Consider the following 226,075-nt stretch of genomic DNA (forward strand, 5'->3'; position numbering starts at 1 on the left):
CAACAGGCCTCACTACCTCTGAGGATGCTTGCCATCGATGTAGGCGAAACGTCAGGAGAGAATGCCTCTAGAACATGACCATATAACCCAAAAAAACCTACAACAACCCAATACAGTTTTAACTGCCATGGCTCAGTGCTAAGGAATTCTGAGAGTTGTTTGTTGTTCATTGTTCAGTCGCTTCCAACTCTTCGTGACCTCATGGACCAGCCCACGCCAGAGCTTCCTATCGGCTGTGGCCACCCCCAGCTCCTTCAAGGTCAAGCCAGTCACTTCAAGGATGCCATCCATCCATCTTGCCCTTGGTTGGCCCCTCTTCCTTTTTCCTTCCTTTTTCCCAAGCATCATTATCTTCTCCAAGCTTTCCTGTCTTCTCATGATGTGGCCAAAGTACTTCATCTTTGCCTCTCATATCCTTCCCTCCAATGAGCAGCCGGGCTTTATTTCCTGAAGTATGGACTGGTTGGATCTTCTCACAGTCCAAGGCACTCTCAGAACTTTCCTCCAGCACCACAGTTCAAAAGCATCTATCTTCCTTCACTCAGCCTTCCTTATGGTCCAGCTCTCACATCTGTAGGTTACTATGGGGAATACCATTGCTTTAACTCTGCAGATCTCCATTGCCAATGTGGTGTCTCTACTCTTCACTATCTTATAGAGATACCTGGACCATCCTACCTGCGTGACCGCATCTCCATTTATGAACCCACGCACACTCTTCATAGAATCATAGAATCAAAGAGTTGGAAGAGACCTCATGGGCCATCCAGTCCAACCCCCTGCCAAGAAGCAGGAATATTGCATTCAAATCACCCCTGACAGATGGCCATCCAGCCTCTGTTTAAAAGCTTCGTTCATCCGGAGAGGCCCTGCTTGTGATTTCACCTGCGTCGCAGGCACATTTGGTGGGGACGCGAGACAAGACCTTTTCTGTGGTGCCCCCCCCCCCCGACTCTGGAACACCCTCCCCAAAGATCTTAGATAGGCCCCTACGTTGGCAGTCTTCAGAAAGAACTTGAAGACCTGGCTGTTCCGATGTGCCTTTCTAGAATAGGAAAACTCCAATAACAAGTCCCAGAAGCACTTTATTAGAATTAAGATTGCTGTACACTGCACACTGCACTTACCCTATAATCCTTACATATCACCTGTCACATCAGCACTTTTAATCCTGTACCCATTACTCTGGCCCGGCCCAGTTCTATTGTGTCTTGGTGTACTGTTTATTGCTTGTGGTTTAATATTGCTTTAATTGTTTTTAATTTGCTTTAGGTTTTGTATTGTTATGTTGTGGTCATTGTACAGATTCCTCAGGAGAGAGACAATGTGATTTGGTATCCCCATACCACCAAGAACTTGAAAGTTGCAGTTTTCACTCTTTGGAAGAGAAAGCTAAAGACCTTGGTGAAGGAGCCTGAAAAGGGAAGGCAGGACAAGACAGAGGTACTCCTGATCAGTTTGAAGGTAGATCAAGGTGTGGGCTTCAAGCCTGTGTTGGATGGAGTCATACTGCCCCTGAAGACACAGGTTCACAGTCTAGGAGTGGTCCTGGATTCACCACTGACCCTTGGAACCCCAGGTGTCCGTGGTGGCCAGGAGCGCCTTTGCACAATTAAAACTTGTGCGACAGCTGTGCCCATTACCTCAAGACGTCAGATCTGGCCATGGTACTCCACCCTTAATCACATCCAGCTTGGACTACTGCAGCACTCTCTACGTGGGGCTGCCTTTGAAAATAGTTCGAAAGCTTCAACTGGTTCAGAGATCGCCGGCCAGATTGCTAACAGGAGCACCATACTGGGAGAGATCCACTCCCAAGTTGTGGCAGTTCCACTGACTGCCTGTCCACTTCCGGGCTAAATACAAAGTGCTGGCCATTACCTTTAAAGCCCTAAGCTGCTTGGGTCCCGGCTATTTGACCGATAGCATCTCCTCTTACAAACGAGCCCAGGCATTGGAAGCCCTGCTCTCATTCCAACCCCCATCCCAAGCATGGCTGGGCCTTCTCTGTTGTCGCCCCCCCACCTCTGGCACTTCCTCCCTAAAGAAATAACGCTGGCTCCCTCCCTCCTCTCCTTTAAAAAACAACTGACGACCTACTTTTGCTCACTAGCATATGGAGAAGAGGAGGAATAGATGGTTGAGAGATCACTGCTGAGCCTGTGGTTGAGAACTTTTTGTGTTGGGCTTTCCTGGTCCACCCCAGCCCAATAACTTCATTTGACCACATAACCAACCAATTCAATTTTGTAAACCCTTGCTGGCCGTTGTACACTAATGTGGATGTTTGGTTTAGATTTATGTTGTTATAGAATTTTGTCTGACTACGTATAGTATAACTTATTGATGTCAGGTTTAATTTACTGATGTTAGTTCTTAATTTGATGTTAGGCTTTAATGTTACTTTTATCTGTGGGGGTTTTCTGGGATTTTATGTTAGTATCATGTGTTTTATGTAGGCATTGAATTTTTGCCATTGTTATGCTGGAATCCACCCAGAGTCCCCTCGGGGAGATACGGCAGAATACAAATAAAGTTTTAATATTATGTTGTTATTATTATTGTAGAACTACAGCTCCTGGGATCTAATAGCCTTGACCCACGGTAGTTTAAGTGGTGTCAAACTGTGTTAATGCTACAGTGTAGATGTGATGTACCTTTAATAAAACACACATTGGAACACATTGATTTTTAGTTTGAACGAATACCCATAGAGGGCAGTGTAACTCCAAATACAGGGAAAGTTAGGCTTTTCTGAATTTAAAGAGTGTGACCAAAATGGATGCCACCACAGTATGACAGTAAAAAGCGGTATTTGCAGAGTCCATTGAATATAAAGCATCTTTCAGATACATCTGTGAAGATCTAGAACATTGACACTGTCCAAATAGTAACCTTTATTTTAAGAAATCCAACAAATTTTGCAGGCCTGAAACAAATCTACCAGTGATATATAGTAAACCTGGAATATAGTATTTCTTTAGTAAACTTTGCTGTAAATATACATCTATATATATAAATTTGTTAGGGGCATCCAACGAGGAAACAAAACTCAAAAACCCCCCAACGAAACTTAACCAAAATCCCCGTGCCCATAACACAACCCACAAGGTACAAACATATCTACTCAAAATGAAAAACAACACAACAACACACTCACAAAACGGCAAAACAACAAAACTCAAAAATCCCCCAACGAAACTTAACTAAAATCCCCGTGCCCATAACACAACCCACAAGGTACAAACATATCTACTCAAAATGAAAAACAACACAGCAACACACTCACAAAACGGCAAAAGAACAAAACTCAAAAAAACCCCAACGAAACTTAACCAAAATTCCCATGCCCATAACACAACCCACAAGGTACAAACATATCTACTCAAAATGAAAAACAACACAACAACACACTCACAAAACAGCAAAACAACTGAGCATGTGCATTGGCGCCCAGCCGCAAGTTCCCTGGCGCGCGCACATGGCCTTCCGGCCAACGTTCCCTCTGCGGAAACCATGCCCACTCCAAGCCCCGCCGCGCCGCTTCCCGCACACACACACACCCTGCCGCACACACACACGCAACCCCACGCTCCATCACTCCGCCCGCCGCCGCATACACACACGCAACCCCACTCCCCCTGCCGCCACACACACACACGCAACCCCACGCTCCATCACTCCCCCCGCTGCCGCACACACACACGCAACCCCACGTTTCATCACTCCCCTGCCCCAATCTTACCTCCTTTTACTTCACGCCACCTCCAAACCCCACCCCGCCCCTTCCCGCCCTGTCAAAATCTAGGAAAGACAGGAAGGAAGGAAAGAAGGAAGAAAGAGAAAGGGAGGTAAAGAAAAAGGGGGAAGGAAGGAAAGTTAGAGGAAGAAGAAAAGGAAAGAAAAGGAAAGATGGAAGGAAAGAAAAGAGAGACAGCAGAAGAGAAAGAAAAAGGGGGAAGGAAGTAAAGAGGTAGAGAAAGAAGAGGAGTAGGAAAGATGGGAAGGAAGGAAGGAAGGAAGGAAGGAAGGAAGGAAGGAAGGAAGGAAGGAAGGAGGGAGGGAGGGAGGGAGGGAGGGAGGGAAAGAAGGAGAGAAAGAGGGAAGATTGGCCACAGCAACACGTGGCGGGTAAAGGTTGTTATTTCTATGATTATTATGATGCTATTATTCCTATGAGACCCTTTTAGGGGGAATGGGAGAGGTGTCAGGTCCCGGAGGCAATGCATTGCATTATTGTTATTGTTATGATGGTGGTGAAATAAAAGGAAATAAAAAGTGAAAGAAGGAAGCAAACAGGGAGGGAAGAAAGGAAAGGAAGAAAGGGGGAGGGAATGAAGGAAAGAGAGAAGGTTGAAACCAAGTAGTGAAAGAAGGAAAGAAAGAAAGAGGTAGAGAAGGAAGAAAGGAGAGAAAGGGGGAGGAAAAGGGGGAAGGAATAGGTAGGGACCTCTCTTTCATAATAGTCCAGATATCTACCTCAACTTTGATAAGTTTTACTATAGGCCACAGCAACGCGTGGCAGGGCACAGCTAGTCCTTTATAAATGGGCTGGGCTGTCTTTATCCATGGTTTCCTTAGTTTTTTTTAATACAAGGATCCCAAATGTTCTATACCTTTTAATTTACAAAAGAGCGCACTTGTTATTGTTGTGTCGTCTTTTCTGAATCATAAGGTGACTATCATGAAGTGTCCTGGGGCTGAGAGTATGTGACTCACCTAAGGTGTCAAGGTGTCCGTACCAGCTTGGAACTAGCTGCTCCGTCCCCCATTCCCCTCGTGACTTGATGTGAAGAGGGGGAGGTTTAGAGGATGGATGGGGGCACATTACAGATAAGGCCATCTGGTCTTAGGAGAAAATGAAACAGTAAGATAGAGACTGTGGGAATGGAATGTAGCCAGTAGAAGGGGATGAAATGGGGGGAATGATAGACACGGGGTTGGTGGGAAACCTTTAGAACTGTCTTTCTTATGACTGTGGTAAGATGGAACGAAACTGTATCCAGAGATTGTCCCTTGTGAGCATGCGTTTGTTCCAAGAGCTTCCAGGTTCTATCATTAAGACAGTTCTCCTTTCTAAGCTTGTCCCATACTGTCTGTATCTGTATGGTGAGAGCACCATGTTTGTGGAGGGGTCTGAGGACCTGCTAGAAACCAAAGGCGCAATGGGCCTGGAGATGAGCCCCTGAGAGACTTTGGCTGTAGCACTTGAACTGGATCTATCTGGCATGGATAGTGAGGCTCACGACAATCTTCTGATGATGGGGATGCCCCTGACCTCCACCCAAATGCCAGAGGGAAGAGGGGTGACAGTGTGACAAAAGCCCCCCCCCCCCCCCCCGTGGCGGGAGGAGGAGAGCTGGGAGATATCTCTTTGGAGACAAAATGGTTGAACAGGAAGGTCAACTCCATGGAGAGAATGCTGCAAGTCTTCTCTTCCCAGCTCAATGAGATGAGGAAGGAGGTGACAGCATCGTGGATGGCCATTGCAGAACAAAGGAATCAAAGGTGAGGCTGATCCCAGGGAGAAGTGGATGGCTGAGTGATATTTACAGACACCGTGGAGGAGGCAGAACGAGGTGAAGCCAACTGTAAGTTATGCCTGGCAGAGTGGAGCTACTGGTGAAGTTCAATGGAGACCCAATACAGCCCTTTTCAGAACAAACGTAAGACATTTTATGGAAGGTTATGGGGTATTTTTCCCTTCAGAAAGAGAAAGGGTTCATGCTGTAGGGGGCACCTTAAAAGGGCCAGCAGCGGTGAGAGCGCCAAATCCTAATCACTAGACCACCAGGGATCATGCTTTTGTTACAAGAGCTTCCAGATTCTGATATTAGGTCACCCAAAGGGTTTCCATGACAGAGTGGGGAATTAAACCCTGGACTCTAGAGTCATCAACGGGATCTACACTGCCATATAATCCAGTTTTAGAATGCAGATTAAATGCATTGAGTTGGATTATATGTGCCCATATTGCCATATAATCCAGTTCAATAAGTTGAACTGCATTCTAGATGGTAGTGTAGGTCTAGTCCAACGTTCAAACCACTACACCAAGTACAAAGAGAGAGAAAAATATTCAGAAGTAGCTATGTTAGTCATGCAGCAAAATCCAATACGTTTTAAGCACCAACTGCAAGCCATGAAATATTTTTGAAAGCATTTGAAGCTTCACTGGACTTTAACATCACCAGGCAAAGATGCTTAAAAATCATACAAAAGAAAATTGGTGACAATGTTGGAATCACAGGCCACAAACAATTGATGCTGAGGGATTTCAATGCAGGCAGAGACTCCATGGAATCAGAGATGGGAGTGAACCCAAGGGTCATCCAGTCCCACTCCATTCTACCATGCTGGACACTCAATCAAAGCACTCCCAACATATAGCCATCCAGTCTCTGCTGACAACTCCCATCATGCTCCAAGGCAGATCAGTGGAAGCATGTATCTCCTTAATTAAAACACGACAGGTATATATACGTGTCTCTTTATGGTCAATTATTCTTGCCTAAATACGAAAACCGTTTTGGTGGAACAGATCGCATTCCATCTAGTCTAGCATTCTGATCCCAAAGTGGTCAGCCAGCCAGAGAAGCGCATAAGCTGTAATGGGGGTGCCACTGAAAATAGGCTGCCTCAAACAAGGATGTTCCATTCTGCACTAATATGAATCCTAGGGCCCTTCCACACAGCCCTATATCCCAGAACATCAAGGCAGAAATTCCCACAATATCTGCTTTGAACTGGGTAATCTAAATCCACAGTGTCATGTATTCCAGTTCAAAGAAGATAACGTGGGATTTTATTCAGCTGTGTTGAAGGGCCCTTAGCCATTGATAAACACTTAATTTGATTTGATTTTCATGGGGGCGGCATGGAGCCTATTTGCCACAAAGTCTCTTTTGATCCCTAAAGAAATGGGTTTGAGGAGAGAAGCCACTCACCCAAAGCTGTGTTGAGCCAAGCAAGTGCCCGGTTTCCTAGCTGCAGGGACGCAACATAATTTGTGGTCTGATAGCTGCCTATTGCAACGTGTGGCTGAGGCTGGAATAGCAGCTGTCAGAAGGAAGAAAGCATAGTATTTGTGGTTTACAGTAATGACTTGCCCAAAGTGTTTAACTACAAATTGATCTTATTATTGACTATCTCTGTATCTAATAAATTGTATTATACAGTAATGGCTCTATACTCAAGTAGTATTCCAATAGAAAGAGAGAGGTTTCTATCTTTGCGCATTGCCCTAAGTAGAAACCACTGGTTGGGGTTGCTGAGCTGCATCTTAAACTCAATGCCAAAATCACAAAAGCACTTTATCACCTTTGGGTTAATAAGGATTAGAGGAAGATTATGACATGAAGGAAGCATAAATCTCAGCTGTGAGAGAAAGGATGGGTCACAGGCTAATAGTACACCTCGGAAAGTATAAATCTGTCCACAAATGCCATAGACATAATAGGGAATATAAAATATTATTTGACCTTCCTAGCCGGCCATCAGTTGATTTAAGAACTGAAAGCAATCATATTTAATAATGGGTTTCGGTCTGTTTAATGTGATGTTCTGTTGATTGCCGTGGCTGACCACTTTATTACAAAATAAAGACCGCAGTGAAGGAAAAGTTACAGCCATTTCCAGCTTATTTGATGGGTTTGAGACCAAGTGTTAAAAAGAGGAAATGGTTGCAAAGGCGAACCCAGTGCTTTTTGATAGCATGCAAATGAAAGCCCGAACTCTAGAGGGCACTGAGTTGACTGAGAAGATTAAAAGCAGCCAGCTGAGTAGACAGTGGCCAACCCATGTATGGTCAGTGTAGAACTGGCATGGGCAGACTTTGGCCCTCCAGGTATTTTGGACTTCAACTCCCACAATTCCTAACAGCCTAACAGCCTGAAGTCCAAAACACCTGGAGGACCGAAGTTTGCCCATGCCTGGTGTAGATGCTTTGAACTGCATTATATGGGTCTCCACTGACTATATAATCCAATTCCAAACTGAACTACATGGCAGATAGATCCAGCCATAGAAAACAATCTGAGTGCTTAGTAGAAAGAGGGAAAACAAACTATGGTTGAAAGAGTGGACTAGAGGTCAAAAGTGTGGTATAGGGCTATACTTTAGATCAGTTGAAACAGTGGAATATCAAAAGACGTGATCATAAAGCAAAGGATGCATGTAGTTCTTATGTTTCAAATATAGTAAGAGAGAAGCTTGAAGTCAGTGTCCATGCTGTGCATATACAGTATGTTACATTACTAAATGTCTTGGTTATACGAACAGTTTGGATACATTGATATACAGGGTGTATGTATATAAATATATATTGAAAAGGCAAAATGATAGGGTTAAGTTTTATTTTATCCATTCAGCACACTGAATGCAAAGGTATTGTATGCTAATTCTTTTACCTGGATGGAGTAATTTCACAATATCTAATTTCCCCTCCTTTCTCTATTACAGTGGTTCCCAACCTTTTTTTGATCAGGGACCACTTTGACCAGGGACCACTCTCCAACATTAGTACCCAAAAGGGTTACAAATCAGTTATTGATTAACTTTAGATTCAGTTTGGTTTATTTGGGGTGCTGATTCAGAAAATTGCATTGGCTAGACCACATCAGCTCTAGTATCTGATACAGAACATAGGCCATCCAGGAGTCACCATCTCTTTGCTCACAGAAAACCATGTTTAATAAGCCTCGGTACTATAAGAAGGTTTCGCAAGACCAGTCCCTCTTGCTGTAATGGTGTAGTAACGGTAAAGCTGTGAACCATATCTTAGTTCTTGCAGACCACTGGTGGTCCACAGACCACAGGTTGGGAACCATTGCTCTAATATGAAAATATAAAGCAAGGGGAAAATACTCTCTGCTCATCCATTATTGTGAATCAGTCTGTTCAGGAGGGACTTTTAAAAACTCAACATAATACCAATTTGTAAAATTTATTTTAAAAAAATCTGTGGCTGCTTGGGACAGTCATGAATGTATGAAATGTACAGAGTACAGTAAAATATGCTCATACATTTATATTTTCAAAAACACAAAATGAAAGTGGTTTGATTACAATTTATGTTACATACAGAGAGACAAGTTTTCCATTCAGTGCAAATGGACTGTTCAGTAGACTTTTAAACAGATTTTCCCACAGTGCCTGAGAGCCATTGCTTTCTAAAAAAAAAAAGGGGGGGGGGAGGAAGAGGGAAGGAAGGACAGCCAGAGTACAACTTAATTCACCAAATATATGCAATAAATTAACATTTTGCAAGACAGTTGAATCAGTCATCATGCTAACAGTATGTACAGTGTCTTCAAAAGTCATATGCTACAATTAAATCAAGATCTGCATTTGTACAGTGATTTGAATATCATAAAATCTGGATTTGTACAGTAATTGCTATGTCATGAAAGGTTTCAAGAGGATTTCAGAAATTCTGCCACATTATTCCTGAAATAAATAATCTTGTTTTAATGCAGAATTAAGATATATGTAAACATGCTATCTGCTTGCTTCTACTTTGCACATCCCCATCTACAGTCAAATTTCAATTAAAATGCGGTAGACATAATGGTTCAATATGCTTTCTGTGAAGATTCTTTTTTTAAGAAGGAATTAAACACCACAGTCATAAAATGAAGTGACTTGTACGTAAAATTTAAATTGTGGCTGTCTGATGTGTCAAACTTGTGTATAAACATGTTTAGTACTGAAGTGCAATAACAACTGTAATTGAGACTCTGATAAAGAACAAGCACCACTCAGTTCCATGACTAAGACACCATATAAGGCCAAAACCAACAATGAAGTAATGAAACTAAGAAGCCAATCAACCAGCTATTGTTCATCGAGCAATTCTGTTGGGGAATAATTGTGTAGCAATGTCAAGTCTTGAGCTATTTCTCCTCAAACCTTATGAGTGAAAGCAACTTCACACGTACTTCTGTACACATACACATACAAAGAGTATATGGCTGCAAACACATGCAACATTTGTGAAAACAAGCATTCTAAATATAACAGGACATCACAAAGTGAACGCAAAAGCCATCTAAAAGTGGGGGGAAAAGTGCTAATATTTTAAAGGAGCGCAGTCTGAATTTGGGGAGAGAATGGAGATCTTTTACTTTGGTTCCTCAGAATTGGCTGCAGTACATGGAGAAACTTGCTTTTGCTTTTAAGCAACTATGAATTGTATAACTGGTGATACTAAATCAGAGCATATTTTTTATTTCTTGTCATGCTAATGGTGGTTAAGGGTGCTATTGTACTCAAAGTAACTTCTCCATGCTTTGGTTAAAATGAACTAGAACCCGTAGTAGTCAGTAATATGGCATTATTTGATAGTGTTACGATCTTTTCTACTTGACTAATTACGAGATGTTTCTTTTTCGTTTTTTGAAAACTAAATTCACAAACCAGCATAAGCCACAGTGGCGAAAAAACCACATGCTAGCCACATCATTAGAATTTCCTTAAAAACTACCGTACTGAGGATTTGGTATAAATCAAAGTGCTTCATTTTCAGGCTGTTCTTTTCTACTTAAGTCAATTGAAATAAAACTGGTTTATATCCTATTGCTTTGGTTTAAGGAGAATCATCAGTTTCACAGTACAGTTTTGAAACTGAGCATCACATTTTTCCAGCAATATTAGTCGTTAATATTTAATATGTTGCCAAAGGTATTAGTTCATTCAAAGGTACCAGGGCCTAAGGTTTCCTGCTCTTTCTCTTCAGGCTGACATGGTTCTTAATTCTGAAGGCCTGTATTGACTCCAACGGCCCAAAGCTTCTACTCATGACCTGCACTTGAGTGTGAATATTCCAAGAGTCAGGGAATGATAGCTGATTGACACCACTTTAACCATTCTGGCTCTGTCCTATGCAATCCTGGGATCTGTAGATTGCTATCTGATAGAGAAAAGTAAATACTTCACAAAATTACAAATCCCAGAACCCCATTGCATTAAACCATGGCAGTTAATGTATTGTGAAACTGCTTTAATTCTGAAGGCCTGTATTAGCTTCAACTGCCCAAAGCTCCTACTCATGACTGCACTTGAGTGTGAATATTCTAAGAAATTTCATTTCACATTTTCTGTTACAAAGCTGAAAACCTAGCTATGGCTGTATTTCTCCCACTATGAAACCATTGCTTTATGAATCTTTCCTTGTTGCTGCCAAGATTCCTTGCCCTACCTTGGGAAAGTATTGGCTTCCAATTGTCACCCTCAAAGTTCACTCATGACTATTGCAATAAATGGATGCTTGACATGCAGCTATTAATTGTTTTGCAGCCAATGCCAAGGTTTCTGTGAACAGTGCTGACACATCCTGAACTAACGTTTTTGGAACAAGCCTAAGCAATCCCATTAAGTGCTGTGATATTGAGCATACACATGTTAGTAAAACCCTTATTGTTTGTTCACTGTTGTGCGTCTTTCAATGGTTTCTGACTTATGGCCACCCTAAGGGAAACCTTTCACTGGATCTTCATGCCACAATTTGTTTAGAAATGATTTGCCTTTGCCTTTCTCTGAAGCTGAGAGGTTATTCATTGAATTCCCATGGCCTATTCGTGGGAATTCAAATTCTGTGTAGTTCAATGCTCAAACCATGCTGGATCCCAACATCTTTTGTCATGCATACTGCTTATTTATGATGACATGATCTGTGTTGTTTGTGGACTAGAATGCTTTTAGCATGCTGTCTCTGTTCAACATTGCTGACTTTTGCTGCTTGATTATCTAATAGTGCTAATCATTCACTTGCATAAAATGGCAGCACATCCCAGCTGATACAGAAATATTGGCAGTACACCAAATTACACTGGAGAGATATGGACAGTTAATTTCTCCCGAGTCCAAGACTGAAAACAAAAACAAAAAAATAATACATTTCTTGGGAAATGATTTCTGCTCTCTCATTTGGCAGATGCTGACATGGTTGGCAGATTTTAGTCAGCTATTTGATACAGAACCAAGATAGGATTGAAAAGCAAAATTGAAGATATGTGTTAATCTAAAGCAAGAGCAGAAATCTTTCAGCCTTCATGATGTTGTTTGACTGCAGTTCCTCACACTCACTCCTCACCATTGGCTGTACTGTCCAGGGCTGCTGGGATATGTAATCTAAAAACCTCTGGAGTGCCACATGACTCCTCCCCAGTTATAAAATAACTAATTTGATATTCTGTAGGCATATTAATGCTACAGCTGGCAGAAATAATCAGACAGGTGGTATGCATTTATACTCCCACAAGAGGGGGAATGGGAGCATATACTTTCTGGGAATCCCTCCAGCACATCTGGAGTACACTAGGCTGAAGCAGGCTAATCTAAAGTTTGAGGAAAACATACAGTTCTGACATAACATTTTTCATCTCCAGGGATAGCATTTGCAATTATTTCTATGTCCATGTGTCTAGGAAAATCCCCACTGGAGAGCATGTGTTGTGCAACTTCAAGCACTGTCACACAATCTATTGATTTTTCAAATTCCTGTGCAAGATCACAGCCTAAGCCAATGATTCTCAACCTGTGGGTCAGGTGTTTTGGCCTATAGGTAAAGGTAAAGGTTTTTCCATGACATTAAGTCCAGTCGTGTCTGACCCTGGGGGTTGGTGCTCATCTCCATTTCTAAGCCAAAGAGCCGGCGTTGTCCATAGACACTTCCAAGGTCAGGTGGTCAGCATGACTGCAAGGAGCACTGTTACCTTCTCGCCAGAGCGGTACCTATTGATCTACTCCCAATTGCATGTTTTCGAACTGCTAGGTTGGCAGAAGCTGGGCCTAACAGTTATGGCCTATAACCCCCAGAACTCCCAGCCAGTTTATCAGCTTTTAGGATTTCTGGGAGTTGGAAGGCCAAAACATCTGGGGATCCACAGGTTGGGAACCACTGCTAAGCCCCACTAAAATAAATGGTGGTATAATAAGAGCATGCAAAGGACTGAATCACAGCATTAGTCAGAAATAGACAACAATATAAATGTGTGTGTGGGGGGGGGGGGGTATCCCTTCCAAAACCACAAAAAGTAGATTCCACATTTTCTGCAACTTTCCTTCTGCCTCCCCCAAAATACTTTGTTTTGAGAAGGCCAACCTGAATTCATGTGAAATAGAAGAGATTTAAAAAGCAACTACCTTTAATACTTGCATGATACATTAAGAAAATATATTAGTACTGTATGTGATAGAATTTCTTCCCTTTAAAAAAGTTAGGTTAGAATCCAAATTACATATTTTATGACAGAATCTTCAGTGACAGAAAAGTAGTTTGTAAAAGAGCAAAGTGGCTTATGCAAACAGAGGGAAAGACTTCTGAATCTGGAGCATAGTTGCTGGCTGAGTGTCTGGAACATCCCTATCGTGAGTGTTAAGAGCATTCGCGTAAATAAAAATGGGGAAACACTGCTTAATCAAAGGAAAAGCAAGATGTCCCAAGACTGCGTCACAAGGCCTTGGAACCAAAACAAGGGAAATCCTCTGAAAGGAAAGGATGTCTGAGTTCAGAACTGAGCACAAACTGGAGACAGGAGTTTCTCAAACACAACAGTTCTCAAACAACTATTCACATTCCCTTGCAGTGATGCATTAATGCTCAAGCAGTGGCACTCTGAAAACAATTCATCGCTTTGAGAACAATTTATTGTTGAAATAATGTATTTAAATTCTTAAGAGGACTTATACAAAGGAAACAAGAAATAAACTTGATAACTTTAGAAGACTTAAATGTAGAATCAGAAACACACTGGTGCAAATATTCAATCAATTAAGACAATTAAGGGAATGATAGATTGGTGCAACCTATCTGGAAAAGTTCGGCCAAGTTAAATGAACAGCTAACTTTAGAAGGTTGTAAAACATATGCCAGTTGGCTCCACTTTCTTCACTGGATTACTGAAATAGCTGAGAATGCTTAATATAGTCCAGTTTTATTTATTTTTCAACAAACAAGACTAACTCTGCTCTTTCAAAATTGCACATACTGTTTCAATCCATTTTAAAGTGCAACACTTTACCACTATTTACATCACCAACAATGTTCCTATTATATATAAATGGCAACTCCTGAAATTAGGTCAGGCCTCAAGGGGCTTTCCAATTCCAAGCTTTCCTCAGGAGGATTGCACAGCCTTGTGCTAAGCTTGCATCAGAACATCAGCCTTACAAGACTCTGATACTTTCCTACTAGTCAAAATGATTCTAGCCATGGCTTTATCCTACAGCCACCCTGCTTCAAGTACAGACTTCTAGAAGTGGTTGTTGTATACTGCCATTATCTATTGTATAACCCTGCCATGTTGTGCCAAAGTCACTCTTAAGACCTCACCACACTAGAGAATGAATCCACTTTAAATCCGGTTTCTCCCTCCTGCAGAATTCTGGGGTTTGTAGTTTAGGGAGGAGCCTTTAACAATCTCACTAAACTACAAAACCCAGAATTCTGCTGGAAGCAGAAACTGGGTTTAAAGTGTATTAATTCTCTAGTGTGATGAAGTGGTTATTGTTTTTCTTACCTGGAAAAAAACGTAAGGAAGAACCAGAGCCTGGAAAAAATTACTTTTTTGGTTATTGTGAGAATTGTCATCAAAATAAGGTATTTCTCTTCCACCCAAATCCTGGGAATAGATTTACCATGTCTTTTGACTGGTGTTACCAGACACCTTCCACCTGAAGTATCCTCAGACAACTAACCAAATTTTACTCTATTCCTTGCAAGGTATATAGGTTTTTCCTATAGTGAGTCAGTAATAGTATACTCAAGTGGTTCTCAACTTGTGGGTCCCCAGGTGTTTTGGCCTACAACTTCCAGAAATCCCCGCCAGTTTACCAGCTGTTAAGATTTCTGGGAGTTGAAGGCCAAAACATCTGGGGACCCACAGGTTGAGAAACACTCATAGTCTTCTGCATGTTGCATTCATAGACAACAAGGAGGAGCCTGAACTGAAAGTGCCCTACAAGTGCAACTCACCAGAATTTCTCCAATATACATCCCACTGTAATAAACAGCAAATGTGCAACAATACATTGATTCATTAATTTAAGCCAGTTAATATATAAGGAAAGGTGCTATGATATATTTATGCAACGAGTATTGAAAAATAAATAAGTAGATTCCTTTCACCTTTTATAAACAAACCCTTAAACACCTACTGTGTTTCCCAGTTTTTAAATTCCTTACTGAATTTATTCAACTACTTCATACAAGGATTTTCTTTCCTTACATGAAGTTTTATTTCTGTGTAAACTTCACAGTGATCGCGGTGTTACTGTGTGCTGAAACACACTAATTTTAGAATACTGTCCTGCTACAGCTAGACCTTGGCAAGAGAGCAGCACTAGACAGTCTCACAGAGGTGGACAGATGGGAAAGATCAAGAGAAGATGAAGTGAATATACCGAATAAAAGGAATTCAAGCAAAGGACAAAAATGTTGAACTCTCAAAGTTGAGAGTTCAGAATGAACATGAAAAAATAAGAACAGAAGACAAAAAAATGTATTCTGTTCAATTCAGTTTGTTCTTCCTAGTGTGCTATTGGCTCATAGTGCTTTTAGGTCAGGCATTGACAAACTTGGGCCCTCCAGGTGTTTTGGACTTCAACTCCCACCATTCCTAACAGCCTACCAGCTGTTAGAAATGGTGGGAGCTGAAGTCCAAAACACCTGGAGGGCCCAAGTTTGCCAGTGCCTGTTTTAGAACATTATCCTGCCAATTAATATATCTATAGTTCTTCAAGGAACATGAAGAGCTTTTCCTATGTGTTTTTGCCTCTGGGGAAAAAAGGGGGAATTCCTATGTGTGTATCTTTAGGGAAAACTATATGCTAGACAGATACTAATTTATTCAACAGGTGTGCCAGTTATATGTGTGTGTGTGTGTTTATTAAAGTAATAATGTAACAAATCTGATTTTGACAAAATCAGATTTGAATCCATTCACTAATTCGGAAGGGGGGAAAATCTAGAAAGGGTTAAGTATACTATTGGCTCTTGGGCCAATTCTTGGGCCGATTCCAGTAGAGTTATTCACAGTTTCTAACTTAAGAATGTTGGTCATTAGGAAACACAGGAAATGCAGTTTGCATTGCCTAAAATGGGCACATCGCAGCTTATTGTTTGCATATGGTTCATAAGGAAAGACTAGTTATTTTTTAAAGGTCGGATGATATAATCCTTTATTGAAACTTAGTGTCTCAGCTAGGATCATTGTTAGTCATTGATTTCTGTGATACCTCTCCTAAACCCAAGTCTAGTTAGTATTATGTATTCAATACTTGACCAATTGGAGATCCTTAGTGTAGGAAAGTTCACTGGATTAAGGCAAAAAAGATTGACAGCTCGAGTTCATGACAGTTTCACTTCATTCCATATAATAGGAATTGACAGGAATGATCATATCTATACCAAAAAATAATCTTAATTTAGTTCTGTGAAGTGAAAATGCAAAATTGAAGATTTGGTAGTGTGTTCAGAAGTATTTCTTCGTCTTTCAAAACGAATGTTCTGGAGTTGCAGATTCATCTTGGTATGATCATCTTTTCAATGGCACAGACAATATGATCCCAGTTCTTGCATAAAATCGCAAGAAGAGTTACAGCAAAAAAAGTGCCCATGATGTGAAAACGGCTCCTCATCATAGGAGAGATAAATTTTGCTATGGTGGAGACGCACACCAGGATGACGGTCATGAAAGCCAAGACGACATTGATGCATTTCCCCAGCAGGACTTTGGCATTCACAGTCTCTGACTGCAGGGCTTGCTGTTCCTGCTGATGGAGCTCCAGCTTAGAAACCCGCGTCTGGCAAGATTCAAGTGCTTCCTATGGACAGAAAACATGAAAAAGGGAGAGACAAAGGATGAAAACAGATCTTCCATTTCATTCATCCCTGTTCTAATTTATGAGGGTCACTCTCATAAAAGGCATAAATCAACTTCAAAAACCAATTTACAGTTGGTTAACAATGATAGCCAGTGTTGCAAATACAGTAGATGTACATCATGCCCCAATTCCTTTAAAATATGAAAAATGTACTCTTTCTGACAGACAGATGATTAAAAGCTAAGTGAAGAATGATTTATACAGCACTTGGGTGTGCTTTGAAATCTTTATCTTGTTCATTCCCACAAAAACCCCATAATATAATATTTCCTACAGAGAACTTGGAGCTAATGTGTTGTTGAAGGCTTTCATGACCAGAATCACTGAGTTGCTGTGAGTTTTCCGGGCTGTATGGCCATGTTCCAGAGGCATTCTCTCCTGATGTTTCCCCCACATCTATGACAGACATCCTCAGAGGTTGTGAGGTCTGTTGGAAACTAGACAAGTGAGGTTTATATATCTGTGGAATACTGTCCAGGGTTGGAGAAAAAATCTCTTGTCTGCTTAAGGCAAGTGCAAATGTTGCAATTGGCCACCTTGATTAGCATTGAATAGCCCTGCAGCTTCAAAGCCTGGCTCGTTGCTGCCTGGGGGATCCTCTGTTGGGAGGTGTTAGCAGAATAACTTGGAAGTTATTGTGATGTTGCAGGGGCAGTGCATTTGCAACTCTATAGGCCCATCATAGGTAATTTGTGGAGGTGAGATGTACAAAACAGGCGTGTGGACACAATGTCTTTGAAATAATAAAGAAGTTTCAGGGATTTTAACATATGTATTACAACATAGTTGTGTTTTTTTTTGTAGACTAGGGTCCACTTCCTCAATTATATGAAGAGTTATCTTAATGGTGAGGTCAGAGGGAAATAAAGTACAGGTACAAAGATTAATTCAATGATACCCAATAAAAAGCAGTAATTGCTTAAATCAAATTGCTGATCCTTACTTAGAACAGAGTAATTGCACCAATTGTTCAGTGTTAGGTTTACACTGGGAGGAATGATCAATTGAGTTTAATTATTAGATGATAACACTTATATTCTTGCACAGAACAGCTGATATTACACGTAAAACTAAGTTGTATTTTTTAAGTGCTCCAGTTATAGGGGCTATGAAAAAAATATATATTGTAAGATATAGGGCCACTAAAATAAATATATTTCTCCTTTGTGGACCATTGCCTATGGCCCAAATCTTGTTGTCAATTCCAATAAGAATATATCTATTGAACCAATGGAATTCACATGTAAATCACTTTTTATTTACTGACATATAATTCAATATATGGACTCTAGCTGGGACTAGCAATTGAACTAAGGGCAATGCCTGTCATTTAGGACAACACATCCATCAGATGATATGGATTCATGGAAATTATAACTTCTCAATCCTAAATCCTCCTCAACATAGTGTAAATATCTGTATGTGGGACTAATACATCTTATTAATGTATTAATAAGATGCTAAAAGTTCCCCACATGGCCATTCCATACTGAGCATTCATGCTCAGAGAAGCTTCTGGCTACTTCCCATTAGCCAGTGCAATCTTGTCATAGCTGTACTGAGATTCCTAAAGGACCCAGTGGATTTCAGCACTAATATCAAATCCACTATGAAGCATAGAAAGGCCTTGTGGGGCAGCTTCAGAGGCTTTTCAATAGGTCAATGGGGGCTTTAAGTTCTGTGGAAGAATGAAGGGAACATCAGGAAAAAAATGAAGATCCACATACATAAGGGAAACTGGAGCCCCTGGTCACTCAATGGGTTAAACCCTTGTGCCGGCAGGACTGAAGACTGACAGGTCAGAGGTCTGAATCCAGGGAGAGCATGGATGAGCTCCCTCTGTCAGCCCCAGTTCCCCATGCAGGGACACGAGAGAAGTGTCCCACAGGGATGGTAAAGCATCAAAACATCCAGGTGTCCCCTGGGCAATTTCCTTGCAGGTAGCCAATTCTTTCACACCAGAAGCGACTTGCAGTCGCTCCTGATACGAAAAAGAAGGAAACTTATGTCTCTAACAAAAATCTGGCGAAAATGTGTTACTCTTTAATGTGTCACAAGATTCCTGTAAAAGATGAATATGCCAGTTATTTCTAAAGAGGAAAAGTTCTGTTTAAAATATACTGAAGAAATTACAAGAGGAAGCATGAGGCCCATGCATCTTGAAAGACACAAAATCTTTCTTAAATTATAATTCAATTAATTGAGCCACTTGATATGTATCCTCAGGAAATAATATATGTTGAAAACACAAACAATCAACTATTTGATTGTTAAAGTTAATACCTGAACATCTCGTGAGCGTTCATAGGCTTGATACGCAACTTTTTCTTCGATACTCGCTAATTCTTGTTTCAAGTTGGCTGTCTCGTGCTGATGAAGGTCTGTTAAATCATTCAGCTGGTCTTCTAATCGCTCATACCTTTGATAACAACAGAAAGGTATCTTAATCTTTCATAGGAAATCTCATTAAAAGTGTAGACATTTTCATTCATAGCTTGTCGTCACCTTTCTTTATTATAATGATTAGACTTTCCCTAGATTGAAATTCTGAACTGGAAACTTGCATGCACGCTGTATGTTGTAGAATTTGTGGAACTAATTCTGTTTTACATTAATATTTTTCTAGTTCTATTCTTGTGTACAGCTGTGCAAACATATTGAGATACTGATAACACTCGCCCCTCTTATATATTAAGCTAATAACATGTGTGTTGTCTCATGGTAAAAAAAAAACCATGACCAATCTCCCTTGCACAAAAGTCTGAACAGTAAAAATAGGGAATGGAAAAGCAGTTTACAATGGTACTTGTACATGTCACAATTTGATGGAGACACTGAAAAAAGAAAAGGGAGGAGGGGTAGAGAACTCCTTATAATTTGGCTATTAGACATCTCTCTGTCCAGAGTCAATGCAACAGACATTACCATACAAACAATGAGCTCCTATGTCTGAAAGCCAAAATCATACTATTTGTTCCTCTGTTGTCAAATTACTCCAGACAAGCAAGAGATGGGAGATGAGTCACAGCACCATTCTGTTTGATTGTTTGATATTGCTTTACTAAAAGCAGGGTACATCAGCGATGTTCTTTTGTATCCAACATCAATACAATCGGATGTTTTTTCACCTTTCCTGCCCCCTGCAATATTCCATTATGGTACAATTTCGCTCCAGAAAATATCTCAGTCCTGTGGAGTGTGCCTTTATGCAACAGGGAATGGACTACTGGCAAAAATCAAACATGAATGCTAGAGGAAAGGATACTGTTCTTTGGAATCTGCTTTATGATAAAACTGGAAACTTTTTTTGGTTTATGTGAGTGCAACTTATAGAAAAATGTATACCCGCTAAGTGTAGATATTTCACACACACAGCCTTTATTGGCCTATAACAACAAAATCACAACACAGATATTACAACAAGAGACAGATAAAAAGAAACATACTTAAACGTTACTAATCTCAAGGATAAAATTTGCAACAGTCTCACAAAACAATGCATCAAGGTTGTTCAGGAGATATGGAATTTTATAGCACCCTTGTCATTGAGAACACTGTGAAAAAAATGGAATTCCTGTATTTCACCTGTATATTATTATATTCGGGGCAAACAAATAGAGCATGATGAAGTGTTTCAATGGAGACCAAGTCACAAGAACAAAACCCTTTTGGAACATCCAAGCAGTCTCCTCTTCTTTCCTTCCCTCAGAGGTTCTTACTTCCCCATAATCAAAGTGACTAAGAACAAATTCAAACCTCATTGAAAAGGTATTGGAAGTAGCTTCTGTTTGAAACAGCAAATGTATACAATGTCCCTGGACCAAGATAAGTCATTTTAAGCCAGTGGTTCTCAACCTGTGGGTCTCCAGATGTTCTGGCCTTCAACTCCCAGAAATCCTAACAATGGTAAACTGGCTGGGATTTCTGGGATTTGTAGGTCACAAAACACATGGAGACCCACAGGTTGAGAACCATTGATGTAGGAGAAGCAAAGGGTTGTTTCTATAGTGTTGTCCTTATAGCATCATCTGAGGTATGGGGTCCATGTGAAGTTCCTTTTACTCTCTCCACAGGTTGAGAACCACTGCTTTAAGTCAAGCAGGAAAGGAGTTTTCAGCTATGTATGAAAGGGAAGGGTCCAACAAAGAGGTTTTTTCCCATTTCCTCATACACATACTCCTCTCTGATTTCCCATGGTCTGGAAAGACAGTGCTCAGGAATCCTCTTAGTAGATGCACCCACCATGTTCCTGGCAGCTAGGAAAGTGAGATGGAGGCAGATGGAGAGTGCTATGAATCCCACCCATGGGAAAAAGTGGGATAAACATAAATTAATAACAATAATAGTAATAATTGGGGCAATGGGCAGAAGGAAAATGGAGTTTCTGGAGCAGCCTGGACTCTGGCTTGACTTTCCTCATATTGTCTGGGGGCACTTTCAGGCACAAGGGCCAAGTGATATGTTCCAGCTCCTGCCCCTTATCCTACCCTGCTCCAAGTCACTATCAGCTTAGAGCAAAATGCTATGAGCATAAACATCACTTTGGTCATGTTCTCAGGTTCCTCGTAATTCTTTCTTGAACACCCTTCCCTTTATGATGCCACACAGGTTTTATTGTCTAAGCCCAGGAAAAACCAAAGGTGAAAAATGCTGTATGTTTGTATGTTCATTGCTGTGAAGCATGGGGATCAAACATATCAGTAACATGTTTTCCTTATTAAATTGTTTAACCTATATTCTAACCAATCTGTGCAAAAAGTAATCAAAAATGGCATACCTGTATCGTTCCTCTTGTAACGTTTGAGAAATGAAGCCATAGTCTCTTTTGAACTGTACTTTTAAACTTTCAATGTCTTCTGCTAATTGGGATTGTGTTTCCTTTATCTCCCGCAGTTCTTCTAAGAGCATAGAAAGCTTTCCATGGCTGTCCAGAGTATTTGTTGCACTGTGGCCAAAGGATTGGTTTCCATTACTGTCTGCAGAGGCAGATGTTCCACTTGAGCACTCATCATCGCTGGTGTACTTTGGCTTGTTCACTATGGTGGCACTGCCACCATAAGCCCTTGAAGTAGTTTCAGGCCTGAAGTAATCTAGGCTGCTTTTCAGGTGAGCAATGTTGTCAGCACTACCAAATTTATTCCGGATCAGGTTTGCGAACTCCCTGGATTTGCTGAAGACAAACACTGGTGGTGTCAAGGAGACGCCTGGAACACCCGTTTTGCTGCTCTCGTTGCCATGGCCGGCAGTACGAGGCTTTCCGTGGGCATCTTTTAAAGTGTGTTGAATGTCCTTCAGACTGTCCTTGGAAGTATCCTTGGTAGTTTTAGAAGAACCATTTTGTTCTATTTCCTTTAGCTTTCTGTGATACTGTTCTAGTTTCTTCTGCAACTGGGCTATAGAATGGGCAGACTTTTGGTTCTTCTTTTCAAAGACTTGCTTGATTCGCCCTGCTTGCTGTTTATCTGCACTGTTCACTAACTTCAAGTATTCAGCCACATTCCCATCTCGGGCCGATTGCTCTATTTTGATCTGTTCTGTCACTTTCAGGATTTTTTGCTTCAAACTGTCTGCACTCAGTTTTACTTTGTGAAATTCAAACACGCCATCAGGAACGTCAAAGTTGAGATTGGTGTCCGAACCACCCCGACGAATAGTAAGAGGCAAGCTGAGAGTGTTCATGTCATGTCTTTCCACCTACAAAAATATATATGAAAGATTGAAAATGAATGAGCTATAATTTTCTTTGCAAAATCTCCCATGCAGAAATAGAAAGCCTTCATAGTTTTCTATGACTTCTAAGCAGAAATAATTTTGTGACTGAATAACATGACAAATATTGAGTATATGTATTTGTTGCAGAAATCAGATCAGGAACATAGTGTTCTGCCTATCCACCTGTGTGAAATGCTGTTATAAATGCATAGGTAACAAAAACAAAATGCTGCATGACTTTACTTCAGAACAGTAAATAATGAGGCATTCAAGTAGCTTAGCAATATCCCTCACACAGCTGCTATTCACTTACACAAAGTACTCAGCATAAAAATGTCATCCACATAAAAAGCCCAGTCTTTATTTAGTTACATTTGCTACACACATTGATTATATCATCATTTTTCCAAATAAACTATTTGTAACCATTTTACTGACCAACTGGCACTAGTTTTCAAGTCAACATAAAATTCTGCTTGTCAATTCAGCAGTGCATGCAATGTTTATTTAATTGACATCTCTTTCCATAATTCAACTGGCACTTTTAACAAATCTCATCTGTTACTATCAACCTCACCCACATCAGAAATACTAGCCAACTGTCACTTAACACACACCCACAGCTGAAGTAATTTTCTATATCTAAGAATAAATAAATGTATCACAACAAAGCATGACAAAGATTTCTCAAAGCTCCATTAAACTGGGTATATTTGACAAGAATACAGTACATGTAATTCTGTAATCCAACTGGTGACTTGTACACTCTTGGTTACGCTTGATCTATAATGCTATCTGGTTGCCAAGTGGAAACATTGTTAAGAAAATAAGAGATCCAATAGTCCAATCTGCCCATGAAAAGGGAGTACTATGAAATGCTGAAAGTATTTTAAAAATATCCTAGTTATAAGGGCAACCAGATGAAATGCCTTTAAAATGCAGAATGGTCTTCAAGCAAAAGAGAAGGTTCAAAACACAGTGTTCAATTTTCAATGTGTTTGATATTTTGCACACTGGACTCTGTAAGTAGGATAACATAAAGCAAAAGTGGAGATAAACAATATTAAATTGATGTTTAATCACAATACCAAGGAATCAATTATCAAAGAGTTAATCTAAGCAAAATGCAATTCCCTTAGATTCATTACATTTGCTTGTGTATTATACAATATGTAATACACTTGTTTGTGCGTATACCAGTTTGTGCTATGTAAACATTATTGTATCAGGATCAAAAGTTGGAAGCAAAGCATAGCTACCTGTTTTTTTTGTAATAAGCTGCTGTGGCAATAGCACATTTCATGATTTACACCAGTGGTTCTCAACTTTTCTAATACCGCAACCCCTTAACACTGTTCCTCATGTTGTGGTGACCCCAAACCATAACACTGTTTTCATTGCCAATTCATAACTGTAATTTTGCTACTGTTATTAATCATAATAAAAGTATCTGATATACAGGGTGCATTTTCATTCACTGGACCAAATTTGGCACAAATACCCGATAGGCCCAAAATTGAATACTGGTGAGGTTGGGGGGAGGGGCTGATTTTGTCATTTGGGAGTTGTAGTTGCTGATTTATAGTTAAACTACAATCAAAGAGAATCCTGAACTCCACCAATGATGGAATTAAACCAAACTTGGCACACAGAACTCCCATGACCAACAGAAAATACTGGAAGGGATTAGTGGGAATTGACCTTGAGTTTTGATGTTGTAGTTCACCTACACCCAAAGAGCACTGTGGACTCAAACAATGATAGATCTGGACCAAATTTGGCATGAATACTTAATATGCCCAAATTTGAAAATTGGGGAAAACAGGCCTTGACATTTGGGAGTGGTAGTTGCTGGGATTTATAGACCTTGACATTTGGGAGTGGTAGTTGCACCTACAGTCAAACAGCATTCTGAACTCCACCGACTATAGAATTGGGCCAGACTTCCCACACAGAATCCCCATGACCAACAGAAAATACTGCGTTTTCTGGGTCTTTGGCAACCCTTTTGACATCCCCTCATAACCCCCCAGGAGTCCCGACCCCAGGTTGAGAATTGCTAATTTACACGATGAATTAAGCTATGATCACCATATCTGCAGGAAATATCTCTTGGATACCGGAAACCATGGAGAATAACGAACCCTATATTTTGACTATATTTGCATCAGAAGTATCATAGAATCACACTGGAGGACCTGGAGAGGCCAACAAATACTTCTGGGTTGGGAATATTCTTTGGACTATGAGTGAGCGAAACTGTGAATAATGAATCTATGAATAGGAGAGGTTATACTGTACATTTTTTAAAAGCACATGCTCAGATGAGCATGTATTTCAAACATCTTCAAATATGAAAGATGACTGGGTATGAATCTTTCATGATGAGCATGATTTGTGCCATGTGCATGGTAATTGTTACAAAGATTGTAAATATATGGCTGGCATTCTTCTAGTGACATGTGCAGCCAGGATTGAAGCTGAGGTGTGCATAATGACCTCTCTTTTTCATCACTGTGAAATAAGGAATTAACCACCTCCCTACCTCAAGCCACAACATCCAAAACTCTTGCAGGACTCTGCTTTGTCTAGCAAAAGCCTGGCCCTTAATGGTTATTTAGTGGCCAATGGAGACTAGAAAGGTATCTCGCTGTAGCCCTATAACCAGCCACAGAATAACAAAGACCTCACCACAGAACTAGTAGTTCTCCAGACATTCTGAAGGAAGGCATCACGGCTGTAGTTTTTCTTAGAAGCTAAGCAAGATTATTATTGGTTAGTACCTGGATAGGAGACCCTCAACAAATATCAGGAGCTGTAGACTATATTCCAGTCCTCATCTACACTGTCTATATAATGCAGTTCAATCAGGGGAAGGAACTAGCAAAACCACCTCTGAGTATTTCTGCTCTAAGAAAACCCTATGAAGTCCATGGGCAATTTGTCAACAGGCAACATGAAAGCACATATACATACACGGCATTTTCTATTGTTGTGTATTTTGTTGGAGCATGTAAGGAATCAGTGTGTGTGTATGTGTAAACTGTAAAATAAGATGCATTAAGCTGATTGGTCGGACTATGCCCAGGGAGCAGGCTGAGCCTGAGACTTTTGGATACTGTTACATTTTTGTTCAGGCTTCAACTATGCAGGTGCTTGGAGCAGCAGAGAGAGAGAAGCAGGCAGATAGAGACAGAGCTTGGAGTGTGGCCTCACTTCTTGTGCTGCTGAAGGAGTTTATCTACATGGAAAGACATTTTTAATATCTCATAAAAGTATATTATGTGAGTTGATACAGCTGATCACATTGTACATACAAAATGTATGTACGAAGTGTAAACTACTTGTTATTCATTGTTCATCTACGTGGCATATTCTCTTTCTCTGGCAAGGCAGTGTGTGGACTGATCAAACGTAAACTTCTCGTGGTTTATTTTACATTAAGCCACATATTTCATGTGTTGTAATCTAGTAGATAACATGTGAGATGTTTTGAATAAATTGCTTTCTTTACATGTTTCCTAGACTCTTGACTAATCAGAGATTGATAATATTCTCACTAGAAAGAATTAAATATCAGAATAATTAGAATTTATTTACTTCATTATTATCATTCCACCTAATTGTACTGTGGGAAACAAACTTTCAATTGCCTTTTTTGTGTTTGGCCAATAAGTGAAGTTTGATTCATTTTGCTCCACTTCTTTGGAGCTTATGAGCCCCTTGGTCCAGTGATTGTGGGGGTCCCACTTTAATCCAAAAAAATCCCAGTTTGAGTTTTGTGAGTGATGTGAGTTTTGATAAAACTCTGAAATTAGTGCGTTTGAGTGGGACAGAATACGGTATACTTACTTACTTACTTAGGCGATCCCTCGTTGGACGAGTAAGATGGTCTTCCATCATGGGTTTCCTTGTGGGTCCGCATGTGGCTGTGGAGCCCTATTCTTGCTCTGCATCTTCTTCCGCAGTGAGGGCATTGGTTTCCAGGTGGAAGGCGGTCCCGGTCGGGGTTGGCTTGACGCGCCTTCCTCCTGGCACGTTTCTCTCTTTCACCCTCCACTCGTGCCTCCTCGAATTCTGCAGCACTGCTGGTCACAGCTGACCTCCAGCTGGAGCGCTCAAGGGCCAGGGCCTCCCAGTTCTCAGTGTCTATGCCAGAGTTTTTAAGGTTGGCTTTGAGCCCATCTTTAAATCTCTTTTCCTGTCCACCAACATTCCGTTTTCCATTCTTGAGTTCGGAGTAGAGCAACTGCTTTGGGAGACGGTGGTCAGGCATCCGGACAACGTGGCCTGTCCAGCGGAGTTGATGTTGGAGGACCATTGCTTCAATGCTGGTGGTCTTTGCTTCCTCCAGCACGCTGACGTTTGTCCGCTTGTCTTCCCAGGAGATTGCAGGATTTTCCGGAGGCAGCGCTGATGGAGTCGTTCCAGGAGCTGCATGTGACGTCTGTAGACAGTCCACGTCTCACAGGCATATAGCAGGGTTGGGAGGACAATAGCTTTATAGACAAGCACCTTGGTCTCCCTACGGATGTCCCGGTCCTCAAACACTCTCTGCTTCATTCGGGAAAATGCTGCACTTGCAGAGCTCAGGCAGTGTTGTATTTCGGCGTCGATGTTGACTTTGGTGGAGAGGTGGCTGCCAAGGTAGCGGAAATGGTCGACATTTTCTAATGTTACACCATTAAACTGTATCTCTGGCATTGGAGAGGGGGCGGCTGGTGACTGCTGGAACAGCACTTTGGTTTTCTCGATGTTCAGTGACAGGCCAAGCTTTGTGTATGCTTCTGCAAAGGTGTTGAGAGTGGCTTGTAGATCTTCTTCTGTATGCGCACAGACGACATTGTCATCAGCATACTGGAGTTCTATAACAGATGTTGTTGTGACCTTGGTTTTGGCTTTCAGTCTGCTGAGGTTAAATAGCTTGCTGTCTGTCCGATAGATGATTTCCACTCCGGTGGGAAGCTTCCCATCAACAAGGTGTAGTATCATGGCGATGAAGATGGAGAATAAAGTTGGGGCAATAACACATCCCTGTTTGACACCCGATTCCACCTTAAATGGGTCACTTTGGGAGCCATTGCTGTCCAAGACTGTTGCCATCATGTCATCGTGGAGGAGCCGCAGGATGTTCACAAATTTGCTTGGGCACCCGATTTTTTGGAGGATGGTCCAGAGAGCGCTGCGATTCACTGTGTCGAATGCCTTTGCAAGGTCGATGAATGCCATGTACAGAGGTTGGTTTTGTTCCCTGCATTTTTCTTGGAGCTGTCTTGCAGTGAAGATCATGTCCACAGTTCCTCTGGAGGGGCGGAAGCCGTTCTGGGATTCTGGGAGGGTGTCTTCTGAGAGGGGCAGAAGGCGGTTTGCAAGGATTCTTGCGAGGATTTTTCCAGCAGAGGTTAGAAGGGAGATACCTCGATAGTTTCTGCAGTCTGTTCTTTCCCCTTTTTTGAAGAGGGTGATGATGGTGGCATCCTTGAAGTCTGCTGGGATTTTCTCGGTCACCCACACTTTTTCTATGAGCTGGTGGAGTTGGTGTGTCAGCGCAGGTCCTCCCTCTTTAAAGATTTCTGCAGGGATCCCATCCGGTCCGCTGGCTTTGTTGTTCTTTTGTTGGCTGATGGCATTGCTGACTTCTTCCAAACTAGGCAGTGCTGCAAGCTCATCCCTGGTTTGTTGTTGCGGGATTTGTGAGAGGACCTCTTCGGCCACACTGGAGCTGTGGTTTAGGAGGCTTTGGTAGTGTTCTTTCCAACGTAGTGCAATTGACTTTTGGTCCTTCAGGAGTTTGGTTCCGTCTGATGAGCGTAGAGGCTGTATGCCATGGTTTCTTGGCCCATAGATGACCTTTGTGGCTTTGAAAAATCCTTGAGCATTATGGGTATCTGCCAGGTGTTGGATTTCTTCAGCCTTCTTTGTCCACCAGATGTTCTTGAGTTCTCTTGTCCTTCTTTGGACCTCAGCTTTTGCACTGGCGTAGATCTTTTTCTTAGCAGCACAGTTGATGTCTCTCTGCCATGTTTGGAAGGCTTTCCTTTTCTTGTCGATTAGCTGTTGGATCTCGATGTCATTTTCGTCAAACCAGTCTTGATGTTTCTTGGCTTGGTATCCAATAGTTTCTTCGCAGGCTTGGATGATGGAGGTCTTCAGTTTGTTCCAATGTTACGGTATAATTCACATCATAAACATACGATAATTGTCATATACAAATGTGGTTGGCTAGACTTGAGAGACTTGAATATGGCAACCTTAGACAAGCGTAACAATCTACGAAATGCAAAGTCAAAATATCTATCCCGGCTCTTCATTATTAGAACTTTCTCATATGTATCATCTCTGAGATTTTTACTCTAACATTTTCAACCAACAGAATGGAGCAAAGCCTTGCGTGGCCACTCATTTCCTAAAGCAATTAAAACTCCTGACTCAGTGCAAATGTGAAACAAATATTGTGTACTAACGAAGTTATGACTACATGAAATCTAATCAGTAAATGTTACAAAGCAAAATATACATATGTCTAAGGATTGTGGGTCTGTTTGCCTACAGTATTAAATAATATTTATTCATTTCAATATAAATATTTTCTGAAATATATATATATATCTCAAAACGTAAGTCTGAACAAATGTTATTATGATTTTTCTGTTCCCTTCCAAGCTGAAATGATGGCACATCTCCTTCCGACAGAGGCAAATCACTCCCTAAGCTCAGTGATTTCCTTGACGTGCTGTAAAACGGTATAAAAAGGCAACTGGGAAAATGGGTGAGAGTTCAGTTTCTCTCTGGGGGAAATGATAATAAAGGAAGTCACTTAATAAAAGAGAACAAAACTTCAAGCTTAAGGTACAAAATATGCATCATGTGAAACTAGAGACCCCATTTATGTATCTAGTACTATAGTTTTAGACTACAGTCAAGATTTTTTTTAAAAGAAATGTTAGAAGAGTACGTAGAACCAAAACCAAATAAATACTCTGTCAATAAAAATAAGAAAATGAAAGTAAATTCACCTCTAGTAGTCCACCTCTAAAATAGTTATGTATCTAGGAAATTATAAGTCTTAATTTTGTGCTGGAAAATCCATTATATAGACATCATTTCACAGAAAGGCACAACCACCAAAAATGCTGTTGAATTTGTGGACAACCACCAACTTTATTCAAAGGTGTCAGATAATGGTTATAATGGATAGGTAAACATCAGAGTAAACAGTCCTTCAAATAATTGCCCCAGGGTTGATAAAAGGACTGTGGATAGTTACCAACTGTCTGCTGAAGCTAGCTAAAGGCTGAGAGGAGGCTGTATTTGCCATTAATATAAAAGGCTTTAACAAAGGTGGGTAAAAGTGCTGCTGAAAACAGGGCACAGATGAGAAAGGGTGGCATGGAGCAGCTGAAGTGCTGTAATACTGGCTGAAGGATTCTGGAAGTTGTAGTCAAAAATAAATCTAACTCTTCCAGATTTTGTTTGATGCCAAGGAGTTTAAAGGATAGTCTTTCTTATATTTAAAAATCTGCCTATGTGATTCCTTGCAGTGTCACAGTGTACACTTCTGGTGGGAAGAGTTCCTTTTTAAGTAGCAGATGAGCTCCCTCTGTCAGCTCCAGCTCCCTGTGGGCGGACATGACAGAAGCCTCCCACAAGGATGGTAAAACATGAAAACAGGACAACGTCCTTGCAGACAGCCAATTCTCTCAAACCAGAAGCAACTTGGCAGTTTCTCCAGTCTCCCCTGACATGAAAAAAATGTAGCCTTTGGAATACTTTCCTTAGATGGTTGTATAAAAGTCACCTACATACTTATTTAAGCATAAGATTACAGTTTAATTTCTTTTACTGCATTACAATTTCACATAACTATTGTTTTTCATTCACTCTTTGAACAGTTTGCTTGGCCTTGCCTCAAAAGTTGTTTTGTTCTTCAGGCAAAAGTGAGTAGAGAAAGGGACTGAGGATTTCACCATCAACCCACAGGGAATTTCCATATTAGTATTCCTTTAACAGCAGGATCACAAACACACTGTTACTGCAAGTACTTCAAAGATGCATTTAGCCCAGAAATGGCATATGATAGTGACTGAATGATACTGCAATAGATACTGTTCAGACACAGAAACACACTGGGTGTCCTTGGGCAAGCCACACTTTCACCTCAAAAGAAGGCAATGGGAAACTCTCTCTGAACACTTAATACCTGACTTGAAGCTACACAACCACAAAACACCTATGATGTTTCTGCAAATGATTTTAACACGTACTGAATATTTTGCTAAATATGATCACATTTTACAACGCCAGCAATGTAAACACTGACAACAGATGTGTGCTGATGAAGCTGTTACGGCACATCTGGAGCTGCCTCTTATCCCTCAATCTAATTTGCTAATAGTTGACTCAGGACACACATTGCATCCCTGTGCTGTCCCCAGAAACCATATCAATATTACAGCCGAGATCAGCATAGAATAACATTGTGGAGCTGAGGCATCTGGTGTGTGAGGGAGAGAGGGCAAGCTAGATTCTCTGTCAATGAGGCATGATGCATAGATCACATCAAGTGCAACATACATGATTTGTGTGCATTCTATTTTGCACATTTGGAAGAAATGAAGTTATTCTTGCAGAAATACAAGGATATTTATTTATGCATGTAATGAACATGATCTGGATATTATTTGTTGTCCAGCTGAAATGGAATCAACAAACTCATGTCAATTGGGTAACCACCATGTTCTTCAACGTCATGTTTGTTTTCATGATCTGTTATAGTTGCCTGACACCATCCTTCCTAGTAAGCAAAATATAGTGGATTAATATTTTATAGCAAATCTTCCTTTGCAAGCAAAAAATGTAAACAAAGGTTCTGTTTTCACTTTTGGTGTGATGAGAAATATTTAAGTTTGTGGTGCTCTAAGAATATTTCTCTTCTTGCTGAAACTGATTAACCCGTTTTTCATATTGCAAATATCAATACATATATGGATTGCTATTTTCCCCTTTCAACAATTAGCATATCCTCATAGTTTCTTCTGAAGTTAAAATCTACATATGAAGAATTATTTTCTATTAAATTATAGGGAAATGGGAAGAGCCGGATACCTTTCTAATAATAAACAAATGACTCATTTGTGCACTGTCCGTATGTGATAGAATCATTTATGGTTTCATGAAATGCTGCAGACAATATTTCAAACTGCAGTGATGTTGTATTTGGGAATTAAGGAATTAAGGTCAACAGTTTCACGTGGCTGTGCTGAGTTTACTTTCCCTTGCAGACAGAGAATCATGGATGGAAAGCACAGGCAATGCTTATTTCCTTTTTTTGCTGGATGCACGTTACCAAAGATAGATGTTATGTCTTTCTTTTTATAGACACACACTTCCAAATCATGGGATGGACCATACAGAGTAAAGCAGGACCTAAAATGCAGACACCTTCTCTTGAATGGCATCCGATTCATTGAGACAATGAAATTAAAAACATGTTTGCTAACCTTCCTAAGGAAAAAACAGAAAATAATACTGGCCAGATCCATAACTGCAAAACAGGATGCTAGAAGAAGAAAAAAAGAATTATCTGTTTCACTGTCTGAATTTCGTATAGCTCCAAGATTGAAAGCTAGGTTCCTGAAACCCAGCACATATACTGAATAGACCTTAGTGCATGTAACTTTGTTTTTAAAAGGGAATTAATCAATTTTAGTTAAGGAAAATCTATCTCTGGTCCAATGTACCAACTTTTACACAAAGGGGCAGATTCCCTTAACTTCCTTTAGGGACAATGCTGCAGTCAGGATGGGACATTAATTCCTTTGGGACATTCCACTTTGTATTTCCCTGTGGAATTGTCAAACTCTTCAAACAGTGAAAACATGGTGAGGAAAGGTTCTTCTGCCTAGTAAGCTGAGAAGAGAGTGAGCAGAAGCGGTCTGAATGAACAGTGGGAAAGAAACACAACTGAGACAGAATTTGGTGAGGAAGAGCAAAGGGAAAAGGAAGATGCAGTGTGGCTGTTCAGGACTTTGAGTCTCTGCCAAAGCTCCAAGATGATGACATGTTGATACTTGAAATTGTGTGTACATATAATGGGGACGGTTAGGGGATGCACATTGTGGTTATATGGATTTTTCAATGATTAATTAATGTTGATTAACTGAAAACAGTTATCGGCAGTACATTTTGTCACAAGATGGCAAACTTCCCTAAGCAAAAGAGAAGAAAAGTGCAATGAGCCCAGACACATTTATCTCTCCGGAGGGCTTTAGGGCGCTCCATGTGGTCCAGGAACATGGTGGGGAAAACAACATGCTGGGAGTAACAGCTGCTTCCTCTCCTTGCCTCCTGCACTCTTTCATAACTTAAGAGAAAGCAGAAGGTTATGTTTCCTGGTAATGGAGAGGGAGGATGGTGAACAGGAGAAAGGCTGTATAGCATCAGGATGAAGAAGGAAAAACAAGGAAGGAATGAAGAAAACAGGAAAGAGAAGACGAGAAAAAGCAGAAATAATCAAAGCTCTAGGTTGGACAGAGCTAATGATAGCCTTGGTGGATGAAGGGGGAGAAATATTTCCAGAGTTGTAGAAGGCAAATAAAACTGTAGGCAAGAGAAGGAAAACAAAGACTCATTGAATGGGCATATGAAGGAACAGAAATGGCAGCTAGCTGGATCGAAATAAAAATACCAATTGATTGAAGTGATGCAAGTAAGGTATTTGTAATCTGTGAATCTGGGTATCTCTGCTATGGTGAAATAATACCACTAAAAAAGATTTGAGACAAATATTCATTAGCTCCCACTTAAAATCAATGGGATGTAAGTTCAAGTGATTCAATGAACATGCACATGGCATACTTTGAATTTAGTTACGTACACATGGGCATTATGTATATTGTACATAATTGTATATGGGCATTATGGATATTGGTATGACTATTGACAAATTCACTGAACAAGTTTTCAATAGAAAAAAACAATGTATACTATCTCCATTATCTGACAACCAAAGCAGAAACTGCCTGAATAAACAATCTATTGCAGACTTTTAATAGCTTTTTTTTCTCCATAGTGTATCCACACTGCACTGATATAGTAGTTACATACCATTTGGCCTGTTATGGTTCCATCCTATAGAATCCTGGGATTTATGAGGGACTTTTTTTTTTTGCTAGAGAAAGGGCATGAGAGCCATGGCAGGTAAACTGAGATTAAACAGCTATTATTATGCAGCATGCATTCGCCATGAGTTTGCTGTGTCTCCTCATTCCTTCTTAAAAGTTAGACAGGAGTATGTGTGTTGGTGGAGAACTCAAAGTGAATCTGACTGAATACAGGCTAGAGCATACTTCAAAGCCTACTCTGAAGCAATGGAAACAGCAGAGAAATCGTTCCTTGCTGCCACCATTGCATCTTCAAGGAACCGACCAGCTAAGCTGTTTCACATGGCCAGATGACTATTACATACTGGTCCTCAAGAAGAAATCCCTGATCATTGAGCAGCCTGCTATGAAGAATTTGCAAGGCACTTTGCAGATAAAGTCACACAAATCCGTTCCAGCTTGAATGCTGTTATGGATACAGTTCCAATGGATATAACTTTGGCTCCTGCTTGTTCAGTGTTGATGGATACCTTTCAATTTGTACAGCCTGAGGACACGGAGAGGATCATTGGAGAGGTGAGAGCTACCACATGTATTCTATATCCTCAACCTTCTTAGTTGATTGGCAGAATGGGTGAAGGTGATGGTCAGTGCCTCTTTGGAACAAGGCAAAATTCCAACTTGTTTAAAGTAGGCAGTTGTGAGACTTATATTTAAAAGCCATCCCTGAGCCCTTCTACAATGAACAACTATCAGCCAGTGTCCAACCTCCCTTTTCTGAGCAAGGTCTTGGAGCATGTGGTCACTCCCAACTCCAGGGATTTCTGGATGAAACAGATTATCTAGATCCATTCCAATCTGATTTCAGGCCTGGCTATGGAACAGAGACAGCTTTGGTTGCTCTGGTGGATGAACTATGAAGAAAGCTAGACAGGTGGAGTGTGTTCCTGTGGGTTGTCCTGGATCTCTCAGTGGCTTTTGATATCATTGACCATAGTATCCTTCTGGGTCATTTTGCTGGGATGGGACTGGGAGGCACTGTCTCATGGGCTTTCTTAAAGCAATCTGCACTGATGAAGTAGAAGGCAGAGTTGCCCTGGTGAACTGGCTTGACCTTACTGAAGCAAGGGAGCTTGAGGTTGAGGAGGGACAAGTCGGCCGGGGTTAAGTTACCATGGTGATGGTGCAGAGTGGTTTGGGTGAACGAGACATCTTCGAACCTTTGGAAATAGCTGAAGCCATGGATTTTGGAGGCTAAACCGCCAGTGAGGTCGAAGGGACCGGGGCCAAGGGCTCCAAAGAGTAAGGCTTTGAGGCACGCCATTCTGTTTTTGCATGCTTGAGCTGTGAAAGCCTGACAGTGGCAGCAAGAGCCAACAATGTGCCTTTCTTCTAGGCAGAGAAGACACTTCACGTGGCCTTCTGAATCAGGAATCTTCGCAGCACACTGGGTGCACCACTTGAGTTGTAGACATTGTACTGAAGTTTCCAAAATGAGCTTTGCAGCGGAAAAAAAGGAACTGCAGAGTGTGCGGCCAGGGCTCCTTTTATGCCCTGGGGAGGAGTGGGCGGGTTTCAACTTTAGAAGTTTTCTGTTGGAGCCTGGGCAGGTGCAGATACTCCATATGTATGCATTCACAGAGACCCCAAAGAAAAAACTATAATTATCAATGTTGTTCCAGTGTTGTGGGTAAATGATAGAAAAACAAGCACAATGGGATGCAACTCTACTCTGATGAACTTGCAAATGACCTGCACAACTGGAATCCAAGTATGGCATCTGATACCAGCAGAAGCGGGGGAATTAGGGCTTGAAGAATTACGTATCAGAAACTACCTATAGATATTTTCAAAAGTTATATACATAAATGTTAGAGACAATAGGTTGGATACAGATATGACCAGGGTCAAACCACTACACCAAGGCAACTCTCAGGCTTACCCTGACAAAACCGATTGTGTTGAACTGACTCATGCAGATAAATGAATGTTACAGAGAGATTACACTTGGTGGGAAATGCTTTTTCGAAGAAATGCATTTCCATAAAAATCTAATTAGAATGCAGTTGTATCATTCTCTCTGAGACTGTAATAATTTATAAAAGTAGTAAAGTAGGAGATAGTACAATCTCAGGAACCACTGAGGAGTCACATTGCAAACTAAGCAGCTTCTTAATTTCAGACAGATGTTTTATAATCTGAAGTTCAATTAAAGGAGGGCACATCAGGTCCTAAACAATTTCTTAAGCTATAAATTATATACTTATGAACATTATGTTTTAAAATTTAATTTCCATTAAATTAATTAAAAGTTTAATATTCTATTGCCAAGATTTTAAAAATCCATATGATACTCCAGGACTTGATTTATTACATAGCATTAAATTTAGTAATGAATAATGTCTGGAAAATGCATTAAAATTCAATATAAACCCAAAAAATCCAATGATTATCTAAAAATAGCCGTCAGTTTGACTATTCGTTCAACACAGTTGTTGACAGGGTTCTCAAACATTGTCCAAAATAGTTGAAACCAAGAAAACCTCCTTGATGCATATAACGTTTTTTTTTTTAAAAAAAAGTAATGAACAGCTTAACTGATAGATGCTTTCTTACATCTCCTGTCTGGGAAATAGAAGAGAATCCTATGAAATCTTAAGAGCATTTCTAATCCAGGTTCTGAGATATTTGATGTTCCATCAGTCAGAAGAGGCCTTCTCCACAAAGGGGTTTTGCTTTTTAAAGGGCATTTCTGACAATTGCTCAAATATTATCAATTTAATCAAAAGGATTTTACAAAACAGTTCTCACTTGACAGCTAGTCAATCAAAATGATATAGTTTCTTATGTGCTTATAATACTTTACTTGTTACAAGCGGAAAATGAGCAAATACATCTTGATACATCAGCTTTTTCATAAGATTTCTTGCCGAAATAGAAATTAATGGGAAAAAGGGAGCAAAACAAAAGGTATATTTTTGCAAGAATTAGAATTTAAGCATTCCTTGTCACTGATTAATAGTTAGTCAGGAGAAGATATGGAGCATAAAGTGAGCCCTCCACATTTGCTCAGGCTTCAAACTGGACTGGGCCTTGGTATAGCTAGCAAACTAATTCAGAATTCTTATTTTGGAAAAGTATGACCTTTCTGATATCATAACTTTTTGGCAAACCAGAATCTCCATAGCCTTTTAGGGATAAATGGCATTCACGACCACTTGAAAATGATAAACTTTCATAAAAGTATGATCTTCCAAAGAAGAGCCAAAACCTTGTTTGAGTAAAATCTTGTCTTCAGTAGTATATAAGTACATGTACTTATGCAAGGCAATTTGGTTTTCAGTGGTTAGACTGATAACCTAGTTGTCAGGAACAGAAATTATGCCAATGCACAAAATATAGCAGTTCTTCAGAAGTGTTCCTTTCAGTGCCCAAAAACATCTACTCCCCCATTAAACATCTTGTTTCTATATCATGATCTCAAGAGACAAAAATAAAGAAGACTTTGTTAAAAATAACATATCTGGTTTACTCACAACCATCATGTATTCAGTATACAGGAACAGAACTTGTCAATCCATTTACAGATAGGTTTAAAGGACTTTCTCTGTGCAGATAATACAGGGCACCTTTCTTACAATCAACAGCAACATGAGTTTGCTCTTAACAGTCCAAAGTCTAATAGCGTCTCTAAAAATGAAGTCTGTGCTCTGAGCAGTCCCAAATCTGATCATGTGGTCTGCAGCCCCTCCCACAACCTCAAGAAACATAGAGTAAAGGGAAAGTTGCATACCAAAACATACATATCCAATACAGTAAGCAAACAGAATCATATGCAAACAAATTACTAGTGGAGGCTTGATGAAGGTTGCTATTTCCAAAATCTTCTATTCTATATATCTGTAAGCATTTTTTTTGGCGTTAGCTTTATTTCAACTGTGACTTCAGAAAATTTTTCTAAAACTGTTACATACATGCTTATTGCATCGATGCACGATAATTCCACTTCAACTTCCATGGCAACACTCTATGGAATATGAGAGTTTCTAATCTGGAGAAGCACGAAAGGTCCCCGGCTGAGAATTGTGAATGTCTTCCCCTACACCAAAAATCACAAGATACCCTAGGATGCTTTTATGGCAGTTTAAGTCTAATAATAGCACTATCATTGTGTAGTGTGAAAGAACTCATAATAATTATTAGTATCAAGTTGCTATTTCTAGCACCAAATAAAATAAAAATCATATTCAAGATGCTGGATGGTCTAAAAGCCTCATAAGAAAAGCTATTCAATATATTAGAAAATAGATACTGTAACACATTACAGTTTTTGAAATAATCTAACAAGAAGACTAGGAGCTATCAATCACATATACTTCTCTCTTTTATGTTCCCCATTAAAATTGTGTTTAAAAATATGGCTTCCATGTAGTGATTGGAATGACAGATTTCCCCTCTTACAATTTCTACCCAGTAAGAAAGGTTTCTATGAGCATGTTTAAGCAAGGCTTAAGAATGAATTATAGAGATGTTAAAAGAATAAACCCAAGGAGCTATGAGAAAACAAGAATGATTTTGAAAGAAACAAATGTCTCATCAATCCCGTATTCCATTTACCATACATACTCATGTATAAGTTGATCTTACATACAAGTCAAGGGCAGGTTTGGGGCTCAAAATTGTGGGTTTTGATATGAGCCATGGCCAAGTCAAGGGTTATTCCAGGAGAGGAGAAAGCACTAACGTTGTCTCAGGTGGTCAGCCTCCCCTGACCACCGCTATTTCCCCCAGGCATCCAAAAAGGCCAGAAACAGCACCGTGTCATGTTTTGCCAAGTCCTGGTTATCCAAACAAAGGTTTCATGAGCAACAGAAGAACAAAACAAAGTCCTAGTTTTTTAACAGACCCAAATGCTATAGGTCTTGTAGACGAGCCTTTTTTGGGTAGCTATACACACACAAGCTGTTGTGGGTGAGATAAAGCCAAAATCCTGAATGCAGTTTGCCATAATCATGCCAGAGGATTTTCAGAGTTCAGTCAGGAACAAACACAAGCCACAATTTAAGTCCAAGGTCAACACATCAGGTAGTCAGAAAACAGCAGAGACAGATATTCAAGCCAGGACCCAAAATACAGCAGTCCAGGACCAACAAAGCCAATAATCCAAAGAGCAGCAAAGTTAAGGTTCATACCATGCAGCAATTATGGCTTCATTGTGAGAGCCTTATCCTATGCTCAAGCAACAAGGTGTTGCTTGTGTACAACTCATTTATCTGCTAATCGTGCAGATCTGCGGGCCTGTCATCGGTGTTCTAAAAGAATGATGCACTTAATCCTTCATTGGCCTGCCCTTTTGCTGAGAAGTGGTGGCTACCTTTGAAGGCTCCTCTTCTACAATAACTAATCTAGGCTGGGAGGGCTGCTGGGAGCTGCTAATCTTCAATTCCACCACTGGTAATTCCAGCTGACCAGGACACAACACAGCAGAGAGAAGCAGAAAATCCCACAATATCTGTTTTGAACTGGGTTATCTGAATCCACATTCAGATAATGTGGGATTTCCTGCCTTGATATTCTGGGATATAGGGCTGTGTGGAAGGCCTCTTTGTTTCCAAAAGCTTCCAGGCTCTGACACCTATTGTGGAAATTGAAGAATGAAACAATGGAAAGTAGATAACTGGACTAACCAGGTAACCTAGGTATTGATGCACGGGAAAGAACTGAGTAATTTCTTAGGTATTGATGCAAGGGAAAGAACTGAGTAACTTCTTGTTTCTTAAAGTGATTAATTTTGCAGAACATATGCTCAAGGGAGTCTCGCTCATCCTACTGTCCCTACCCTTGTGATTCTTTCTCCACCTAAGTAGTACAGAAAAAACAATCCAAAACTCAAACATGCCACATTTAAAGTGTAATAAAGACTTATAAACCCAAGTTTTATTAGCAAGACCCACTTTTTATTACTTACAATTCAAGCAGCAGCAGATTTCTTCTGGGAAAGCACCATTTTATACCTTTCATGCAGTTAATAACTGAATATGTGCATTATCCGTCCAACACAGTGCTATGTAACACAATTATCTATTTTATTATTTCTTACAGATCCTATTTTCTGTTTTATTGCTTTTATATTATGTTTTATAGCACACTACTGTTTTAAATTTTAAGTACAAAAAATGAAACCTGAGGCTGATAAAGGGTTAGCTTGTAATTTTACACAAATCTGGGAAAGGCCTAAAGCAGCATTTCTCAACCTGGGGGTTGCAAGGGGGTGTCAGAGGGGTCGCCAAAGACCATCAGAAAACTCCGTATTTTCTGTTGGCTATGGGGGTTCTGTGTGGGAAGTTTGGCCCAATTCTATCATTGGGGGGGGGGGGGGGGGCGGTTCAGAATGTTCTTTGATTGTAGGTGAACTATAAATCCCAGTTACTACAACTCCCAAATGTCAAGGTCTATTTTCCCCAAACTTCACCAGTGTTCACATTTGGGTATATTGAGTATTCATGCAAATGTGGTCTAATGAATGAAAATACATCCTGCATGTCAGATATTTACATTACGATTCATAATAGTAGTAACATTACAGTTATGAAGTGGCAACGAAAATAATTTGATGGTTAGGGGTCACCACAACATGAGGAATTGTATTAAGGGGTCACAGCATTAGGAAGGTTGAGAACCACTGATCTAAAGAAACAGATGATCGTGGAGATCATCTAACAATTGATTAACAAAAGGAAGTCAATTTCCTCACTTTGTTACTGCGAAGAATAATCAGTCTGCTACACGTTTAATATACAATCATAAATCAGTTAGCAAATTGAGATTTATTTATGAATAAGCTCAGAAAATAAGCTCACTTTGTTATGCTTTTGTTAATACTTTGTTTGGCACCGCTCCCTAATTTATTAAGAAATAAAATAATAAAGAACAAGAAGAACTAGGTCTAATTCTGAATTGCCCTTAAAACCATGATGAATGAAGCAGAGCATAACAACAGAATACACAATGCTGTACATGGCAACATAGTCACTACAAATAGCCCTTCTGTAACTGCTTGTTTAGAATCTAAATAAACTATGGAGACATTTGTTTAAGCTTATCATACTTTCACTTTAAAAATGCTAAAGCTAGTCCAGCTTTTGACTTAGGTTAAAGGTAAATACGGTGACCTTCAACATATATGACTGAGTACAAGCAAGCCTTGAGGCGTCTGTCATGGCAAAGATTATCCAATCTGTCTGTTTGGTGTTAAACACATACTTGCTCACGCCACAAATATGAGCTCAGTTTTAATATAACAAATCAGTTTATCTCAATTAGTTCAGCAACATTCAAAAGCCGGAAATAAAACTTTCATATGATCTTAAACAAAACTCTTACAATAATTATACAAATTCATTTGTAATGTATCCAGAAGTACATCATCAATAAATGAAAAATAAAAATGCTTTATATAAGTTCCATAGTTAGACCAAGATTCTGCTGTTTAAAAATTCAAAATGAGTCAAATGAGGCCCCACATTACAATAATAATAATTATTAATTATTTACAGTATTTATATTGCACCCTTTCACACTAAAGGGGACTCAGGCCGGATCACAGAACACACATATGGCAAACATTCAATGTCAATTATATAATGACAAGACAGAAAATTGATAGAGGTATATATATGTAGGTTTCCACATCTTTCGGTATCTTTGGAGGCTGTGCTCAGTTCCAACCAAAGGTGGTTGCTGTTGCTCCATCTCCTTGCCGAAGAGCTTTTTTCTTTTGTTTGTAAACTTCCTCCTTTTTCGGATCTAAATACCGTGCCTAAGACACGCCTCCTCTTTAATGCAGTTCCTATTTATCTGTTCACATTTTTTTGTTTTCAAATGGGTAGGTTGGCAGAAGCTGGGTTGAAAGGTCAGGCACTCACCCTGACCCAGGCTTCGAACTATCAACCTTCCAATTGGCAAGACTGATTACAGATTGGTGATTAACCTGCTGTGCTAAAGCCAAGCCCCAATAATCCAAACTGCATGCAAATAAATGATGAATGACAGCAACTCAAATCAGGAGTGATATTGCTATTCCATGAAAAGCAGGTGTTGCCATCTTCTCAAGCTTCTTACATGATTCTATATTCTATTTAGAGCATCCAATGTTTGGGGCTGGGCTAGAACTGCTCATTCTCAAAGGCTTGTTGAAACCACCAGGTCTTCAAGAAGCTCTTACGAAAGGAGGGAAGGGATGGATGCAGTTTTAATTTTTCAATATCCAATTTCAAACTTCTGTTCTATCCTTCAGCCTCCATTACCAATTCTTTTCCCATATTCCCAGTTTACAAGACTATAAAAACCCTATTTCACCAAAGTCTGGAACCTCATATCCCAACAACCTCATTCCTGATGCCTCTATATTTTCCCATTTAGGAGTCATCAACTGGCACTTCTCAATCAATGTATTCTTCAAAGCCTAAATTTCTCCTATTTTAACTCACACACAGGTTTCTATTAGATGCCTGTATCAAACATACTCTTTTGATTGTATTATACATTCTGGGTTGTATCCACCATATATTTATCTTGTAATATTGTATTATATAAAATATACGAGGATTATCCAGAAAGTAAGGTTACAAGATTTTTTTAAAAAAATACAAAGAATGAATATATTTTAATAAAACTTACACGGATTGCAGCATAAGTATTACATTATTTTCCCACATAATCACCATTCAGTTCAATACATTTTGTTATCTGTGGGATGGGTTTTTGATGCCTGTGTCATAGAAGTTTTCCTCCACCTTTTTCAGCCAGTTCGTCAGTTCGATTTTCACCTCGTCATCATCAGAAAAGTGTTTTCCACCCAGGTGTTCCTTCTGCAAAGTTTCTTCATGGTCTCACAATATATTCCATACCTATTTTGTCACATGCTTTCATTTTACTTAAGTGATATTTGTCTTGACTGTTCTATTGTGGTACAAGTCCTATGTAAAATCATACTACGTATTTTTGACATTAATATTGAAATCTGAAATATATACAGAAAGTCTTTACTTACGTCCTCTCCATAAACTGAAACAATTTCATGATGAATTGCAGTGGTGTTCATGCCCTTAGCTTTTAGATAGAGTATTACAGCACAAACTTCGCACTTGGAGGGAAACGGAATGAGGACACTTATTTCTAGCCTTCACCACAACGCCAGTAGATGACCTACTGATGACTGGCACTGCTCCACTGGCTTCCCACTACACGGCAGTGATACCAACTTCCCTGTGAAAATTCCCCACGAGAGCTATGTGCCTTGTAACCTTACTTTCCAGACAACCCTTGTACATAACTATACTTTACCTCAATTTCTTTTGTAAACACAGCAACCTCTCCATTCCCAAAAGTTCAGAACATTACATAGACTTCTAGAGGGCCAGATAGTTGGCATCTCAACAACCCTGGGTTATTATGACCATTGCAAAATTATACAGGCATCAAGCATGTTGTGTTGGGTCCAATGCCAATTCTCAGCAGGCTGACTTTCAAGGGCATTAGAGAAATAAAACAGTGGTACAATAGACTTACACTGCTGCTTTAACACAGTTTAAAAAAACACTCTTGCCATTGTCTGGGAAAATCATAATATGCCTAATTCTAACACCTTGGTAAAATGTACCTTATTATTCAATGTATTTAGTTTCTTTTAAAATAAAGCACATTGTTCAGGGAGAGAGATTAATGTAACCCTTGCTGTTAATCTACTACCGCTTCTCCTCAGGTGACAAAATTTTAAACCAACAACTCTCCTAAATTATAAATGAAGGCGATTAAGGACTTGTATGCAGAGGAAACAGAACAACTGCACATAAGATTAATGGCCAGCAATCTCCTGTGGAACCACAGCAAAGAAAGAGTTTCAGAAAAGAAATACAACGGTAGGCAGAGGAAAGTCTATTGTGAAAAAAGGAAGTCTTTTTGTATAAAAATTGATACGTTATTTACTTAAAAATAATAATTTTACATTCTCTCCGTGTGTGTATATTATTACAGATTAGCAATTATAACAGTTTTATCCTTTCCGAACAATATGCTCACAAAATTGAAAACTGAACTCCCACGCTATAATGGCAGAGTGTTCCACTGTATCTCGCCCCCATTCTCCTTTCTTTCTCAGCTTAAACCAGCTTAGATTTAAATTTGCCATTAACTGTTACGGATATATCTTGTTAATATCAAGCTTCCTCCTGTAGAACAATATGTGCTTCCTCATTCTCTTAAAACAATAAGGTTCGCTGGTTCAACATCCATTTGCAAAACAAAAGACCTTTGGGTCAGACCCTTTGAGGACAAGTTTTGCTGACCAAATGCTAATGACTTTCAGAAAGCCTCCTGGCACTGCGGAGAGCAACTTGAACTTCTGGTTCTTTAGGAATTACACTGATACGTGTATGCATGATTTAAGGGTACCTTGTCAGAAATGAACTTGTTATGTGTCCTGCTAACCTAAGATCTCTTAGACATGACTACCTGCAGAGACCCTACAACAGTCTTTCTCAACCTGGGGGTCAGAACCGCTGGGGGGATCGTGAGGGGAGTGTCAGAGGGGTCACCAAAGACCATCAAAAACCACAGTATTTTCTGTTGGTCATGGGGGTTCCATGTGGGAAGTTTGACCCAATGTATTGTTGCTATGTCAGAGACTAATTTCTCCATGCCATGAAGTGAACAAATGGTTGTGCTTTCTTCATGCCATTTGTGTATATTTTGGGAAACTTTGTTGCAACAAGTTATGGGGAAAGAGACACAAGAGGACAATCCATTCACATGCACCCAGCTAGTCTGAGCAGCTGGTTCTTGGATCAGTGAGAAGATGAGTATGCACAGAAACCAGCTGATACCCTTTTCTTCCTTCACAAACAAATGTTCAGCAGGGATGGAGGGAGAGTTGAATTGTATTGTATTGCAAGTATAGGCTCTCTTTCACATCACTGGATTTGTTAAAGTGATTCATTTTCATCCAGATTATTTTATTTCTCATAGCTATTCCAATGAATATTATCATCACATGCTGTTCCAGCAGCTTTCATTCTAACAGGGACAATATAGTCTGAAGTATACACTGGAGTTTTGATCATGGGTTCTGACAGCATGTTTGTCACATAATTACTAATAAGCCTGCAGATTTCCAGATTCTGAAAGATGCCTTTCAAGTTCTTTGTCAGCTTTTATAGGAAAACACAAAGTAGTCTCAATATTAACCAGAGTGTGAGGTTGTTTTTATTTTTGAAAAGGAAATAGCAGACCACAGAATTCAGGTATCATTTGCCGAACAAAGGGAATATTAAACGTGAAATGAAATTATGGTTTCTAATACTCAAGACTATAATGATTTTCTGTAGTGCACATATACTTTGAATTAAGTCCCACTAAAGTTAGCAACATGTCTTTTTAAAGAAAGTACACCTAACATTGCAAGACAAATAAATGAGTTCTTGAACTGCCTGTAGAAGCCAAGAAGACTAAACAGAGACTAATGTGTTTTGGACATATCAGGAGATGGAGTTGCGATGGCGCAATGGGTTAAACCCTTGTGCCGGCTGAACTGCTGACCTGAAGATCAGTGGTTTGAATCTGCGAGATGGGGTGAGCTCCCATCTGTCAGCTCCAGCTTCCCATGAAAGGACATGAGAGAAGCCTCCCACAGGATGGTAACACATCCGGGCATCCACTGGGCAATGTCTCTACAGACAGCCAATTTTCTCACACAAGAAGCGAATTGCAGTTTCTCAAATCGCTTCCGACACAATAAAAAAAGAGAGAAGAGATGCTAGAAAAGACAATAGTGATTGCCAATGTATAAGGCCAAAGGAAAAGAGGAAGACTGCACCCCAGATGATGGATTCAGTAATAGAAGCCATCGCCTTAAGTAGGCAAGACCTGAGCAGGACTATTGATGGCAGGATGACATGGAAGTCTCTCATTAATAGAGTTACCTTAAGTCAAAGTCAGTTTGAACACAGTTAACAGCAATAACAACAACAGTATCATTCAAATCACACTATGTAACAAAATTTGAAAGTATTATTTCCTGTTTAATTGTGCAGTACTGACTTTGAAAGGAGTTGTTATACTCCAGAAATGTTGTTTTTGTGGCTGCCACAAACTATGTTAAATTGGTTGAGACTCTATGACAGTGTTTCTCAACCTTTCTAATACCACAATCCTTTAATACAGTTCCTCATGTCGTGGTGACCCCCAACCATGTTGCTACTTCATAACTGTAATTTTGCTACTGTTATGAAGTGTAATGCAAATACCTGATATGTAGGATGTATTTTCATTCATAAATACCCGATACACCCAATTTTGAATACTGGCGGGGTTGTGGGGGGGGGGGGGATTGATTTTGTCATTTGGGAGTTGTAGTTGTTGAGATTTATAGTTCACCTACAATCAAAGAGCATTCTGAACTCCACCACTAATGGAATTGAACCAAACTTGCCACACGGAACTCCCATGACCAACAGAAAATACTGAAAGGATTTGATGGGCATTGACCTTGAGTTTTTGGAGTTGTAGTTCACCTACATCCAGAGAGCATTGTGGACTCAAATGATTTGGATCTGGACCAAACTTGGCATGGGTACTCAATATTCCTAAATGTGAACTCTAGTGGAGTTTAGGGAAAATAGACCTTGACATTTGGGAGTTGCAATTGTGGGATTTATAGTTCACCTACAATCAAGGAGCATTCTGAACTCTACCAATGATGGAATTGAACCAAACTTGACACACAGAACTCCCATGACCAACAGAAAATCCAGTGTTTTCTGATGGTCCTTGGTAACCCCTCGGACACCCCTTTGCAACCACCTAGGGGTCCCAACCCCCAGGTTGAGAAACACTGCTCTATGAAATATTCATTGAAAAACTATAACAAAATGTGCTGCAGGATGTTCTGCAAAAACAAAGTTTTTGCACTTTAGGAAACATTTCCCATGTTTCATGATAGATCCAATTAGGAAATAACATTTATAACCCAGAAACAGAAATCGTGTTACATAGTATTATTGGAAGAGTGTTTTCAACATTAGATTACTATAGATTGTGATTAATTTTAAAAAATTAAAAATATATTCAAGATACATAAATGTTTTATGTGAAATTTTGTTTTAATAAAGGAAAAGCAAAGAGCTGATTTTTTCAACATAGAAAAGGAACAGAGCCATTTTTCAATGGAGATAATAGCTGTGAACCAACACATGAAAGCAACACCAGTTATTTGAATAAGGTTTTAGAAGGCAATCTAGTCTTTCAAAAAATTCGGTTCTGTGGATTAATGTGTTTTCCTCCCCAAAAGACTTTTCTTCCCTGCTTTTTCAAACAAAAGTTTTCTAGACATTGAAGTTTTTTTTGTCTTTTTTATTGTGGCTACTTCCCAAAACAGCTAGCAAAATCAAAATCACCAGAGTGCCACTTTCTCACTATTTATGGGGATGGGAAAGAAAAAGGGTAATGAAACAGACAAGAAAACCATGCTGTGAACTGCAAAAAAAAAAAAAAAATCAAAATAGCTTGACAGTCAAGAAAGGTAGAACAGGGTTAGAAAACAGTTACATGGAAGTGATACAAGTTCTTCCTATAGCCTTCTAAAATAATATATATAGTATGTCAGGGAAGTTTATTTGTAAGTTTATCCATGCAGGATAACAATAACTTAAAAAGAACACTAAGTTACCAGCTATTTCATAATCTCCTGTGTAAAAGAGTACTGATGAGAATTCCCTTCTTTAAAAACTAAATTCAAATTATATTTTAAACTGTTTATCTTGTATCACTTATCTAAGTGGCAGCCTAATTTAGTTGGTCTGCCGACAAAAGTGCTTTAATAGAAGGGGAATGAAACCTCTCCAAGTATAAGTGGTACCACAATTACAGTTAGTTAATGTCCTAAAGCTATTCATTTCCAACTCAGTCACTTATTCCTTAAACTATTTTGGAAAATGGACCAACTAATGGGAGAAATTATGCTTAAGCACAGGTCTTGATCTTGCCGTAACTTAGGAACAAATTTCATTAAAGATTCTATTGGAAAAGCTGTGGAAACATAGCTAAACTCATGTACAAAGAATATAAAAAGTTGAAGTGGAAGACACTCTCTCTCCTTTGTCTCCAGACACAATTTAACATGCTTGAGATTAACAAGTTGTGAAGTCTAGGGGCCCTTCCACACAGCCTTATAGCCCAGAATATCAAGGCAGAAAATCCCACATTATCTCAGTGTGGACTCAGATAACCTAGCTCAAAGCAGATATTGTGGGATTTTCTGCCTTGATATTCTGGGATATGGGGCTGTGTGGAAGGGCCCTATGTAAGCGCCATTTGAGTTTTTTCATGTCCATGTCTGTTTCCAGAGATACAACTGTTTTGAAGAAGAATAGTACATGGAGAAGAAAACAGATATGTCAATATAATTTTCAAGACCGAAGATGTACTGGTCCACTAGAAAAGTAAAGGCCTGATCTGTGGGACTAGAATGCAAAACTAGAAATGATCTATTGGGGCAGAAAGCAGAAACTGAAGCAAGTGGGATTAACACAAGTGTTGTTTGATGAGGAGGACCAAATAAGGGCACTTCCACACAGTCCTTTATCCCAGGGGATTTTCCTACACACTGGGATAGCTCCGGCAACCACTATCTAATTAATTTGCCACAAACCAGGCTTTTCCTGGTTTGTGACAAATTAATTTTTGGTTGGCCAGAATGTCATCTGGACAGCCCCCTTTTTATTGCAGAAGTTTCCACAATAAAGGGGCTGTCTGGGCACACCCTAAAACTTGGGGCTCTGTGTTGGTGACAGTTGTACACCTGAAGACTTCCACATAACTGTATTAAATCCACACTGAACTGGATTATATGACAGTGTAGACTCAGATAATCCAGTTCAAAGCAGATACTGTGGATTATCTGCCTTGATATTCTGGGTTATATGATTGAGTGGGAGGACCCTACGCAGATGAAAAAGAAAATTTTGAAAACTGGATACCTATAGACTAGAATTAACAGCTTTCTTGTTCTATTCTCACTCAGCTTCATGTTGTATATTACTTGCGTCAACATCTATGGAATAACTATTTTGAGGAGACAAATTAGCACTATCTCATTTTCATTTCTATTTTCCATCCCTGGAATAAGGCAACCATGCTTCCTCTGTTAACATTATGTTGCATTTATACCAAAATGGTTGCTCAAAAGTTTAGTGCATTTAGAACTTCAAGTTACATTTTTTGTCAGAATGAGACCAAGGATCCTTCCACACTACCCTACATGTCAGAATATCAAAGTAGGACATCTCACATTATCTGAGTGTGGTAATTTTTATCTTAACTAGATCTTCTAATTGCTGTTTTTTTCATGTCAGGAGCAGCTTGAGAAACTGCAAGTCACTTCTGGTGCAAAATAATTGGCCATCTGCAAGGACGTTGCCTAGGGGATGCCCAGATATTCCACCATCCTGTGGGAGGCTTCTCTCATGTCCCCACATGAAAAACTGGACCTGACAGATGGGAGCTCACCCTGCTCTCCAGATTTGAACCATCATTCTTTTGGTCAGCAGTCCTGCCGGCACAAGGATTTAGCCCACTGTGCTACTGGGGGCTCCGTATTGCTGCTGAATGCAATGAGGAAAAAAAGAGCATACACATAAAATTCAACAGTTTATTTGGAAAGAGCAACTCATAAAGCTATGTCCTGGGAAATAATTGCAACAGAATGGCACTTCCAAATGGAATTATATTTCTTCTCCTTACAATGTTCTTTGTTTTACTAGCTCAACAATGTTCTGTTTCTATATCAGTTTTTATATGATTTTTAAATTGAGAAAGAAAACCTTTTATTTTAAACCAAAATAAACTACTTCTGTATCATAGAAGCACTGGCCTTCAGAGCTCTCATGTTGCATATTTTTCAAAAGGAAGAAGATAAAGAAAGGTCATGAAGATTACTTAGGTATGTAGAAAGAAGCTACAATATGTGGATGCTAACATTGGACAGCAAACTCACTGTTCCATTGAGATATGGAACTGAATCTGGATGTTTGACCTTTCTGGTTTATGTCCAAATGAATCTATTGTTTTGGTTGATTGGATTGTCTGTTTATTTCAGTTGAAAACAGAGTTACAAAAACACTACCTAAAATAATTAGCCTTTAGGCGATGAAGATAAACAACAGCAGATACTTTTACTGAGAATGTAAAGGGCAAATTTAACTTTCCTTTCCACACTTATTCCACATATGCCATACCACAAAAAGGAAAGTCATATTACAGCATCCCATTTGTCAGCAGAGTGATAAAACTAGCCAAGATGTAATGTAGTATGGCTGAGTAGTTTTCAGAAAAATAAACAACCTCAAACTTAAACTGGTAGTTCTAATTATGTGCCATGGAACTAAAACTGATCTAATGATTCATTTTGTCAGCTGTGGCAAGAGGCTTAAAGTCTACCTTACCCCATGTGGCTTAAAAACTACCTTTGAACACTTGTCTATCGTAAACAAATTTAGTTACAGAGTGTATGTTTATCTGTCTAGCCAGCCTATTAGTCAGCAGTCATGCAGAAGACATTTGTCACCGCATAACATGGCTCTTAAAACATTAGCATAGTGGCTTGAGCATCAGGTTTGCCTGGCTTCGTGTTTTGCAAAACCTACACCTGCCTTAATTTGGGACATGAGTGACATTACACTCCCCATATCCGTAAGAGGCATATTCCTGCATTTACTGTGGAAACAGGAAACTCTGGATTCACTTTTTAAAATTACAGTAAAGAAAAAACATTATCATGCAGCACACGAATGGTGAAAATCCCTGGACTATGCATAGTTTCAGATTTGTCAGACATGCTGACAACTTGTATATAAATAGTCATATATAAATAGTTGCAGAGAATGACTGGGCACATAGTCCATTGAAACATTGTTGGCTTTTTATCTATTAACAGAAAGCCAGTAAGGCAGAAGAAAGCATTCCCTCCAATAATAGTAATAATAATAATCATCATCATCATCATTAATATTCCACTCTATCTCCCTGAGGGGTCTCAGAGTAGGTTGCAGAATACATACATTCAATGCCATTATACAATTAACAAAGACAGACAATACACAACAGAGGCAAAGGCTTCCCCCTTTCCATCTCCAGCATCTGGAGGCTGTGCTCGACTCCAGCCATGGGGAGATGCTCTTGTTCTATTTTCCATGTCAAGAAGCCTCTTGTCCGTGAATGCCTTCCTGATCGAACTGCCAGGATGTCAAAGTGGTGTCAAAGTGGTACCTATTGATTTACCCACATTACTGTTTTTGAACTGCTAGGTAGGCAGGAGCTAGAGCTAACGGCAGGCGCTCATGGAGGGCAAAAGGGAGAAACATGCTTTACAGTCACCTATGTATCCACTGTAAGGACCCTACACTTGGAAGGCCATCATACTCGGACAACGAGGGATCGCCTAAGTACGCTAGGGAATCATGGCAATTGTCGTTTAGTGAGGCACTAGCACTATTTGACAGAAAAGGCTAAAGACCTTATAAAACTACAACTCACAGGATCCCATAGCAGTAAGCCACGGCAGCTGAAGTTGTACCAAACAGCATTAAGTCTTCATTGTAGGTATAGCCTAAAACACAGTCTTCTATCCATACAGAAGGCTATCCCCATATACCCAATTACAGAACCTTAAATTTGGTCTCAAGTAGCTCCAATGATGATTACCAACAAGTACTAATAATGAGTAAATAGAATTCACAGCTTATTGCAAATTATAAACTAAAATTGTTCAACATGAGTATGCCATAAGACTTTTAACCAGTTCTAAAGCCCATATTGTCCCATACCAGATTTGTATATAACAATCTTAGTGACACTTGTAATCAAATAAACCATAGCTTATTAGGCTTATGAGCACTGCGAATGAACTCTACCTCCTCCTGCTTTTCACACTACAAAATTTCTCCTGGGCTTTCTCAATTATATTTGAGCCAGGAAATTGTGGTTTAATCCCTGACTACTATGCATTACATGAACCTAGGATCCAGCTTCTTATTTCTATGTGATAATAGCATTATTCATATAATTAAATTATGTAGTACCAGGCACTCTTATACAGATTCAAGGAGAGGTCACATCTTCTGGGAAGAAACTATGAAGAGAGACTGACAGACTTGCTGGAAAATTATACTGTATAACCAGCCAAAGTCAAATCTTTTCCAATCTGAAAATAACAGTTCTGTTCAATAATGAATACCATCTCTCTGGGGGATTCTGGGAGTCTCGGTCTTGTTTAAGATTAGTATTTGGAATTACATTGCAGAACCTTGCATGTCTGCCCAGAGGAAAATTTCATGAAATTCAGTGAGATAAATAGTGGATCTCTAACAACTACCATGTCAGGCTACATAGAGAAGACATTGAAACCCACAAGCATGTGGACAATATCAACAGAAAGAAAGAAACAATTAAAATGAACAAAATCTGGCTACAAGTATTTAAAAAAAACTCTAAAATTATAACAGTAATAAAAAGCAACACTCAAACACAGGGGAACTCCAGACAAGAAACAATCAGGAACAGCTAACCACTTCTCAACAAAGGATTCCCTCGGGCGGTAACAAGTCAAACCAAAAAATGGTCAGGCCTTCAAATGCTAATCAAGGTGGCCAATTGAAACATTAACACATAGCTCCAACAGACAAGAGTTCTTTCTCCCACCCTGGACTTTCCGCAGATATATAGATCCAATTTTCCTAGTTTCCAACAGGCCTCACTACCTCTGAGGATGCCTGCCATAGATTGAGACAAAACGTCAGGAGAGAATACTTCTAGAACATGGCCATACATACAGCCAAAAAAACCTACAACAATCCATTGATTTCGGACGTGAAAGCCTTTGACAACTCAATGAGATATATTTTCTAGTACTAATTATTGACACCTACTGAAATACAATTGGCCTCAAGAAATAAATATTTGTTTTTCACTAACTGTTTGATAGTTAAGACCAGGCGTGGGCAAACTTGGGCTCTCCATGTGTTTTGGACTTCAACTCCCACAATTTCTAACAGCCTCATGTCCCTTCCTTTTCCCCCTCAGCTGAATAAGTGGGAAAGGGCCAGAGGCTGTTAGGAATTGTGGGAGTTGGAGTCCAAAACACCTGGAGGGCCAAAGTTTGCCCATGCCTGGTTTAGATTAACAATAGGAATTTATAATAAGAGAAAATGCATCATCCTAAATTAAAGAGCAAGTGACCTGGCCTGTGGGGCTTACTTCCTTCAAAGATGGACACTGTTCTTCAGCCAAAGGACCCAACCAACTCTGTGCAAAAACCACCTTTTCTATGTCTCTAACACCTGAAAGATCTTGGATTTGTTGCCCTGTCTATGAGATGAAGTATACAAAAACCCTAGTAATTGCGCAATTATTGTTGAGTTCTCTAATTAGAAACAAACGGATGGATGGATAGATAGATTGATAGATAGATATACAAGTCACTGCTTGTTTAATTTTCATATTAATAAGTGGAAAACCAATCAAGGATCTTGAATGCTCTTCCTCAGCTCATGCAACACCACTCAGATTTCTCACCTGTGGCATCACCTCAGCGTTAAAAGGGGAACTTTTGAGACTATGCATACACACATTTTGTTGCAGAGATCCATTTATAACAAAAGGAAATGTTGGTTACACATGTTGAAACAAAGAAGCAAGAATGTCAGTTTTCCATCCTTGGTGAAATCTGAATGCATTTGTTTTGTTCTGAAGGCTTAACCAAAACAAGGAAAAGTCTTTGAGCAGCTGCGCTGTATTCATGTGCAAGACATAATTTTTCATTTTGAGATTATGCTTTGTTTTAGTTCTTTGTTTGGTTTGTGAACGTTTAAGCATTGTCAGTGTTTACTGCAGCTGAAGCTATCTTCTTGTGTTTCATATGCTGTTTGAAACTGAACTAGAAACCGAACTAGATTGTTATTAGCAACTAGCCGTCCCCTGCCACATGTTGCTGTGGCCCAGTCTGTGTATATGTGTTTTGTGTGTGTATGTATGTGTATATGTGTATACATGTGGTTTTGCACATGCATTGTAATGTATTTTTAAATTTTATTTGCTTGTTAAGTCCCTTCTGCTGTGTTTTTCAGTGTTTTTATGAGTGATGGTCACTTGTTGGCCTGATAGGTGTATTGTGTCCAAATTTGGTGTCAGTTTGTCCAGTGGTTTTTGAGTTACGTTAATCCCACAAACAAACATTACATTGTATATAGATAGGCGTTAAGGATTCTACCCTTATTCAACATGACAGATAGTGCACAAGTTATCATGGAGTCATGGAAACAGAATCATAGAGTTGGAAGAGACCTCATGGGCCATCCATTCCAACCCCCTGCCAAGAAACAGAAAAATTGCATTCAAAGTGCCCCTGGCAGATGGCCATCCAGCCTCTGCTTAAAAGCCTCCAAAGGAGACTCCACCACACTCTGGGGCAGAGAGTTCCACTGCTGAACAGCTCTCACAGGTGTTATAGTTATTGGATATATTGTTTTTCTTCTGCATTTTTCAATAGGATCATACTGTGAGTAATGTTTTTTGAGTATAGACTTTGCATAAGTGAAAGTAAAATCTTGCTTATTTTCTATATGACAGCTTGTGACGCTAAACCACATAATTTTACTAACAGGAAGGAATACGGTCAACTCAACGGAAGAATAAGAACTAGAGATATTAACATGTGGTTTGTTTAATTTTGTTAGCCTGAAAGATCATTTGTGTTTAACAACATAACAAACAGCATGTGCTGTACAATGATAAGTTCAGCTTATCGTGTGACTTCTGATTTATGTATCCTAATAAATGCAGTGGCACTTATTCATGTAAATGGTTATGAAGACCAGTTGTTAGGGTTTTAGAAAGGTTCATCCATCATTTAAGGCCACTTCCATATTACAAGCTTAGTTACTTTTTAGAGGTACAGCCACAATGTAGAATAAACGCAAGTTTATACCATTTTGACTGCCACAACTCAATGCTACAGGATTCTTGGAGATGCGGTTCAGTGAGGCACCAGCACTTTTTGGCAGAAAAAACTAAAGGCCCTGTAAAGTCATAGCACCCAAAGTGGCGACAAACTGCACTCATTCTATGGTGGCGATGCACCCTAAAAGAACCGTATATACTCTAGTATAAGCCAACCTAAATATAAGCAGAGGCACTTAATTTTACCACAAAAAACTGGGAAAATGCATTGACTTGAGTGTAAGTCGAGGGTGAGAAATGCAGCAACTACTAGTAAAGTTCAAAATAAAAATAGATACCAATAAAATTACATTAATTGAGGCATAAGTAGCTTAATTTTTTAATGAATATTTACATAAAACTGTAATGTAAGTTAAGACTGACCAACTCTGATTAAACCATTATTCTAACTTTCTTCAATGTAAACATGCTTACATATTCTTCCAATAATAATGAGAGTACTATAATAAATGTAATAATAATCATAGAATAAAATAATGGAAATGTAATAATAACAGTAATAATAGTTAAATAATGTAATAATAACAACAATAATAAAGTAAAATATTAAATGTAATAATAATAATAATAATAATAATAATAATAATAGAATAAAATGATAAATGTAATCAAAACAATAATAATAACAGAGTAAAATAATAATCTTGACTTGAGCTTAAGCCACAGGGGAATTTCAGCCTAAAAAAGGTCTGGGAAACTAGGCTTATACTCGAGTATATACAGTACTTTAATTGTCAAAGGCAAAAGCAGAACGTAATTAAAAGCAGTGAGACCTAGTGTCCATCAGAATTGGTAGGGAAGGTTGACCAATGGAAAGTGGAGTCAACAGCAGGCAAAACCAACTAATTTATGATTTCACATCCTCTGTCCTTCCTTACAAGGATATGATAGTATACCTCTTCAGTATTTAACAAAGGGATGCATAATCTTTGGCCTTCCAGATATTATTGCTCTACAGCTTCAATAATGCTGTCTTCAGCTGAACATTTGACAATCACTAACAAATAGCTTGCAGAATCTCCCTGTGTTGTTTAATATGAAAAAAATAAAAAATTCAAAAACAGATGTGAACTTTGGAAACTTTATATCCACCACGAAACAGTCTGGGGGAAAATAAATGAGCTTCCAGAACTACCACAGTTGTCCATTCCTAAATTAAGGTTATTTTCTATAATGGAAAAATTGATGTCCTGTTCTCTCTCACCTTTCTGCCATGTGAGTTGATCTGTACAAGAGTTCAAATTGGAAATATAATGGATGGTTGGTCCTGGCTGATAGCTATGCTTTTTTTCCATCCAGCTGTGGCTGAAGGCGGCTCAAAGCACAAGATTACTGAGAAACAATCCTTTCCCATACAATACATCTGAGGGCAGGTGTGGGTTCCAGGCCTTCAACAAATATATTAATTACCTTGAGGGAAAATTAAAGCTACAATTTAAAATAAAATGCTTACGGATACTGACGCAAACCTAATATCTATGGCAGGGGTCCTTAAACTTTTTAAATAGAGGGTCACAGTCCTTCAAACTGTTGGAGGGCTGGATTATAATTTGAAAAAAATGAATGAATTCCTATGCACACTGCACATATCTTATTTGTAGTGCAAAAAACACTTAAAAACAATACAATAATTAAAATGAAAAACAATTTTAACAAATATAAACTTATTAGTATTTCAATGGGAAGTGTGGACCTGCTTTTGGCTGATGAGATAGGATTGTTGTTGTTGTGCTTTCAAACCATTTCTGAGCAAGGGCTGAATAAATGACCTTAGAGGGCTGTATCCGGCCCCTGGGCCTTAGTTTGGGGACCCCTGATCTATGGGGTGCTTGTGAAGTTTCTTAGAGCCAAACAAAGCACAGCACTGATCAAGCAATGTTCAAGCGCAGCTGCTGCTATATTTCTTCTGTCATGTGTTATATGTTATGTGAAAAACACTTGGAAACATCAATAGACCTAAATTCTTGTTGCATATGCCATCACACTTACTCTGCAGTACTGTCCTAATATGGGCAAGGAATCTGTTCTCTATTGTTGCGATGTAAAGAAAAGGGCATTTCCTAGTTGAGCCAATAAGATGAAAATGGATACCTAACAATGCCAGGATGATTTCTGATCTAAACTTTAGTCCTGAATAACAAATCAAAGTCTGCTAGAAAAAGTGAACCCGACAGTCTCTAGAGTGCAGCGACATCATGCCAGCTGGCATCACATCTGAACATTCTGCACAGAGACAGCAGCAACGATAAAGGAAACAAACTTGTACTCCTGCATCCCACTTGGGAAATGCCAAGCTGGCAGAAGGACAATTACGTGTCCTTCAGAGTTTTCCAGAAGCAACAATGTATAAGTTCATAACAGAATATATATATATATATATATATATATATATATATATATATGAGTGAATGAACGAACAGCAATCTGGATTTTCCAGGGGATGATCTTCCTGTAGCTAAGATGTCAACATTCAAATAAAAGGAGGAGGTCCCAATAGATGAAAACAACCCTTAATGGTTACAGAAGTACCAAAGCAATGAATGCAGTGAACTCTACAAACAACCCAACAGGGTTGTTGAAGGCTTCCATTGCCAGAACACCAATGTTTTTAACAGAAATTAGAACTTCAGGCTATATGAAAGCCAAGAACTCTATAAATGAGTATATCCCAAGACTCTTTTTTGTTTTGGATGTTCCATTTTGATTTGTTTAGGTTTTTTGCTGCAACAGACAAACCTGGCTATCCCACCTCCCTCAAACAGATGAATTAAATGTGTTGTGGAAGGCTTTCATAGCCGGAAACACTGGGTTGCTGTGAGTTTTCCAGGCTGTATGCCCATGTTCCAGAAGCATTCTCTCCTGATGTTTCACCCACATCTATGACAGGCCTCAGAGATGTTAGCTGGGCTTGATTGTTTCATGTCTGGAATTCCCCAGTTTTCTAAATGTTGCTCTTTATTTACTGTCCTAATTTTAGAGTTTTTAAAATACTGGTAGCCAGATTTTGTTCATTTTCCTGGTTTCTTCCTTTCTATTGAAATTGCCCACATGGTTGTGGATTTCAATGGCTTCTCTGTTTAGCCTAACATGTGGTCATGTGGCCGGCATGACTGCATGGAGCGCCTCCTGAATGCTAAATGGTAAAATATGATAGACAAGAAAAAAGCAGGGGCAAAAGTACCAACCTTTCTTTTCAGAAAATGCATGCTAGGGGATGGGGCAACAATGATGCCTTCCATACATTTTCTTCTGTTAATGAGACCTGAAATGTTAGAGCTTCATTTGTAGAAGAAAACATCTAGATACCTAAACAAGGGGTTCTCAAACGAAGGCCCAGGGGCCAAATATGGCCCTCCAAGGTCATTTATCCAGCCCTCTCTCAGGTTCAACCTAAGTCTGAAACGACTCGAAAGCACACAACAACAACAACAACAATCCTATCTCATCAATGGGAAAATTGTTCTCCATTTTAATATTTGTAGTGTTTTTTGCACTACAAATAAGGTATTCATTTTTTTTTCAAATTATAATCCAGCCCTCCAACAGTTTGAGGACTGTGACCTGGCCCTCTGTTTAAAAAGTTTGAGGACCCTTGACCCAAAGATTTCCCATCCTGATGTAAACCAATGGATTTCATTTACTTGAAGTGAGTGAGTGAGTAACTTAAATCTATTATAAGGTCATCTATGTTCACTGTGGTTAATTTCCAGTTATTTATGCATAAGACTATAGGTGCTTAGTATATTTGTGTAGGATTGCTCCTTTAAGGCATTTGCTTAGTAAGAAGGTAGTATTATTAATATTTCAATTTTTACCAGATTTTCAGACTCAAGAGGAATGGGAATATTTTTCTCCTCAACATCTCCACAATTTCTAGAAAACTGCAATTCCAGCTTTGTTTTGTTCAACATAAATCCAATGTAAACTATCTTTGAGAATGTGAGAGACAGATAAGTGAACTGACCCAACAAGATAGATGAACACTGTCAGTATCTGTGATTGCTTATAACCTGATTACTGAGCATCTTGCTTCTTCAAAGAATGCAGTTTTCTACCCCATATAGAAAAAAGGTTCAATACATGAACCAACTGACTTAAATAATTCAGAGATACAATAGTCTTCTGGTCTCAGTTCAGGGTCTGTTTCACCTTCACCAATTATATAGTGAAGGTGAAACAGACTACTGCAATGGCAACATCCTATGGAGGTCATCTGTGATTTGCAGTTTAGTGAAGGGGCATTTAGTGTTCTCAGTCAAAAGGTGTTAGTGCCCCCAATAGACTACAAACCCCTGGATTCCACAGGAAGTAGCCATAGCAGTTATTATTTTATTATTACTTCAAATATTTGTACCCCGGCCTTCTCAACCCCCGTAAGGGGACTCAGGGCGGCTTACAGCCGGCAACAATTCGATGCCCCCACATACAAGATAATAAATACAGTAATTACATATAACTGATACATTAAATTACTTTAAAATTAGTTTAAAATTAAAAAACATTTACAATAAAACTGGCTGTCTAGCCTTATCTAGAATCGAATTCTGCAAACACAACACAATCAGAAGCCTGTCCATAGTACATTTTCCATAGCATTATTATCATTGTCATTGTCATTATCTGCATGCTACCCAAAAGCCCAGTCCCACAACCACATTTTCAATTTCCTCCTGAAGGAGATGAGTGATGTAGTTGACCTGATTTCTCTGGGGAGCGAGTTCCACAGGCGGGGGGCCACCACCTAGAAGGCCCTGTCCCTCCTTCCCACCAAGTGTGTTTGTGCCAGAGGCGGGGTCGAGAGCAGGGCCTCCCCAGAAGATCTTAAGCTCCGAAGTGGGATGTAGAGGGAGATACATTTGGACAGGTAAGCTGGGCCGGAACCGTATAGTTGAAGTAGAATATAACACTATCACTATGGCCCCACATCTACACTGACCATTTAATGCAGTTTCAAATCAGTATTGAAGACAATAGTTTCACTGTGCAGATGATTACATTGGAAATCCTGAATCCTCCAGTTTGAGTCCCAGATGGTGGTGATTACACAAACCACAAAGCACTGGTGCGTATTAAGAGTTCTCTTTTGCACATTTTCGTGGAAGTTTGTTGTCTGGATTTTGAAGCTAACTTCAAACTGCATTCAATAACCAGTGTAGATGGGGTCTGTGTGATGTGAATGGGCTGCAGATCTGGTACATTACAGGCAATCCTTCTCTGCATGGAAGAGAAATGTAGAAGTACTCTGAGGGTTTGCGGCCGAGGGTTATATTAATGCATTAATTATAAACTAATTGCTGTATAATTAAAGAAGGGACCAAGTTTGCTAAGGCATTAAATGGCTCAGTAAATGGAGTTGTCAGAAACATCTAAACTTCCGGGTGCTTTAAAGATGAAACTTTTCCAAGTCATTCTGTGTCATGTACTGACTTCAGTTATTCATGAATTACACAGAGAAGAGATATATAACACAGACCTTTGGCAAAGCAATTTCCTAGAACACAGAGTTTACTCTTAGCAGGAGACAGTTATCTGTTCCAGCAGAAAGAGACACTCAAATCACTATATCACTCTAAATACACTGATGCTGTCTGATTCTGGAAGCTAGAAGCATTGCCTATGGATCATTCTGTGCCTCAATTTGGTGAATAAGTCATTTAAGACATCAGTGTGGAACTCTCTGCTTCTTCTTCTAAGAGAGGGATGTTACGTCTCTAACAGGCAAGCAAAACCTACAATATCCAGCTTATCATTATCTTACACTACTAAATCAACCAAAAGGTGAAAAATACATCATGCTAGATTTTGACAGGTTTCTCTATTGAACAAAGATTAAAAACAATATGGATAAAGAAAGTCACAGCTTCTACAGTTTTAATTTGGGATTTTTTTCCTATCAGGAGCGACTTGAGAAACTCCAAGTTACTTCTGGTGTGAGAGTATTGGCTGTCTGCAAGGACGTTGCCCAGGGGACATCCAAGTGTTTTACCATCTCTCATGTCCCTGCATGAGAAGCTGGAGCTGACAGATGGGAGCACACCCAGCTCCCCAGATTTGAACCAACAATCTTTTGGTCACCAGTCCTGCTGGCACAAGGGTTTAACCCATTGCAACACTGGGGTCTCTTTTAATTTGGGATGCAGCATAGGCAATACAGTTTGGTTTCTACATTTGAAGCTACAAAACACTCTCTTCTGAGAACTATTTAAGTAGTGAGGTTATTACTGCGTGCAGAAAGAAGCAAAGACCACCAGCATTGAATCGATGGTCCACTGCCATAAACTCTGCTGGACTGGTCACGTTGTCCGGATGCCCGATCACCATCTCCCAAAGCAGTTGATCTACTCCAAGCTCAAGAGCAGAAAATGGAATGTTGGAGGACAGGAAAAGAAATTTAAAGATGGGCTCAAAGCCAACCTTAAAAACTGTGGCATAGACACCGAGAACTGGGAAGCCCTGGCCCTTGAGCGATCTAGCTGGAGGTCAGCTGTGACCAGCAATGCTGTGGAATTTGAAGAGGCACGAATGGAGGGCAAAAGGGAGAAACATGTCAAGAGGAAGGTGTGTCAAGCCAATCCCAACTGGGACTGCTTTCCACCTAGAAACTGATGCCCTCACTGCAGGAGAACATGCAGGTCAAGAACAGGGCTCCACAGCCACCTATGTGTACCCACCACCTCCGTACTTGGAGGACAATCTTACTCGGACAATGAGAGATCACCTAAGTAAGTCATGAGGTAATTTTACCTCATGAGTAAGTAAGTCATGCGGTAAAAGCCTGGGTTGTTAAGGTTATCCTCTGAACTCTTCTTGGCCGAAGTTGTCTTCACTTCACTGTTCACATCCCACCCTCAAAATGTATATATGCATATGTGCTTTCAACTGTGAATGTATGATGAGTCCATGAGTTTCTTTGGGTTTTCTTAGGCCAGGAATACTCATTGGTGCTTTTACCTGTTTTTCCCCTCTGAAATGTGGCCTACAGATGCCTGCATTCATTGGCAATCTCTCAAAACAGTATTTAGAACTTCAGAATTCAAGTCCATGGACATGATCAAGTGGTTCGTGTATCCATGAAAGCTCACATAATTTTGTTAGTCCTGAAAGTATCAGAGGATTTGTGTTTTGTATCCTATTTGTGAAGCTCTGGAAGAAGCAGCAGAGAATCAAGCCATTAAAACAGAAAAAAAATATTCCCTAGTAATCATTTTAAATTAAATGTCACAAGGTTAGGGAGAAAAATTATACCATGCGGAAGTCACTGTTCCAGTTGCTATTTGTAGAGAAGAGCACTCGAACTAGATTCATCTGTATCTTCCAACGGGGCAGCTATTAAAGCTGCAGCAAATGGATTTATTTATTTTAAAACGTTTAATTATGCAGAAACAATCTGAATCATGCCCTCTGTTTAACAAAGTCACATAATTGAAGAGACCATTTTCTTTTGAAGAGCAAAGAAACGTATGCTCTTCACAGGAAGATTACTTCCTTTCCCTACCCAAATAAATAATCCAACCACATTGTGCTGTGCAGGTCATTTATTCCGAAGAACTAGGTATCTCTCTGAGAAGGAGGAAAGCAGAATTTGTTTTGCCTGCAGCCAAAACCAGTGAGGACAAATCAGAATGTCAATAATCCAGAGCCTTCCAGTTGAGCAACAAGTGAGCTAAGAATACGTAAAAGTACTCTTTTACTTACTCTTGTTCTTCAACTGCAAGGCTCTGGATTATTGACATTTTGATTTGTCCCCACTTGGCCACCTTGATTAGCATTTAATGGCCTGGTAGTTTCAAGGTCTGGCCAATCAGGGTCAGCTAATCACCTCCCAACAAAGGATTCCCCCAGGCAGCAAGAAGCCAAACCTTGAAACTGCTAGGCCATTAAACCCATCAATTGTTGTCCTATCTTTTCCATTGGGGATGATTATAAGAAGGCCTAAAGGCACCAGATCCTGTCTTGGATGGCACAAGCCTCATCAATACCTGTAGGCTCTATTTCACAAAAGAGAACAGGCAAAACCACCTCTGAGTAGTTCTTGATCAAGAAACCTTTGAGTATCTTTGTCTGGTGTGACTGAGGCATGGCCAAGGAGGTGGGGCCTCTACCTGAACCAACTCTTTCTCAAGACTATTTTAAACACCATCTTAGACAAACATCTCAAATATGACGCAGCGCTGTGAATCAAACACCTTTGTTTTTCTTATTGTACCATTTTTAACGCCTTTGCCTGATGAGGAAATCTGTGAAATGTCACATAATGTATTCTGTATCCTTTGGTGCGCCTACCAAAGGTATCACTGTGATGCATATTCTAGATTGCATTGTATTTAACGGGGGGGGGGGGGGGGGTCTGTTCTACAGAACTGCTTACTGTGAACTCTCATTACCTTTCCTAACTGCAAATGGCAAGTCACCCAGTACTGTGATACTCTGAGAATGAAACACTTCGCATGCCTTTTTATTTGAGCAGATTTTCATTTAACCTCTGCTTTTTTGCTGCTTTACTTTATCCAAGTTGTATCTTTGCCCTTTGTGCTTTTGACATCAATGTTTAAACAGTTAAATTGCAGTGGATTCGAATGAACTGTAAGGGAATTATTTTAAAGCGCAACTTCAGCACTTTTGGATCATAAGTATTGCAGGTCTCTTGAGAAACAGAAAGTTCCTGTAATGAGATCATGCACAGTATCTCTGGAACAGCTGGAACCTCCCAATTTCACTTCAACTTCACTTCTGACACGGTAAATAAATTTTGGGTTTTTATCAACAGCACTGAGGCAGCTTGGATGGGAATCATGTAGCCCTCCAGATGTGTGACTGCAACTTTTAGGCTAACACAATCAATAGGGAAGAATGTTGGGAGTTGCAGTCCAGCAACATCTGGAGAACTACATGATTGTCACCCCAATGTGGTCTGGGAAACCAGGATTTGATTCCCTGTTCAGCCATGAAAATGCACTGTTCGACTCTGGAGGAGTCACACACTCTCAGCCCCAGAATATTCTGTGATGGGGTCACCTTAAGGTCACCATAAATTGATCTTATGGTGACTATAACAACAACATGTCGTTTTCCACTGAATATGCTACACAAGCTCACATAGGGGTACCAAGGTTTGGAAGCTTTCCTCCCAGTTGCTATTCAAACCAAATCTCAACCCAGGCCTTACCAACATTAAGGTCAAAACTGGATCATACCTGTTCTAGACAGGTTTTCTGTCTCAACATGCCAACTGCCCCACTTTGTAAACTTAAAGTGTCCTACAAAATACACAGAGAGACCAAGGTGATGCCCACCCAGTTTCAGGTATTTGCCAAGCTATATTCTTGGGAAAGACATTTTGGGTTGAAAACCAGGCGAAAGAGGGGCACTACCAGGATATTTGTGCCTAGGGACCATTCGAAGTTTCCTGCACTCGATCCCACCTGAAGAGCAAAGACAAAAGTTCTTCATAAGTGAGCCCCACCAGGCTGCCTCCTTCGAAGTCTAAAGCGTGAGCAGCAAGGGTGGCCAAAAAGGAGCAAATCCCACCAAGAGCTGAGGGTGCATCTACACCAGTGGTTCTCAACCTGTGGGCCACAAGACCTAAAATAAGTTCCGCAAGAGGGAGAGAAGAATGGAAGGAAGGAAGGAAGGAAGGAAGGAAGGAAGGAAGGAAGGAAGGAAGGAAGGAGACACCAGCACATTGCCCTTGCCAGCACTTTCTTAGCTAGTGGAGAAGAGTGACCTGGAGGCATGAAGGGGGGGGGGGGGGAGAGAAGGAAGGATGGAAGGCCGATGCACTCGCCAGTGCTTTCTCAGCCTTGGGAGGCTTCCCAGCCCAGGGCGGAGAAGATTCCCCCAGTGACATGAGCAAGGGAGGGAGTGAGAGAGAGGATGATCCCCCAAGTTGTTGTTGTTATTATTGTTGTTGCTGCTGCTGCTGCTGCTAGCTCCCATTGCCACTCATCAGTTTGAACTGCCATGACCCAAAGCCATGGAACCCTGGGAGATTATTTATTATTTATTTATTTGAAACATTTATATTCTGCCCTTCTCACCCCACAGGAGACTCAGGGCAGAGCACAACCTATACACGGCAAGCATTCTATGCCAGGACATAAGTAACTATAAATAAACACAAATATTAAAATCAGTTATATCTACTTTAAAACCAGCTGTTTAAAACCATCTCAGGACACCATGCTGCCTCGGGTTATGGTTTTGTGAGGCAGAGAAGGCTAAAGACCAAATAAAAGTACAACTCCTGTGATTCCATAGGACTGAGCCATAACAGTCAAAGGAGTGTGAAACTGCATTCATTCAAGGGCAGGCATGTAGCCGGGGGGGGGGGGGGGGGGGCTCAGGGGGTTCGGGGGGCTTCAGCCCCCCCCCCCCGAAATTCTCATGGTGGTTCACGAAAAGGTCTTACTGGTGCATTATTTAAACGGTTATGTTTATTCATATCATGATCTGATAACCATACTCAATATATCCCATATGCATGAGGGTATTGGGATAATGATACAAAAGGTTTGCTAGGCTAGACCCTCTTTCACTCAGACTCAGCCCCCCCGAACCCCCCTGAAAAAAATTCAGCCCCCCCCCCCCCCCGAAACGAAATCCTGGCTACAGGCCTGTTCAAGGGTGTAGAAAATGTGCCCAGAGAGAGGATCTTCGGCCAAGCACGGCATGCTGAAACCTGAGACTTGACACCTCCAATGAATGTGTGACAGAGAGTGGCTTCCTCTCTACCTGGATCTACCGCCAGGCATGGGCAAATTTGGGCCCTCCCTCCAGGTGTTTTGGACTTCAACTCCCACAATTCCTAACAGCTGGTAGTCCAAAACACCTGGAGGGAGGGCCCACGTTTGCCCATGCCTGTTTTAGAACATTCACACGACAAAGATACAGAATGAGGGACGCGTGGCTCGAGAGCAGTACATGTTAAAAAGATCTTGGGGTCCTCATGGACAAGTTAAACATGAGCCAACAATGTGATGCAACGGCAAAAAGAGCCAATGGGATTTTGGCCAGCATAGGTAGGAGTATAGTGTCTAGATCCAGGGAAGTCATGCTCCTCCTCTATTCTGCCTTGGTCAGACCACACCTGGAATACTGTGTCCAATTATGGGCACCACAATTGAAGAGAGGTATTGACAAGGTATTGACAAGCTGGAGGTATTGACAAGCTGGAATGTGTCCAGAAGAGGGTGATTAAAATGATCAAGGGTCTGGAGAACAAGCCCTATGAAGAGCAGCTGAAAGAGCTGGGCATGTTTAGCCTGCAGAAGAGAAGGCTGAGAGGAGACATAAATGCCATATATAAATTTGTGAGAGGAAGTCATAGGGAGGAGGGAGCAAGCTTGTGTCCTGCTGCCCTGGAATCTAGGATGCCAAACAATGGAGATTCCATCTGAACATAAGGAAGAATTTCCTGACTGTGAAAGCTGTTCAGCAGTGGAACTCTCTGCCCCAGAGTGTGGTGGAGGCTCCATCTTTGGAAGCTTTTAAACAGAGGCTGGATGGCCATCTGTCGAGAGTGCTTTGAATGCAATTGCACTGGATGGCCCACGAGGTCTCCTCCAACTCTATGATTCTATATCTATAGCTTCTCAAGAAACAGCAGGTAAGCTGGCTGTGATTTCTGGGAGTTGAAGTCCAAGACACCTGGAGGAAGGAAGGGCTGAAGTTTGCCCATGCCTGAGTACACAGTAGAAACAATGCAGTTTGACAGTCGTGTCTCAACGCTTTGGAACTCCCTAGCATTGAGCCTTGGCAGGGAAAGACAGGTCAACTGGGGATTCATTCTCCAGTGGAGACGCATAAGAAGTCATGACGGAAGGCGGGTGGGGAGGAGGAGATGGGAAGGGGCGCGTTACTGACCCGGGTTTTGAAGCGCCGGCGCCCCTCGGGGTCCGAGTAGGTCCTGTCCACGGCCAGGGCGGTGTCGCTGCCGGGCATGGTCCTCCTCGGCCTGGGCAGCGGGGCTTTCGCCGCCTGCCTGCCTGCCTGCCTGCCTGCCTTCCTTCCCAGGGACGGAGGGGTCGGGGGAGCACTCAGCCACGAGGAACCCACGCCCTGGACGCCTCCTCGGCTGCCTTCCTCGCGGGGAACCAAACAGGGAGGAAGCGGAGGGCGGGGAGACCCGGGTGGCGCGAGGACGGCCTCCCTCCCTCCCTCCTGGGTTGCCTTTGGCAAGACCGAGAACCGAGCCCAACCCCCCGGAGCATGCAACCCAAACACTCCCCACAACACATGGCCTCCAGAGAAGGAGACGCCACTCCACAGAACTCCAAAGACTTTCTAGCCTGGGAATGAGAAGGAAAGGTTTGGGAGTCGCACACTTGTTGCTTTGTGCCTTGAAGCCATTTCTAAACCTATGGCAGTGGCTCTCAACTTTCCTAATGCCCCTGAATACAGTTCCTCATGTTGTGGTGACTCCCCCCCCCCCCCCCATAAGATTATTTTCGTTGCTACTTCATCACTGTAATTTTGCTACTGTTATGAATCGTTGTGTAAATATCTGACATGCAGGATGTTTTTTATTCACTGGCACAAACACCCGATCTGTCCAAGTTTGAATACTGGTGGAGTTAGGAGGGGATTGATTTTGTCATTTGGGAGTTGCCTGAAAGTGCCTCGTGGAAATAATAATAATAATAATAATAATAATAATAATAATATTTGTGACCCTTCTCTTCTCAAGACTCGAGGTGGGATATTCTCCCCTAACATATTCTCCCCTATGAACCATCAAGAGCGTTAATATCTTCCGGAAAGGCCCTGCTCTCGATCCGCCACTTTCACAGTCAGGAGAGACAAGGCCTTTTCTGTGGTGGCCCCCCAGCTATGGAACTCTCTCCTGAATAAAGTTAGATCTGCTCCCTCCCTCCTGACCTTTAGGAAGCATGTGAAATTCTGGCTATGGAACGAGGCATTTGCAGAGTGATGGCTGAGACCAGTAATTGACTAAAGTTATTGACCACAATGTGCAGACTGAGTTGGACGTTGTTTTTATTTTGGCAAATGGTTTATATGTATTTTATTTATAAGTATTTTTAACATATTGTTTATGTATGACATTTGAAAAGGTTATTATTGTTAGCATTGAATTCTAGCTGTTAGCCAGTCTGAGTCACTCTATGGAGGTTGAGAAGATCGGGATACAAAAGTTTTAAATAAATAAATTCAAAATGATGGAACTCATCAGCAAGGTGCTGGGGATTCCAGTTCAGAGGATGAGATTTTCACTGAGTCTGTGCCTCAGATTGTTTGGGGTTTTGTGTGTGTGTGTGTGTCAGGAGCGACTTGAGAAACTGCAGGTTGCTTCTGGTGTGAGAGAATTGGCCATCTGCAAGGACGTTGCCCAGGGCACGTCTGGATGTTTTCATGTTTTACCATCCTTGTGGGAGGCTTCTCTCATGTCCCTGCATGAGGAGCTGGAACTAACAGAGGGAGCTCATCCGCGCTTTTCCCAGATTCAAACCTGCGACCTGTCAGTCTTCAGTCCTGCCGGCACAAGGGTTTAAACCCACTGTGCCACCGGAACACCTATTGTAGTTGCTGATTTATAGTTAAACTACAATCAAAGAGCACTCGGAACTCCACCAGCAATGGGATTGAACCAAACTTGGCACACAGAACTCCCATGACCAACAGAAAATACTGGAAGGGTTTGGTGGGCACTGACCTTGAGTTTTGGAGTTGTAGTTCACCTATATCCAGAGAGCACTGTGGATACAAACAATGATGGATCTGGACCAAACTTGGCAGATACTGAATATGCCCAAATGTGAACACTGGCTGAGTTTGGGGGGGAAATAGACCTTGACATTTGGGAGTTGCAGTTGCTGGGATTTATAGTTCACCTACAATCAAAGAGCCCCCTGAACCCCACCAATGACAGAATTGGGCCAAACTTCCCACAGAGAATCCCCATGACCAATAGAAAATACTATGTTTTCTGGTGGTCTTTGGTAACCCTTCTGACATCCTTTCACGACCCCACCATGGATCCAAACCCCCAGGTTGAGAAACACTGCCCTATGGTATTGGCAAGGTATTTTCAGATGTGCCTGCCTCTGAGGCTGGGATAGTGTGACCCCTTTGTTGTCTGACCCTACAGACCCTGGTTCTCCAGGGTCAGGGTCCAGCGATCAACCCCTCCTTCTCTCCCACACACACACACACATGTACACACACACAGAAGAGACCCCACACAATATTAAATCTGTCACTCACTGTCACTCTTTAGATCAAACTTGACCCTCCAGGAGTTTTGGACTTTAACTTCCATCATTCCTAACAGACTCAGGCCCCTTCCTTTCCCCTCTCAGCCACTTAAGTGAATTGTGGGAATTGGAGTCCAAAATACCTGGAGGGCTGTAGTTTGCTCATGCCTGTTCTAGACTGGATTGTATTTAACAGGGACTTAAGCAGCTGAGGGAAGAAAAAGCCTGAGGCTGTTAGGAATTGTGGGAGTTGAAGTCCAAAACACCTGAAGGACCCAAGTTGGCCCATGCATGAGCTAGCTCGACCTACTAATTTGCATATGGTTTCTGATTGGCCAGCCTCAACATTCTAATATTCTTAAGTGGCTGAGGGGGAAAAGGAAAGGGTCTACGGCTGTTAGGAATGCTGGGAGTTGGAGTCCAAAACATCTGGAAGGAGGGCCCAAGTTTGCCCATGTCTGCTGTAGATGGAAGGAATAAGTTACTTTCCCCCCAAACAGCAGAACAGGAAACCTTTAATAATAAGGAGAGGCATAGGTGCCACGATGGAAACTTGGCAACTTCACCATCCAAATCGGATGACACCTTTCCTGCTTGGTATCTACCAGGTCCACCCGGTGTTTGTCATCCTGTACCTCTGATTCATCCCTCTGGGAAAGGCAGGGAAGATGAGCTCCCGAGGAATTGCCCCATTAAACACCGATAAGGCAGGCCAAGTGCCCTGGGCTATGTTTCCCAGGAAAGAAATGGCCCAACCACAATGTGCATATTTCCCTATAGAGTGCTTTTTGTTCAGATTTCCAGTCCTTTGCAATCTTTTTCCTCATGTATGTATTTAGGTTATATTTATTTCCTTGCTTTTTTCCTATTAGCTCAAGCAAGGCACACACATCCCTCCTTCTACCTAGCACAGTGGTTCTCAACCTGTGGGTCTCCAGGTGTTTTGGCCTACAACTCCCAGAAATCCCAGCCAGTCTACCAGCTGTTAGGATTTCTGGGAGTTGAAGGCCAAAACACCTGGGGACCCACGGGTTGAGAACCACTGATCTAGCCTATATCCCAGGCATGGGCAAACTTCAGCCTTCCAGGTGTTTTGGACTTCAACTCCCACAATTCCTGGACTCAGGCCCTTTCCTTTCCCCCCTCAGCCGCTTAAGTTTGCCCATGCCTGTTAAATCCTCACCCTATGAGGTAGAGCAGAGTAAGCATTACCTAATGATAGCTACACTTCCTGTCATCACCAAAGCCTGCTATTACTCCCTCTTTGGAAATGGATAGGGCCAAGGGAGTTACTTGAAGAACAATTTTGCTGTTGCACAATTCACTGGATATGAGATCTTAAATCTACCAGGTCCCAGACCAACACAGAAGTATTGCTACTTCACAAAGAGAAGGGGAAAATCATGTTCAGTACCCACCAAGGTCTCCCCGGTGCTTTTCTTTTAGTGCTCTCCCCCACAATACATGTCATTTGTTACTTTGCAAAGGCTGAGCTTTCTGTTGATATCTCCCTTCATTCTGGCTACAGGGAACTTTTCATAGGATCCTTCCAGGCAGGCATTATATCCCAGGATCTGATCCCAGGTTTTCTGCTTTAAACTGGATTATATGAGTCCACACTGCCAGATAATCTGGGATATACAGAAAACCTGGGATTAGGTCCTGAGATATATGGCCTGTCTGGAAGGGCCCTCACTCTCAGTACATACCAAATGTTGAATCTTAGGACTCTTGCTTGAGAGTGCCATTCACTAGCCATGTGCTTTTGTTCTATTCAACTCCTGTTCCTGCCATGCATTTACAGTAATTTATGTTCCTTCATTGTCACATGGCACTGTGAGAGAGACAGACAGACACATGGATATGCCACTGTCATTCTTTTTCCTAGTATTTCTTAAAAGCTTGAAATCATCAAAGCGTGTTGGTGGTGATGACTGATTATTTCCATGTTAATGAGGCAGTCAAGGTGCTTTGGGGCTTATTCTGAATTTATCCAAGGTCCTGAACCATATTCCATATAGATTAGTCCCCACTCTGTTCACCTTGAAACCAGGATGTTCCAATATGCCTCTGAATGACAGGTTTAGTCCCTGAACAGGTCTACCCAGCCCCAATTTATTGATTTGTTTGGGGGTTTTTTTTAGCACTTTATCCCCTGCCCTACAGTCTGCGTTTTGCATAATTCCTTGTCCTGCCCTTTCAAATCTGATCATGCCCACTATTTCCTGGTTACTGTTGATGATGTTGCTTGATGCATTTTTACAATGTTTTTCCCCTGCTGGTTTTAATTGTTGTAATTATATGTTATTATGTTTTAATTGCATTTTAGCTTGTACTCTGTATTTATACTGAGATTGGTCCCCATGTAAGCCAGCCCGAGTACCTTCGGGGAGATGGTGGTGGGATATCAAAATAAAGTTGTTGTTGTAGTTCTTGTTATTATTTGAAACACAATCCAGTTGGTACAGCGGGTGGCGGCCAGACTGTTAACTGGTGCTCCTTACAGAGAGAAGTCAACCCTCCTGTTTAAGGAGCTCCATTGGCTGCCATTCATTTTCCGAGCCCAATTCAAGGTGCAGGTGCTTACCTACAAAGGCCTAAATGGTTTGGGACTCATCTACCTTTGCAACCGCATTTCTGTATATGAACCCACACGATCTCTTCGTTCATCCGGTGAGGCCCTGCTCATGATCCTACCTGCTTCACAGGCGCGATTGTTGGGAACGAGGGACAGGGCCTTCTCGGTGGTGGCCCCGCAACTCTGGAACTCCCTCCCCAAAGACATCAGGCAGGCCCCAACATTGGCAGTCTTTAGAAGCAGCTTGAAAACCTGGCTGTTCCGGTGTGCCTTCCCAGAATAAGGAATCCTAAGCAATATGTCCTCAATGCACTTTATGAGAGATTTAGAACTGTCTGCATGTCCACCTTTCCCAGAACATTCCTCCTATCCCCTCTAAGCTTCCCAGCTTTTAACTTTTAAAACTTTTACATTTGGCCCGCCTCATGTTTTTAAAATGTGTTGTGTTATTATTGTATTGTTTTTGCTTTTACGAGTTATTTACTGTTTTGTTGTTGTTGTTTTCATGATGTTGTTGGGCTTGGCCTCTTGTAAGCCGCACCGAGTCTTGCGGGAGATGGTAGCGGGGTATAAGAACAATAAATAAAATAATAATAAATAAAATAATACACAGCAAACAAGATCACTATGCTGGCTGTTGTATTGCATCACATGTCGAACACTTCCCAAGTGTCTAGGACTGTGTTATGTATTGGTGAATAATGCGTGCAGATCCAAGTAGGGTGTCCTTTGGCAGTTGACAGATGGTAAATTATTATTATTATTATTATTATTATTATTATTATTATTATTATATTCCCAAGCTAATTGTAAAATTCTAACTAAAACTAGGAGGGGACTCAACACCCCACTGACATGGAAGCCGCCATTCACCACTGCCGGCTGAGGACTCCATCTTACGAATGGACAGTGCCGTTTGGGCTATTCAGAGAATGCCTCTATATTGTTTGCAGAGGGAATATGGACTCTTCCACACTATACCAGGCATGGGCAAACTTCAGCCTTCCAGGTGTTTTGGACTTCAGCTTGGGCAGGCATGGGCAAACTTGGGCCCCTCCTCCTGGTGTTTTGGACTTCAACTCCAATTCCTAACAGCCTCAAGCCCTTTCCTTTCCCCCCTCAACAGCTTGGCTGAGGGGAAAAAGGAAGGGGCCTGAAGCTGTTAGGAATGGTGGGAGGTGAAGTCCAAAACACCTGGAGGGCCCAAGTTTGCACATGGCTGAACTATACAGCTCTGACTTTCTAATATATTGTAGAATAAGAGACATGATGGGAGCCTGCAGAATAGCTTAGTGAGATACTAAAATTCTCTGGCAGAAGAGTCTAAGTACTTCATGAAATTACAAACCCCAGGATTCTATATAGTATGGAGTCATGGCAATTAAAAGAGGATCAAAGTGCTATCATTGTGTAATGACAAAGACAACACTTAAAGACAAACAATTAGACAGAGGCAGCAAATTATTAGAGACACAAAAAGGCAGCTAATTGACATTTTTAAAAAACTTGCTGAGAATATTTTATTTTCAAGGAATGAGATACGTTTCTGCCTTGATCAGGGAATATTTGCTTCTTTTCCTTAGGCAGTCAAAGGTGTCTTGGACTGAACTCATTTCCTTAATATTCAATTTAATCCATCTTAGTGTAACATTTCCCAATAGGAATAGGTTTGGCTGTATAAGAGCACAATAAAATGACTTATTTTTCTTTTTTGCCTTCAATTCTAATGCACCACACAGACCAAAATTAAAACCTAACTTCAATATATGGGAAAACTTTTCCCAACAGTAAAAACTAGGTGAAACAAGGAGGAGAAACAAAATCATTATGAGGCCTTTAGGACAACTAAGAGGGAAACATGGTATTTATAAAATAATTCTCATGGTGCAGGGAAAAAATGTGGAGACAAGGATTTCCTTCCCTTCCTTAATACTAGAACTCCAAGTCACCCAACTAAATTAACTGTCAGAATCAAAGTGAAAAAATGGTATTTATTTATCGTTTCAGAAGCAAGTTGAGGGTACATTTATAATGTATTTAAAAACACAAACAAGATTAACAGCTTGGCACTATACTAAATGTCCTTTGACCAGAAGTTGGCCATGTGGAGTGCAGCTGGTGTGGCTGTGAGAAGGTCCTTCATTATGCATATGGCAGGGCTCAGGCTGCATTGTAGTAAGTGGTCTGCTCTTCTCCACACTTGCATGTCATGGACTCCACTTTGTGGCTCCATTTCTTAAGATTGGCTCTGCATCTTGTGGTGGCAGAGCACAGTCTGGTCAGTCTTCCAAGTAGTCCAGTTTTCTGTGTGCTCAGAGGGGAGACTCTCATCTAGTATCAGCCACTGATTGAGATTCTGGGTTTTAACCTACCACTTTTGGACTCAAACTTGCTGACCTGTTCTTGCAAGTATCTCTGTAGACCTTAGAAATTTCTTTATTTAAGGGATTGGCTGATATCTGAACAAGTGGTACAATACCGACTAAATGGTATAATTTTTCCAGTGGTGTAGGACATAGACATCCTGTGATAATGTGGCATGTCTCATTAAGAGCCACATCCACTGTATTAAAGGGTACAAGCCAATAAGAAATTATTAGGAATCCTATTAAAGTATGTGGAATTCATTTTCATGTAATAATGTAGATGATCATGCAGAATATACCTCTCAATATGGTGATTTTTTTAATGCAACATGACGACTACCGAGCTGTCATATTGCATAGATATAAACTTTTGCATCTAAAAAGTGAGAAGACAATTTGCAGAGAACATATCTGTCACCAACTTTTCAACCCTGAACTACTCCAGGTGTCTGCATTACAATTTTCTTCATCTCTGACCCATGTCCACACTGGCCAGAGCTCATGGGGTTTGTAGTCCCAGACATCGAAAGGGCCCATGGTCAGGGTCTATCAATTGCTATTATTTTGGGACAGAAACTAGAAATGCTATTTTGGGGACTAAAACTCCCAGGCTCCCCCAGCAGCGTGGGTGCTGTAGTCTAAGAAAGCAGCATTTCCTGTTTCTGGCTGTGGCAGCTGAATAGAACTGTAATTATCAGAACGAGAAGTGCATACATGAACTGCGGGTGGAATAAAAATAAATTTAGTTCAGCTGTTTCCTTCACACCCTGCCTGTGAGCTTCCTATCTGTGGGTCATTGCGGTAAACAGGATGTTGGGAGAAGACAGGCCTTTGGTCTGATTCTGCAGGGCTCTTCTTCTAATTTCTATTTAATCATAAGTTAAAGGTAAAGGTTTTCCCCTGACATTAAGTCCAGTCGTGTCTGACGCTGGGGGATGGTGCTCATCTTCATTTCTAATCTGAAGAGCTGGCGTTGTCCATAGACACCTCCAAAGTCATGTGGCCAGCATGACTTAATGGAGCGCCATTACCTTCTCACTGGAGCGGTACCTAGTGATCTACTCACATTTGCATGTTTTTGAACAGCTAGGTTGACAGAAGCTGGGGTTAACAGTGGGAGCTCACGCCACTCCCTGGATTCAAACCTGCAACCTTTCGGTTAGGAAGTTCAGCAGCTCAGTGGTTTGATCCAGTGCGCCGCTGGGGGCTCCTTAATAACAGAAAATGGTTATTGATAGGCATATCATTTGTTAATTTACCCATTCTTTTATATAATCTGAGGTACTAATCATTGACTCCAAGTGGACCATCTAATCCACAGGCTTCCAATCAGTTGTTTCATCACATCTCTAAAATGATTCCCCAGTGGCGCAATGGGTTAAACCCTATGCTGGGAAGACTGACAGGTCAGAGGTTCGAATCTGGGGAGAGTGCTGATGAGCTCCCTCTGTCAGCTCCAGCTCCCCATGCAGGGACATGAGAGAAGCCTCCCACAAGGATGATAAAACATGAAAACATCCAGGCGTGCCCTGGGCAACATCCTTGCAGACGGCCAATTCTCTCACACTAAAAGTGATTTGCAATTTCTCAAGTCACTCCTGAAACACACAAAAATCTCTAAAATTTCAACAATGCATACACTGAGGTGTTGGCATGCATGTATTGCATACCATTTCCATTGAATAATATGGTTGTACCCATCTATTTTTTGCTATGCAGGGGGTGGGGTGGCAATGTCCCCAAAACTGAATCCCTACAGAGTCAAAGGGCCCACTATAATTAATTTAGGAATGTTGTCACCTACCCATCAATACTCAAAAGGTAAACAACCAAACAAACACGTTTGCAGGATTAAGATTTCTACTGCAGTGAACACTTCATGTTCCACTCAATAATTTGATTGATGAGCAGAAGAAAAATCACTCAGGAGATCCTGCTGGGCAATCTGTTTTTTGTTATTCTCCACCCACAATTCCTTCCACCTTATACAGAAGAAGGCAATTTTTCTATTTCTCTCAGAAATTACAAGTCTGTGCACCTCAATTACTGCTCTTGACAGTAAAAGGTGTTTTTTTTCCAGGCACAGAAGTGATGCAGGGAACACCGCCCTCCTGCCTTCAGTTCTCCCCTTCCTTTTTCTGTACCAAATCTGTCTATGTTCCCGCAGATGACTAAAGGAAAAACTAACATTCTCAAAAGAATCATGCAGTGATTTTTCTGATGTCGTAATGGCAGCCTAACACAAACAGAAAAGCAATTTCAGAACACCTTGGTGAATCTTTATTGCACTTTGAAACCTGTGGAGCTTTTGGAGGCAATGCGCTTTTGTACATTGCAACTTGGTAGATTCTAAGAAATCTAAATAATCACTATGCATACAATGTTATTTTTGGCAACATGAAACAATAGTTAATACTTAATTTAGTAAGGTTCCCTTTTAAAAATGTGTATTGGTGATGTAATATGGGATGTCAATTTTGTTATTCCAATCCAATCCTTTATCATTCCACCTCCTTACCCAAGGAGTTTAATAGACCAAGATAGCATGTCTTCTTTGATTTCTAAAAGATCTCAATAGAGGACAGAACTAAATGTCCTTCAGAGAGAACATTACCATTTGTGAGTCCAAAACGTGTGCACTACAACTGATGAGTGAATAGAATTCAGCAGCTATTTCTGATCCATAATTCCAAATGCTCAGAAGGGAGTTTCTCATGTGGTATCAGCCTTTGATTGAGGTTCTCGGTTCTAGCCTGCCACTTTTGGACTCTCGATTGCTGAGGTGTTCCTGCGAGTATCTCTGTAGATCTTAGGTTCTTGATTTAAGGCATTGGCGTGCAGGTTGACAGAGGATGGACCAGAGATGTCACTGCCTTGGTCCTTTAATTATTGCTATTCCTGGCAGATGTCAGGTGATGCAATACTGGCTAAACAATATAATTTCTCCAGCAGTGTTGGGCGTAGACATCCTGTGATAATATGGCATGTCTCATTGAGAGCCACATCCACTGTTTTAATGTGGTGAGATGTAGTCCACACATACGTATTCAGAAACAGAGTAGCAAAGCGCAAGATGTCTTCACTGTATCTCGTTGAAATGGCTTGAAGGCACCCAACAACAACAACAACAACACAACAAACACCCTTTAAACCAATTTCTGGATGCTTAAACCAACATTTGTGCAAATTTTCCAAATGTGAGTGTGCTCTCATTAGGATTCAATTTTGATTGTGATGAGAAAAACAGACAAAGTCTCAGAGTGTTCAAAATAAAAGATTTCATTAGTGAAAACAGGACTAACTTCACTAATAAAACCATCTTTATTTTAAGCACCCCGAGATTGTCTCTTTTCCATCTCACATATATTGGATAAAAATAGTCCTTTTTGCTTACATTTAGATTTTGGCCCAGGGCTGGAGGCACACCTAACCAGGAGTCTACAAAATTAATACTAGATTTCTTCAATTCTAAGACACTCCTATATAAACATCTCTAAAAATGGGATGCGCTTTAGAATTGCAGATGTATAATGTATTTCTGTTGGCAGTGGTACTGAAATTAGGATGTGTGTTACAATCGATGGTGTCTGAAGAAATACTGTAATATAAGTAGTACATACACATCATTGAGGCTTGGAGGCTTCAGCAATGACATGATTAAGCTATAATATCTAACTCAGGCATTAGCAAACTTTGGCCTATCAGGTGCTTTGGACTTCAACTCTCACTCCCTGTTAGGAATTGTGGGAGTTGAAGTCCAAAACACCTGGAGGGCCAAAGTTTGTCCATGCCTGATCTAACCTTTCTGTGTGCTTGCCACACAAACTAGTGTTCCTTCCAAACACATCTGAATGCCTCCTTCCCCTGATTTGAACAGTGAAGGGGCACTGTTCAAATCAGAAAGGATCCCAAGACTATGAGAGATCCTAAGATGATATACCAGAGATTATTAACATAACTATCAACTGGAGGGGCACAGCAAGTTAAACCGCTGAGCTGTTGAACTTGCTGACCAAATGGTTGGTGGTTCGAATCCGGGGAGTGGGGCGAGCTCCCGCAGTTAGCCCCAGCTTCTGCCAACCTAGCAGTTTGAAAACATGTAAATGTGAGATCAATAGGTACCGCTTCTTCAGGAAGGTAACGGCGCTCCATGTAGTCATGCTGACCACATCATCTTGGAGGTGTCTATGGACAATGCCGGCTCTTTGGCCTAGAAATGGAAATGAGCACCACCCCCCAGAGTTGGACACAACTAGATTTAAAGTCAGGGGATACCTTTACCTTGTATCAATGGGATGAAGAAATAACGGGCAGGCAAGTATGCTCTGGATTAATTTTAACAAATATGGACATGTTTTACATTTTAGTTCTAGTATCAACAAACCAAGGGTAAGAGCAAACCGTTGATTTAACAAATGAAAACCTCTTAGCCACATGCAGTTACTTTGAGGATCCAGAGATGTGAGAACCTGGAGCTCAGCAATTGCTGCTGAATGTCATTCACTCTTATCATCTGTGGAACACATGTGCCTCATATATCTACAAAAATGTTGTTCTGGAAAGAATCTGAAGATTTTGTCCAATCCCTGGAAGAATGTCCAGATGGTCAGATGTTAAGCCGTATCATTTAACTGTGTCCTAATAAAGTGCTCTTTATAAACTGTTTTGTATCATCAATGTGCATTTCACTCAAGAAGCAGAAACAAAAAAGGTGTATTATGTTTTCAAGCTTATAATAACAGCACCCATGAGAGATGTATATATAGAAAGCTCACTGTAATCGCAAGTACTCCAGGGTTTTAATTCTAGTTATCATATATTCCCATAATCATTTATATTGTTTACTAACCATTCTGCTCCTATGAAATATCTCAGGCAAGGTTTAACTGTACAGCATTAAACTACTAAGTAAGCTGTTTGGATGTGCTACTAGCAAAACTTTCGGTGTAATTATTTCAGTGCCTCTTGCTTAGAAAATCAGTTATTTAATTTATGATTAGTCAATATCTACCACAGGAATTTTAGGCCCAGGTCTCACAAACAGCAGCTTGAGGTGGTAAAAACCTGCCTATGAAAGTATTACACTCAAAGCCACAACTATGAACTTCCATAGGAGAAAATTATGCAGTATTATTTCAGCTCCACTGGCTGCCAGTCTGCTACCGGGCACAATTCAAAGTGCTGGCTTTAGCCTATAAAGCCCTAAACGGTTCCGGCCCAGCTTACCTGTCTGAACCTATCTCCCCCTATCAACCATCTCAAAAATTAAGATTGTCCAGAGAGGCCCTGCTGTCGGTCCCACCTCCTTTGCAGATGCAATTTGTGGGGAGACAGGGCCTTTTCAGTGGTGGTCTCTTGGCTGTGGAACTCCCTCCCCAGTGATATTAGATCAGCCCCTTCTCTCCTAACCTTCAGGAAGAGGGTGAAAACGTGGCATTGGGATCAAGCCTTTGGCAAATAGCACAGTACAATAGATGGACTTGGATTTATGTGTAATGAATGGCTTGACTATGATTGCAGATAATGTGATTTTACATTTGTAATTGCAATGTTTTATATGTTTTAATGTTCTTAATCGTGTTTAAATTTTTAATTGAAATGTTTATTTAATTTTATATTAGATGTATATTGTTTTTAAGGCATTGAATTATTGCCTATGCTGTAAGCCGCCTTGAGTCCCCCTTGGGGTCGAGAAAGGTGAGATATAAACATAGTAAATAAATAAATAAATAAATAAATAAGAACAAATTAGCATTAGATGCAAAGGTGAAAGATAAACATTCTTCTTACTTTATTTGATAACATGCTCATTGTTCTCTACCTATTGAGAACTTTTTGTGTGGAGTTCACTCATTCAGTTCACAGCTGCAATTTGCAATCTGGGGTAATACCATTCAGACACAGGTTTGCTGTCCTACCTGTATCTTGTAAGAAAAATGCTTTGGAATAGAATACATGTTAGCATATGTGAGAGTTTTGCCTATATATATATGTCTATATGTGTTTGTGTATATATGCATATACGTGTATATATATGGTTTTGCACATGCATTGTAATGTGTAGGGTTTTTTTTTTTTTTTTTGCTTTTTAAGTCTTTTCTACTGCGTTTTCCAGTGTTTTTATGAGTGATGGTCACTCATTGGCCTGGTAGGTGTTTTGTGTCCAAATTTGATGTCAATTCGTCCAGTGGTTTTTGAGTTATGTTAATCCCACAAACGAACATTACATTTTTATTTATATAGATTCTCACCAGACATAAACAAATAACATATTTGATCACTATAATCATGCCATTTGTTAAAATATTATTTGGGTTCTGAAATTATTTTGGTCACTGTACACTGGGGCTTTCTCAGTCATTTTCAATATTAATAACCAACCAGAGGAAGTATGCTTACACCAGGGGTCCTCACGCTTTTTAAACAGAGGGCCAGGTCGCAGTCCCTCAAACTGTTGGAGGGCCAGATCATAATTGGGGGGGGGGGAAAAGAATGAATTCCTATGCACACTGCACATATCTTATTTGTAGTGCAAAAAACACTCTAAAAACACTTTAAAACAATACAATTAACAATTTTAAAACATTAAAATGAAGAACAATTTTAACAAATATAAACTTATTAGTGTTTCAAAGGGAAGTGCGGGTCTGCTTTTGGCTGATGATATAGGATTGTTGTTGTGTGCTTTCAAGTCATTTCAGACTTAGGTTGACACTGAGCGAGGGCTGGGTAAATGATCTTGGAGGGCCTTAGTTTGAGGACCCCTGGCTTACACTATATTATTTGTGACTTTTTAATCAAGAAAAGTGCACAGGTTTTGCACTAGTACTTGGATGAAGTCATGGCTCAAAAACACAAAGGCAGGGACCAAAAAAAAACAGACTTTGAAACTCTCATATCTACCCCCATACTCAAATATGTGTGAAACTTATCATGATAACCAAAGTATCATACACATACAGAAATGTGTACATGAGTATGTGAATGCACATATACACAATATTTTGTCTTGTCCATGCATTTCCATTGTCTGTCCTTATCTATAAAATGTACAATGATTCTTTTCTCTTTGTTGCAATCATCAAGTAATGTGAAGCCTATGATTAGAATGTGTTACATGATACAGTATTATCATACGAGTTTTGCTGTTAATAGAAAAAAAAAACATTTTAGACCTGGTCTGTTCAAAATGTACTGCAGATAATAGTCGCTGTGCATGAAATCCCAAAGGAGAGCCTATCCACACTTTTCTCATTTCTCGGTACACTATAAACTGCAGGCCACATGGTATCTTTCTTCCAAATGCTATGTGGCCTATCATGTAAACAGCAGTACAGTGACCATTGCCAAGAATTGAAAGACATGGCTCTATTATACAGGACACAATGTTTTCCACAAGAACACTCTCAATGAATGCTCTAAGTTTATGCCAGCATTTTATAATCATCCAAAATGGGCTTATTCCAACTACTCAGACAACACTTCTTTCCACTGTTACGGCTGGTATAAAACCTCACTGACAAATGTAACACAAACTTGCACAAGTTATTAACATTACTTAGAAAATTGCATGAAATTCTGCTTTAGATTTCCTCAGTTTCCTTTATATGGAGAATAAAGGTTGTAAGGAAAAATTTAGAAGTCTCTCTATTATGTCAACTGACCACCAATCGACATGCTTTACGTATTATTAATCATTCAAATTGCTGCAAAATGTAAGCCGTCCTGAGTCCCCCTTCGGTGGTTGAGAAGGAACAAAATAGAAATACTGGAAATAAATAAATAAATTCATCATTGATGGAAATCAATGGGCATAGCATTTTACAGAGTGCAAGATCTTCCAACTAATAAAAATCACAAAATGAGATACAATGGAAACCCAAGAAAAAATGGAGATATAGAAGTAGCTTTAGAGAAGGAATCAATAAGCCACTATACCTGTTACACATGCTTAGGCTTAGGGCAAAGAAACACAGGCAAAACAAATGCAGACACACCTCAAAATCACTTTTAGCTGCTTCCATGGCATTCACCAGTTACTGGGCAAATTCTGGGAACGTTCCAGAGTGTGCTGGAAACTCTGGAGTATCTTGTAGATTCTAGACCATCTGGACAATGGGATTGGATCTGATTTGGACATGTCTGCTGTCCAGATCGGGTGCTGGTGCCCCCACCATCTCTAAGTTCACCGGTGTAGGGAATCGGGTTGGATTGTTTCCATGTCACTATCGCCACTATATCCAGCTAGCTGTGGAGCTCCATGTGAGCTGCTGTCCATCACAATGCCCCCTTCTGATATGAGCAGAGATGCCTGTGCAATAATAATAATAATAATAATTATTATTATTATTATTATTATTATTATTATTTATAACCCACCCTATCTCCCTGAAGGGACTCAGGGTGGCTTGTTGTTGTTGTTCATTCGTTCAGTCGTCTCCGACTCTTCGTGACCTCATAAAACACAGTGGCAAACATTCAAGCAAGGGAAGATTTCTCACTTCCTCTTCCTGGTTCTGCTGGTGCGTCTAGTGATGTCAGATAGGGACCTCCAATGGTCAGGAGCTCATACAAAGCTTTGTGTCCAGCTGGGTGCAGTGGAGATGACACAGAGAATGAGGTGAAAGTTCAGTGGGGCCAACGTGGTCTCAGCTCAGCTGGACTGTGTGGATACCAATAAAGGGCCACAGTGGATTCAGTCTGGTATGTCTGGATATGGATGTAGTAGACAGACAGTGTAGGCCCGTCCCGCATTATAGAATGGGTTATAGTAGCGCAAGGGGTTACTTCAGACTTATAATAAGATGTCTTCTGAGGAAATACGAAGGAAAAGATATGATACACATGTTCAAGGAAGCATTGTTTCAGGAACACACATCCTACATATTTTAAGACAACCAATCAGATTCGCACCTGCGACCTGCTGCTCTTCAGTCATGCCAGCGCAAGGGTTTAACCCACTGCGCCACCACGGGATTCAAATCCAGGGAGAGCGTGGATGAGCTCCCTCTGTCAACTCCAGCTCCCCCTGTAGAGACATGAGAGAAGCCTCCCACAAGGATGGTAAAACATCAAAAACATCCGGGTGTCCCCTGGGCAACGTCCTTGCAGACGGCCAATTCTCTCACGCCAGAAGGGACTTGCAGTTTCTCAAGTCGCTCCTGATACACACACAAAAAAAGACAACCAATTCAATTGTTCACTTTTATTTTTGTTTCTTAGACATATCTCAGGTTTAAATGACACATATATCAAAAATATAAACTAATATAAAATACAGGATGTTAAAAACAGACAGTTAATGCGTTTATCTTTCAGCTCAAGCATACATTCAGCAAAAAAGGGAAGGTTGATATATTGTGATGATCCTAATAAACACATAAATGATTTGTCTGCCATGAATTGTTCTGAAATACTACAAGGTGTCTTGTGCACATATGCCTGATAATAGATTATCATTCCAAGATGAGGGGATATTAGATAATGACTTACTCAATGTGAGCACGTAGGACTCTGCATTTGTACACACCATCTAGATGACACAACAAACACTTTGAGAACAGACCAGAGCAGGCAAGTGTGATCTTTTTCTAACACTACACATTCACTTTTCCTAGTCTGTCAATCATATATTTAATACTAAAGTTTGCTGCTACTTTTCTCTACAGTCTGTTATTCAAATTTGCTGGATAAAACTACGCCTTTTTAGTAAAAGTGTGCATGGTCCATATCTATGAAGTGTTTTCCAGCAGCTTTCTCAACAGTATGGCCAATTGTGGGGTGTAAACATTACTGAAACACTGTTACTGTGACTATCTAATCTAAGCAGGTTAATAGGTGTAATTATGTGTTTAGTACCTTTTGTAATAGCCTGTTTATGAAAGAATAATCAGAGAGGAAAGGTCAGCATGCTGATCAAATAGATAAAACCCCAAAGGTACATTATAAACATCTTTCTGAATCTCCTAGAAACTATGAGTGTGGGTTCAATGTGTTTAATAAGTGCCAAGCTTCCAATCGCAGTCAATTTCATGGTCCAAACATTCAATTAACCATTAAATTGAAAACAGTAGATAGTCCACTTCAGGCTATACACATTTAGTACTTAAATGAGCCAAGGGCATTTCCCATAATGAGTCTCAGAACTGCAGAGTCCATATCCTATTTTACATATATGTATCATTAGTGCACCAAACACTGAGATTATGGGTGTTCTGCATTTTTGCCCGAATACGTATAGAGGGAAACTGTTGTATTTCTCTATCCTAGTCAATAATGCTGTTTTCACATTCCAGTCAAGTCTATTGATTTCCCTTGAGAAAGTTTCCCTTTACTGAACTGATGGATTGCAGAACTGTGGAAAAACACAACAGTGCCGATTTTCTTTTGCAGTCTAATAATTCAGAAGCAACTTACCTATACACATCAAGTGCAGAATTAATGTAAAATACAATTTGCTCAGAAACTGCATGTTTGAAAGTATTTCTTGTGATGTGTAACACTGCCTCTGTCCTATCCATAATACAGTATTTATTTTAAAACACTGTTTGCAAAGACATTTCAACATGAAATGAAATTTGTTTTGGAACAATTTTGGACTTCTGTTAATAATAACATTTGTTCTTACAGATTTGGCGTGAGTTATGCCTGTTGAAAGTAGCAATTAAGAGGTTAATTGACTGGAATATTATGTTTTGATTCTTTGGTTTTCATCAATACATTCTTTTCTTGCTTTTATATCACAGCACATAAACAACCTACTGGAAGAGATCTGACATCTAAAGACCTGTCTCTTCCGACAGGCCTACCTGGCCAGTTTTAATCACGAATTTTAAACTCACATCTTATGTTCATTTGTTTATTTATTTACCATTTTTATACCCTGCCTTTTCTCAACCCAGCAGGGGGACATGAGAGAAGCCTCTCCGCAGGATTATAACATATCTGGGCATCCCCTGGGCAACATTTTCGTAGACAGCTGATACTCTCACACCAGTAGCGACTTGCAGCATGCACACAAGATGCAGAGCTAACCTTAAGAAATGGGGTTACAAAGTGGAGTCCAGGACATGCAAATGTGAAGAAGAGCAAACCACAGACCATATACTACAATGCAAGCCAAGCCCTGCCACATGGACAATGGAGGATCTTCTCACAGCGACACCAGAGGCTCTCCAAGTGGCCAACTTCTGGTCAAGGGACATTTAGCATAGTGCCAAATTCTTTTTAAAACTTTCTTCGTGTTTTTAAATGCATTTTAACTGTACCCTCAACTTGTTTTAACTGTACATTTTTAACTGTACGTTTGTTTGTGTTTTTAAATGCGTTTTAACTGTACCCTCAACTTGACATGATAAATAAATAAATAGGGGACTCAAGGCAGCTTACATACATAGAAAACTATCCAATGCCATGTAAACACACATACACAGTAATATAAGCATATACATTAAAATAGTCATTAAACGTTAAAACACTTATTAAAATCACATTATCTAAAATCATAATCCATGGCTGTTCCAAATTGTCATTACCCCCATATTCTCTAGTAGGTTACTGACTGGATGCTTGATCCCATATCCAGGTCTTTAACCTTTTCCTGAAGGTCAGGAGGGAGGGGGCTGATCTGATTTCATTCTGTTAGAAATGTAATATAATGGACTGGTTGCTCTGACACGACAAATAAATTAGGGAGGGAGTTCCATAGTCAAGGGGCCACCACTGAGAAGGCTCTGTCTCTCATCCCCACCAAGCACACCCGCAAAGGAGGCGGGACCGACAGCAGGGCCTCCCCAGACAATCTTAACCTCCTAGCTGGCTCACAGAAAGAGATACATTCGGATTATGTTTAATCTTTTTTCTGCATATTTTAATATGCATTTTGTAGAAATATGTTTAATAATTGTATTTTGTATAATGTTTGTAGATGGCTGTGTGTTTTTAGCAATGTTGTAACCCGCCTTGAGCTATGACAAGAAGTGAAGAAATACAATTATTATTATTCTACCAAGACAAATTAGATGCTTACTTTAAAAATATCAAAACTAGCCTAGCCAACATTTGAAATACATTGAAAGTTATCTTAACACCACCATGAGTTCTCAGAAAACAAAAACTGGGAACCAAAAAAATAATATTTTAGATCTAAAACTGCAACAAGCCACATATCACAATAATGCCCAAAAAAATGAACAGCAGTATTTCCAGCTAACACCTCCCTTTTTAAGCTTTTGGTTTTTCCAACACGTATTTAGAATAATTATATTGCATCCATATTTCCCATGGATTTAGGATTCACGTCATAGTGGAACTTTATCAATTCTCTAGGCTTTCAAAAATTAAATACCATAAATTTGTGTGCTAATTTCAGAATGTTTGTCGATATGTTTGCAACGTAGAACCTAAGTATCTAACTCCACTTGCAGCCACAGAAAAATCACAATCTAGAGGTTTTCTAACAGTTTGCACAAGCATCATCTACCCTGGGACATAGATGTATGCTGCTACATCATGAAAAGCTGAATCATAGTTCCAAGAAGAACACTTCAAAATAAATAGTGCAGCGATACTGAATGCCCAAAAGGTTCATATATAATATTTTTATGTACAAGCATTTGCTGAAGAGTGAAGTCATCTCACTGAAGATTTGTAGACAGAAAAGGAGGTTACAGTAGGAGCACAAAGAAATACATCCATTGATAAAGATGAGAAAATGCCAGCAAGATGACATTTCACAACAGGGTTGATGTTATAATCTTGCACTTGCTATTTCAGAATGTTGACTTTAGGGAATAACTATGTGGAAATGGGTATGAGATGGTACGCATTTAATATTTTACAGAAGATGTTCTTATAAGAAACAGACATCAGCAGCTGTTGCTTTCATTATTGTGTTATAAAGAAATATTAAATAATCAACTTATTTGAGTCATTTTTATTATTCAATGTGTCAAACAGAATCACAGCATAATTTGTTTGCATTTAGAGACCAACTAAGAAAATCCAACAAATGCTACGTTCAGAAAATGACAAGAGGGATCATCTCACCTCTGCAGGAGTCTACCGTGTACCATGCAGCTGTGGACAAGTCTACATAGGGACCACCAAACACAGCACCAAACACAAATCAAGGAACATGAAAGACACTGCAGACTAACTCAACCAGAGAAGTCAGCCATAGCAGAGCACTTGATGAACCAATAAACCACAGCATATTATTTGAGAACACAGAAATGCTGGACCACTCTGACAACCACCATGCCAGACTACACAGAGAAACCATTGAAATCCACAAGCATGTAGACAATTTCCACAGAAAGGAGGAAACCATGAAAATGAACAACTTCTTGCTTCCAGTATTTAACATTTCCATAATTGCTTGCTCATTCCACTTTTATATTGTTGCACTTTTATATCAAATTTATTTATTTTGTATCTAGATGACTAGATGGTGTAAACATTAATAAACTATTGTTGACATTCCACTGTTTGTAAATCCTGATATAAAACAAACGTGGGGTGCTTTCATGGAGGAAAAAAGCTCTTAAAACTGTCATTCTCTTACTTCATTTATTAATTTTTTCAGGGCTCTCCCAATGTCACCTTCTATTCACAAAAATTGCTTGTTTACCACCACTTTTTACTACACACACGCAAATCTATAGCAACACGCTTGAACTTGTAGTGGCTGCAGCATTAGGAAGCACTAATGGAGATGATCAATAATGAAGCAAAATCGTGTTCATTAGCACAATGGTGAAAATGTGGAATCAACAGATCAAAGAAAGTGTGGAAAGTTCTCTGGCTGGTCTGATTATAGCGAATTATGACACCACAGTGATTGCATATTTCCCTTTACACTGAACTGATCATTTCACAACTCTGTAGCTATCAGTGGTAGGTTCTTAGTTATGTTGTTCTCCAAATACTTTGGTTTCAACTTTCATCGATTCCTGCCATCAATGCTGCTTAATGTTGGGAATTGTAGTCTAAAATGTCTATAGCAGCATTTCTCAAACTGGAGGCTGGGACCCTAGCGGAGTGTCAGAGGAGTCCCAAAGACCATCAGAAAACACAGTATTTTCTGTTGGTCATGGGGGTTCTGTGTGGGAAGTCTGGCCTAATTCAATCTTTGGGGGAGTTCAGAATGCTCTTTGATTGTAGGTGAACTATAAATCTCAGCAACTACAACTCCCAAATGTCAGGGTCTTTTTCTCCCAAATTCCAACAGCGTTCACATTTGGGTAGATTGAATATTTGTGCCAAGTTTGGTCCAGATCCATCATTGTTTGGGTCCACTGTGCTTTCTAGATGTAGGTGGACTACAACCCCAAACTCAAGTTCAATGCCCACCAAATCTTTCCAGTATTTTATGTTGGATATGGGAGTTTTGTTTGCCAAATTTGGTTCAATTCCATCATTGGTGGAGTTCAGAATGCTCTTTGTTTGTACGTTGACTATAACTTCCAGCAACTACAACTCCCAAATGACAAAATCAATCCCCTTCTACACTACCAATATTCATATTTGGGAGTATCAGGGTATCAGAGTATATGTTGGGAATTGTAGTCTAAAATGTCTATAGCAGCCAAATTTGGTCCAGTGAATGAAAATACACTCTGCATATCAGATATTTACAATACAATTCATAACAGTAGCAAAATTACAGATATGAAGTAGCAACGAAAATAATTTTATGTTTAGGAGTTAACATAACATGAGGAACTGTATTAAGGGGTCACGGCAGTAGGAAGGTTGAGAACCACTGGTCTACAGGGTACTATGTTGAGGACATATTCACAAAATATCACCACAAAGATGAGGGGCTTACATACTGTAATGCAGATCTCACTGTTCCCCCTTGCCTGCTCTAGGTATGCATGCATTGTGCAAAATAACTATAGTTGCAATGTGACTACGTGTCCAATTACACCATATCCTGTGGTCTGACAGAAGACAGGAAGCTGGAAAGATCTGTGGACCACAAAGGCTGCCTTAGGCCTATTTGCAGCCTAGGAAATGCGAAGTAATCTTAGTCACTGACACTATCTGTCTTTAGGAATATTTTTCATTCACTCAAATAATATCCCTAAGGCTCATATCTTCCTTTTAACAGGAGGGCTGCCCTTTCTAGAATAGGAACGTGAGAACCAAATTCCATCTTGTCAGGATGCAACTTCAGTTAATTGCTCTTCCTCTTGCCTTTTGGGGACTTTGTACACATACATTGCAGCAGAATTGCTGTTTTCGAAGGGGCAATTTGTAAGCAACTTGGAATACTATAAAATGCAAAAAGAAAGGAGGAGGAGGAGAATTACCCCAAAGGAAATAGTTGGAACAGAAAATATGGTGGTATATACACACAAAGTAAGTGTTCCAGGTGTGCTGCTGCTGATTGCCTCAAATCTTTGAAAAGTGTTTGACTGCACACAGCATGCGTCAAGAGCTTCTGATCTTGTCAAGGCTTGCTGATTCTTTATCAGTTCACTTCAATTCTGATTCATTTCTTCATTCCTTGAACATGTATACGGTGGAACAGTGAAACAAAGACCTACGTATTTCCAGGAAAGGAAAGGCAATCTTGTAAATAAACCACAAAAGTATAAAAAGGAAAGGTCAGAACCTGCATATTAAAGGTTGTAATGACACTGGATTGAAGGAAGATTCTATTAGTATCAGATGCTATTCCTTCTGCATGACTTGATTTGGAATCCATGGTGTCCTTTCAAAATGCACTGTGTCCAGGTTTTTCAAATAACCATTCTAACATATCAGTACTTCTATTTACTAATTAACGTTGTCCATTTGTCCATAAACACAACCAACTTCTTTGGTTATAAATGCTCACCACCAGAAACTCTCAAGCAATCAATCACTCTATGGTGATGGTGTGGCTTATTGAACAAAATAGAAGTGAGTTTTTTCACTGTATTTCCAACTGCTTTCCTCAAACTAAAGCTAGATTGCTTTGAAGCAGAAAATGATAGGGAGAGATAGAATAAATAGGTGTATTCATATCTAGCTATGTATTAACATATACAGTGGAGACCTGAGGAAACCCGAATTCCCTCATGTAAGATGAAGTGTGAGTATAGCAGAGGGAGGGTTTTCTTGCTGGTGGAGGCCCTTCCACCTGTCTAGGGGCCCTTCCACACAGCCATTATCATTCAGAATTTCAAGGCAGATAATCCACAATATCTGCTTTGAACTGGGTTACCTGAGTCCATACTGCCATATAACCCAGTTCAAAACAGATAATCTGGGACTTTATACAGCTGTGTGGAAGGGGTCTGGGTCTTCCAATGGAATGCTATGGTATTCTTCTAAGTATATGCAAAATATCTACTATTTTAGATATCTTGGAATGTATCCCCTATGGATACAGAGGTCATACTGTACTTATATTATTATAGGACATTTATATACCCATATTTTCTGGCATATAAGACAACAGGGCGTATAAGACAGCCCCCAACTTTTTCAGTTAAAATATAGAGTTTGGGGTATGCTTGCTGTATAAGACTACTCCTCTTCCAACGAACACCAAATAAAAAATTAAAAAACATCAGATTTGATTTCTATATGCTAATTTTCTTATTACCGTACCTCCTTCTCTGCCTCTTAGATCTCGCACATGCGTGTCTGCGCTGTTTCACTGTAGTCCTGAAGGACCAAGATGTGAGAAGCAGAGAAGGAGGTATGGTAATAGGATAAAAGGGTGGGCCAGATGGGTGAAAGAGGCATGTTTTTCTGGGCACAGTGCAGCTCTATCTCTTTTTTTCCATACCCTGGGCATCCTAGATGCCTGCAGCTTGCTCCGCCCTTCACTTACACCTTCCCAGTGAGGCAGCCCCTCACCTTGTCATTGGAACCACGTTAAGTCACTTCTTTCCATGAATCCTGGTAAGTGGATTTTCTTCTACCATACTAGTACAGTGCCGCCCTTGCTGCTTTCATACGGTCACCGCATAGGATGCGGATGCTGCCACGGGCGTTTTTGAGCTCCCTCCACCATATGTGGTGACCACAGATCCTCCAGTTTGGCTCAGAAGTTTCAGCACCCGCCCTATAAGACAACACCCAGACTTTTGAGAAGACTCAAAAGACTCCCAACTTTTGAGAAGATTTTCCTAGGTTAAAAAGTAGTCTGGTACACCAGAAAATACAGTACATGTTTTGCATTTGTGGTGTGAAGTTTTCGTTCTTTTTGGTTATCCACTACTGGAATATAACATTAAATATGTGTGAGAATATGAATAGAGCACATTAAATAAACTGAACAAGAATTATAGGCATTTGACCCCACCTCCCCATATGGTATGCATTCTTATGTAATAGTATAATGAACTTTTTTCTTTTCTTTTTCAGGCAGAACAGACAACATGTTTGAACACAACATTGAGAGGTAGCTGCACAGTCCTATGTCTCTAAGGCCCCTTCCACATAGCTGTACAAAATCCACATTGAGCTGGATTATATGCCAATGTGGACTCAGCTAATCCAGTTCAAAGCAGATATTATGGATTGTCTGCCTTGTTACTTTGGATTATATGGCTGTGTGGAAGGGCCCTAATTAAGAATTCTTCCTAAATGTAACTTCAGTTATTGTGCCAGTAATGTGAAAGGATTAGGTGAATACATTTCATGTATGTACTTGGCTGAGGAACCAGAAGGGTGAAGGTAGTCATCAATTTAACCACTTGATTGTTGCTGGTTTTTCGGGCTGTATTGCCATGTTCTAGAAATATTCTCTCCTAACATTTCGAACATGGCCATACAGTCCAAAAAACCTACAACAATCCAGTAATTCTGGCCATTAAAGCCTTTGACAACACATTAACCACTTGAGGCAGCAGAATATGAAGTACAGCTTCCCCTCATGATTGGAGCAGGCCAAGGTGGTCATGTTAAAACCTTGGATTCAAATCACAGAGGTTTTTGAAGACTATCATGAACAAATAATTCATAACTTAAAAATATATTAATAATCAAAGGACACTGAACTATATCAGCATACATAGCAGGGTCTTAATCTCCATTTAATAAGAGTGATCAATAATAATTGTAAATATATATGTTCTGACTTACATACACACACGCACACACATATAGTAGCTTTGGATAGCACAGGGAAGGGTTAACACCCCTGTGGTGTTTGTTTTGCTGTCTGTGTCTCTGTTCAAAATATTTCACCACACTTTCTGTCCCTGTGATTATTGGAGTTTGAAAAAAATTGGCTTGTTGTGCAAACAAGGATTGGTGATAAAGCTTCAATGGAAGCACCTTTTCCCCAGAATCACTCTTCCAGGAGTGAATTTCCCTTCCAACTAACAGAAAGAAAATTACACTCAAAAAGGCATGCAAGAAAGCATTCATATATTGAGGAGAAAATGCCATAAATTGTCCGTGAAGAGCAAGGCAAGATCTGTGCATCAGATATTCTTTCTGTGTATCAGATATTCCTTTTCTTCCTTCCTCTTTAATATGGTTTTCATGTTTTAACTTGCTGCAAGAGCTAAGTAACAGCTTTGGAGGTGGAGAAGGTTGCTTTGTTTCTCTTAGAAAAATTCACATAGAAAGGTCTCCTTAAGCATTTTCCTGAAAAGAAAGCTACACACGATATTTGAAAATTATCAGCATAACTTAAAATTAAAATGCAAATGAAGTCTATTGGCAGATTTCAAACGTTTAACTTAAATCAAAGCAGCACACCTGAAGGTAGCTACCCAAACATTTTTTTAATCAAAAAGAAATCTTAACTGAATGTTGGAAACATTAAAAAAAAGAAAGATCAAAGTACACCATATCTGAGGTGCATGGATTCCAGCCATTCTTGTCGTGGTTTGCTGTGAGTTTTCTGGGCTGTAAGGCCATGTTCAAGAAGCATTCTCTCCTGATGTTTCACCTACATTTATGGCAGGCATCCTCAGAGGTTGTGATGTCTGTTGGAAACTAGGGTTTCTGCTTATGTCTCTCCCCCCCCCCACATCTCAGTATATGTAGCACAATATTTTATTGAGTCTATATTTTTCTGAGATATGTATTCTACTGAATTTTTTAAATATCTTTATTGAGATTTTCTTAATACATATTAAAAAAGAGATATTCTACTGAATTTTTGATTAGCAAAAAAGGAAAATAAAAATAAAAATGATGTATTTGCAATCAAATAAATCTAAGCAAAATAAATGGCTTTTAAATTTGAAGATGTATATTGAATCGATTTTAACAGGATCTTGCATTTATACAGTGGTACTGAAATGCTCTGCACTGTGTAAAAATGATGTTACAGAGACTGAGTTTCACTGGTGAAAACATACTGGCCTGTATCCAACCGCAGCCTTTTGCCAATGGAACAGAAAACAGAGATGAGATGCATTTCCACTTCCTTGCAGCTTCTCTCCCCACCACCACCCTGCATTTTGCTTTGCCCTGCTCTGGAGCACTGAGGAAACCTCTGGAACAAATCTAGGACAGCCAAAAAGCAAATCTGTTTGAACTCTGTTGCACTCTCAGTCTAAAATGACACAATACTGTATCAACAACAACACCAAAACCATTAAACATAGCTGTGTAGCAAGAAATACTACTATCCCCCTTTTCGTACCAAAGCCCAAATGTAGATTATAGTTTAATTAGCTTTAAATTCATGGGTCCTCCCAAATTAACAGGCTAATTTATGGTATATACAAAAACATACTGCAATAACTCATACTGGATTAAAATCAAACAATTGCTGAAATTTTATATACATCTCTGTGTGTTTTTGTGTATAATATTTCACTGTTTCTAAGATGCACTTTTCTCTGATATATACATCTTGAAAAATGGGGTGCATCTTAGAATTGAGGGTGATATATATCTCAGCATAACTGGGGATACACACACACACATACATATAACACACTCTAACTGGAGGTCAGTTGTAACCAGCAGTGCTGTGAAATTCGAAGAGGCACAAATGGAGAGCAAAAGAGAGAACTGTGCCAAGAGGAGGGCATGTCAAGCCAACCCTGACCGGAACCATCTTCCACCTGAAAACTGATGTCCTCACTGTGGAAGAACATGTGGATCAAGAATAGGGCTCCACAGTCACCTACATATCCACTGCCAAGACACTATACTTGGAAGACCATCATAATAAAACAATGAGGGATCACCTAAGCGTGTGTGTGTTTGCCTAAGTGTGTGTGCGCACACACACACACAATCTTTTTTTCCTGTTGGTGGTACTGAAATTAGTGTGTGTCTTAGAATTGGTGTCATCCTAGAATGAAATATATATATGATTGCCGGTACATTGTAAATCTGCTATGCTTTAGTTGTAGCTAAATTCCATTGATTTAATAGGACTAAAGCATGACTAGCAGATTAGATAGATATGCAAAGAGTCTCAGATTTATTCGATGGAACCTAAATTTAGTGACTGGATAATCATAAACTAGATGTGAAAAGTGCAACTTATTGCTTGGGTTTGTTCATCTTGAATACTGTAATTGAAACACACTGAAAGTGAAACACTGCCCAATTCAACGTCTTACCTATGATAAGAACTTGAAACTCATAATCAAGACTTCAATAAATCTAATGAAACGCTGTTGGATTTAGATCCCGACTTGTCTGAAAACACACCTTATCTGATGCAATAAGGTGACTCACTTTGGACTTATGATAACAATAAGTAGAATGGGTTGAACACTTTCTTTTTCAGAAACAAAACGATACAACAGTTTCTGACAACTTTTTTCTATTTATTATATTGCACACTGAAAGTGGTTAAAAGTTTAATTGTTCCAGGTAGGCAAAAGTCAGTACTCTGAAGTGATAATCTTATGGCTACAAGATGGTTCTTAAGAGAATGTTGGATTTCTTCACGTATCATAGGACATTTATAAACAGCAATCACTTTCTTCTTCGTATGCACATTTAACATTTTCGATCCTTTTTCCATTTTTTGTCTTTGTCTCATTGTTCACCCTCCCACAATGAGACTAGAATTATACAATTGGTTGTTGATTTTGATGCTTGTTTTATTGTTGTTATAATGTTGTTTTATATTGATGTTATATATTTTCCTATATGTTATGTTTTAACTCTATTGATTGGGCTTGTCCCCATGTAAGCCACCGTGAGTCCCTTTGGGGAGATGGAGGCAGGGTATAAAAATAAAGTAGTAGTAGTTGTTGTTGTTTTGTTTTATTTTCTGATTCCCCACAGAATCTGTTTGCTGATTGATAATCCTAGGAGTGGTAGTCCAAACAAATAGCATTTCCTAGCTTCAACTATATGTAGACCGCCCTGAGTCGCCTGCGGGCTGATATGGGCGGGATATAAATAAAATAAACAAATATATGCAGAACTTAGCTGTCCACATTCACCTTTTGCATATAGTCAATCTCACATGGTCGATTCTGGAACTTATAGTCATGGTCAGCCTCAGAGAGCAGGACTCCCAAGTTAAACAGTCAGTGGGAAAGCTTTGTTACTAAACTATATTGTGGCTGTGCCCCATCCCTCTGGTTAGATCTGCACTGTAGGAGTGAGAATTGTGCCCACTAGGCATTGTTGAACTCAAACTCCCAGTATTCTTCACTCTCAGATATACCAGCTAAGGCTGCTAGGAGTTTCAGTTCAGCAACATCTGGATAGCACACAATTCTCATCACTTTTCTATAGGGAGGTCACAGGAACCATCTCCTTTGTGCCCAATGGAAGTAATGTTGTTGTTCTCAGATTCTGAGGACTCTAGCTACGTATAAACTCACCACAGGTTCTTCTGTATGTGATGGCAATTGATGGCTTTCATTCATGTGTGGTGGGGAATAAGCTCCAAATTTTAGCCTGGAACTTCACAAGAGCTTTCCAAAGTGTTGAACTTATTTTGAGGTTAAGGTTCACTTTGGAGAACTCTTCTAATGTTTAAACTAAACTCCACTCCAGATTAACTGAAAGCAACTAGCACCACTAACCATGTGGATACAGCTCAAAGTGCTGAAAGAGTTCCACTTTAAAGAAAAAAGACTTCTGCCATAAGGAAGGCAGTACTAACAAGCCTAAAGGAAGTGAAAACTCTACATCAGATTCCAGTCACAATTTGTTACTGGCTAAAACAAGCTTCCAGCCATGACTCAAGGGTTGGCCATAATGTAGGTCTCTTCCTTGTCTCTTTGGTACCCTGTTTTTGTTTGGTCAGAATCCACAGATCTTGACTTTCCCCAATCCTTAGAATGGGCCAGCAGTGTCCAATGGTGACAAGTCTTCACAGCTGCTGCAAGGTGTACTAGTCAAGGCCCAACACCTCAGTGCAAAGCTGCAATCCAGAAAGGACTGACCCAGAAATGAAAAGACAACATCAAAGATCTCATGTTAAAAACACATGATCAATCTTATTCACAAGTGCAAGTCTGATCAGGTTTCATGAGTCATATGTAAATATGCACTTGCTTCCCATGTATGATGAACCTGAACAGCACTGTCAGATGGTTGTTAATTCCTTTCAGGCATCACGCAGAGCCATTGGGAAATTGGGGATTTTGATGTTGATATAGTGAGATGACAAATGCAGAGTAATGCAATCTGAAAGTAGGTCATAAAACTACCACACCTCGTATCTAGTGAGGCTGACTGATTTGTGGTTCATGCATCATACCATTTATTCAGATGCCATAGCTAAGTTTTAGACATGTTAGCTGCAGGATGCCAGGAATTGTAGACCAAAAAGGATATACAGAATTCATCTCCTCTTTTCATTTTTCATTTATTCATGATAGGCAGCACAACCAATATCACAGCAATATTTGAAGGAACAAATTCCCCACCCACCCCTTTCCCAGTAGCTAAACATCTAATATTCCATTATTGACACTGACTTCTCTTAACTTGTAGAATAAGAAATATCTAAACAGCTTTAACTTCACTGTATTACCTCTAGCAAACGGTTCCAGCCCTGTTTACCTGTCTAAACATATCTCCCTCTATGAACCACCTTGGAGGCTAAGACTGTCTGGGGAGGCCCTGTTCTCTGTCCCACCTCCTTGGCAGGTGTGGTTGGTGGGGACGAGGGACAAGGCCTTCCCAGTGGGGGCCCCTCAGCTATGGAATGCCGTTCCCAGTGAAATTAGATCAGCTCCCTCCCGCCTGACCTTTAGAAAGAAACTAAAAATCTGGCTGTGAAACCAAGCTTTCAGAGTAGTACAGTGCAATAGGCAGCTATGAAGTGATTGCAACACGACTGGGACAGCTTCTAGATTATGACTTGGATCTTATGTGGTTTTAACAGTTTATTTTAATGTATTGATATGCTATGATTTTTAATATTTTACTGATTTTAATGTATGGTGTATTTTATATTTGCATGTTTACAATTGCTGTGGCATTGAATTATTGCCAATCTAGAAGCTAAGTCCTCTTCAGGGTGAGACAGACCGGGGAAAAAATACAGTAAATAAATAAATAAATAAATAAATAAATTCAATCCCTAGCATCTGAAGATCTTTTTCAGTGTATTATCCAGTCAGAAAATCCAAACCTTCTTACAACCTGGTGTTCAGCACTGAAACTAGAATACAGAGCACACTCACTGAAATGGATGCCACTGTTTTGGCACATACATTTTTGGTCTACAACTTTCATTAAACCAATATGAGCAATTTTGAGAGTTGTAGTCTAAAACCTCTGGAGGATCAAAAGTTTCCCGCACCTGTTGTAATGTTGCAATTCAGTAAATGTGCATCATATTTATTGTCAATTAATAAACTGGATACAGTAGTCGACCTTCATATACACAGACTATATGCATTGATTTGACCACCCACGGCTTGATTTTTTTTTTCAAAAATCAAAAAAGCTAACCTTGATTTTTGCTATTTTACTGTACCATTCTATATAATGGGATCAGCTTCCACAGATTCTGGCACTCATTGGAGATTCTGGACCCAAAATCCAGAAGCACATAAGGTACATTTGCACTTGGACTCAATCAGCACAGATTAGTTCTTCCTGAGATGTGATCAATTCTGTCTTTCCAGAGTAACCAACAGTTGCTGTGGTAGAAATGAAATATGTTTACTCTTCCTGAGCATTTGTCTGTGCTTTGCATATAATTGGAATATGCCTACAACTACCTTTGGTGCCATTTATAGATTCCTTCTATAAATCAGCGAATTCAATTTTTAGGGATTTGTGACATCACTTACAGCATATTTTCTTGGTGTCATTATGTAGGAAGACATAAACCAGGCAAATCCTCCCTTTTATATTTTGGACTGGAGATCGTTCAGCAACATACAGCGCAATAATAAAACCAGCTGGATAAGGGCTTACTCCTACATAATTGTGATCAAGTCAGAAGAGGGATATGGATTCCATGGGTAAAGTTTCACAGATCAGACACACATGGATAGGTCATGTAAATGTTTTTCCAGCAAGGCCGGCTCCTGCTTGGCTGGGAAAGCAGCAAAACAATATCTGATTTGAAGTATAAAGTCTGTTTCATTTAATACATACAGGACAAGCAAGCATTGATCTCTAGGCTATTCTATGTACTATGACTTCCCCATTTCTACTGTTGATGCTCCTAATTTACAACACAATCAGATCAAAAGCTCATTGACTAAAAGAAAGACAAAGGAAATTTTACTTAGCAGGGGGATAAATTAGATTTATTTTCCTTTGCTACAGCTGTTGGATCATTTGTTATGCAGAAAGAATAGACACAGATCTAATGTCTGCTTCCAATTTTAAACCTAGTATGCTTTCTGATCTCTTTCTATCGGAACATTTGCATGATGTAATAAAAATGCAGATGAAGTGCTGATGACCAGCTAAATATGAAACTTGGCATATTCATCCCATTCTAGTGTTTCTAGGCTGCAACTCTCACACTCTCCTTACCACAGACTATTCATGTTGGAGAGGACTGGTCAGAACTATATGCCAAAAACATCTGAAGGATCATTTTTTCTAGCTGAAAAATGATTAACAATTAAACAATTCAATTCACTGTTAGGACCTCAGTTGAAAACCATTTTTCATTGCAAAACATTTCTTATATGCCTGCTATAACAGACAATATTAAAGGATGAAACTCAAATTCAGTTAAAAGTACAATTTAGATGATGATGACAACAACAACTTTATTATTATATCCCGCCACCATCTCCCTGAAGAGACTCAGAACGGCTTATTTGGGGATCAAGCCCAGCATAAATAATATTTACAAGTTAAGACACAATTAAAAACATAATAATATATAAACAATCTAATTATAACAATTAAAACCAGCAAGATATAAAAACATCAAGAAAATGTATCAACAACAATCTCAACCACCAGTAACCAGAGTATGGTGGACATAATCAAATTAGAGAGGGCAGGGCAAGGACTTGTACACAACACAGACTATAGGGCCAGAGCTGGGGATAAAGTGCTGGATAAGCCTTATCAGTAAATAAGGGCTGAACATTCATGATCAGGGATTAAGCCATCATGATCAGGGGCTAAGCCGTCATAGATACCAGTTGGTGGTGTGCATTCAAAGTATCTTATTGTCCTTTGTTAAAGTAAGCATTATCCAGTCCAAGTTTTACTTTAGCTCTTGATCAATTCTCATTTGCATGGGCATGTGTAACTTGAACCTCCTGCCAGCAAACCAAAGTATGAGACACACACTAGGTTGAGATAACAAATGGCCACAAAATGTTTATTGCTTACAGAAGAGACTCGGGGTTGGCAGCCATGCATGTGTCCTGGATTTGTGGATCGGGCAACTTGCTGCTGTCCAATACCACTTAAGCACTCCAAGGAGTACTGCTGTTACCAATGCCCCACCGCCGCAACATCTCTGCCGAGTAAGTTGGACAGAGCATATCTCTTCAACTACGTCATTCAAATGATTCCCATCTAGTTAAAATAAAGACAGTGATTAGGTGTCCCTGCAGTCTATTTTCCATCAATTTGAGAATTTTGTTTATCTACTGTTCTTAAAACTTTGTTTATTGATGGCTTGCTGCTGACATTAAATTGCTTCAATCCTATAAAACCTGCCTTACTTTTCTGCATTAATTCCCAGTACTGTCACTGGTTATATCATTCAGCGTATTCAGGTCTTCTCCGAAGAAATAAAGTCCCTTAAAACAGAACTTTGTGACGGAGGATTTTATTTATTTACTGTATTTGTATACCGCTTTTCTCAGCCAATTGGCGACTCAAGGATGCTCTACAACCATCAAACCTGGACACCTAACATGTGTTTAGCAAGACTGCACAGTTAATACAGTCAATTATTTTGATTCTCATTAATTTTCAAAATGTAATTGAATGTTTCATAACTGAGAACAAACAAACCAAGATCCTTGCTTGTGCATTTTTCACTATTCAGATTTCTTGCAATATTAATGCAATATTTTAGCAGGCATTAATAGAACCATAGTTTCAAAGTCAAGGGAAGTGATAGCTTCACTATATTTGCTGCAATTCAGGAGCACATTCAGCCTGGTGAAGAGAAAACGGAGAGGACTGAGACGTGACATGATTATACTCTTTAAATCTAAAGGGCTGCCACAGAAGGGAAGATGCAGGTTCATTCTCTGTCATCCCAGAGGTTACAAAAGGCAATGGAACCAATTATCTTGAATGATGGTGGAGTTTCTCTCTCTCTGGGTATCTCCAAAAAAGAGTATGAACAGGTACCTACTGGGATTGCTCTTAATGGGGAGTGTAGTTGGCCAATTGGGTTCCTTCCAACTCTATGGTTCTATGGGTAATTTACTTTGAAATGTACTTAGTTTGGGAACATGCCGGTTCAACTTATGTCACTTTAGCCAGTCATTGCATTCATATACAACTAAATGAAGGCAGAACACAATATCCCGAGTTCAATTTATTTTAATCTAACAGCAAAAAATGCTTTGTATCATACGAAAGAAAATGAATAATAGTAGTGTATGAAAAACTGTTCAAAAGGCCATTTACATGTTACATTGACAAAAGACCAAAATCTTTGTAAAATTACAATTCCATGGAGCAACTCCAACAAAGAATCAACTTTCTATCTTTTTTTCCGTATTTTTTCTCACTGCATTTTTCTGTTGCTTTTGCTCTGCAGATATGAGGATGAGATCCAAATTAGGATTGGTTTCACAGAAAATAGGTCACAACACACACATTATGAGAACACAAATTATTTCTGAGTTCCTGAAGTATTAACTATATACTTTGCAGTATATTATGAGCTAAGTTTGGAATATTATGCATGGGAATGAATTCCATTGAATGAATTCATTGGGACATGTCATAGAATTAGGGTGCACTAAATAGAAGCGATGACAACTAACCTATGGTTAAAATAAGGTGATCGTCAACATAAGAAGGTTCATGGAAGAAAAAGATGCAAAAGAGGGCTGAAACATCTCTGCACCAGTGTTTCCTCCCTTGAACATCTCCCCACACACAGCTAATTTTCTCCAACCTTCCTTTTAATAGTTATAGAGAAAGGATTTATATAATACATATTCTGCAAAATGTACAGTTACCTATAATTTCAGAATTATATGAACATGCTATTTTGTAAAGTGGGAATTATTATGAGGGTAATCTGGAAAGTGAGGTTACAAGGCATGTAGATCTCATGGGGAATTTTTGCAGGGGAAGTTGGTATCACTGACATGTAGCGGGAAGCCAGCAGAAGTAAATGAGCAGTGCCAGTCGTCAGTAGCTCATTGACTGGCCTTGTGGTGAAGGTTAGAGATTAGTGTCGTCATTCCGTTTCCCTTCTGTCTGTCTCCTTCATGACAATGTGCATCCACACATTGCTCATGTAACACAAAAGGAGAGGCATACCAAATAGCCAGTATGAGATGTCATCTGGTTGCTTTCTTCCATATATGAGGTGGTACTAGAAAAAGTTTTGCTGCCTCCCAACATGTACTTCAACACTTGCAAAATTAAATGAGATAATCAAAGTATTCCTTAGAGGGAATCAGCACTTAATTTTTCACATGCACACATCTAAACTTGCAAGATTTATTGTACTCTACTGGGAGGTATCAATTTTAAAAAGCTGCTGCTAGGGAGTAATCTTTATTTAAGCTCACTGAGGAGGCAGTTGTTGTCATCCAAAAAGGCTTCAGTATCAAAATTATTAGATCACAGGCCAACAATTGTACATCTTTACAGAAGTCTGAAGAAATTAACTTTAAAGCAAAATGCAATTATATGTATGAGTTGCATTTTCATTTAAGGAAGTTTTCTGATTTTTAATTTCTCATGACATATTTAAACAAGAAATTGGCGCAAGCATAAACTCATGAAAGTGATCACAACAGAAGGACTAACAAGAATGTACTACTGCAGAGGAACTTTGGATAGTCTCGGACTCTTTGATGTGTGAACTGTATGGTATGTATTTATTTGGCATTGCCCTGACATAAAAAAATCAATTTTGTTCTGACAAGTACAACCTGAAATGCTTCCAAGAATAAGATTAAAGTGGTTCTAGAATGCCACAGAGGTAAAAGAACCACAGAGTGTACAAGTTTCCACTTTGATTGAAGGGAGTTGTCTCCTATGACTGTGGAAAACATGCGAATACCTGTCTAGTTCACCACTCAAACTTTGAACTGGCCATGCAAAAGCCCTTACAGGAAAAACCGTCCAACCCTGAAGTGCTTCCACCTACCAATTGCATCAGTAAGGTTAAGCCCATCTCATTAAGCTTGATGACACCTTTTCTTCCAACTTTAAACTATGATTCACTATATAATTAATTAAAGGTAATAATAATCTGGGGAAAAACAAGTCCTTGGGCTTTCTGTTATGCTGTCAAAATCAAACCTGTTTGCTGCATTCTAGACTTAGAGTCATCAAGCTCTTTCCAACCTTTGTTTTGAATATTGTACAAAACTGGAATGTTTTTGTGCAGGAATAGGATTGCTCATGTTGACATAGCTTGCTGCTTTTACTTTTATTCATGCTAACTCTTTCACTGAAAGTGTGTCCGTTCTACTCTGTCACATACTCAGAAGTTGGGAAAGTTACTTTTTTGACCACAACTTCAAGTATTAGCCACCTAGCATTGCAGTGGTTAATATGACTTATTTCCAAGCTTCTAGTGAGTCCCAAAGGACTGCAGCTTGCAGGACTGCAGTTTGAGCTATGAAGCTACACAGGTACACTCTTTGTGAGTTGTATACTTTTGATCCAAGTGGTTAACAAATGAACTTCATGTCCCAGGAATCTTGATCAGAATATACAGTTCTGAAATCTTGTTGAAAATTCTCTGGAGAAGGCAAAGCGACCATCAATCTGAACCAACATGAACGGAAGCTTTGGAATTCCAAATAACAGCTTGAGCTCCTATTTGTTCTCCTTGACTGTTCAGAAGTCATTATGTTCATTCCTCCTAGAATCTATGATAGAGTGTTAAGCAACTGTATGCTTTCATCCTATTTTTAAAATTTGGAACTAGCTGCAAAATCTGAAGGAATTTCTCCCTGCAGCATTTTCCCGATGTTTTGCAATTAACGTGGAACTGAAATCCTTTGGGCTCCCCTCCTTTTGAATTTTGGCAACTGTGCCAGATGCTGCCCTGCTTCTCCTTATTATTATTCTTCCTTCATCAAAAATCTATCCATCTCTTGTCAGCAACACCTGTCTCTAAATTCCATGATGACACAGCCCCCCTGTTTCCTTTGCAAAGCACTGCTTCAGTTTACTTATTTGATTAATATTAATTCCCCCAAGACTTTGCTTTCCTCTGTCACTTCTAGTTACTCTTCTGAAAAGTTAGTACAGTAGATCACATACTGAGCATGGCATTTCCCTGTTACACAGTGAATGTGAAACCAAACACATAAAATATGATTTTGGATTTTTTTTTAAATGTTTGAACTAGTTTATTTATTTTTGAAGTAGCTAATCACCCTGTTAGAAATGTCATGGTGGATAAATCTACTATGTGCTCACCAGACTTCTATTCCCAAACCAAACCCACATTGCTCAATGCAATGCCTGATTAGAAACCAGTGTGATGTGATGGATTTAGTATTGGGCTAGCCCAGGGATGAAAATCTCCATCGGCCAATGGGCTATTTTGAGTATGTCACACCTTTAAAGAAGGCAGTGATAAACTACCACAGAATAAACATTGCCAAGAACAATAAAATCGTCATAGTCAATTTGAAGGCACATAACAAAAACAACATATAAAAACATATATGTTTGTGAGAACAGAGATATACAATAATGAAAATGGACTACGTGATGAACATATTCACAATGGAAACTGAGACACTGATAGCATCTGCAAAACATGATAGACATAAGTACTGTCTGTTGTATTTGGCTTATTGCCACTTCTGCTAACTTGTGATTTGTTTACTAAACCACAAACTACAATCTGAAAACATGTGTAATTGTTGGCTTATGAACTCTGGCTTATTCAAGCCATGACATGTTGCACCATCTGAAATCGCCAACTACCCATCAAGAAACTGGAGTTGTAAAGAACCAAATCAATTGGAAATTGGGTATAAATCCTCAGTTCTGCTTATTTGTGATTGTTAACTGTGGTAAGTTACATAAATTTGTGATTTATGTAACTTACCACAGTTAATATGGCTTAGGTCTGGTTGGTTTTGATATGATAACTTACGTAATGGTTTTTTGTTCTTATTTAATGTTTTGCCTTATGTTTTCAGCTTTTTTGGCTGTAATGTATAATAGCCCATTTTGTATCCTACACTAGAAATATGAAGAGAGAGGTTAATCAGGTTTAACTCTGGACTCATCACCTATTTTATCCTCCTTTCTACAGCTTGTCTTGTGTTTCACCACTGAGACCTTTCATAAGTCCTATTCAGGGGACAATATATGTATTTCCTTTATGCTGCATGACTCAGACTCGGTTTGAATGAAACATAATAATAATGAGAAGAACAATAAAATGTGGTTCATTTATCAAAAGTTTTCTTTATAGAAATAGTCACAATGGTCCCTCACGGGGAAAAAAAGAGTATTATATGGCACTGCTTTTTGTTGTTGTTCCATATATCTCTAATTAATCAGTTTCCTAAGTTTCTGTAGCATCAAAAAACCTTCAGAAACTTTTCTAACCAGTGATAACTATGAAATGAGCATGCCTGTTGCAGGCAACAAAGCCTCTGTAAAAAAAACAACAACTGTTCTCAGCCTTTTTGTCTGTTGCTTTAATGTTGCCTATAATGAATGTCTGAAAGCTTAAAGCTGCTGCACTCTCACTAGTGGAAATGAAAAAAAGCAGCTGCAGCATGTGATAATATCTAGTCTAAAGATAAAGGATAGAGGGAATTTAAAAGAAATATCTAGGGCAGTAAAACAGTATGTTTATAAAAGCTTCCAAAATGAAATATATATTCAACTATTTTTATCTATTCCTTGCAAACTTCTTCCACCTCCTCTATCAACCTGTCATCTTAGGTCTATAAAAACTGAGAACAAAAATAAAATACACCAGGGAATAAGGTTACAAGTAATAACCATAAAAGTGAAAGATATATCATTACCAAGGTATTCTCACAACATCTCTTCCAAGACTTCTAGGGGCGGGTAGACGGGTGGCTGTTTTTAGTCCATGGAACCATTCCAGCCTGTCTGGTCAAGGACACAGAAAGGCGAGCTAAGAGGCCAAATAACTAAGCCAAATGCGCCACTGGAAGGAAATGAGGAACATGCCTTCATTAACTACCACCACCAGGAATATGATGGGTACTAATTAAATGAATGCATATGAGTGACTACTCCCAGACAAAGAGGTTTGCCTTCATCAGGGCATCCTACATCTAGGCCATAGCTATACTGCCACTGTGATCACACGGGAGATAGTCAGGTCAAGTACTTTGTGATGTTTCTCTGAGACCTGGTAAGGACTATCAGGAAAGGCAGGTGAGCATCCTTCTGTTAGTTCCCCACTGTAAAACCACATAAAAGACCTCTGACTTCAAAGGTAATTCTGGGGAAGGGATCTATCTGCTTGTTGCATTGCTATCAGAAACGTCCTACCTCCTATATCTGGATAGTTCGACCCTTCTAGATCTTTTAAACTGAATGTAATTTTCCTGCTTATTGGCAGGGGATTGGACTGGATGGCCCATGAGGTCTCTTCTAACTCTATGATATCACTGAAGTCCAGTAATCTAGGTATAGATGAGCTAATACTCTTTTTCAGACTCCAAAGAATCTGAGATTATATCCAGAAATAATGTTGGGTTATTCTCTTTATTAAACCTCTTGGTTTTTGGCCCATGGTTTGTCTTTTGCACTATTCAATCTAAAAGTGACAATTCATCCCAGTTCTTCTGCATGACAGTCTGATGAGACTAAGAGATAATATCTTTCACTCCAGAACTATATATTCTGATAATCCAATCCTATCTATAGTAGGAGGAAAAACTATTTGCACTCTCTCCTGCATGTTCCTCCTTTTCCTCGAGGACCCACCCAATCACAGATTTCATAGCCCCAAACTTTAGATAATAATAGTAATAACTTTATTAGGTTCTTGTAGGTTTTTTCGGGCTATAGGGCCATGTTCTAGAGGCATTTCTCCTGACGTTTCGCCTGCATCTATGGCAAGCATCCTCAGAGGTAGTGAGGTCTGTTGGAGTTAGGAAAATGGGTTTATATATCTGTGGAATGACTGGGGTGGGACAAAGAGCTCTCTGCTGAAGCTAGGTGTGAATGTTTCAGCTGACCACCTTCATTAGCATTTGAAGGCTTGCCTGAGCCTGGGAAAATGTTCTGTTGAGAGGTGTTAAGATTTGTAAAATAACTTTATTCTTGTATCCAGGCATCATCTGCCCAAAGGGACCCGGGGCGGCTTATACAGTACAAGGTGCCTAAAGACAGAGCATAAAATAAAATACAATATAAGGCACAATAGAGTAAAACACACTGGCATATAAAACAACAATTTAAGACTCAATAAAACTGCGCTCATCAACCAATGGTGGTAAGCTTCTGTAAATGTGGCCAGGCTGTAAACAATAGGACAAGGAAATGCGTAAGTGTCAAACTGTAACCATGGAAAGTGGGCAATCTCAGAACAACTAGGGACTAAGAGTTCCCAAAAGCTTGTTTGAACAACTAGGTCTTCAAGTCCCTACAGAAGAAGGACAGCACGGAGACCTGCTTAATCTCCCTGGGAAGGGTGTTCCAGAGTGGGGGGGGGCACCACCAAGAAGGCCCTCTCTCTCTCCTCTCTACCAACCACACTTGTGACAGTGGCAGGACCGAGAGAAAGACCTCTCCAGCAGATCTTAGAACCTCTGTTGGTTTGTTGGGGGGGGGGGGGATGCAGTCACTAAGATAGGCAGGACCCGAACTGTTTAGGGCTTTATAGATAATAACCTGCACTTTGAATTGGGATCAGAAACTTATTGGCAGCCAATGAAGCTGCTTTAATAGGGTATGCGTGCTCCCTATAGCTAGCTCCAGTTAGTGGCCTCTGCCTCATCTTTGCAGTAACATCCTATATGACCCCTAAAGATAGCTTAGATCTTCAGATTCTGCTAATCTTGTGAATTCACTTATCTCAAATATCACCGCATTCTGAAGCAACTGTGCCATGTAAGTACATTATTTGAGACATGTATTCATTGTTTGACATTTTTGAACTCCTGCCACAATATTAGCTATGTCCTAGTGCAATCAATGTATACATTTTGATTCTTGAGGGTTAAAATAAAGTCATTCTTTAAATAGCCCTAGCATCAGTTTGTCCAAAATGTACAATTCCCAAGGTTAAAACCTCCTCTAGGGATATGTGTAACACTATGTAACACAATTTTTGTTCCTGGGTTATAAATGCCATTTCCTAATTGGTTCTATTATGAAAGCATGAAAAAGGTTTATTCAACTGCAAAAACTTTGTTATTGTAGGACATCCTGCAGCACATTTTACTATAGTTTTTCAATGAATATCTCATAGAGTCTCAGCCAATTCAACAGAGTTTGTGGCAGCAAGAAAAACCAAGTTTCTGGTGTATAAAAACTACTTTCAAAGTAAGCACTGAAAAGTTAAATAGAAAACAATACTTTCAAACCAGGAACAGAAAATTTTTCAACTTTTGTTACGAAGTGTAATCAGAACATGCATTAATTTATGTGTGAATTTTGAAAGAAGATTCAGTAACAATAAACATTATTTCAGTGCTATCAGAAAATAATTATTATTGGAGAAGAAATTGTGGATATAAAGAACAGAATTTTACTGTATTTTGGCTAATTTTATCATGTTTACTTGAACTGATTGGATATTCTTCTCCACACATACTTTTCATATTTTGAAACAGACTTGCATACTATGAAGTTTTGTGATGGGTTTATTTTACAAGATATTTTCAAATCATCTTCTATATTTCTGAACCTTGATTTTAAAAAAGTAGCAGAAGCTATTTAAGCATGTCTGTAATTCTACATACTACAATACAAACCACCAGTTACTCCAAGGTGTTTTGGTCACAGTTGTAATGTAGTAGGGACGCTTTCTGAAGCTCTTTCAGATGAAAGTGAATTCTTCCTTTGTAAAGTGGGACAGACCTGAACAAGGAGAAAGCCATTCAAGGCTTAAGATCGGTGGGAAAGAATTATTTTCTTTGTGTTGATTAGGATGAAAGAAGTTTCTGTCCTGATTCGGACAATAGTACTTTTACCGCAGTCAAAAGAGAATGGGAGAACATATCAGGATAGCTCATAAATAGCACACCACAGTTTCCAAAGTGTTCTACTGTAATAACTATCCTCCACTGTGTTCCTCTGAGGCAGATAAGGGTATACCAACAGAGTTGGTTGGAAAATGTAGAAGCTGTCCAAGGTCTAGTTTTTAAGCAGTACTCTCCAATTTTTACTGCCCAGGATTAGCTGCCATATAATAAAGCATGTTAAAGATCTGGAAAGTCCCTCGTCTGTTTCCTTCTGCAAAGGCTCTTGCAAAGGACACAAAGGAATTGGAATCTTCCATAAACATATAAAAAGCAAATAATTTTTCATGAGATTAAAAAGAGAGGGAGCGAGGGCATTTCAAAAACTTCCTGAATAACAGTACCGTTTATTTAGATGTATGGATTTTTTTGTGTGTCAGGAGCAACTTGCGAAACTGCAAGTTGCTTCTGGAGTGAGAGAATTGTTCATCTGCAAGGATGTTGCCCAGGGGATGCCCGGATGTTCTGATGTTTTACCATCCTTGTGGGAGGCTTTTCTCATGTCCCCTCACAACTGGAGCTGACAGAGGGAGCTCATCTGCGTTCTCCCTGGATTCGAACCTCCAACCTCTTGGTCTTCAATAGTTCAACCCATTGTACCACCAGGGACTCCTAATACTAGTGGATGATGTATACACTCAATAGAGCAGGGGTCCTCAAACTTTTAAAGCAGAGGGCCAGTTCATGGTCCTTCAGACTGTTTGAGGGGCTGGATTGTAGTTCAAAATAACATCAATGAATTCCTATGCACATGGTACATATCTTATTTGTAGTGCAAAAATATATGAAAGAACAACATTCTTAACCAACATAAAGGTATTAGCATTTCAATAGGAAGTGTGGGCCTGCTTTTGGCTAATGAGATAGTCAAGTTGATTAGGATTGTTGTTGTTGTGTGCCTTCAAGTCGTTTCAGCCTTAGGGTGACCCTAAGTCTAAAGTTTAGGGCAGGGACTGCGGAAATGACTTTGGAGGGTCACATCCGGCCCTTGGGCCTTAGTTTGGGGACACTTGCAATAGAGTGACAGTAAAGAGTAATGAAAGGTCCTCACGGTGATCAATATCTTAATATTGGTTATTTTCAAGGAGTAGTGGGGCATGTACTATGATATACTATCACCCAACTTGAGCGACAAATGCAGAAAGGATGGGAAAGGGAAATCAGTATTTCTTCTTGTTGTTGTTATTCTTCTTCTAGTTTATTCTAAGAAGAATGGGCCAGGAATGAGTGACAGAATGGATGTCACCACTGCTGGCAAACACTCAGAACGATCTTGGGAAGAAGCAGCTGTAGACTTAATCATATGTGGTCCTGCCCTAGGTGTAGTGGAAGACATGAGAATGTTTGGACTAACTGCAAACAATGTCTACAATAGTGCCAACATTTAGAAATGTGCCAGGAAACTTCAATGCAGTTCTACGTCACTTCAAATGAAATAACATCTCTAAAATGAGGGAAATGGCACAGAGGAAGCTGGAAGGAGAAATCAAAAGAGTTGAATCTTTACATGACACTTGGAGCTATTTAAAACTGCATTATTGCAGACTCAGTTAGAATGTATACCACAAGTCAGCAAAGTAATTTCTCTTAATTTCTCTTCATTATGGGAGTTAAAGAAGAATTTTTTATACCTGCTATGAACTGAGCTGACAAAGACTGCCCAGAAAAGCCATCTTAGTGTTGTGGGAGAATATCTGCCTCTAAAAAATGGTGAATTCTACTTTGAGAATAATGAGAAAACAAAACTGAAAATAAAACTGATATTTTTTTAATCATATGCAACATGGAATTTGCCTTTTTTATTACAGCCACTTTATCACAACCCTAAAATCATTTTCTTGGTGAGTTATCTGACAACTCAGATCCTATCAATGTATATGCAAAGTGAGAAGTTTTACTTTAAATATCATGCTGCCCTAGTCCATGGCAAGACCACATCTGGGATACTGTGTACAGTTCCTGTCACTATGCCTAATAATAAATACTCTAGAGTTGGAAAATGTGCAGAAAAGAACAAGAAACTGGTTGAGGGACCGAGGAAACAGCTATAAAAGGAAAGATTGCAATGCCAGAAGCATTTTAGATAGATAGAAAGAAAGAAAGGAAAGAGATGTAATCAAGTTACGTATCATTATTTATGCTGTAGAGAAATTAAGGAGAAACCTTTAATCCTTTGTTATGATGTTATAACCTAGGGCAGTGGTTCCACCAGTGGTCTGCAAGAACGAAAATATGGTCTGTGGCCTCACCATTACTACACCATTGCCTTCAACCATGCAGCAATGAGAGTGGCTGGTCTCATTAAACTCTCTTATAGTGACGATGCAACTGGGATGTCGGGAGGGGAAAGGCGGACTACCCACAAAAGATTAGTACTACCACATCAGCTCTAGATTATTAAATATGGTTTTCTTTGAACAAGCAGATGGCCACTACTGGATGGCATATGTTCTATATCAGAAAATAGAGCTTATGTGGTCTATCTGATGCAATTTTCTGAATCAGCACCCCAAATAACCAAACTGAATCTAAAAACTGATTTGTAATCCTTTTAGTACTAATGTTGGAGAGTAGTCCCGGGTCAAAATGGTCCCTGGTTGTTTTTTTTATAAAACAAAGGTTGGGAACCACTGACCTAGGGTCATCTACTGAACTGAATAACTGGAAATTTAGGGCAGACAAAATAAAACATGTGTTCACACAAATAGACTACATAGGCTTCAAGCATGATTTATGGCACTTCTTGTTCCCACATGTTTTAATAACACATATTTATAGCATTTTCCTCTATTAATGTGGATATCGCTTTCTATATTGTGTTTTATTTCTTCCCCTTTGAATGGTGTCCTTTTCAAATAGTATGGTCTCTTGGCATCGGCATAATGACTAGAACTTACATGTTCTCACATGCCTTTCAACAGGATTTTTGAAAATGCTAAGAATGTTATCTCAGGTTTTTCTGGAGGAAATATTTGTCAATACAGGTTTTCAGAACAAACACTAGCATGTAGGAGCTGTAAACTGTTAAAACTAGCTCTGTCTGACTTCTCTTTTTCCTGATCCATCACAACCACTTTGCTGGAATGTACACAAACTCGTTCAATCCATTTAATATTACAAGGAGTAATCCCTATTACTGGCTTTAAAAATCACTGGTGATACACAGAAAAGGAGGAAGAACTGGTGAAACTGACATCCCCCTTCAGATTGACTGGTGGAAAATGTTACTGAATTCATATTAGGGCAATGCCTATACTAGATGAACACATCTCATTAAATTATAATTTATGGGACCTCCAGATTACTGGGGTGGAGTAGGGAGGGGCAGAAAAAGTAGATCGGAAGTTATAAAACTGATTTTAAAATTATACACAATCTTAAAATGAAACATAGGACAATAGAAAACACTGCCAAAAAAAGTTTGAAAAACACTCCTTCCATACACATACACTTCTATGAGGAGAAAATTGAGGATGTATCCAACACAGATAGGTAGAAATGTGAAGTTAAATGTTTGCATAACCAACAATACATTTTAAAACTAACAGAAGCACATTTAATATTGAATTTCTCTTTTGCAGACATGGCACATGTGAAATGTATCTGCATCATTCTTCATCTTATCTTAGTCTTGATCTAATGAGATCTTTCAAGCAGCAACAACACTATATGCTTTCAATCTCACATTTTTAAGTTTTCCATATTGAAAGCAAATATTAAAAGTTAGCTACAAATGCATAGATATGTATAATGACAAAATGTTATTTCAACATGCCGCATTATCCAGGATGTCCATGCTCAATACCACTGGAGAAATTATACTGTTTATCCGATATTGCACCACCTGATGTCTGCAGGGAAGTAGCAGCCAGCAATGAAAGCACCAAGGCATTGACATCTCCAGACCATCCTCTGTTAGGTTATCAATCAGGAAGTCAATGCCTTAAATCAAGAAACAGCTTCCTAAGAACTACAGAGATACTAGCAGGGACACTTCAGCAAGCAAGAGTCCAAAAGTGGCAGGTAAAAACCCGGAATCTCAATCAGTGGCTGATACCAGATGAGAAACGCCCTCCTGGGCACACAGAAGACTAGCAACTTAGAAGGTGCTGAACAGACTGTGCTCTGGCGCCACGAGATGCAGACCCAACCTTAAGAAAGGGTGCTTCAAAGTGGAGTCCATGACATGTGAATGTGGAGAAGAGCAAACCACAGACCACTTACAGCCTGAGCCCTGGCACATGCACAATGGAGGACCTCCTTACAGCAACACCAGAGGAACTTCAAGTGGCCAGTTTCTGGTCAAAGAAAATTTAGCATAATGCCAAGTTTTTAACTTTGTTTGTGATTTTTTAAATACATTATAACTGTATTCTCAATTTGCTTCTGACACAATAAATAAATAAATAAATAAATAAATAAATTCAAGTGAAATATATTTTTCAAAGAGATTGTAGTAGATGGTATCTAGCTTGAGAAACTAAGATATTCAAACAAAGTTGTCCTATGATAGTTAAAAGAACCCAATTATTCCAGAAAATAACAGTGAATATTTACTTCGAGTTTTAACAGCAGGAACTAATAAACCACACAAAGGAATCTGTTCTAGACTTGGAGCTCCTCCTTGTGTTTGGAACACACTCTGGTTCAAAATGCTTTTATCAAAATCGATTACTGGCCTTAATTACTGCAATAATGCTCTGCTGGTCCAGAGATGGAGGTCTCCTACAGACACCACATTAAAACAATTTATCTGGATGAATATTTTTAATCTTAACAAATAAATTAGAGCAAACACATGGGAACATTAATAAAAACAAATTATGTTAAAAAGTAAAAGAATGGCAACAGCTGGCACAATTAACATTTTTATATTTCTGCCCCAGCAAGAGAAAATGATTATTTGTAGATTCTAGACTGGCGTCTTGAGGAAACTGATGGAAATGCTACTGTATATTATAAGGTCATCTCACAGAGATGCCAATGGGCAGATTATATTGGTCACATTTAAGGTAAGTTCATTCGCTGTCAACTGTATCAGCAATGTAACAGCCTTGTCAACTAATTTGTTTTATCTTTACATGTCTTTACCCCACTTGCCTAGTTTCCAACAGACCTCACAACCTCTGAGGATGCCTGCCATAGATGTGGGTGAAACGTCAGGAGAAAATATTTCTGGAACATGGCCCTACATCCTGGAAAATTCACAGCAATCCAGGGATTTGCATTATTTCTATCACAGAGGAAAGAGAAAGTTCCGTGGCTTCCAAAAGTGTATGAAACTGCATGTGCTTCTCCTTTTGAAGAGACAAAGGTTCCATTTTCAAATGTCAGCAGTGACAAGAATAATGTACCTGCCCTTAACTGGGTGAAGTTGTTTTGGTTTTTTTTTCCCTCCTCTGAAAGGTTATAACTACCAACAAAATAATATAGCTTATGGCAGAGGAGATTAATTCACTATACAAAATCCTGCCCAAGACTTATCACTTGAAGCCAAAAGAGCAAATCTGTCAAAATAAATCTAGAATGTTCTGCATTTAGCAATCTGAATTAATTCATCATTCCACTCTCATTTATTAGAATAGAGAACAGAATGGAGTGCTGTTTGCAACATAGACAGAATGACAACATTTTTATGCAGTTTGTTTGTAAAATATATGGTGATGCATTTTTAAAAATTCCTGTTTTCCATACTTTCAAAGGACTTCATCAGATGCACCCCCCCCCCCCCCGGCCCTACACAATTTTAAAAGAGTTTACAGTCAGAGTCCAATGGGGCTCATCATAGGATACAAAACTACTTCCATCAGCTGTCCAGTGGGACTCTGTCTATAAACTGTTTCAAAAGTTTTTGGAAATGGAGGATTCTGGAGTTGGGAAGCAATTGTCTTCAGAGCTTCCGATGTCAGGATCACCATATCAGACTGGGACTAGCTGCTTCAGTCCTCTTCCATTAAGAAGGTGGTGGGAAGGGAGGCTGGGGACAGTTGGAGAAGACAGAGTAGATAAGACATCTGTTCTGTGAGGGAAATTGAAACTGCATTTAACAGACTAGCCACAGTGTTTGGCCAGTAGGGAGTGGATGGGAGTTGGGGATAATATACACAGGAGGCATGAGCAGGAAAACTTTAGAACTGTCTTTTTAGGATTGTGTAAAGGAAGAATAAACAACTTGTCTCCAGCGTTTTATTGTTGAGAGCTTGATTTTCACTCCAAGATCCTCCAGAGTCTGGCAGCCAATGCTCACAGAAACAGCTAAAGGAGCTTATCTACACATGGGATGGGAACTGTCAGATTTGCCCATGTTAGTTCTAGTGACATTTAGAGTAGGTGTTCCTGTGGACAGTCTCAAAATGAGCCTCCTTTTCTCACCAGTACACCTTTTTCATGAAACTTTTATGGCTATTTTTTAAAAATATATTTTGTCAGGAATTGCATTATTTTGATATATCACTACTTTGTTGTGGCTATAATTTTCCCTTTTTTAAGACTTAGATTTTGGATTTCCAAAATTGCAAAGCTTAACTTTAAAAAAAAATAAAAAGAAGAAGCAGAATGGGAAATGGTAAAGGGCTACACTCGCCCATATGATAGCTTAGGATGCAGAGGATTACAGAAGAAACAGTCAAAACACCTGTTTTTATATATTGTTATAACGTTGTTTATTTTGTATTGACTATTGTCATGTATTTTACTGTGTTATGTTTTTACTGTGTTGATTGGACTTGGCCCCATGTAAGCCGCCCTGAGTCCCTTCGGGGAGAAGGATGTGAGGTACAAAAATAAAGTTGTTGTTGTTGTTGTTGTTGTTAAAATACATTGCATGTGATAGGATGAAAATATTGTCCGTTTTCCTTAAAAACAAAAAGGAACCAAATGCTACAGTAAGAAGACGACCCCTCCTCCCATTCCGCTTATGGAATGAGGTTCAAATTGCTTTTATGCTGCTTTTAATTAAGGGAGATATCAATACTCAAAACTTCATGAACTGGAGTGAGGATTAGTATACACACATATCTCTAGAGACTTCAGAAATTATCCTACTGTTTTAGTCTTGGTATATATAATTGTAATCAAGACAAATACATTGCCATATATTAATGTTTATGTGTCTATGGCAATTATGTAAACATATTCATGTCTTTAATCTTCATGCAGAAAAAATAAACTATTACAATTTGTAAATGAGCAATTCAATAAGGACAAGGACAAAAACAAAAGAAGACCTATAAAATCTGTTGGCAAAAAGAAAAAAGAAAAGAAAAGAAGCAAGAAAAAATTTCTTCCATGTGGGGAAGCAAGTTTACTCCTGACCGACAAACCTAGTAAGGTCAAGTATCATTTGTACAAAATGCTTGGAACAAGAAGTGTTTTGGATTTTGGGCTTTTGTTTTTATATTTTTAATACTTGCATATACATAATGAAATATCTTGGAAGTAGGACCCAAGTCTAAATATGAATATCAGTTATGTTTCATATACGCTCTATACACATAATCAGAAGGTAATTCTATACATGATACGTTTATTAAATTTCATGCATGAAACAAAGTTGGTGTGCACTGCACCCTCAGAAAAGTGTCACTATCTCAGCCATTCGTGTGAATGATTTTGGAGCATTTCATATACTTGGATAAGGGATACTCAACTTGTACTTCAGGGGGAATGTAGCCCCTATCCAAAATAGGTTGAACTTCAGTTTATGACCTTCATTCTGTCCTTTATTGTGTCCAGTCACTTATCTAGCACAGATATCGCTTCATTTACCTTTGAAGATAAGAACTAATATAGTTGCATGCCATCAGCATACCAATGACTATGCACTCTAATCCCTCCAAGAGTCTATACCGCTTGTACATTTGAGATATATATGTGTGTGTGTGTGTATATATATATATATATTAGGCCTGTTTGATCAAGAAAAAAATTGTTTCTAAAATCTATTCTTAATTGGGGTGTTTTTTTGTTTCGATATTTAAAATATTTACAAAACTTTCCAAAAAAATGTTTTGATATTTACGAAATTTCGTAAATATTTACAAAACATTTTTTAAACAAATTTTTTCTTGATCAAACAGGCCTAAAAGATAGAGATGTAGGGCAAATAGACATATGTTTGTGTGCTGGGGAGGGACTGGGCTGGCATGGCTGCAAATCCTGTTTCTAGCCATGGGAAAGGCAAATTGCTACTGCTGCAGTGGCCCATCCAAGGCCCAGAGAAGAGGCCTGCCTTCCTGGCTCTCTCCCTGCGAGGCCCGGCCAGCCTTGCTTCCCCTCCCATTTGCGCCAAGCCCTTCCCTCCTCACCTTCTCCTTCTTCAGCTTGTAGGGCCTGTGGCCCCGCGCTCGGCCTTTCTCTCGTCTCTCGCCCGCTTCTCCTCCTCCTCCTCCTCGCCGATCGGATGGCGCGCGCGCTCCTGCGCCCTCTTCCTCCTCCTCCTCCTCCCGGCACTTCCTGCAACACAGCTGGGAGAAGGAGGAGGAGGAAGAGGGCGCAGGAGCGCGCGCGCCATCCGATCGGCTCTGGCTGCTGCGCCCTCTTCCTCCTCCTCCTCCTCCCGAGTCCCGGCACTTCCTGCAACACAGCTGGGAGGAGGAGGAGGAGGAGGGCGCAGCAGCCGGGCACCAGCAGCACAGCAGCCTCCATCCCATTAACGAGCGGAGCTTCAGCTCGTAAAAAAAATGGGGCTGCTGTTTCGATATTTTTAAACCCTTCCGGGTTTGAAAATATGTTTTGAAATCGCGTCGGATATGCAAAAATAACGATTTTATAACGAATTAACGAATTAACGAACTAAAACTGACAGGCCTAATATATATATATATATATATATATATATATATATATATATGGAAAAAAGTGGAATAGGATGGAACCCTGTGAGATCCCAAAGCAAAAATTTCCAAAGACTGAGCAGAAACCTCTCCAACAGCATATATTTGGAAACAGCCATTCAAGTATGAGTGGAAAAGGTGCAGGAGAATCAACAGATTGGAACAACACCTTCCAACCTTCACCAAATAATGTATCTGTTTTCTTCATTAGGGTCCTTCTATGTTGCACAACTAGAGTGCTATGTTTCTACTCGAACTGCCAAAGTTCCAACTAATGGAATTCTGGGATTTGCAGTTTAGGGAGGAATATTTAGCATTCTCGGATATTATGGCCAAGTGCATAACCAATCTACAATTCCTATGGATGTAGCCATAGCAATTTAAGTAGATTCACGGTGCTATAATTGTGTAACAGGACTGGGTCCTGGGAATGGGAACTGTGCATCCTTCAGATGGCTGTTGGGTTACAAATAACAGCATTCTTTCTTAATCATTATACTGAGTAGATTTGCTGGGAGTTGTCATCCAACGGCACATGGAGACCACAGGATTCTCAAGCTTGCTCTACATGAACTGAAATCATTTTCTAAAGCTAAATCTATCATTTACCTTTAATTTAGCACCTGTTCTTTTCACATTGTCTAACACAATGAAGTCAAAACCATAGGACAATATGCAACGACAGCATTTGGAAGTCTGCAAAATCAAGAACCATAATAAGGAATAATGTGCAAATGTTCATAATATTTTTGTATCTTTTTCTCTTTACTTTTATGACTCTTTCAAATGCTTCCTCTTTGCCTCAGGAAGGAATGCTAAAAAATAATTAGCAACAGTAATTGAGGAGTTTTGCACAATTTCATGTTTAATTTTGACTGAAGTATTAAACATCCATTTTGTTCCAGAATACTAATTAAATAATATGCATGCACTTCAGAAACAGCTTGGCTAATACTTATTGCCATATCTTCCACAGTTTTTACTTACTATGCAGACTGTATCCTTTCCGAAAATGCGTGAAAGGTCTTTTCTCTTTTTCTATAGCACCAAAGACAGATGAGCATACAGACATTATGCTCAATACAGAGATAGTCAGACTCGCTACTGTGATCTTTTAAAAACAGTAACTTCCTTTCACTATCTTCCATTTATCATTCAAAGGTCCAGGTATAATTTCACAAACCCTGGAATTTCGGGGAAGCGAAGAATTCAATTGGTATGATGCTAGTCAACTAATAATACATTTTAATGGAACAGACTTTCTGTTTAGAATTCGATTTTTCCAGTTTCCGGATACATTCAGACAGTTTGGATGGAATTTGTTGTAGTTCAGTAATAATTGTAGTTCAGTAATAATTGCATTTCAAACTCTATGAATTTGTTAAAATCCCCTCTAATATCAATTATTATTATTATTATTATTAACTTTATTTGTACCCCGCGAGCATCTCCCGAAGGACTCGATGCGGCTTATATTTATCAACAAATGTATAAATATATAAATAACTGCAAAAGTCACACCACAGTGTTTTGCTTTCTATTTTGTAAACCACCTTGGGTCCTGCATCAGAAAAAGGTGGACTACTAATAAACATAACATAACATCTTCTATTTTGCCCACAATGAATTGCTCTAAAGAATGATCCCACAAACCAAAGTATCTGGGCCTCTGTAGGACAGGAAAGCCTCCTTGGTCAATTCCTAGGTACATCAAGTGACACAACCAAAAAGCAATGAAATTCTTGGGGCTGTTAGAGCTTCCCTTGGCAGTCCAGCTACCTCTCCTGGGATGCCTGTGATAAATTCCTAATCTTATAGTGCCTTGAATGTTGCACTAGGAGTCACAGGTGGCTCAATGGGTTAAACCCTTGTGCTGTTAAACTGCCGACTTGAAGTTAGGCAGTTTGAATCTGCGGGACGAAATGAGCTCCTGCTGTTAGCCCTAGCTCCTGCCAACCTAGAAGTTCGAAAACATGCACATATGAGTAGATCAATAGGCACCGCCTTGGCGGGAAAAGGCAAAAAGATGCTCCATGCAGTCATGTCGGCCACATGACCAGAAGGTGTCTATGGATAACACAGGCTCCTCAGCTTGGAAATAGAAAAGAGCACCTCCCTCAGAGCCAGAGATAAGCACCGCCTCAAGAAGCCAGAAATGAAAGGAGAAGCTTTTGCCTTTGTCTGTGTATTTCTGTTTCATTGTATGTCATTGTAACAAGACATTGAATGTTTCCCTTTTTCTGTTTATATGCCGTAATGGGCTCTGAGTCCCCTCGGATAGAAGGGAGAAATATTATTATTATTATTATTATTATTATTATTATTATTATTGGAGAATAAGATTTGAATCATTGTTCATAGAAAGGTGCTGGATGACCACAGCAAGTCACATTCTTTGAACCTTACAGAAAGGCAGTGTCAAAGCTCCACAGAACAAGTCTTGTCAAGAAAAACCTATGATAGGGTTGTCCTAAATCAGACTCTGCTTGGTCACATAACAATAAAAACAATAATTTCAGAGCAGCATGCAAGTACATACAGATCTAGAAACTGCATAGTGCACAGATAGCATTACAGTTTGTAATACAATACAGAATAGTTGTTATGGAAGGGCATGCCTATTTGCAAAATGACAGTAACAATGTCCTTGGCCAGTTACAAAGCACCCATTTCTCTAAGGCCTAGAGATAAGGGACTTATCCAAGAAAATGTAGAGGTATGTGGGCACCAAATGTAAAATCACATATATGATCCAAAAAGGCAGAACAAAACAATCCTTTAGCATGAGGCTTACTGAAATACAAACACACACGCTAGCATATTTCCACTGACAAACATACACTCTGTACTAGATCAAAATAAGAGATAAGTTACTTTCCCTGAAAACAGGCAAAACACCTGCTCCACTCAACTTCTCCAAAATACTCCCTACAATCACCACTACCAGCAAGTCACAATTATTTTTTCTGAGTAGCTGTTTATGAAGCAATAGAAAGGAGTGTACTGCAACTACACATCATTCTCATTTTCTAAGAATCCTCCCAGGACTCTCATTCCTAAGTTGGAGTGGACTTGTATACAGTTAATAATAACGACAATGCTGGGGACTGTTCCTTCACTTTGAAATAAGATATTCTACAAATTAAACTAAATTGAATTGAATTAAATTAAATTACCTAAAGAGAAACAAAACCCTAAGGGACAGAAAACCTGGAGGGTGCCGAGGGCCATGGAGGAGAATCTATGTTGAAGACCTTGGCATCATATTAAAGAAGATTAACATATGTAATGATGAATGAAAAATGTTAAAAGTCAAAGTTCATACAGCAATCTACAGCCCAAGGGTCTGATGACCACATTGCTGGCAAGCTGTTATTACACTTGCAAGAGAAAAACCAAAGAAGATCAATCTAGTTTAAAACGTTTTTACAAAAAAGCTAAGTATATTAAACATACTTTAAATATAGGTAGACAGACACGTAATATCCATGAAGACCACCAAAATAGTATGCTTTTTTCTTTGTTTTGGATTTTTTAAAAACAGTTCTCTGATCCTCTGACCATTTTGCATTTAGCATTTTTCCTCTTTCCATTTTGCTTATACATGCTATAAACAGACTGAAAATGCTGAAATGTCAGTCTTGCTTAACAAAGCTCCCAGTTTATTCAGCAGAGACCAGCAAATCAGAGCCATGACTTGTATTCTTAAAGAAGTTAAGCTGCCAGTATTTCTGAAATACTTACCTGCAGGTGCGTGTTGGCATGCTGGTCACATTTCAAGCTCTCCTCCGCGTCCAAGACTGAATCTGCCATTTGTTAGGTCTAAAACTACTTCAAGATGTCGTGCTTGACTTCACAGAGGCAGCCTGTACGACAGAGTGTGCCATGACTTATGCTGGCACTGCCTCTTTAGCAATCACAATTACCTCAATGCCCAATAAAACAAAACATGAACTCTGCTTTCCTAAGGTAACAAAGTTCACAGATAACATTAGTGGTTGATGTTCAAACAGACTGAGTTGCTGCAGGTTGCTGAGAGATCCTTATGAAATTCCTATCAGCCAACTGACTCACAGGCAGTAATGCAAAGGTGTGGCAAACATTAGCCCACTCTGAATCTTGCTAAGTATGGAGTCCAGCCAAACTGAAAAGACCTGACCTAATAAAGGCTAGTCACATATATAAACAGGCAATATAGCTGGAAGAACTTGTTTGGTAGAATGAAGTTTCTGAGGAAATTGTTTGTCCACTGTAGTAACACAATCTGAGGAATGTTCTCAAGTTTTCCAGGGAAAGATACAATCTAGATAATGGAAACTGATTAACGACGCAGCTCAGGTAACAATCTTGGGCTAAATTCAGTTCAGCAATTTGAAAAACTCAGATGGGAGCTTCTTTTTGTACCCATACCTCTTGTTCAAGCAACTGCAAACTTCTGGGGCACTAGCTGCCCGTTTGAACAGGTGTACTCTTTGTTACTCACACAGACACATGCCCAATCTCTTCATCTCAACTATTCTGCATTTAATAATGAAAAGGAGCTTTGTATTCCTGATGCATTGTCTCCAAGCGGGGTGGGTGGGTGGCAAGCGAGTGGAGTGGGTGGGTGGCAACCGAGTGGGGTGGGTGGGTGGTTAAGCGAGTGGGGTGGGTGGGTGGTTAAGCGAGTGGGGTGGGTGGGTGGGTGGGCAAGCGAGTGGGGTGGGGGGTGGGTGGGTGGGTGGGCAAGCGAGTGGGGTGGGGGGGTGGGCAAGCGAGTGGGGTGGGTAGGTGGGCAAGCGAGTGGGGTGGGTGGGTGGGCAAGCGAGTGGGGTGGGTGGGTGGGCAAGCGAGTGGGGTGGGTGGGTGGGCAAGCGAGTGGGGTGGGTGGGTGGGCAAGCGAGTGGGGTGGGTGGGTGGGCAAGCGGCAGGCAGGCAAGAAAGCAAGCAAGCAGGTGGGGTGGGCATAAGCGAGAGCAAGGGGCAAGCAGCAGGTGAACAAGCAAGGAGAGCTGGAAAAAGGGTGAGCAAGTGGGGGGTCGAACAAAATGGCTAGTGGGAGGCCTGGAGAGAGGGCGCTGCATGCCCCTTCTGGCACATGTGTCATAGGTTTGCTACCACTGATCTAGGTCCTTCAGTGGAAGTTAATTATAGACTCAAACTGGAAGGCCTGGACATTCCTAGAAAGAACACTTCTCTAGGCATTTGTAGATCCTCCAGTTGTAAAAGTTGGTCAGAGAGTGGTGAAGGAGTATCTTAAGATTTCTAAAGTTTTTAAAAAGTGATTTTTTATTCACTTTTGTAGGGGTCTTGTGCTTCTAACCCAGGCATGGGCAAACTTTGGCCCTCCAGGTGTTTTGAAATTCAACACCCACAATTCCTAACATTTGGTAAGATAGCTGGGATTTTTGGGAGTTGAAGTCCAAAACACCTGGAGGGCCAAAGTTTTCCCAAGACTGTTCTAACCCCTATGAATGTACATGCATTTGACTCCACTCATAAAATCAGTGATATGCCCTAGGAGTTATAGTTTCTTTAAGCTAATGGGCAGCATATCAGTATCATAAATATGCCCATATATACATTCAATAGTTGGGAAATAGCTGCAACCCAACACGTAAGGTTCAAGCATCTCAGTCTTAACATTGCCAAATTCTCTAGCAACCAATGGGAACAGTACCTCTACACTGGGAAAAAGTATGCCATCTGCAAGTTATTATTGGAAATATTAAAAGGCGAAAGATTTATACACTCGGAAGAGGAACCAGAGTATTATAGCGAACATTAGACTAGTCTGATTCCTTGCCAAATAAAGGACCTCATGCATTGGTGTAACCAAAGAAAACAATGGAACAATTGTGGCATGTCCACGGTAGTCCACGCTTTGGTTACATCCCGTATAGACTACTGAAATGCTCTCTACGTGGTGTTGCCTTTGAAGACAGTCCAGAAGCTTCAACTAGTCCAACGAACAGCAGCCAGGTTGCTAACAGGAGCGGCACTCAGGGAGCATACAACCCCCTTGTTGTGCCAGCTCCACTGGGACCGGTTTGCTACAGGGTCCAATTCAAAGTGCTGGTTTTGGCCTATAAAGCCCTAAACGGTTCTGGCCCAACTTACCTGTCCGAACGTGTCTCCCCTTACGAACCACCAAGGACTCTAAGATCATCTGGGGAGGCCCTGCTCTTGGTCCCGCCTTCGTCTCAAGTAAGTTTGGCGGGGATGAGAGACAGGGCCTTCTCAGTGGTGACCCCTCAGCTATGGAACACCCTCCCTAGGGAGATTAGATCTGCTCCCTCCCTCTTAATGTTTCAGAGGCAAATTAAAGCATGGCTGTTCGAGCAAGCATTTACCAATGCAGAGTAGCTAATATAGGAAATCGAACGATTTGACAATGGAACTGGACAATGCTTGATAATAATGAGGCGCTAATGATGTTTTTATTGCTTGTGGTGTTGTTGTGTTTTATATTGTTTAATGTTTTGATCTGTATTAAGTTTTTATATGTACTGATTTGTTGTAAACCGCCTTGAGCGTCCGATTGGCTGAGAAAGGCGGTATACAAATACAATAAAATAAATAAATAAGTGTCCATGAAAATCAGACAGTGTGCTCCAAGGACAATGTGTTGAATATTTACAAAATATATTTACAATATATAACTATGACACAAGCAACAGATGTACACTATATAACTAGCCACAGCCACACACTCTCTCACACACAGATATTGGTTTCTGCTCAGTAGGAAAACAGTTTATCTGCATACAAATAAGTGTGTAGGAAATTGACTGCATAACACAGTTATAGTAGGTACACAAAGTAATTACAGTAGGTACATGGGAATAAACTGGCAATTATGAAATTATGCAGAAACAGAGAAATATGATAATGTTCAGCATATTGCTCCCTCTCAAATGGTTTAATGTCTATTACATTTGGTGGCAAAATGGAGTTATTCAAAAAGTAAAGTCATGATTTCTATATACAGAAATAGGGTGTGTGTAGTTAACTACCTGATACAAACTTAAGAATGAACAGAATGCTCTTGGCAGCTGACCTATAGAGAGAGGGAAGAAAAGAGCAGAAAAGAAACAAAAGCCAAGCAAGCTCTGAGAAGCTATCAGTTAAGTTTATGTTTGATAATACCAAATGTTTTGCTGTCTGTTAGAACAATACCCAAAAAGAAAATGTAGAGAACAGCCAGGAGAGAGAGAGTTGGTTCACTCAGGAAGAATTTGCAAGAAAAGTGGTTAGGATTTCTGATATTGTTTTTGTTGTGATTTATGGGGATCATAAACATTTTGTTGGCAAACTTTGGTGGGGGTGGGGGCTTGCAGTGATTTGAGGACGGGAGAGTATAACTTTCCCAAAGTCACTCAGTGGGTTTCCAGGGCCAAGCAGGTATTAAAACCCTGATAGTCCAGTGTCCTAGCTCAACACTGGCTCTCGGGAAATGCATATTTTCCTACTATTATAATACATTTTCTAAGCTCCATCCCCAAGCAATCAATCTTTCCACTGAAGCCTCCATTTACTTACTAACGACAAAACACAAAATAAAAGCAAGCTCATTTGCAATATGAAGAAGGAGGCAAGCTTGTACTAGGATAAACATACATCTTTTAACACTTTAAAAAGCCCTGCTTCTAATGGTATGCTAAATGTATTATCTGGTTTGAGCTTCGTTTTCATCTCTTTAAGCAGCCCTCAATTTTATGCATGGATCATCCAACAGACCAGCATGCTTTTAACATCCACCTGAAAATGATACTTTTATAAGCATTCCCAAAAGCATCAGCTCTCTGCTCATTTCCTGAAGTGGTCATCAATAATTATTTTTCTTCCTTCGCTACAGAAAAAGAACTGCAGGGGAAATAGGAAAATCCATCTGATAAATATTTTTGTTCTGAATTTTTGGCATTCTCTCTATTTAGCGAAGCCAGCTTTTCATTCCAGGAGATAATTGTATCATATTCCATTCCCCATAAGATTGAATTTTTATTACTTTCCCATACTTAGCTCTATAAAGATATTGATAATTCAGACTCATTCACAGAGAAAGCATGCATTAATTGCCAAAGCTAGAGGCAAAACAGAGAGCCTTCTGACCCCCTTCTCACTGACTGAATCTCTTTTCTTCTGTTTTGGTTTTTTGTGTCTTAACTGTGAAAAGTTGAAAGAACACCTCTGAGCAAGAAAATAATAATAATAATAATAATAATAATAATAATCTTTATTTATACACCGCCACCATCTCCCCCAATGGGGACTCGAGGTGGCTCACATAAGGCCAAGCCCAAACAACAAATTACAATAAAATAAAATACAAATTACAAAAAATAAACAACATCACAGTAAAATACAAAACATATGAATACAATAAGCAATATACACAAAGCCTAAGAAAAGCAATAAACAGACATAATGATAGTGAGCGGGCCGTATGTACAATAAAATGGTTTAAAAACTCAGGATGAGATAAAAGGAGCAGATTATTTGCATGGGAGAACTCATAGAGAAACAGTGTAATAGACATACCTTCGTACAAGGGTGGGTGGGGGGTACTCCTAGGACAAAAACGTTGAGGGGAGCAATAGTTAAAGCTTGTGTGGCTACTCTCCAAAAGCACAGCGGCAGAACCAGGTCTCGAGATTCTTTTTAAAGGTTTCTAGGGTAGGGGCTTTCCTAATCTCACCGGGCAATGAATTCCAGAGTCAGGGAGCTACGGAGGAAAAGGCTCTCTCCCTTGTACTCACAAGATGAGCCTGAGAAACTGGCAGGGGCAAAAAGGCAATAGAAGGATGGTCAGTCATAGCTTATCAGACATTTGCCATACATGTCCTGTCTTTGTAGCTACGTACAATGGTTAAGACACATATGAACAAAATATTATTATATCCAATCAAACTAGCTAACAGAAGAGAAAGGAGAAAGCAGAGAAGGAATTAACTTACTAATGATGTACAAGGTCAGATATGTCCCTTATATGCCTCCTATCTGAGGGTTGGGAAACCTTTCCTTTTACATAAGATGCCAAAAAGCCCGTATTTTGGGATGTGAGCCCTTCATAAAAACAGAAATGAATGCGTGTATTATGAATATGGACAATATGTTATTTTTTTGAAGAAATACATGGCTAGGTCAACAGAAATCAGTATTTTCATTTGGAATTTAGTTAGAACACAAACTTGTTACTTCCTGATTGTCAATTATGCAAGTCATGACTTTTGACTGTCCCTTGTTGCTTTTTTTGGATACTTGGCATCACTATGAAGGGCTCAGCTGGGTCTTGGAAATGCTGGCTGTATGCACTTTGCTGCTCCCCCATCTCCCTTGAGCCACGTGCCATGAGCAATATTTAATCCCAGAATAGAGAGGGGAAATAAGAGGCACTCAATGGTAATATTGTACTACTTGTTCTGACAGGCAATAGGGAGTATTGAGTGGGTTAGAACTCAGAACTAAAAGGAGGTTTGTAATTGTACAGAAACAAGATGTACTTGTCAAGATCAAAAACGCAGCAGAATTATGTCATGCTATTTAAACCATCTTGATCTAGATAACAGCATCTTGATGCAAACACATGTTGATTTGAATAGGACACAAGTCCTGTTGATTTCTAAAAATAGTTTCCAAAATGTGCTTAGAATCACATGCGTCTTTAAAATAGCTAAATAAAATTGAGTTTAATTAATTACACTATGTAATAAAATTTGAAAAAACTTCTGTTCCTGGTTTGAAAGTGTTATTTCCAGTTTAATTGTGCCGTACTTACCTTGAAAGTTGTTGTTATACTCCAGAAACTTTGTTTTTGTGGCTGCCACAAACTATGTTGAATTGGTTGAGACTCTGTAAGATATTCATTGAAAAACTATAGCAAAATGTGCTGCAGGATGTCCCACAAAAACAAAGTTTTGCAGTTTAAAAAACTTTTCCGTGTTTTTATGACAGAACCAATTAGGAAATGACATTTATAACCCAGGGGAAAATTGTGTTACATAGTTATTAGCAACCATCAAACAGCATTCAGATAGAAGTAACTCTTTTACCTACTTCAATTCTAGTTCACTCCTATTTAACTGAATATTAGGCTTTAGCCTAATACAAAAACTGAAGTCATAATTTAGTTGCGGACAATAAAAGAACTGCTTCTAGAATTTACCACTGAACTGGATAATTCTGTATGATCACCATAGTTTTGCTTATACTGGATCTCATAATTTACTTTTTAAAATGTATGTTTCCCCACTCACCTCACATTTAGGGAAATTCTTCTGGAAATCTTCATAACTTTTTTTTTGTTCTCACCACCCTAAACAGGTTTATGTCAGCAGTAAACTGCCTCATTCATCTTAATTCCAGGTCATTTATCAACCAGCTAAAATCAATAGTCCCAACAAAAATCCCTCAAGGACTCTACTGTTCACATAATTTGGTTGTGAGAACTGACCCTTTATTTTCCTCTTAGCTTCTTGTTCTTTAAAAAAGTGATTTTGTGCGCTTTGTGAAAGAGCCCCTTGTTGTGTATCAGTCTGTATATGTCCGAAGTTCTTCAGCTGAATGTCTTCTTTATTTCAGTCAGTAGCAATGACTCGTATCTAAGTATGATTGCCTTCCAAGTGTAAGTCTTGGTAGTGTGTCCATAGGTGACTGTGGAGACCTATTCTTGATCTGCATGTTCTTCCACAGTGAGGACATTGGTTTCCAGATGGAAGGCGGTACTGGTCAGGGTTGGTTTGGCACGCCTTTCTTTTGGCATATTTCTCCCTTTCACCCTCCATTCAAATCAAATCAACTCAAATCAAATCATTTAATTCGGACATAAACCAGCACAGGAAATAAAAGTCACAGTTTCATACAAACTATGTACGTTTAGTACATTAAAAATATAAATACTGAAGCACAATAGGCATGAGGGAGCGGAAGGGGAAATAGGGTAAAAACACATAATGCACAGGTCTATCAGCAAATTATAGATTCAAGAAAGATGACTACTGGATACACAGCTAACTTTTGGGTACACAGTTAACTTTTGGATGCCCTCCATTTGTGCCTCTTCAAATTCTGCAGCACTGTTAGTAACAGCTGACCTCCAGTGAGAACCCTCAAGGACCACGGCTTCCCAGTTCTCGGTGTCTATGCCACAGTTTTTAAGGTTGGCTTTAAGTCCATCTTTAAATCTCTTTTCCTGTCCACCAACATTCCATTTTCCATTTCTCTATTTAGCTTTATAAGGATATGTACAATATACAGCAACAAAGGAAACAGATTTCTCTCTGGTTACATCTGGACTATTTCATTCCATAGAGGCATGATGCTGATTTTGCAGTTCTTTCAGTGCCAGTTTTGTTAACATATTTGTGTTTGATTTTCATTAGTTTTCTTTTGTTATTCTTAATTATTGCTTCAGTTGACTTTATTTTTAAAAAAATACAGATTGGTTTTATTGCATGCCTCTATTTGTGACTTGTTTTAGTCCTGCCCGTTATATACTTCCCCAGCATCTGTAAAGATGACTGGCAAGGAAGTATTCACTAACTGAGGTTGCCAAAACAAATCTCCTGCTTCATAGGTACCATCCAGTACAGTCTACCACATAAAGCCTTTCTAGACATCACAGTTTTGGCATGGAAGAATCACAATGGAGCAATTATTTCTGAGTGTCCAAAATCAGCTATTTCATAGACAATTGAACAGGTAAATGTCTTGATTTAGTCTGTGGGAATCCACGGTTCATTCTATGCAAGCAAAATATCCACAGGTATAGGCTCCATTTGTCTGAAACTCCAACAGGAATTTAATATAAATAGCTCAGCGGATGGTCCAGGACTCAATGCACAGCAAACTGTTTGGCTGACAATAGGTATCTTCTTCAACCATAATAGCACCATCTAGAGCTATCAGAATTGGCAGCGCTTAACAGACCTTGAAAGCTTTTGTGTATTGTTAGTACTATAGTGAATAGCCCTTGAATTCTTTAAATTAAAAGCCGTTCTGATTTTAGCTCTTTTCATGAATCATGCATTTTGAACCATAACTTTTACACATCTTGCCATTATATTGCTGTTATAATATATTAAAGTTTTACAAAACTCTATTTTAAATTGTCAATTCCAACAAGAGGACACCACAGAATAAATGAATCTTACATAACTGTTGGCATAGCAAGTTACAACATAGCAAGTCCAATCGGTAGGTCTACTATTTAGGCCATATACTAAAAAGATGCCAAAAGCAGCAACTCCTGTGAAGTCATGTCTAGCAGTGTGCAACTATATCCATAAGACTTTATATGCTGTGCAACCATCCATGTGCTGTTCTGCCCTGCAACTACCATATTTTGTTGTAACAGCATAATAACTGCTGTTAGTCTCTATCTGTCAAATCCTGCTGTTTTCAGTACTGAGAGAAGAACAACCACTGCTAAAAAAATTGCCACTGCAAAATTGCCTTGTTTGAAGTAGCTTCTACAGAACTATAATAACTTTGAAATATTTGCTTCAACTACCAAAAAAATCCTGAAGATAAATATTTTAAGCAAATTAAAATTGATACAATGATGCCATTTCTTGAAGCAGTACAAAGTCCAAACCGCAACAGGCTTCTTGGACCATGTGGCATGTGCCCTTTATTCCTGAATACATTAACCTGCTGCTCTTTATATATTTAAAGCCTAGACAAGACACAACACTACAAAAAGTAGTAGTGATTCAGAGCAGCTATTTTATCACCTGGTATAAATCTACATCAAAAGCTAAAGAGTGGAGTCAAGTATATGATTTATATGGGCAAAAACAAAAAACCCACAAGGGAGAATCATAGAATCAAAGAATCATAGAATCAAAGAATCATAGAATCAAAGGGTTGGAAGAGACCTCATGGGCCATCCAGTCCAACCCCCTGCCAAGAAGCAGGAATACTGCATTCAAATCACCCCCGACAGATGGCCATCCAGCCTCTGTTTAAAAGCTTCCAAAAAAGGAGCCTCCACCACACTCCGAGGCAGAGAGTTCCACTGCTGAACGGCTCTCAGAGAACTAATTTCCTTTACCAAATAATCAGCATAATTATGTGTAAGGCGAGAGATATTGAAAAGCACATAAAAAGCCTTAGAGGAAGCTCCTTTTAATAAGTAATATAAATTAGTTAATACAAAAATAAAATTGTTGCTTTCTTTCGGTTAAATGATGCATTCCTAATTCACTTTTCTTGTAACATATAGCTGCTGCAGAATACACAGTGATCATCTATGGATAATCCCAAATTCTTAGCTTGAAGCTATAAATAGCTTTCCAGCAAAATATTTTTTTAATGTATGGCACAGGGATGTGAATCAGTATGTGACCAGGAAGATGATAAGGCTTAGGAAAGAACAACAATAGGCACTGGCAAAATTAGGCAAGAGAGAACAACCAAAATCTATTGGAAAGAAGAGTTTTGCAGATGGAGTCATATTATGACATAAGATGTATGTTTTTGGAATACCATAGAACATTAAGCCAAGATGATTACAAGACTGCTTCACAACTGGCAATAAAAACAACTGCAGGCAAGCTCTGCATATTTTATGTCACGATGTTATGGGCCATAAATAAACGATAACACTTCTTCCATTCTTTTGAAGAGAAATCTGTATATTAAATATTATTATGGCATATTGTCACTACAAATACTTATTTTGTCTCTGAGAATAGGAGAAATAGTAAATCTTTGGCTCCCACACTAAAACTGTTATAACATTATAACTAGAATGCATCAGAAGCAGAAGAATAAATACATTTCAAAAATGTTGTTCACAAATTTTTATTCTAACTACTATTCAGACATTTCTGAATAAATATCATACTTTTAAGATGTTCAGTTTTTCATAGGAATTCTGAAATTTGATGTGTAGACATTGGTGATTGAAACTCAGTCTGATTCTACTGTAATTCTCCGGAGTGCCTTTAACATAATGAGTTACATTAAAATTAAGCGTGATAACTAATGGAAAACCTGCCTCCTCTTAATTATCTGCACTGACACAATGCACTGAGAGACATAGAAGACATGTGCTGAAGCTAAAAATGAAGTGTCAGTAGAGATATGGAGCTCTGCACAGAGATTTCAAAACTTTTATTTCATAAATCCAGCATTCAACTTGATGTTAAGCTTCACCAGGTGGAATCATAAAATGCTGTGATGTTAAATCAAGTACAAACTTACTAAGTAATTACACCTCATGCTGTTACATTTCTTCCTTTTGATAATTTTTATCCATCTGGTCCCTCCTTGAATCAATCACTATGGAAAGAGAAATGTTTTATTGCTGCATTTAATAATCACTTAAGCTTTATGAGGTGTAATGAAGTTTGTTTAGACTGCACATCATAATGGCTTCAGGCACATTTGCTGAAATATAAGATATATCATAATCTAACACAGTGGTTCTCAACCTGTGGGTCCCCAGATGTTTTGGCCTTCAACTCCCAGAAATACTAACAGCTGGTAAACTGGCTGGGATTTCTGGGAGTTGTAGGCCAAAACACCTGGGGACTCACAGGTTGGGAACCACTGATCTAAAGAAAGGCTTTGGACTGTTCAGGCAAATCCTTTTTGCATCTCACTGTTATTTTTTTAAGCAGTATGGACACACACATACTTAACTAGCTCGGAGGTGATAGGAAACTAGATCTTAACCAAAGTTATGTGGTTGGAGGCAGGAGGCCTAACTACTGCCACTCTGAGTAATCAAGATATAGCCCTATTCAAGTTTTGAGAATGAAGGGGAAACACAGAGTCTCACTTCACTTATCATTGACTTCATGTGAAGAGCAATCTGAAGAGGAGTGTGTTCATTGCCCATAGCGGCCCACTACATAATCTAGAATGGTCATTTTCCAGGGCTCTGGATCACGTGGCTATCCCCATGTTTTCCAGAAAGTCACTCCTTATGATAAGTTGGGCAACAATGAAGTGATACTAGTTGTCATAGTCTGCACCTATCAAGTGCTCTGGAGTTTCATGCTTCCCATCTGCTCAGGGGAGCTAAATTGCTTCAGGATGGACAAATGTTGCCAGTGTCTAAGGACTTCATCACACGGGCATGGGTAAAGCAGAGGGAACCATCTTACCCTGTTCCCTTCCATCTTTCCCTGTCTTCTGGGATGAGCAGTCATCCCACATACTTTCTGCACATTTCCTTGTCTTCTCCCTGCTTTCTCCAGTTTGGAGTCAGGTTAACACCCAATTCCTGAGATGGTCTCCAGGCTCTGTTTACATGTGCTTAGGAAATGGGGCACAACTGAATCCTGGTGGAAGTGCCCTTATGTCATGAGGCTCAGTTTCCTAAGCTCGTGTAAACAGAGCCTGAAGACCATCTGATGAAGTCCTAAGAAGACAATTCCCATTACAGTTCATGGTTCACATCAGAAACAACAAAACAGTCTAACTGAGCACACATCAAAGGGAGTCTCCTTAAACATTGACAAAGCCTAATTCCAGAAGCACAAGTTAAGCAAGGACATCTGATGTGTTGTCATGAGCAGAGAAGCTATATTGGCGAAGGTCTTACACAGTTGGGCATAAATCAGCTCAACTGACCTCATTATTGTGGAATGGGCTATCAAAGAACCAAAGTTTACTAAGGATTTTCTCCTGGCTGGGCCAGAATGAACTTTCCTGTTTGACCCATTCCCCACAAGATCTTTCCCCAGGTAAGGTATGACACCAATGCTATCTTCCCTCCTCACATATTGTCCTTAATTCATGCCTTAAAGAGACTGTGGAAGCACTCACAAAGTCCTATTTGTTCACTTTAGAACAGTTAATCATGATGAGAATATTTGTTCAGATACATCTTCTCATCACAAGTCTTCTGTCATGGAGAACAATGGCCCTTTTTCCCTTCGTAATATATTCCATAGTGGTACAGACATAAGAAATATGTGCCACCTCCGCTACAGCACTTATCAGCCAGCTTAAAGTGAAATGAATTCATGTCATTTTTCTTCTGATCTTTTTTCAGATTTTAGGTTGGGTAGTGGTGGAGCTGTCCTTTATCTTCCTATCCTGTTTATATAAGATTCATTGAAGTAAGAATGGGGAAATTATCCATCGAAGTTTTGTTCGTCTATACCAGTGGTTCTCAACCTGTGGGTCCCAAGGTGTTTTGGCCTATAACTCCCAGAAATCCCAGCCAGTTTACCAGCTGTTAGGATTTCTGGGAGTTGAAGGCCAAAACATCTGGGGACCCAGAAGTTGAGAACCACTGGTCTATACCTTTCATTACCCTCACTCATAGAATCATATAGAGTTGGAAGAGAGCTTGTAGGTCATCCGATCCAACCCCCTGCCAAGAAGCCAGAAAATCACATTCAAAGGAGTGTAATCCCAAACATATATAAGGCCAAACGTCAATGCTAAAACGTATTTTGCTTCTTTAAGAACATCATAGTACAGGCAGTCCTTGAGTTACAAACATCCAGTTTACAAACAGCTCATAGTTATAAACCTGGGTGAGACAACAGGAAGTGAGAGAAACTTACCCCTAGGAAGGGAAATTCCTCTAAGAGTTATCATGGAGAAAAGGTGTCTATATTGAAGCTTTATCACCAATCCTTGATTCCACAACAAGCCAAATTTTTCAAAATCAAATAATCACAGGGAGAGAAAGTTAAGTGAAATCTTCTGAACAGGTACACAGACAGCAAAACAAACACTACAGGGGTATTAACCCTTCCCTATGCTATTCAAAGTTAGATAGATAGATAGATAGATAGATAGATAGATAGATAGATAGATAGATACAGATATAGAGATATAGATATGGCTACAGTTCAACTTCAAAATGTACCTGTTCTGATTTACATACAAATTCAACTTAAGAACAAACCTACAGAACCTATCTTGTTTGTTACTTGGGGGCTTACTGTATGGGTATTTAAAAATAACATTTGAGAGCTTGATAATGTCTTTAACAAAGCATTTCTTTGTAAATAAATAAATAAATAAATAAATTTCTATTCCTAAACAAGCCGTTTTTAATTAGGTATCTTGTTTCTGCACTAACAGAAGTTTTAGCAGATGTGCTGTTATTCTACAGTAACCTAAACCATTTATGATCAGCCTGTATCCATTGATTACTTAGCAAGAAGAAATTGCAATGAACAATATACAATGAATATGGTCTTTTGGGGGCATTGCTTTCATTCATAACAGGCTCATAACTATGAAGTGCAAGTTTCTCCTCCTCCTCCTCCTCCTCCTCCTCCTCCTCCACCACCACCACCACCACCACCACCACCTCCTCCTCCTCTTCTTCTTCTTATTTTGCCATAGTCCATTTTATTTAAGTGATCAGGTTTTTTTAATCCCCATTTATTTTTTAACACAAAGTTTGTTTTTTTTACTTTAAAATTCATGGGAAGGTTTTCTTCTTTTAGGCCACAAGTTTCTGTTTGCCAAGATATGCACCACAATTTCATCTACCACATCCTCAGGAGTAAGTAAATAAACCAAAGCATATGCTAAAACGGGATCCCCAAATCAGTCTTGAGATGCCAATTTTTACCCTGTTAAAGAGTGGTTAGAACATTGGGAGTATCTATTATGTAAGCGTTTGCTTCTTACCAAAATATACTACCTGCATTAGCTCCCACTTACTCTTTGTCATTTCTGCATTTGCCCTTTCTCTTCTCTCGCCACTACTAGTCTCTAGACTGCAAAGGAAACTGTACCACACTGTTTCTATAGTCCAAAACAAACTAGTTCAGTCCTACTCTAGTGACTGAAATACCCCGTTTGGGCCATAGGATACCAGTAACTTTATAAAAAATTAGGGGTAGCCACTGGAACCTTGAATATTTGCTTTAAATCTTAGTACAGGAAGTCTCTGAATTACAAATATCAGACTTAAAAATGACTCAAAGTGAGATAAATCTACCTCTAGAAAGGAAAATGCACTCCTGAAAGAGTTATGATGGGGGAAAGGTGTCTCCACTGAAGCTTTCTCACCAATCCTTGTTTCCACAGCAAGTCACATTTTCCAAAATCATATGCCAACTTACATACAAAGTCAACTTAAGAACAAACCTTCAGAACCGATCTTGTTCGTAACTTGAGGACTATTTGTATAAGTTTTAAAGGAACTATGCAATGTACTAAACCCTATTCCCCCTAATAGGTTCAGCACCCTGGACAGCTCCTCTAAGGCTAATAACATTTGGATTATGATGTCAGAAGACCAAAATATTCATGACAAATTCAAGAAACAGCGCTGGGACAAGGATTAGGAAATTTTTTCTAATATAGCCAAGATCAAATGAGTAAACATATTATTAAATGTTATTCCCATTATAAAGTTGTTTAAGGGCTTTTTGAATAAAAAGGAGACATAAGTGCCTTGTGTTCACTTAAGTAAATTTAATACATCAAAGTGCTTTCTCTTTGAGACTTAGTCAATAAAGCCCAAAACAAATCCAAATGTGATAGCATTTCCCATTTATATTTATGTAGTTCAGGCCTTAAGCTATTTGGCAGTTCATTCTGTTCTTCTAACCTTATTAGTAATTTGGCAAACTGCAAGGTTTCTGTGGCCAAAGTTTAACAGATTCAAATTAAAGTTATTTTAAAGTTTCTAGTTTTGTATGGAGTTTCACATTACTGATCCCTTTACATCAGATAGTAAGAGCAAACAATCCCCGCTGTCAATCAAAACACATAATTTGATTGAATCAATTGGATTAAACTCAATTGTTTGCAAGCCGGTGTCCTCAAAATGAGGCAGACTAAAACTTACATCATTCCCAAGTGGATACATTCTCTAGTGTGACGAGGTCTCAAAACTCCAAAATTGGGGTAGATTTTATAAACAATTTAGGCAATTAATGAATTAACATGCTAAAATAGTGTAAACATAAAGTAAGAGCTATACTGTTATGGTTAGGAGAAAGAAACCATATGTGTTTGTCTCCTGTTGCTTAGTATATATACAACAGAATGGGCAAGGTGTAGTTTTCCAGACATCATTGAACTACAACACCCATCAACTCTGCTAATATAACCAATAATGAAACACACTAGGAGTTGCAATCCAACAACATAGGACTGGTTACTCTTTGCCCATCTCAAATATATATACACCAACATAATGGAAATATCATTTGTATTATATAAAATATTCCTGACTCTTACACATTGAAATAAAATGAAAATATCAATAGAGTAAGATCTTAAAAGAATAAGGACATTTCAAAAAATATTGAGTATTATACAATTCATTTCTTTCAAGGGAGCAGGGTAAACTTTATCTATCTGTGGAACAGATTTCCTCTTCCAGATTACAGTGCCGCCACCATCACCATATCTAAATCTGATCCAGAAGTTGGTTATACATAATTTTCTTTGTGTGAACAAAAGAATGTGAAAATATTTACAGTGTACTGAATAATCCATATCTATGGTCTTGGGAATATTCCCTAACCACGAAGAATTAATTATAACCAGCATTATTGATTGATTGATTTATAGTTATTTATGACATTTCTATTTATTTATGACATTTATTAAATGGTAAATTTTAATAGCATGGGTTTGACCTGTTATATGCTTACATTTACACTGATTTTTGCAGTTTTCCTGTCATTTTTGTTGCTGTCTGTTCTGTCTACGGCACCTTTTTTTGTTATTTTCCAAAGCAAGCAGTCACACACTTGTGTTCCCAAAAGAGTTATTACCGACACTGCAGCAAACCCAAACACATTGGCCAGAGAGAGAGAAACCTATAATTCCTTCTGAGCAGCAGGGTCTCTGTGCCCGTTGAGACAACAGACTAGCACTGTCTAATACAAAATGTCACATTTCAGCCTGAGCTCACTAAATGCATTTGTGGAGTGATGCAATAAATTCTGTCTGATAACTGTGAAAAATAGAGCCTCTGCAGTCCTGTGAAATGCTGTAAGCTACTATGCCTTTTCAGTAATTTGCTGTACCCAAAAACATAAAGAATGGCACATAGGAGGAAACATGGTAAACCACTGCATAATACATATAACTTACCTAGGCATGCCACTGAGTTTTGAATGAAGGAAAATTACAGCAAAATACTTATCAGATTTTATTTGAATGGGCTACAATTTGTTTTTTAAAATTCCAATGCAGTATGCAACAATGGAATTCAAAAGCAATGCAAAAAGAGGTAAAGAAGTGACAGATACCATCTCCAGAAACCACAGTATCATAGGAAAAAATAAAGAGATGGGGGGCTAATCTTGCAGCTATATATAAGATAGGCTACAAAAGTAGTCTAGACAGGTCAATATAAACCTGTGTGTATATATATAGTTGCAGTCAAAAATCTTGTAAAACATCCATACAATACCATTATCAGCTACACTTTAACTTACTCCACTTTTCACAATGGGAAATAAAATCTTTATAATCCAATATCAAACTGGAAGTCCTATTTTTGCCGTGAAGAGCACTATAGCTCCATCAGATAACTGTACAGTTTGTCCACTCACACTACAGAAAATTAAAGGAAAGGGAATCATCTTTGTGTACAATCCGAGTACTTCTTTTACACAAGGCTCACAGAAATGAAAGCCGAAGGTTATTATTTACATGCCAAATCTAACACTCAAGGAAAATTTGCTGGATTTGGACTTCAAGTTTCTTAGAAAATGTTTTAACTTTCTTGATAATTTTAAACAGAAGAGTGATGAATTTATTTAAAAAAACAACCTATAGATACAACCCTTTCCCCCTGAAAATACATTCTAAAAACCACAGAATTTTTCAGCATCTCTCTCTCGGAGCACAAAGAACAAATATCAATGAGTCTTTGACATCAGAACTCTGATTACAAAGAGCACACATGGAGGCATTTCCAAGGTGCACTGAGAGAGTCTGTGAAGTTGCAGGATCAAACCAGTTTCACACTGACAGAATTGAGAATGATACACTACACCATACAGTTTGTTTCCCTAACACAGAAATAAAAATCAAGAAGGAGAAATACAGTATAGTGGGTCCTTGGTATCTGCTCAGTTTTGGTTCCAAGGCTCTGTGGATACTAAAGTTCATTTTCTATACAACGGCATAGCAAAATGCTATCATTTATATAAAATGGCAAAATCAAGGTTTGTTTTTGGAAATTCTTTTGAATATTTTCAAGCCATGAATGGTTGAATCCATGGATATAAAGGACTAACTGTGCTCTTATTTCCTTTCCAACCTACTAACCTAAGCCCAGCATGTCCTCGAGCAAAGCCATGGGTGCTTATGGTGGGATAAACCCCCAAGAAACCGAATGTGTCTATTTATTTTAATGTACTGTACACAGACAGATGCTTGATGAAACAACTCCTGTTGAGAGTCCAGCTGCCAGACTTGGCTTCTTTGCATAAATTCAGAGGAAGTCCGTTCTGCACTGGCAGGCAGATCAGATAAAAGCTGCTCAATCTAATGTTGCTGCTTTTGAGATTTTTTCCCCAAGATCTGAACACTGAAAATACAAGGATATGGAATGTGTTTTGTTATTGTTTGTATTGTCCCTTTTGACATATGATGACCCTAAAGTGAAACCATCATGGGATTTTTCTTGGCAAGATTCAGAAGGTATTTTCCCTTGACTTCCTCTGAGGCTGAGAGTGTGTGATTTGTGAATGGTCACCCAGCAGATTTCCATGGCTGAATAGATTTCAACTCTGGTCTCTAGGGTTAATATCCAACATTCAAACCACTATCCCACAAATAGCTTTGCTTGTACAAATAAGATATTCTCCTTGGTATAGATTTTAGAGCAATGGATTTACTTGTAATAGCCTCCAGGTTTTTCTGACTTATAGTACATTACCCTTTTTACAATCTGGAAGCAGCAAGTGACAGCTTGTACAAGTACATTTATTGAGCATGTGATCATAGCAGCTATGTGAGACTGAAAGAAAGAATAAAAGTGAGCAGTGATCCCCCTAAACGAATCTTTTATTTAAAAAGGAAAGCCAATTCTGTAGCCCTTGTAGAAACAGTTTGACAAAATGTGGGTCAACTGTCAAACTGTTTTGTAAATTACAGGTGCTCTTTGCATCTCCACTTTTCAATGGAGAACAGGCAAAGTGGAAGTCAAAGAACTACAACTCCCAAAATTCCTCCCCATTGACTTTGCTGGCTAACAACCTCGGGGAGGCCCCAACCTGGCCACCCATCCACACTAGTGAGATCACTCTACCTTTGTATATGGACGCATAACATAAAATAGTTTAGAACTATCAAATTACATTGGTTGTCCCTGCATTTCTCAAAATGATAGTGGCCTTTATTGCTGCAACATTATCAAGGATTCATAGCTAGTAAAAAGTGATCCAATCTATTACATCAGGATAATTTTGGGGCACAAGATGCATAATTTAGGAAGGATTATACACTGAATTTTAATTTGCATTTTTATTGTCAATGCTTCAGGTTTGGAGAGAAGCATGCAACATGAATTTCTGCATTTAGCGAGAACAAGTTGGAATCCATTACTTATATATCACCTTTCTTTCTTTCTTTCTTTCTTTCTTTCTTTCTTTCTTTCTCAGTTTGACTTCAGATAATCTATGACTGTTAAATACTTCCTGCCCAAATCTACCATTTGTTTTCTTCCATTTAAAAACTCATTTATTTCTACATGCCAATACTTCAAATTACAGGAAAGAAGACTCCACCTGAACATTAGGAAGAACTTCCTGACTGTATGAGCTGTTCAGCAGTGGAACTTTCTGCCTCGGCATGTGATGGAAGATTCTTCCTTGGAGGCTTTTAAACAGAGGCTGGATGGCCATCTGTTGGGGCTGCTTTGATTGTGCTTTTCCTGCATGGCAGGGGTTGGACTAGATGGCCCATGTGGTCTCTTCCAACTCTATTATTATTTATTTTTTATTATTTACCCTACTTATATACCGCTGTTCTCAGCCCGAAGGCGACTCACAGCGGTTCACAATTATTCACAATTATTCTATGATTCTATGAAAAGTAAAGATATGGCATCATCAAAGATCCTTCTCTGGGAGTAAACATTTTTCTTGATTCCATGTGTGATTTTATCATGTAGTTAAATCATGTTGCGCCCCAGCCGTGGGACACTTTTTCACTCAGGCACCACGCAGGGATGAGGGAATCCACTAAGTCAAGTTTATTAGGTAAAACATAAAAGATAAGAAAAAACACAATAAAAAGTACAATCCAAAAGACAATTTCAGAAACTCCAGTGTCTGGGTACAGGTGACTTTCAGATTCATGAATCAAATCCAGGAATGCGAAAACTTGGAACTGCATGTTGAGGCAATACAGAGAAACAAGGCAAAATTTGTATACTTGATCAAAGTTACATACAGAACTTGAGAACAAAACAGAGCATAATCCGGACCAAAAACTATGAAGACCTGAACAGGAATTACAATCCAGGAACTTGAAACGTATTCACGAAAACATGAACAGGACACACAATCCAGAAACTTGAACACTTGAAGCAAGGCCATAGAACTTAGGAGATGTATCTATCCACTTGAAATGAAACATTGCCACAACAAGCTATACACTTAAAGCCCACTTTAAAGCCTCTATTCCCTCCCTGGTGCACTTGCTTTTTGGCTGCGTATCTCAAAGCCACTGGGAAAAACTAGTCTGTCTTTCTTTCACAGCTGTAGCCACTCCGACCTAGTAACAGACTCACACTCCCCCACATTATTCTCAGGAGCAAACTCCGGCTTGTTCTCTTGGGAACAGATTTCACTTTCTCCAACATCCTGAAAACTCACTAATACATTTCTTCATGACACCTCCATCGCCCCAAACCCCCTCCTAAGATCCCACAAAATCCACTTCCTCATCCTCTGAAGCATCAGATTGTTCACAAACCACAACAAATCACACACCCTTACTGAAAATATGGCATTGCCTAGGTGTCTTTTGATTGGCTAGGAGTAACTTAGTAAATAAACAGGAGAGTGGATTCATATTTCAGATGCACTGAAATCAGTGGGAATAGAAGTGATTTCCAAGGAGACTAATGTCTGACTTAGTTGTTTTTTTAAAGGCATGAAGCTAAAAGATCAGCAAAAGAAGCTGCTGCAAAAGCATGTGAAAAAGACCTCACAACCTCTGAGGATGCCTGCCATAGATGTGGCCAAAATGTCAGGAGAGAATGCTTCTGGACATGACCATACAATCCAGAAAACTCACAGCAACCCAGTCATTCCGGCCATGAAAACCTTTGATAACATACGTGGAAAAGAATCAGTGGCATCACTAGGTTTGCCATAGTGTCCTGTATCAAATCACACCACAATTCTGTAGCTAAAGTATTTTTTTTAAATGACATCAGTGTCTTTAGAAAAAACACCAGCAAAAGTACCTAATGTGCACTGGTGCCCATCATGCATGGATCCTGTTGTGCACTGGCCCCACTGTATATTGAACGTCAATGTACATTAGATATTTTACCAGCTGTGCTACATAGTAACCTAACAGCAGCTTCCTACTGTATATGGATGTTACACAATGCACAACTCTAATTCCTGTATATGTATAGATAATTAAATATATAAATCCCCAGCATTATTCCAAACATTGCTTCTTGACATATATATTTTTCTTCACCCCAGAAATGTTTCTGAGCAAATATTTAACACATCCCTAGAGAATTCTGTAAAGTGTGGCTTTCACTTTGGCTAAGGAAGTGTGAAGTGGAAAGCTGTAAAGTCAAAAGGAAAGCTCTAAATTTGCAAGTTTAAAAACACACACATAGCACAGTAACTCAGTACCATCCAGAACATCATTACTTAGGGATATTTGTATTTTGTTGTTGTTGGCGGCCTTGGCCTTTGTGAGCCGCATCGGGTCCTTTGGGAGATTTTGCGGGGTATAAATAAAGATAATAATAATAATAATAATAATAATAATAATAATAATAATAATAATAATAATAATTGGAAGGTAACTCTTTTAAAAAGAGCATTTGTGTCATCTCCTTTCTCCATTTTATTTATATCCTACCTTTTTCTCCCATGGAAGGACTTTGCACTTATCCCATTCCCAGTCAGATTGTTTACTACCTGGTCACATTTATAGTAGCTTACTGCCATTGGTTGATAAGTGCTGAGAGTTAGTTGTTGTTTTATATGTCAATTTGTTTTATTTAATTGTATTTTTATATTGTTTTCATTTTATGTTTTGTTTTAGGCACCTTGTGCCATGTGTAAGCCGCCCCTGAGTTTCTTTGGAGAGATGGTGACGGGATACAAGAATAATGTTATTATTATTATATTATAAAAGCTGTAGAATTAAGGATAGTAGAGTATCTTATTAAAACCTATTTCTTTAGAAAATATTCTCATGAGCTTTCTGGAATAAACGAGTCTTCACCTAATGGTGGAAGAACATCAGCATGAGGACCTATTCTAGTTTTCCCAGGAAAGAAGTTTAATGGCCTAGAAAAAGCCACCAACAAGGACTGCTCCCTCATTTCCATTAGATGTAGCTATGAGGGTGGTGGGACCAAGTCATGAATCTTTTCTGAAGTTCTCAGGGATGGGTCACCTCTTATAGAAAGATACAATCGATGGGATAGCTTGGAGCCAGATTGTTCATTGAAGCTGTACAGAAACAGACCAGAAGCATATGAAGCTCTTGTACCGAAGGAGACCTATCTGGCTGCAACATTCTGGACCAGCTGCAGCTTTTGAACAACCTTGCACAGAACACAATATGCTTGTTTAATTCTCAAAATCTTTTAAAATCAAATCAATGAGGAATGTAACTAAGGCATGTGCCGCCATAGCCATATGTGATATCTCCAGGGATGGACGCAATTGATGCGTTTGAATGAATGATGCAAAACAGCTCCTAGCCACTAAAGAAATGAGAAGCCTCAGGCTCAAGGGTGAATCGGGAATGTCCCCAAACTGTCAACCTTTGTCCTAAGGGTCAGAGCAATGTTATCAGCACAAACTGAATCCTGATCTCTTCATCTAACTTTCAATTGTCCAGGAGCACCTTTTTTGTTTGTATCAAGTTTCCGTTTGTTCAGTCCCAATCTATCTAGTACTAATCCCAAACACCAGTTTAGAAAAAAAACAGATTGTGTTTGTTTGAATTCAGCAACCAAAAGTACATTAAAAACAGCTATAATGTTGAAAAAGTGTTGTTGTTGTTTTCATTACAGGTTTGTGCTGTATTAGACCAGAGAGGAACAGACTAATATCTACTGAAACCATATCAAGTGCACATCAGAACAGATCTGAACCATTTTATCTGCAAAAAATGTGCAAATTCTTCACAGCAAGTTGCTTCTTCTCCTTCACATTTCCACAATGTATCCATATTGTGGATTAAATGTAGAAATGACCATGCTCACTCAGATTTAAGCCTTCATAAGAACCATCACCTACATCTCATCCCCCAACCTAAAAATACACACTTGTGTCATTTCCAACAAAATATTCTCTTGCATGAAGCTTGTTAAAACCATTTATCAGTTGACAATTGTGTTGGGATAGAGCACAAATGCTATATTAGGAATGGGCAAACTTTGGCCCTCCAGGTGTTTTGGACTTTGACTTCCACAATTCTTAACAGCCCATAGGCTGTTAGAAATTGTGGGATTTGAAGTCCAAAACACCTGGAGGGCCAAAGTTTGCCCATGTCTGTGGTAGATGATATGTAAAACAGATTCAATGCAAATAAGGCTGAGGAAGTATAACGTTGTAATTATTTTAGTGTTGGACTACAACTCTGAGAGCCTAAGGTTCAAATGTCCACATAACCATGGAAACCAATGGGGTATCCTTGGGCAAAAAAAAATGGGCACCAAGGAAAAAGGTGAGAAAACTCAAAAGGAGGCAAGAGCCTTTTATTTTTGATGTGTTTAAATTATGATAATGTCATAGAAGACTTCTTTTACATTGTACAATTATAAAACTTTGATTCTACTTTTAATTGCTCTTCTTAAAGTAATGTCTCTTAATAGCTTCATTAGTGTGTCCATAAAGCAGAGTGTCCCCTGTGGGAGGCTTACATTTCAGCTGGAAAACTCAACCACCAAAGCAGAGGGAGAATGGGAAAGTACTGTCTGCTGTATCTCTTTGGATTCAGAATTTCACATGAGCTAGTCAAAACAATTAGGGCTCAGACAAATATACTGTCTGATGCTTAAAATAAGTAAGTGAGACAAGGTAACCCCTAAACCAAGCAATTAAATAGCCCATCCTTAACCCTGTGTTTAAACCAGCATGGTTCACTGGTTTCAGCATTGGAATAGGACTTTGGGAAACTTTGAAGAAATGTGGGCAAGAAAACGACATCATAAAGTTACCATACACTGAAGTTGAAGGCAGTCAATAACTACAACCCACATGTTATCCTGTTTGTACAAGGATTATTCACATATGAAAAGAAATGAAATATATGAATGATCCATTTCCAAACCCAATGTGGGGAGATCACTGAATTTCATATACAGTACCTTGAATGAGGACTCCACTAAAATATTTTCTTTTCATGCTTCATCATATATCAGATGTCATATTGAAGAAGATACCGTAGGTGTGATCCTATTAATTCACTATGCATCCTAACAGGTCTTTCTTCACCTTTCTGATAACAGTTGCAATTAAAAATGTCAGCCTAAATTAGATACAGGCAACCTACAACATACAGGTGTGGCATGAACTACATTGCCCATCAACTTCAGGCAGCACAGCCAATCATGTGGAATGACGGGAGGTGCAGTTCAGTTGTATCTGGAGGGCCACACCTCACCTACCTTGGGATAAATCCAATTGCTAGCCCCAACTAAATCAGACAGACAGAATCATAAGTTTACAAACATGTTCCAGTTCATTCAGTGAGCCTCTTCTAGCTGAAACTCAAAATTATATTTAGATCAATATAAAAACTGTCAGTTTAAAACACTCTGTTATCGTGACAACCACCTGCTTTGAGTCATCTGATAAGCTCTCTTCCTGTCTGAGGTCATGGCTACCAAACCAAAAAGAGAGGCTGGGGAGCTCGGCCACAGACCAAAAACCCTTCAATGATAACCCAAGGCTTTCTCAGACCTCACCCTGTGGCTCATCAAAGGGTAAAGGGGGGTTTCCTTCACCAAAAACAGCTTTGTTTATCAGAGAGCTAGTGTCACTGATCATCCTGTTTCAGTATAAGGCATTTCTTGTTAGCCAATTCGAAGCCCTAGAGGTATTACCCTTTCATTTATTTAAACTTTGCAAGAGCCATGAACACAATAACTTGTACAAGCAGGTTGACTCAGAGACTGCAACTGACATTACTTCAAGTGCAGGAATCCATGGCAACTGAATTCTGAAAGCAAACAGTGGGGAGAAGCTTCGGCTGTATATAGGAAAGTTTCGTGGCCTTAAGCTTCTAACCTCACACACACGTTTGCTGGGAAACAAGCTGATATGGTAACTATGAGGCTTACCTCCAGGCAAATGCAAGGGTGGGCGAAGGCATAAGGCTTTGATGGATCCAATGCAAAACAACCTCAGGCAATGTTAAACCAGAATGTTGCAGACCAGAATAGTAATTCTGATTGCGAAGTGCCTAAAAGCCCTTCCACATAGCCACATGACCCAGAATAAAAATATTAAAGGTAAGGGTTTCCCCTGACATTAAGTCTAGTCATGTCTGACTCTTGGGGGTGGTGCTCCTCTCCATTTCTAAGCTGAAGAGCCGGCGTTATTGATCCATAGACACCTCCAAGGTCATGTGGCTGGCATGACTACATGGAGTGCCGTTACCTTCCAGCAGAAGCAGTACCTGTTGATCTACTCATAGTTGCATATTTTCAAACTGCTATGTTAGCAGAATTTGGGCCTAAATGTGGAAGCACACCCCACTCGAACCGCCAACCTTTTGGTCAGCAAATTCAGCAGCTCAGTGGTTTAACATGCTGCACCACCAGAGGGCCCTCATATCAAGGCAGAAAATCCCACAATATCTGTTTTGAACTGAGTTATCTGAGTCCACACTGCCATATATTCCAGTTCAAAGAGGAAAATGTGGGATTTTATTCAGCTGAATAGTCTTGGGTCAAATCTCTGCAGTTTTCCACTAAGTAATGTCAATGTGCTAATGTACAGCCCGTTTGATGAAACTGTTTTCAGTTTTGGACAATGAAATTGGGGTCTTGAATCCCCACTTAGCCATGAAAACCCACTGGGTGACTTTGGAAAAGACAAACTCCTCAACCTAAGGGGAAAACAGTGGCAAACCTATTCTGAATAAATATTGCCAAGAAGATTGAGGTCACCTTAAGCTGAAGTCAATTTAAGGCATGCAACAACAACAAAGCACCAGTGTGACCTCAAAGCTGCAAGGGCAATACAGATGTTTACTGTAGTTGTGTGCATGAGATGGAAAACCTCAAACCTTCCAAATATTCTTGGGATACAATCCACAACAGAGCATGGGGTAGTCAGAGTTCTGGTCCAACAATATCTGGATGTCAACAAGTTCCCACCTGGTCAAAAATATTACTAAACTCAATAATACCCACATCTGAACCAACAGGCACTTTTAATGACAGGTTGCAGAATTTCCCTTCTCTGTAATTTAAACTTTGGGTTTTTCAAACAGAGAGTTCATGATGGAGAAAACAATCATACAGATAATTACACACAGCTGTTGTAAATAAAGAGTTTAGGTTGGCATTTTTTCTTCTGTTTTCTTGGTTACACACCATGGAAGTGTGATATTAACCATTCACTAATATAGCAAAGATTGTAAATATGCAATAAACTAACACAAATGCTTTACAGATATTGTTAGTTCCCTCACCAATAGGCAGTCCAACTTGATATGTCACATTACAGTTCAGTTTGTGGCATTCTATTCCATATGGCTGGCATAGGCGAACTTGGGCCCTCCAGGTTCTTTAGACTCCAACTCCCACCACTCCTAACAACCTCAGGGCCTTCCTTTTCCCCCAGCAGCCACAGAGAGCTTAAGTGGCTGAGGGGGGGGGGGGCTGAGGCTGTTAGGAATGGTAGGAGTTGGAGTCTAAAACACCTGGAGGGCCCAAGTTTGTCCATGCCTGCCATACATTTATCTTCCCAGCTTTCTGTGATTTTTTGTATCGAAAGCTGACTTCTGGCATACTGGTGGTATGCTCGCATCACCCTTGAGTTTCAATGGGTCCCTATCTCAGTCTTTCAGATGTAGTTCTTTGGAAACATTGGCTGTGCGCCACTCCAAAGATTTGAAGTCTCTTGTCTTATAAGAAACAGGCTAGAAGCAGTCAGGGTTGTGGAAGAATGACTCCTCAAGACCATGCTGATGTTCCCAGTGCTTTGCAAGAAGCTCCCACCTCCCCTCCTTTTTTTGTGCAAAAAGATACATTTTAAAATTCAGAATTAAATGGAAATCAATGTAAAATGTAAAATAGGAGCTCCTGGTAGCACAATGGGTTAAACCCTTGTGGCAGCAGGACTGAAGACTAACAGGTCGGAGGTCCGACTCTGGGGAGAGCACAGATGAGCTCGCTCTATCAGCTCCAACTCCCCATGTCCTCATGCTGGGAAATGAGCAAAGCCTCCCACAGGAATAGTAAAACATCAAAACATCAGGGTGCACCCTGGTCAACATCCTTGCAGATGGCCAATTCTCTCACACCAGAAGTGACTTGCAGTTTCTCAAGTCACTCCTGACACACACAAAAAATCAATGTAAAATGGGAAACATCCAAAAGTTTGAAAGAATTGTTGAGCATGACTAAAAAGAGATCTCACAGATTCCCAGCCAGAGCAATGCAGTCCCCACAAAACCTGGTAATTGCTCACCCCTGAACTAAAAGAACTGCAAGTCCCAAGTATAGGCTACTATTCTACAAGCTGCAAGGCTGTTCAGTGCTAATCAAGGTGGCCAATTGCAACATTCACACCGGCCTCAAACAGGCAAGAGTTCTTTCTCACACCCTGGACATTTCACAGATATGTAAACCCCATTTGCCTGGCTTCCAACAGACCTCACAACCTCTAAGGAAGCCTGCCATAGATGTGGGCAAAACGTAAGGAGAGAATGCTTCTGGAACATGGCCATACAGCCTGGAAAACTCACAGCAACCCAGTGATTCTGGCATGAAAGCCTTTGACAACCACAATTGGTACCTTGTCTACAATTGAACACTAACTTAACCCAGCTGAGAACAACCTTATACAACTGAAAGAATGAGGAAGTGGCAGATAAAAGGCTGCATGGAAACTACAGTCAAATTAAAGACATAGCAGGTACAACAAGTAAGTATGTTGTCCTCAACAGACTCCTCAGCTCTCATGTCCATAGGAAAAAGAAAAATGCAACCGATTCATATGAATTCCCTGCTGGAAGCCACAAATTATTTTCAGAACTTTTGCCAACTATTTGAATAGCCAAGTGTCCATGTTTTTGTGGCATTTTATTTCAAAAGACACCCAAATGGACAGATAAAATGAACAGCACAGCCCTTACATTAAAAAACGAAGTGCTGAGCATCACAGAACATGAGCTGCTGCTGCTGCTGCCTACATTTGTTGGGCTCTTCAGCTCCACGGAGCATATGGGGCATCCCTTGGCTTCAGGGCACATCTCAAAGCACCACAGCAAACCAGCATTTGGGTTTTTTCAAAATGGAAACGACTTGCCTGAACAATTTCAATGTAATTCTCTTGTCAAAAAATTAACGACTTGCAAAGAAAAAGCTAAATGTCTTAGGCATTTTTATTTTTTTGACTAGGAGATGATTTATTTCTCTCTCTAACAGCAATCACAGGCGAAACAGGGTTCAGCAAAACACAGAAGAGTGACAAATGAATAAGCTATCAGCACACTGTGAGGAATCCCAAGGTTTTTGTAAGTGTGGGTGTCGATGTAGATGTGGCTATAAATATATTAGAGGAAAAACCTAAGCAGGGAGGGGGCACCCCAACCCTAAAACAGTCAATAAAAACAAACCAGGCTCAGGAGCCATGTAATCCAGACTTCGGAATGATCAAAGAGAGCTGGAAATTGGGGCTTCTATGGGCTATCCAAGGCTACACCTATGACTGGGTAACGGCCTACTGGCTGTTAGGAATTGTGGGAGTTGTAGTCCAAAACACCTGGAGGGGTGAAGTTTGCCCATGCCTGGTATAGATGCACCCTTAAGAAAAGAACCTGGCTGGATTCCCAAATAAGTCACTGAGAAATCACTGCAGCATTTTATCGTAGGTTCCATTGTATACTACAAATTAAAAAGCAAGTGTGTCTTAACAAATCACAGCACAGCCATGATAATACACACACACACACACACACTCCCTCACTCTCTTTTCCTATACACACATTCTTTGGTGTAGCATTACATGGTGAAAGTTTCTCAGTGCAGCAAATATCAAAAATACAAGGAAGTTCTCTCTTGGCCACAAACAACACAAGACCTCCACTGCCAAGGATGGTCTTTCCATCACTCCACCAAGTATGAAGAATGACCATGTTCCAGAAGCATTCTCTCCTGGCTTTTCACCCACATCTATGGCAGGCATCTTCAGAGGTTGTGAGGTCTGTTGGAAACAAGGCAATTGGGGCTTATATATCTGTGGAGTGTTCAGCAAAGGACAAAAGGGATCCTCTCACGTCAGCAGGAGTCTACTGCATTCCATGCAGCATTGACCAAACACGAATCATGGAACATGAAAGGCACTGCAGAATACTTCAACCAGAGAAGTCAGCCATAGTAGAGCACCTGATGAACCAACCTGGACACAACATATTATTTGAGAACACAGAAATGCTGGACAACTCTAACAAACACCTTGTCAGACTACACAGAGAAGACACTGAAATCCACAAGCTGGTGGACAATTTCAACAGAAAGGAGGAAACCATGAAAATGAACAAAATCTGGCTACCAGTATTTTAAAAAAACTCTAAAATCAGGACAGTAAATAAAGAACAACACTAATAACACAGGGAAATTCCAGACAAGAATCAATCAGAGCCAGCTAACACTTCCCAACAAAGTATCCCCCACGCAGCAACAAGCCAGGCTTTGAAGCTACAAGGCCATTAAATGTTAACCAAGCTGGCCAACTGCAACATTCATACTTGCCTCAAGCAGGCAAGAGCTCTTTCTTCCACCCTGGACATTCCACAGATATAGAAACCTCACTTGCCAACCCCTCAACCTCTGAAGATGCTGCCATAGATGTGGTTGAAATGTCAGGAGAGAATGCTTCTGGAACATGGCCATACAGCCTGCAAAACTCACAGCAACCCTATGAAGAATTGCTTAGAAGAATTGCTTTCCATAGAATTGAGAAGATCATGGGCCATCCAGTCTAATCTCATGCTGCCATGGAGGAATGCACAATCAAAGTACTCCTAACAGATGGCCATGCTGCCTTTGTTTTAAAAACTCCAGAGATTGAGACCTCGACACTTTCTGAGGCAGTATATTTCACAAACTGGAATGCACAATCAAAGCACTCCCAACAGATACCCAGCAGCATATTTCACAAACTGGAATGCACAATCAAAGCACTCCCAACAGATACCCATGCAGCCTCTATGTAAAAAAAACTCCAGAGATTGAGACCTTGACACTTTCCGATGCATCATATTTCACAAACTGAAAGTTTGTGAAATACTGGCACAGAAAGTTGTTTCTGAATGCTTAGGTGGAATCTGTTTCCCTGCCGCTTGAATACATTGCTCTGTGTCCTAGTCCCAAGAGCAGCAGAAACTCTGTGTCCTAGTCCCACAGAAAACAAGTGGATTCTGCAAACTGGATGCAATTACGGTCTCTGTAATAGTGACGTGTGCCACAGTCCACAGGATGGATAATTATGGAAGTAGTGCTTGTTCATGCCAATGAGAATCTGGCCATTCATTTCAGTGATTCAGCCTAGGCTAACCTGTAGCCATAACAGCTCCAAGTAACAGCTCCAAAACACCTGTCAGGGGTGCTTTGAGTGCAGTTTTCCTACTTCTTGGCAGGGGGTTGGACTAGATGGCCCACAAGGTCTCTTCCAACTCTATGATTCTATTGGTGGTAAGTAGTCATGGGCAAGATGGTGAGGAAACCCACTTCTGATAGATTTTCGAAGGCTTTCATGGCTGGAATCACTGGGTTGTGATAAGTTTTTCATAGAATCATAGACCTCATGGGCCATCCAGTCCAACCTCCCTGCAAAGAAGCAGGAAAATTGCATTCAAAGCACCCCGACAGATGGCCATTCAGCCTCTGTTTAAAAGCCTCCAAAGAAGGAACCTCTACCACACTCTGGGGCAGAGAGTTCCACTGCTGAACAGCTTTCTCAGTCAGGAAGTTCTTCCTAATGTTGTAATGGAATCTCCTTTCTTGTAGTTTGAAGCCATTGTTCCGCGTTCTAGTCTCCTAGAAAACAAGCTGGCTCTCTCCTCCCTATGACTTCAGCTCACGTATTTATACATGGCTATCATGTCTCCTCTCAGCCTTCTCTTTTTCAGACTAAACATACCCAGCTCTTTAAGCCGCTCCTCATAGGGCTTGTTCTCCAGACCCTTGATCATTTTAGTCACCCATTCCAGCTTGTCAACATCTCTCTTAAATTGCAGTGCCCAGAATTGGACATAATATTCCAGGTGTGGTGTAACCAAAGCGGAATAACTTCCCTGGATCTAGACCAGTGGTTCTCAACCTGGGGTCCCCAGATGTTTTTGGCCTACAACTCCCAGAAATCCCAGCCAGTTTACCAGCTGTTAGGATTTCTGGGAGTTGAAAGCTAAAAACATCTGGGGACCCACAGGTTGAGAATCACTGATCTAGACACTATATTCCTATTGATGCAGGCTATACAGCCCGAAAAATGTTCAGCAACCCTTTTGATAGATTGCCTTCTCAGACAAAAAACCAGTAGGCATGATTATAGTCCCAAAATCCAAAGCAAGAAATGCAAATTAGAAGAGAAATCTGTTCCTAGGAAGAAGCCAAAGGTGTGAATCCCCAAACCTTGGGGCCAAGAGGAGTGTCATAAGCTAGAAAACAGCGCCCTCTTTTGGCCGGACTCGGGAAAGGCGTCAGAAATGCCAACCAAAAACACGCTCTTCAGATACCTTAACCCAGGCTTTGGGCAAACTTCGGCCCTCCAGGTGTTTTGGACTCCAACTCCCACAATTCCTAGCAGCCGGCAGGCTGCTAGGAATTGTGGGAGTTGGAGTCCAAAACACCTGGAGGGCCGAAGTTTGCCCCTTAAAGGGCCATGCCTTACCTTCCGCAACATGCCGGGCAAGCCGCGTGCGGGGCTGCGGGAGGAGGCCGAGGCGAAGGCAGCCTGCCCGGCTCCGGCTGCCCGTTCTTCCTCGGCGCCCTCCTCGTCGTCGCCCTCCTCCTCACTCCGGGGCCATTCCCCGGCTGTGGCTGTGGCTGTGACGGCGCCTCCTCTCTTGCTGGGAGACTTGGCCAGCCCCAGGAGCGCACATTTCATGCCCGCCGAGGCCACGGCTTCCAGCCCGGAGCCCAGGCACAGAGGGGCGCCCCCGAGAGCCAGGGCTGCCTCGATTGGGAAAAGGGGGGGGGGAGAGGAAGGGAGACGCCTCGAGCGGGAAGAGCAGCAGCGGCGGCAGTAGCAGCAAGAGCCGCGCGCGGGCTTGTAGAGCTGGGCAAGAGAGAGAGAGAGAGATGCAGAGGGGAGGAAAGGAGGGGCTCCCGCAGCCCCCTCCTCTCTCTTGCTCTCCCTCCTCCCCCCCTTTTTTTTCCCGAGCGCGAGCGCCTCACGCGCACATCCAGAGCCCAGGCAGGCAGGCAGGCAGGCGCGCGCGGCCCCGGGAGCGAATTGCTCGCGCGAAAGAGGCAGCTTGTCTGCCTGGGCGCCTCGACGGAACCGATCGCCAAAGAGTTCCATTCCCATCCAACATATACACACACATAGGTAAAGATAGAACTGCAAAGACTCTGGCACATACCAGTAAAAGCTGGTCCCAGTAGTGATGGGCACATTGGTTGCAGTGGCTAAAGACCTTGGCCTGCACTTAAAAACAATCGGCGCTGTCAACATTACGCTCTGTCGGCTGCAAAAGGCGCAACTCTGTCACATGCCAGGAAATCTGGTCTCAGTGCTGATGGGCACACTGGTTTCAGTGCCTAAAGACCTTGGCCTGCACTTAAAAACAATCGGCGCTGTCAAAATTACGCTCTGTCGGCTGCAAAAGGTGCAACTCTGTCACATGCTAGGAAATCTGGTCCCAGTGCTGATGGGCACACTGGTTGCAGTGCCTAAAGACCTTGGCCTGCACTTAAAAACCATCAGCGCTGTCAACATTACGCTCTGTCGGCTGCAAAAGGCACAACTCTGGCACATGCCAGTAAATCTAGCCCCAGTAGTGATGGGCACATTGGTTGCAGTGCCTAAAGACCTTGGTCTGCACTTAAAAACAATCAGCGCTGTCAACATTACGCTCTGTCGGCTGCAAAAGGCGCAACTCTGTCACATGCCAGTAAATCTAGCCCCAGTAGTGATGGGCACACTGGTTGCAGTGCCTAAACACCTTGGCCTGCACTTAAAAACAATCGGCGCTGTCAAAATTACACTCTGTCGGCTGCAAAAGGCACAACTCTGGCACGTGCCAGTAAAGCTGGTCCCAGTGCTGATGGGCACACTGGTTGCAGTGCCTAAAAACCTTGGCCTGCACTTAAAAACAATAGTTGCTTTCAAAATTACGCTGTTGGCTACAAAATGGTCCCGACTCGGATCGGTAATAGTATGAAAGCTGGGTCCAGAAGATCTGAGCGTTATGCTGTTACTGCTTCGCTCCTTCGAGAGCGGTGTTTGCACAATGCAGAACGGAACACAGATATTATAGAAGGAATGTAAGAGTTCTTTAATGGTAAAACCCTAACCATTTTGTTGTTGTTCATTCGTTCAGTCATTTCTGACTCTTCGTGACCTCATGGACCAGCCCACAACAGGTGCTGAACTTAAAATAGGGACAGGAAAATTAGTGGTGCACTGCTTAATCAAAAGCACATTGGGACATCCAGGTTTTTAGTTGCTTCCGGAATATGGACAAAGTAGGAACCTGTCTGATCTCCCTGGGAAGGGAGTTCCAGAGCCAGGGGGCCGCCACCAAGAAGGCCCTCTCCCTCGTCTCCACCAACTGTGCTTGAGACGGTGGGGGAGAGAGAGCAGTGCCTCCGCAGAAGATCTCAAGGTACAGATTGGTTCATAGGGAAACATGCGATTGCGGAGATAAGCAGGTCCCGAACCGTTTAGGGCTTTATAGGTGATAACCTGCACCTTGAATTGTTTGTTTGCTTTAACATAGTGTGTTTTTCTGTCAGTAAAATAATAATAATAATAATAATAATAATAAGAAGAAGAAGAAGAAGAAGAAGAAGAAGATTTATTTGCTGCTTTCCTCTCTCCTCAAGGATCAAGGGAGGGTACACCAGTAAAATATAGGAAGAGACAACAAATGACAAAGGGGTTTCAATATTTAATAATTATTTTATTGTGTTGTCAAATACTTTCATGTCTGGAATTCTTCTAAGCAATTCTTCATAGGGTTACTGTGCATTTTCTGGGCTGTATGGCCATGTTCCAGAAGCACTCTCTCCTGACATTCCACCCACATCTATGAGGATGCCTGCCATAGATAAGGGTGAAACATCAGGAGATAATGCTTCTGGAACATGACCACACAGCCTGGAAAACTCACAGCAACCCAATTATTTTATTTATTGTTTTTAATGTAGAATATAATAGTATATATAGAAAATAATTATGTGTAAAAAATCAGTTTTCGTAAATGGCATCCAATACCATAGCATCATATATAGTATGACTTTCGGCCCACCCTGTACATACATAAAACATAAGGCCATTAATATAATACATATATTAAAAGACATAGAACTAAGATTAAAACACAATATAGTCATGAATACCAATAAAGGTACATTTGAAATGCATAGTCTGAAATGGACTGGGTTGACCTGCCAGAGGAGGTAAAGGTAAAGCTTTTCCCCTGACATTAAGTCTAGTCGTGTCCGACTCTGGGGATTGGTGCTCATCTCCATTTCTCAGCTGGCGTTGTCTGTAGACACCTCCAAGGTCATGTGACCAGCATGACTGCATGGAGCGCCATTACCTTCCCACTGGAGCTGTACCTATTGATCTACTCACATTTGCATGTTTTCAAACTGCTAGGTTGGCAGAAGCTGTGGCTCATGCCACTCCCCGGATTCGAACCTGTGACCTTTCGGTAAACGAGTTCAGCATAATTACGTCATAATGCAAAACTCTGGCCAAGAGGCACAGGATGAATCTACACACTGTAGAACGAATGCCATCAGACACTACTTTAATTGCTCTTGTTGAATGCTATGGAATCCTAGGAGTTTGTAGTTTGGAGAGGCACCAGCACTCTTGGGCAGAGAAGGCAAAAGACTATGATTGCAAAGCCCTGAGCTGTGACAGTTAATGTGGTCTCAACTTATTTTCTTTCTACAGTCTAGATGCACCCATCTTAGGCCTGAATGCTGGTCACACATATTTAAGATTTTCTCTACGTTGGAGACTCAGCGGTTTGTAATGGAGAAAAACAAAGGCTGGAGAGCTCTCATTCGCTACGCCCCTGTGTCGCTTTCTTTTCCTCCTCAGCAAAAGGTCTCATATAAATAGTTCAAAAAGGGCTGCCAATCTGTTTAAAGTGCCCCTGCGGTGCATGGAAAAGCTATATCCGCTGGCCTTGCTAAGGAAGAATAAAATGTTCCACTAGATTCACCCAGATCAGGTGCATTTACACCATTTATTTGGGTAAATAAAGCCACAGTTCCCTATAATATGCACTTCTCCCAATCTCCAGTGATAAAGGTACATATATCTACATTATTTTGGTATATAAATCTATAAAATAGTCCCATCTTTTGGGAAAAAATATATGCAATGAAATGGGCAACAAACTGGCTCTACCTTTCATCTGTGGCTTCAGCCAGCAGCCTCAATCATCCTGGTTGCACTTGGATATTATTCGGCCCTCATTCTGCAATTCAAAACTGGGCTCTGCAATTCAAAATTTGAGATGTAATGAGCCCTAGCCTACAATCAAGCATTGCTTTTGTTTGTTGGCCCTGGCAGGACTGCCAGGCAAAGAACCTGGGACTTTGTTCCAACAAGTGTCGGAATATCACATTAGAAATCGCACAATAACAAAGCAGCAAGTGCATCTAAGGCCCCTTCTACACTGCCATGTAAAATCCAGATTATCTGCTTTGAACTGGATTATATGGCAGTGTAGAAGGGGCCTAAGTGTGTGTGTATTTTTTTTTCTTTATTCACTGTTCAGCCTGTGTGTGTTCTTTTGTGTCTGAATACTTGCACTTTCTCACTAGCTATGATTTGCACTCAAATTTGAGTTCTTGTCTCTGCTAGTTTATACACTGAGCACCATTAGATTATTATGGGTGTATCTAACCCTGTAGATCGGTGTTTCTCAACCTGGGGGTCGGGACCCCTGTGGGGGGCGTGAGGGGGTGTCAGAGGGGTCAGCAAAGACCATCAGAAAACATAGTATTTTCTGTTGGTCAGGGGGGTTTTGTGTGGAAAGTTTGGTCCGATTCTATCGTTGGTGGGGTTCAGAATGCTATTTCATTGTGGGTGAACTATAAATCCCAACAACTACAACTCCCAAATGGCAATATCTATTTTCTCCAAACTCTACCAGTGTTCATATTTGGGCATATTGAGTATTTGTGCAAAGTTTGATCCAGATCCATCATTACTTGAGTCCACAGTGCTCTCTGGATGTAGGTGAACTACAATTCCAAAAATTCAAGGTCAATGTCCACCAGACCTTCCCAGTATTTTCTCTTGGTCATGGGAATTCTGTGTGCCATGTTTGATTCAATTCCATCATTGATAGAGTTCAGAAGGCTCTTTGATTTTAGGTGAACTATAAATCCCAGCAACTCCAGCATTATCAAATGACAAAATCAATCACCCCCAACCCCACCAGTATTCAAATTTTGGGCATATCGGGCATTTGTGCCAAATTTGGTCCAGTGACTGAAAATACATCCTGCATATCAGATATTTACATTACAATTCATAATAGTAGCAAAATTACAGTTATGAAGTAGCAACGAAAATAACATTATGGTTGGGGGTCACCACAACATGAGGACCTGTACTAAAGGGGTCGCGGCATTAGGAAGGTTGAGAACCACTGCTGTAGATACTGTTCCATTATCTGGGCAGAGGCCCCAAGTGGGTGCTAGACAGAAAAGGATAGTTTATTGGGAGGTGGGGGGGGGTTGAAGGAGTTAAACAATTTTCCTGTTATTCGCCCCACCCATGTTGCCTCTTTGAAACCAATATAGTTTGACACTACTTTAACTGCCTTGCCTCAATGCTATGGAATCCTGGGATTTGTAGTTTGGAGAGGAACCAGCACTTTTTGAAGCCCAACTCCTATGGTTCCATGGCATTGAGCTGTAGCAGTTAATGCAGTGTCAGGAGCTATGCAAGTTGGTTCTGGTGTGAGAGAATTGGCTGTCTGCAAGGACTCTCAGATGTTTTACCATCCTATGGGAGGCTTCTCTCATGTCCCCACATGAGAAGCTGGAGGTGATAGATGGAAGCTCACCCCGCTCCTCAGATTCAAACTGCCAACCTTTCTGTAAGCAGTCCTGCCAGCACAAGGGTTTAACCCATTGTGTCACCAGGGGCTATTAAACTGTACTAATTCTACAATAAAGATGCATCCTATATCTCTATTTCTAGTTCAGATATATTTTATGGGCAAACTGTGTTACTTCTGCTTAACATGTCTCAGGGGAGGGGGCAAAATATAAAAGCAATGTAGGCTGTGGCTATGTTGGAGTGCAGTGGGTTAAAGCACTGAGCTGCTGAACTTGCTGACTGAAAGGTCGCAGGTTTGAATCCAAGGAGCAGCGTTAACTCCCACTGTTAGCCCCAGTTTCTGCCAATCTAGCAGTTCAAAATCATGCAAATGTGAGTAGATCAATAGGTGCCACTCCGGCAGGAAGGTAACAGTGCTCCATGCAATCATGCTGGTCACATAACCTAGAAGGTGTGTATGGACATTTCTTTGCCTTAGAAATGGAGATAAGCACCAACCCCCAGAATTGGACACAACTAGATTTAATGTCAAGGGAAAATCTTTACCTTTACCTAGGCTGTGGCAGTGGGACAACAGACAAAATGGGAGCCAAAATGGTTTAGTGGTTTCAGTGTTTACCTATTACTTGAATACACAAGGGTTCAGATCCCTATTCATCCATAAAAAGCCATTAGGTGTCTTTGGTTAAGTCACACTTTCTCACACTTAGATGAAGGCAGTGGCAAATATCAGCATATATCATTCCAAGAAAACTTTCTGATAGATTTGATATCTCTATCATTAATCGTTGACTCTGAGTTAAGGAGAGTCACACATGTGAAATAAGACATTCTCAGAAACAACCTAAAAAGCTTTTGTTTCCAAAAGCAATGGAAAAGAAGATGTTTCTCCACTCCCCTATTCTGTGTATGTACAATGGACAACCTATTCTGTGTATGTAAAATGGACAACTGTTTCTTATTGTACAGTTGTCCCTCCATATTTGCAGTTTTAGCTATTGCAGATTTGTGAATTGCTGTGAGTTTTCCAGGCTGCATGGCCATGTTCCAGAAGCATTCTCTGCTTACATTTCACCCACATCTATGGCAGGCAACCTCAGAGGTTGTGAGGTCTGTTGGAAACTATGTAAGTGAGGTTTATATATCTGTAGAATGTCCAGGGTGGGACAAAGAATTCTTGTCTGTTGGAGGCAAGTGTGGATGTTGCATTTGGCCACCTTGATCCACATTGAATGGCCTTGCATCTTCAAAGCCTGGCTGCTTCCTGCCTGGGGGAATCCTTTGTTGGGAGGTGTTAGCTAGCCCTGATTGTTTTCTGTCAGGAATTCCCCCCTTTTCTAGTGTTCCTTTTTATTTACTGTCCTGATTTTAGAGTTTTTTTAAAATACTGGTAACCAGGTTTTGTTCATTTTCATGGTTTCCTCCTTTCTGTTGAAATTGTCCACATACTTGTGGACTTCAGTGGCTTCTCTGTGTAGTCTGACATGATTTGATTAGCTGATTAAAATATCTTTAGGGATCTCTAGCTCCTTCAGTGTGACTTTATATTCAACGTCCTTTAATCATGTTGCAGATCCTAGAGATTTTTAGAGCCTGTAAACATTCTCCTCTAAGATTAACAGCTATAATACTATGATGTTATTGTACACTGGTATTGACTGCTTCCTTGTATTTCTCTTGCATAATAGATATCAACCAGGCCTGTCTTCCTAATTTGGATGGTCAGTACATGTACTAAAATTTCCATTTTGTTTTACACTCAGAATTGGTCTGACTGGAGCAAAAGACGGCTTTGTTGCCATGGTAATTTTTATTTTATTTTTTGATAGCATTGCTGCTTAAAAGAGTGTCTAATGCCCTTACGTTTATCTACTTAAAAGCTACAATATCCCCCCACCCTCTGTTAGTTGGAGACAGCATAACATATCCATAGTGTTGAAGCTGTTACTAGGAAAACATGTAATTTTCATACAAATATGACTCTTGTACAGCTTGATCTTGTACGTGCCATTATATTCTGCGAGTCTTAACCCAGGAAAACCTGCGAGTCTTAACCCAGGAAAACCTTTTGTATAGCCTGTAAAATTTATACAGCAAGACTCCCGTATCTTCAAGAGATATGTTCCTGAGCTTGCTGCAAAAAACCGGAAATTGTGCATAATAGCAAACCTTATTAAAATGAATGCCTTCCACCTAAAATCACCATAGAGTCACTCTTAGCTTGTTTTTGTTTTTGGTGGGGTTTTTTTTTTGGGTAAATCTCTTGTTTTTTTTTGGGGGGGGGGTTGGTAAATATTGAAAAATTACATATTTTCTGAAGCCTTTTCAGTACAGGCTTGCTATCTATTTTATGACTAATATCCACAAAATATCTTGCATACTGTTTATACACACACACGCACACATGTATATATATAATAATTTCAGTTGATTATTTTGAATTTTTCAAATGAAGTGTTCTATAAATATTTTCAGAGATAAACTAAATAGCAAAAATACATTCTCCTTCCCACAGCATTGGGTAGAAAGTAATATTAAGACCACACAGAATTTGTGATTGTGCATTGACTCTATTAATCAGAGGTTTCTATATATGTTCACTATTTGTAGTTGTAACAGGAATTAACTGAAAGTCTGTAACTGTTGTTTCCCACATCAGTAATTCTTCACCTGTTTGAAATAACAAAATAGCATTAATTCAGATTATTTTTAAGGTTTATATCCAATTAAACTTTTTATTTTGGGACTTATGGAAGAACAATTGGAAAGGTAACATGAAAGGATACTTTAGTATATGATTACTGCAGCAAGATTGTTATATGTAGAAAGAGATGGAAGATTTCAGATTATTATGTTGGTACTTGTTTTGAGAGTGCCTTGGACCACAAGAAGATCCAACCAGTCCATACTCCAGAAAATAATGCCCGGTTGCTCACTGGAGGGAAGGATATTAGAGGCAAAGATGAAGTACTTTGGCCACATAATGAGAAGACTGGAAAGCTTGGAGAAGATAATGATTATGGGGAAAATGAAAGGAAAAAGGAAAGCAGGCCAACCAAGGATAAAATGGATGAATCCTTGAAGTGACTGGCTTGACCTTGAAGGAGCTGGGGGTGGCGACAGCTGACAGGGAACTCTGGCTTGGGCTGGTCCATGAGGTCACGAAGAGTCGGAAGCGTCTGAACAAACAATAAAAAAAACTTGATTGTTTTATTAAGGCATTTAATGTTTGCCTTTTTGTATGTTGGAATCCGCTCTGAGTCCCCTCAGGGATATAGGGTGGAATATAATTAAAGGATTATTATTATTATTTCAATTTTATCAATAACAGAAGACTGGAATTTGCCACATTTAAACCCCCCCACCACCGTCACCACCACCACATAAAATCACCATTTAATTCTGCCATTATTTTTTTGCAGTATGATTAAACATCCAAGATGCTTCTTTTTCTAGTCATGATTCACGTGTTCAATGAGTACTCCATCCCTAAAAAAAGATACAATTTGACAGCAAGAGCCAATGTCCATATGTTGGCCTAGATAAACCAATAATGTTCTTAATATTCCTATGTTTAAGTAATAAGCATGCAGTTTTGCTGAGTTGCACTTTCTAGAAGTCCTTATTCAATCAATTTGTATTAGTCTGATGTAGTGCACGTAAGGTCCCAAGGCTACATGTGGCTCTAAGCATTATTAGCCAAATGTCCTTTTTTTCATAAACATCTGGGGAAAGGGAGTGCATTTCCTTAGGGATTTTTGTTTTGTTTTGTTTTGTGTTTAGTAAAGAAATTATTTATGACCAGGCAGATTCCACTGAAGCCCCCGAGGGCACAGTGGGTTAAACCGCTGAGTTGATGAACTTGTTAACCGAAAGGTTGCAGGTTCGAATCCAGGGAGCAGCGTAAACTCCTGCTGTCAGCCCCAGCTTCTGCCAACTTAGCAGTTCGAAAACATGCAAATGTGAGTAGATCAATAGGTACCGCTTTGGTGGGAATGTAATGGCGCATCCCGACCACAAGACCTAGGAGGTGTCTACGGATAATGCTGGCTCTTCAGCTCAGAAATGGAGATGAGCACCAACCCCCAGAGTCAGACACGACTAGTCTTAATGTCAGGGGAAAACCTTTACCTAGATTCCATTTACCTGCACCTGCTGCAGCAACAGCAACCATTACAATATATGTATATCTTTACAATGTGTAAAGCCCATCTCCTTTGGTCAGACCTAAAACGACCATAATTTAAGATGGATATTAACAATCTGGAGTGTCCAAAGGAGAGTGACCAAGACAGTAAAATACTTTATAGCCAAGCTTTATAAGGAATCACAGAAAGTGCTGGGTATGTTTCACCTTGAGATAAGAACACGGGAAGATAATATGACAATTCCATTTAAATATCTAAAGGACTGCCATGTGAAATACTTATCCAGGGAGTAGGACTGGAATAGGAGGGTTCAAATTACAAGAAATGAGAGTGGGCATAACTCTTGATGGTAATCATTCTTCAACAATTCGCTTGGAAGGTGTTATGTACCGCCATTTCAAATATATTAAATTCATGGAAACTTCTTAAACAGTTCTCAGGATGCTTAAACTATGGATTTCTGTTCTAGCAGAGGGTTGGGTTAAAGACGGATCTTAGGATCAGTGGCAGACTAGATCCAAAAATACTGGTTGCCAGGAGACAAAGCAGGATCACCCACAATTATAAGGCTGTAATTTTAATAAGAACTAAATGAAAATTGTACAAAAAATATAAGGTAAAGGTTTTCCCTGAGTCATGTCGGGTAGTGTTCATCTCCATTTCTAAGCCAAAGTGCCGGTGTTGTCCATAGATGCCTCCAAGATCATGTGGCCAGCATGACTGCATGGAGCACCGTTATCTTCCCGCAGAAGTGGTGCCTGTTGATCTACTCACATTTGCATGTTTGTGAACTGCTAGGTTGGCAGAAGCTGGGGTTAACAGCAGGAGCTCACCCACTTCCCCGGATTCAAACTGCCAACTCTTCAGTCAGCAAGTTCAGCAGCTCAGTAGTTTAACCCGCTGCGCTACCAAGAGACCCATAAAAATATATAAGTGGAAAACTATATAAAATAAATTTATTGCTAAATTAAAATAATGTTTTAGTAATTGCAGTGTAAACATATTGCACATATTACTGACAGCATACAGTAGATACTAAATGTAAATGTAGATTATTATAATTGAATAATAATATTTAATTTATTTATTTACTGTATTTGTGTACCACTCTTTTCAGCCCTTAGGCGACTCAGGTTTACAGTTACAACAATTTGATGTCCCAAAACACCATAAAATATTTAAAAACATTAACACATAATATAAAACTATAACAAGAATATTAAAACATAGATCATTTATGTCTCTTAATAAAAAACATTGTCCCATCTCGTCGTCCAGTCGTTCCAATTCCTATGTCTTTTACCTTGCATTTCCAAACACTTGCTCAAACAACCAAGTCTTGACTCTTTTCCAAAATGTTAAGAGGGAGGGGGGTGATCTAATGTCCCCAGGAAGGACATCCCATAGCCGAGGGGCCACCACTGAGAAGGCCCTGTCTCTTGTCCCCACCCAACGTGTTTGTGACGCAGGTGGGATTGAGAGCAGGGCCTCCCCGGACGATCTTAAAGTCCTAGCAGGTTCATAAGGGAAGATGTGTTCAGACAGGTAAGTTGGGCCAGAACTGTTTAGGGCTTTATAGGCTAAAGCTAGCACTTTGAATTGTGCCCGGAAGCAGACTGGCAGCCAGTGGAGCTGGCGCAACAGAGGAATTGTATGCTCCCTCAGCATCACTCCTGTTATTAATCTGGCTGCTGTCCATTGGACCATTTGAAGCTTCCAGACAGTCTTCAAAGGCAACCCCACGTAGAGCATGTTGCAGTAGTCTATACAGGATGTAACCAGAGCGTGGACTACTGTGGCCAAGTCAGACTTCCCAAGGTACTCAAAGTTTTACTCAAAGTTGTGTCTGAAAGACCAGTGCCAATCCCAATCCTCTCTAATTCCTGGAATATGTTCAGGAAAGAAAGAAACTTATAACCATGGGCACAAGTATGGAATTGACAACCCCACACTGAGTGTAGAGGATACTCAGTGTTGATAGATAGCTGCTAACTATGAATGGAGGTAGAAATATTATAAAATGTGTAGGAAGTGGTTTGTGAACTGGGGCATTTACCTCTAGGGCAAAGAGTCTAGCCACTTACACCACTGATTACTTCCAACTTTGTGAGAATTCATGTCTGTCTTCATTCAGATGGGAGAAGGCAGTACAGGGAAGATCCAAGATCCTTTTGGCATGGTCACAAGACATCAACTGGCTCAATACACAGGAAAGATACACACATTAACTCTAAATGGCATTGTAAATAGATGTCGGCTATCAGGCCAGCAAAATTATAACACTTTGGACAATATAAAGTAAAATTCCAGAGGGGTATTTTAGGTGGTAGAAGTGATTATTTTGGAGAGCATAAATGAAAATGGGATCCAGTCCCATCAACAGAAGCTAAAACCATGTGCAATCCATGTCTCTAACAGCTAATCACTAATAGGCATAGCAAAACTAAGAATATGCGTGAACGGCTGAGGAGGAGCAATTATATTATCTCTTATGAGCATAAATCTGATGTTGTCAAAACCACTAATTAATTTGACCTTAGCAGCTTTGTGGTTAATTGTCCCTTTGAGTCTTTTACTGAAATATAGCCACTGTTGGGCCTGTTACCAGACATCCAAAAAAACTGAAATCCTTCTTTCAAATGGGTTGTTTTGAATAAATAAGTTAGAGATATGTTGTTTTTTTCCTGAAGCAGCACAAAAACCCATAACACTGTTCAAAAATTAGGAAAAGTAGTGGAAATCAATTTCCTGTACTATAATCCCCCCTTCTTTAAACTACCGGTAATTGGCTGAAGATGAACAAAGAAATTGCGGTAGAGTAGCAACCGCTAGCTGTGTACTGTAAGCAGTGCAGTAGTATCATTATCTACTCTTTGTGTCTATGTATGCATTAATAGCACAAAATTTGCTTGCAATTTCCTTTTACAAAAATGTAAACAGGGTATTCATAGTGCTCATTCAAACAGGGGAGTTGCTGTACAAGAGCAGATTCTTCACCATCCTAAAATAATTATAATAGGAAACACAGGAGAGTGGTATTTACTGAACGTATTATGTGTATCTCTGAAGAAAGATCAGCAAGGACTTCACGGAGAAGAAAATTGCTCCAGAAGGGGGTGGAAGAAATTGTTCCACTCCACTCTTCTCATGTTTATGGCTGCAACATTAACACAAAGAGAGGAGCAGAACATGTGGCCTTCCATAGATGCTTAATGGACTGCAATTCCTATCAGTCCCATCCAGAAAAGCCAAAGTGAGGGCTGTAAGGATTGAAATCTTCCACCATCTGAAGAGCGTAATATTTTCTGCCCCCAAGATGAAACTCAGCTTAATGTTTATTCTCCTAGGGCAGTGTTTCTCAACCTTACTAATGTCGCGACCCCTTAATATAGTTCCTCATGTTGTCATGACCCCCAACTATATCATTATTTTTGTTGTTACTTCACAACTGTAGTTTTGCTACTGTTATGAATTGTAATGTAAATATCTGATATGCTGGATGTACTTTCATTCACTGGACCAAATTTGGCAAAAATACCCAATACACTCAAATTTGAGTATTGGTGGGGTTGGGCGGGATTGACTTTGTCATTTGGGAGTTGTAGTTGCTGGGATGTAGAGTTCACCTATAATCAAAGAGCATTCTCAACTCCACAAATGATGGAATTGAACCAAACCTGGCACACAGAAAGCCCATGATCAACATAAAAGACTGGTAGTATTTGGTGGGCATTGACCTTGAGTTTTGGAGTTGTAGTTCACCTACATTCAGAGAGCACTGTAAACTCAAACAATGATAGATCTGGACCAAACTTGGCACAAATACTCAATATGCCTAAATGTGAATACTGGTGGAGTTTGGGGGAAATAGGCTTTGACATTTGGGAGTTGTAGTTGCTAGGATTTATAGTTTACCCACAATAAAAGAGCATTCTGAACTCCACCAATTAAAGAATTGGGCTAAACTTCCCACACAGAACCCCCATTCCTTGAAGGAACTCGCAGGCACGAGCCCCCCTCCAGCCTTGCACAATCTCCCTCACCTGCATATGTGCACCACGCTGCCATGCATGCCTGCTCTCCCCTCCCCGCTTGGAGTCTCAGAAACAGTACTTCCCTTGGCTGAGAGGCCAGTCAATCATAGTGGAAGAAGGATTTGGGTGGGAGGATTCGCTATCTGATTCCAAAAAAGAAGAGAAGGACAGACAGAGATCTTCAGACTTCTCTGCCAAAGGAGTTCCTAAGACCATCAGAAATATAAGGGTTTTCTTAGACAATGAATACTTAAGAGTTAGTTTGTCATTTCCTCTGAAATATAGCTGACAGCATCTGGTTTTCTTTGGTGGTTCTCCATCCAAATACTAACCAGGCCGGACTCTGCTTAGCTTCCAAGATGAGACAAAATCTGATGTACATTTAAAAAAAATATATTTTGACATTTTAAGTGTATATTTCCATGTGGCTTGCTAGCTGTCCTATGATCTTAGGAGGAAATAGTACAAATTGAAACAAATAGTAGTCTTGCTGGGTTAAGCAGATCTCCTTGACAAAAAGGTGCTTGGCAATTTTTTGGAAACAATCCTGCTATAGTGACTGTTTCAATTTTGAGATCCTTGTAGATAAAAAAGAGTGAGTACAGAAGAGCTGGAAAAGGCTGGATGAACTGAAAAACAGAAACAAAAATCGCATATAAATAACATTTGCACACAATATATATAAGGCTATTACTCTCTCATGCACACCTTCTGTTCAGTTTGAATTTTTAGCTCATCTGTTTAGCAGGCCTCCTGGGCAAATAGTGGCACACAATTATTTATACCTGGTTTATACTGCTTAATTATACAGTGAAATTAAACTCATGCTGTGTGCAGTAAATAATGGAACATTTGGATAGAAGAAAAACAAACCACCGTGGAGCAATACAGTGTCAGTTAAGGGTAAAGTTGCCAAGTCAGGAGCCTCTCAAGTCCTGAGATGAAGGAGTAGCCTCTAGAGATACCGAAGAAGGGGAGAAGTAGAGAAATGAGTCAAGTGTGGAATCTGGAGAGTCTACGCCAGCTGTGTATGCAGAGGCGGCCCTAGGTAATTTTCAACGGTAAGCAAACAGTTGCCCCCCCCCCCCCCAACCAGTCACTGGTATATATTTTCTGTTTGTCATGGGAGTTCTGTGTGCCATATTTGGTTCAATTCCATCATTGGTGGAGTTCAGAATGCTCTTTGACTTTAGGTGAACTATACATCCCTGTAACTACAACTCACATATGTCAAGTTCTATTTTCTCCCAAGAGCGTCTCAAGAGCGCCCCTGGGCAAAATCAACTGTACTGCGAATGCTTACTTTGCGTAATAGGTTGAGCCACCCTTGGAGAAAGAAAGGCTGAGAGCGGACATGATAGCCACGTTTAAAAATTTGAAAGGATGTCACGTTGTGGAGAGGGCAGGGTTCTTCTGTGCCATTCTAGAGACTAGGACATGGAGCAATGTATTCAAATTGCAGGAAAAAAGAGATTCCACCTAGACATTTTGAAGAACTTCAAAATGACAGAAAAATTTCCACACATTTTAAAAGCCTGGCAGTGGAATAAATTGCCTTGGAGCATGATAGAGTCTCCTTCTCCAGAGGTTTTAAGCAGAGGTTGTTTTGATTCTGTGTCCTGGCGTGGCAGAATGGGGTTGGACTGGATGGTCCTCGTGGTCTCTTCCAACTCTGTGCTTCTATTATTTCAAGGCATGGCACACCGTAATAAATATGTAACACAGTAACACACATTTTCAAGGCATTGCTCTCATCCTGAGATTCCTCCTCTTTCTTGTCTAGACATACTTTAAAGTTGTAAACATTTCATCTTACAATGGACTATAAAAGGGTAGGGCTAAATCTTATTGGATTGCAGTGTATTGTTGAAGGCTTTCATGCTGGAATCAATGAGTTGCTGTGAGTTTTCCAGGCTGTATGGCCATGTTCCAGAAGCATTCTCTTTTGCCGTTTCAGCCACATCTATGGCAGGCATTCTCAGAGGTTCAGACAACCTCTGAGGATGCCTGCCATAGATGTGGGCAAAATGTCAGGAGAGAATGATTCTGGAACACGGGTCATACGGCCTGGAAAACTCACAGCTACCCAATGATTCCAGCCATGAAAGCCTTCAACAATACACTCGATCTTGTTGCTGGAAATCTTAAATCTACTGTGAAGTTTCAGTTTTTCCTTTTGGAGCACATCACCTTCTTCCAAAGATGATCAATTACTCAATTGGCCAGTAAATCACTATAGTACTGGGCCCAACACTGAACCCTCTTCTCATGTTTTGCCTCACTTGTCATAGAATACCACAGTCTGAATTGGAGACACAGGCTTTGAGTGCTCATTAGATGACTCATCCAGTTTAATGAAAAGAGATTAAAATCCTGTCTACAAAGACTGATGAGCCACCCCCCTTTAATAACCTTCTTAGCAATCTCTGTATTCATATCTTTCCTCTATTATTATACCCAATGCTATTTATGGAATATATCATTTCACAAATGCGAGGACAGTAAGATGCAGAAAGCAACTCACACCTAATATTTTAAATATTAAAATTATGAAACAGGAATTTATAACCCAGCTGATTTTTTTTATCCTCTTAAAAATCAACGCCTAAGACAACTTTGGAGTTTGTAAGGCACTTTGATACATTTGTCTTAATTGTACAGATATCTTAAATCCCAAATCGTGAATACACTAGGGATTCATATAGAAGTCATTATTTTCCCAGCTCAACTTGCAATAGGGATAACGCTGCCCTATTTTATTTTATTTTTACATTTGTTTGAAAAATCACTCAAATGGTATGTATAATGTGCTCAGAATACATGAAAGTGGAAAATACTAGTATGTTTATTTTTTCCTCTAGGGACAGTAATGAAGATTGTGGTGACACCTTTTATTTTAAGAACAATGCGGTGTTTCCATGTTAATAACCATTATTTCACACCCTTGTGCCGGCTGAACTTGATGACCGACATGTTGGCAGTTCAAATCCGGGGAGTGGAGTGAGTTCCTGTCTATCAGCTCCAGCTCCCCATGCGGGGACATGAGAGAAGCCTCCCACAGAATGGTAAACCATCAAACATCCGGGCTTCCCCTGGGCAATGTCCTTGCAGATGGACAATTCTCTCACACCAGAAACGACCTGCAGTTTCTCAAGTCATTCCTGACACAGAAAAAAATCCTCTCTACTTTAAACACCAAAGATGCTTATAGTTCACTCTTTCTTTTTTCAAAAAGAATTATGCCATTTTAGTCTTTCTCAGGGCTCAATTGAATAAAATATTTTATTTGATAAACAACAGAAAACTGAAGTATATATAACTAATTTTTAGAAATATGTTGTTGAATACATTGCTTTTCCCAAAAAAAAAATTGAGCATTTTAAAATCTCTAGCTTCACTGCCACCAGCATTTAAAATTTATCTGGCAGATTGATCTGCTTATTTTACCAAATTTCTATCGTTTAATATAACATCCTTCCATCAAGGAGTTGTCAGTAGTACCTGTTTTAAAATTCATGGTGTTATTTTGCCTTCAAGACATCTGTCAGTAGACACCCCTAAATAGCTTCTTAATTGCTTTTAATATGCTTGCACTTGGCAAGATGACAGTTTTGGGAGATGTTTGAAGAATTACAGCTGTGTGTGCATGGTAAGGGATGCGCTGTGGCCATTCACTGAAATTCATGAATGAATACTGAGTGAGCCTGGCCTTGAAATTCCATGACACAGCAGCATTTGGGTAAGGCTTCAGCCAACAGAGCCATCATCATTCTTCATTTGGCTATATATAACCCTTCGTGGCAATTTACTTCAGATTGTGTTTAGTTATATTTATGCAACGCGGCTGCCAGTTTCATTAGAAGATACATCATAATCCAGGCATATAAATTAAGCATTTATATAAATTGAATAAGCTTCCAACTAAGAGGATCATTTGATCAAAACCATCTGTGATGATGGCATGGGAAAACAGAACATAGGGCAGGGAAGCACTTCCATGTTGTAACTGTTAATTTATGAAAGCTTTCTCCAAATGATGCAATGTTGCAGAAATCTTAAGGCAGTGGTTCTCAACCTGTGGGTCCCCAAGTGTTTTGGCCTACAACTCCCAAAAATCCCTGCCAGTTTACCAGCTGTTATGATTTCTGGGAGTTGAAAGCCAACTCATCTGAGGACCCACAGGTTGAGAACCACCGTCTTAAGGCTTATGCTGAGATAGTTTAAATAAATTGATCATGTGAATACCTATCCTGAGCCTTCAAGGAAAAACTAACCTATACATTTAAATGAATTAACTCCCCCAGCTCCATACAATATGACCTGAATGCTATTGGTTAGTCCCAACTAAGATACAACCTTATTATTTTGTTCACTGATTCAATATCCATGGTTTCACCAGAGGCGGCCCTAGGTAATTTTCAATGGTAAGCAAACAGTATTTTGGCGCCCCCCCCCCCCCCCAACCAATTATTGATATATATTTTCTGTTCGTCGTGGGAGTACTGTGTGCCATATTTGGTTCAATTCCAAATAGGTGAACTATACATCCCAGTAACTACAACTCGCATATGCCAAGGTTTATTTTCCCCCAAGAGCGCCTCAAGAGTGCCCCTGGGCACAATCAACTATACTGGAAATGCTTACTTTGCGTTATAGGTTGCTGAGGCTTCCCGTGGACTACTAGGGCTGTTGTGAGCTGAGGGGGTGCTCCTCAAGTGGTGGTCGAGGGGCATTTACAGAGGCGCCTCTGCGCCCCTGGCAAAAAAAAGTGTACTGCGACCGCTTACTTTGCGTAATGGATGAGCCGCCCCTGGGTTTCACTTATCCACATTCCAAAAAAGTATCAATCTCTCTCCTCCAATGTTTGTGAGTCTTTCCAGGTCCCCCATAAATACCATAGTGCAATTCTATTATATGCTCCTGGCCCAAGTATAACCAAAACATAGGAATCACTGTTATCCACAATTTCACCTATTTGTTATGGGTATTGGAACATATAGTCAAAATATAGGTTGTGCTATTATCCATGTGCTATGGTGGTGGGGGTCTTGGAACATACTCCCCACAGATACAGGGGTCATACTGTACAGTGGACTGATGAATCTCAAAACAGGGAAATCCCACTAATTCAATACACTTACTCTAAATAAAACAAACGAAGAGATTGAAGTCATTAATTACACAAGTTGTCATTGGAACAGTTTTAACTGAGAGGGTAGGGGAAACTCACTAATGTATTATGTTTAGTTCAAACATATATGCACTATTTTAATCTCATAGAAAAAGAAAGGAGGAACATGCTAGATGTTCTGTGTTAATTTAATGTACGGTGCTCACAAATCCATTTCACAAGGAGCTATTATCCCTCTACTGCCAGCAATTATGTATGATATGAAGGGACTTTAACAAAAATTCTGCATTTTTAAAAACTCTGCTTATTAATTTTTTAAAAACAAATTATAACACTTTTCTACATAATCTACCTTCCCTTGTGATGCATTTTCCCCAGCATCATACCAATTTTCTAATGCCATCAGCAACAAATGTGCTGATGGCTAAGCATGGAGCCACTGACACACTGCTGCTTTCTTCCTCTTAACGGTTCTTTGAATGGTCCTATAAGTTGGAAATCAGTTGGCGGATTTAGGAAAGCTGGTGCTAAATGCAGACTGTAAACTAGGTATTCCATAACTTCCCATTTCAATTGTCACATTCAGCTTTCTGCAACCATTTTGACTGTTACGCTTTCGTTGTCACGAATCAGTTCCAAGGTTCTTCATGGTTGTGGCTGTAGCTAGATGTCTGGAACACTCTGCATCTGTCACACTAATATGGTCAATTTTGAACATTTCATAGATGACTCACAGAATTGTACTTGGAAGAGACTGCATGGACCATCCAGTCCAACCCCCTCCCATGCAAGAAAAGCACATTCAAAGTACCCCTGATAGATGGCCATCCAGCTTCTATTTAAAAGCTTCCAAGGAAGGAGCCTCCACTACACTCTGAGGCACAGTGTACGAGAGATAACTTAATTGTCATATTGAGTACACAAGTGGAGATCAATTTGTGCTCCCACCACACCTTCTGCTCACAGAAAGCATAAAACAGAACAGTTTATTTTTGGTGCAATTCACAAGTTTTGCAGCCATATTCACTACATCTTGACAACTTTAATACTAAACTGCAAGGTCAGCAAACTTGCCAAACAGACAAGTCACATGACACTCTTGGACACAACCAATTACCCCTCCTCTTGCCCCTACAGTTTCCAACAAAAATATAAGAGCACGGAAACTTTTGTCATTTTACATGTTCTAGTATCACAATTCTGGTTCACCTTGCATCATTTGAAGGGTGACATTATTCCATGACTGCAGGTGTAAATAGCTGTAAAACCATCGTTAGCCATAAGTAAATAATCTGTACAAGTGAAGCTATACTCTCAGCCTTAGAAGGCAATAGCAAACACTCCAAATAAATCTTGTCTTAAAAAAAATTCTGATAAGTGTTGCCATGGTTCAAAATTGACTTGGAAGTGTGTAACAGCAGTGAATCTACAATAGAGGGTCTACATAACAGGTTCAATCTATTCAGGGGAAAATATGTAGGCATTAAAATTAAAATGTAGTATAATGGATGCAAGCCTGCAGCATAACATGCCTGAGGCCTTAATACAACCCAGTACTACATTAGCAGAAGTGGGTTTATGTCCACAAAAACTCATGACAAAATAAATGCATTAGTCTTAAAAGTTGCTTTCATAGATTTTTTTTTACCTCCCCTTCTTTCCTCCTTTTTATGCTGCAAGAGACTAACACAGCTACCTCTTTGAAAAACACAAAAACATATTAGCTATACCACAGTACAGACATGCACAATTTTTCCTATAAATTTAATACTTTGAATTTTAAATTATATTTGTCCTGTAGATCACAATATTTAAAGCACCACATATATTTTTTTCTTGTACAGTATCTTTTAGATATGCACAATTGATACCAGAATCCTACTGGCTGTCTGATATGTTTTCATGCAAAAAGCACAGAAATCCCCAAAAGTAAATCTCTTTCTTGTGGTGACACAAGTCCATTGGTGATCAAGAAAAAAAGATGATTTCCAAATATGACCTTATAAACTATGAACCACTACAAAAACATTATCTATAACAATGCTAATATTTCTGGTGAATAATGCCAGTCATTTTATTTTATTTTATTTACAGTATTTATATACCGATTTTCTCACCCCTAGGTGAGAAAGGTTTTATATATACAACTGTTCTGATATGTAGTCTATAAGTCAGACCATAAACAAGATTTTGAGTCATGCAGAGTAACATATGGTATTGACTTTGTGCCATATTTTAACATGATGGAAACCACTTTGGGTCCCCATTGTGGGAGAAAAGCAACATTTAAATAATAATAATAATAATAATAATAATAATAATAATAATTAGTAGTAGTAGTAGTAGTAGTATTTGATACACAATAAGATTTGCACACATCAACCAAGATCACTATGCTGACTTTTGTATTCGATTACCTTTAGACACTTCTCAAGTATCTAGTACTGTGTGATGTATAGGCGAATAATGCATGCAGATCCAAGTAGGATGGCCTTTTGCAGCTGACAGATGGTAATTTTGTCAGCGCCTATTGTTTTTAAGTGCAGGCCAAGATGATGGTGATGGTGATGGTGGTGATGATGATGATGATGATTATTATTATTATGAGTGCCAACACTGCAAAAAAAGTGCTATTCTTAAGCACATCTCCCTTCATATGACAATACATTGTATGCTGGAACTGGAATTGGGTTAAATGGCGTTAGTTCATACCCAGGTTTCACCATGGTCTGGCCGACAACTTCTCTGACAAAGAAACAAAGCTGTTACTGTATTGTTCTTCTAGCCATCCACAATTCCATGCTTCTTGTAAAATAAATATTTATGACTTCAAAAGGCTTTTGATCAAAGACTTTTATTTTAAATACAGAAGAAAGATACAGTTCATACTGTAAGTTTGATTCTTTGCAAATCATCAAATGACTTCATTTGCTAGGTGTAGAAGGTGGGACCCACTCTTGTATCTTCTTGCGGGTGGTAGAATAGGGCACATATTGTCCAGGAGTACCACTCAGATTGAACTTATGATTCTCCCAAATGAATTTTCGACTCACTGGTGGATGTGTCGTTGGTGGATCTTCTGTCATGCAGTGAAGCCAACGATGCCTTAAAAATAAAAACAAAGTAATAAAATATCTTAGTAACCACTGCAGCAGACACAGCTTCAGAGGCAAACTCTGTTGATAAATCACTACGTTTTCAGTAACTTAGTGGCTACATCTCATGTTTTTGCTTCACAGGATCATGTGCAAATACAGAAGCCATTTGTTAATCAGAATATAAGTAGTCAATTACAGGTAAACAGTTGTCACAAAAGGAGGTTGTTACAAAAAAGTTATTACAAGAATAGATACAATCTATTCTGGACACATAAAAAGTGCTACAGGAATGACTCCTATCACAACATGAGTGATTCTTCTTAACATCCTCAGTAGGTGGAGAAACCAAAGCCAGATGTTGCCCTGTCTTTCCTTTACCTGCCTTTCACAATAGGACAATGGCACTATGACATGTTAAAAACTTCTGCTCATCTGATGTAACCATGTTTAATACTGCATGCAAGAGTCATATGAAGAGGGCTTCTGCAAATAGTTCATTATACAGAAGTAGTTACAAGAATTGTTCTGTCTTGTTTCCAATAATGATCTAAAACACCAGTACAAAGAATTAAATCCATTTAAAATTTAATTGGAAAATTAAATGAAATGCTCCAAGACCAGATGTCATATCTGGCCAACTTTTTAAATTATTATTCACTACTACATGCAAATCCTATAGTCAATATACACATAATCTTTCTTACTGTTGAAGAAGCAGCACAGGATGACACCATTTTCTATAGAGGCCACAGGCTGAGGAAACGGCAAGACTAGATGCTCTGTTATTATTTTTTAATTGTAACTAAATTGATGTCCATCAACTACAGCAAAATTGTAATAATGCATTGGAATTACTTTATGCTTCCCAGGTATGTTCTTACTAAAACTTAGGGCTGCTAAAATAATTTGGAAAAATGTAAAAAGGTGATTTCCTGAAAATATCTGAGTCATGTTAATTAGCATAAAAAGAACAGATGCACTAAGTTCTCATTAAAGCAAAGAGAGTCTAATTAAGAGTACTGTGAAATAAATGTAGCTAACGGCAATGTTACCAGAACTTTATGTAGTGAATACCCACTGCCACTGTCTGGTCATATAATCCAAAATCAATGCATTTTAAAAGGTGGCTCTGGTATCCCTTTATAGCAGGAAAGGGCAACTGCCAGTGCCCTGCAGGACCCTATGCTCCTCTAAATCCCCAGCAGTCCAAGAAGGGGAGAAGCTAAAATAGCCAATAACACCCCAAACATTTAGGGTAGAAATTCTACTCTAGATTTCATCATGGGTGGTTATTTGGGCCGACAAAACCTTTTTTCAGCTCTTAGGTGTTTTGACCTTAAAAAAAGCCCTTCTTCAAAAACAGAAGTGACCACAGTGTCAGGTCTGATCACTTTTTGATTTGAAAGCAGTACTCTAAAATGACGAGTGAGATCAAACTATGGAAAAATAGGTAATATGACTCCCCCCCCCCCCCCGGGGTTAGGGTGCTAGTGGTCTTTTGGGGCAAACAGAAATTCAGACCCTGCCCTCCCCACTAAAATGGAAGTGGGAGAATGAGGACCTTTGGGTGACTACTTCAAAATGACCTTATGGCCAGCTTAGAAATCTGAATTTTGAGTTTGATAATTACTGTAGTGTATTTTGTAAGTCATTCTGCACCTGCCAGTGAGAATATCTCACTGATTTGGAGAGCAGAACATAAATTCAAAGAACCGTGTGCCCACGTCGAATAGGGTTTTGCACCTGTGATTTCTGTCAGCGCTCTCTCTACTAAACAGCATTCACTATTGTTAACACCCACAATTGAACAACTTTTACAAAAATAGAAACTGTGCTTATGGAGTGTCCTGATGTGCAACGTGCCCTGCTGATTTAACTGTACCATCAAGCCATTTCATACCTCTGTCATCAAGCTCCCAAGGAGGCAACAGGCCCTGACCATGCCAAATCATTTCATTGTGCAAATCAGATGATCAGCACTAGCACTAGCAAATCACTCTGACAAATCTGAACTGGAATACTTAAGTAAAATGAGAGGGAGGAATCCAATTCTATTCATATATAGTTTTAAATTTTTTCAATTAGATTGTACACTTCTGTACTGCACTGACCTAGGGATTTATGGAGTTTATGCTAGAGGATCCTAAGATTTTATTAGTTATATCAAGAGAAGATAATTTCAAATGATGCAGTGATCTATTGATGGAACAGAACCTTGAAAATAAACTCAAACACAGGATAGGTTTATTAGTGAAGCCTATGAGGCACCACTATGCATATAAAGACAGAAGCTAAGATAAAAAGGAAAAGCTACACATAAATATATAATAATCGTGCTGTATCAGGCCAAAGGTCAATCCACTTGAGCAATTAGTTCTCAGTTACCAAGCAGATGCTTACAGGAAGCTCAAAAACAGGCCATGAGTGTAACAGAACCCTCCCACTTGTTTGTGCCATTAACTCCTACACAGGCATGTTTCCTTTGATTCTGCAGGTACGATATGGTTTTAATGACTAGTGGCCATTAATAGCTTATCCTCCTACTATTTATCTTATCCACTTTTAAAGCTGTTCACCTTGGTATTTCATTACTGTATTCTGTGGCAATTTAAAGCAGCAACTACACTTTATGAGACAAGGATGGTGGGGAAAGAGTGGGAAGGGAATCACAGCATCTTGTGATGTTGTATTCTCAATGTAATGCTGCTGTATCTTTGAACAACCAAATTATGATAGCAAATGCTTAATTTTGATTTATTTTTTTTGCACCAATGAATTTTGATTTACACATTAATGGTACACAGCTGAATAGCTCTGCCATTTATATAAAAATGGATAAAACTGACAGTGTAGCTTTAAAATCTCATTTAAATCTCCTGGAATCCCAAAAATTATTTTTGTCCTTTTAGAGATTTCAGAACTTTGCACAGTCACATTCACAGAATCACTAAATAAACCAATGAGCAAGAAAAAGTTAAGTATAGTATGTATACAAAGGAAGGAATGGCTGCACTTTCATTAATGGGGAATGAAATCACTATCTGTATCCTCTTCTTCTTGCCCACAGGACAAGCATCAACATTTGCACAACAGCTGAAAGACATATGGAAAAGATCCTTGGAGAGTTGAGAACCACCACCTATGTACTAGACCTTTGCCCTTCTTGGCTTATTAAACTGTCAGGGGACAACTGGCTAAGCAGGGAAGTGATTAATGCCTCTTTGCAGCAAGGCAACACACCTGAATGAAGCTATGATATGACTTCTTCTGAAAAACTGTCGTATCGTACTAACTATAGCTCTGTCTTAAACATTCAATTTTTGACCAAGGATTGGAGTGATTCTCAACCTGTGGGTTGCCAGGTGTTTTGGCATACAACTCCTAAAATCCCAGCCAGTTTTCTAATTGTTAGGATTTATGGGAGTTGAAGGCCAAAACATCTGGGGACCCACAGATAGAGAACCACTGTTTTAGAGCATGCATTGGCTTCTCAATTCCAACGGTTCCTGAGTAAGACAAATTATCAAGATCCATTTCAGTTTGATTTCAGGCTTGGCAATGGGACCGAGGCAGCTTTGGTCACATTGGTGAATGACCTATACAAGGAATAAGTTTGCCACTGGAAGGTGACTAGACACCCCATGGGTACAACACATAACAACATATTTTCTCACAAGTAATAATAGTCATTAATTCTCTCTCCTCTAATTGCAATATAGAATTCAAAATTGCAATGTGCATTGTTCCAATCATGATACTTCAAATGTATAACATTTGATTTATAAATGAATGTCCCACCTACATTGCATAGCTCTCCTGTGCAGTTGATAGATGCAGAAAATAAGGAGAATGAAATAAGATAAGAAGGCTGTTGGAGTTTTGGTATCAAGTTTTGAATAGTAAGAGGTGACAGGGCTCAATTGGTAGGAATAGGCAGGAAGCAACTACAATCTTGACAATGCTGGAGGGAAAGATTTTCTTTGTCTACTTTGAAGGAGGACAGTAAGAAGGAAGAAGAATCTGGAATCCTGCCAGTGTTTTGAGGAAGTGGTTTTCTTTTGTCAGATTAAAAGAAGGCACATAAAAACAAGGAAGAAACTGGAATCTCTGAGTTTTGATGTAGCTGGAAGGATTATCTCCTGCATGCCTATGTGTGTATGTTGTAGGGAGGGGTAAGCAAATGGAGTCTTATCATCTTGAAGGAGAGATTTCTCTCATGTATGCTCTGATGTTTTAAGCTCTAAATCTCTTTGAATCTGATACTGAATTAAGTAAAACCACTAATTTTGTATACTGCTTTGGGGTCTGAACTCATCTGCTGGACTGCAGTGATTTCCTATGAAACTGGTTGCCCGCATTTGCATCACTCCTAGTTTAATTGTAAGTTCAAGAATACAACCCTATGTAAATCAAAACCTGGCTGTAAAGAAAACATTTTGAATTCCGTATTTTTAATTACTGCTGTGGGTGAGAGGCAGGAGCAGCAATGGGAAAACACACGATGTTACATCCTTTACTATACTAAGCCAACAGAGGAAGAAAAGAAGGGAAGAATAAGATACAGATTTTCAGTTTTCTGCAAGAAATGGAAAGTTACCATAGTACTTAGTGTTAACATATCACTTTCCTCTTTCGCATACAGCTGCAGTGCCTGATTTGTTTTCTGTCCTGTAAATGGTGAACACTGCTTCCTGCCAGAAGATTAGGGGATGATGGACTACTAAGAGGCTTAAATTTTCATTTACTTGTTTTTGCATGTTGCCCTCAGACAAACTGACTCGTTCTAAGGTTAATTGTTTCACAAGGTTACTAAAACATCTAAACAGAGAAATGAATGAAATAAACTACTTTACCATTCAGGAGGCACCATACTTCCATCCACTTCCCAGAATGTGTTCTTACCATTCATTTCCTTAGTGTATATAACCCACCTATGACGACCTTAAAATAGAAGCATAAGAAAAACAAATCAATAAATTGAAATGTATTACAATGAATGATAGAAATAACCAGCAGGATCCAAATTTAAATTATGTGAAGTTATGCTAAGATTAAATTTGGGTTAATTATTCTGTTTTCAAAAGATTGGTTTTCAACAAACGTCCTGTTTGTTTGAACTGATTTGACACAAGGTGGGGTGGTGGGTGGGGTTAAGTCAGTGAAAATTATTCAAAAGACACAGAATTAAAACTATTTATTTGTTGTTGACAGTGGTCATCAAGCTGACTTTGCTTTATGGAGAAAATATGAATGAGAGGCCACCAAATCATCAATAGCCCTGCTTAGGTCTGGCAAACCCAGAGCTGTGGCTTTCTCGATTGAGTCTTCCCCCATAATGCAGTCTTCCTCTTTTCGTACTGTTTTCCACCTTCCCAAGCATCACTGTCTTCTCTAATGAGTCATGTCTTCTCATGATATTTCCAAAGTATGACAGTTTTGTTCTTTTAGCTTCAAGAGAGAGTTCAGTTTTGATTTGTGTTAAGACCTGTTCTCTATTTAGAGGCTCATGGTAACTGCATTCTATTTCAACAGAGTTAATTCTGTTCCTAAAAGTTTTACGTATACTAAAAAGGAATGTATGATGAAATACTTTTACTTATGAAGTATTTGTTTTGGTGTATGAACCAGAACAGCAGACTACCAGAACTAACATAGCCCCCTGCCCTCTGGCCCAGATTCAACTATCCATGATTTTTTTCTTTAAATCCAAAAATCAAACCTTGATATTGCCAATATATTTAAAAGACACTATTTTCTTACAACACTGGACATAATAGGACCTGAGCATCCAAGTTCTGATATCTCCTGGAGGTCCTGAACCAAACCACAGAAAATAGCAAAAGTCTACTGCACTTAGTCTGCAAACTTACTTCCCCTTCCAACCCCCTGACCGAAAGTTTTGGGATGTCATATTCTTCACTAATGCAAAAACTATCTACTGCAAAATAGAACCACTTAAACTCTTTTACGCAAGGAGTACTATGCTGAAATTACACTGTATTTAATGCATATGTAACATGGACACTTTACATAAAGGCTTCTGTCGGCACAGGAGTGGAAAGAGGAGATCAACGATGGGCACAAGCTACTAAGAAATGCAGGGCATGTCAACTGCAGCAGTGTTTGTCATTGATTTTCTCTGAATATAGCCAGATGCTCACCTAACAACACCCTAGGAAATGTAGGGCCCACCATAAATTGCCAGGTGACTTGAAGGCATAAGAACATACAGACACAGTGACCTCAATCCAACTGTTAGCTTCAATTAGAACAAGTCCACTGAAACAATGGAATTCACCTTACTATTTTTCACTAATTTAATGAGGCTTATTTTAGATGAAAACAACAACTAGATTCGACCAAAATGCAAACACTGCCATAATATTATGCAAGACACCGGGGAGTATAAACTACTCACTATTTCTTTGTGAGTCACTCTGAATTTACTACCATCCATAAGCCATAGTGGATTGTCCATGGTTCAAATATTAGGAGGAAAACCAATCAAAAATTTTGGCATACATATAATAAAACAAGGTGATATATTATACTATTGCCTTTTTAAAAAGAAATTAATGTGCTATAAACTGATAGGAAAGGCAAGATGAATCAGGATTCTTACCTGCAAATCAAAATCTCTGAACAATGCATAAAATACACTAATATTCCCTATGTAAGCTGCCCCAAGTCACTTTGGGGCGGTGGAGGCGGGGTATAAAAATTAAGTTATCATTATATAATTATAATATTGCAACCCCCCTATTTTTTCACAACTTTGTGACAAACTATTGTGAAGTCGATCTTCCTTCGCTCAGCCTTCCCTAAGGTCCAGCTCTCACATCCGTAGGTTACTACAGGGAATACCATGGCTTTGACTAGGCGGATCTTTGTTGCCAGTCTGATGTCTCTACTCTTCACTATTTTATCGAGACTGGAAGATCGATGCTTTTGAGCTGTGGTGTTGGAGGAAAGTGCTGAGAGTCCCTTGGACTGCGAGAAGATCCAACCAGTCCATCCTCCAGGAAATAAAGCCCGGCTGCTCATTGGAGGGAAAGATACTAGAGACAAAGTTGAAGTACTTTGGCCACATCATGAGGAGACAGGAAAGCCTAGAGAAGACAATTATGCTGGGGAAAGTGGAAGGCAAAAGGAAGAGGGGCCGACCAAGGGCAAGATGGATGGATGGCATCCTTGAAGTGACTGGACTGACCTTGAGGGAGCTGGGGGTGGTAACGGCCGACAGGGAGCTCTGGCGTAGGCTGGTCCATGAGGTCACGAAGAGTCAGAGACGACTGAACGAATGAACAACAACATTGTGAAGTCACTATAGTTTATAGGCACTTCTTGTGATCAATAGAGACTCTACCTCGCAATATTTATTTATGACATTTATATGCTGCCCTTCTCATCCCAAAGGAGACTCAGAGCGGCTTATAAGATATATATACATGCAATATATTATACTATTAGCATAGTACAATATCAATATTATATACTACTATATAGTACTATACCATTATATTGTAATATTATTAGTAATATTACATGTAATATAAAATATATAATGATCATATTATTATTATTAGTATTATATTGTATTACATTATAATATTATAAATATCATATGTATATACAATATATTATATTACATTATATTATATTATTAGCATAGCACAGGAGATAAGGTGGAACTGTCCCCTGCCCCCCCCCCTTCACTCTGGCCCAGAGCAGCAGTTGGTGCTGGGGGGAGGGGACCCCAATTGATTACTTATGCAGTAGACAAGATGGAACTGTCCCCTGATCCCCCCTCTCTTCACTCTGGCCCAGAGCAGCAGTTGGTGCTGGGAGGGAGAGGTTCCCCAACTGATGACATATGCAGGAGACAAGATGAAACCGTCCCCTGCCCCCCTCTCTCTTCACTCTGGCCCAGAGTGGCAGTTGGTGCTGGGGGGAGGTGTCCCCAACTGTTGATATATGCAGGAGGCAAGATGGAACTTAATGAAACTTAATTAGGGCACAACTCACAGAAACGCACAAAGAATCATCTTTGCTCAAATTTCTTTATCATGTCTTTGTCCAGATTTCTCAAATGCACACACTCACCAAAAAAGTATCTTTTATCTTCATAGTATTTGTTCCCATACTTATCAACACCAACTAGCGCGCCGGTCTTTAGATCATTCACTCTGAAAAATGCCAAAAAAGAATAGTATTGAAACATCACAAAACATTAACTATATTCTGCACTGACACAGAACATGGAACTTTATTTGAAAAGTTTTGGGAACCTTCAGCTGCTCCAAAATGGTGCAGCTAGAATACTCAATGGGGCCAGTTACAAGGAACACAATATAACTGCAAGAAATTCATTGGTAACCCATCTGTTTCTAGAATGACCTATAAAGTGATATATGACTTGGGGGTCAAGCTACCTGAAAAACCACATTCTCCAATCCAAAGCTGCTTAGCCATTGATCTTTGATAGGATCCTTCTAGGCCAAGGTTTCTCAAACTGTGCTTCATGGAGTCCTTGGGGCTCTGCGGGTTATAGTAAGGGCCTCCGTGGCTCCATGCTGCTTCCTGCCTCCTCCTCTTTCCTCCTCCTGAGAAACGTAGTAAAATTAAATTTTGAGCTGCAGGAAACAACAGCAGCAGCAACATCCTCCTCCTGGGGCACATACCCCCCCCTCCCCGCTCCTCTCCCTCACTCCCCATACTCTTTTCATTGCCATCCAGACTCTGCAACCGCCCTCCCACCCTTTCAAAATCCTATTTCCCTCCCGCCACACAGAGGGGATTGTGTTTTTCCTGCATGGCAGAAAGGGGTTGGCCTCTGTGTTTCTGCTATTATTATTATTATTATTATTATTCACAGATAGTTATAATGATGAAATTTTAACTTCCACTCTATGTCTAACTTTTATTTTGTGTATTTTAAAATGTATTTTAGGGAAATATGTCTTAATATGTGTATTCTACAGAGTGTTTTAAATTATTGTGTTTGATTGTGTGTTTTAGCGATGCTGCAAGCTGCCTTGAGCCATGAGGAGAGGCAGATAAGTAATAAAATAATAATAATTATAATAATTATTATTACAAAGGCTGGATGGCCGCCTGTTAGAGATACTTTGAGTTTTTCCTCCATGGCAGAAGGGGGTCGGACTGGATGGTCACTGGAGTTTCTGCTATTATTGTGATTATTACAAAGGATGAATGGCTATCTGTTAGAGGCATTTTTATTGTGTTTTTCCTGCATGTCAGAAAAGGGTTGGACTGGATGGCCCTGGGGGGTCTTTCTCTGAAATACTGTTAAATTTATGTTGGTAAAAAATTAATTATGGAATTGTTCTTTCCTCCCTTTTTGGCACTGTGTGAATTAGTTCACACAAACACTCTCCATTCATCTGCCACTGGCCTGGCCCCAGCCTGAGATAGATAGATAGATAGATAGATAGATAGATAGATAGATAGATAGATAGATAGACAGACAGACAGACAGACAGACAGACATGCTTGGGGACTCGGTGCTGCCTGGATTATTTCAGAAAGGCATTGTGTCCCAAGGTTTGTCTTGATCAGTCATTGGATGATGTTCGCAGAGGTCTTGGGAAGTGAGTGAAGGTACTTCAAGTCCCATCATCCGTAGTCCATCCTCCTGCAAACTGCACCAGGGTGTAGAGTGGGTCATGGGGGCTCTGTGTGCCAAATTTGGTCTTGATCAGTCATTGGATAAGAGTTGAAGCGGTCTCCAGTTGAATTGGAGGTACTTGATCAGTCATTTGGTCTTGATCAGTCATTGGATAGGATAGCAGTGGTCTCAGAAAGTGAGTGAAGGTATTGTAAGTGCCATCATCTGTAGTCCGTCCTCCCCTAAACCGCACCAGAATATTCAGTTGGCCATGGGGGCTCTCTGTGCCAAGTTTGGTCTTTATTGGTAATTGGATGAGTGTCGCTGTGATCTCAAGTAAGTGAGTGAAGGTACTGCAAGTACCATCATCCAGGGTCTGTCCTCCTCCAAACAACACCAGGATGTAGAGTGGGTCATGGGGGCTCTGTGTGCTAAGTTTGGTCTTGATCAGTCATTGGATGAGGGTTGCAGCGGTCTCGGGAAGTGAGTGAAGGTACTTCAAGTTCCATCATCTGTGGTCCATCCTCCTCCAAACTGCACCAGGATGTAGAGTGTGTCATGGGGGCTGTGTGTGTTGGCCAGTTGTGAAAATAAAACAATTTGACATCACTTTAATTGCTGAGGCTCAGAGCTGTGGTATCATCTGAGTTGTAATTTACAAGGTCTTTAGCCTCCTCTTTAAAAAATACTCCTTCACCCAATTACAAGCCCCAAGAACCATGGCAATTAAAGTACTGTCAAACTGCATTAATGTTACAATGTGGATGCACCCCTATTAGAAACAGGTATATGCTATATTTGCTTTATTGATCTGTTCAAAGTTGTCATTCATTTAACTGGGCTGTAATGTATGATTCTGTGGTGTGTTTTATTTGCATTTCAAATTTAACATTACTACAAGAGGCTTGGATCACATTCTTGGGTGAAAGAGACAGTCCAATAAAAATAATAAACATAAATATAAATAAAAATACAGCCAGCCAAAATTTGTTAGGCAAGAATCTGTAGCTTAGCACTAAAACATTGGGCTCTCTCTCCTTCTTTGCGTGTGTTTATTTTGAGCAACTCTGGGTCTTAATCTTGGGGGAAACGTGGAATAATAATTATGATGGTGATCTACACCAGGCATGGGCAAACTTGGGCCCTCCAGGCGTTTTGGACTTCAAGCTGGTAGGCTGTTAGGAATTGTGGGAGTTGAAGTCCAAAACACCTGGAGGGCCCAAGTTTGCCCATGCCTAATCTACACAGTAGAATTAATGCAAAGTCTTCATCCTTCTCTCCCTTATAGGTCAGAGCACGGCCCAGAATGACTCCCAGGTATTTGGGTGCGCTGCAATGCTCCACTGGGATTCCTTCCCAGGTAATCCTCAGAGCTCGGGATGCTTGTCTGTTCTTAATGTGAAAAGCACATGTCTGTGTTTTAGATGGACTAGGGATCCGCTGGTTTTCCCTGTAATAGGCAGTAAGAGCACCTAGAGCTTCGGAGAGCTTCTGTTCAACCATCTCAAAGCTCCCTGCTTGAGTGGTAATGGCACGATCATCAGCATAGATGAAACTCTCTGCTTCCTTCTCTCCCTATCATACGACAGCTGACTGGCACAACCCGAGGATCACAACCAGACACAGTGAAGACATCTGCCCTTGCGCTATGCTACTCTGCTGCTGGGTATGCATGCCCAGTGTGGAACACATCTCACCACACTGAAACAGTGGATGTGGCTCGTAATGAAACATGCCACATTATAACGGGGTGTCTGTGACCTACACCACTGGAGAAATTACACTGTTTAGCTGATATTGCACTACCTGACATCCGCAGTGAAGTAGCAGCCAATAGTGAAAGGACCAAGGCAGTGACATCTCCAGCTCATCCCTTGTTTGGGTATCAGCCAGCACGCCAACGACTTGCTGCAATGCAACCTGAGCCCTGCCACATGCACAATGGAGGACCTTCTTATAGTAACACCAGAGGCTCTCCAAGTGGCCAACTACTGGTCAAAGGACATTTAATCAACTACCAAGCTTGCAAACTTTGTGCTTTGTTTTGTTTGTTTGTTTGTTAAAAAATGCAATACAACTGTTTGGTTTGCTCCTGACATGATAAATAAATAAATCTGGACATTCTTCCAGGGATAGGACAAAATCTTCAGATTCTTCCCAAAACAACATTTTTGTAGATATATGAGGCACATGATAAGAGTGAATGACTTTCAGCAGCAGTTTCTGAGCTCCAGATTCTCACATCTCTGGATCCTTAAAGTAACTGCATGTGGCTAAGAGGTTTTCATTTGTTAAATCAACAATTTTCTGACCCTTGGTTTGTTTATCATGAAACTGGAACTAAATGTGACACATGTCCGTATTTGTTAAAATTAATCCAGAGCATATTTGCCTGCCCGTTATTTCTTCATCCCATTGATACAAGGTAAAGGTATCCCCTGACATTAAGTCTAGTCGCAGTGTGGAGAAGAACTAACTACAGACCACCTGCTGCAATGCAACCTGAGCCCTGCTACATGCACAATGGAGGGCCTTCTTATAGTAACACCAGAGGCACTCCAAGTGGCCAGCTACTGGTCAAAGGACATTTAATCAACTACCAAGCTTGCAAACTTTGTGTTTTGTCTGTCTGTTTGTTTAAAAATGCAATACAACTGTTTGGTTTGCTCCTGACACGATAAATAAATAAAATCCTTCTCTCCCAAAGAGCGCTGGTGCCTCCCCAAACCACAAATGCTTCAATAGCTTTCAGCCAGGGCAGTTAAAGTTGTATCAAACCGCATTCTAATTCTACAGCGTAGAAGCCGCCTCAGCGAGCACAGATTCGGGAAGGCCTTCACTCTGGGCGCCCACTTCCGCCTTCCTGTCACTTTAGCTCAGGCTTCGAGGGGCCACAGTTCCCTCAGGCCCAGAAAGAGGCGCCTCGCCCTCACGGATCTCCAAGGTGACCCACCCCAAGGGCGGACACTTCACCCAACACGCCCCCGCATCACTTCCCCCGCGGCTTTCCAGAGAAGCCCAGGGCCTCCTAACCTGAGCAACTGCAGCACCGCCCCGCGAATCCCGCCGTGGCCCCCGAGCTGCTGCAGGGCCCTCTTGGCCACCTGCACGTACTCCGCCATCTTCCCGGAGGCGGCGGGGGCCACTGCGCAGGCGCAGATCCTCAGCCAGCCAGCCAGCCAATCACAGCCCCGCCTTCTCTGTCGTTCAGATCCTCCCCTTGCATCATGTGTTCATCCAGGTTTGTTGTCTTGTGGTGTGCCTTAGTTTCCTATGTTTGGCGACCCCATCACAGAGGAGGCTTCCTTTGAGGCTGAGAAAGTGTGACTTGTCCAGGGCCGAGAAGGTTTTTGATCTCTGGAGAAATTAATGCGGTTTGACACCATTTAAACTTGCCACGGGCTAAAACGATTGAATCCTTGGGTTTGTAGTTTGGCACAGAAGGGTAAAGATCTTGTAAAACTACAACTGCCACGATTCATAGAATCATAGAATCAAAGAGTTGGAAGAGACCTCATGGGCCACCCAGTCCAACCCCCTGCCAAGAAGCAGGAATATTGCATTCAAATCACCCCTGACAGATGGCATTTGAGCCATGACAGCTGAAGTGGTGTCCAGCTGCATTCATTCTGCAGTGCAGATGCACCCTGAGAATGTGCCTTCCCTAATGTATGTGTATTTGGATCAGGAAAAGATACTTTCCAAGGCTGAGTGTTGGAGTCAAATTCTGGACTGCTTGCTCCATGCTCAAACCTCACTGTATTTAATATATAGGTATCATTTACACTGCACATAATTTATTTATTTATATACTACATTTATATACCGCCCCTCTCAGCCCGCAGGCAACCCAGGGCGGTTTACCATCAATATCAAAGACATAAAATACGCTCCATGCAGTCATGCCGGCCACATGACGTTGGAGGTCTCTATGGACAACGCCAGCTCTTCAGCTTAGAAATGGAGATGACCATCACACCCCAGAGTCAGACATGACTGTACTTAATGTCAGGGGACCACCTTTACCTTTTTAAAAATGCAATGAAAAACAGTCAATTTAAGTATAAAACCAAGTAAAACAATATCAATAAAAACATATATCAATATGAGTCTCCTAGTTAAAAGCGTTATCCATAAAGGCTTCTGTACACACAAAAGACAAGAGAGGAGATCCCAGGTTGGCACAGACCAAGGTGCAACATAGAGCATGTCAGGTCAGGTGTGTTTTCTGCTACGTTTCTTTTCTATCGCCAAGCAGTAATTCAAAGGCCCCATCTACATTGCCATATAATGCAGTTAAGCTGCATTATATGAGTCTACACTGACTTGTTTAATGCAATTTCAAACTACATTATGCGTCAGTGTAGCTAAAAAAGCACCACACCTTGCTGGGCTGGTATATTCAGATACTATTTATTTATTTATTTATTTATTTATTTTATTTTATTTACCATATTTGTATACCTCCCTTCTCAGCCCAAAGGCAATTCAGGGCAGTTCACAATTGGCAACATTTGATGCCACAACAAGTAAAATAATCATAAAATACTGTTAAAAACATTTAGCATAAAATATAAAAATATAAAAACTGGTACAATGGCATAAAAACATTGTCGTGAGCGTCTCCTTGTTAAAATTGCATCGCCCAGTCATGCCATGATTTCATATAATTATGCTGGATTAGCAAAGGCCTGCTCAAAAAGCCAGGTTTTGACCTTTCTTCAAAAAGTCAGAAGGGAGGGGGGTGATCTTATATCCCTGGATAAGGCGTTCCACAGTCGAGGCGCCACCACTGAGAAGGCTCTGTCTCTTGTCCCTGCCAAATGCATCTGTGAGGCAGGCGTGACCAAGAGCAGGGCCTCCCCAGAAGATCTTAGTGTCCTAGATGGTTCATAAAGAGAAATATGTTCAGATAGGTAAGCTGGTTCGAAACCGTTTAGGGCTTTATAGTCTAAAGTTTAATTGTGCCTGGAAGCAAACTAGCAGCCAGTGGAGCTGGTACAACAGAGGAGTTGTGTGCTCCCTGAGTGCTGCTCCTGTTTTGATGATTCAATATACACAAACGTTGATTCATGATCAAAAATATTGAAAATATCCTGCATACATTTACATTAAGGGCATATAAGTAAGGTGTCTTCCTAGTGACACACTGGTGGTGCAGTGGGTTAAACTACCGAGCTGCTGAACTTGCTGACTGAAAGATTGGCAGTTCGAATCTGTGGGATGGGGTGAGCTCCCGCTGTTAGGCCCAGCTTCTGCCAACCTAGCAGTTCGAAAACATGCAAATGTGAGTAGACCAATAGGTACCGCTTCTGTGGGAAGGTAATGGCGCTCCATGCAGTCATGCTGACCACATGATCTTGGAGGTATCTACAGACAATGCCGGTTCTTTGGCTTGGAAATGGAGATGAGCAGCACCCCCCGGAGTCGGACACGACTAGACTTAATGTCAGGGAAAACCTTTACTTTAATTAAGGTGTAAATGAAGCGTAAATGCACTTTGGATTTAGACTTTGGCCCCATCTCCAAGATATCTATTTAAAAATATAATTTGTATTAATAGTGTGGGGAGCGGGGAGGGATAAAATAATGGGGGAAAAAGGTTTATATGATGTTAAAAAACATCTAAGCTAAAAAAGAAAAATAGGAAAGTGGGTGTAGACTGAATTAAAGCAAAGATGACAGAGGTTAAGAAAAGAAAAAGCCCTCTGTTAACACTTCCTACCCTCTCACTGCTATTTTCTTCACCACCAAAAATCCCAAGATATTTCATTATCTATGCACAAATATTCCAAAAACCGAAATACAGAACACTTCTGGACACAAGCATTTTGGGTAAGAAATGTTCATCCTGTAAATATTACCAAGAGTATCCAATGTGTTAAAATTGAGGGCTTCATCAGATTATGACCCCCGCCCCGGTGTATTTAATGAAAAACCAAATCATGGACATGTTTACTGAGACCAGAGCTGGGGAGTTTGATGTCTTCCTCAGTCAACATGGGCACTGATCAGGAATGGCATACACTACTATAGTATGCTAAATATGATGGCAAATTATTTAAAATAATACTTTTATGACATAGGTAATTTGTTTTTAAAAATCTTATTTCTGAGTACTGTATATTGACTTGGTTCAAGAGAGAAATCTATGAAAGAACAGATCTAAAATGGTCAATGACAGTGACTGAAATCTGAACTGCAAAAAAGCACAGCGACTGAAACTGATCCAAACTATTACCATTCACTCTTATCAAATTGCTGTAAAACACAATTTTAAACATTTGTATAGTAGTGTGTCATGCTTATGTACAATTAAGAAGAGCTTAAAAAATAACAGAATCCTATATTAAAAGTTACTATTTATTTTTAAAAATACAGCCAAAATAGAATTTACACTTCTTCGGGTCTCAATACATTTACAGCATTTATTATACAACAGGAAGACAGTACTTAGGACATTCTGATGCACACACTAAAACAGAACCACAAAAATGTATACCAAAGTTGAATGGAATGCAAAGACAATTCATTTCCAGTGACGACAACAACAAAAATCCCAAGTTGAACTAATTTATTGCTCCCACTAAAGAGGTGTGTGGATGACTTACTGGCAAGAATTAGAACAAATGTATAATTACAAGATCATAGAATACATCATGAAGAAAATATATTACAACTGTGCGTATTATGCATATCTGTACATGTCTAATAGTACGTATGCAGGTAACTTTCTGGACAAAAAATACATGTTTGCTTATTTTGAAATATACAAGGGGCAACTATTTTCTACTCAATCCATTTTAAAAGCCTGGTGCATCTTCAGATTACAGAAGGCTATTTTCATTTTCTAAAAGACCCCGGATTGACAACTAGAAACAGGTAGATTACTGTGATCAGTATTTATTATCGGAAAGTAAGGTATAAAACGGGAATTGCCAAAACATTATATGGACAACCTGTGAGGTATGATATGGATATTTTGTGTTGGTGCTAGATTAACAATTACTATACAGCAATTAAAACTCAGCAGCTTTTAAAGAACAACGAAGTGAATTTGGTAAAGTGTAGCAAATATACTCTGAAAACAAAGGAAGATTCTGCAATCACGACTATTTTGGAAACACTATATGCTATTAGTAACACATATATTCCATACGTGGCTTATTTACTTACCTGTTTAGGAACATTTCAGAAACTCTACACAGAACCTGAGACTTAATCTTGAGTGAGGATCAGAATTGATGCAGTAAAAGTAGTACCACTGAATATCATCACTGAAAGGCGCACCTGTCATATCTGAACTATTCTAATCCTTAACTAAATATAAAGAAACTGATTTTATTCAAATGAGTTTAGTTGGCACTGGTAAACTGATGCACATATGTAAAAAATATAATAGGGCTTAAGGAGTAATACACAATGTGCGTGTGACACAATCAAACAATTTAGAATTCTTTACACCTAAATTATATTAGAGCCAATATAACTGTGAACTGTACAATGATCAGTGAATCAAATTAACTCAATAAATAGTGAGCAATTATTTTGAGGCACTAACATGAAGGTAAAACAGTTTTACAGCTTTCCTGTAGCTTCTCTTCAATTTTAACAAACACTTGTTTACTAAAAAATACGTTCTGTTTAAAGCAGTGAAAGATATTCAGAATTCTGTAACTATGTCCCATAAGAAATAAGATAGCTTATTCAAGATTTCAAACTTACATCAAAATGACAAAGAGTGCATTTTTAGAAACAAGACACCAAAACACAACATTGGGAAGAAAGTTGATTTATTTATTTCCTAAATATTACGTTAAAATGTTTTGATGAACTTTCTTTCATCAAAAGCTAGATTGTTTTCTGTACATCTGTTCTTTAGTTGTTTGTATAGCTAAACTACAAAAATAGGATGAACTACACTTCTTGATTTTGATTCTAAAATAATATACAAAGTTCTTGAAAACCAGTTAAAAGTTAAATCATCCTGTAGCAGTCAAAATATTCCACTGTGTTTCCAAAATGTATTGGTAAGGAGGAAGTGAACACTTCTTTCAATGTTCTAGTTGTGACTTTACAGGAAGACACGTTATCTCTTGGAGATAATCTATATTTACAAACACCATGATTGCCATGGTATAATAGAATCTGTGGTTCAGCTTTTATACGGCATGACCAATTATTTGAGAGTTGTAATCGGCAGTTTCCATTCTTAGAATATATGGTATGATGCTGTCAATCTGAACATTTCCAATTAGTCCTGCAAAGAACAATTCTTCTGTGATAGCAGCACTCATCAGTCGCAGGGCTGGCAATCTGAGAAGCAGTCTAGACAACCTGGAAGATAAAGTTGGACAAAGTAAATAAATAAATATAGTAAATAAAAGGGTGGCACACTTTTACATTCTCTTCATTTATCTATCCAAAATAAAAAATATGGTTTCCCAGTTACAAATTACCAAATGTTAACCCAGACAACTGCACACATCTTACATACACAAAATTGTTAAAATATTGTATATAAAACTACCTTCAGGCTATGTTTATAAGTCGTAACTGAGACATAAATGAAGTTTGTGTTTAGATCTGGGTCCCATCTCCAAGATATCTCCTTACACAGATACAGTATCTCCTTATGCATATACAATAATTCTAAAATTTGAAAATACTTCTGTTTCCAAACATTTTGGATAAGATGCTTCAGGACTTTTTTACTCTATATACACAAAACTATATAGAAATAATGTTGTCTAGAGAGATTATGTTGTATGGCACCTCCAGCTGCAATCAGAGGTGGGGAATATTTTTTTGTTATTATTTAATATATAAAACTCCAATTATTTAATATATAAAATTCTAAAAGGCTTGCTTGGCTTCTCAAATCAACACAAATGTAGAGGAATTGTGGAAGGAAAAATCAGTTATTTTTGTTGCTTGTACACACCTGTAAGTATCATCTGGATATACTTTTGTTATATAATCCTGGAATTCCATATATGCTTTTTCCTGAAATTTTTCAATCTGCAGCACATTTTCTAAGCCTGGGTGATCTAAAATATATATAATTAGATTTGTTTCAAATATGATGGCATAAGGTGGCAAAAAACTTTTATCATATTTTCTTATTACCAAAAATGTACAAAAATTATGTTGAAATTGTCAAGTATTTACAAAGGATTTGGGTTATACAATTCAAAGTAATTTTATAGGAATAATAGTATTTTATTTAAAGATAATCTAATATTTCTTGTACCTGAAAACAAAGTCTGCTCCTCAAACAGAGGTTATTGGGGGTGGGGGGAGGGTTAGTCAAAGATCCCTTCTGCAGATAGTCTAATACTGGACAAGGGCATTTTAGATTTGGGGTGTCTGCATGAACCATTTTCATTCAAGGCAATAATAAAAGGTTATTAAAATAATACAATCAAATAAGTAGGATTTTCACCCTGTATGGTAGACATGTAGAACAGGTTAAGTTGAACATGCAGATGATATAGCCCCAAACTTCTGCTGACTATACTTTGTGGGGTCGGTGTACAACCATACTTGTTAAATAATCCTATAAAGCAAATATAAGAGGAACAACCCAGTGTAACAAAATATCACATTCAAAAGTGAAGTTGTTGTTTTTTTTCCTGTGTCAGGAGTGATTTGAGAAACTGCAAGTCGCTTCTGGTGTGAGAGAATTGGCCATCTGCAAGGACGTTGCCCAGGGAAAGCCCAGATGTTTTGATGCTTTACCATCTCTCGCATCCCCCCGCATGGGGAGCTGGAGCTGAGGGAGCTCAACTCGCTCTCTCTGGATTCAAACCACTGAACTGTTGATCAGCAGTCGTGCCGGCACAAGGGTTTAGCCCACTGCACCATCGGGGGCTCCCAGAAGTGAAAATGATAATTGCTCTTCCTTTTGCAGCTCCCATTGCTACCAGCTTCACCAAAGGGTTCAGATAGAGGGTTCACCAGATGCACTCCAAGTGGCTAGATACTGGTCAAAGGACATTTAATCAACTGCCAAGCTTGCAAACTTTGTGTTTTGTTTGTTTGCTTGTTTTGCTAAAAAATGTAATACAACTGTCTGGTTGCTCCTGACACGATAAATAAATAAGCAAGAGGATCCTACCCCATGAGAAAGGGGAACAAGAAACTACAGAGGAAGGGGGAATGAACAAAATATCCCTCTTCCTTAATCCTGCTGGTGGAAATGTGTATAGTAGACACTGAATTTGGGCCAAATGATTTATACCTGTGAATTGGCTTAACATGCTGGCAACTTTTCAGCAGACCAGACACTTGTGCATACTTTGAGCAAAACTAAATGATTTAGATTCATATTTTTACATACCAGGGCTGAAGAGGACAATAGCTTTCAAATAAGCATATTCATAACCATCAAGGCAAAGCTTCACCATACTGTTGCAAAACTCCTGAAGTTTGAAGATATGCTCCATCACTAACTTTCCTCTATCAGCTGAAAGCTTATCTAAGTTAATAAAAGAAAGCACATATTTCATTAAAATACTTCTACCAGTTTTGGTGCATGAATATGTAAAAATCAATTTCAGATTGTTTAAAACCTAGATGAGGTGGGCCTAGAGGCCGAACCTGCAGCTCTGACACAACTGAAAAGAAATTAAGAAAAAAGAAAGCACATGTTGCTCTTGAACACTTCTACACACCTATAAAATCAGCATTATTTATACATAGCACTGAACAGGTTAATACGAGTAAGCATAATTACACGTATTTAGGACTTCACATTGCAATAGCAAACAAGAAATGAGAATGCAGGTTATTGATCCTATTTGCACACTTTTTGAGGTTACTGTGAATAAATCTTACCTTGCTGTAGACTATTATGAAGATGGTTCACAAATGCAGCTAGTATAGTTGCTACATTCATTACTTGTGAACACTGTGCAAGACCAAGTATGAAAAGTTCATTCCAGCAGGCTTTCACTAGTGATATGCTGTTATCCTGCCTATTAAAAGGAAGATAATTATTTTAAGGAAAGTGCTTGCTGTAAGGCATGGTACATAGCTGCAAGTTTTTGACATCTCTGATATGCATTCAATGATATCTCACATGAAATTGATGTTTCTGGTACATCTCACATGAAAATTGTGTGCTCACATTCAACTAATTACAGACAAGAATGATATGCCTATATAGGTCAAGTTCTAAATCATGACAGTATTGTCATGAGCTTATAAAGTCTGATTTCAGAGAGATCTCTGGATATGAGATGCACTCTAATGTGGAAGGAATTTGTGCAAATCTCTACCCTTCAACTAAATGCAGTCTTCCCACTTTTAGCAGGGTCCCACAGGCCTCCATGTAGTTTTCTTAGGATCTGGAAGAGGTTCAAGGTGAAAGGGGGAGTGGGAAGATCTCTTCTATCAGCCCCATTGGATCCACTCAAATCCAGAACCAATTCATTCTGCTCCAGATTGAGATGATGTACAAAATATGGGTACTGTGTTGGGCTAGATGATTGACTAGGTCCTTATAAAGATATTAGTCTAATAAAGGTTCATCCAGGTATGAGGTCTGTCGGTAATACAGTAGAGTGTTGTATATCCATCATAAATGGGCCGGCAGAATGCTGGGTAAGCAAAAGTGTTGGATAATAAGGAGGGATTAAGGAAAAGTCTATTAAACATCAAATTATGGCTGGTGCAAGCTGGATGCCATGCCCTATAGGTAAAGGGTGTGCCTAGGCAGCAATGGGTACCAGGCCTCTCCACGTGTCAGGCGCCCACTGGGAGGGGCAAGACACAGCCAGTACAGGCCGGACACTGTGCCCAACGTGTCTTGCCCCTCCTCCCAGTGAGTGTCCAGTGCATGGAGAGGCCCGCTGCACCAGCTGTGTGGTGAGTGTCCAACGCATGGAGAGGCCTGCTGTGCTGGCCCGTTCGATAATCCAGTGTGTTGGATAAACGAAGGTTGGTTAAATGAGACTCTATTGTATTAACAAATCAAGAAGCAATATTTTGAAGACTGTCACAAAAGAGAAATCTGTCAGCATGTGGGAAATAACACTGTTTCTCTTCAGTCAAACTCTTTTTATCACATCATCTGAGCTTGAAGAGATCAGCTGAAACTTTAACATAGTTGCTGATGTCTAACATGGTAATACTGATAAAACAGATGCTTGAAATATTTTTGTAAGAGGAAAACAACTGAAGATGTGATCTAGATTAATGGCCTAGATTAACCAACATTTAACCCTTAAACAGATAATCCAAGCTCATATTCTTTGTTGAAAGCAAATCTGAGATTTTTTCCTGCAACAAATAAGCAGCCATATATGACTAGCACAAACTCATTACTTTTTTTGACATAAACCCCTTTCTTATGCACATAGCACACAAGAATAATATGTGGGCTGGAAGAATTCTTTTTAACTTAATAACAGTGGTTCCATGTTCTGGCAACACAGGTAAATGTAGGTGGGAATCAGTTCTGATTATTACACAATTAGCACCCACCAGATTAAAATGTTTGCAAGAAGGTCTGGGACTGCCTGAAATTGGCCAAGGTGTCTAAAGCAACTTGATCAGGAAAGATTAAATTATCAAGTCCAGAATCAAATAGAAAATATTTAGTGGGAGAAATTGGAAGCTGCTTCTTGACAAATGCAGTGATGATTTCAAGTCCTAGCGCATAAAATGCTCCTTACTGAGAGGGATGGGAGAAGTTCCATATTTGTGCCATGGGATGGGAGGTTACATGCTGGTACCAGGACTGGTAAGTCAAATATAATTTTTGATATGTTAGCAAGACCAACCAAAAAATGTAGGCCTCCTCCCTGCTACATGCATGTAATAACAAAAAACTCAACTGCAGTGAAACGGCCCTTGGCTATATTTATTCAACCCAGCAATACTTACCCCAGAGCTTGAAAAGACGAAATAGAACGTGCCCAGTGCATAGATAAAAACAGCAACCTGGAGGCTGATTCACAAATATAATGTACATTCAGGTACTCGGGCATAGGTGAAGGCATGGTGAGCTGTCACAAAAAGTTGTATTTTTTAGAAATCAATTACTTACCATGTTTCAAGTGTTACAAATATGTAAAATGCTAAAACATACATACATGCATACAATATTACAATTGTACGTCTGTACATTTCCGTAATACGTTCATATTTTCTCCAATAAGAGTAGACAACTTTGGTGAATCTGAGGAGCAATTCTTTGCCCCAGGGTTTTCTAGGGGCCACACAGGCTAGCAAACATTAAAACAATATAAGCATTTTAAAATGAGTACCAACCAACCATACAATAGTGGTATACTCTTATTATTCCTTACTAAAAAAATCATACAACCAAAATGTTATACCAATATTTACACAACTTAAATGATTACAAGTACATAAATGTTTACTTACTCTGAAAGCGACATGGACATCACTGAGAAGTGGACCCTCTATTTCAACAATGCTCGTGGTTGTTTCTTCACCAAACAGGTTTGCACTGGCTTCCATGCTTTCTGCAGAGCTTTGACATGATGCAGTCTCTCCTGGGTTAAATGCTTTCGCGAGAGTATCAAACGCCCTACAAATAATGCATTGAGGACTGTAACATCAATCTAGCTACAAACAAGTTCCCAAATTTTTAATCAACTAATGACTTAGAAATGTTCTCAAATATCTCCACAATGCAAAGAAGAGAAACTTTAGTGGCCACAGAAGTACACATTAAACAAAATTAAGGGAGGAAGACCACGACAGATAAATGGTTCCAAAAATTCCTCATCTCCACAAACAATGCTGCATCTTCTGAAATGACTTAATACAAGTTTTAAAAAGAGACTGGAGAGCTACCTTCTGGAAATACTTTAGCTGAAACCCTTCAATAAGAATCAGATTGGACCCGATGGTTAATTGTATGATTCTGGATGTGTATTTTTGAAATCACAAATTGTTTTGGGTAGATGACACATAATGACACAGGCTTATTATACTACTCTTTCAGCCAGCTTCAAAAACATAACCCTACAGTTTCATAAAACAATATTTTCTTTGAAAAAGTTCAAAGAATAATAATTCTGCTGAATAATATTAAGCAACAATTACCAGGACCTTAAACCAACTTCAATCCTGTTGATTATGTGTTTTAGTCTTGTAATCACAAAGACTGGTGTGTCAAAAGAATGGAGTACCTATATCTGCTGAATAAGTCAAGATGTCGAACAAGATGCCCATGTTGAGCATAAGCCATTTACACAGCTGATCCAACTGGTTTAAACAATACTATACATAGTTAAACTTAGAAAAATACTATAGGAATGTGTCTATTGTTCCCATATGCTACTAGTCTTACCTTGTAACATCAGTATTTGTATTCGCATCTTGCTGAAGTTCAGTCAATGAAGCGTCTCCATTGCTTAAGCTTTCTATCATAGACAGATCAGGACTACTTTGAGACACATCTTTGGACTTACTCAGACTTGCTAATGATGTTACCACGTTTGCTAAAGTACTTAAATCTCCTTGACATGTTTCAACCTAAGAAAGAAATAATAAGGGATTTAATGGCAGCAGATATTTACAGAGGGATCAGAAGGAACACTACATTATTAAAAAGGCTTTGTTGTTATATTGGAATTGACATTTACAGTAATGACAGAATTATCTTCCGAAACCTTTCAGATGCCACCTTGATATATATGTTTTGAAGTAGGAGTGGGCAGCTATTGAGGTTACAGAAGTAATCCAGCCAACTTTTTCTACACAGCCCTGAACCTCATAAATTTTGAGAAACAATAGGTGCTGTCTATGTATCTGTTAAATTATCTATTAAATGATTTTAAAATGTTTATTTATGGTCTATTTTATAGTTGGTTTTACTGTGATTTGTATGGTTGATTTGTATTGTTTTTAAAATGTTGTGAGCTGCTTTAGGTCCCGTTTAGGGAGAAAAGCGGGATATAAATAAAGTATTATTATTCTTATTATGTGCTTCAGAATAAATTCAAGTGAAATACTGCTGATCTCTTCTAGTATGTACTTGGAAGAGGGGAAAGAACTATACACCTATTGTTTTGTTTTTCAAAATGATATATTGCCCTACACCTAATACAATGTTTCCTGTTTAACTGGATCAGATCCAATTTGAAATGCACTGATCAATTGCCATCTCTGCCTTGTTTTTTTGTCCCATGAAGGGAAAAACCATGCATTAAATATTCCTCAGTTAGCTATCACAAGCAACAGCCAGGATTCCAAGCAAGATAATCCAGACATGAGGTTAATTACTGAAGCTGACAAAACCAAAAGAGAGGAAAAGGTCAAGCAGCCAAGAGAAGAACAAGACAAATGGTTTCAGGACAATACACAGGCAATGCTTTGTTATGGGCACAATGGCAGCAGACGCAAGCGGAAAATTATAGGAACAAGGGAGGGGAGCAGCCAGTCACTGGGAAACGAATATAATCACTAATGAAGCAATTTAGAGAAAGTTCTGGATTTCTACAGCAGAGTCTGCTGTCGAGGGAGTAGCTCGCTTTCTAGGTGGATCATCATCCAGAACTGTTCACAGTTAGTGGTCCTGAAAATTCTTTAAGTTAAATGTGAAAGCTACAAATAATACCTATGTACTATTTCCCATTTGAGTGAGGGCAACTGATAAGATGTCAGTAACATAGTTCCTTGGCATATACCTTGTCTGCAGTCATTAAAACCGTAGGCTCATTTTTTACACCGGACTGATGTATATTCACAAACATTCCAGGCTCCAACATTCCTGCTGATCTGAAATAACAGAAGATAAATGTTTCTTATGTCCTTATAATAAATGCTACTATGTTACCTAAACCAGACGAGTATTTGCATACCTGGTTGTTTCGTTGTCTGTTACAAAAGTTGGAGTTGCTGTAAGTGGACTCCGTAAATCTTTGCGAATATAAATCTTTTCTGTAGAAGCTGCACAATTCGGAGGCTTTTCTCGGGACACGTCAACCGGTTTCCTCTCACACTGAACAGCTACAAAAGGGTGTGGAGCTATCAGTAACAATTCAAAATTCACACACAATTAGCTGTTATACACTAGTTTGAACTTTCAATTACTACTGTCAGTTTTGCATTTAAAACATTTTTACAATATCAAAACTATCCATTTTAAGGACATTAAAGACATTAAACATTACACTAATTCATAGATAAATTTGTAGTTGATACCAGCAAGTTTCCACTAGGACGTTTTTCTTTGTTTAGATTTCCTCTGACAGAAACATTCAAGTTCACTGCCTACAAGGAATAATTTTCACAGTTTGTCTACCAAGGTACAAAGGTGTGTTAAAAGATTCTGGATTGTGAGTGTGTGTGCTCAATCTTTCTATTGTTAAGTGTGCACTCCATCTTCCAGGAGGGACACTGGATCTCAAAGAGTAACTGGGTTTTTGTAGGTAATTTTGAGTTGTGCAATTGATTAAAAATTAATTGGGCAATCCAGAACACACTTAGTTTTTCAGTTGCATGTTAAAAGGAGCATGTAGTGGAGGGTAGACATGCTACAATTTAGAGAGACCTGTTCAATATTACTGATCTTCTGATTGGAGAACCTTGGCAAGTACCAAGTAATTTCAAGGCTTCTTGAAACATATTTTCAAAGCCTCTGCTTTTAGAAACTATTATTTCTGATTCTGTAATATGTTAAATAGGTTCCTCTTAATCTGCACTATATAAAAGCAATGTGATTTTTTTTTCCAAACATGGCCAATTGTGTACAGACATCTCTCTTCAGGTAGTAGGATAAAGAAGAGGAGAAATCCTCCAGGAGTCAGAACTGCTTTCTGATGCAATACACTTTTTTTGGCTGGCAAGTACATATGCAAAAATATTAGGGAAAGTTTGAGCTTTCAATAAATGCTTGTCATCACGTGCACAAATAGTGTGGAAGCAAAGTGCTCACGCTAGAAGCGACTTAGAACATCACAGCATCAATAGATCCTTGCTACTAAATTTTTAATATCCCAAATCTGCCTGTAACAAGATTCAAGTAAATTAATCATTTCTCTAGTGATTCTCCCTTCCCCACAATAAACTTTGTGCAATGCCCATACTTACAATCTTGTTTCATTCCAAATGCAATACATCTCTGCAGCCTGCAATACTGACATCTGTTTCTATGATGTTTATTAATCACACAGTCTCTTGTCCCCCGACAAGAATACACTAAATTCTTTCGTATACTTCTTTTAAAGAATCCTTTGCATCCTTCACACGTCACTGCTCCATAATGGCGCCCTAGTCAGATAAAATACATGACTCTATTATTGATAGATTCTGGATTATTTCTATATGCCAAATAAATTATTACAAAGCAAAATCAGTCTTTGTACACCTTAACAACTAACAACTTCTATGCAGTGTAAGCTTTCACGGACCACAGTATATTTTATCAGACAGATAACAAACAGGCTGTTTTCTGCACAAAAGAATGAATAGATACAAGCCTAATGGAAAAAAGAGAAATATTTAAAACCAACAAGGATCCCATTCAGTTCTTGTGGGTTTTTTCGGGCTATATGGCCATGTTCTAGAGGCATTTCTCCTGACGTTTCGCCTGCATCTATGGCAGGCTTCCTCAGAAGGATCCCATTATCCCTAATCTCAAAATGGCAATGCTTCTAAAAAATCTCAAAGACAATTTCCAAACATGAAACAGTTTAATGAGAATTATTGAAATGACTTAGTTTTCTCTCTTGTGGCTTGAAAAGGGACAAGGACTTATATACCATATATGCTGCAAAACTATGTAACCACCCAACTAACAGTAAATATTGGAAGTACAACTACATAGTGATTTACCTGATGCCTTGTCTCCACAAACAACACAGAGATCAAATACTTTATTCAAACTCTGTTCTGTGGAAGAACTGTCTGTTAAAATCTGGAAAACACAACAAATGATTTAATTGATCTCTTGCTTTCACTAACTCATTTGCCTACATTCTCTCTCTCACGCACACAAACACACAGAAACAAACAACCTGATAGCAAATATGATGCCTATTTCATAAAGTGTAGATGCAACAAATACACTGGTCCTTTTTCCAAAATAATGTCCCAACATTTGGTGAACATTTTTTCAGGGATTCTATGCACTCATAAAACTCCTGTTCTTTCAGAAGTGACTCTTAATTAGTTCTGGTTAAGGAACCAAGTATTCAGAAACACAGTAGTAACGTTCTTCTACTCAAACTACAAAACCCAGAGACTTCTGTTCTTCCCCAAATAAGCAGGAAGGCTTTTCTTTCTCTTTTGTTGCAGCAGTATACAATGTATATACAAAATATACAGACTTTACTGATTCTTCTTCTTCCTCACAGCAGCAATTCTTCAAACCACCATCAATTCCTCTTCAAACTTACTCAGCATAACTACAACCTATATACTACTCCCATTGCATTAGCCATCACAACCTAATTACTCTGGCCTAACTCTTTTATAGGTGATTAGGCCAGAGGTATAAACTCTGCTATCACTTAGGCCCCTTCTACACAGCAAGATAATCCAGGCTATCAAAGCACAGAGTTCACATTATCTGATTTGAACTGGAATATCCTAGTCTACACTGCCATATACTGTAATCCAGTTCAATGCAGATAATGTGGATTTTATATAGCAGTGTAGAAGGGACCTTAGGAAATGCAAGGTAATTTCCAAAACCTGACACATATAACATTTTTAAAACATAAGTCTCTGAAGAATTACTATTTCTTCTCCAGCACCAAAGGAGACACGCCCTGTGATATTCTGGTTTTAAAACCAACCAACACATTACCTCCCACCCAAGGTAAATATGTCAACCATAAGATTCAGACAGGATATTAACGTATTGCAAATGAGCCAAGTTTAACAATAACAAGTGCACTGTGTCTTGATTTTAGAAATCATCTGAATAAGAATTTGGGATGCCTTACCTGAATGTGCTGTGTAGAAATATCTGGAGATGTAAAAAACAGCTGGTTCACCCCTGCAGCATCTGGAGTTGTCAGAAAAAACTTTCCTGGAGTAGTATCTTGTCTTGCAAGGATCACTTTGCTTGGGGTAGAACCATCATGATTTGTTAAAATGAACTGCTTGCCTGTTGCAGACTGATCAAGTGCTGTAACGATCTGAATCTTCTGCCCTGTCTGCTGATCTGTAACAATCTAGTAACAAATTTATCCCAAATTGTTATGGTAGTTTGTGCTTAAAAGCAGGTGTGGTCTAACATTATCATGGTGTTATAAGAATGACTTAATACTGACTACTTTCGGAAGATGCAGCATGCTTCCACAAATAACTGTTAAAGTCAGACTCTATCATCATGCATGCTTACTCAAGATTTAAGAATGCCTGATATCTAAAGATATGCAAAGTTAAAATTACTGCTACAATTACCACCAGACAAGAGTTGTTTTTTGTGTGACTGTGAACAGCTCTCACAGTTAGAAAGTTCTTCCTAATGTTCAGGTGGAATCTCCTTTCCTGTAGTTTGAAGCCATTGTTCCATGTCCTAGTCTCCAGGGCAGCAGAAAACAAGCTTGCTCCTTCCTCCCCATGACTTCCCCTCATATATTTATACATGACTATCATATCACCTCTTAGCCTTCTCTCCTGCAAGCTAAACATGCCCAGATCTTTAAGCAGCTTCTCATAGGGCTTGTCCTCCAGATCCTTGATCATTTTAGTTGCCCTCCTCTGGACACATTCCAGCTTGTCAACATCCCCCTTAAGCTGTGGTGCCCAGAATTAATAACATAATAATAACAAACTTTTATTTATAGCCTGCCACCATCTCCCAGAGGGACTGAGGGTGGCTCACATCCAACATTCTGCCAGCCCATTTATGGGATGGCAGAGCATGTCACACTCAAGGCGTGACATGCAAAATACAACAAGTGCAAAACAAATCATATGAGTAGACAATAAACAATCAACACAACATCATAAATTCCCAGAATTTATTCTTATTCCAGGTGTGGTCTGATCAAGGCAGAAATGAGGGGTAGCATGACTTCCCTGGATCCAGACACTATACTCCTATTTATTTATGAAGACCAAGATCCCATTGGATTATTCCTTAGTGTCTGTTATAGTTACCCCAGTGTAAATTAAGCATATTTGGACTAGATTCATTCAAATAAATGATACTTACAATCTCAAGTAACTTTACTCTTGTTTATTTAAATTGGCTTGCCCTGTTGGTTCTAAGATGATGGACATATTTTTGTTACTATAGTAGAATCTTGCTTATCCAACATAAATAGGCTGGCAGAATGTTGGATAACTGAAAATGTTGGATAATGAGGTATTAAGAAAAAGCCTATTAAACATCAAATTACATTATGATTTTACAAATTAAGCACCAAAACATCATGTTTTATAACAAATCGACAGAAAAAGCAGTTCAATACACAGTAACGTTATGTAGTAATTATGGTATTTATGAATTTAGCACCAAAACAGACAAGGGTTCTTTCTTTCTCCCACCCTGGACATTAACCCAGGCAGAAAGCAGACTGTGTTGGATAATACAGAATGTTGGATGAGCGAAGGTTGGATAAGCGAGATTCTAGTGTAACACTGATCAGACCTCAATAGGTATATACAGGTAGTCCCTGAGTTACAAACGTCTGATTTACAATGACTCATAGTTAAGAACAAAGTGGGACAACAGGAAGTGAGAGAAATCTACCCCTAGGAGGGGAAATTCACTCCTAAAAGAGTTATAATTTTATGACTTACATACAAATTCAACTTAAAAACAAACCTACAGAACCTATCTGATTCATACCATGGGAACTGCTTGTACTGGGAAGTACAACAAAGCGGACATAATCTGATCATGTTATAAGTATGTATACATTTTTACAATAAGTAGGAAAATTGTTTAAGCGTGTTCATCCTGTTCATTAATCCTTCAAAAGTAGCCAGGAAATATATTTAGGATGAATCCAAGTAGTTATGGAATAGTAATAAGCTAAGTTTTTACATATTGTCCATTTTCAGAAGTCTATGGAGGAAGACCAGAGTTCTACTCCTTTCTCAGCAAAGAGAAATCAACTAGGGGCCCTTCCAGACAGGATCCCAGGTTTTGTGTTTATCCCAGATTATCTGGCAATGTGGTCTCATATAATCCATTTAAAAGCAGAAAACCATCAGATCCTGGGATAAAGGGCCTGTCTGGAAGGACCCTTGATGACCTTGGGCAAATTATATGATGATATTGATGACCTTGGGCAGCCTCACATTAAGCTAAAGGAAACCCTCCCCCCCCCCCCACACACACACACACACATCTTGGGGGGAAAAAACCCTTATGACAGGTTAGTATTAGGCCCTATCTACGCTGACATACAATCCACATTATCAAAGCAGATAATCTACATTATCTGCTTTAAACTGGATTATATGAGACTATGCTGCTATATAATACAGTTCAAAGCAGATAATCTAGATTTTATATGGCAGTGTAGAAGAGGCCTTTGTGCTACCATAGAAACAATCTAAAGGCACAAAACAACAGCAACAAGGGTTTGTCAATCAACACAATTTACTATACTATTTATAAAGTATTCATTATATGTTGTCAGTGCATTTAAATGCATTTTGACTTAACAACATAGCTGAATTGATTTTCTCTCTGAATTCTGTTATTTAACAAATACTTTTAAATTAGTTAAACAAAATGTACCTGTATCCGCTGTGGTAAGGAGACACCTGCATCTCCAGGGACAATTTGGATTCTTTGTGCTGTTCCATCCATTAGTGTTTGGTTGGCAGATCCTTGAGATTGAGTCATCTGCTAGAAAAAAACAGACACATTAACTCAGTCAATCTAGGGCGGGCCACTATGGCTGGTCCTACAGATCTTTCTGGCTTACAAATTACACAGGTGAGATATAATTAATGCTGCATCCCATGATGGCCTGTCCTGCTCTAAATGAATCCAATGTTGTTGTATTTTTTCAAAGTACTGTTGCTTTAAAACAATGGTTCTCAATCTGCAGGTCCCAATATATTGGCCTTCAACTCCCAGAAATCCTAACAGCTAGTAAACTAGCTGGAATTTCTGGGAGTTATAGGCCAAAACACCTGGGGACCCAGAGGCTGAGAACCACTGCTCTAAAAGGGCACACAGCAAGATGGCTAATGAAGAGAGAAGGTCTAGGAAATCCTTCCTTTGGTAATAAATGTGATCTTCCCCTGCCCCAGAATGACAATTTTTATTTACCAATCCCACAGAGTTAATGGGCTGGTGAAACAAAATAACCATCAGTTAGCTAATACTGAGTGATAACACTGAAACTTAGTTTATATATGTGTGTGTGTGTGTGTGTGTGTGTGTGTGTGTGTGGAAAAAAAAAGTAATACATACTGAAAACAAAGCTTTGAAAATACTACAACAGTCGTTCTCAATATGTGGGCCCCCAGATGTTTTGGCCTTCAACTCCCAGAAATCCTAACAGCTGGTAAACTGGTTGGGATTTCTGGGAGTTGTAGGCCAAAACACCTGGGGACCCATAGGTTGAGAAACACTGCACTACGAGATGTTGCTCCTAATTATCCCCCCCCCCCTCCAAAAAACAAAACAAAACCCAGTGAGTTCTTAACAGTTGACTGCATTATATCCAATTCAGTTCTATGTTTAAAATATAACTTACATAATGAATCATCAGAAATAAAAGATGTCACTATTTCAACCATCCATCTCAGCAAATGTTGGCCTCCTTCAGATTTTGGATTTCCAGACAAGAGATACTTACAATGAATCAGTTTTAAAACACATATAATTCTCCTAAAAAGTATTTTACATACCTCTCCCATTTGCTGTTCAATAATTTGATGGGCCAATTCCTCAATTGTGGCCATGATCTTGAGTCACAGGAATTCCTATTACAGAGAGAAATGATTAAATGTGAATAATAAAATAGAAAGAGTTAGAAGAAAATTAAGTAATGGAAGTCAAGATTTTATTGATTATCCTATAGCGTAGCTTTGAAAACTGGGACTACTGTCAGAATGTTTTCTGCTATACCATATAACTGTAGAGCAACTCTGCTCATAAATCACGTTCTACTATCGTCAAGATACCACAATTTGGCTATAGCTATTATGTTCCAATATTATACCCCTTTGACTGGATGAGGAACTCATGGCATATCTCTGATGAAGTCAGGTCCCAAACACAGGACACAGATGTTTGGAGGAATGTAACACATAGAAGTAGAAGAGCTTTAGGTCATAGTTTCCAGGGTCAGACGAACTACATCCAAGAACATCAACAGAACTGGAAGAAGTAATCTCAGAACCAATGGCAATGGAGAACAAGAGAAATTCCACATCCCTTCTACTCTGCCATATAAAACCCAGATTATCTGCTTTGAACTGGATTATATGGCAGTGTAGACTCATATAATACCGTTCAAAGCAGATGTAGGAGGGACCCCAGTAGATTGGAAGAGAACAAATGCTATTTCCATTCTCAAAAGGGGGGAAAAGGGGACCCAGTCTTCCTGACATTTATACCAGGAAAGATCCTAGAGCAGATCATTAAGCTGCTGTGATGACAAGTTTGGATTTCTGTAAAAAAAAAAAAAAGGCATGCTAAACTGTCTTTTTTATATATAAAATTATGAAACTTGTAAAAATGATGAAGAGAATGCTGTATACGTAGCGTATCTGCATATCCTGATTTCTAACTGAATATGCCAAATGCCAAAATTGGAAAAAAATCATTTTAGGGCAACTTGAAACCACCATCTATTAGAGAACACACTCAATATAAAACAAATGAAAATAATATATTTCAAATTTTAAAATATCCTAATGCTATTAATAATATTTGAAATGTTACAATATGCTTACCCAAGATGTAAATGTTATATTCAGCTTCCCGTATGCATAATCACTTTTTGGATGCTCCTATGAATCAATAAAGAAGGACTGTTTACCTTTCAAAAATATTTACATAGTGAAAATAACTTATAATTGTCTTCCCCTGAAACATATTACCAATAGTCCTACATTGATAGAAGAGTTAATTCTCTGGTGTGAAAACTTTTTCAATGGTTCTTTTAAAAAATCAACCTATATATTAAATGTGGCAGTTATATCCAGAAAATGAAGAACTTTATCTGTACCAGGGATAGCCACCTCAAAACTACATCTGTGGGACTTTAGGCAATCCAAGGCCCCTTCTACACTGCCATATAATCAAGATTATAAAAGCATACAAGCCACATTATCTGCTTTGAACTAGATTATATGAGTCTACACTGTCATATAATCCAGTTTAAAGCACAACTGGCAATGTAGAAGGGGCCTTCCACACTGCCATATAACCCAGAATATCTGCTTTGAACTGAGTTATCTGAGTCCACACTGCCATATATTCCAATTCAATCAGATAATGTCAGATTTTATTCAGCTGTGTGGAAGGAGCCTTAGTTGTTGGGGAAATTTCTTTGACTAAGAAGAAGAAGTGGTCCAAGGGGAAAGTATTGGTCTAGTATTCCACTCTCTTATTACTATTCTATCATTTTGATTTTTTAAAGACGCAATCAATGATGGTAAGGGCAGCACACTCATTCTAGAAATTCTGGAAGATGCCTGAATATGAGATAAAAACAACATTTTCAATGCTTACTGGTAGGGATAGGGATCCACTTTGAAATGGGAATAAATGACATACAGTAGAAGATGGATGTATTCAAACCGAGTCAAAATCATCTTATGGATTTAAATTACCATAAGCACTTTCTTCTGAAGTTGCATCAGAATATATCAATGCTCCCTACAGAAAAGTTTTGCCAAGTGCTTCCCACCCAACCCCCACAGGCTTGCTGGAAAGGTTTCTTCATACTACTTGGTTAGCTTCACCTTTCCCTTTTTCTGGTTTGCCTTTGCCCTTTCTCTTCTCTGGTCTCCTTTTACACTTCCTAATCTTCATCTAAATAGTTTGTAGGAGTTCAGTGAACAGATATACCATTCCTATTGACTTTAATTCCCAACTAATAAACAATTCTGGATTGAAATCTACTTGATGGACTATGTTCACCGCTTTGAGTCGCCTGAGGGCTGAGAAAAGCGGTATATAAATAAAGTAAATAATGTTAGTGCTACTTCAAATAGTGTTTCCTATATAAGTGATATTCTGAAGCATTGGCTCCTAGTCTCTGTCGTCCATCATCCCAAACCCCTGCCCATGTTGACTACGAATGATGGTGGTGAAGTTCAACCACATCTGGAGAGCCACAGGTTATGAATTCCTGACTCTGATGTATATTACAGCTTGTTGCTGGAGACTTTATAATCCACTTTGTCAGCGCGGTTCATGCTGACAAAGTGGCAAATGGCAGCCCTTCAGTACAACGCCAATACAGTGGTGAGACTACCCATTTCTATAATGACTTCAACAATATATAGGTATATTTAAATCAACAATGCAAATGTGTTCCTGGGCATTACTTCTTTGACAGAAACTTTGGTTGGAACATGTGGAAAGAATAGGGATTAGTTCCTACTCCACAAAAAACAAAACAAAACAAAAACAGCCATTCAACATGTTTCAGAAAGCTTTTTATTCAAACCTAACAGAGTGCAGATTTGAAATTAAATAACCAGTTCAAGTAGACCTTGAATAATTATGCAAAAACATTTTGAATTTTGAAAGCTTCCTCCAAAATGCATCCCAGGATGAAGTTTTATTCACTTGTCTTATGATTTTGGTAGTTATACATGTATGCTTTTTCAACATGTAAGGATAGCTAGTAAGATAGATTTATCTATTTTCCCTTTTCTTTCTGTCTTGTTGTCCACAAATATTAACTTATTCTCTAGGCCAGAGTTTCTCAAACTGTGCTTCTCCAGATGTTTTGGACTTCACCTCCCACAATTCCTACCAGAAAGTAAGCTGGCTGGGATTTCTGGGAGTTGAAGTTCAAAACACCTGGAGGAGCAGTTTGAGAAACATTGCTCTAGGCAACTATTTCTCTTGCCTTCTGTACATAAGGACTTATATCTGGAATAACATCACATATGACCACATCACATGGATTAATTTATCCGCTTCTTAATGCTGACAGCAGAGTCCGCAGGGCTACTTCTACCAGGGCTCTGCGACAGCAGCACCGATAAGAACAGAGGACTACAGCCGACTCCTCATACAAGAAGTTGGGGAGGATGTGGGACAAAACTGTGGACAGCACAGAAATGTTGTGGGATGGGATCCCACAACCACCAACAGTAAGGGGTTGAAGCCATGGTTTCCCCCACTGCCCCCTGGCTTCTTGACCTCCATGTGATGATTTCCCTAGAGAAGAATCAGTCTCCTCCAGCTCTAGCTTTATTGTAATTTTTACTACACACTGCTGCAGCTCAACACTTAAAACCTCTGTACAATGCTGCCAAGTGAGCCCCTCCCCAAAAATTGTTCCAACTTGGCAGAAGACAAGAAGGGGCTCCTTTATCAGGGCCTTTGTGAATTCAGGTATGTCTGCAATGATCTGCTTAAACAAAGAGAATGTGAAGACATTTGTCTTCTTTGGCATGTAACGATTAGTAATTTCTAGTACTACTTTCAAGGAATCAACCAAGAAATAGAGTCACAACATGATGGATTTTTGCCATGTAAGGGGCGCTACTCAGCATATTACAAGAACTGCTGCCAGTAAAAGATAATGAAATGCAGGGAAGTAATCATTACAATACTTATTATCAGGGAAACAAGTTTAATTGCTTTGGATTAGTAGGATATGCAATTAGTAGGATATGACAGTTTGAGAGTAGCACACACCCATTGTGGTCCAATAGACTTTTCATAAAACTATAGAAATGTAAGTATTTTCTAGAAGATATTACTATCAACATTCAAATAGGAGTTCAAGTATAAAACAGAATCCAAGTCAGGATTTGATGTCATTAACTCAATTTAAATTGAGTGTGGATGAGAAGATAAACATATTTCCAGGACAGAGATGAGTTACAATTATGCTATGTACTAAAATGGTCAAAGTAGGGTCTGATATCATGCTTAAATCACCAGACATCGTTTTAAAACAAGGGTTTTGGAGATCATACACAATGGTTACTTTGAGCTTTAGGGGAAATATGAGCAAACCACAAATGTTTATGATAAAGTAACTGAATGGATCGTATTATTTTCTGGGACTTAGTAAATAATTTCAAGTATGTTTTCAATGTAAAAGTGTTGCAAAACAATTTACTTGTGAACTTTAACCAAATCTCCATGCTAAGCCTTTGAGAAGCAAAAATTAAGAGTTCCTCCAGAACTGCAAGCATTATCTCAACAAAATTTTGAAGATTTATTCACACTCATTATCCAGCTTTCCGCCAATTTACATTGCAATAGCAGAAACAGCCAACATAGTGGATGTGACCAAGTTTTGATGTTGTAGATATTTAATCAATATTTTTTACGTGAAAACGACAATCTACCGAAATTGACATCAGAATTTGTAGTTTGGGAGTGCTCCTGAATCATTCTCTAAATACCAGAGATGTTGATGTGACAGGTCAGGTGTGCTTACTATGTTTTGGCTGACACGACTTCCAAGAATCCGAGGACCTAAAGATGGTAGTGCATGTGCTGTTAAACTCAAGCCTGGACTTGTACAATGCACTTTATATTGGGCTACTTTTGTATGAAGTTAGGAAACTCCAGTTGGTTCAAAAAACAGCAGCCAGATTGGTTCTGGGAACATCCAGGAGTGAAAATATGACATGTATCCCATAGTCCCTGCACTGGCTGGCCAGAGAACCTTTCATCAGCTGCCCCAAAAAGACAGTGGGATGACCTTCCAGAACTTCCAACAGCTAAATGAGATGTCAGAATATAAAATGCAATTGAAGACCCAACTCTTCCAGCAGAACTATCCAATCAACTCTCAGGGCCCTTCCACACAGCCATATAATCCAGAATATCAAGGCATATAACCCACAATAGTTGCTTTGAACTGGGTTATCTAAGTCCACACTGTCATATAATCCAGTTCAATGTGGCTTTTGTACAGCTGTGTGGAAGGGGCCTCAGTCATGAATTTTGATTTACGTTCTATTGCTATGTCAATTTTGTATCTGAGTTTGGTGAAAGTTTTTAAATATATTTTTGTGTTTTCATCTATGTAATTTATTGTATATATTTTACGTCCACATTCCTCAATTCGAGTTATCAGGATAGGCAGGTAATAATAATAATAATAATAATAATAATAATGCTACTAAGGGCCCACTGTACATTGCTATGAGCCATGTATGAATTGCACTGTTTTCTTTGTGAACTACTGAATTTTTCTATATATATGAAACTGGGGAAGGTGTGCAGGTGGATATATATATATATATATATATATATATGAAGAAACACTGCACCTTGAGAAGCCAGACTTGGCCATAGTGGTCCATTCCTTGGTTACATCCCACCTAGACTACTGTAATGGGCTCTACATGGGATTACCCCTGGAGAGTGTCCAGAAACTTCAACTAGTCCAAAGATCTGCAGCCAGGTTGCTCACAGGTGCTGGACCCAGGGAGCATACTATCCCCCTGCTGCACCTACCCTGGCTGTCAATATATTTCCAGTCCCAATTCAAGGTGTTGGTTTTGATCTATAAAGCCCTAGGGGTTCAGGTCAAGCTTACCTATCTGACTGCATCTCCTCATGCCAACCCGCCTGAGTATTAAGATCTTCCTAAGTGGCCCTTCTCTCACTATTGTCGCTAATGCAGTTGGTGGCAATGAGAGAGAGGGCCTTTTCAGTGGCTGCTCTGACCCTCTGGAACTCCCTCCCCAAGGAGATTAAAACAGCCCCTTCCATTACATCTTTTAAAAAACAGCTAAAGACCTTCCTGTCCAAGCAAACATTTATTGATGAAATCTTTATCTGAAATGACAGAAAGGCAGTGAGTTGTGCGAAGTGACATTAGAGTCTCGCTTATCCAATGATTTGTGTTATCCAACGCAGTCTGCCTCCCACCTGGATCTACAGATGAGGGAAGTGGAGTGTATGTTTAGCTGTGGAATAATGACCAGGGTGGGAGAAAGAAAGAACCCTTGTCTGTTTTGGTGCTAAATTTGTAAATATAGTAATTGCTACATAAAGTTATCATGTATTGAACTGCTTTTTCTGTCGATTTGTTATAAAACATTATGTTTTTGTGCTTAATTTGTAAAATCATAATGGAATTTGACATTTAATATGCTTTTTCTTAATCCCTCCTTATTATCCAACATTCTGCTGGCCCGTTTATGTTGGATAAGCGAGACTCTACTGTAACTGTTAAATGATTTTTGAATGGTTATTTATGTCATTCTTATAGAATTTGGTTTTATTGTTATATGTGTTTGCTATTTGTACTGTTTCTAAATTGTTGTGAGCCACTTTCGGGTCCCATTCAAGGAGAAAAGTGGGATATTAATAAATATATTATTATCTAAGGGTTGCTTCTGAAGAAATAGTTTTAAATCAAGAAATGGTTTTCTAAGATCTACAGAGACACTCAATGGAACACCTCAGCAAGCGAAAGTCCAAAAGTGTCAGGCTAAAACCCAGAACCTCAACCAATGGCTGATACCAAATGAGATACTCCCTCTTGGGCACACAGAAAACTGGGCAACCTGGAAGGCACTGAACAGACTGTGCTCTGGCACCATGAGATGCAGAGCAAACCTTAAGAAATGGGACTACAAAGTGGAATCCACAACATGCGAGTATGGAGACGAGCAAACCACAGACCACTTACTATTTTATTTTATTTCTTCATCATGTTATTTTGCATCTGTTTATTGCATTTTCTGTTATTTTATGTATTTTATTTTGATGTTATTATTTGCTGTTTGTATTTTATTTGTACTGTAATTCTGTGCTTGGTCTCATGTTAGCCGCCCCGAGTCGCCTTTGGGGAGATGGTGGCGGGGTATAAATAAAGATTATTATTATTATTTTACTGACACAAAATCGCAGTATGTCACAGCAAATGAGATCTATATGTTGGATTTTGTATCACAAGTAGATACAAATACCTCACTACCTCTGAGGATGCTTGCCATAGATGCAGGTGAAATGTCAAGAGAAAATGCCTCTAGACCATGGCCATATAGCCCAAAAAAACCTACAACAACCCAGTGATTCCGGCCATGAAAGCCTTCGACAATACAAGTCGAACACTTCCCAAACGTCTAGGACTGTGTGATGTATTTTCGAATGATGTGTGCAGATCCAACTAAGGTGGCCTTTTGCAGTTGATAGATTGTGATTTTCTCAATATTTATTGTTTCCAAATGCTGGCTGAGATCTTTTGGCATGGCAGCCAGTGTGCCGATGACTACTGGGACCACCTGTGCTGGTTTATGCCAGAGCCTTTGCAGTTTGATTTTGTGGTCCTGATAATGGTTAAGTTTTCCTCAATTTGACTGTCACCCCGTATGACAACATCAATAATAATAAATAATAATAATAAACTTTATTTACCAATGGGGACTCGGGGTGGCTTACATGAGGCCAAGCCCAATCAACGAATTAAAACCAAAAACACATGCAACAAACAACATCATAATTACATAAAACATATGAATACATTAATGATATAAGATTACAATAAACACAGTCACAGTGACAATGGGTGGCTACATGTGCGAGAAAATGATTTAAAAACTGATTAAAAACACAGGTGAGATAAAAGGAGAAGCAGGTTATTTGCGGAGGGGAGCTTATTAAAAGGAGGATTGTGGAATTGAGCTTTCCCACGAAGGGGGGGGGGGGGTAATACAAACTTATTATTATTATTATTAGATGAGTCCACAGGAAAAATGATCACTCTGCTGGCTGTTGTATTGCATTACACATTGGGCAGTTCTCAAGTGTCTAGGACTGTGTGATGTATCAGTGAATAATGGGTGCAGATCCCAGTAAGGTTGCCTTTTGCAGCTGGCTGATGGTAATCTTGTCAGCGCCAACTGTGTTTTAAGTGCAGGCCAAGGTTTTTAAGCACTGCACCCAGTGTGCTGATCAGCACTGGGACCACCTTTACTGGTTTGTGCCAATCACCACAGGGACCACCTTTACTGGTTTGTGGCAGAGTGTTTGCAGTTTGATCTTTAAATCCTCATATCGTGTCAGCTTCATTATTATTATTATTATTATTACTATTATTATTATTACAATGCAACCTGAGCCCTGCCACATGCACAATGGAAGACCTTCTTATAGCATCACCAGAGGCACTCCATGTGGCCAGCTACTGAAAAAGGACATTTAATAAAATGCCAAGTTTGCAAACTTTGTTTTTAATACAACCGTTTGGTTTGCTCCTGACACGATAAATAAATTATCTAAGGGTTCACGGCGAAAACAGCGCAATGTATTCACGAGATTCTCTTTGTGTGCAGCTTGGAAGCAAAGAAGCAGAGACTGCCTTGCTTCCTCCCTCCCTCTCGCCTTTCGGCTGTCACCCAGGGGCCCCAACATGGCTGCTGTCGCCCCCTCCGGCGCCCCTTCCTCCCTCCCTCCGTCCCTCCCTCCCTGCCCAGGAAGCCCGGCTGGGCTGCGGAGAGAGAGGCGCGGGCCTCGGGGCGCGGCCTGGATCCGGGGAGGGGAGACGCAAGCCTTTCCTGTGGGTGAAAGGTCAGGGGGGCGGCGGCTGCTCGGCTGCCATTGCGAGGCTGAGCGGAGCACGGCGCCCAGGACGCCCTTCCTCCCGCCCTTCCTCCCCTCCTTCCATTTTCGGGAGGCTCCCTCAAGGAAGGCAAGAAGGGCCTGGGAAGGCCTCGCCCGTCCGCCCCAGCTCCTTCCTTCCTCCTCCTCCTCCCGTTCCCCCGCCCCCGACTGACCTGACAGGCGCGACGCATCCGCAGCCCCCTCAGGGCTTATTTGACGGCGGCGGGAGGTCAGAGGTCGTGACCCCGGCCCCGCCTCGCGCGGCCTACGCTCACGTTCTCCTCTCGGCGCCCCTCCCTCCTTCCGTCCCCTCAGCCGCCGCCACAACCGCCGCCGCTTCAAGGCCCGGTTGCGCTTGCGCAAAGCGAGCCCATGGCGGAGGCGGAGCGAGTGTCACCGTGCCGCACGCACGGCGGGGGAAGAAGGGAAGGGGAAGAGAAGGGAGAAGAGCCAGGCGCGTCGTCATGGCGACGGAGGGGGGAGTAGTAACGGGGGAAGGGAACAGCCTTTTGAATGGTCTACCTCAGGGTCAGGTTAAGCGTCTTCTGCGCATGCGCGACGGTGAGCCTCTCTTTTATCTTCTCTCTCTCCACAACCTCCTGCTATAACCTCCTGCTATTGGTGGGCCTTTTCAAGGACTGGGCCAAAAACCCCTATCAGCCAGTGATGCTTTTAGATGGGCTGTTTTCTCCAACATGTTTGTGTGTGTGATGGGATGTGTATGTTTGTGTGTATGTGTTGTATTTCAGTGTCAACACTGACACTGAAATTCAACACCGCCTAAGCTCTGCGAGTGCAGAGTGTTTGAGGGCCGGAACATCCATAGGAATGCCAAGGTGCTTGTTTATAAAGCTCATTAAACACCGAGAAAACCAAAGTGCTATTCCAGCAGTCACCAGCCAATCCCTCTCCAATGCCAGAAATACAACTTAATGGTGTAACATTAGAAAATGTTGACCATTTCCACTACATTGGCAGCCACCTTTCCACAAAAGTCAACATTGACACTGAAATTCAACACTGCCTGAGCTCTGTGAGTGCAGCATTTTTCCAAATGAAGCACAGAGTGTTTAAGGACCAGGACATCCATAGTGATACCAAGGTGCTTGTTTATAAAGCTATTGTCCTGCCAACCCTGCTATACGCCTGCAAAACATGGACTGTCTACAGACATCACATGCAACTCCTAGAACGATTCCATCAGCACTGCCTCTGAAAAATCCTACAAATCTCAGGTGAACAAATGTCAGCGTGCAGGAAGAAGCAAAGACCACCAGAATTGAAGTGATGGTGCTCCGCCATCAACTCCGCTGGACCAGCCATTTTTTCTGGACCACTGTCTCCCAAAGCAGTTGCTCTACTCCGACTCAAGAACAGAAAACGGAATGTTGGCGGGCAGGAAAAGAGATTTAAAGATGGGCTCAAAACCAACCGTAAAAACTCTGGCATAGACACTGAGAACTGGGAAGCTCTGGACCTTGAGCGCTCCAGCTGGAGGTCAGCTGTGACCAGCAGTGCTGTAGAATTTGAAGAGGCATGAATGGAGGGCGAAAGAGAAACGTGCCAAGAGGAAGGCGTGTAAAGCCAACCCCAATCAGGACCGGCTTCCACCTGCAAACCAATGCCCTCACTGTGGGAGAACATGCAGAACAAGAATAGGGCTCCACAATCACCTATGGACCCACCATCAGTACACCGATCTTGGAAGACAATCCTACTCGGACAACGAGGGATCGCCTAAGTGTGTGTGTATCTCCTTACTTAGAATTACAGATTTGAGAGAGACCCTGCAGGCCATCTGTAACATTAATATTAATAATAAAATAATAATAATACCATCTGCTGGAGGCAAATAGAGGGAGAAAACGTGGAGGCAATGACAGACTTTGTATTTCCAGGTGCAAAGATTACTGCAGGCGCAGACTCCAGCCAGGAAATCAGAAGACATTTAATTCTTGGGAGGAGAGCAATGACCAATCTCGATAAAATAGTGAAGAATAGAGACATTACACTGGCAACAAAGATCCACATGGTTAAAGCAATGGTATTCCCCACAGTATGTCAGAATATGGATATGAGAACTGGACCATAAGGAAGGCTGAGGGAAGGAAGATAGATGCTTTTGAACTGTGGCGTTGGAGGAACATTCTGAGAGTGCCTTGGACAACAAGAAGATCCAACCAGTCCATACTCCAGGAAATAAAGCCTGACTGCTCATTGGAGGGAAGGATATTAGAGGCAAAGATGAAGTACTTTGGCCACATCATGAGAAAACAGGAAAGCTTGGAGAAGATAATGATATTAGGGGAAATGGAAGGAAAAAGGAAGAGGGGGCAACCAAGGGCAAGGTGGATGGATGGTATCCTTTGAAGTGACTGGCTTGACTCTGAAGAAGCTGGGGGTGGTGAAGGCCGATGGAACCGCTGGCGTGGGCTGGTCCATGAGGTCACGAAGAATTGGAAGAGACTGAACGAATAAACAACAACAATCTACTGGAGACAAAGAACTGGTAGGATCACACACCTGAAAAGGTTATGGAAAATGAAACCATCAAACTACTCTGGGACTTCTGAATTCAGACTGATAGAGTTTTGAAGCACAATACTCCTGATCTCACAAAAAAAGTATGGGTCGTCGATGTTGCAATCCCAGACAACAGCAGGATTGACAAGAATAAACTGGAAAAGCTTACACGATATGAGGAATTAAAGATTGAGCTGCGAAGACTGGCACAAGCCAGTAAAGGTGGTCCCAGTGGTCATCAACACACTGGGTGCAGTGCCTAAAGACCGTGGCCTGTACTTAAAAACGATCAGAACTGACAGAATTACCATCTGTTAGCTGCAAAAGGCTACCTTAGTTGGATCTGCATGCATCATTTGATAAACATTTTATTTTGAAACTATAGTATTTCAGTAGATGACCTAAGAATATGAAAGCAAACAATATTTTCTCAAGATGGTATAGGCTTTTATAAACCACAGTTGCCCCACATTACATTTTGTCTATATTTTCAAATTCTTAATAATTCAAACATGTTTTTCTTGTGCAGAAAGGTGCCCCAGGCCCATGAGAGTATTAGTTGCCCTTTTCTGCAACACTTCTAAGTTCTGTTTTAGGATTATCATGACACCAGATCTCATATGTATATGCTATAGAGAAGGCAGCAAAGTGCTTAGTTGTCATTTGTGTAATGAATGATACTGACATTGGTTTTAAAAAATAGCATCCATTTCACTGCTTTCTCTTCTGGCTAATGCGTATAAGAATTGCAATTCACCATCTGCAGATTACATGTTCTCTTGTAATACAAGGAAAACAGATACTATATATTGTAGTCACCGAATTATCAAAGCTGGCTCATTGATTGGGATGGGTAAAAAACTGGCTGAAGATGAAGAAACATAAAACAAAATCCGGAAAGGAAAATAGTATTATTTTCAGGATAAACTGAACCAAAAGTTTGCCTCCATTTATTTATTTATTTATTTGTCAATTAAACTTCAGAGCATTCTTTGATCTAATGCTGCTTTTGAATGCTTCGGTCAAAGCTTTTTGGCTGTTTTGATTAGTACTCTAGTTGGATTTTTAGCTGGCACAGTACTATTTTAGTATCTGTAGCTGGCTGGGAATATAGTTGTGAATTGGGAGATTTGTATGAAATTAAATGAAGTGAAATTGAATTGTGGCATTTGGGATTTTGCTGATGTGCTGACATTCTTCGATTAAGTCGTTTTTCTCAGCAGTGCTAGTTCATCTTATGAAAATGCATTAACTAGTAGTAGATAAGAAATGAGAGTTGTGTGGCATTCCAGTTTTAGCATTCCAGTCCCACCCTGAATCATCAGGAAAGAACAAGTCAGCCTTCTGATCAAAAATATCTATAAATATAGGCAGGGCACCAATACTTCCTCATTTGTCCTCAGCTTCAGCATCACAGCAACTAAAGGGCATAGTGATATAATTGCATTATATATCCATATGATGAAATACCATCGTTACTCTTGGACACAATTAACAGCCAAGATAATATATTCTGTATATAAAAAAAACCCCATGGCCAGTCTCTCACCATCCTTTTCTCCCCATTTGTTTGAAAATGTTTCTTTTCTATTTCTCACTCTGAACAAAAATTAAGGAGCAGACATAACACTCCTGGCCAAACTTCCTTCTTTCCACTGCACGTAGCCCTGTGCCAACTAAATACAGAACAGATTTAGGACGGATAAGCTGAGAAATGGGAAAAATGTAATTTCTTAGTAACAAGCAAGGTAGTCTCCCCTATACAGAACAGAAACTATTGAAGAAGAAAGGGCAGAACCTGGAAAATGTACTTTTTAAGAACACAATTTCTATATTCTCCCAGCCAACGTGGCCACTTTCTATGTTTGTTGGGGAATTGGAGTGGCAAGTGTAGAGTGGGATGCAATGGTACAAAACAGTACTTTCCCCCATTTTGATAGATTATTGGTATAGAATACATTCAGAACCGGTTGCTAAGTTGAACTGTGGTCTCAATCTATTTCTTCTTTTATATAGGCCCATTGGATCAATGGGATCTATTAACATGTTGACAATATAATTCTAGCTCTGATAGAAACACAGTGCAGTAGCAGAAGCTGTCACGTAACTGGTTATAGCTTTTAGCATCTAACTTTTAGTTCTGCCAGTCTTAAAACGCACACAAACTGATTTACAGGCCATTCCTCCTGCTGATTTTGTTTCCTTTCTTTCCTCTAAAGTAATTAATAGAAGCACATTCATTTTGTTCACCATGGGGAAAAGTCCATATCATGGGGAAGAAAAAATTCGCAGCCGTCAAAGTATTTTGGAAGAACAGGTCTGTACTTCCTGTTTTACAACAATGTGGAGGAGGAAGGCATTTGTAAACTAGTTTTGATAAAAACAACTATTTGCAGTTATTTTAAACTGTTTTAATCTGTAGTGTTAAAGGTCTGTTTTTTCATTTACTAATTAACAATAGAGTGCAGTCTTTATACACTCAACATAAGAAGCACTTGAAAATTCGGTAAGAGCAACTGAAAGAAAAAACCTGTTAAATATCTCAAGTTCTGTGACACTGAGATATCTGAAGACCTCTATGTCCTGTTCATAATAAAAAACAGATTCATTCATTTGATTTTAAATGTTGAAATGACTGAATGTTCATGAGAAAACATTGCTTATAAAATAAACCAGAACCTGATTACTTGTCCCATTCTAAGGTGTCTTAATGTACAAAGGATAAACTACAAAAACTATATTACCATTTCCCTCAAAGGTTGGGGAATGCAAGATAAAGAATGCTTCTGCACACCTGTACTGCTTGTGGGATATTTTTTGGCAATTCCATGGCCAGAGTCTGAAAGAGAGCAAAACTAGATAGATCCTTGCTCTGTACCAGCATGGCTCATTTTCTTGAGTGATGAAAATGTTAATTACATATGTCACAGTCCAGAGGGTTATTTAGTGACATCCTTATACAAAGTACATTATCCAGTTCATATATTCTTTTCCACTCACCAAACTATCAGAGCAGCTCTGTAAATTCAGCTTTTTTTATCAGGCAGCGAAAAAGCTAAATATCCAAACACAAGCCAATGGGGGTCTTGAACTGCTGCCACATTTTGTTTGTTTCTTTTTGAATCATGGTACTAATATTTCTATTCATATGTCTCTTTTCAGCCACTTTGGAGGCTTCTCTTAGAAGCTGAGAAAGTCTGACACAATTGTCAGATGGTTTTCTATACACTATTCAGAAATATTTTAATAAGCTAACTGTAAAGCGACATCTCCAGTTGGAACTTGTCATGGATTTATTCAGTCAGGATTTGCATCTAAACAACTAAGAACTCTGCTTTTGCCTATTGAGCAGTGAATGCTTATTATGGAAGAAAGTGAGTCTGATGGAAATGCTTAACATTTCATTTATTCAGTTCTGTATTTTAGACGTTCATGTCTGCTTCTTAATACTATTTGCATTAACTATAATATTCTCCTTATCACTTTCCTTGGTGCCACGTACCTTGAAGAAAGGTCTAAACTAGAGCTATGCAGCAGAACTTGCTCATAAGTATAGTATTCAGAAAATCCATGCAGTCTCCTCAAACATAACATTAGTTCTATCTCAATCCAAGGAGAATTGCTGAAAGGTCTGTCTTTTGGGGGGGAAGAGGTGGTAATCATCAAAGGGAACTATATGCATACTTTCAAAGGAAAATATCATGGTTCAGCAGAAGCCTTCAGCTTGTGAGTCACCACATTATTCTAAGCACAAGTTATATGGAATGTTATCTAAAGTTTTATCTTCACTAGACATTTTTAAAGCTCCTATGTGTTGGATGCCTTTCAGGCGAAGCTCTGACTTCCAAAATGTCACTAGAATTATGCTTTCAGTCTAAACTGCTCATGAAAATTTTGTATTACAGTCACTCCTCCATATTCCCTTGGACTGGGGCACAGGAAAAACACAAATAATTAAAATCCCATTTTAAAAGATGTGAGAACACCTCTCTAGGAACCTCTCGATCAGAGATTCTCGACTTTTTTTTTTGCCCTGCTCCACCTAAGCATCTCTAAAATCCTGACACCCCCCTCCCCTCGGTGACATAATTCTTATTCAAAAAATGAACTCTTATTACACGTGGAGGAAGCCTAAAGGGCCATTAACTTAGTCTAAACAAGCTTCCAAAGATCATGGCATCCGTGAAAGAGAAAAATAAAGCAACACATTGATTTGAGTAACCTGCATCAAATTCAGGGTAACTTAATTGTCCAACTTAATTTGGTGAGAATATGTGAGCATATCTTGTCACCTGATGTTAATTTCCTTGTGGTGATAATATTTCTTTTATTTTTTTCATACAAAAATATTGACTTACCTATCAAAGTAATAATTGTGCTTTGGATTTTTCACATTTTATTACATTCATATGCAGAATAAAAAAACTTTTAAATATATGTTGTAGAGCGTATAATGTTAAAAGAACACTGTGATGAGTGGGGTGTTTGGAATGAAAGTGGCCTCCATTTTCTGTGCTCCTGCACTCTCTAGTTTACTCTAGTTAGCTCTCTGTACTCCTCTCTATGAGTGGGTTTTTCTCCATCCATTGTCAGCAGCTGACTGCCATGTAAATTCTAATTTTAATTTCAAAAATGTGTATCTCACAATATAAATATACAAACTGTATACGAGGCCCTTGAGACCATAAGAAATGCAAAAAAAAAAATCACTGTTAATAACTCATTCTTGAATTGACCCCCCGTTTGCATGCTGGGGCAAATGGAAGGAAAAAGGAAGAGGGGCCGACCAAGGGCAAGATGGATGGATGGTATCCTTGAAGTGACTGGATTGACCTTGAAGGAGCTGGGGGTGGTGACAACCGACAGGGAGCTCTGGCGTGGACTGGTCCATGAAGTCATGAAGAGTTGGAAACGACTGAACAAATGAACAACAACAACAACCCAAAAGCAAATTTCCCCCCTATAAAAGTAAAACCCACAGGGCTGACTGTACTTTGATGTTAGTTGGGGGAAATATATTCTATGTCACTCTGAGGCAACTTCTGCATTCTTTTAAACAACATACAGGATACACTGCTGATAGAGGATGTGTGGACTTTCAGGTGCTGAGCTATAATCCCATCACCTCTCACCACTAGCTATCCTAGCAAGGTTACAGACATTTTCAGTCCACCAAAATCTGAAAGGTCACATATTGTGCAGTCCTGTTTATGCTCAGTTGAGCTAGTTCCACCAGTTAAAGGCAGAGTAAACTATTTGAATAGTAGTGTAGTGTATTAGTACATCAAGTTGAGCGACATGACATTAATTGTTTTTCCAGCACACCCCACTGTATTTTGTGATCAAAATTGTGTAAACTGCCTTGGAGAAAAGATGAGATACAAATGACTGAATAACAAGAGTAACACCAGCTTTGCATCACAAAAACAAAACAAAAGCAAACAAATTTTTTTCTGTATGTAACCTCAAAGTATGCCATGATACCTATGGTAATTCAATAGTGTATTTCCATATATTTTTTCTACATGAAGATATGCTTTATGTCCCTAATGGAATATATTGTGTTTGAAATTAGACTGAAGCACAAAATCCTATAGTTGAAAGGTATCCATAAGGCCATCTACTCCAACTCCCTTATTAATGTAGGAATCAAATAACATTCCCTGTAAATTTCATTTTCTTAACTTGGGGTGGGGATCATGTTGCCCATCACATTATGTTGGACTGCTGTTCCTAGCAGGCCTAAACAATACAATCAGTGGTGAGGAATGCTTGGAGCTTAATCCAATAAGATCTGAAATGTTACAAGATTTCCATCCACCCTTAAATACTGTATATTTTGTTACACAATGCCAGTTTCAGCAATTATTTTCAAAGATTTCAAAAAATGTTTTCCTTTGGTGTCATATTCTATATTGTGTACATGAAATGTGGTGTTCACTTCAGGAGGATTGGGTATAAGTGAAAGCAAGGCTTGTTTGAGTGATCTAGTTTGCTATTTTAAAAAGATATGTTGCATATTCATTTAAACATTTTGGTATAATGACATAGGCTGTTATGGCACAAGAGGAACATAAAGATTATCCTTTCAAGCTTTTCTTAAAAACCTCACCAATTGATTCAAGTATGGTAATAACCGTTCTTTTACTACCCTGTGGCATAAATCCATGTTTAGTCCCAGCTCAGCTGTTGTATATTGATATACATTTAAGTGTGCTCCATAGATTAAATGGATCTTTAATTGTGATTAACAACTGGATTTAGGTGTATGAGTTTCTGTCTAAACATCTTGAGATACCAGAATGCCATGCAGGAAATTCATGGACCATTTAGGATTGTGTTTTCCATTTCACTTCAGAAACACTTCTATTAATCATGACTGTTACAGGATCATTCAGAAATACATTTTGAACATATAGAATGCAGTCATTTTTAAAGTTTTAAGTGTTCGTAAACCATACCCATCAATATTGTATTGATGTAAATTAGGACACGTGGCTGTGCAACAATAGTGTACAGTCAAGATGGTAACCGTTAATAATGAGGAAGAACATAAAAGACAGGAAGGATAGCAGTTGTTCGCATTTTTCCCGAATTTACAGGGAAGCCAAGATTTCACCACAAATACATACACACCCCACTGAGGAGTTAAGACTCCTGCATTTTTCATACCCTCCAGCATTTCAGATGAAACCGGTACACATCTTGCCAAGCAACATCATCATTTGGTCAAAATGGCAAATCAATGAGGAAGCTAAGAGAAGATGCAGTGGTTTGCTTTTGCCCAAATGTATGGGGAAAGACAAGATGCTGTTCTCTCCACCTGCTGAGTGCAAACAAATTCTGTATTTTAAACTCAGTTTGTAACAATCCAAGTAAGAGAAGATGTGAGAGGACAGAGAAACCAGGACAGCTGAAAAAGTGAGGCAGAAAAAGATGACATGGGATTGTCCCTGCCAAAAGTGGGAAAGCTGGAATCTATGAATGCTGAGGTCAGTTTGTAACAACTAAAATAAGATGAGGTCAAAGGTGGAAAATGGGAAGTCTGTATGCAAAGATACAGAATGGGAGATGCCTGGCTCGACAGCAGTATGAAAAAGATCTTGGAGTCCTCGTGGACAACAAGTTACACATGAGCCAACAATGTCATGCTGTGGCAAAAAAAAAGCCAATGGGATTTTGGCCTGCATAAATAGAAGTATAGTGTCTAGATCCAGGGAAGGCATGCTACCCCTCTATTCTGCCTTGGCCAGACCATACCTGGAATATTCTGTCCAGTTCTGGGCACCACAGTTGAAGGGAGATGTTGACAAGCTCAAATGTGTCCAGAGGAGGGCAACTAAAATGATCCAGGGTCTGGAAAACAAGCCTCATGAGGATCAGCTTAAAGAGCTGGGCATGTTTAGCCTGCAGAAGAGAAGGCTGAGAGGAGACATGATGGCCATGTATAAATATGTGAGAGGAAGTCATAGGGAGGAGGGAGCAAGCTTGTTTTCTGCTGCCCTGGAGACTAGGACATGGAACAGTGGCTTCAAACTGCAGGAAAGGAGATTCCAACTGAACATGAGGAAGAATTTCCTAACTGTGAGAGCTGTTCAGCAGTGGAACTCTCTGCCCAAAGTGTGGTGGAGGCTCCTTCTTTGGAGGCTTTTAAACAGAGGCTGGATAGCCATTTGTCGGGGTTACTTTGAATGCAATTTTCCTGCTACTTGGCAGGGGGTTGGACTGGATGGCTCATGAGGTCTCTTCCAACTCAGTGATTCT

The 226,075-nt window shown here is 39.7% G+C and overlaps 3 protein-coding genes across 8 annotated transcripts; all 3 read right to left on the reverse strand.

Annotated features, from left to right (window-relative positions):
* Nucleotides 1–8,930: 8,930 nt before the first annotated feature.
* Nucleotides 8,931–153,196, reverse strand: TMCC3 (transmembrane and coiled-coil domain family 3). Of its 3 annotated transcripts, none has more exons than XM_060777308.2 (4): nt 152,708–153,196; nt 21,662–22,578; nt 19,168–19,303; nt 8,931–16,824 (listed from the first exon to the last, which is right to left on the reverse strand). In XM_060777308.2, the coding sequence occupies exons 1-4, from the start codon at nt 152,921–152,923 to the stop codon at nt 16,522–16,524; spliced, it is 1,572 nt and encodes a 523-aa protein (XP_060633291.2). In that variant the 5' UTR covers nt 152,924–153,196; the 3' UTR covers nt 8,931–16,521. The 3 variants fall into 3 exon arrangements, with proteins under 3 accessions (XP_060633291.2, XP_060633293.2, XP_060633292.2); XM_060777310.2 differs by lacking the exon at nt 152,708–153,196 and adding an exon at nt 121,230–121,378; XM_060777309.2 differs by lacking the exon at nt 152,708–153,196 and adding an exon at nt 66,627–66,878.
* A 21,032-nt stretch (nt 153,197–174,228) lies between these two features.
* Nucleotides 174,229–187,279, reverse strand: NDUFA12 (NADH:ubiquinone oxidoreductase subunit A12). Its single transcript, XM_060777307.2, has 4 exons — nt 187,150–187,279; nt 182,592–182,674; nt 179,342–179,429; nt 174,229–174,495 (listed from the first exon to the last, which is right to left on the reverse strand). Exons 1-4 carry the CDS (start codon nt 187,236–187,238, stop codon nt 174,315–174,317), a joined length of 441 nt encoding a protein of 146 aa, XP_060633290.2. The 5' UTR covers nt 187,239–187,279; the 3' UTR covers nt 174,229–174,314.
* A 3,186-nt stretch (nt 187,280–190,465) lies between these two features.
* On the reverse strand, nt 190,466–216,284 carry NR2C1 (nuclear receptor subfamily 2 group C member 1). Of its 4 annotated transcripts, none has more exons than XM_060777304.2 (16): nt 215,962–216,284; nt 207,982–208,038; nt 206,932–207,006; nt 205,808–205,915; nt 203,049–203,279; nt 201,934–202,015; nt 201,190–201,369; nt 199,959–200,124; nt 199,785–199,875; nt 198,446–198,630; nt 197,512–197,677; nt 197,008–197,129; nt 194,956–195,095; nt 194,459–194,596; nt 193,061–193,166; nt 190,466–192,453 (listed from the first exon to the last, which is right to left on the reverse strand). In XM_060777304.2, exons 3-16 carry the CDS (start codon nt 206,983–206,985, stop codon nt 192,279–192,281), a joined length of 1,944 nt encoding a protein of 647 aa, XP_060633287.2. In that variant the 5' UTR covers nt 206,986–207,006; nt 207,982–208,038; nt 215,962–216,284; the 3' UTR covers nt 190,466–192,278. The 4 variants fall into 4 exon arrangements, with proteins under 4 accessions (XP_060633287.2, XP_060633286.2, XP_060633289.2 ...); XM_060777303.2 differs by having other exon boundaries at nt 205,808–205,918; nt 215,962–216,283; XM_060777306.2 differs by having other exon boundaries at nt 199,959–200,106; nt 215,962–216,282.
* Nucleotides 216,285–226,075: the final 9,791 nt, after the last annotated feature.

This window comes from Anolis sagrei, chromosome 5, assembly GCF_037176765.1.
Source record: "Anolis sagrei isolate rAnoSag1 chromosome 5, rAnoSag1.mat, whole genome shotgun sequence".
Taxonomy (NCBI): Eukaryota; Metazoa; Chordata; class Lepidosauria; order Squamata; family Dactyloidae; genus Anolis; species Anolis sagrei.

Excerpts from the sequence above, each read along its gene's own strand:
- TMCC3 (XM_060777308.2), bottom strand. The coding sequence starts at position 152,923 with ATGAAATGTGCGCTCCTGGGGCTGGCCAAGTCTCCCAGCAAGAGAGGA. Across the intron at positions 19,304-21,661 it reads TTACAAGAGGAACGATACAG|GTATGAGCGATTAGAAGACC; the intron begins GTATGCCATTTT and ends TTGTTATCAAAG. Across the intron at positions 16,825-19,167 it reads AACGCTCACGAGATGTTCAG|GAAGCACTTGAATCTTGCCA; the intron begins GTATTAACTTTA and ends TTCTGTCCATAG.
- NDUFA12 (XM_060777307.2), bottom strand. The coding sequence starts at position 187,238 with ATGGCGGAGTACGTGCAGGTGGCCAAGAGGGCCCTGCAGCAGCTCGGG. Across the intron at positions 182,675-187,149 it reads GCGGTGCTGCAGTTGCTCAG|AGTGAATGATCTAAAGACCG; the intron begins GTTAGGAGGCCC and ends GGCATTTTTCAG. Across the intron at positions 174,496-179,341 it reads AGTATGGTGCCTCCTGAATG|GCATCGTTGGCTTCACTGCA; the intron begins GTAAAGTAGTTT and ends TTTATTTTTAAG.
- NR2C1 (XM_060777303.2), bottom strand. The coding sequence starts at position 206,985 with ATGGCCACAATTGAGGAATTGGCCCATCAAATTATTGAACAGCAAATG. Across the intron at positions 200,125-201,189 it reads ATTTGGAATGAAACAAGATT|CTCCACACCCTTTTGTAGCT; the intron begins GTAAGTATGGGC and ends TGTTACTGATAG. Across the intron at positions 197,678-198,445 it reads ACAAATACTGATGTTACAAG|GGCGTTTGATACTCTCGCGA; the intron begins GTAAGACTAGTA and ends CATTATTTGTAG.